At 47.3% G+C, this 223291-nt stretch overlaps 3 protein-coding genes across 4 annotated transcripts; 1 reads left to right on the plus strand and 2 right to left on the minus strand.

Moving 5' to 3' along the window:
* Positions 1–1879: 1879 nt before the first annotated feature.
* On the minus strand, positions 1880–34286 carry PARP1 (poly(ADP-ribose) polymerase 1). Of its 2 annotated transcripts, none has more exons than XM_074144576.1 (23): positions 34109–34286; positions 29912–30074; positions 29078–29196; positions 27816–28030; positions 22742–22838; positions 20989–21105; positions 19843–20019; positions 19341–19482; positions 17664–17804; positions 16673–16915; positions 15887–15955; positions 15000–15132; positions 14010–14205; positions 12617–12745; positions 8899–8982; positions 8261–8383; positions 7712–7840; positions 6865–6963; positions 6158–6310; positions 5898–6025; positions 5429–5490; positions 4214–4328; positions 1880–2733 (listed from the first exon to the last, which is right to left on the minus strand). In XM_074144576.1, the coding sequence occupies exons 1-23, from the start codon at positions 34226–34228 to the stop codon at positions 2652–2654; spliced, it is 3036 nt and encodes a 1011-aa protein (XP_074000677.1). In that variant the 5' UTR covers positions 34229–34286; the 3' UTR covers positions 1880–2651. The 2 variants fall into 2 exon arrangements, with proteins under 2 accessions (XP_074000677.1, XP_074000678.1); XM_074144577.1 differs by having other exon boundaries at positions 29078–29190; positions 34109–34228.
* A 46688-nt stretch (positions 34287–80974) lies between these two features.
* Positions 80975–124325, plus strand: STUM (stum, mechanosensory transduction mediator homolog). Its single transcript, XM_074144580.1, has 4 exons — positions 80975–81161; positions 115404–115583; positions 121013–121021; positions 124291–124325. The coding sequence occupies exons 1-4, from the start codon at positions 80975–80977 to the stop codon at positions 124323–124325; spliced, it is 411 nt and encodes a 136-aa protein (XP_074000681.1).
* Positions 124326–135669: 11344 nt separating this feature from the next.
* On the minus strand, positions 135670–206976 carry ITPKB (inositol-trisphosphate 3-kinase B). Its single transcript, XM_074168133.1, has 7 exons — positions 206050–206976; positions 151765–151864; positions 150946–151159; positions 147721–147925; positions 142795–142896; positions 141041–141112; positions 135670–138655 (listed from the first exon to the last, which is right to left on the minus strand). The coding sequence occupies exons 1-7, from the start codon at positions 206974–206976 to the stop codon at positions 138440–138442; spliced, it is 1836 nt and encodes a 611-aa protein (XP_074024234.1). The 3' UTR covers positions 135670–138439.
* Between the last annotated feature and the right edge of the window lie 16315 nt (positions 206977–223291).

Consider the following 223291-nt stretch of genomic DNA (forward strand, 5'->3'; position numbering starts at 1 on the left):
AAAGATTGGGAGACCTGCGCTGTCTTTATTTCTCTCAGCCACTTCTTTTCTGCATGAACGTGGGCAAGTCACAAACAATTTCCACTGACTGCCAATTGGTTGGCCTGGGCCAGCTTCCTTCAGGTTACCCAGTTCATGCAAACTTGCACAGACCATCTTGAACATTTGCGAGTCATTTTACAATGGAGCCTTCAGCCATGCTAAATAAAGGTAAAACGGTTAAATATTTATATGTCGCTGCCTTTTGTAGTTTAACAATTAGATCTGAAGTCACTCCTCAGCATCCCCTCTCTGAAAAAAGCAGAGGATGTCACGGGACCTGCTGTCTTTGACAACTTGTTCCTTTCAAGTAGCTTTGACAGAAGTGGGACTAACTATTCTTCCGGCTCCTCTTTGTGCATGTAGGCAAAAAGCAAGGCCTCCAGTGGTTGTCACTGCACTGCTCTTCTCAGCCTGGCCCAGGGGACAGGCAGGCTATGTGCCTGGTCACCAGCGCCTGCTTTCAGCAGCAGGTCCACTTTGCAGTGGGACAAGCTGGTAGCAGAAGCAGCACCTGAATTCACAGGAGATTTCATTGCTGGACAGTCACAGGGCTCTCCTACCGTCCCCAAAGGGCACCTGGTATTCTTTTGTTTGGGCTTTTTGGGGGTCTGGAGGGGGAAAGGAGGGGGGGGAATCTACCTCACAAATTAACTGAACCCATTCTCATGTTCTCTTTCAGAGACTGACAAAAGTCTGAGAGAGTTGGGGGTGTTCAGCCTGGAGAAGAGAAGGCTCCTGGGAGACCTTGGAGCCCTTTCCAGTCCCTAAAGGGGCTACAAGAGATGGGGAGGGACTCCTGATCAGGGAGTGAAGCCATAGGATGAGGGGGAACAGTTTTAAACTGAAAGAGGGGAGATTTAGATTAGATCTCAGGAAGAAATTCTTTCCTGTGAGGGTGGTGAGACACTGGAACAGGTTGCCCAGGGAAGCTGTGGCTGCCCCATCCCTGGAGGTGTTCAGGGCCAGGCTGGATGGGGCTTTGAGCAACCTGGTCTAGTGGGAGGTGTCCTTGCCCATGTCAGGGGGTGGGACTGGATGATCTTTAAGGTCCCTTCCAAACTAAACCATTCTATGATTCTATGAAGATTATACTTAAGTGACTGACCAAAAATTTCTGTTGGAAGCAAAACAATGATTAGCCACTGGTTAAGCTACTGAAGAACCAGAAGACAAAGACCGCTCCTGTCACTGCCTCTTAAAATCCATTAGCACTGACCTCAATTGATTCTCTGGTGTTGAACTGTCCTCAACTGTCCATAAGACTTACCCAGTCCTTCCACATTTCCTTCTCTCCTCCATAGCAGCTTTGGTTTTTATCTACTCCTCCTCATCCTCCTTCTACTTCAGGGATCATGGAAACAGCTGCACCACAAGTAACCACTTCGGCTTCGAACTCCTTTTCAAAAGGCACTGGGACACAACAACATTTTAGTAACGCATCTGCTGTTTCCACACAGGTTACCAAAGACTGAAGCTGCAACTGTCAGAATGAGCTTGAACTGTCCCTTCTTGGGAAGGGAACTGTCATAGTGGAGCAGACACTGAATGCAGAGCTGTCCCTGGGGATCACTTCAGGGAAATAAGTTAATTTGGAAAAGAAAGAACTGATGTTGCTCTATAATAAAGTACTCCCATATTGCTCCATGACTTACTGAAAAAGTGAGAGGTAACAAACATCACTAAACATTGAAATTATTAGTTTACACTGATGTTTCAAGACAGGGAATTCAAGACTACAACAGACCTCGCTCCAGGCCACGATGAGTGAAGCTTGAGCCCAAACTCAACTTAGGTCTTTGTTAAGGCTCGAGTCTACAACAACCAACTTACATCACGTTGAAGGTAGATATTTCAAGGAGGTTTATTTGGGCTAATACTAAATTCAAACAGCCACAAGTTCATTTTCCATGTTTACCACACCAACTGTTGACAGATCAGGTCTCAGTGGAAAGTCCAAATTTTCATTTCACCATGACTTTCTGAAACGTGACTACAGATTTCAATATTTGGCATTTGATCTTCAGAGAAAGATAGCACGTTTAAGAACATTCTACCAAATACATTTAAATCATGACTCAAAACCAAAACAATTGGGAAGTTTTGAAACATAAAGATGTTAGTATGAAATTAGCTTTTATTTTTTTACCTCAAAATAAACGCACATTTATCATTTATTCAAATGAAAACTGAAAAAGGATATAGTTTTAAACAAGAGGAGACCTTAACAGAGCAAATATCGCAAACATCCTCAAGTTCCTTATCTTGCTATTGCCCAGCTCTGTTTGGCTAAAAACACATACTTGATTTTTATTTCTTTTTTTTTTTTTTTCTTTTGTCAGTTTGGTCAATTAAAAGGAACACTTGAAAGCCCCCAAATTAGAAGTGGTATAAAACAAAACCAGGTACTCGTTCTCATCAGAATTCAGGTCCATGTGTTGCCACACGTTTATATAAAACTTTCACTAAGTGTTGTACTAAATAGGATTTAGTAACCTCTTCTGCGGTTTAGCTCTTGATATCTTGGTAAGAGAAGTCAATGCGTAAGCATGTCAGAAGTCAACGCTATCGTGTAACTACAGTATAACTCTAACAGGGCTTCTAAATACTGTTCACCAGAGTGATGTCTTATAGTTGAATTTCAGTTTCAGCAGGTACTTCAGATTTACCTGAGCAACATCATACACAATATATCTGGGAAGAATGTTAAGGAATAATTACAGTTGTTGATATTAGTAACACAGAAACCCCCTCAAAACACAAGTCAAACCTCACCTTTGAGCTTAAGTTACCACAAAGATGCCTGTGGGATTAAACAGTTCTAACAGCTCAAACCACAAACCTTTAAATATGAATTTTCTTTGAATTTGCTTGTTAGAAACAAGCAACTAACAGGCATACAGAGAATTAATGATGGTGCAGCAGGAATCCTGAATGACAAGCAGGTGAACTGACTGAGATACAGGGCTGTAGCTCTTGAATGTTATTTTTTGTCCCCCAGAGCTGTAACACACATCATCTCTCTCGCTATCTAAACAGTGAGGGACGTAGCCTAGATGAGCTCTGCAGTTACAGGCCCGGCATCTACACCTACAATTGTAGTTTTATTGCTAGATTCCAGTAAATCCATTCATGTCCTCTTGATTTCCCACTAAAAACCCAAACTGGAATCACAGAGAAGAGCTCTACAATGGTTGGCAGCGCTTGCACGTTCTGTGACCGCATCATTTTATTTTTTCAGGAGACAGTCACAGCTCCAGTGTCTCTCAATGCTTTAGGCCTCAAACTTACCTCCAACCCCAATTTTAGATTAAAAGCATCCCCATTAAACACATCATGTTACCTCAATTAGCTGTTATTAACTGTATTATATTTTATCATCTGACCAAGACAGATGCTATATTTAAGAAAACTCAAGATAAAAATAGTATTGCCGTGAGTTCTGTTGCCAAGACTGGAAGAAAGAGGAGGTAAGAGGAAACAGCTTACCAAAACAGAAGACAGTTTCCACACAACCCAGAGGTAACTGATGGGTTACTTGCTTCACTGGCAATGAAGAGACTGATCTGGGACCTCAGACATCACTTATTCTTATGATCTCTTGTGAACATTGAGCACATGTTCATTTGGGGGCACTTCTGCCTAGGAAGACACTTAATGGCTACATCTCTGATGGGCATCTGAGGTTCACCTCAACACTTGCAAAGAGTCGGGGGAACACAGGAGAAACTGTGTGATGAGACTACATCAAGCACCAGGGTTGGCTCCCCCAGCTCCTCCAGGCCAAGCCGGGCCAGCCACAGTCCCACGAGGAAGAAACCAGGCTGAAGTATTGGGAAACAACTACAAGGTTGCGTTCCCCTCCCCTCGTCCTGGCACGTCTCTGGGCAAGACACTACTGGACACTGTCGCTCAGCCATTCCAATGCCTTCAGGTACTGAGTCCTGTCTGGACAACAGCTTTTTGCTAGGCATGTTGTTTCCTTTTGTGCAGAATGACAATTTAAGTGTGAAAACTGTAAAATCATCTCCCTTGGAGAAGAGCCTCTGAATTGTCTGTGAGTACTCCGAAGCCGATCTAAAAGAAACAAAGCTCCTGACCGACGTTAGCGAGGTCCTGCTAAACCCAGCAGCACTCAAACACAGCGTGCAGCCAACATAATGGCAAAGGATACTCATTATACAGAAGACAGGTATCATTAATTCCTGTTGAGATCCCATTCCCTAAGGGAACCTCGACACCACCAAGGGTGGTAGTGGCAGTGGGATCAGGTGCAGTTTTGCCCAAGCCTAGAAAGAGAAAAAACATCAGTTACAAATCTAGAAGGCAAACATGGACTTTGCGCGTAAAGAGAATGACTCCACCAGCCAAATATTACTTCACATAAATTTTCAAATGCTGACCAAGTGCAAAAGTATCTTAAAAAGAACACAAAGGATATAGTCTGTTTATTCAATTCGGCATCGCCATACTTACGGCACTCATGCTCTACTACATTAAAAGCAAGAATTTTAAGACTTTTGGCTGTTAATTGTCTAATCTGTATGATCAAAGCTAAACCAAACCAGACTTATAGCTCTCATATCTTAGGTCCATTAATGAAAACATGCACATTGCAGCATTTTCAGAGAAGTATAACAAACCAATTATTAGTCTCTTTAAACTCTTCAATACAAATCTGATTTGACATCCATAATAGTGCGAGTACTATGTATTGCAAAAGACACTAAATCACATTTTATTTTATTTTAGGCAACTGATTTTTTTAAAGCCTCTCAAAATGAATAGTTTAAGAAAAGCCAGTCATTACTGAATGTTACTGTTCTCTGCTCTCCCATCTCAGTACAGAAGACAGTCATGATTACCATTTCTTTTGCTTGAATTACAGAGCTAAGTCTTTTCTCTCATCTTCTTTTGCAGTGCAATATACTGATACTTCTTACAGATAGAAATTTAATGAGAACAGCTGTTCCTTCTGAACTCTTATTCTTAGATTTTCCCTTCTCTCCAAACTTCCAAGGCACTTTGAAAGCTAAACAATTATTCTTCTGATCTATCAAATCTCTCATCTTTCTAAAATACATAGGATTGTTATGATGAAAGCAACTGAGAAACGAGAGAACGCACTGTATGTTTTCTCTTGGGCAATACAAAATGGAAGTTTCCTCCTGAACTTCAGGCAACACATTAACATCAGTCTTAACACTCCAAGTGTACTAAGTCCCACCTCAAAACACCATATACACAGAAGCAACTATAGGGCAACGCTATGCAAACTCTTAAAGTAAGTACAACTATGAAATGACTATAGTTCTCTTTGCTAAGCAGAGAGCCACCAAGTGAGTTTGCAATCGATAAAAGATCACCAGTGACAACTACTAATGCTTACCTTTCACACTGTGTTTTCCCTTGGGCAATTTTGTTATGTGAGAAGCGTTCTTTAGCTCGTACCTGGACAGCACAAAGAACACACAATAGCATTTTACATTAATCTTAAACTATCTTGGTGAAAAAGCTTTTTTTAATTTTATTTTCCCAGGCTTCACTTTACTGTGAATTAATATAAAGTTAATTTAGATTCTACTCTTCTGGAACTCAAGAGCCTTCCTTCTTTGTCTCAATTACTAGTTTTAATGTTATTAGCATTTAGTATAAGATTCTAGACCTGCAACACTGATTTTTTTTGCCCTACCAAACAGCTCTCATTTTGAGAAAAAAAAAAAAAAACAACCCACTTGTTTCTAATGAAATACAAAGTGTTCTTTCTTCACATTGAAGAAAAGGCTTGCAATTTTAGCATCACCTTTTACCATGATATATTCAGCACGTTCGGCAAACACTCTTCCTAAGTTACTTACATATTTCCAAGGGCAACTTCTCCCAGTAGTACTAAGCCTATGGGATCAGCCTGAGATGTGTGACAGTAGTTGGCACTTTTGGATACCATGTCTGCAAAATAGATGCCCTTCCCAAACATGTAGCCGGTCTGCAAGCAGCAAAAGGGAAAAAAAATAAGGGGGGATTGGGAAAGATTGGGACAATAACACAAAGGCAGCTTTGAATCCACCTGGCTGGTGGCTATGGGGATGAGGGCAGCCAGGGAAGCTGTTTAACGTACCACAGGAGCTTCTGGGGGAGCTATCCGGAGACCCTGTGAGAGGATGCCGGCAAAGTTGGTGGTGCGGGAGCCGTGCCACAGCAGCTGGCGATTATGAAGCTGCTTAAAGGGCTTATAACGCTGACTCTCTCCTTCACGCTCAATCCTGAAGATCTTCAGTTCAAAAAGGGATAGGAGAAAAAGAGCAACCAAGCAAAATAAACCATTACCTGCGTGCAACTAATCAGATGAAAAAAAAATCATCCAATCTGAAATATGCACTATCTGGTAGGAAAATTGATCTAGGTTGTTTTTAGTATTTGCAGTTTGCTATGTCATGCTAGCAAAAAAGAGGTAGCATTGATCACACAGTACTTGTTATCGATTACTTCTCTGCCTTCCCTTCTGCATTTTCATGAGACCATAGTTTTCTGAAAAATCATTCAATGGACTAAGGTGCAATTTCAGAAGATGATTACTCCTCCACCTCCTTTTTGAGGCCAATTAAATTAAAACAAAAACACACCCTCGAAGACACCTCAGTAAGCTTAGACTCATCTCTGCCTAGACTTCCGCTATTCTATAAAATAGCAATTGGTCTACCAAACCATTCTTTCAACAAAGGAAACTAGATAAGCTACTCAAAAATAAAAGGAAATTGCAAACAAGTAAGTCGACTTAGAAGAGTCCATCTTCACAAACTTAAACCCCAGTATTGCCCAGCTTACATCCACGACTTTGAGATCATACGCATTGTGCGTAGCAGCATGAGTATTTTTCACATATTGTTTAATAATCTTGGCTTCTTCTGAATCTTTGTCAACAACCTGCAAAGAGACAAAGAAGAGAAGTTTCTTTAGCACACAAACTAGCAGGCATCTTATAATACCATGACATCCACCCTATGCTTGCAACTCCCCAGTTTTAGCTTCCTTTATCATTTAGGTGGGAATTTATTCCCAGCTAGAGGAAATGTACAGGGATAGAGAGAGCACAGAATGTCTGAGATGGGAAAGCACCTCTGGAAACTGAGATGATTTCCAACTCCCCCGCTCAAAGTGGGGACAGCTGGAGGAGGTTGCCAAGAGTCTGTCCAGTCAGGCTTTCAACACCTCTGAGAACAGAGCCTCCACAGCCTCTCTGGGCAACGTTTTCCAGTGTTTCAGCGGTAAACAAACAAACAAAGAACCCTGAACCAAACACCATCAACAACAAAACCTTTTTATTTTGTTTAAATACAATTTCCTGTATTTCATTTTGTGCCCATTGCCTCTCGTCATTGGATACCACTGAAAAGAGTCTGTCTCCAACTTCTTTACTCCCTGCTCCTATCAGGTATTCACAGGCATTGATAAGATTTTCCCTGAGCCACCTTTTCTTCAGGCTAAAGAGCCCCAGCTCTTTCAGCATCTCCTCATACAACATGCACTCCAGGCCCTTAACCATCTCAGCTGCCCTTCATCGAACTCACACCAATACATCTGTCCACCTACAGCTGTGGTGATTTGTAATACTCCAAACTAACAGGACATCAGCTTGTAGTCACAGTCACTCATTTCCTTTTATTTCCTTTACCTTAATATCAGTTCGAAGCTTTTCATAGTTGATGTCAATTGGGTCTTTATCTCCATCTTCATTTCCACCTCTGAGAAGGCTGTAGGCAACCTCAATATCAAGCAAGTTGTCCAACATCTGCACTTTAGCCTGAAGAATATAAAGAGGTTATTTCACTTGGGCCTTTGACACGTTCAGAGTAACTCTGGAATACTCCAAATTATAAAAGTGTTTATGAATCACTGGCCACACACTGCCGTCTAACAACACTGCTTTTTTTAAAAAAAACAAAACAAAACACAAATTTATATAAATATATATACACTTAAATATACACACACACAAAATAGACCATAATAAACATCTTCTAATACCTCATACATATAATTATTTGTATACATATACACATATATGCACATAAACAAACAAAAAGATACTCTGAAGAAAAACAAACTTAACCTTATGAAAGCACGAGGTTAAAGTAAGTCTTAAAACCTCACAAACTCTCTGTGTTAGACGTCTGATATCAGACCTGTTGCCTGCAAATCACGTACTGTTTCCAGTCAATACCTGAATGTATTCCAAGTTATTTAGGAGAGGTGGTTTCTTCATCCCAAAGTCATGAGGAATCAAAGTGTAGAAGCGGTTAGAGAGGTCCAAGATCTGGGATTCTGAACCACTGTCAGCAACTGCCTAAACAAGACAACAACCACCAAAGAAAATTACTGAGTAAGATCAGGTCTCCGTAGCAAGAGACACACACAGAATACTTGTGGACTAATATACAGAAGCAGCAAAGCAAATAGTGCTAATGCTGAAACTCTCACGGAACTAAAATGGGCAATTCTATTTAATTGTTTTGCATATAGTAAGTCACAGCACTTGCACAGAAATACACAGAAGTTCTGGTACAAGAAAAATCTAGTGGGGTTTTTGCTTCTTGAAGGCAAAAGAAAGGCTTCTGGATGTGGAAGAGGTGCACGTCCTTGGCAACGTTCTAGTCTACTCTAAGAATTGAAGTAAAACTTCCCATATCTATGCTTTGCCAGGGAGCCCATGACAAAAACTAGTTACCCGTGGAAGCCGCATCCTCTTCTCCAGCAAGAGAGAGCAGAGATCTTCATACACACAGCTCAGTGTTCACCCCACGCTGAGCCCAGAACAATTCCTGAATCCCCCTCTTGCTCCAACATCTCTTTTGTGCTCACCTGCTGAACTTCATTAAGAATGGAATACGCGCTCTGGATCTGTCGCTTGCTCAGTTTTCCCAACGGCATCTTCTGCAGGTCAATCTGATGAAGAGTTAAATGATTAAAAGAGGGTTTCACTACATCAAAACTGTGGCAGCATTCCCTCTCTGGTTTCTAGGGAACTAATCTCTCTGTCCTGGTAAGACTGACCACACAAAGAATGGAAACATTTCAGACTTGGTATTAAAATCTCTGTGGATTGAGGAATACTGCAATAGGAAACTAAACTAGGACAACACAAAAACAGGGTACTAAGCACCTGGCTAGAAGTTTAATATTGACCTGGTGTCAGATGGATTCCTCAATCTCTTCAGTAACCATACATTTCAGGCTGGCAAAGAAGCAAACAATGAAATCTTGTTCTTAAGATCATCTGTGCCAGTAGGTACAACCCAGACACCTTCTTCCAACTTTACCCTACCATTATTGAGGGTCAAACGCAAAGAGGTTATAAGATTCTTCATATTAATTAATGAAAAATGAAACCCCCCCCCAAAAAAGCAACTAAGTTAAAAGCAGTATCTTGGGTGCCTGCATTTATCCACTGATTTAATTTACATGTTGCTTTTGTTTGTGTATTGACAGATCTTGGGAGAGTTTCAGATTTGCATTAAATCTTTGCATAGGACCATCTGAGTACAAAAACACTGGACAAAAGTCAAGTCCAACAGAGCCTTTTACAAAGATCATACATAGACCCTCTGGACTCTTGCCAGTCCTCACTGTACATGCTGCAGGTCAAACAGCCTTTACTTAACTCCATGGGTTTAAGATTCATCTCAAGGATGGAAGATCCTATGAAACCATGTATGTCATGTACTGTCTGGATAAGTCCCAGGTTAGTTATTCGCTACAGAGCTAGAAAACCCAGCTGTACGCAGATCTTCTCTACAAGCTGAACTCAGAAGGCTCTTCCAAGCTACAGAGACAGGTGTGAAAGCCCTGAAGTGATATTTTTACGGAGATTTCCACCCTGTACTGGGCTTAGGAGAACTTCCACCTTTAGCTGCAGCTAAGCATACGTAAAGCCAGATACCAGGAAAAGCCAAGATAGACTGCAGGAAAGAAGAGAGGCTTAAAAACTGGTCGTGTCTTAGGGACACAAAAAAGTCACAAAGCCAAGATTAATAACCTAACAAAAAACAACTTGCAATAGATACATAGCTCCTAAACTTTTGGGGCCAATACTTTCTTGTTGAGTACCATTCATCCGTATTATCTAATATTAGCTGAAAAAATAATGAAGGATGTGTAAAAGTAAAATGGGCCATTTAACCTGGATGTGCAGTGTAGCTGGGGACACCTATACTAACTATAACCTATAAACTAACACATATAAGCACTAACACCTATAAACTAACACATTCCCCAACAATGTGATTGAGTAATGTACGTTTTACAGAGCTCACATAAAGCCAAAGGGCTGGAGTCTGTGTCTCCTGCGAGTCATGGTAGGTTAACAGGGTCAGGAGCATGGAGAACGAGTTACCCAGGAGCCAGCAATGTGCCCTTGTGGCCAAGAAGGCCACCGGCATCCTAGGGGGCATTAAAGAGAGCGTGGCCAGCAGGTGGCCCCCTCTACTCTGCCCTGGTGAGGCCACATCTGGAGTCCTGTGTTCAATTCTGGGCTCCCCAGTTAAGAAGGACAGGGAGCTACTGGAAAGAGTCCAGCGGAGGCTACGAAGATGATCAAGGGAATGGAGCATCTCTCTGATGAGGAAAGGCTGAGTGAGAGCCCTGGGCTGTTTAGCCTGGAGAAGAGAAGACTGAGAGGGGACCTCACCAATGCTGAGCAATATCTAAAGGGCGAGTGTCAAGAAGATGGGGCCAGGCTCTTCTCAATGGTGCCCGGTGACAGGACAAGGGGCAACGGGCACAAACTGGAACACTGGAAGTTCCAACTGAACATGCGGAAAAACTTCTTTACTATGAGGGCGGCAGAGCCCTGGAAGAGGCTGCCCAGAGAGGGTGTGGAGTCTCCTTCTCTGGAGACATTCAAACCCTGCCTGTATGCATTCCTGTCCATCCTGCTCTGGGTGACCCTGCTTTGGCAAGGGGTTGGACTAGATGATCTCCAAAGGTCCCTTCCAACCCTACAATTCTGTGATTCTGTGAACAGAGCTCTGCAGAGCTCATATAAAGCTAAACTGCACCCAAAGCTTTACCATTAGATGCATCAGAAGAGCACAGCAGCCAAGGAGCTGGGTCTAAACCAACAGTACTGCAATTACTGCCAGATGCACTGAGGGTAACATGAAGAATTAGCTCCACATCACAGATGTGTGCACCGAGAGTGTCATGAGAGGCCAGGGAGATGTTTGCCTTCCACCCAGGCAAGAGAGGACATAGCACTAGAGTAGGCTCAGTCCTCTAACCAGCCATTTCACATAAGGCAATGACAGAGATAATGGTAATAAACCCCTGTATGCTTGGTGAGGTAAAACTCTTGAAAGCTAAATTAGAAGCAGGAAAAGAAACACATCAGAAATCTATGGTTGTGTAATGGAAAGACTAAGAATTTGCTACAGTTTTGGCAGAATGAGAGTGCCCGGTTGAAATGAAATACTTGAGATCAGGCTGATTAAAGGAACCAAGGAGCCGTTTTTGGAGGATGCACAGAAACTTCTAACTAGGAAAAACATGATTTCCTCTAACGGAAAACAGCTGTTCAGCAGCAACAGCACAGGAAGATAAATCTAATAGGAAGACAGACCCATCTGGAGTCCCAGGTCTCCTATAGATCTGCAGATGGTGTGAATTAACATAGTTTCAAGAGAGTTTTACAAAATCAAATGACATCAGATGATGATCAGTTCAGAGTCTTTAGCCAGCTCCAGTTACAAAGAATTATTAATATTTTAGAAGACTTTAACATAAAGAACCACTGAAGATACAGGACAACACGATTAACCCAAGGTACTACGAAACATTGGGCAAGCCATCGGAAAGCTTTCAGACAAGCCTGTTCTGAGAAGTAGATACACAAAATACTGGTACAGAGAACAAACAACAGCTGCTTAAATCTGACATCTTAGGGCAGGATAATTAAGCTGGCTAAAGAAAACAGAACTTTGTTATTTAGAATTAACCCAGTTTGAATGGCTGCATCAAAACAAACTGCAAGATCTCTGAACACCAGGTAAAACTATTTCTATGCAGAGAGAGAGAGATGATACTACCAGACTGCTCTCTGAAAGCTTGTTAGAAGCATGGATCAAGAAGGATCACAGAATCACAGAATCTTAGTGGTTGGAAGGGACCTTTGAGATCAAGAAGAATGGATGAAAATAGGCTATCATTAGAACAAATGAGAAATACAATAAAAATATTTAAAGTTTGGCCCTGTTGAGAAGAGAACTGGAAGGCTGCTATAAAGGTCTCCCCGGAGCTTTTCTCTTCTCCAGGCTGAACACCCCCAACTCTCTCAGCCTGTCACCATACGTACTATGGTACCTATATGTACCCATGCTTTAAAAACTGCACATTACCATAACTAAGATACTACTTCCAGTGCTGGGCAAATTCTGGTCAGACTCTTGTCCTTATTTTAAGGCTGATCTAAAACTCGCACTGACTTCCAAGAAGTATGATGCACCCTGGATTGCAAAGAACTTGTTTCTGGCTGTCTAAGTACGATGGAGGGTAAGAAACAAGAAACACGAATGCATGCAGTCACCTCAAATTCCACCATTGCTTTCTTCATGCTCTCCACATCAAAGATCATCTTAATAAGGTCTTGGATTGGCTTAGCAAGTTTAGATTTTGTCCCGGCACCTACTGTCAGCTTCCTGACAGCTTCTTCATCCTGGGAGGTAAAAATAGTATCAGAATTAGCAAAATCACAAAGGATGAAAGTAACAGGCTGGCTGCCATGGTAACAACTCAAAACCAATTTAGTGTATGCATACTATGAGTAGTCTGAAGTTCATGGGGAGCGTGGGACACTGCTCCAACGTTCTGGAACAAAGTGGGTTTAAAAATCCACCTATTTAGTAATGTGGCAGATGTTATTTCAAGAGGTGGCACTGTCAAATATAAGCAGAATTAAGGGAATAGGAACTCCGTGGACCTCTGCTTCACCTCAAGCAACAGTATTAATTACTTTTTGTGCGAGCTTTCTGCTACATGGAGGCCTTGATGTGAAAAAATGACTGTTTACTTTGTTGCTTTTATGACAAAATAGAAATGTAATAACTAGTTTCAATAAGTTTTTGTAATAAAAACTGTCATAGCTGAGTACAGGATTCATCAATTAGGCATAATACCATCTAGGTGCTTTCACGGATAGAGCATAGCACCAATAAAACATCTGCCAGATGCTTCAGAATATCACTGTACTTTGCAGTTCAACAGATACTTTGCTGCTGCAATATTCAAATTTCCAGAAATAAAGCTAAGCATTGAGTACTTCACACTGAAAGATGACATCCAGTAATTTGGCCACAGAAAAATGCAATGGCTTGAGAACACCTTCTCTGGTATCTTTATAGCTATTAACAGCATTCAACTATTTCATCTGAAGACAGTTTAAGTTCTGGGTACGCCTTTAAATAAACACACAAACCCCCCCGGGCAGAAGGAATAGAATTCCAATTTAGCTTAGTTGTCTAAATAGCCAAATCTTACTGGCAATGAATAATTTCTTCCTCAGCCTGCTCAATATGTGCACTAAGCAGAATGCTGCAGAGCAGTTGCTTCAGCATTTGGGAGGATTTTGGATGCAGAAGACAGATAAGAAGTATCTATTTTAAATAGAAGAAAATGGTGCTTTCAGACAGGATGTATGTGAAATGACTGCTGAATTAAGTTCAAATTAACATCCTTAAAATTACAGTGAACAGGCACGAGCACTAAAGGGACTTCAGACTTGACAATGGAAAACAATACTTAAGTTTCCCAACACATCTATTTTAACACAGCACACTCATTGATTAGAGCTCTCCTCCTGTAGCACAGGGAAGATGCAACTTCATTGCTCGGGTTTGTGAAGTGTAAGTGATCCAACAGCGAGCGCAGAACAGCTACAGTAAAGCAATACTCCACCATGTACAGGGACATTTCAGAGTTACCTGTCCATAATCTATTTCCAGTGGATAGAATTTTTTGGGGTATTTAGTGAAGTTCTTTGAATGCCAAGAATTGCCAGTTTTCTCTTCATACAAATTCAGGAAGTGTTCAACGGCATCTTCTTTTGATGGCATCTGCTCCAGCTTGTTACTCCCGATTACAGTGCCCACGCGACCCCAGGATCTGAACACCCAGTATCTGGAGAGGTGAAACACGAGAAAAGGACAGACATCAGATACTCTGGCTCTAGATCTCAGTCCAAATGAAGCTGATCCTGCAACAACCACTCAGCTGCATGTGAATCATTTGCATACCATTAATTTCACGGAAGACATTCCCTATCAGGGACTGCAGGAGAGCGACAGAAGAGCCTCCACAGATCATACAACCCAAGGAATGGTGTAAAAGAAAAAAATGCCCTGTGTTAACACACCAGACCTCCAACCCTGAGGATAAATATGTGCATGGCAGGAACAGAGAGGATAATATATCTTCAGTCTTAATGTTTTGCAAATACAACTCTTCAGATTGTGGGTGTTATATATTTGAAAAACAACTATCAGCATCTTTAAGCCTGTGACTCAAAGTCCTAGAGTTCAGATTTTCAGAGAAATCAAGTAATTCAAGAATTTGTTTGTATTACTGACACCACCTTGGGTGAGCTTCCATAGTGTTTGCAGGGATACAATCAATCAAGCTCTCCAATTTGTCAGGCACAAAATGTAGGCACCGAGATCCCTCCGTGTACTGAATCACAGATCCAGTTACAAACTCCACATACAGGAGCCAGCAACAAGAGCTTCTCAGGAACATGGTAAAGTATGATAAATCTAGAGCTGAACCAGGGTCATTGCTCCCCTTGATGTCCGTGTGCCCATTATGTGCTCGGGGAGGCAGTTTCATTGTAAAGAACCCTCACCACTTCTTCATCTAAAATCCAGTATTTATTGAAAAAAGTGAACAAAAGTACTTCTAGTGAAAACTAAACTCACCTGTTCTCTCTGTCATCCTCCAGCAGCTGCAGTTTATAATAGGAATTTGTTCCTTTCACAATATCTACTAGGCCCAAGGTTGCACTGAAAATCTTGCCTCCCTTTTCAAAGACATGAGCAGAATCCTCCAAACCTACAAAGAAGAAACAAATTAGAACACAGAGGAGGTTACCATTTTAGGTCTCCTTCCTACATTTGCACTCATCCAAACATTTCATGAAGTAGTATGAGTCTTAAAAATACTGCAAAAACAGTGACCATGTGCTCATTCAAAACTACTTGAAGCATGTTTTCTTTTTAATAAATTGTGAGCACACACCTTTAGATACGCTGAAGTCAACCTTAATTCTAGAGGGGAAAAAAATTGTAATTTTTGACAAAGGATCACCTAAAATCTAGTATTTTACACTACATGACTGGCTGGAGGAATTCTCCATACATAGCTCTGCAGGTCTCACGTTAGCAAACGGACTGAAAAATCAAAGGCTGGCCTTGGATGCAGCAGATTCTCAGAACAATGTCTGCGCACCACAGGTTCGGGGAGTAGCATTGGCTGCTCCCTGAAGAGTCTGGAGGCAGATGCTGATGCCAGACCTGTGGCCTCTGGGGGCTGGGCCTTTCTTCACCCCACTGATGCTCCTGAAGCTGAACAAAGTGCACTCCTTAGCATAAGTGGTCCTTCTTATGCTTTTAGCTGCACTAGAAAATCCTGGAATATCCAGCTTTGGATGTCAATCAATACCCTCCCTTGGATAGCAAGAAAAAATGGTTTAAAAATTCATGGGTTTTTTTTATGGAGCCCTTATCCTTTCACAGAAAAACATCTTGCAAACGATCACGCATCCTGAAGACTGTGTGGTGCAGGCACAGTCACTGTTATCACTCACCAGAATCAGGATCTACTGCTGCTCCACCCTTCACGGTTAGCTTCATTTTCTTTTCAGACTTGCTAGGTCCTGCAGTGAATAAGAGTGTTAATTTTTTTTCTAGGCAGGCAACACAATCTGACTCGAATCAACATTTAAATTCTTGATTTGCATAATTATCACCCAAGGAGACTTCAAATCAGATTCTCAGTATATGAGCACAATGACTTCAATGGCTTTTTTTACCTGTTTTTTAGCAGCAAATTCACAGCCCCCACCCTGCCAATTAAATGAAAAGTAAGATCTCCCCAAATTCTATTTCTTTCCTTTCTTTCCTTCCTATCATTTTTTTCACCTGTACAGCAGATAAAAGTCACATTTATGGTTGTGTTTAAGTGAGACTTAAAAACCTCACAGGGCATGGGGGGTGTTTGGGTCCCCTGGAGATGCTCCTGCTGCGATATAATCTGGCAGTAACACACCGAACTGTATGACAGAAACCTACGCTTGAAGGACATGGAGAAGAAGGGGTTCTGAAGACAGATGAGCAGATCCAATAGTTTTGTTCACTGCCTGGCATTAATAATGCAAGCTCTCTACGGTATAGGGGAGACAACAGCCAGCTCAAGAGACAGCTTCCCGTTCACTTAAAGCTAGTCTTGCCCCGAGGTCTCGTTATTTAAATTGATTATGAGAAAAAAGGGCAGAGAACTCAAGGAAAGGGCAAGGATAGACAATACCCAGGTTTGCTTTGTGCATGGCACAGTATTGAATGGGCCTGTGGAGAAACAACCCTTTGTTCTTCACCTTGCTCTTCTTTGACCTTTCCAGCACTCTTTGTACTTGGGGGCTTGCTGCACTTCCCATCCACAGCCATCTCCTCGTGCTCCATTTTCACCTCCGCACCCCAAGGTGAAAGCGCATGGAGAGACACAAGCTCCTGAAAGTCCTTGCTGGAGGATTTCACATCCTGAAGAAAGTCCTCTGAGACCACACGGACTTTGGCCTCCTTCACTTCTTCCATCTTCTTGCTCATTTTCTCCACATCTTCTACAGGGCCAGGGTGGGAAATGGAGAAGAAAAAAAAGCATCAGTGAAGTTTCAAACTTTAGCCCCTCCCTCTGGCCATGCTTCAGAGCTCTCTAACATTTTGTGGAAACACAATTCCACCACATTTTGGATCCACCATGTTCTTTGGAGAGCAAAATCCCCATCAGCTCAAAGCTGCAGCTTGGGCTAGAACAGGAACACTCCCGTTTCACCTGTATGGTTCAGCTCTCTCCTTCCTGGAGCTGAGCTGGGGCTGCACCAGTCCCTCTTGAACCTCCTACGTCAGCAGCCAGTTTGCACCTCGACTTCAACAGGGAGCAAGAGCAGACCCTAAGCTGCCAGTAGAGAAAACAACTGTCCTCAGGCACCCACCATCAGCTCTGTGGCTTCTCCAAGCACAGACACAGCCCCCAACACTTGTCATCCCAACAAGGGTGGCCTGCAAGCCACCATGTTCTGCAGAGAGATCCAAGCTCCAGGGTCTGTAGTCCACCAAGGTCTAGCTGCTGCAGACCTGACAGAGCCTTGTGGCCCAACCCACATGGTTTACATGCGCTGGATAAGTAAAACTCAACCAGCACACACACATCTGTTTTTACTTTCCCAAGCACACTAAACCCACGTGCGCAGACAAAACACTCCCCCTAATCCAAGCACTGATCCCCACACAGCCTCGAGGACGCTTGTCCTCTGTAATCCGCTCAGCTCTGCCACCAGTGCAACCAGTAACCCAGGCAGAGCTGCTTACTCTTTGTGCTGATGCAGAGGGTGGCCTTGTTAGCTGTCGTCGTCATCTTTCCTCCCAGGTCCTCCACAATGCTCTTCACCTCCTCCTTGTTCTTTGACAGCTTTCCAAGAACCAGGATCTTCATGTTGGTCAGTGGTTTGTCTAGGGGTCAGAAAGAACACAGCACGTTAGCAATGGGCACAGAGCACCCCCCGACAAGTAACAAGCACAAAGGGACAGCATTCCCCCACCCCCCCAGCCCAGCATCAGGCAGACAGGGGTCCAAGCAGCAGAAGGAAGCTCCCCTTCACCTGGGAAATACAATAAAGCTCAGCACCTGCTGATAGCAACAGGGAAGATGGATATGTAGGCACATTATTTGCCTGCCTTTTTTTTTTTTTTAGTTTAAAAATACTAAAAAAAAAAAAAAAAAATCAGTCTGCTTCAACACTGTGCTACTAGAGACTCTGCTCTGCTTCCCTCCTCTTTTGATGCCTGGACAGCATGGGAGAAATTCACTCTAACATGAAAGCTCCTGATTCTTCAAAAGGAAATCTGTTTTTAAGGGGATGGAGAAAGAGTATTGTCACTCAAGCAACAGCATTCCTACATGACAGTACATTTGAGTCTTGATCTATAGACAAAACAAGGTTGTATCATGCAAACCTCATAACAAGCGAGGATCAAACTGGTAACCATCTGAGGCTACAAGGCAGGTGTCTAAGAGCATATATCTGCACTGCTAAAGATAAATACTATTAACTCGGGTCAATCAACTGAGGGTTTTGTTTCCTCTCCTCCCCCAACTCAGATTTGTTAGGCTGCTAGCAAACTAAGTAACTTGGCTTTAATCCTGGTCAATGTTTTGAATTTACTTTCAGGGCACACTGGGGCTAGAATCAACTTGCAAATCAGAATCAAGATCTAGGTTACCTGGTCTTTGCTGCTAAAACAACATGATCTGGCTAAAATTAGCTGTGTGGAATTACTCCCACCCTTTTCACCAAGTAACAACAGTCCTCTCGTTCCAAAACTAGGGCCAGGGCTAAGAATGTTGAGTAAGAAAGAAGTCAGCATAGCTCTTAGTGCACAGGCTATGTCACCAAAGCATGCAACACATTCCGATGGTGTAAAGGGGATTTCTGGAATCCAACCTTCTGCCAATTTGTAGGCTAGAGACAGTGTATCTACTTTGCATAAGTGGACTCAGTGACTGGCAAAGCCAAATCCCAGTAAAGGATTTAAAAAATGAAATGAAAAACAACTCTTGCCCTTAAAACCTAACACAATGTAGAACATCTGGCATTACGGAGGTCCCTGGATGTCCCCCAAGAAACGAAGCAAGAAGACACTTCACAGCAGGTGTCCCTTGGGACATATTTTGCAACATCAGCCTTTAAGTTTCTGATTTGTTGCAAACACATCATTTCCTTAACATCGACAAATACCCAAAATGATTTGTTAGAAAACAACCAGGACCTCAAGCCCACATCCCCAGGCAATCCACCACATCAGGGTCTACCTGCACTGGGAAGATGGAAGCATGTGGGACTCTGCTGTGCTGGTTTTTCACCAGGAGAGCTCTGCCTGCTCAGAGGCAGGAGAATGGCATGTCTTTCAGGGTGGCATCTTCTCTGCATGGGGATGGCATTACACACTATCTTGAACATCACCAGCCCATGCCCAGTGGCCGCTTACCTCTGGGTGCGGACGCAGTCTCTGCCAAAGGAGCAGACGCGGAGGGAGGAGGCACCGAGTTCACAGCAGCAGCATCCGGAGGAAATACTCTGTCCTGCTTCTTACACTTAAATTTCTTCAGGTAAGGAATTTCCCGAAACTCCTGTGGGACAGAAGTGTAAGTAGAGTTCAAAACCAACAAATATTATTATAAGACTTAAAGGCTAACTTGAGCACTAGCCAGATGTTACCATTTACTCCAGGTTTTTGAAAGATTTCCAAGAAATTCACATTAAGGTAGGCAAACATCCACTTTACTGACTGGGAAAACAAAGCTAGAAGAGGGCGAATTATGAGTTTCAAATCAAATCAGCAACAACTTTTTTGATTTAGCACTACAGGGAAAAAAAGTACGATTTAGTTATGCATTAGCTGTGCTTATTCCATCTCCTTACAAGAGAAAATTTCTTAACATCCGTTCAGAAATGTGCTTCAGATCATCAAATGTGCTGTAAACACCCACCTTTGGGATTACCCAGTCTTTCCTGTTGGGAGTCTGTGTTTTAGCAACACACTTGGTCCAAGCAGTAATATCCCCTGAACAGTAATAGGCATCACTCTTGAACACAAACTGCCCCTTACATTCCGCGCAGGGCAGCAGAGCTCCAAACGCCATCCCATCTGCTACTCGGTCCAAAATCTAAAGCAACAAAGAATACAAACCAAGTCACGGCAAAAGGAGGCTGGAAGCCCACGCAGTACGTTACACTGGGCTGCACAAGAAAATAACCGGCAGGCTGCTGGTGTGCAGACATCGATGTTTCTGGTGCTTCTCATGCGCACACTGCACATAAATCAAGACTCTTACCAGAACTGATTGATTTACAATACCTTAAGGACATGACATGATGTTTCCCCAGTCACACCATACCTGCTCACACCCACAACTGGCAGACTCTCCTGTCCAGATCCAGGATTCAGGAGAACGTACCTACCACACAACACCTGACCCGGCAGCCACACCGGAACAGCCGAGGAGAAGATGAACTACTGCATCTGAGCACATGAGCAGGTAGGTGGGAGTGTATTCTCAGACAAGTCCCAGTTTTCCTTGCCTAGAGAGTATTTCTTGACCATTTGGAGCCTAGACACTTCCCACATCCCAGCCCACACTCCTTACAAAGAGTCTTAATAAATACAAATACTTCAAGTGATGTGTGCTCCGAAAGAGAGAAGACTTTAACAAGTTACACAGACTAAAAGGTGGCTGTTTTAGAAAAGACACCAGGAAAGAATTTATGCAATTTTGGTTCTTTTTGCAGAATTTAACAGTTGAGAGAGGCGATGTGAAGTGCCATAGTTAACCTGCTCGTGAAGCAAAAAACCACCCATGGCCCAGTTTGGGCGTAGCACAATAAAGGCACATCACTAAGACCGAGGCTCTGAATTCAGCATCACACCCCACCACACAGCACTTCACAAGCAAGCATAACAGCAACATCATCACGGTCTGGGGACAAAACGACTGGGCTTTGCACTGAATTTCCTTCCAAAGTGTTATGTTAGGAACACGCTTCAGACTTGCAGACCTTGCAGCAGTATCGGTCCGGGTTGGCCTCACTGATCCAAAGACCCAGCACACACACAAAACATCTACAGACCAACTCACAGCGTTCTCCCCGGAAGGAACTTCCTGCTTGTTGGCGATCAGCAGCTCTTTCAGGTCGTTAGTGGAGCAGACCTTCCTCAGCTCATCCTTGATTCCCCAGATCAGCTCCGTCTGCTCCTGTTGACAGAACCCAGCAGCTTAGCTACTTGGGACAGATTGCCTTCTAAGAACACTCCTGAAACTGCAGTGTGTAGATGAGGTTTTAGCAAGCCCGACTTAAATGCAGGCTGTGAGATGAAGAGCCCCAAGAACCAGTAGCTTTACCAAAAGGGAGAGTCACACATTTTACCCAAAAACCCAGAACAGGTCCTTAAAGCCACATGTTTCAGATTTCAGGATGAATACGTGAGCACATTGCAGCTTCAGCAAATACCCACAAGATTACACATGGAAGGACATCCCTATGGAATTCTGTATAAACCAAGGCTTCTCTATCAGATATGTGTGAAGAAAGGCCACGGAGTAACCTTTACAGCACCATCCCACACAAGAAGGTACAAGCAATAGTAACGAGACAGTTATTAGAGTGGAACCCCTGTTTCTATCACACTTCTACCCTTAGCAAGATCTTAACAGCCTTTGCAAACGTGACCTGACTACTAGACACCGCCAAAAGGGGGGATGTGGCTGCATTTGAGCCTCGCATTAGAATAAAAATCAGAAATGCTGATGGGCACTGTTCTTTTAAGCCACCTAAGCATAAGAGAAATTTCTCCCAAATCAGTCACCTGCAGCAGTATGGAGGAGCCTGCACGTTCTTTTGGGCCTTTCTACAAAAAGTGAAGGGGTTGAACAGCAAAGAAGCATCCTAAAATATCTCAGACAGTTTCTGAATGTTATTCACTGGCTACAGACAAAAATGCAGTCTGCCCTGGGAGAACTGGTTGACTGTGTTAAATGGTTTAATTTTCAGTGTTAGTAATCATACTTGATGAAATGCTGTTAAAAGAAATGTAATGAACCCAAAGTTAACCCTGACCCATAAATTGCCTTGATCCGTCCTAAACATCAGCATTGCAGCAGCAAAACCTTGATAACATCTCAGCTAAGTTTTGTTGAAAATTAAAGTATGGCCACACAACAAATTGTAAACTTTTGTTCAAAGGCAGAAGCACCATTTTTCTACAGCTCCATTATGACATCAATTGCAGCAAAAGCAGCTTGTTTATTTTTTTTTTTCTTGGAAAGTACCTATACTATACCAAACTTCCAATAAGTACAAAATTCCTGATGCTCTACTGGGAATTCTTCCCATGATATTCTAGAAACTGAAAGGTAGAAAGCTGCGATCTATCACACTTTGTACCCAAGAACTGAACGCAGATCCCCAGAGGGTGAAAAAGATATGATTTCTCATTAATATAGTGCTGCACTTTACCTCTGTTTAATTTTGACAATGAGCTATTTATTGGTTTCCAAGGTCTTCTGCAACAGCACTTGGGCTCACAACCAGATGACACAGGAAGGACCACAGAATCATCCTCCCTGAGAGAAGGCATTTAACCTCATCTATTTAAATCTAATAAGCACAAGTCCTAGAAAATTTCCTTCCTGTCGTTCAGGAGACAGCCCCAGGATGAATTGCCTTCAGCAAAGGCTTAGTGACAGGGCATCTCCTGTGCCAGGACATGCAGTGCTGCAAGTCTAGGTACCAGGTCCAGCTCCTCTCCAGGTGCCACAGCTCTTCAGTTAGCGCCTGACACTGCACTTTTCTAATGAAGCTGTTTTTAGCATGTGATCAGCTAAAACTCACCTTCAGCTGTTTTTCCTGCTTTGATTCTTTCTCTTTTTCTTTTTTCTGTTTCTTTTTCGCAGTCACATTTCCATCTACCTCTTCTCCTTTTCTCTTTCTAATAGAGAAAACCAAAACAAAACACACACACACGAAAGGAAGTTATTTAAATGCCTCCCCAGCAGCTACCAGAGCTCAGTTTACTGACTGCTGATATCTGCAGAGGCTTGAATATCCTCAGTTTTGGCAGGCAAACCCATTTTTCAAATTCCTCAGTGCTAGATTGTAGACAAGTGCTTGGCTCTGCAACGTGAGCCGCCTCAATCAGATCAGGTACACTTTGAGCTTTTCCACAGGGTAACTGGCTGAAGAGCACATGAAACACGGCAACATTTTCAGGCATATTCATCTACATCTGTATTAGCTACACCAAAGGCACACCTAAGAATCACTGAATATCGGCATACCTCCCCAAATCTGAGGGGGTGTAGATTAAAAGACTATAGTGTCTTTTAGCTGAATCAACAGCTTGATTTTTCAGATTAGAGAGTCCATATTGAAATAAAGGACAGCAAACACAAGAACTTTAACAGTCTTCACACATTGGGAAACTAGATATTTCCCAGTTAGTTTCTCTTCACACTGGAATTAAGTCAGGTGTCTGAAATCAGGCAGGAGGAAGTTTCTCCTTGCAAAATGCTCCCAGGATGATAGTGGTTTCATGATGCACTACTGTGCAGTTGTGTGTGAGGGAATTTATTGTTATTAGCTGGGGCCTTCGAGCTGTGCCAGGAGAAGTTACAGAAAACACTACTTGAGAAAAACTGGAAAAGAAGTGGAAGCCAAATGAAAATCAGGGGATTTTGGCAGACTTCAGAATGACAAGAGACCTCAGAGGAAGATCGTTTGTTTCCAGAGTCATGTCGTCCCCTTGGTCTGCCAGACTTAAAAATACATCAACTTCAATAAATCAAATCAGTGTGTGCTCTCCTCGTGAGGAAATAAAGAGAAATTTTGCCCCACTTGAGGCAGGAGAGGCCTGCAACTTGAAGCAGAGCATGAACATAGCTTGGATCTCGCACTTCATTTTGACGGAGCTGCTATCGTCTGGAAACACCAGCCAGGTTTCTTTTTAAGACAGCATCTGTCTTAACTTTATAAGCTGTGGCTGACGGTTAAGCCATAAAGTTGACATTCGCAATTGCTCTCCTACTTACAATTTTAAACACTTCATTTCTAGTACTTTGCCACCGTTAAGACTAACCCTTTATGACAGCTTATTAGCCATAAAGCTGCAGGAGGATGTCAAAAAGTACTCTTCTCCCAAAGACTCATGTGTGAGAGACCTATAAGTTCTAGTAACTGTCCTGGTCCTAATACTGGGCCAAGTAAGTTCTAGTTTTATTTGCAGTGGCTACCACCAGCCCATCATTAGTGCCTCTGACCAAATGACAACTCAGAGCACTTTGCAAGTCTTTAAGGGGCTAGTTTTGCAGAAAAGCTCATTTTTCAGCTGTCCCCCTGCCGTTCCCCATCAGCCATGCCATCAAAAGTCCCCTCTCCTCCCTGGCTGCAGCCCCTGCAAGGGGCAAGACCAGAGCATCCACTGAGCCCCACCACAAGGATCATGACTTCTCTAAGTCATGGGTACACAACAAAATCCGGGGGAAAAAAATGTATCAGCTTGAGCCCAAAGTGCTCTGCTGCACCTTCCCAAGCCAGAGGGCTTAATAATGCAAGTATTTAGGATGGGTGCCCAAATGCTGTGTGTCTGCAGTGCCTCTCCCTCCGCAGGCTGACAGTCAGGCTGCCTCCAGCAAGCCAGGGCTCACTCCTACGCCGTAACTTGTCTCCCAGTCTCCAGCAGAAGGAAAACCAGCAAAACAACTGCTGGAAGGCGATCACCCTGCTGAGAGGCCCCCGTGACCCAGGGAAAGCATCCAAATTCCAGCAGGGACTCACACTTCTGGCAGCTTCTTCTCAAAGTCAAGGGGAGAGTGGGTTGCTCTCACAGAGCAATCACTGTGCCTGTTCCGGGCACTTGAACAAACCACAGAGCAGGAGTGATCATCCCAATTGCAGAGGCGCACAAATCAGTTGGTCACCACCTTCTCTTTTGTCCCTGGCTATGCTCAAGGCTTAAAGCAAACACTAATCATCATTTTATACAGCCCAGAAAAGGGAATGGCAAAGCCAAATTCATCTTGCATCTTCCCAAAAGAGCAAATTTTAGAACAATCTACAAAATACACACTTGCTGACACACACAATAATTTTACCTTCCATCCTTGGGACTAAATTCTGTGTATTGCTACCAGCAGCTGGGTGCTACTGCATACACCCTTTCTCCTGCTGGGGAAAGGACAGTCTCCCCACACTGAGCAGGAATGGCCCAACAGCTTGCTTCCAAGGACCAGCCAACACAAACCCTTTCTTCCCACTTTCACGGAGGATACACAACTATAAGATTTATTGTAACTTCCAAGAATACGAAGAGGGAGGTGAACTATCCCTCTCTAGCCTGGCCCTTCCTTACCATCTACTATCTTTTTTTTCATGTTCCCCTCCCTATAATGAAAACGAAGGGTGAAAAGGGCAGTCACAACAACCCTGGATAAAGCAAGCAGCCTACATAGGGAGGAACAAGAACTCCTCTTTTCTCCTTCTCCGTGTAAAGCACAGCCAGATTGTTGCTGCCCTGAGCACTTATCCTCTGCCTCAGGCAACCTCTGCAGTTAATCCAGTGCTGCGTGACATGTCCAGAATGACACTTCGCTCCTGTCCTGGGCAGCGGTGCCACCCAAACAAGCAAGGCAGAAAATACAGGAAAGCATCACAGCTTGGAGCAGGAGGCTGAAACACATGCTGCCGAAGCAGCACAGTCGAGGGGAGCTCACAACCTGCTACTGCATTACCTACATCAGCACATGAGCACTCTTTCCACAGAGAAGCTGCTGGCAAGGACACAAGATCCTCCTTCCCCCAGACCTGCAAAGTGCTAGTGCTCGGGCACAACAGCTCACAGCCCAGGGGAGGCTCAGAATGTCTCCTCCAGAGCCGACCAAGGAAAGAAGCCAGGATCCTTGCAGGAAACTTTCCCTTTTTTGACCTTCAGAGGGAAGGGATCTTCCAATCAGTTCCTGGTAGCCCCTCACGTCTCTCATCTGCCATAGGCACATCACGCTGCTGCCCTTACAGAAAGGGCTGACAGGACAGTCCTGAAGTCTGAGCTTCTCCTCGGAGTACGGGCCAGATGTGCAAAAGCAGCACATGAAACTGGATGTGTCACATCTGAATTGCAGAGATATCCGAGTCAAGATGTAATCTGGACTCAGCACAATTAGGAAATCTCACCTACAGCAGATACTGTAACATCATTTCTGCGGGATGCTGTAATCTCTGTTGTTAGTTTCTGTTATCTGATTGAATGCACAAGATGAATTACTGTAGGTGACTGCATCTCACTCAAGCTTCTGGAGTGTTTTCCTTTTGGCTTCTCCAGAAATCCTGTGCTTTCTTGAGAGAAAATCACCAGGTAGAATCACACCGCACTTCTCCACTCCTTGTGTTTATTTACACTCTCAACTCATTCAGTTTGTTTGACAGATAACTATTTTTCCAATTGACCCTTAATACCCTTGGCTCAAGCATACAGCCCAAACAGCAGAAGAAAGGTAGTGGAGCGTAGGAGCCAGCCAGCACCTTCACGGTTGAGGGACTTGTCCATGCAGTGCTTAGAAAGCAGGAAAGATGAGACGTCCTGCTGCTTTTCTGGCTTGAGGTCCTGGTTCACATTACCCTACATCACCACTCTAAGCTTTTGTTTTCCACTGCAATTCTAGGCTTTTATTTACACAGTGACTTGGCAAACTACTCTGTGGCCTATCTTTACAAAGCCTTCATATTTTTCATAGCATCCCAGAAGCGGCCCAGAAAAGCAGAGTCAGGGCAGACGAGAGAAAACACTTACACAGTCAAATCTCTAGAGCTTTGCTGAAGACATGGGAGAAAACTACTAATAACCCTATTAAACTCACACGCTGTTCTAGGACAAAGCAGAACACGCACCTCGGCACAAAAAGCAAAGGACTACTTGAAGTGCATTCAAATTTTACTTCTACTTACATCCTGCACCACGCGCAGTGGCAAAACACCTGTGTGAAAAGAGGGCAGGCTGCCAGACAGATGCAAACAGCTCATCTCAGGCTCCAGTGGGTCAGACAAGCGAGATGAACAGTGCAGAAACTGATGGGGCTCCAGCAGGACCTTCCCCATTGCACCCACACCACTGCTGAATGCTTCCAGAGCCACTGCTTGCCAACCAACCAAGCATGGAAGTTGAAAGGCAGCCTCCTAACTCCACACAGATCCACCAGCCACATATACAGAGGACCAATACTGACAAAGGCCGCACCGATTTGTCATGGCAACGGTGTCTTGGAACCCCAAATTAGTCTCACTGGACAGTTTCATGGTGAAGCTTGCAAAAGTAAAGCTGAATTCAGTCTACAAGGTACATGGAGAAGCTCAATGTTTTACAATGACAAGATCTTTCCCATTTGTAGGACCCAGGAACACCTTATGTTCCTTTGTCCACAGGGACAATGCAACACTGGCTTGTGTTATGAAGCATGACTCTAGGCGAAGCCACTTCAAAAACAAATAACGAAAGCCTTTGTTAACAGAGAAAGATTGACCAAAGCTAGCAAGCCACCTGGAAGCACTTCTCTGTCAGTACAAGTTCTGTCAAGAGCCTCTGCTAAAAATTTCAATGCAAGGCAATGAAGTTTCAGTCGTACCATAAAAGATTTCGCAAACAAAAGCATCCAAGCGCTACACAGGCAATAAACACCATTATCAGATTCGGTGCCTGTCACAGATCAGCGAGTGGCTCATAGATAAGAGATGTCAAATCAATTCTCTAACAAGTGGTTAGAGCAGAGAAACCATCACTGATAACAACATCTCACAAGGAGGTGCAGAGCCCAGTATCCAGTTGTATTAAGCAGGCATTATTTTATGGTTAAAAGCCCTACATCAGTCCCCCAAGTCATTCCTCTTGACAAGGCAATTAGTTACATTGCCCATTACATACCCTTCACTCTTGGTAGCTGGGAGCTGCTTCTTCAGAGTTTCTTTATCTTCAGCTTTCAAGATGCTGAAGCCCAGGAGCTGGGCAGCCCCATAGGCCGGGAGGAAGCCCAGCTCAGCTCGGCGGCTCACAAAGCAGTCCGGGTGGTACCAGTTATCTATCATTCCCAGCTGGGGCTTTTCAGGATGCACCATCTTCTTGGAAATCCGGATCTGGCCCTGAGGCAGATTAAAGCAACACAAGAGAAATTTGTTAGGCCATTCTGGAAAGAACAGGATGCTAACAGGCTCATTACCAACATCTGCTTCCTAAGCACCTGTAAAATCACAACAGTTCCTCTATCAAAGCCTGCAAGTTTTTTTTTTTTTGTTCAAGCCCTTTCACTACAGTTCCTCTGCTTTCTTCACTCTTTCTAGGTTGAAAAGCCAGCTTTTTAAGTAGTTTTCTGTTCAAAAACCACTTACAATGGGTAATCCTGTAGTCTTCACTCCCTCAACACCCAGTAAACTGCAACAAGCAAAACTCACCTGAACAAACCCCACACAGGCAACTCTATAAACTAACTTTCTGTTGCTATCACTCAAGCATCAGTGCTAACATGATCTCACCCCATCTTACTGCAAATTACTTCTCAGATGCCCAACACGTACTTGCTTTAGGTGCTTTTAGACTGCAATACTTCATGCTCCAACAAGGAAACATCTACGCAACACTCACCAATGTTTCTACAGATACAAGCACAGTAGGACTTGCTAAATTTACCCAACTGGCATGTCTATTCAATCTATCAGAGATGCACAGCTTTGTTTTGCCAACTGTCTTTAAAAGCAGAGCAGCAAAACAGGGCTAAATTTCTGGTTTTATCTGCTTTCATGGAGTTAATATGGATACACTGCATACAGAGCTGGTCTTGCTGAGGAGAAGGAAGAGGCCACCACCTCTGCAGTGCTGCAACAAGCAGGAAGAGCTGCAGTTAGTGGTGGCTCTCCTGCCACAAGAAACTCTGATGAGCGGTGTTCCAGCCTGTTCTGAGACCCAAGTGAAAGGAAGGAAGCATCCGCAGGTTTGAAGCCCAGGCTACAACGCCTGAGGGACACCTTTACTGTCAGGTCTCCAGAATGCAGCTGCTCCTCAGACACAGAAATGCAGCTCTGCAAGTGCTTTCCATATGCAGGATAGGCAGGAAGCTATTATAAAAGTCACTGTTTGAATGGAACTGGCAGGGGAAAAAGACAAGAGACAGAGAACTAAGAAAAACTTTTCACCTTTTCTATTTTCTGTTCACAGCCTTTGCAAGTACTTCTGTTAGACTTGGCATATTCTGCAGCGAAGTCAGTTAGGCTCTTCTCAGCCTTGCCACCTCCTTCCTGTTCCCCTCCTTTTCCTGGAGAACAAAGGCAAATACAGAGTTTGGCTCTAAAGGCATTCCCTTAATTTCTTATTCTCTGTCCCAGATTGTTAGCAGTCTGAATTAATAAACCTGTCTTCCAGCAATCCATCCGTCGAGAATCTGAATATAGAGTAAGATAAGCAGCCCATGCTTAAAAGCACTTTTAAAATAGAAAGAAATCTTTAAGCAGCCAAGCAGCAATTGTACAGGATTGCTTATTTAATGATTTTAAAAGACTTTCAAAGGTGCACAGAGCTGACCCTTTTTACCTCTTTCCTGAAAATAGTGTAAAATGAGATCTCACTGAAGAACTGACTGTAACAGGAGTCACAAACAGCTCTGCTTCAAAGCACAACTCCTCTTCCCAAGTACTAGTTTCCTTTTATTTTTTGTATCACTACATTTCAACAGGCAGACATCAATCTAAAACTGCCCAGCACCCTTCATCTACACAGAGATGTGGTGAGTTTAGTCTGGTCTGTATTTAGACCCTTCTCATTTGCTCTCCTGAGTTGCTTGTTCACAGTGTAACATTTTCGGAGCCACCATAATCATACACTGCAGTGAAGGTACCGTTAAAACAACATGCTACAAAAGCATTTGTTAAAGGACTGAAAACAAAATATATTTCTTGATACATCACCTGCTGAAGGAACATAGCAATCAAATAACCACAATAATCTCCAAACATCAGGAGACCTCTGCTTACCTCCTCCAGGGCCTCCAGTTTCAATGGCTTTCTTGATTTTCTCCTGATCTTCCCACCGGAGCTCAGGGAAGCCATCAATGTCTGTGTGGGACACAATTCGAGCCCGCTTCCAAAAGCAGCTGTAGTGGTGCCAGTGAGGGACTTTGCCATCAAACATGGGTGACTAGGAAGAAAACACATTAGGCCAAGATGAAGCAACTTGGATAGAATCAACGGGGGAAAAAAACAGAACAAAACAAAAATAAGATAAAAAGGAGACCTGGGTAAACATAAGTGGTTGTGGTTTTTTGGGGTTTTTTTGTTTTGTTTTTAATAAAGAGATGGATACTATTTAGGACAAAGTCTAAGAAGAAAATCTATTATGACAGACAAACTGCTGGAAAGAGGTCCCAAATGGGATAGATGTGGAAGGAGCGTTTACCCAGCTTAATCAGTTCATCTCCCTGCTGTTTAGCCCATCTGTATTACTCAAAATGAAAAGGTCACAGCCTCAGCTTGGCTGCACCAACCCCGAGCAGATGAGGAAAGGTTTCTTCTCTGTGAGAATCAGAACATCTGCAGTGATGAGCAAAGCAAAAGAGAGATTGTGGAAAACGTTAACAGGAGTAGCAGCACTTGGCTCATCTGCTACAATCTCCTTGAGGCTCCTGCAGCACAGGAGGCTGCCGGCCTTGCTCTACGGGACCTCTGAGCACAAGGCACAGTCCCTTTGAGAGCCACTTCTCAAACTGTCCATGCCCAGGAGAGTCCATCGCCAGGCAGAAGACAGGAGGAACAGCTCCAATGACCACAACCTGCAAGAAATTCCTGAGGGGGCTGCAGAAGGCAGGGGCAAAATTTAAGGGAAACACCAGGGCCTAATGAAATCCTTCCTGCACCAGGACAGCAGCATCCCTCATGTCCTCCCCTGCATCGCCCCAGCCTCCTTGTGGAAGTGCTCCACTTGCTTATTATGACTCAGACACATTAAGTACCAACCTGGCATTGTTCCGGTTACCTGTCAGACAAAATAACTGAATAGTGGTTTGGCTCCAAGTTATGCACACAAACAACTGCTGTACTAATAATTATACAATGCTGAGTATTATTATTACTGATCATACAGAATTAACAACCTAGGAAAGCATTCTACATATCACTCACCAAAAGGAGGGAGATCTCCAATCTGAAACCAACAGCAAAGAGTTTCATGCATGAGCAGGAAGGAGGAGGAAATGGCTTTGAAGACCACAGCGAAGGACTAGGCGAGCTGGGAGCCCTGATTGCAACTAACCATCAACCCGAACTGTAAGAGGATGTTTTTATTTCCAGCTGGACTCTTCCCACAAGCCAGCGTTTGGAGTACCCAGTCACCCTCATAGCACCACAGACACACAGCAGCTACCTTGGCATTGCTCTTGATGTGCCTGTGAGTCACACGCAGCTCTGGCACTAAAAAGTTGGTCACCCCTGAACTCATGTTTGGAGTTTTCCTGAAGGATTCCTCACAGCTCTGTCCCTAAGACAAAGGCTTTGGGGGCACAAGCCACTGGGGTGCATGGAAGGGGGGAGAGCTGGCTCAATCTTTAGGGCAACTATGCAAGCAGTGCATAGATCTCCTCCACCACATGGAGTTGTATATCTGGAGCAGGTCTTCTCTGTGTGGGAAATTAAACCTCCAGGTGAGCTAGACCTCGTTTACACAACTTCTTCCAGCTCACCTATCTCTAGACCATTGTTTCCTAAACAAACTATGGAAAAAGGAGAAAGCAATTCGCTTTCATATTGCACACGCAGATAACAGAAACTGCTCAGTTCAACCTGGAAGCAAAAGTCGAAGTCGTACTGGTCCTGCAGGGCCTGGGTGCCCACCCTGGGCCAAACACTGGGCATCCCACTGTCATTCAGAGCTCTTCATGTGAAAAACCAAAACAAAAGGGTGGCTTTTGTTTAAAAGCCATAGTAGAAATGGCACCCAGCTAACAAACTTCACTTGTGCCTCCCTTTTAATGTCTTTTGCACAATTTGCAAAAGACCTCGGTGCACTGAAGGCTGCACAGAGGCTGCTCTGCAGGGGATTTCCCCAGGAGGAAACAAGGGGCCTGGGTGCTCTGGTGAAATTTGGGCCCTTGCAGGGGAGGTTACGCTCAGTAGCAGGGTGCAAAAAGTGCTCTGGTGGCACAAAAACTGGCAGTGGAGAGAGAGGGAGACCTTTGCAGAACAGATCAAGCAAATTCAAGAGGTTGCTGGGGAAAAAAATAAAAATAGTTATAAGTGATTGGTGTAAGACTAGCAGTTTTGGGGAGATGATTGGCTTAAAGGCAGTGGCTCTGTGAGGGATGCCACGGTCCCAGCTGTCCCCCTCCACCTGCCCCCAGGAAATTGTTCAATAAACCTAAGCCTAGAAATCCAAACACACTCCTGAGGTCCCACAGGCCCCCGTGCTGAGGAAGGCCAACCCGCCTCGCACCAACTTAGACTGTAGGTGAAGACAGGAAGGGATAACAAATGTGAGGGAAGTGGAGAAGAGCAGCCGGAGCAGGGGAGGAGGAGCGGAGGAGACCAGAAACCTCCAGTGAGCGACTGTGAGCAGCAGGAGAAACAAAAGAAAAAGGCAGCAGGAACACGTGCAAGCAAATGCCGCAGCTTTCACATCTTTCCCAGGAAACAGAGGCTCTGGGCAACAAAAGCGGAGGCAGGTATTTCCCCTTCGGGGAACTAGCTCCTGCCTCCAAGCAGGGTAGGCCTGCCAGCCCTGCCCCGGCAGCCAGGCATCCATCCCCTGCCCCATGGGGTGCCCAAGCCCCCCAGCAGCCCAGGCCAGGGGTGAGCCAGCCCTTCCTCACCCCTCTCCAAGGGCACAAGTGACTCTCGGCCCGCACAGAAATTGCTCCTCAATCAGCTGGGAGCCACAGCACTCATCTGCAGGCCTTTGCTCCAGGTGTTTGCATCCTGCATTCTTGCTATCCTTCCATAAATACACATTTATGCATTTGCTTATCTTTCACAGGACACATGTGAGGGTCAGCCGGCTGTCCATCTGCACCACCTGAACGCTAGAGATGCCTTTCCATGTTCCCTGCCAAAGACAGGCCAAGGCCCATCCACAGCTTAGGAAGGCAGCGCTTGGCCCTTCCCGAGCACACTTCCAGCTCCCAGGAGAGCGGCATTTGCCTCCCCTGCAGGAGCCCCGATTCCCTCCCCATCCTCCCACCACAGGCTGCGATTTCAGGCCGGCCAAAAGGGCAGTACAGGTCTGCGTACAATTCCCAGACACCTTTCATTTTGAAAGGAAGCCGAGCAAGTCTGTTCCCCAAAAGGCAAATCATTTGAGGACCACGTGACAACAAAACATGCCTTCGTATTGAGTTTGCTAATTGCAGTTCGGCTCTGTTTCATGTCTGCAGTGTGCCAACCAGCTCTGTGCAAACACCCCTCTACGGCTGGCAGCACCAGCCTGCCCTTAGAGATATGGTTTAGTGATGGCTTTTGTCAGCGTTAGGTTGATGGTTGGACTAGATGATCTGAAAGGTCCCTTCCAACCTAAGCAATTCTATGACCGCCACCCCATCGGTTCTCCCTACTGCAAGCAGAGACGAAACCACTGGACTGTTCACGACCTCTAACGCGTTTCGGATCTGTTTGTTTCGTATGCAAAGCACGCACTGAACGGAGATTTCCCTGACGCGACGCGAAACACCTCGAGTGCCAGACGCTTCCCAGGGCACAGAAAAGCTAAGCCACCGTACTCGCCCCCCTCCCGCTCCCTGCTCGCCGGATGACAACAAAGAGCCTCTGTGCGCGCCCCCGAGCCGACCCCTCGCCACTACAAGCCTCCGCTACGGCACTTAACGGCGAACTTTGCACCGTTTCACCTCCAAACGCCTTTACAGCCCAGGATACCGACAGCGCCCGCCTGCACGGCGAGCAGCTCCCACTCCACCGCTTCTCCGGGTGGCGGCGGGGAGGGCTACGGGCAGGGCTGCTCCGCTCCACGGACTGGAGCTGCGGCGGAGACCGCAGGCAGCGGCGGGCAATGGCGCCACTGCTAAAAATAGGCTCGCCCCCGCGGCGGAAAGGCCCAGTCGAGCGGCCCCGTGCTGGGAAGCGGACCCCGGCCTGGCCCAGAAAAGCCGCCCCCAGACGAGCCGCAGCCGGTGCGGGGCTGAGCGGTCAAGCCCGCCCCCCCCCTCCGGCCCGGGCCCCACCACGCGGTACCTGCACCATGAGGGCCAGGCGCAGAGAGTCTTTGGCGATGCTCTCGCCGCATTTCTTGCAGGAAGCACGGCCGCTCTTGGCGTACTCCGCCCGATACAGCTTCTCCGCCGGCTCCGCCATCGCCGCTACCACCGCCGCCGCCGCGGAGCCGCCCCGCACCGCGCACCCGCCGCGCCGCGCTCCCCCTCTCCGGCCGCGGCAGAGCTAGCCGAGCGCCGAGCGCACACCCCTGCCTCAGCGGTCGGCCGGATCTGCCGCTCAGGCATCGACTGGGCGCGCCTGACTATGCCTGCAACGTTCCGGTTTAGCTACAGTATATCAATGGGGAGCTGTGGGTCACGTGGCGGCGGGGCCACGCTGCCCCGGGAGCCCAGACGGGTCTCTCGGTGGGCGCCGAGCGAGGTCCCCGGGGAGCCTGTCGGGGGGCGGGGGGCAAACGGGGCGGTGTGTATCCGGACCCGCCGGTGCCGCGGGCTGCGCTCGTTCTTCAGCCAAGTGCTAGGCAGATGGCGTCGGTCCCCGGCGGGAATTCCCTCCCGTCCCCGAGGACGGCAGCACGGTGCTGAAGGAAGCACAAAGGGGCTCCTCCGTGTGTTAACTCCTGGGTTTCTCTCTCTTGGAGGCGGTAATGTCCTCTTGCATCAGCAGAGGGCGTCGGTCCCGCGGCTTCGCTGGAGAAGGGGACAGCGCTGAAGTTACTCCAAGCCCTCGGGGAAGTATTTATCGTTAGTTCGATTGCGAGTCTGGAATTAGGGTTCAAGGAGAGCAGGATGTTCGGTCCCGGGTGGGCTTCGGGCAGCTCGCAGGTGTCGGTCGGAGCTGCAAAGCGGCCTCCCGGCACGGCCCGACACGTTCCTGCACGTCCCCATCTTCCACTGCTTGCCATCTCCCGGGCTGTCGCGGGCTTGCTGTGAGCGCAGGCAGCGTTTGCCGCCGCGGTGAGCCTTCCGACAGCCCGCAGAGGAGCAGCGTGCCGGGGATGAAAGGATGTACCCCCAAGACATCGCTACTGATTCGGGGAAGGGGCGGGGGGGGAATATAAATCTCTGCAAAGCACTAGATGGTGCTGCACGCACACGGTCAGACAGGGATGCTCAACAAAGGAGTCTTTGCTTTTTCTAATTACTTCTTACAGAAGTTCCTGAACCAGACATGAGTGGTTTCAGAGGCAGATCCGCGCATTTCGTCTCACCCTGGAGAACAGCAAAAGACACGGGAGAGCTTGCCAGGAGCCAGAGGTGGTTGCTCCCCGCACTGCCTGGCACCTCTGCCAGGGGCTTTGCCCGGTTTGAAGGTGATGGGCGGTGCAGTGTGGAGATGCATTCACCCGTTTCAACAAACCTATTGCCACCCTGCTCCTCCATCCAAGGGTTTTTCCAAGAGAAAAGCAAATTACGCACAAATAAGTGGTGACTGGCGGGAGCTGTCCCGAGTCAAGTCAATGGCCCGTTTAACTCGGATCCAGCCTCTCCCAGCGACTGTCTGACATAAGAAAGGCCAAGCAAGCAGTGCTTGCTCTCCCAAATTATTTCCCAGCCTCCTGAGATTTGTGGCTCAGGGATTTCCTGCATGCCATCATCCTGGGGGGAATATCTCTTCCAAGAATTTTGTCCACTTTCTCTGAAAATACTCTTTTGTTTATACCGTATTTATTTATAGGGTTTGAGCAAAACAGAAATGCCTTCTTCTTAGTGTTTCCTCCTGCTGGGGCTGTTTTCACTTCTAAGGAAAGGCAGCCCTGCTTAAATACCACAGTGCTGCTCCACAACCTGCAGCCTAGAGACCAGCCGGGGATCTGTAAGATATCACGAAGTTGTCTACAGAACCATACAGAGACATTCACAGGCACGAAAACAAGCAAAGTATGTGACAGTAACAAAGGGCTGTTCGAAGTTTAGCCTGAATTTTTTATTTTTTTTTTGGTTGTGAATGCAAACCACTAAATTAATACTACACAAAATGGGGTTTAGTAGATTTTCTTTTTTTGTAAGGGGCAGGTGGTTGTTCTGTATGAACGAGCTCAAATGCATTGCTTGGAAGGATCAAGCTCAAAGCTCTGGGCGCATTACCTTTTCAACCTTACTTTGAGAACGTGTACAGGAGTTGGGATGCTTATAACCAGTCTAAGCCTTGCTTTGAAATAGGAATGTCTACACAAAAGAATTACATTGCTATGATTCTTCTTATTGCAATGTAATTTCCTCTGTCGGCAAACTGTCATCCTGATTTGTGGTGTCAAGAGTTGCCAAATCGTGTTAATCCCTTTCATAAATCTCCTGATCTCAACGGAGCTGCCTCGCTCTGTGCCTTTGTCTCCCAGGTGTGACATGTGGATCACAGCACATCCCTGCCCCTCTCCCAGGGCACTGAGTTAGTGCTTGTGCAGGGCCCTCAGTTACACAAACAGCGCCGAGGATACTGAGTTTTGTTACAAACCAGAGAATGCTCTGGCGGCAGCCGTGAGAAGTGGCGCCTGCGAGGCCAGTTTCCTGGGGGACCACCCCATTAAGTAAATCCAGTATTTCAAGAGCCCTGGTATTTGACTGCTGGGTTTTACCAGAGGCTGCAGAAATTGTGGGTTACCAGAGCAGGAATCGTGGGTTACAGCACCAAAATCCTTAAAGATAAGTTTTATTTATCTCCAAATACTGATGCTTAGATGCCAAACTGGCTGCTGGTGCTTACAACACAGTGCTTGCCAGGAAAAACCCGTATCACATGTGCAACCATGGGCTTCCATATCTTGCTGCGCTGCGGACAGGAGCACAGGTGAGGAAGGGGATCTAGTCAAAGGCTCTGATTCACAGGCTTCATCATAAAAGTCAGGGTATTTGGTATTTTCTGCGAGCCTCTGTTTCTGGAGTTACGTGATTATATAGGAAACTCACCTTTAAGATACCCCCAGCAATTTCTGACCTCCAGAGGCAAACCCTCAAAAAACAGCAAAGAAGAAAAGAGCAACCCAAGAACCCAAGCTCTGACAGTTCTGAGTATCCCACAACATGAAACCTAATGCCAAGCATTCAGGTGCCTGGCTTGTGACCCCAACACACTAAAGAGAATTGTCATTTCCTTTCTAGGCCATTTTGCATTAGATTCTTCTGAAAGCCAGAGGGAAGCGGGTCAAACTCCCGGTGTACCAGCAAGCCAGAAGATATCTCTCCAGTATCACAGGACCAAATGCTTCCCCTCACATTGCGCTGACAGTACCCTGAGCACTAAATCTTCCAGACTGTGTTGCTTTGGGCTCCGTTTCTGACACATGCTTGAGATGCCTTCCTACGAGATTTCCACCTCGCTAAGCATCTCGTAAAGGGTGAGAAAATGCTGGACATATATAGGGAACATTATTGCTTATAGCCTGCAGGAGAGTCAAAACAGTTCTTGCTCAAGTCTGGATTTGTTGCTGGGGGAGACTTTCTATTATCCGGCCTTTGATATTGGACAGCTTGAGAGTTTTGTAACAAAAACCCGTTCAGTGCTAGGTTATCTTGTCTATATTAAAGATCCACTTCTTCCATGCCGCTGCACATAATCAGTATGGCTGGTATGACCCTGTTTGCATTTAGGCAATAGGCTAGAGGCAACAACTGCTGTGGCTCACTGTGCCTTCCTCGCCTATGCAAGTCATCATCCATCCCATTGACATCAGCGGGACCGCTCCAATGGGAAAGGGATGCAAGATCAAGCATGCCATATCAAACTGAGCGTCATATCATCTTTTCTTTCCACCGAATAAATCAGAGGGCTTCTCTTCCTGTCTGGGGGTTCTAAAAAGTGTTTTGAATAGCTTATATAAGCTCCCATGGCTCCTCTCTCCTGGATGATAATTAACATATGCAATCTCTTAAACTGAGTGTTCCTGTAGGGCAGAGGTGAAGTTTTGGTGCCCAGAGCTGACTCTTCTCAGCCATCCTGAGCAATTTTGCATGACAGACCAGCACAGAGCTCCCTGGGAAGCAGCTGTGATGGTTCCTCCATTCTTCAGAAAGCTTCCTTAAATAAACCTGTTTTTTCAGCTTTCCAGATGCCTGGGAAAATAGATGTGGGAAAAGGCAAGGAAAGAGGGGGTGACAGAGGAGAAGCAGCATTTCAGACTGACTGGGGGCTTAACTGAGCAGCTTTTTCTCGGTAAATTCAGTGGCAACGTAACAGTGGTATGACTTACACATCCTGAGTCTGGGGAAGATCATTGTCTGAAGTCAGTGGCAGAGAGCTGAGCGCAGCCACAGTACTTGTCATTGTTGCTGCTTGGGAGCTTGCCAGGCTCTGAGGTTATTCACTCTGACATTATTCCCTGTATAGGAAGGACCGTGCCATTATCCCTGTTTTACAGTTCCCATGTGGCAACCGAGACGCAAATGACTATTTGATGAAATTAGAGTGTGGGAAATTAAAAAAGGGTAAAAGGAAGTTTGTTCTCATGGCAGGTTAATTGAACTACAGAGTCTACAGCCAAAGGCAGATGGTGTGGCAAGTAATGCTGAAAGAAATTACTTAGAATTCTCCCAGTTGCAAATGTTAAAAGGGACATAAAACATTGAGCTTTGGAGATTAAGCACATACCTAATTAATGATGGTCATGAGGAGATATAGCATGGGGAAGAGATGATCCTCAGTCTCACCGTGGGGCCTGCCTTTGAAACTCTCAGTCCAGTGAGCTGGAGATGGCTGAGCACTGACCAAATGGGCAGCTGTGGTCCATTCTTGATTTCTGCTACCTGCCAACAAGAATAAGAAATCACATTCAAGGAAAAAGCACATTGCAGGTCTCCCAAAATCCTGGGCTAATCCCACAGCTGTTTGGTCAGCCTTGGGCACAGTTCATGAAAAATTCTTGGGCTACCTGCTACTTTTTTTGTGTGGATGCTTCCCAGAAGTTTGTTCCCCAATGTGAGTTCCCAAGCATTATCTTTCCCTGTGTATTGCAGGGTGGCTGCCTGCATGGATGCCACTTGTAAAAACCTTGGATGCCAAAGGAACGAAGCACCAGCTGCAACACTGGAAACGTTCCAGACCAGGAACCAGGAGTGAGAGTTGGAAAGTTCATGCTCCGAGATCTGTATATGCTAGTCCCAAGCTACAGCATTATGGAGAAGGAATTTAGTGAAGGCTGGCAGTTTCCCCATCCAAAGCTATAATCTCAAATACAACTTGAGATTTTGAGAGCAACAAAGAAGAGCCAGAGGGCTAAAAGGGACAGCATAGCAAATGATGCTCTCAGTAGCATTGTGCTAATGGGCTACAGAAGAAAATGACATTTCTGCTGTCTTTTACATGCTTTTTGGTAGATTCAGGCTGCACAGATCTAAAGGCTCCTTCCACAGACATCACCTGCTTCTGGAACAAATCCATCTTGGAAATGGTGATTTCTTGCAGCATCCTGCTTTCTGTTAAAAAGCAGTGAAACTGCACATAAAATTGAAACATGTCAATTTACTAACCCAGCTAGACCCTGTAATTTCTCCAAAATCTAAATTCCATCTGATTTTGATGGACACAAAAAGTTGAGACCTTGCTTTCCTAGCCCAACTGAGGACACACTTTGCTTTGCTTGGACCCACACTGACTCTTTTTGTCAGGCAGACATGCCTGACATGCAGTCGTTCAGATGCTCTGCAGTTCTGCCCAGGTGAGCAGCAGGATGTTTTTTCAGGTCCTTGAACACCCATTATGCAACTAATTCCAGTAATTCGTTAAGTGCAACAAGTGAGTGGTGACAGCAGAGGCTACACTACCCCATAACTCATCTCCCTTGCCCCTTGATGAAGAGGTTTCCTGTTACACTGGACAGACATATCCTCGTTGCTGTTCTTACAGGCTCGCTCTGCTTCTCAGCTGCCTTCAGATACAAACATGTCCAGTCCCAGAAACTTTCTATGCTCTTTTTCCTCAGTTGCCAAAAATCTGGGAGATGCTTCCCATCTCTAGGACCCTGGGTTTAGCTAAGAGGTTATTGCTTACAGTCATTTAGAAGAGCTAAGTGTTTCTGCCGGGGTCATAACCTGGTAAAAAAGGCATTCTAGCTCCTCTGTAATTAGCTGGTTTCAGAAAACTGTGAACTGCTTGTGTAAAATACCACAGCAAGGAGCACTGACCATTTATCTAATCAAGTTTGCTTTCTGAAGTATTTTTCAGCTCTGACTCTTACAATCACACAAGTTCATGTCAATAAATATTTCCAGTTATGGATATTATCTTGACAGTCTTCTTTTAAATTGTATATTCCTGATAGGGAATCTTAGTCTTCCTTTGTGACTAATAACTGTTTGGGGGGTGCTTAAAGGGTAATTGGTTTCTTTGTCCTAATAACAATGAACTTATTTAAGGGCATCTGCTGTATTCACAAATCTGCAAAATACTCAGCCACTAATTTAGGTACCTTGCATTTATTCAAGGTTCTAATTCTAGAGACCCCATTTAGACAATTTGCTCTGCAGTGATCACACAGAGAGGGACAGCTGGAAGCAGAACCCAGGAGTCCTGATGTCTGCTCTCCTGATCTCAGAGAACAATGTCAACAGAACCCAGGCTTCAGTGTTGCTCTAATTAGAGGAAACCGGGTACAATCAAATTAACTTGCTTTGCATTGTGTTTGTAGACAAACTATATATAAAGCACACCAGCGAGCTGAAGCATACAGGACAGTGATAACATATGGTAAATTCATATGATAACATATGATAAATTAAAGAAAGCAATGATAAAAGTGACTGCTTGATAAATACATCAGTCCAGCCAAAAGCAACATGTTTCAGAGGAAGATTTTAGTTTTCAGTAAAGCTGCAGCAAATCTCTCCAGCTACTAAGTGAACTTTACAGAGGATCAGCAGCCCTGAAAACTGAAGTCCTCTCTTCACCCAAAAGAAAACTGCATGAGGGCAGTACAAGACCTTTGTACAGTACTGGCAGTACAAGTTTTGCCACCAACACACCTCATTCCCAGGCACACTGACCTCTTGGTAGGGGCAGAAGGGGAACCTCTGCCCTCTTTGCTGAGGCTGTAGGCAGCCAGAGCCGGCTGTGCCATCGGTGCTGCCAAGTGGACACATCCCTTCTGCAAGTGAGCTGAGACCAGGTGCCTGCTTCATGAGGCTTAGCGCACGTCCAGCTGCTGGCAGCTAATCTGGGATACAATCAACTTTCAATTACCTAGAGGGAGCTTACATGGCCCTGACTTTCCGCAACACCACTGGCTATGGTCCAGCCCTGTGAAGCGTGATGCAGGGGACAAGCAGCTCTTGACGCACTGGCAGAGGCTGCTGCTGCAGAGAAACTGGCTTTGGCATTTCTCAAAGTGGAAGGCTCTAAAAGTTTGCTCAACGGGTCTTGTTTACAGGTACTTTGCCTCATCTCTGCTTTTGTTCTGTCTGAATGGAGGTCATCCTCCCCCTCTACTCTGCCCTGGTGAGGCCTCATCTGGAGCACTATGTCCAGTTCTGGGCTCCCCAGTTCAAGACGGACAGGGAACTGCTGAAGAGGGTATAGCAAAGAGCCTCAAAGATGATGAGGGGACTAGAACATCTCTCTGATGAGGAAAGGCTGAGGGACTTGGGTCTTTTTAGTGTGGATCTCATCCATGCTTAAAGAATAGTGTCAAGAGGATGGGGCCAGTCTTTTTTCAGTGGTGCCCAGGGACAGGACAAGAGGTAACAGACACAAACTGGGATATAGGAAGTTCAATCTAAACATGAGGAGGAACTTCTCCACTTTAAGGGTGGCAGAGCACTGGAATGGGCTACCCAGAGAGGTAGTGGAGTCTCCATCTCTGGAGACATTCAAACCCACCTGGACGTGTTCCTGTGCAACCTGCTCTGGGTGACTCTGCTCTGGCAGGGGGTTGGACTAGATGATCTCCAGAGGTCCCTTCCAACCCCTATCATTCTGTGATTCTGTGAATCCTCTCCGAATACTCCCACACGTCCCAGTGTCAGGGTTGGCAGAGGCCTCATCGCTGTTCTCAGCCTCCTCATGTCCCCTCCCTGTGTCAGCCTGAGCCCACGGTCCACAGGTACATTTCACAAACTGCTTTTGGAAAGCAAGGGCCTCCTTTAGAATGTCTCTTTAACAGAATCAGCTAGTTGCAGGGACCAGTGCAGAGGCTGGTAATCCTCTGTTTCATTAAAGGACCAACAAATCAATGACCTCTGGGAGAGATCCTGGAATCCTATGGTCTTCTTCTTTCCAGGGTTGCATGTGTAGTCATTTGTTGTCATGTGCATGCTTATCTCAGTGGCTGCTCATTAAGTGAGACCCATTATCATTACTGCTGATGAGAAGAAATGCTCAGACCCCCCACTGAACTGAGAGTCTGTAGGAGTGAACAGGATATCATAACTTTCATTATCTCTTTCTCCAACATCAAGAATTCAGTGACCAAAACCAGCAGGGAAACATGTAGCAAGGAACTTGCATTTCCTAGCCAAGGAAAAGCATATGGAAATCAATTATCTAGGGCACGAAACACTCATGGTTCTCCCAAAGGAAAATACTGTTTAGTTTAATCATTCCGCAACTAGTCTTAATTAGCTATCATGCGTCATATTTCTATTCCCATCCCCAGGAATCAAAATAGGCCAGTGTATGACTGTATGCTTCGCAGGAAAAAGTAAAAAAAAAAATAAAAAAAATGTATAGCAGCACTTCAGTTTGCACCAGCTTTCATATGGCATAGCTTTCATACTGCATCTCTGTTTTGTCCACCTGACACCTGGGAGGTCAGAGCATCCTGGCCAGGGAGGACCTTGGTGTGAGGCAGCCCCGCTGCTCACTGTCCCTCCTCCCTGCCCAACCCGGATAAACAAACTGAGCCCAGAGCCGCTCCAAGGGAGCTTGGTGTCAGTTGTGCTGGTCACAGCCACACTGCAATGTCTGGCACATGGGGCCAGAGAAGTCACATGAGGGCGGGTGATGGTGATGCCACGGTGAAGCAGCCAACACCATTTCTATGTATCAGCAACCGCACTGATGCTGCTGTGGTATGATTATTGAAACCAGAGGATGAACAGTAGCCCTGCTGCTGAAACAGGCACTGATTTTTTTCTCCAGTGCCGTGTGGTTAGTCGTATGTACTTTTTTAGCTGCTACAAGGAAAATTAAGACCTTATGACCAATGTATCCTCTAGTTTTCAAATGCCACTGATTTAAAAAAAAAAAAAAAGAGGAGATAGCAAAGCTTTCTGCCGTCCCTAGTACTGATTCAGCAATGTTTCTGAACTCACTCACGTGCATGGGTCTTAAATGCATGAGTCTAGAGTTAAACATACACTTAACATGATTTGTGGGATTCTTATTCCTGACCTCCAACACAGGCCCGGTTTCTGTGTTCTTTGATTACTGCCTGTTAGCTTTTATCTCTACAAGCTTTTATCTCTGTTAGCTTTTATCTCTATTCTATAGCTTTTATTTATAGAAAAATGAATTGTTCTATAAATTCATTAACAACAAAAGGAGGATCAGGGAAAATCTCCCTCCTTTATTGGATGTAGAGGGAAACATAGTCACAAAGGATGAGGAAAAGGCTGAGGTGCTCAACGCCTACTTCGTGTCAGTCTTTAGCAGCGGAACTAGCCGTTCCCTGGACACCCAGCCTCATGAGCTAGGAGATAGGGAGGGGAAGCAGAATGAGAGCATCACGATTAAAGAGGAAGATATCAGTGACCTGCTATGCCACTTGGATGCACACAAGTCTATGGGACCGGATGGGCTACACCCAAGAGTGCTGAAAGAGTTGGCAGATGTGCTTGCCAAACCGCTTTCCATCATTTACAGAAGTCATGGCTAACTGGGGAGGTCCCAATGGACTGGAGGGTGGCAAATGTAACACCCATCTACAAGAAAGGCAAAAAGGAGGATCCAGGAAACTATAGACCTGTCAGTCTAACCTCGATACCAGGGAAGGTCATGGAGCAGGTCATCTTGAGTGCCATCAAAACCCACATATAATGGGCAACCAGGGGATCAGGCCTAGTCAGCATGGGTTTATAGAAGGCAGGTCCTGCCAGACGAACCTGATCTCCTTCTATGACAAGATAACCAGATTATTGGACGAGGGAAAGGCTGTTGATATTGTATACCTGGACTTTCGAAAAGCATTCGATACTGTCCCCCATACAATTCTTGTGGAAAAACTGGCTTCACACAGCCTGGATGAGCATACGATCCACTGGATCAAGCAATGGCTGACTGGAAGGTCCCAAAGAGTGGTGCTCAATGGATTTAAATCCAGCTGGCGGCCGGTCGCAAGTGGTGTGCCTCAGGGCTCAGTGTTAGGACCATTTCTGTTTAACGTCTTTATTGATGATCTCGACAAGGATATAGGGTGTATCATCAGCAAGTTCGCAGACGACACCAAGTTAAGCAGGAGTGTTGATTCCCAGGAGGATAGGGAAGCTCTACAAAGAGACTTAGATAGATTGGATCATTGGGCCAACATCAATAGTATGAGTTTCAACAAGGGCAAGTGCCAGGTTCTGCACTTGGGCCGCAATAACCCCAAGCAGCGCTACAGGCTTGGGGAAATGTGGCTGGAAAGCTGCCTGGAAGAAAGAGACCTGGGGGTTCTCATTGACAAGCGGCTGAATATGAGCTGGCAGTGTGCCCAGGTGGCCAAGAAAGCCAATGGCATCCTGGCTTGTATTAGAAATAGCGTGACCAGCAGAAGTAGGGAGGTGATTGTGCCCCTGTACTCAGCACTGGTGAGGCCACACCTGGCGTATCGTGTCCAGTTTTGGGCACCTCAATACAAGAGAGATATCGAGGTGCTGGAGCGAGTGCAGAGGAGGGCAACGAAGCTGGTGAAGGGCCTGGAAAATAAATCATATGAACAGCGGTTGAAGGAGCTGGGACTGTTTAGTATGAGGAAGAGGAGGCTGAGGGGAGACCTCATCACTCTCTACAACTACTTGAAAGGACACTGTAGAGAGGTTGGTGCTGGTCTCTTCTCACAGGTAATTAATGACAGAATGAGAGGGAATGGCTTCAAGCTCCAACAGGGTAGGTTTAGACTGAACATTAGGAAAGAATTTTTCACAGAAAGAGTGGTCGGGCATTGGAATAGGCTGCCCAGGGAGGTGGTTGAGTCACCATCCCTGGATGTGTTTAAGAGACATTTAGATGTGGTGTTGGGGGATATGGTATAGGGGAGAACTTTGTAGAGTAGGGTAGATGGTTAGACTCTATGATCCCAAGGGTCTCTTCCAACCTAGACGATTCTATGATTCTATGATCTCAGACTCTTGGAAACACTAGCTTTCTATCTGAAGGAAATGTCACTGCTTTAGCTAATACACTTTTTTCTTTCCAAGAGGCTCTAATTGACTTTTTTCAGTTGAGTACAGCTTTAAAAGGGAATATTTAATGCCAGGCATTAAAGTTTCCAAATGGGCTTGCAGAGAAAATCTCAACTCAGATGCTTGTCAAGAGAAAGAAAAGGCAGACCGTGCCTCCCTTCCCTGCCAGAGACAGGAAAGGGTTTGTCTTGGTGTAGCTCTGCTATCCCATTGCGTAGGTGACTTTATGTCTGAAGAGAACTTTTTCTCTTCAGCCCTTCCTGAGGGGCTCCGAGTGATGGGAGAGCTGCCTCCAGCACCCACTACCTCCAGGACTTTTCACAGGAACACTGAATCTGGCAGGCCTTGTGGCTTGCTCTTGTCCAGAAGTCAGGGAAACCTGCCAATTGCATGCAATCAACATTTTGCCCCAGCTGAATAATTTCCCAGCTTTCCAGACCAAGCAAGAGGCTCTGCAAAACCGAGTGCCAGGCCCTCTGAAGCAAACAGAGGACTTGTTATAACAAATCTGTTCAACACTTGTTTAATTTTGTGTCTCTGCTTAAGCTCCTTGACTGCAGACTTAAAAGTGTAAGCATATGCTTTCCGCAATAGCGATTCAAATATTTGCAGAATCGGGGCCATCTGAGGCACTGCTCATGTTACATGACAGTCTACGTTAAGAGCTAGATCACAGCCACCACCTGCCACCCCACGGCAGCCTAATGGCTGATGACCTGTTTAAGAAACAGTGTTAATTTTAGTGAAGTACCATGTATAATATGACACACTGAGCTCTGAGGGATGACCACGCATTCCCAAAGTGCCTGCCAGCCACCCTGGCCCTGCTCTCACAGCAGGAGATGCTCTCCCAGACCCCAGAGCACACAGTGACTAACCCACGGGCAGGCTCTGCTGCTGCAGACAGACACTTGCACCTTCTGAAAAGCTCAATTAAACAATAGCCTGACCTACAAAATACCAAATACTTATCATCAGCTCCTTCCTTAGGCTTCTGCCTACAGGAACAGGAGAAAGCTTGAACTACTGCAAGCGGAAAGCTGGCTTTGGCTGCCACTGCAACCCTCATAGTGCAGCACCAAGTCTTGTGTCCAAGTTTGCTGTGTTAATCTGAGACTAGAGCCAGTACTGCAGCCCTGTGCCTCCCTGGGAACTCCCCTCAAGTGTGTTTTTGGGAATCCTGGGAATATTAATTGCTTACTATTAACAACACAATATAGTTTACACAGACTGCCACATGCCAGGAAGCTCAAATGGATTTTATTAAGGACTATATTCAACAGTAAGAGTTGGTCAGATGGGAACAGATCTTGTATCCTGTCCTGACAGTATCTTGTACACCTCTGTGATGTTTCAGGGGAAGGTCTGAGAATGTGAGCTGAAAGACACTATAGTGATGCAAAGTGCTACCATGAGCTAGGAAAGACAGATGAATGCTCAAACTTCTCAGAATGGGGGCAAACAAACGTTAACAGGATGCCCCAAGGTTATATCCTCTCCCAACACTGTGAAGTGTGAAGATTTCCATCTGTGTTAAAAGTGGTAAACACAGCCTTTATCTAGGGGAATATTTGATCCTTTCTGGTAATCTACTAAACCATTTGCTGCCTGTGCAAATCATGAAAGGAACATTTCAATACAACTAATTGCTAAAAATAGCCCCATTTTCAGCCAGAAGAGCTGGCAGTTCTTTCAAGTCAGTGTTAAAAATACTGCTTTAGCATGACTTCAGCAGACAGCTGCCACCTGTGCGTGAGTGGGACTGCCTTGTCCCCTGGATGGGATTTCCTCCAACGTGTCACACGACTGGTGGGTCCCACAGCTCAGAAGTAGGTAAGCTACAAGGTCTAAAAACCATGCCAAGCAAGTACTTTGTGCCTGTGGCTTCTTTTTTGCAGTGCTGCAATATTTTGAGTCCAATTTAAGGACATATCTCTGACTATAAGGTTGAAGTGAGAAAAAGTTACTTCTTACTAGGTTGGAACCTTCTGCTTCCTTTGGTGTGCAAGCCTGATGGTCTGAAGCCACAAAAAATGGTTCCTGCTACTCAGGATGGACAGAACTCACACAAAAGTGCAAGTGCTGTGCTATTAAATCCGAACCCATGATGTAGCTGCGTTTCGATACTGAATCCTGTTTCTGAAGTTACTCTTAAGTCAAACATTTCGTGTTAGCCCAGCTATACTTTGAATTTGTGGATCTGGAAAGTGGAGGAAGAATGCATAGCTCACAGAGTATTTAAGACAGTTCAGCTGGAACAGAACCGGAGATGTAAGAGTTTACTCCACCCCTCCATGGAGCACAGGTCCTGCAAGCCTGATCCAAGGAACTGTCATGTCTTTTAACCTTTGCTGCTCCAATGTGCCAGCCAAAAACACATGCTAATCAAAATATACCAGACCCTGAGGCTATACTCTGTCCTGTTTAATTAGATCTCACTTCGTTTTGCTGCCTTTCAGAAGTACAGGAAGTACAGCAAGGTGTAACCAGCTCTGGATTCTCCCCATGAAGCAAGGGCTCGAAGTTGTTTCTTCCAGCTTATGCTAGTTCCCAAAGGTATGTGGAAAGTGCTCAGCGGGACCTAACAAAGAGCAAAAGTCCCAATCAGCCCAGTACAACTCAATGGCCCAAAGGAACAGCGTGGCCTTCACAACTGAACTATACAGAATTTTTTTTTTCATTCTACCTTTTCCCTTTTATGCCCTAATCTGATGTTTTCTTGCCTTCACTGCTTTTGCCACGTGTATCTGTAAATTGGATACCGTTGCAATCCAACATCTAACTAGCAAGTAAAGCTTTAGGGGAAAAGAAAGAATTTACAAAACACGTTCACTATGTTGACCAAAAAAGAAATTCCTCATGTTCTATGCAGTCTAAGTTCCAGCTGAGCACTCTCATACATTATGGGAGGGAAAAAAGCAATTTGAAGAGATGCTATCTCGGAGGCAAAGACCAGATGCACGTTTCTGTAGTGGATGGAGGAAAAGGAATAAAAAAAAAGGCTGCTGTTAATGAACCTAAAACTAGAAATAAACCAGACTCACTAAAGCTCATACTGAACGTGATGATATGACACAGTTGCTACATAGCCAGGTACTGAAATCGTGTGTTGGCAGGAGGGATTTGGGAGCCAGGGACCAACAACTCCCCTCTGTTCCTGAGCTAAGGCCAAGCTTTCTCATATTGGTTGAAATGACCTATTGATCACCAGTTAAACCTAACAATACTTGTCGCTGCCAGCTGAGTACAACACAGCTACCCAACTAGGGTGCTGCAGGAACACAAACAACCCCTGCTCCTGCCTCAGGAACTGCTTCTCCAGATTTAATATACAGACACACAGAGACCTAAATATTAAAACTCAAGAGATTAATTCAGTGGTGTTACACCGGAATGGTACAGCAGGCAAAAATTAATTCTACCTTCCCGGTCCTGATTTGCTGCACAGACTTTGCACAGGTTCTCTCCCTCCCCTCCTGCCCCTTGCATGCTCCAGTGGGACAACAGCTTCTCCTAACCCAGTCATATCCCAGCCACGTGGTACCCGTGCCAGTAATTTCATGCTCCCATCGCTGCTACAAAGATGCAAAACTTTTTCTGAATGTGTTTGGGCTCACCCGCCCCGCTTAGCTCCCTTGAGCCAAGGTTACAGGAACAGCTATGGTGTTTTGGGGCTGAATAAAACTCTCCTCAGTTCAGTTTGGGGTTGTGGTCCCCCTGTGCTTCACGAGGCTGCTGACAGAGCCCAAGCGCAGTGTGTCAGCACTGTCATGTGTTTGATGGGACAGATGGATCAGCTTTTTTGACCACCTAAAATAACAGGCATGCATCACACACATACACATTAAGCACCACTCAGTGTTTCCTCCCGGTTGGGACCCGTTTTTGTCATTTTGCCTAATTCTTTATCCCTAAAAATACCCACCCTTTACAAGCCCCATCCCACAGCCTACCAGGCCCCAGCAGGGTCTGGCAATGCATAGAACTGGAGGAACTCCGATCCCTTTAAGACTCCAGCCTTTCTCTGTGCATCTGGGAGAGCTGCCTGAGGGTCAGGTTCTTTATTTTGCTTGCTGCACCCTTGCAAGGGATTTTCATTAGTTAATTGAAAGAAATTTGATGATTAGAGAAGATTCCATTAATAAATTAGTATGTTCCATCAAGGGATTTCAAAGCATTTATACCAACACAAACTCCATTTCGCATCACCTCAGTGGGCAAGGCAAAAACCAGTACGATCTCTTTTGCAGAGGAAAACCAAAGCCAAGAGCCTGCTACGCGCCAGTGGCAGAAGTCAGGACCCCCAACTCTCTGTCTCTTGCTCCAGCTTCTGGCCGAGCATCCTTCTGGTGACAGATCGATTGCATATGCGCTATAGGAGATGACAACGTTATATAAGTACGAAGTAGTAGGATTATGGGTGTGGGGGAGAAAGATCTCCTGGGGAGAGGGGACATTTTGCATCAATCACTCCCTCCCCCACAGCCACCCACTGACTGCAGGGATTTTTCAAAGCACTAAAGATGATATAGTTTGGTACATTTTCATCAGTTTTGTATCCCATAGAATTATGGTAGAAACATTGCTTAAAAAAAAACTAGACACACAGCAGTTAGGGGCCATGGAAACCTGCAAAGGAGCTACACATATGTGACAGAATGTGCACTTCAGACACTGTGGAAGAGACCATAGCTGCTGCCTGATGCCTCAATTTCATCCCACGAACAATAGCTGTGTCAAGTACTAGGGCTGCAATTGAAAAGCGACAGCAATTTGAGTGCCAAGTAGAGCGAAGAAGCTTGGGAAATGGCAGTGGCAATGGGAGATGAGATGCTGAGATCACATTTTGTCAGAGGAACTGAGGAAAACCAAATTTTGTTCAAGAAGGAAGAAAGTTGTTAGAAGTGGGCTAGAGGAATGATGCTCTGATCCTAGTTCGGCAATCTAGAAAAACCCTTGGTGATAGAGGTCAAAGTTGTGAATCAGATCTTCCTCAAAAGAACAGTGAAGATCTCTGTCCCTGTCCTTATTTTCCTCTCAAACCTTCAAATGCTAATTTTCCCATTCTGGCACAGACATGGAGAGAAGGGAAGGTGCTGAGGCAGCTCTCTGGGCCAGGACTGTCAGAGGAGGAAGGGAACAGCACTCTGGGACTACTGTTGTCATGGTGGCTATGGCCAAGTATGGCACAAAGTGGTAGCCTTCAGGCCACTGCTTATCTTTGCTTATGTTAGAGTTGTGCCCGAAAGCCTCATCCCTAGAGGGGAGAAGACTGATAGTGTAGAAGAGGTCAAACAAATACCAAAATGAGAGGGAAGCCTGGTCTGCTACATGCTGTAGTAATCCCTTCTGAGCCATAAATCTATCATCTCTAATTTTAACAAAATGCCTGAATCTGACAGTCATGAAATATATTATCATACAGACCAGCTGTTGAACCACAAAAATGTGTTCTATTTCTCTTGTTCATTGAACAACCATAAGAATAAAAGAGAAATACCCTAACGGGCACCCAGACCCGTTATCCTGTCTTGGATGAGCTGAGCCCGGCCACTTTCTGCAGCCTGCTCCCTGCCAGGTTTTTGTGAACAGGGATGGCTGTGGGCAGGGTGGTCCAGGAGCCACCATGGAAGACTGCTGAGGAAAGATGCTTTGGAGGATACATGCTTGGTGGAATTCATCTCACCTAAGACATTCAACGGAGGTATTTATGGTGAAGACTAAGATCACCAGGCTCCTCATCTTGTCAGTAGAAAGGCTCAGCCTACCCTTGAAAGCAATTTTGTTCGTGTGAGATCACTTCAGCATGCCTCGATTCTCTTTGCCCACCTGAGCTGCTGTAGCATGGCTGGTTTATGCCTTTACCCTCTGTGGGCAGTGGCATGGGTGAGAAAGGAGGGATCTCACCCTAACAAATTGATTTTTCTGCTAGTTTTTCCTCCAGCCTTCCATGGTTAGGAAGGAAGTAGCCAGAGAGGTCTTAGATAGCTACACCGTTAAATCCTACTGATTTACTCCTGCTTTATGCTACTCTAAGTCAAGCAATGCAGAAAGTTTGTCTCACGGAAGCTAATCTTGAGTACCTATTTCTGTTACTTTATAAATTTTAAAGATTTGGGGTTTTTTCTCAGGGGCAGTGCTTATTCTTGTGAAAAATAATTATCTGCCATAGATGATGTGTGCTGTGATAGCACCGTGCAGCTGCAAGGAAGCAAACACAACAGGAAGGGAAGCCCTTTCACAGGCTGCGTGTGAAAGAGAGAAAAGCATGGGATAACGTGGATTTAGTGCCATTCCTCCAGTGACACTAACTGGGGCATCCTTTATATAGCTGATCCTACACAGCTTCTCAGTCCCCTCCCTCCATTTGGGCACAGCAGCCTTAGCTCTCAAGGGACATGCAAAGTCTTCATTTCTGCTGACCAGCAAACCAAGCACATGGATAGCACACAATGTGCCCCACGTCCCCAGGAGCAACAACCAGATTTGTGTGACTGCCAGCTCTCAGGCCACGGCTTGGTGTGAGCCATGGGGCTAGGCCCCCTGGCAAAATCAGCTGTGGATCTGCAGTGAGCACCCACGCTTTGCTGTCCCCCAACAGAAGCCCAGCAAGAAACCAAGCTGCCAGTATTCCATCCCCTGTGCCAAATGCACTAAGAGGGGAGGAGGCAGACTCTCAACATGCTTAGCCCATCTGCTCCTAGCACTTTGGTGCAGCAAAATTAGGAAAACATCATAGAATTGCCTTGGTTGGAAGGGACCTTTCAGATCATCTAGTCCAACCATCAACGTCACACTGACAAAACCCATCACTAAACCGTATCTCTAAGCATTATGTCTACCCATCTTTTAAATACCTCCAAGGATGGTGGTGTACCTCCTCCCAGCAGCACACAGGAAAGGGGGATAGTGAAGGAGCAAATGTAGGCACATAGGCTCCAGCCCCACTATCCACAGAGAGGAGGCTTCCTGACCCACCGGGAGAGAAAAGGAGTCAGTCCAGGAGGGTCTGGAGCGGCATCCAGAGTGCAGGCATGCACTCCAGCATCGGAAAGTCTTCCCAGGTTCCTCTACCAACACGAACACCAGTCCTAGAGTGAAGCACAGATTTCAGGACTCTGTGTAGCAGGGCTCCTGGCATAAGAGCGGCTGGTGGCCTGGAGGTATAAGAAAAGCAAAGGTCTAAGTGCCCTGTTTTCTCTCAGAAGCAGAAAAGTGAACATAAAACCAATGCAGACAAGCCTCTTGGTCCATGCTAAGCTGGACTGACAAGCCAGAGGGCAATATCACTGCACAGCAATCCTGAACAAGAGAGCAGTCCCTGGGGGTTGACCACAGGCCCTGATGGCATGGCTGAGGCACCCACAGGCTGCCACTGGCACAGATACACATAGGATGAAACACTGTCCCTTCCCAGCAGCTGCTCAGTGCTTTGTGCCACAGATTGGTGCCATGGTCTTGCCAGTCTGGAAACTCAACTTCTCTCCCCACTCTCAGCTGTCCCAGTGCAGCTCAGCCCCCCTTCCAGCAGCTCAGCCCTTCTGCTTTTACCCACTCATCTTGTCCGCTCTCCTGCCCTGCAAATGATTGAGTTGTTATTAGCAGACATTGAACATCCACCAAGAAAATCTCCCAGCCCAGATTTTCCCTTTGCTTTTGTGAATAACTCCCAAAAGTCTTCTGAGAAACCTGCAGCTGATGGAATGTACATAGAACCATAGAATGGCTTGGGTTGGAAGGGACCTTAAAGATCATTGAGTTCCAACCCCCCTGCCATGGGCAGGGACACCTCCCACTAGACCAGGTTGCTCAAAGCCCCATCCAGCCTGGCCCTGAACATCTCCAGGGATGGGGCATCCACAGCTTCTCTGGGCAACCTGTTCCAGTGCTTCACCACCCTCACAGGAAAGAATTTCTTCCTAATATCTAATCTAAATCTCCCCTCTTTCAGCTTAAAACCATTCCCCCTCGTCCTACTGCTCCACTCCCTGATCAAGAGTCCCTCCCCATCTCTCCTATAGCCACCTTTAATGACTGGAAGGGAGTCTCCAGTCTCCCCAGAGTCTTCTCTTCTTCAGGCTGAACCCCCCCCAACTCTCTCAGCCTGTCCTCATAGCAGAGGTGTTCCAGCCCTCTGAGCATCTTCATCGCCCTCCGCTGGATCTTGCAGCCTCTGTACAGCTGCTAGCAAATGGGCCAAAGCAAGTCTAATTTATCCATCTGTTGTAGGTAGCACAAAGGGGAAAGTCGCCTTCATTATAAGACAGAGAAGGCTGCAAGTGAGACATCTAGAAAATAACTTGACACTTCTGTCCAGGTTGCAAGACCTTTTGTGTTTGGGCTGGCAGAAAACTGTCTAAAGAAATACGTAACTTGGAAAAGGTTGAAGAAAACTTGAGAGATGTCAGGAACAGACTAAAAAAAATTTTGCACCTTAAATCAGATTCTGATTAGAACTGGCAGAAAGTTGATATGAAACCTAACATGTGGAGGTTCTCAGATGCCCAAGGCCCACCACCACTCCTACAGTAATCAATCTCTTCTTGATAAGAGGCCAAGAATAGGCCACAGGGCGTCACCTCTTCTGTTCCCAACTATCTACCGGATCAGAAGTAAGCCCTGGAGTACTTTCAGCCGCACTGCTTGCCATCTGTGCTCAGTTCCATCAGCAGGCCTTCCTTCCCTGCCTTGTCTGCACTTGGCTTCTATTTTCTTTCCCCTCGCAGGCTGGGGGGAGCCCAGGCACAAACAAGCCTTCAGGGGCACAGAGTTCATCATACAGAGCTGTTACACTCCTGGCAAAAACCAGCAGCACAGAAAGCAGCTGTAGGATTGTCTGGTTTTAGGCTATATTCATTAAGCTACAATCTCTGCAGGATGGGGAAAAGTTTGTTCGGTGAATGCAACTGAATTTGCATCTGAAGCCCTCCTGGCAGGCTCTAATGGGAGCCAGGGTTCAAGCTCTTTGGAGGAAAATGTGAACAGCATTAGCCTTTGTACTCTACAGGAAAGCAGCATCATTTCAGCTTGCTGCCCAGATAATGAGTCCTCCCAGATCGGGAAACTGAGACCAAGGGTGTAAATCAAGTGGCTGTACTGAGGGAGGCAGTAAGAAAGACAGACAGAAGACAGCTAACAACCCTCTTAAACCTAGTCCTCCTGCAGTGAAGGTGCTCTGATGAGACCCATTTCTGCATTAACTGCCTCTCTATGCCTCACTCACTTTCTCCTCCAGTTTCCACCAGTCCTGACTGTTGTTCTAGCCCAGGGATGCTTTTGCCTTCCTTTAGCCCCACCAGAGCAGCAATTTAGTGCACATGTCTTTAAATGGGACACTTCTGCCTAGGGCTTTCTGCTCAGCCCCAGCAGCATCTCCAATGCTTGCTAACTAGCAGCTGTGGCTACCTCCTCAAAACCATCACAGCCACTTGCTCTGATCCAAGTTCCTGTCCACTGCCTCAGATCCACTGAGGAATCCATCTCAATCTCATCTCAATAGAATCCATGTGACTCTTAATAGAGATTTTTGTAATTTAAAAAGGTTATTAGAAAGACAAAACAAAAAAAACAACCCACCAAACAAAAACCAAACAAAACATGCAATCTCTTTTCCTTTTTTTTTTTTTATGGGGTCCCCTACCGGGCAGTTTCAGGTTGAAGCTTTGTCAACGTGGCTATTTCCCTTCATTAGCTGACAAAATGCCCCAAAACTTCACTGTACCTGAAAGGCCTGCCCTAGTAAGTTATTTCCCCCCACTTGTCAGCAGATAGTGACAAATCTTCCTTCCCTGTGGGGCTCCTCTCCACCTCTCATGGCTGCCAGCTGCTCTTTCTCAGGGAAGTCAGCTCCTGCCCTAGCCTCTTCCCTCCCTCTCACCCCGACTGAGACCTGCTCTGTTTTGCAGTGGCGTGAAAAGTACAACATTTAACCTGAGCCTGAGGGGACAAGGTGAGCAAGAGGAAAACAACGCCAGAATTGCCTTTGCTGGGGCCTGGTGGCTCAAAGATAGCATCACTAGAAAAGCTGGAGAACTACTACTTGAAGGGTTTCTGGAGACAGGATTTTATACTGATGCTGTAATCAAGGTTAGCATATTCTAATCTATCCGAAGGGAAAGAAAAAGCCCTTTCCAAGGCTGTGATTTCTCCCCTCCACCCTTGTGCTCCCCAAATATTTACGGTTTGTTGTAGCTTCCCCCACAGGCCCCAACTTCCTTTTGCAGCGAGCTAGGAAGGTATTCCTGGCTCCATACACGTGGAGACGGTCACTTACCAAAAGAAAATGATATTTGCTGTCTCTGGTGCATTACTCCCCCAGAGACAGCAGTAATAGCCCTCTTTCCTAATTGTTACAGCAGCCACTGCAATACCAGCTGGCTTTCCCAGCCAAGCAGCTCCGCTCCCCACACCCTCTGCAAAGGACTGAACAAAGAAAACAGTTTCATATGGTGGGTCTCCAGAGAGTGACAAATCCACACCTTTGTGCCACCGTGCAGCAGGAGGGAGCTGGAAGTTATAAACATGTAGGTGGTTTCTACCCATGAGCAAGAGAGAATGGGAAATGCCAGTCTGTCCCTGGAGTGATTAATCCTGCAACTTAACTGGTGTTTGCTTCATCCTAAACAGGAATGAGTTTTCTTTAATTAACATCGATTTCCATTAAAGCTGCTGGCCCAGATTAAATCTGAGAGCTCATTCTCTGGCTCCCTTGTCTCCATGGAAGGGACCAGGTGCCAGCAGCACTTTTCTGCTACCCTGAAGGACTGAAGGGGACTTGTGCCCTGCAAAGGGCTAACACATCTCTCCTTGAGGAGGGTGACACACTGACTAGGGCCTGCACAAATAGACTGAGCACCTAAAATTCAGCGCAGAAACTTTCTCAGAACTTGACAGCAACTACTAAAAATCTTCCCAGGCAGCTGAGGTTTGAGAATCACAAAACTGCCAGGTCTGTCAGCCTGCATCCAGTTTAGTGGTTTTAGTGCCTTCTCAAGCGACTGAGGCAGGGGTGAAAAAAAATACACCTGCATCAGGTGAAGTGCTTTCATCTTGGCTTGTTTGGTCCCAAATCCTGTAACTGCAGTTGGATCTCAGGGACTATACCAGTAGTGGCCATAAAACAGAGAAACGAATCAGAAGTGAACAGAGATGAAGGGTATGGCATGGGAAAAGGCAAGAGGAAATGCAATAGGTGAAGTAATACCCACATTCAGTTTGCAGGCACAGTCCTAAGGAATTAAATGGGAATGAATCTGGGTCATTGCATATCTTGACCTACAGTCTTGCAAAAGAGAATGAAGTTTGCATTGGGGGGCGGGGGAGAAAGAAACACTAAAACAGCATTTGGTCATGTTTTGGACACTTTATTTCTTGCTGCTCTGTGCTCTTGTTTTGATAATTCAAAAGGAAGTAATCACAAAATGAAATGAGACTGAAGATTAGACCAATGTGATTGAGAGGCAACAGCGATGGCTGGCCAAGTCAAATGACAACAGAACAGGAACCCCAGGTAGCAGTAACAGAGCCTTGCCAAATGCTGCAAGTGGAAGACTTGACAGTGCAGAAGGTCTTATTAAAAATAGGGTCTTTACAAAGTATAAGAAAAAGAAAGCACAAGCTTTGCTTCTAATATATTCTCTTTCTTTTCTAAGTGTAACAGAAAAATGGTTTCATTTCCGCACACATTGCCACTCAGTAGCACACACAGGAGAAGAATCATGGAAAAAAAAAAAAAAAAAAAAAGACTAGAAGGCACTGTGTGCACAGTGTCTTTTTGCTGAGGAAATAAGCACTGCTTATAATGATGTGTCCTGACCATTTCCCCCTTTTAAGGCCATATGTTCAGTGTCTTCCAACTTAGAAAAATTTTCCATGGAGCGGATTTAAGATTTCCATGTCAAATGCCTACCTCTGGGTCAACTTACGGTTCAGGCAATGAAGTAAGAAGGTATCTGAATAAAGGAGCTGGATTATGATGCAGGCATAACCTCCCCTAAATGAGATGCATAGAAAATAACTGACCACAGAAGGAGGAGCCTGAGGAAGAAGAGGCCACTCAGCTCCAGCATTTCTCAGGAGGTGAAAGAGCAGAGTGTCACTTTGAATACAGCCGCAGCAGTAATCACCGCTGCTGCTATATTGCTGTGTCTCTCTGATCTGCCTCTGTCTTACCCACCTTAAAAGTCTCACCTCTCAGACTATTATTTTGACTGGGGAGGCACAAGTCCTTGCTGCACAGTGACAGACTCCATCTTTGGTTTAGCGTGTGTATCAGCATCGTGGTTCATGAAGATGAAGATCTTTAGGGCAGCAAATGAACCTGAGATCTCTCTGGCCTTCTGTTTAGCTGAAGTATATTTAACAACCTAATATCTGAGCAGAGAAGCACTGAATTCAACACAGAAGGAAATCAGCAGGAATAAATGTGAGAAAGCCTTCGTATTTTTTACAAAATAATGGAAAACCTAACAATAAAAAAAATAAAAATCAATCTTTCCTTCAGCAGCCTGTTGCTGTCGTGGCTTTTGTGTCACTTTCTACCGATAAACACCATAGATTATGTTCCAGTGTAATATAGAGAACAATAAAGGTCTTTCAAATGCTTTGTGTAATTAGGGGAGATGAGAGAAAGGGAAGCTATATTTTGATACCTGTCTCAGGCAATTATCTGTCACCAACTAAAGTCTCTCGACTCTTGGGACCTTTAATTCCCTTTATCCTCACAACTTCTTTGTGACAGCAGACAGTGTGGAACCCTGGCACTGGGGCTGGCATTTGCAGAAATGGGGCTGGAGAGACAGGCTTGCAACATGCCACCTCAAGAAGCTCCAGTTCCCACAGCCAAAGCTAGTCTCTCCCACCACAGCCCCCATCAGCATCTCAGACAACAGCCAAAGTCCTTCTGTGGCTATGGACCCAAGTGGCCTGGCTCAGTGTGACACAGTGAAAGAGTGGCAGAGCAGGGACTTGAGCACCAGTCTCCCAAGGGCAAGGCAAGAGTGCTTGTGAATGCCTGGTTAGGCCTCTCTTTGCATTTTGTTATCTGATCCCCATCACATTAAAGCCACGGCAACGTAGTCCTCACAGCTACAAAAGAAATCTGCTCATCACTATAAAGAAATAAAACACCAAGATCCATTCCACATTCTTCTGTAAGAGCTCAGGGCTGAACTCTGCTTCCCTCCAAGTCAGTGTAAGTCAACAAATTTACACTGGTTTCCTTAATCAAGACAAACCCCAGGGTCAGGGTCAGATGTGAAACCAAATACAGAATTTCAGGCCTGCTCCAGTTCATTTGAGCTGGCTGATCTATTTCAGTGTTTCAAAATAAGTTAGTCCTCTTGGTGCCAGTAGGAAAGGAAATAGCTTCAAAACATTTCCTCCCTTTATGTAAATCAGCAGCAGCTGATGGAAGCAGCATGATTGCAACTCTATTTCATTTCAGAACACATAATACATGTCCCCGTTGGTTATTCAGAGTATATATAGTGCTATATGCATGTAGCAGACCAAGAGGAGAATCTATGATTATTACTCCCGGATATATGCTTAGCTTAGTGTTAAGTCATTTGCTCAAATATATTACCTGGGTATTTGCTTGAATAAAGATGTGAATTAGTTTAGCTTCATTCATTCTCCATTCACTTATCGGTGTTCTAGAAAATGAAATTTTTGGTCTATGTTTCTGCAGCCACAATACATTTTAAATTAACTCATCCAAGTGAATCCAGACCCAGGACAAATACCCAAGCTCCATGATAAACCAAAACGGAACAGAATTACCCTTGGATCACTGTGTCCCACCAACTCTGCTCACTCCAAAGTTCAATCAGCGAGCTGACAAACCACCTGAAGATCAAGAATCATACCAGAAGAATAGTCACCTTGTCCCAAAAAATAATCATATCATTCTTTACTCCCTCCATGATTTTCCTCAAGAGGACTACTTACTCAATTTGTGAAGAAAGCAAGAACTGCCAGTTCAGCTAGTCATTTTAAACTGAGCAGCCAGCTTATTAATGACATAATTAATGACATAATTAATGACATATCAGAACTATTTTCCACAGTAGACAGGAAGAAAAAGATAGTGCTTATGTAGAAGGTAAGATTTGCCTCAATAAGAAACCAACTGTATAACTACACCAAACTACATACTGAAATCTTTCCTGATTTGTACAGCTTTCACTTATACTTTCCAGAAGTTAGTAACTCTTCCCAAACATGTATGTTTCAATTGCATTCAAGCGCAGTTTATATTTTTTAGTTACCCAATTAAAAAAATAAAAGTAAATTAATGCCTTATTTCACTTGCCTACAGAGCACCTAGGAGGTGGATGAACATTTCCATACTTATACGCTGTGAGGACTCCTTTTTCTTTCCCCAGCTTGTCATTGTGCTGATCTAAGAGGCTCAGACTCACTTTGCCAAAGCCACCCCATAGGTCCCAGAAGACAACGAGCTGCAGTCACTGCTACTGCAAGCTGGTGGGTCTATCGGTAAGATAACTCAAGTCCCATTCCCAGTCACACATGATAGTTATTTAATTAAGCTCTCCCCCTTTTCCGCAAAATTACCCAGCTCGTTCAGAAAAAGGCCATTTTGCTTGTGGTAACTGCACACAAATAATCTTGGTTTCCACAGCACTGTTTCTCCCCCACCCCCAGGAAAAGGTCAGGGTAGGAAATATAACAGGAAAACTATTCCCAGCACGTTCCAGCTGCTGGGTCACTGAGCTCCATAACCCATGCTAACTGACTTCTCCTGTGATAAATAATTGTTTGGAGATGTCACTGCAACAGTGATCTACACTTAAGGCATAGCTTGCTGCAGAGATGATTTATTCTCTGAGAATCACCTTGTTATTACTGCAATTAAATTGTTCCTACCCTACAAACACCGTGGTAGTTGAAGACTTTCTGCTAAAATTTCTGCAGGCAATCTCAGCATAACAAAAGGACATTCATTTAAGAGCTGTAGGTTTCCACCAAAGACTTTAATCTCCTGAAAATGGATTTCCAGAGCACATTTCCAGCACAGCTCTCTTTAACCAGAGAGTTTCTAGGGGAAGTCAAAGACCTTTGCAGGTAAGGCAGCAGCCATTTCACAGGACCTGACAATTGCTTCTGTTGCAGCACAGCATTTGCAAATTTGAGTCAAACAAAGCATTTTTGATTAGAGAAAGAAATTAAGAAAAAAATACCAAATGCAAAATAAATTAAAAAAAAAACCCTGAAAACACAGCCTCTCTCACAACTGGCCACAGCTCAGAGCTGCACCTGCCTGATTTCTCTCCCAGCCCTTCCCCAGCTCTGCTCTACCACTTGCCTGTTGCCACTGCAAAGCGGAGCCAGTGAAAAAATCTGTTCTTTCTCTTCTGTGGCTCTAGGGTCTCTGCCAGTTTTGCTACCTGAAATTAATTTCCCTGCAGCCAGATAAATGCCAGAGCTGGTGTAAGGAAAGCCACAGGACCACACAGGGCTTGGGGAAAGAACACCCCCTTCCCTAATTAGCAGCTGTTAAATCAACATCTGATGAGAAACTGCACCCTGAAGTGCCATCCCACCCTTCAAATACCTCAGCCAGGAACTGGGCTCAGCTGACTGCAAGCACCTTCCCAGCTGAAAAAGCCAGCTGCTTGTAACAGGTCTTTAACGATGTTCTTTTACCTCCATCTCCCCAAGTGCCTTATTTGCACAGCCCTAATAAAGAAATTATGCCCTTGTAACTGATGACAACCTTTTTTTTTTTTCTTTGTAAGATTAAGAGGCTACTTGTGCATGGGTATTCCCTAATATGATGGCAGCCAGATTCTAGTGTCTGAAAGAAATAATACAGTGGCTCCACAGCAGGAACAGCCAACCTGCCAGACTTCTCATCCAGCCAACAGCTACCAGATATACATCGCTTATTTCAGGGCCATGTTCACAGGCAGGGAACAACTGTAGCCTCCCAGTGCAAGATGACACTGTCACAGCCTCTCCTCTGCTGCTTTCTAAATGTGTGATCTCTTCCTTGGAAGTCTGATGCAGCTCTTATAAAACAGAGAAATAGATGCTAGTCTTCTATATCACAGGAATGCTGGTTATTGAGGTTAACTAATGGGGTGCTTTGAGACTAGATGTGATACACGTGTAAGACATTATGTTAATAGTTTTTCACATAGTACTAACATTGCTATTTACTAACATAGAATCACAGAATCATAGAATGGTTTGGGTTGGAAGGGACCTTAAAGATCATTGAGTTCCAACCCCCCTGCCATGGGCAGGGACACCTCCCACTAGACCAGGTTGCTCAAAGCCCCATCCAGCCTGGCCTTGAACACCTCCAGGGATGGGGCATCCACAGCTTCTCTGGGCAACCTGTTCCAGTGCTTCACCACCCTCACAGAAAAGAATTTCCTCCTAATATCTAATCTAAATCTCCCCTCTTCCAACTTAAAACCATTACCCCTTGTCCTGTCACTACACTTCCTGACAAAGAGCCCCTCTCTGGCTCTCCTGTAGGCGCCCTTCAGATATTGGAAGGCTGCTATGAGGTCTCCCCGGAGCCTTCTCTTCATTTTTCTAGGCTATTTTCAGCAGCATCTTCAATACGTAACTTCGATTTATCCTCCCTTTGCTTATTTAAATTGCACCCACTGAAAAGGCTGAGGGCTCAATAAGAAATTTGAATATTACCAGTGTATTTTATTTGAGTTGGCAGATTTGACATCTGTGAATTAGTGCAGTGCTTTGTATTACAGTCTACTAGCGAGGGCTGTGATCTTGACAGATTTCATAAACTAAACAAGGTCGATTCTCGGATGGAAGCCTTAGAACACCACCCACGTGCCATGTGAAGTAATATTTCACCTTCTGACTCATCCCTCTTACCCCTGAGTCATTCCTATAGCAGTAGTGGTGCTTCAGGTTCTTTGCTGACAGTTATTATAGTTACTACAGTTATTACCATTCAAAATGTGTTCAGATGGGGTCCTTACCATCTACGGTCTTTAAAGAGCTCAGAATTATTACCCCACAAGAACAAAACTATGTATATAGGTATTTTGCACAAGTAGCAGGCTGGCAGGAAATCCTGCCAGCAATTTCATTTGGATTCAGTATTTTTGTCCTTTGGTCTGCTTGGAACAATGACAAACTGCTACAGGTTTTATTTCTCCCAGACACTTGTGAATAATTGCTGTTGCTGAGAATCAAATGCTGGCCATCCAGCAGACTCCTGCAGTTTCTAGAAAACATGGAGTGGAGTGGCAGGGGCTCGACATACCTCTGAATTTGGCCCCAAAGGATTTTGAGGTTTGAACACAACCGAGCACTACTCACGTAACACTTGGAGCATCTTCTCCTCCAGCTGAGTGCATGAAGATCAGGAGAATGTGCTCTCAGCAATATACATTTGCATACCTAACAGCCCTGATGCCCAGTGCTTGGGCACTGTCCGCTTCTCCTGGCATTTCCAGGTTTCAAGGCCCGGTCCATTGTGAGAGCGGGCTGAATTCTTGGGCCCCCTGCTATTATCACAGAAGTGAGCTTGAACTGCCCAATTTCCACACATCTGGATCTCAAAACCCTCCACACACCACCCATTTGTACCTGGAATCTGGATTTAAGGATAATTTTTATTTTTCCATGTTACTAGTTTAAAGAGTCCTAGTTGCCTTTCTTGCTTTGCAAAGAGTAATGCTTAATTTGGCCACAAATATTATTTGTTATTGCTTTAACAAGACAAATGCTGGCCTTCTCTTCTGAGGTGTCTCTATAAGCCATAAGAGACATGTTCTCCTTGGTCCATTCAATGATTTTATGGGAAGAATTGCAATTTTCCTGTACAGAGCCATTTATAATTTATTTTTAATTTGTATGTAAGGCACAGTTTTGTCTGGGGAGCCTGTTACTACAGCTCTTGTAATTTAATATTTCAGGAAGATTAGGATAAAAAATGGTTTGCAGAAACTCAATGACAGCCTCATTACTTAGTTCTCTTTCTATCTGTGAAAGTTAACCCAGGCTTCTTGCTTCCCCCATAGATACAATGGCTTTTTGTTGTTGTTTCTGACTCTATCAGGGATTTTCCCTCAGTGACTTGTTACTTTCCTCAGTGACAGTTACTAGACCTATTTCAGGTAAGAGTGTGTATCAGCAGAGATATAAAATGTAAGATATTTCTGCAGGAAAAAATTGGCGATCAAACACATGTTTGCAATAGTGACTGCTTATTTATCATACTTTCCCCAAAGAGCCTCAAAGTGTTATCAGTGGAAAGCCTCAGAAAGCTGTGTTTTCAAAAACTTGTGAGACTGAGAAAAACATAATTGCTTCGTTATATAAGAATGCTTTGCTGCAGCTTCTGTTACCTCGCTAACAGAGACAATGCTTGTGGTTTTAGCTTCTCAGCTCAGCTGTGGCACTATAAATTGTTCACCAAGGCTTTTTACTACCTTTTGTACTCTTCTGACATGAATGGTATCATCAGATGAATGCTTGATATCACACTAAAGCAGCTTAAAAAGTCATCATGACTGAACCAGAGTTCCCCACTGCATGGTAACACAGACAGTAATTAGCTGCATGCACACACATACTCTGTTCCATCACAGCGTAAAATGAGTACAGGTAAATAATCTTCAGCGGGTCACTACAGAAATTAGGAGTGTATGATGAACACTTACTGCTAGAGGAAGCTGGGAGCAGGGACAGTAACTTTCCATCCAGCTAATGACAGCAAAACAGGGCATTGGGACTGGCAGAAAGGAAGGCAGGATCTTTGAGGTATAGCTCACAGGTCTATACCAAAATTAGGTCTTGAACTGTGCGGGACAAGGAACTCTTACTAGCCTCCGTCCTGTGTATGTGCTTAGCACAAGGAGACTCAGTCTTAGTGGGTCCCTAGAGATTAATAGAATAATAATAATGTTGTGACTTTTAAAGATTTGTTGGTCCCAAGCTGAGAAAAAGAAATTGCCAGCTCACAGCCCATCATCTCCATGAGTCTGGAATATGAAATAACAATGATGATGGCTCACCATCTGCTCAGCAACCGATACGAAAAGGCTGGAGGATCTCAGTCCAGTTCTTAGCAGATGTCTATCCATAACATCCATATCCATCATGGGTGTACTCACTTGTGTGCAGTCAGTTGTGGGGAGAAGGTAAGGTTCAGCACAGGGACTGCCTATACATTGCTTTTGCACACCTTCATATCTAAGTCCCTCCTTGGAGTGGCAAACTCATTTTCAAACTACTTTTATGGTCATGTCCTGCTGATACAATGAAGAGCATTGTAGTAATTTGGATCAAACATAAGCCACAAAGCAGATTGTTCTAGGGACCCCACTGCTATGTATTATACCCCTTTAATTATGCCCATGACAAGGCACTAACAGGGAAAGCTCTGTAATAAATTATTCCCATTCTAACAATCTATTAACACCCCAGCTGAGAATTTTTCTGCTGGATGCATTCTCCCACTCCAGTTACATGTCCCTTCGCTATAGCTTTAAGCCGTACCAACTTTTCAATCTCACTTTAAAAAGTCAAACAATGTTGTACCTGCAAGCCTTAGTTTGTTTAGGGGTCTGCATTCAGAGCTTCACCAGTCTGTCAACTGTACAGCAAATCATTGTTAAGTCACCTCGGTGTTTCTATGGAAACAGAAAAATGACAGTTAATTTTAAAATATACAACAGGATATGCCTTCTAGATGAGTTACTTCATTGTTGATTGGGTGTTTGCTTTTCTCACCTGCACTGTAAGGTTTTGATTGCTTCTAATCTTTCTGGATGTAGTGACCTGGATCATAGACCTTATGCAACCAAGGGCTTTAGAGGAAAACTCTGTACTGGGAGGTCTGCTCATAAACACACAGATACTTTTCCCTGGGCTAATTTCACAGGCAGTTGAGGTTCCCAGCTTCAGTCTTCCAGCCTTGGGGAGATCAGCAATCCTATGCACAGGCTGCTGGGGACCTGCTCCTGTTCTTGGCTGGAAATACTGGGAGGGCAGCTGGCCTTCTGCTCCCTCGTCACACATTATGTCTGGGCTGGAAGTGTGTGCAGCAGAAGAGAAATGGTTCGTCTTTGCCTGATGAGAGAATAAGAAACAGAGAAGAGCTAAGGGGTGGTGAGGGAAGAATGGGAGAAAATTGCCAATATATCCTGTATCTGAACAGAGGGGCAGCTTGTATTTGACCAGGAAGAGATAGTTGTAAACTGTGGGAAGCGACAAGATGGAGAATGGATGGGAACCACCTTGTAGTGGAATCCTTGCAGTGGAAACGGAGCAGCTGAGGAACCCAAACAGCTTTTCTCCTTTGACCACTCCACAGGCATCACTAACAACAGACACATCTCAGGATCTACAAAGCCACCCATGCCAAATACCCTTTTCTTCCCCTCAAATACCAAATAGGACTAGAAAATGCACTGAGGTCATAAGACTGGAAGTTCCTGAGTCACTGGTAACTGAAGGCTGGAGATGTATTCTGAAGAAGAGTCACAATGAATTTTCCTTTTTTCCTGTACTCACCCCTAGGCATCCTTTCTTGGCCACTGCCCAGGAACAGGATGCTGAGCCAGATGGACCTTTACTATGAGCAAGCGCGGCCTTTCTGATGTTCCTGTGTAAAGTATGACAAACTGGCAGTTACAAAAAGCCATAGAACATTTTAATTTACTGCTGACAAAAATGTCAATTTAATATCCATTATATCAATCCTTAAAATTCCTGATACATGCTTCTGGTTTTGTAATGAAAACAACGATACTCATAAAAAGCAAAAATATTCAGAAGCATGCTATTTACTGGCTCCTCGATCAGCTATTGCTTCTAGGTTTTCTAGTTTTCTTCTAGTTTTTCAGATTAAAATCACAAGAAAAAGTCTAACTGGTACTGCATGAGGAGTCACTAGAAGAGCAATTCCTACCAACCTCACTGTGAAGACTTTGGAGAGCAGCCTGGAACTTGGATTACACAGGCTTACTGGGAATGCAGCTGGTCTTCCTCCGAGTTCTCCCCAAGGCTATTAAAGCAAAGACATGCACGTTTACCGTCGCTGTTGCACACAGTACCTGACAGGGAAACAGCCTCACTGGCTGCTGTGTAATCTAGCTGTCAAGACTGGTATTCCTTTAATAAATGTGGTTTGCAATGCAATTCCCACGTGGCGTCAAGTGAGCTCACCAATTCTTTATTATCTATCCTAAAGCATCACATAGCATTGCTATAATCAATTAAACAACATGTCCAGAGTGAAATGATCTCTATGTGCTACTCACTGAGTTTATCTGGGTGTTTTCAGATTTAATTAATCAATACTCCTAGAGCACATTTTAATCTCCGAGTGAAAAGCCTTGCAGCACCCAAATGGAAACGTGTTTGCTGTGTTAACCTGTCCGACAGCAGTGTGAAATGGGCATACTGATTTGGAAGGACAAGCAAGAGCGAATTGTCTCAAGGAACAGACCAAGCAGAGAAGTGACATGACAGGGCACAAAAAGTCAATAGTGTGATTCCAACTGAGTGATGAACGTGGCCTACTCAATGATGTCAACATGACTTTGTTGTTATTAGTAAGGAAATGAAGGTTGATTTTCAGTCTAGGATTGCTGAAGCTCTCAGTATACAATTTGTTGAACATTAATGGTACAGACTTTTTTCCTAGAACAGTCCTGCGTAATTAAAAGCTGCCACTAGAAGACTGTTAGTTTTAATCCTCGTGGCACCTTTTGAATTAGTTTTGTGGATATTTAAGTCATTTTTTGGGGGCAAAACACCCCAAATTACATCCTCATTATTCCTTTGAAAGAAAATAACTAATGGCAGGTACCTGACAAGGACAACTACTCAAGTCCAGAAAAGACTAAAAATTGCCTGCTTGGAAGGGTGACGGTTCATGGCACAGAACAATAAAGGTAAAGAGCAGACTGTCCATGGAATCACGGAATTGTCAGAGTTGGAAGGGACCTCTAGAGATCATCTAGACCAACTCCCCTGCTGAAGCAGGATTGCCTAGAGCACATTACTCAGGACTACATCCTTAAGGAATAATTCAAACACACGCTCTCTCCCATCTCTGAGTTCATTAATTTCACAAGCAGGTGGGACAATGTTGTTATAAATTAAGTACTAAGACTTAAGCACAAGCACACTCGATATAAGCAAACACAAAGGCCAAGAGTCACTGAACCTGCGCTGGTGGCTCTGTGTCTGTAAGAACAAATGCATTATTCCATGTTTGATTTGAAAGTTACAGCAGTGATTGAGCATGAAAATCTTGGGGTTGGGGCTCAGCTCCATCCAATGCATGCAATTTCTCTGTCCTTAAGCTGAAAGTGCATGCTGAATTGCATTTCTTGCAGTAAATGATTCCATAGTTGCTGGTCCCCTGGCCTTAGTTCAACTGGCTGAGAAACACACATTTGAGCTTACCGAGTAAGCTTTAGGTAAAACTCGTTGCATGGCCTACAATTAAGACATCTCCTTACTTTTGATGTTTTATAACTTGGACACATTTCAGTGACACAGGCTGATCTCTCCTACGTTGGCTGAGTTTGAATTAGTTTTGAAGGATCATCCAAAATGGAAAGATATTGAAGAAAAATATATTATTCAGTCCAAATTAACAGACCTTTCTTTTGCTCCTGAAAAGTTGTTGCATATCCCTGTCACAGGGCTGTCACTTCTCATAAAGAATAGAGCTGAAATACTGGATTCACTGCAGTAAAAGCAAAATCCTCGTTAGCTACAAAGGGAAAAGCATTTCATTGTACAAGTAAAATGTACTGCTTTGTGGTAGTGCAGTTTTGTTTTCCTTAACAAAGAAATGAGTACTAAATTACTTGAATTCAGCTCTACTCTTTCCACCTAAACGCATGTACTCCTCAAGCACTTTCCTCAGGACTGTTCAGTAGAGTTCACTGCTTTCTAGGTGAAAAACAAAAGGTAAAGCTTTAAAAAGGGTTGGGGTTTTGGGTCTTTTGTAAAGATACTTTTGATAAAAGATTTTGTTTTTTCTACTCCACAGTTAAAGCTAACAGTGACCATTCTTAAAATGAAAACCCAGCAAATAATGTTAAACATGGACCATTGTCACACAAGTATTTTCAAAGAAATTTTGGATAATGTGAAAGTGTCACAAGGACGTTTTAATTTTGAAGCTGTTCAAGCTCTTACTTGCTTCAAAAACACTGACCATTTTTTAAAGTTGCATTCAGCTTGTGTGTAAGGTCCCTCCCGCAGAAACCTACATCATTTCCCAAGTCCACCCAGATGAAAGTTTTGAGCAGAGGGCAAACCTGATTCTGCAGAAGCCAACAAAATCCCCTCCACATTACTACCAACTGCACCTTAAAATACTCGTAAAAACACACTCTCCTAATCAGGTGGCCATGTTAGGAACAGTTTTGGGTCACGCCAAGTACTGCCAGAGAGATAATTTAACATTAGCTTGTAAAATCTCTTAATAGACAATCACAAACCACGATTTTTTAAAAAATTTTATTATTGCTCTTAGTTTTGGGGACTGAGCCAAATAATGTTTAAAAAGCAGATGGGTCTCAGCTTGGTCCTTTTAATGTAAGTTGGATGTACTGTGTTAAGCAAATGCCTAATAACTCTGTGGGTGTTTGCTTCGAAATGGCATTTAGATTAAACACAGCTTCAGTGCCTGTACTTTAAAGGGTCAAGTGGTGGTGTTGAATTTGAAAGAGAAGGCAATTCAGATGCTTGTGTTGGTCATTCAGAGAAGACAAAACTTTTAAAATCTCCTTTTAGAGACGAGTAGGATTAAGGCAGTAAATAAAACTCAGGAGCGTGGCAGTGACAGCTTAGCTTGTGCACTGATGTAGATGAAGAGATGATACCTGATGTGCAGAGAACTGCTCACATTTCTGAGTCACATAAGATCTTTTGGCTCCCAAGATATTTCTGAGCTGGACCTAAGGCCAAGGTGAAGAGCACTTGCTGTGCTGTGGATCGACTGTTACACTGTGAAGTTCAGCTTGTGACATTAGACTGACTAAACTGTCCTGGAGTTGGTCCCTGGATGGAAAATTCATATTTGGACTTGGCTTTTATGTATGCACAGCCATGATCCAGAGTCCTTATTCAATCTCTGACCTAATTTAGTGCGACTTTGGGCAAAAGCCTTGAGTTGTCTCCGAGCATTCCAATGGGAACACCAACACCCTGGCAACGATGCAGCTTTGCTCAGAGCCGGGAGGGGGTCAATGTACAGAAGCTGCAACAAGGGGACCTTTGTGTTCCTTACAGTGAATCTCCTTTTCACTGTCCAAGTATTTCTGGCTGAGTATGGACTCCAGAACTGGACCTTCTACAGGCTGAATATCAATAAAAGGCTATTTTCTACCCCAACACAAGTATCAGCTGCAAGTCATTTTTCATACCCTCTTTGATTAACCTCTCTGAGAGACTCAATTACGATGCTGCAATTCCTCCTTGCTCATGACAACGCTGTGGAAAACACTGGCCTGAGCAATACAATAAACATGGGATGTTCTGACAGCATCTCCTCTGAACTCTTCGGAAACAGAGTTTGCTGGAACACCTTAAAAAGCAAGTCAGAAATCTGAGTTTATAGAAGGGATTCTTACTCAGTTTATCTGTTCCACGTGTTTTTGTAAATCTTATCTTTACTAATGAAACAGCAAGCACGGAGGAATGAGCTGGATTCTGTCCTGTCTCTGGCACCACCAGCAGAACTGTCAGCTCAGCGCTATTTGTAGATTTTCTCTCACTTGGGTGATGTGAGAGACAGAACATGTTTCTCAGGAAGGGGTTGAGTCTGTGGGTCAGATTCTCTGCTGTAATACACACTCAGTGCTTTCAAAGTGAGCATTATGGCACAGTCATGCTCCAAAAGTCATGGTGAGCTTCCATACTCTTCTACTCAATGTTTTTCAGATTAAGCCCTCAATTTTTCAAACTTAAGAGACAAACATCAGGACTATGGAGCCAAATTTTTCACTATTGTAGTCTGAAGCAGCATCAAGTTATATAAAATTACAAGCCATGAATCTCTTTTTAAACAGACCTGCCGATTTTTTCTCCTTTTTTTTTTCTTTTAGGATTCTTACAGAGTAAGTTAGCATTTAAACCAATTTTCCAGCTTTCTGGAGGAAAAGCCAACCTGGTGTAGGGCCCTCAGGATCACACCTAGTACCTTTCAGGATGGGGATCAAAGTGGCTGATTTTTAAAAGTAGTTACTGATTTTAATAAAGGAGTGTATATAGTCCTAGTAGGTGTGCCAATTGACTACAAGCTTTCAGAATTTTTTGACAAATACAGTTTGTTTTTTACTCCTTCTGCTTTACCAGCTTTTCCCTCCTTTGACACCTCAGCTTCTTACCACAGGTCACTGTTGCTGACTGAGGTTAAGAGACATCCCCCCAAGCTTGTCTTCTGAAGGTTCATGCTAGTATATCCTTTCTCTCCTTTTCAGTACATTCATTTTCCTTAATTTCTCCTTTTACTGCCTGGTGGGCCAGTGGCACCAGCTCTGTGTTTGCTAGCTCTCACTGTCCCATTCACAGCACAGTCAGACATGGCAGCAACCGAACAAAGGACAATCTAAATCCAATATTGGAGCAGATATTGCAGTGGCTTACACTGTAAGAAGAACTAGAGAATACTTATCACCTGTAGCTGTTATGCAGGCCAATATATGTAGGAACACTCCATGAAGGCAACAATTCACTTGCTAGGGACAGTCTAAGTTAGAGGCACCAGTAATAGGGCCCCTTCACAATTCAGTGTATCCTCAGTTACATCTAGAAGCAGTGGTAGCTGCAGATGTGCTGTCCCTATATATATATCTCTACCTCAGGAGAAATCAGATATGGCAGACACTCTCTCAGGTCATCTGCTGTCACCCTTGCTGCAAGCAGTGAAGAATTTTCCCTTACAATATAATAGCAATCGCCTCAAAAGTATCAATTTCAGGCATATTTTGGAAGGGGTGTGGAGGCAGATAGACCTACGCAAACGTTCTAAGTAAACGTCAACACATTGAACGGCAAATTTGTGGTGTGAGGTACGTCAAAGTGCTCAGAGCCAGATCTGGATTAGTTTGGGAAGAGAACTCGGGGTCTGTGATTGCAGAGAAGCTGAGGTCCAACTGTAGCAGCCAGTGCTGAGACAGCCAGGCTAGAACTACAGCTCTGACTTCAAGATCTAGTTTTGACTTCGGGAATACTTTGCATGTCATCATTCCCAATGGCATTACCACTGGCAACGACAAGGTTTAAAATAAAAATCAGAATCCTTTTTTCTTTTCTGTTTTATGTGCTAATGTTGCATTAGAAGAAAAGGAAAGTTACAGAGGTAAGGAAGAAATACTGCTTCTATTCCGAAGGCACTTCAATTCAGCATCAACCTGACGGCTATGAAAAAAGGCTCTTTGGAAGCTACAGTTATGCTGCTTCCATGCCATCACCACCTATAATGGTTCATAATGGCCTTAACACAAGGCCTCTCCAGGTATAAAGCAGCAAATGGCACGGTTCCAGAGAAAAGAACGCACTGATATTTTTTCAGTAGAAGGAAGAAGGCTAAGCAGAATATTTTAACTCGTGTCCCATCTTCCTTTCTTCTCTCCTTTCCCATTACGATCAAGACTTACGTATTTTATATAAACAAAAAAAGCTATTTACATGAAGAAAAGAAACACAGCTTTCCTGCTAGACAGCAAACATAAACCGTATTCCAGAAAACAATAATGTGGGAAATGACTTATCCTGTACCATTCACTCTGTGTTCCCACACACCTATTGGCATTACCGAGGTCACTGCTACAGTGGACATAGCACAGAAGACCACATACTTCGCTGTGACACACAGCTTCTGGGTACCTTGTTGCATACTAAGCTCTCCAGGCCCAAGAAATATATGGGGAGAGAACCTTAGAAACCAACTGAGCAAGAAGCTGTAATGCAGAGGAAAGACTTAGGGCTTAGGCATCCCTGATCTCCACCGGAATCCTGATTATTAACAGGATGCACAAGCTTGCACACAGGCATTTCTTTCTGACACCTTTTTCTCCCTTGCATCCCAGTGCCACTAAAAGAATAACCTGTTTGTTGATGGTTGTGTATCAAGTAAGCCATCTTTCGTCGTTTCTCTCCCTGTGCAATATGGCTCCTGCTCTTACTGACTCTTCCTCCCCTCATTTCCCCATCTCCTCTGTGCTAAATCTTTTCTGCTCTTCTTCCTCTGATAGAGGGACTGTGCACACCCAGCAAGCAGTGCCATACCCATTGGGCCTGCTGTTGCTAAGAGACTAAGCGAAAAGAGGGGGAGAGACCCTGCCCACACAATTTCCCCTACAGATCCCAATATTCCTCCTATTGCTACTCTCCATTCCTACTGAGATACCGTTGATGCAACCTTGGTATCGACAGATCCATAGGGTTGTTATAGGATGCTTCCTCCACCTGACCAGCACTACTGAGAAAGTTCTGAAATACAAAAGGCACTACAGGAGACGGCATGTTGTTAAGGAATTAGCATTGATAACAGATGCAAACTACTCTTTGGTGAGACACCACTAGGGTCAGAACAGGTAGGAGATCTTGCCACAGACTAGAAGGCACATGTAGACCCAGAGTGAGGGTCACAAAAATATCCAGGAAGTCCCTCCAGACCATTAAGATTATGATTTTATTCAGTGTCCACATTGCTTACGCTTTCTGTTCAGAAAGCAGGGGAGTTCACTCTGACAATATTTCTGGCAGAAGTCTCTCTCATGCCTATAGAAAGGACAGCAGGCTCCAAACAATAACAAATCTATTGACATGGGAAAATATGGGGGAAGTTTTAAAAACTCTTCTGACATATTGTCACGTTGCTAGGCTGACAGAGTTATCAAATCCCTTCTGTCCCTGACAACAGTGACAGACTTCTGCAGAATCATAAGAGCTCACTATTGTGCGGCCCGTTTGCTGCCTGTATCTCTCAGGCACACAGCCTGCAACTTACTAGATTTTTAGTTCTCCATTAAATTGGCATCAGCGATGAATATACATAGAGAGAATTCAACCATCATACCAGAACCATGCAATATGCAAGTGGGCAATGTCATGATACCTTTGTATGTGCACAGAAACAGCTAGGTGGGAAAGCTTTCCTGCTCAACAGAAGGCACATGGAAAACAGGTTGTGGAGACAGAGAGAAGACTATCTCAATACCTCAAAAAAGACTAAAGATTAGGAACTGGCCAGTGAAGAGCTACAGGACTATGAATTATTGGCAAGTTTAACTTTCCATTCATGAGCAAGACAGACAGACATCAAACAGGTCACCCTGAGAAAGGCACAACTCGATGGCACACTAGCCATCTCATCGTGCTTTTGTCAACAAGGCTGAAAAGCCTTACCCATGCTCTCAATTCTTTGTGTAAATATCTATATGAACTGATCACATCTTCTGTTGCCCTTCCCACGAAGGCCTGTTTTCTACTCTTAGATCAACTGAAAGTGATTTTGAAGATTTTTAGGATTAGATCCATCTGTCTTGGAATGATAAAGGACTAACTCCATTGTGTTTCAGCTGGAATATCACAAGTATTATTCAGCTTTTTCACGTGCTACAAGGCAATCTGAGAGACAAAGAACTGAGAGACAAAGAAATCAGAGGGGCATGGGAAGCTGATGAGCAAAGCAGCAAGTGGAGACTGACAGAACTATTGGACAAATGCTCCTCTGACAAAGCAGAATTATAGATAGCTAGAGAACATGGCATACTTGAGGGCACAGCTCCTCAGAAGGGTAGAAAGGTAAATTATGCACAGAAGAAGCAGACACTGATAAAGCAAATTTTCTGGGCAATGTTTATAAGGAATGGGGAATGTGGAGAAGATGCCAAGAACAGCCATACATTTTCTAAGGAAGAAAGCAGAAATACTGTCAGAAGTTGAGATCATGCCAAAAATAGTTATAAAATTTTTTAGAATGTCACAAGGCTGACAAAACATCAGGGCCAGATGGGATCTGTCTCAGAAAAAATCAAGCAATTAACTAAAAAAAAAAAATTACAGCAGTGGATGAATCAAAGGAGTGAAGTCCATCCTGCTTCACCCTGCCAGTTTCACACGGGCAACTGAGCGAAACAACCCCTGCCCGGCCTCAGCAAAATGCCACACTGAATGTGCCAGAGGAAGGTAAAAATCAGGAAGATCCAGCTTCTCATAAGGAAAAACTTCACAGTCACAGCCATTTTCATCCTTTACATGCAAGGCGGCCGTCTCAAAAGGCAGCACGTATTTTTGGGGAACACGGATGTCCACAGCACTTTCTGTTGGTTGTCAAGTAAGAGGGATGCAGACACTGTCTCTGGGGCAGCAGCCTTAAAAAACAGCCAGAGAGAGCTCAGGAGAAAGGGACCTGGTGGGCCGGAGAGGTGCTAGTGCAGACTGAGGTTTATGAAGGATCTGAGAACCAGGAAGAAACCCACAGCTTGACTTCCACAGTGAGGGGGTGGATACAGAACGGAGGCACTAATTAAGGACACACAAGACACTCAGGAAGTTATGACTTCATTAATGATAATGACTAGATGGAGAATCATACTTAACAAATCTGTTGAGCATGGATTTTCCAGTTTAATTCGACATTAGAAATGCTCTTTTAAATGCAGTAAAATCTAATATAGAAGTCTGTTCAACAAGTAAGCACACAGGGGCAAAGATCTCAAGTAACTAGAGTAAGGGTTCGTAAGAGAGAACAGAAATTTGGATGCGCGCTGGTCTTGCAGATAAAGTACTGGGATGCTTGGGGGTGAGATCCTGGGATTGAATGTCCCAGTCTCTGATGACATGACTGGGCAGTTCCCTACAACCACGTCACTAATAAATATTCCAGCTGCCTCAGCCAGCATTCCTAGAGAGCCCTGGAGAATTGTTATGCTAGAGCGAAATTTTTGCCAGCTATTTGTGACACAGAGCCCAGTCCATGTGTCCTCAGTGTAGACCCCCAGGCCTCCTTTAGCACAGAAAATGTCTTTGACTTGATGGAGAGAGCCAGCGACAACTACAATCTCTCTGAAAAAGAAGCTGGGAAGAAATGGGGCAGTTTTACTCAAGGGTGGAAGACTGGAGGCTGCCCTCTCTCCCTCAGCCTTTGGAAACCAAAAGCAGCTATGCTGTTCTCTTTCCCTGAGCTCGCCATATTCCTCTACCCAGAATCTGCCTACCCGCTCCCCCTCTTTGCCTGGGAAATTCAGAAATGTAATAATCTCCACTACAAATATCCCTTTCAGGGTTTAGGGAATACTTCCTGCCTAGCCCCCGTTGCACTTGACTCATCTCTCTAAATTAATGTACCAGGTATACCCTTCGTGTGGGAGAGAATAACTCACAAAGAGATCAGCAAATGCAACTTTAATCCCATTCTAGATCAAAAGAAATTTAAGCAGGTGTTTTCCTATGCCAAGAAATAACTTAAAGTAATCTTCCAGCTCTGGCAGGAGTAATAGGAAAGAAGTGGACAGATCTCAGGAAGAAAACAAACATATCTTAGCAAGCAGTGGTTTAAACTGATAGTGCATCGATAGCACAAGAACTTTTTTTTTTTTTTTTTACAGTCAGATGAATGGCTAAAAGAAATGAGGAACCAGCCTCCTTCCCTACACGTCCTTCCTCAAATCCACTTACAACAGGACATTCAGTCCCTCTGCTGGCTGCCAATATCAGCTCCCATTGCCTGAGAAGCAGCTTCTCTCATTATTGCCTTCTTGGTGATGACAATCATCACTTTCACATCCCCAACTCTTGCCAACATTAGCTGGGTGCGTTACACGTCAAGTGAAGCTTTGCAATTTCTTCTTTAGCTGAACAAGTTTAAAAATACCATTTTAATCCTATTTTAATTCCTAATAGCCATAGAATATTACTACAATTTGTAGCACTCTGTTGCATGTCAACATAGTATTTACAAAATAAGTGAGTACAATCTCAAAAAATTAAGTCCCCTACTTACTCCTGAGAGAGAGAAGGAATTGGCAGCAACAGAGAAAGTTCATTTTGCAGTAAGTACTTGACAGTGCATAGATAAAACTCCTCCCTCCTGGACATTATAAAAGACCTGCTGAAGCATTTGTGAACAGGCCCAGGCCCATCTGTAGTGAGAGGCAACAGAAGACATAGGTTTTTATACAGCAGAGAGAGACTCCCGCTTAGCTCACAGGATGACTGCTCACCAAGCCCCATCCCCGCTGGAAAGCTTGAACTCCACTGGGTTATATCATAAAATAACCCTGAGATCCTTACATTTCACAGCCCATCAGTGATGTCAAGAAAGCTTTGCTTAAGCAAAACCCTTCATCTGCTCTCAGCAAGTCTGGTGAAAACTCCTGGTGACGATCTCTGCACCCTGGAACAGACCTACCTCTGTCCCACAACATGCTGGACAAAAGCCTTCAACATGGAAGAGAGCCCAGGCAGCCACGTTTAAGAGAATATAAGACTCGTTATACTCCATGCCTAAAACTCCCCATCCCACTGGGAATCCCTGATCTGACCAGCAGCGCTCACAGCTTACACCCCTTCAGATGTGACCTGTGTCACAGTATCTGCTGCTTCCCATCCAACAGATATTACAAAGCTATGGGCAACTGTAGCAGAGAAACAAGGACTGAGTAGCTCCGACTTTTTGGGCTTTTCACTCATTTTTAAAATTGGTCCCTCCAGATAAGGGGTAGAACAGGAGGAGAAACACGTGTGTTTCCACTGTTCTTGTGTTGGTAAATAGAGGATTTCATTCCTCACAGCTGTCAAATAGATGGGTACCTTTCTCCAGGATCAAAATTTATGTATGCTGGCAAATCAGCCTCTGTCGGCAACACAACTCAAGCAAATCTCAAAGAAGGGGAGCAGCATATGTTCTTCTATTTCACAGCTTTCTGAAAAGGCTGTCTTGCAATACATAACATTTAATCCTGTCTGAACCAGTGTTTATTGAGAAATAAAAAGTATTATATAAGTGGCAAGGAACTTGATCTGAGGAGCAATTTCATTAAGGCAGAGCATGACAGCTTTTCAGTAGTTTACCTGTTGGACTGATGTTGTTCTCAAGTCACAGATCATAATTTGACTCCCTCAGACATAATATGAGAGAAACAGTCTGTACATGAAAGGGTCCTCTCTCATCTCACACTCGTACTAGAAAAAACATGCCCAAGAATAATGACCTTGAGAGGGTCAATCCAAGTGTATGAAGAGGGGAATCTGATCTGTCCAAACATTGCTTCAAGTTGCAACTCAGATACCCTAAACCCACTAAGATCTGCACAGTAATCTATTCCCATTTACCTTTCAGGGTTGTTTAATCTTTCAGGCAACTAAGTTTAGAGGTGCTTCACCAGATTCTGTCAGTCAGAAGGTTCAGCTTAAGTCTTGACAGCAGCAAGACAAGGCTATTTCACAAACAGGTCTTCTGTTCATGCTTGCTTATCAAGGACCTGGCCACTATAGGCACCCTTTTCAAGGCTAGAGGGAGTCAGAAGCCAGGCTTCTTTGGTTTTAAGAGCTACGGCAGCATGTAAGGCCCACCCATCTGCAGGAGTCCTGCAGTCTTGTTGCTACCTAAGCCAACTACAATACTTTATTCTCCTGGATGTCTGGTGAAGGAATGGGTATCTCAACTTCTTAAGACTACTAAGTGTCCACCCTTGTCAATGCAATGCTTGTCTTCAGTTTTACAGGGCTTGCCTCCTGCAGCACTACTGGGGAAAGAAGCCTGGAGAAGGCTTGGGGGGATGTATCCCTGGTCCTGTGTGTCAATACACTTGTGCTACAGTGGTGTGCCAGGAGAGTTCTGCAGTCTGAAACATGACCTTGAACTCAGGCGGGTTTTTTTGGTTAGTTGGTTTGGTTGAGGGTTTTTTTACTCTGTTTTTTTTCAGCTGTAGACAAATACTACGTGCATTGTTTCTGCGAGCTGTTTTCATGCTGAGAAGAGAAACGAGTATTTCAAAGATCAAATCTGAAGAAATCTTAGTTTTCTTAATACTCACAAATATTACTGCATTTAGAAGTGATACCTCATAGTTCACAAAAAAAAAAATCAGCGCTGGGTCACATTTTTATACTTAGGTCCCAGTGTACTTTTTAATTAACAACTGTCTTCCCTCACTTAAGCTCTCCAGTGCACAGAATCTTGTCTCCTGAGTAAAAGCATGCAGGACAGGGGTGCTTAGTACAAGATGGTTTGCATGGTTATCACGTACCACTTGAGCGTGGAACAATCACAGCAGAGTAATATCGCCAGCAATTCACTTGTTTAGAGAAGCTTGGAAATGTCACAACTTGTTACATGATGGTATCTTTAATATACTCTGAGTCAGTCATAACTTTTGCCTGAGGCGCCTGAGAACTTCCACGAACACCAGCAGCACAGAATTAATGATGCAGCTCAGTCTAGAAGTGGCTGTATTTTAATAGCTCGTAGAGTAAGCCTTACACATTGCCAGCTAATCTTAAAGAAGTAAATGAATTAACTCACATTTGTCAAATGCTTTGAGATCTTCCAAGGAAATCTTCCATAAAAGCACAACCTGTTACTAAGTATTTCTGACAAAATATTGTATTAATTAATCTTAGTCTTTGATTTTCTATTTGGGCTATTCTCACAATGGCCTTTTTGCTTGCTTTTAGTGTTTTAGGTAATGTAGGCTCACCCACACACAATTTCCAAAACCTTTATCAGTTCATCATCTGGCTGAGCCTACAGAGAATTGTATCACTGCAAGTTATTGATAATGTTCCAACTGTGGATTGTGCTTTGTCCAGGCTCTAATTAGTCCATATTCATACCATAAAGATTTCTCATCTGACCGTAGTTTGATCACTCAGCAGAGAAAGAAAGAATTCATGTCAGTTATATCAGTCCTTTCCAAGAGAAAGGTGCAGCCCTCCAATAGCTTGGTGTCTAGGGGATATAATATGCTGTCATGAACTATTTTGATAGATATAAATGTCACCATAAAAAAAAGACAACCAACAGCCAAACCAGCTTGTCTAATATGCTCCAGAAACATGTCCAAACTGTGTGTTTAATCAAAAATATGTCAGAAGATTTTTTTGGATGAAAGGCACTCAGTAGATAAGCAAAGAAAACCTGTTCTTAAAAATAAGAGATTTTACATGGGATATGTATGTTTTTATGGTTCAGAACCCAGCTATTAGAAACGCAAAAAAAATATGATCTAGGAACAGGATTCTGCATCTGTGTAATTTAGTTTACCTAACTTTTTCACTGTACTAACTTCATTGTACTAATTTGTACCGAAATCAATTAAACTGTTGCATCACGCATTTGTCTGATGGCATTCCAGTGGCATATATAAAGTACTTCAAGATTTTCTGTTGGGATCTAAATTCCTAGCAAGAATTCCTCAGCAAAGATACAGCTTTGAAACGCACAGTAAGATACAGGCTACCCTGCATCTCTTATGCAAAAATCCTGTATGTGTGTCACACATTTTTATATCAGGATTAATGCCTTTAATATTTTTCCTGTTTTCTCTGCTGAACCCTATCTGCAGTGACCAGCCTCCTCATCGTTTTCAACTACAGAGACGCTCAAGTTCTATTACCATTTTGCCCATTAAACTGTACACTGAACAACAATTACCAGCCCTACAAAAGGGATATTTCACCTAGTGGTAACCGATGTGAATTAAGATACATTTTCACACTGTCCCAAACTGCGATTAGTTTCGTCAGGGATGCTTTTTTTCTTTTTTGCTTCCTTCTAATTCTCGTGGCTCTTCTCCCTTTCCCTCCTCTTCCCCCTTACAGCAGGGGTGTGGGGTTTTTGGGCTTAATTTACACCTTTTCTTACACCTTCAGAGCGCAGCTATTTTTAAAAGCACCCAGGGCATGATTTTTTTCCCCACCGTGTTGAAATGGCTTTTCCCCCTTCCCAAAGACAAAACCCCCTCTCTCCTCGCCTCCCCGGTGGGTCCGGCCGCGGACCGTCGCCTCAGCGCGCCCGCCATGAGGCCGCACCCGGGCCGCGGCCCGGCGGGCAGCCCCGCTACGGCCCGGCCCGTCTTCCCCCACCGCTTACCGCCGCCGCCCCGCTCCCTTTCGGACGAGTTGACCAAATTCGGTGCCGCGGGGCGGAGAAAGGGGACCTGTGTGAGGTGAGGGGTCCGGGCAGCCCTAACAGAAGGGGTGCTGGGGGGGCGAAAGGGGACCTGCGTGAGGTGAGGGGTCGGGCAGCCCTGACAGAAGAGGGTGCCGGGGGCGACGGGACAACGCGTCCGTTGGCTCCAACCGCCTCAGGGGCATTTCTAACGGACACCGCGGGGTGAACCGAGCCGGGAAGCTCGTCCCGGGCGGGAGCCCGTCGACGCGGTGCCAGCCCGGGGCTGATTGAAGCGCGGCCATCGGGGGCGGAAACGGCGGCGGCAGCGGGAGGGGAGGGGTCCGCTCGCGGGGGGAGGGCACCCGGGAGCGCGCGCAGGCGGCGGCAGCGCGCGCGGCGGCGGCGGCGGCAGCTGGGAGCCCGCCGAGGGCCACCGCCAGCCTCGGCCGCGCCGCGCCCGGCCCGGCCATGGATCCCTTCCCCAAAGAAGGCGAAGGCGCGGCGGCAGGGGAGCCCAGCCGGGGCGCTGCCCCCTCCAGCGGGGTGGTGGTGCAGGTCCGGGAGAAGAAGGGCCCCCTGCGCGCCGCTATCCCCTACATGCCGTTCCCCGTGGCTGTCATCTGCCTCTTCCTCAACACCTTCGTGCCGGGGCTGGGTAAGGAGCCGCGGAGCCCCGGGTGCGGCGGGAGGGGCGGCCGGGACACGTTCTCTCCCCACCTGCCGCTACTTTGCCGGGGGAGCCGGACCCCGCCGCGGCGGCAACTTTCCCCGACGGCGCCGCAGGAGCGGAAGGAGGGAGGGAGCCCCTCCGCCCCGGCGGAAACTTTTGCGGCGGGAGCGGGGGAACGGTCCGCCGCGGGGGACCCCCGGGGAGCGACCCGGCGGGGAGGGGTGTGCGGGCTCGGCAGCGGCCGTAGTGCTTCTCGGGAAGCGGGTTGACACGTTGTCCTCGGACACCGAGCGGTGCCTGAGGCGAGAGGCGGCCGCCCGTCCCTCCCCTGCCCGCCCGGCGGGGCAGAGACCGGTCTCCGGGGCTGAGCAACTCCGCGCCTTCCCCTCCCCTCACTGGGGGCACAGCCCGATGCTGGGAATGGTGTGGTTTAAGGGAACGGGTTTCAGCTGTTGGGGGCTCTTGTGAACTGTGATTTTAGCGGGAGGACCAAGAGGCAGAGCGGCCGCCGCCACACGCCAGCCAAGGCGAGCTGTTAGAGCCCATCTTCCCCGGTTCCCTAAGGACTCCCCTGAGAAACGCTGCCCCTGGACCGCTGCTCTGAGGAACTGATGTCCAGAGAAACTGTGGGAATTCACTGTTTCTGGATATGAAGTCCCTAGTGAGCGATTCTGGTAACGCATCCCTAAGATGTGGCTGTAATCCCTTCTGTATTTTCCTTTCCTCCTTTTTAATTAGGAAATATGTGCTTACTGCAACTGGAGCCTAGAGTTGGAACACTACAAAGGCAGCTGGAACCCAAGATTAAATACAAGTATTCTAGCTGCAAGCAAAACAATCACATTCATAAAAACCCAAACAGAAAATATTAGTTGATACCTTGAGTCTCGTAGTCCATTCCCAGCCACCATTTCTGCTACTACAGCTCCTGCAAAAACCTTCCTTGTGGTATAGGAGTATCTCCCAGCTTGCCCTGCTTTTAAAGAGCTACTGCCCTGCTGTTACCTGCTTTATGTGTTTCAGGTGGCTTAATTCTTTAATGAATCCAAAATTCTTCAAGTTCTTCTGATTAAAGTACTGCCTAAGTCTGAGTGGTAAACTGTGTGCAACAGGTACAATCCATTGCTATTCCAGTGTGTTTGCTCTGAACCTATGGATATACTCCAGAGGAAAACTTCCACCTTGTGAAATATCTCAGAATTTTTCTGTGGAAAGAATGCCATTGGTATATGTGCTTCCAGATACAATGCTGCGTGCTCAGGTGTGTTGCTTTCACAGCCCTTATGTGCAGCCACCTGAAGAACCTGGAGTGATGAATCAAACAGAAACTCTCCAGTTGAGTGCTTTAGTGGGGTTTTAGGTTATTGTTATTTAGCACTTAATTTCCCGCTGTCTTCAGAGAGGTGTTCAAAGCCAGAGCTTTCAAAGTGAATGTAGTTTTCTGTTGGTGTTGAAGGTACTACATCGACACTGTAGACATATAAGAAAAAACCTGACTTATTTTACCCTTTTCCTCGTTTGAATGATCTTATACTTCACAGTATATAAAGTATGCTGTTTTTCACAGCACATGAGAAAACCCTCAGTGCTCTTCTGTCATCCCGGGGTCCCATAAGCCATCCTCACACCGAGATTAGCTTGAGGTGTTGTTATCTGCCTGGAGCTTTTCTCTGGCCGCTGCTGCAGGGCTGCTGGAGGTAGCCAGTGTTGTGCCTTCCCTCACACTGAAAGCATCAGTAAGGAATGACAGCAGATAGTGCTTTCCTTTCTGAAGGCTCCCAGTCCCTGCTGGCTTGAAAGCTCGAGAGTCGAATCTGGACTTTGCAGCTGTGTTGGTTGTGTTGTCACTGGCTGGCTGGACCAGCCCAAAATGGTTTCAATTCTATTTTAGTTTTTTAACAGGCAGAGATTTTAATTTGAAACTTGTTTTCCATTTGATGCGCTGATTTCAGCGGTACATTTTGGCTGTCTGTGCCACTGTTCCTCCTGATCTTCCGTTGCAAAAGTAGCAAAACAAACAAACTACAAATTAAAAGAAATCCTTCCATGTGGCGTTCTCATAGACTGTCAAAAAGCATTGTTTTGGACATGCATCCCAAACTCTGTATGCGAAGCATAGCATTTAGTCCGTACATAAATGAACCTGATAGAAAATTTACTCTGAAATAACATACCCACCTAGAATATAGCTATTTACAATCTCAGTCATATCCTGTCGTATATCACATAGCCCACACACAAAGGGAAACAGGAGGAACACAAATCTACTGGCAGGAATAGTCAGGGTAAAAAGAGATCTCATGTCATTGTTGCACTTCAGCCATCTCGATAAATTGAGCAACCCTTGTAAAATAAAGAATATTTGCAGTGGTGTGAAGTATTCATATCTAGGATGTGAGTCTGTTCCTAGTGAAGTAAAATGGCATAATTCCCATCAATTCCTATAGTCCAAATCTATAACATGGTAAAATGATATTTCACAAGCTTGTTGAACATTTTGCCTGCTTAGGTGGGGAGTGTGACTGTGTTCAGGCGGTAATGGAAGTTCTCTATTTTTCAGTCCCTGAATTCGTTCCTCATCTGTTTTGCGTTCAGTTGCCATTCACGTATAGACTCTGCAGTGCAATTGCAATGAAGGGTCAGAAGCCATGGGAATAGACAAGAAAATGCGCAACACCAAATAAACCAAGTGTTCTGCTGCTTGGAGACCAGTGCATTTGAGGTGTTCATTAGTGCCCAGTACCTCAAACCAGTGATATCCAAACAGAACTCGAGCTCCGATGCAGGCTATCAAATACTCAGGCAGTCTCTCAGCACCTGAAAGCCTCTACTTTTTTCAGTTACATTATCTTTCCTACATTATGGAAGTCATCTAGGAGGGTGAAATCTGAGAATTTTAAACATCCAGTTTATTTTTCCTTTATGATATTTATGTTTTGCAGTAGTACTCTCTTTACTCAAGAGAAGTAACACTTTCTCTTTGCTTATAGTGAATTTATTTTTTCCAGTTGGTTAATTTTCAGGGTTTTATGTAGTAACCTAGAACTGCAGGTTTTAAGATGCATTGTAAACTGGGTTGTAATTACTCTTTGCATATATGTTACAAAAGACTCATAGGAAATTTTTCATACCCAGGGGATATGTTAACTTTTGCCTTGCCAAAACTTAAAACTAAGACCAAATACAACCTAAAAAAGCTTGATTATCCCATCTACTTATAATTGGTTTTGCAGAACAGTCTTGAAATTGCACACTGCTTCCATTCACTTGTGATAGATGCAACTGGTTGGAGATGTCCTGGATCAGAATTTTCCATGGTCCGATGAGGTCTTCCTCATCTGCATCTGATAGGGCTGAGCTGTAACCAAGGTGTCCCTAGCTCAGGTTCATAAAAGGACCAGATAGAACGAAAGGGAGAATAGAGAGTTCTCAGTGAATGCTTAGCAAAAGCCATCCTGCCCTAGCTACCAGCCTTCCAGCTCCGCCACAGGCACCCTGTGGCACCGACACTGTCACCTCCAGTTTGGCATGGGACTTCTGGAGCAGGCTCTGAAGCCTCAGGAGCAGATCACACCATGACGAGCTCTGGAGAATGGAAGATGATGACACCAGCAGGGATAAACGGGTGGCGCATCCTCTCTTTTTCAGTTCCCACGGGATTGAGCAGTGTGCACCTCCAGCCAGCCAGTACGTGCTCCAGATGGCAACTGAGAGAAGGGGCTGGCCATGCCCTTTAGCTGGCAGACTGTGTTCTCTTGGAGCTGCCGTGTGCCAGTCAGCGTGGGAGACGTTCTGGCTCCCTGTCATTCCCTGAGCTGATACATGGGAATCTTGCCCTCCTTCCTACCCCTTTTTTTCCTTCCCTCGACATCACGTGTGTGGGAGGGGGAAAACGAAAGGGGAGAACTTGAGGGAAATGTGAGAAGTGAGTGGAATTATCTGAAAGTATGAGGTATTCTCCAAGATTAATCCCTCCTGTCAGGAAGGGGGTGTACTTTTGGATCACAGCCTGAATTATACATGTATACTATTTTTATGCAGGGAGTAATTGAAATAAGTAGCATAAAATTACGTTAGTGCAAGATGGGAGGGCAGCCACCCATAAGCCATGAAATAGCCCATGGAGGAGATCATGAGTGACAGCCCCTCACGGACAGCTGGAGAAAGAAGGGATCATTCCCAGCCCAATGGACTTTTTTCTTCTGGGCTGTACAGCTCTCCCACTCCTGGGTGTCAGCTCTGTATCACAAGTCTTCTGCCATCCATTTATTCTGCTTCAGTTGTGAGAGTTCAAGGGTAGACCTTCAGCTATGTAAATACGGCATTGATGCTCAATTTATAGAAGCCAAGCATCTGCAGAAGGCTCTCATTAGAAGCCACGCTCTCTTCAGCAGAATGAGCTCTCCAAAGAGCTGAATACAAGTACAGAACACGACACTCGGGAAAGTTGCAGGGATGACATCTTGCATAAAATTATCAATGCCCGTTTTATTTTTGTTGTTGGAATGGTAAATAGATGCCTCAAGCAAACATCCATCACTTTCATTATTGAAACAAAGAATTCCAGGGAAAAAACCACATTTTCTTATCTACAGTAGGGCAAATATTGCAGAAAATAAATTGTGGCTTTCAAACATCTGTGCATTAAAATATCAAACTTGCTTTGGCATTTATGATCCTTTTTAATCTTTTTTTTTTTTTTTCCTATGGACGTGCAGATCAATGAATCTGGGTGATTTACAGGCTCATTTGTGGAAAAAAAAGGTTTTTCAAAAGTGTTTGTATGAATTTGTGTTTCTGAACTTTCCTGCCGGAATTCTTTAGCTAAACATTGCCTTTCAGCCCGTGATGTATAGACTGTGGGTAGTCTGCAGAAACAAGTTGTTTGTTCATGAGAGCATAATTAAACAAAGCAAATCTACCATCAGGAGACATCGCTGTTGGGTTTTGTGTTTTCCACTGAAAAGATCGAGAAGCTCTTTATGGTAATTTCTTCATGTGCAAGGTGAGAAGGAAGATCTGTGCTACGATGTGTGCATCCCGGTTACTGGTAGCAGTGGTATCAGCTGTGCTGTCGTTATTTCTGGTGGTGAGGTAAAGTTGGGCACAAGAACAATGAATCTGCAGATTTCTACTCCTCCTGTTCTTATCAATATGGAGAAGGCCATCAATTCCCCCCCCCCCCCCCCCCCTTTTTTTTTGTTTTTAAAAAACAGATTTAAGTGAGAAATAGAAATGTTTTACGTAACCAACTTGGCTGATCATATTGAACAGTCACTCGGCAATCTAGCCAGCACAGGGTAGTCTGGAGTATTTTTGTGCCATGAAGTGTCTGGACCATCTAGAATGACAAACAAGCTTGGAAAACTCAAAACTGCTTCGCAGGTAATTTGTGACCGGAATAAGTGCCAATTTATTTCAAGTTTTTAGCTCCTTGGTTGAGAACTCCTGCCTGCGTATCTGATCAGCAAAAAACCAGTAGGGTTTTATCTCTGCTGAGGGTTCTGGTATGGCCCCTCAGTTTTAATCCAGTGTCCAATGGCATGCCCTGCTGTATTTTAGGAAGAAAGCTGCTTTCTGCTTTGCGGCTGTATTTTATTAGCCCGTACTTGCCCGAATGCTTAATATATTATTATTATTCTTTCTCCCTTTCCCGTGTTTTACACTGGATCCCTTCCTTGAGTTTATCTGCTTAGCCATGGTCACGTATGTACCTGCTGTCTTTACTCATCATCCTCTCGTGGCCTTTGCTTTACAAATGCAGTTATGGGTACGCACAGTGAAAGCACAGCAACACCTCGTTCTTGGCTACACCCTCTGTCACACTCCAAACATTTAGTACTGTTTTATGTCCTTTGGTCAGTTTTTGCTCTTCACTAGTTGTAGTTCCTAAAAGTCAGCTGTGGAGCTCTACTGTCAGTGCCAGAGCATCTTAAATGCAAACGAGTTTCTCTCCCCTCCCTCATGCCTTCTGTTTCCATCAAAATAGAAGACAAAAGAAATGGCCAGTGGCATTTTTTGCTGAAGCGGTTCTGCGGAGGTATTCATTACTTAATGAACGCGTAAGGAGACAGGGTTTGCTCAGCGTTTTGCCATCTCATTTGTCATTTAACGCAATTTGGACAGAGGTACTTGAAGATTTAGAGTGAAGGTGGGAGCAGAACAGCAGAGAAGAGCTGTTAAATGGCCAAGTAAACCAACTGAATTTTAAGGAGCCTGGAAAGCTGTTCCAGACGAAGGCTGTGACATGGAAAAACAGGGAGAGAATCAAGCCCAGAAGGAGAAAAGTGCATTTGTGGAGATTTGGTGAGAAGGCCAAAGAACGGGAACTTCTTGCAGCAAGAGAGGCAAGGAGCGAGAGGGTTTGACGACAGATTTGACTTGGATGAGGAGAGTGCTTTTGATGAGTGAATTCTGGCTCGTCTGGATGGCGGGATGGAGGTGAATTGTTCTCCTGCTCGGAATCAGCGGGTGTTGCAGAGATTTACAAACTCTGAGAAAGCACCGTTGCCTGCAGCAGTTCACTTTCCACCAGGAAAAAAGCATTGAGAGTTTGTGGAGCTCTTCAGGATAGTCGAGGCAGGGGCGGGAAGCAGAAACCAGGTTCCTCAGGCTCTTTCTTACCCATCAAATAGCACACAGCACCCTGAGCACAAACACACCCATAGGTGGCAGCAGCTGGCATAAAGCAGAAAGGTGAATTTCAGAACCTGCATGCAGTTTTGAATTTTGTGGAGACATAGGTGATTGGATGGTAAAAGAATTCTAAAATAGTCCCTAAGTTTGTTAAAGGGACTGGAGTTTGCAATGGATTTATGAAAACTTTCGTTCAAAGGTAACCTGGAGAGGAGGAAAGAGAAAGAGCTTTCTTATTTTCTTATTTTCTGAGATATAAAGTTAATCATAGAATTTTCTAGGTTGGAAGGGACCTTTAAGATCATCTAGTCCAACCATGTCACCAAGCACTATGTCAACCTTTTACCAGAAAAGGAAGCGAACAGAGACTATTTCCCAGCTGGTTATGTACAGTGTTGAGTTAGACTGGTTATCTTCCAACAGCGCAATTCTATCATGTAGGAAATACAGTAGTTGAGCCCTTCTACACCAATATAAAAGATAAAGGACAGCTCTTTCCACTGAAACTCCTGTACCACACCACAATTAACTGGAAAAGTGCATACCCTTCACAGAATCATAGAATTGTTTACATTGAAAAACCTCTTTAAAATCATCAAGTCCAATCTGACACGTAACATTCTGTTTTCTGTCTTTAGACTTGACTGCATTTTAGAGCTTTACAAGTTTAAAGTTAGTGGCAGCACTGCAGTGGATGTATATGAATTTGGTTGTAGCACTGTGCAAAGATGCTGGTCAATAAAGAAAGAACAGGATAAGACTATTTCAGTTGGAAGGGACCTACAGCGATCACCTAGTCCAACTGCCTGACCACTTCAGGGCTGACCAATAGTTAAAGCATGTTTTTATGATCCAAAGCATGATCCAAATGTCTCTTCAACACCAACAGGCATGGGGCATCGACCACCTCTCTAGGAAGCCTGTTCCAGTATTTGACCACCCTCTTGGTAAAGAAATGCTTCCTAATGTCCAGTCTAAACCTCCCCTGATGAAGCTTTGAACCATTCCCATGTGTCCTAACACTGGATACCAGGGAGAAGAGCTCAGCACCTCCCTCTCCACTTTTTTTCATGAAGCTGTAGAGAACAATCAGGCTGCCCCTCAGCCTCTTTTTGTCCAAACTAGACAAGCTCAAAGTCCTCAGCCACTCCTCACAGGACATGCCTTCCAGCCCATATCTGGAAGAAGGTAAACCAGTTTAGAGTGTTGTACCTATGTTCTGTACTTGGGATTTTGCCAGGACCCGGGCAAACAGGACATCAGACCCAGGACAGGACATCAGCATGGGCTCAGCTTCACATGAGAAAGAAAAGTTTGTGTTGTTTGCTTTAGAGATCATAGGAATGTGAAAGCTGGGTTGCTCTAATTCTGCTGCAGAGTGGGAGCTTTTTCACTGAGTGAAGGAGTTAATCCCTCTTTCTCTTCCCACTCATCCCAGGGTTTTTGAGAATTTATGTTGACTAGGAGCCCCAGAATAAAAATATTGTAAGAGCTTGAGAAAAATCACATGCCCTTCTACCTCGTTATATTTTACTTGTTGATTTCTGATGTTATAAACTTACTAGGTTTCATTGTGTGTAGAGTCAAGGTAAAAATAAGTAGACAGAACTTAAATATTTGATTTAAAAATACTCATTTCCGCAGATAGTGTTCTCTCCATCTCACAGCTTGGAAGCTGCTCTCACCCTCCTTCCTCCAGCAACATAGTCCTTATTATAAAGGCAGTTCAAAGCTCATTTTTTCCATTACAAGGGAGTTAGAGGCTAAACAACTTCTGACCGACTACTTGACAGCACCTCAGAAGGCCTAGCAATGCAATCCTGACTGTCACAATATTTGGTGTTTCCTTAGAACCCTGTCCCCTGGGGCTCTTGATTAGATGAGAATCTCTGCTTTCAAGAAAAGAAAAAAAAGTAACTCTTAGGGCTTTGGAACAGGATTTGAAGATACGGCCCTGTCTCAAAAAAAAAACCCAACACCAAAAATGGCGGCGGGGGGGGGAGATAGAGGAGAGAAAGAATGAATTGCATTTTTTAAAAAAAAAATCTCAGTTTTGGAGAACCTGATTAATGATTTTTTAGCACGGGAGGATATCAATATTATACTGAGCTTTTAAATTAAAAAAGTAGATACATTGCTAACTAATTTACAACTCTGCCAGACTACACAAAACTACAGACACTCATGCTTTGGAGCATACGATCGTGAAATATCCAGGCTAGTAAATATAAATGAGATGGTTGCTGAAAGATAATTGGTAATACGCTAACTTAAATTAAAAGTTCCAGTATAAGCATACCCAAAGGATATGCCTAGAGCGGATCATGTTCAAATCTTGCTAGAGGAAAGAGTGAATACAACCAATAGAGGAACTGTTGGAAACATTATCGTGTGTTAAAATATGAATTTAAACATATCACAGATGATTATCCCTCATCTCACCAGCTTGTCGTTTATCTCACTGTGTTCTCAGTTTGCCACAAGCATTGATGAATATCCACACAAAACTTAAAAATGAGTCTGCAGATAATCCCTTTGTTTCAGTTATGACACAAGCAAATTTGTGAAGAACACAAAGGCGAAATGGTCAAATGAATCTTGAGATTGTGTTGGGAAAATTTTCAATTGAACCAAACACGAATGTTTTTTTTAAAAAGTGTTTGTGCATTTTTAGGTGTTATGAGCCCTTGAAGAACTGAGATTTTAATGAAGATTAATAAACTAGATTATAATGAACCATTGCTACAAGTTTAGTATGTTAGAAAGTTGAGTCATTTTACAAAGTATGAATCATAGTATTTATATGAAAATATTTTACTGGAAATAAAATAAGCCCAATGATCACATTAGTATAACACTGTCCAGCTGAAACAGTTTTGCTGTTTTACGTTTAAAATATGTATTTCTTTATATGCATATATTTATTACATATGCCCATATGGTGACCTAAGATCTTGGGTTTAAATGATTTCTTCCATATGTAGGTAGAAAACCATTTGTTGTATCTGATTTTTAAGCACATTCATAAAAGAATGGATTTTAGATTTCATAAATGACTTTTGTTAATTTGCTATTTTTAAAATACTTGCAAGACCTCTTCTGTTGCCATGACAATTTGATTTCCATAAACATGATTTTGTGTGTGTGTGTGTGTGTGTGAATATCCAACATTGTGTTTGCTGTGCTGGGGAAAGAAGATGGCAACTTGGCACCATAGAAATCACTATGCAGAGAGGCCCATATTGTCAGGTGTCTTTCACGGACAGTGGTCAGGACTATAGCAATATAAAATAAGCTCTTGGATCAAGGTTTATGTATTTATATTCCCTGTAAATGAAAAGATTTTTTTTTTTTTCGTGTCTTCTTGCAAACGCTGTTGTGGAGTCAGAAAGCTTTTAAGTTTCCTTTCCACTGAAAATTGGTTCCAAGAGTCTGAAGACTAAATTCTAGCTAAAAGTACAGCTGGATCTCTTTGGGTCTACGTACACAAAGTAGCTGCCAGGACATACAAGTCTAGCTGTGGGATCGGTTTGGTTCCCTACACCTTCCTTCTGTCTTTGTGAAACGATGGCAACAAATCAGACCTGTTTCTGAACTCATTTGCTCCAGACTGGTTATCATGTAATCCATTGAAAGAGTAGGCACATTGGTTTTGATGTAGTTAGACAATTTAGTTAGTGCAGATTCTCTGGGTTGGGCCATTAGGTTATCTCTCTTGATCTATTTAATTGTGAAAGCATTGCCAAATCTGCCTGTCCATATTGCAAGGATGATAATGGTTTTTGCTGCATGTCTCTGTTCTTTAGCTCTGCACCCAACAAACTGATCAATACCAGAGATGGCTTAGCAGGGGTTTTAGAAAACAAATACTATTTCTTTCTGAAACAGTATTTCGGACTCAGCATCACGAGATTTTTTTCCTCCTACTGAAATTTCATTGTGGCTGCAGAGAGCTGGTGGGATGGTTGCTTTTCTCATGTAAAAGAGAGAACAGAGCACAGGATCTACAATCACTGGTAATTGTGAGTACAAAAATGCTCTCTTGTTTTCTCTTTTAAAAACCAAAACATAATTTTATCCATTGACTTGCACCTGAGTGCTTATTTCCCTCAGCCCTCTGCTCCTCCCACACATCCCACAAAACCAAGTTTGAAATGGATTCTCCTGGCGCTCCTTTGAAGCTGACTCCCTGAGGTAATCTAATTTTCGTCTTGTTTACATTGGTCAGCTGTACAGGGTGACCTGATTTTTGTGCCCTGAGAACTAGTCCCTCACATCATAAGCTGCTACAGAAGGCAGTAAGGAAGGTTCTTTCATACCCGCGCTGCAGAGGTGTAGGCAGCTGCACAGGCTTGAACCAAGCCATGAGTGTGGACAGAAGAATGCGGAGGGCTCCAACCATCAGTCAGTCATTCTGGGTCACCAACCCATCTTGATTCAAACAAGTCCTTACGCCCAAGGTTGCCAACACACAAATTCTCATTTCCATCAAAGTCAAGCCTCAGTATTCCCACTTCAGATATTAGATTCAAGGCAACACAGTTAAAAGTAGGATGTGTTTCCTTGTGCTAGAAGAAACCCGTGGTGATGCCAGGAGTGGAGTTTAGACCAAGCATTAGTTCCTGGGAACCACTCTTGCTCAGCAATTACACAATGAATCCTCCTTTCAGTGAAGCTGTGGTGAATAAGTGGTACCAACCCACCCTTAGTATCAACAACACAAGGAAGAAAGGATTTTTCTTTCGTGTATTAGCTAAAATGTGGTATATACATGGTGCAACTGCAAATCTGGCCCATGTACGTGTATGTTCTGCTCTCATATCAGTGCTTTCAATCCATTGACACCATTAAATGAGTTCTTTCAGTGCTCATTTACTCTCTGTGTGCCAAGGCAGAACTGATCAGAGGATGTCCCCTTGCTAGTTGCTTTGAGGACTCCAGGTCACATTGCTTGGAGCAACAAGCGGTCATTTGAACCACTGCAAAACAGGTCCAAAATGTTCCCGTGACAAGTTCAACCCGCTTGTCAGAACTGGGAATCCACAACATGGAGAGTGATATGGCATTGAGCCTCTAGAAGCAGTTTGCTTCACCTCTGCTCAGTGTTTTTGCTTCTTATTGTAACATAGATGAGAAGAGTTCACAGTCTCGTAATATCTTAGTGCAAAGAGAACTGGGCTCAAAGGTAAGGGCTAACACGAGCTGTCCCCTTGAGGTTGCTCCTGTGAATAGGTGTTACTCCCTGTGAAGAAGAGGTGTGTAACTGGGCTCTTACATTGCACTTAAAGCCTGAGAAGATGCTTCATAAGTTACAGTACTAAGTAGGACACCCATTGAGAACTGTATTTCCCAAATTAACCAGCAGCCAAAGCTAAAAATCTGAGGTTGTTGCATCACAAACTGCTTTCTCCCTTACAAACAGGGTTTTAAGTATTTATGACATTTCATCCTATACTAGCAAACATTCTTTAGTATATTTTGTAAATGGAATCAAGCTTAAATGACACGAGACCTTACTCTAGTGACTGTGATTTAAGTCTTTCCTGAGAAGTCCACTATTCACTGCTATGAGAAGCACCAAGTAGGTAGTTGAGCAGGGTGTTACCGCATTATTATTTCATTAGCACTGTGAAGCACAGACTACACTCAAGTCCTGTTACAATACAGAAATATAAAGAAAGAGTTATGTCATAAGAGTTATGTCAGGCTGTTTGCTGTCAGAATGGAGAAGTCAGAGGAAATAACCTGCTGAAGATTGTCCAGGAAGTTGGGGGCAGAACTGGCAAGAGAATCTACGGGGACTTCTTGCAATTCCGTGCCTCGCATCACAGAGCCATACTTAAGTTTCCATTACTCTCTTCCAGGGAAACTACCTCCATCACTCTTGGACTTTGTGTTGGTCAGGAAGCAACGTGTTGTCTGTACCATGCATCAGTGAAAACGCCATAAGTAGGTAGGACATACAAGGCAGTTTGTAGTTCAGATGTGCTAGTTACTCCCTCACATGATCCCATGCCTGTGAAAGCTACACGCCATCTTGTACATTCAAGGGAGACTTCAGCATGTTTTAGTTAGTACATGGCAAAAAACCCCAAAAAACCCCAAAAACCCAAAGCCAAGCAAGCCATTTTTTTGCAGCACAGATGCACCCTAGAGCTGCCAATTGAAAGAACGCTGATTTGTACCATGCCTTGTAGTTTAGTATTAACAGGTATTTGCCGTAAGTAGGCTCCACTGCATTCCTCCTTGTTTATACCGCACTTGTGTGCAAAATGGGGTCTTACTGTGACCTTAAAATGTACTATTTTAAAATATTTTATTTATACATCTGGGTAGGTGACCATGGCACTGTACAGACAATACAAAAAGAAAGGGTCCTATCCCAGAAGGTTGTGCTAGAATGTAACACCAAGAGTCAGATCAGAGTTAAAAGAAATCTTAATAAAAACACACAATACAGTGTAATGAAAAGAAAAGTATTTCCTTGAGTTGTATGTTTAAAGGAAGAGTTTTAAAGGCACAGTTGGGACTTGTTTCTTAGCAACGGAGCTCATCTGAGCCATGCAAACACTGTCATGTTGGAAAAAGATACCCTCAAGAAGAAAGGCAATATGAGAGGAGCTAGAAACACCAAATTTAGATATCTTCCTGCTGTTGCAAGAGCATTTTATCAGCACTACATAGCCTTCAGGCAATGACCAAGGTCATTTTGATAAACTGTTAATGATCAGAACAAAGAACTTGTCTTTACTTCTCTTTCTCAGAAGGGAAGAATGGCAAAAATGATATTTAAGAACATGTGCATTGATATTACAGGGATACCGTAAACCATAGTTTAGGCCCTGTCTTCCTCTGTATCCATAATAACATGGCTGTATTCTGCAACGAGGACACAGGACTCCTGCAGAACGAAGTCCTTGCTCTGCTGTATCTCATGCTGTATCCAGTACTAGATGTTTCAGAGGAAGATCTGTAATGAACAGAGTTGAATGCAATAATCTGCCTGTAGCAGAAGCTCCTCCTAAAGGAGTTGATTAGCTAGCTGATACACCAAAGCAGAAGATAATTTTTTTCAGTATTATTTAGTCAAAATAGCTTAGTGGAAAGCGTTCTTTTTATTGGACTATTAGATAGGATTCACCTACCTGTGCATCTGAGTTGGTTGCCATTATAATCTGTGGGAAGGAATTGGGCACTACCAGCGTGTGAGTCATCTCTTCTCTAAAATAGGTGAAGTGAATCACACCCTCTGCGGGCCTCCGTCTTTTTTTTTTTTGACTGCAAAGGGTATCTAGATCAGATTGAGGAGACACCTCCCTTGCAGATATCTGAAGTTAAGTCAGATGAAAGCTACCCATTAACTGGTTTGTAAAATAAGGCATTTGCCTTAATAGTTTCAAAATACATCCTGCATTGCCTGCACATCTTTCTGGATCTAGTCTTGTCCTTACAAGAACTCATAAGTAGGTGTGACCTCCATGCTGTTTCCTTGTGCGTATACATCTACCATGTCTCATGTAATTTGTATATTTTTGAAGCTTAGGCCTCCTGATCTTTCTCACGAGTCCTCACATAAAGTCCTTTAATTTCTGTAATTACTGTCATTGGCCTTCCCCGTAGCTCTTTGCTATCTCTTTTCCAAAGTGTACGTATATTGGGTGTTGTATTGGGCAAGGTTTTGGCAGCAGAGGGCTGCAGAGGAGGGGAGACACCTCTGTGAGAACAGCTGGAGAGCCCATGCTGGAACAGGTACTCCTGACAAGAGCTGCAACGTGTAGAGAGCCCAGGCTAGAGCAGATTTGTCCTGAAGGACCACAGCTCATGGAACAATCGACACCAGACCAGGAGAAAAGCATCAGGAGGAAGGAGTGGCAGAGAGGAACTGCTGTGAAATGACCACCCCCCACCCCGTTCACCATCCATTCTGCAGTGCTCAGGGTGAGGGAATCAGGAACAAAAGAGCAAAGTTGAACCCGGGGGCAGGGGGAAAATAAGGGGAGAAGAAGGTATTTTAATTTGTCTGTTTCTCACTATCCATACCTTTTTTTTTTATTGGCAATAAATATTTTCCCCGAGCCCAGTCTGTTTTGCCTTTTACTGTAAGCGTCTTTATCTTGACCTACAAACTTGTTCAGCTTATTTTCTCCTTCTGCCCTGTGGAGGGGAGTGAGAGAGCGGCTGGGCGGGTGGCAGCCAGCCAAGGTCAACCCACCACAGCATATCACCAATTTCTGTAATGCCATTATAATCTCTTCCATAACATCCTTCTGTCTCAAATCTTGTTAGCTTTACTGACTGTGGAACACCTTGGGCGCCGTCTCTACACTTGGATCACCTTGAGTCATCTCTACACTGCTCATGGTGATACTTAGATCCCTTCCTTGAAGGATGTGCTGGGTGTTCAGAATGTTCTTTCCTCTATGCATTATCTGTGGTACAGAAAGTATGAGAGGTGCTTGCATGCTCCACGTCAATAGCATTGAGAGCTACTTTATTAATTAATGGAGTAGACAGATTAGCTCAGATGAAACTTGGGAACTGGCTGCTGCCTCTCCTTGGTTCACCCCAGCCAACCAGGATGATGCCTGGCAGTAATCTCCTGTTCTGATGATGAACACAGAAAGGTTTCCCTTTGTCACTCAAGCATTACAGCTGAAGTAAGAATGTCTGTTCCATGCCGTAGCTGGAGATACACCACCTCACATCAAGAGATGGCAGATGAAAACATCTAGTAGTACCTCAAAGCCATGGTTAAAGAAAGCTAAGTTTTAGTAAAGACTTTGCACTAAATCTGCTGTGGCAGATACTTATTCTCTTCTGTTGACTCTGGTATGGGTTCATAATCTATACAAAGAAGAGATAAATTGCCTGGCACCTGGTCTTCAGCCTATAAGTCCTCATATAGTTGCACAGCATAAGCGCTTGATAGTATGCTATTGGACCATTTCTGCTCTCCTCAAGTCATAAAAAACCCAGCACATACCAACACTGCTGAAACAGGAAGAAATATTAACTATGACAGCACAGGAAAGAGACTTTTCAGACAAACTTTATTTAATATCCTATAGTATCCTTATGTTCTGGTACATACTTGTAACCCTAATCTGTATGTTTCATTTTCATTATAGCCACAAGCCTTGGAGAGCAGTGAGGCCAAACTAAGCAAGCCAGAATTTGATCGAGAAATCTGACAGCTCTTTCACTACAGCCTCAGGCATGATTTAGCCTGGAATTCCTTGATTTCAGTGGAAATCCGGTACCGAAGTGTTTTCAAAAGTCTGTGCTTTTAGCTTCTCTGCCTTCCTTCTTCTGTTCTTCAACAGAAGAAAGGGAATGCTAGCACACATAATTACACAGACATGCATTGGGCTATCATTAGTACTTATGAAACGCTAAGATAAGGAGAACTAGATGAAGCACTGCTGTTGGTCAGTATGGACATTAGGAGATAAATGACAGTATGTTCAAAGCAGAATAAGTAGAGAAATATATGCAGAGTTGCTTGCATATGTTGAAAAAATATTGAAGGATTATAAATAGTTTAGGGCCAGACATTTGAAAAGGATAAGAACTATGTTTGTGTTTTCTCCCTGCTGAGCAGTTTGGCTCGGTTGTTAATCTTCACTAACTGGAAAATAAAAAGCACTTTTCCAATAGACTTTTTATTGCCTTAATCCCAGATTTAGAAATGCAATGTTTCACGTAGATCCTGTGCATGGTGCGGACTATGCCCTTCTTGTGTGATTTCCACTTAGCTAGCAACAATGGGACTGAACTTTCCCACAGCACTGCACAGGTTCTGCTTTAAGGTATTCTGTGATTTAGGGACTTTCTAACCCACAAGTTGTAATTGCATCCCCATATTGTAGTAGCCTTTGACTGACCTTTCTTCTGTGTGTATTTTGATCGGTATTAGTTCAATTAGTAGTGAGGGGGAGTTGATCACACCATCTTACTCTGCCCAGTCCTCTTCCCACTCTCATCCCACCCCAAATCTGGTCTTGCTTTCTGTCAGGTGGTCAAAAAGCAGTTCCGGTTCCACATCACCCATAGCTTCTAGTACATGCATCTGCTTGAGCCATCCTGCTGCCAGCCATACTGTCTCTCGGGTGAGGCACGGTGGGCTTTGTGCAAAGCACCATCCCAGTTTCCAAATGTTCAACCAAAAGATCAAACACAACCCTGACGGCAGCTCACATTTGCCTAGTTCCCTCCAGGAGCCGGGACAGTTACCAGGGAGCTTAAGCAGCAATATTTGTTCTGCCTCTGCAGGAACAGGTTGGTTTTGAGGCTCTTTCTAGGAAGGGCAGGGTGATCCAGGGAGACCTTATGGCCCCTTCCAGCACCTAAACGGGGCTACAGGAGAGATGGGGAGGGACTCTTGATCAGGGAGTGAAGCCATAGGACAAGGGGGAACAGTTTTAAACTGAAAGAGGGGAGATTTAGATGAGATCTCGGGAAGAAATTCTTTCCTGTGAGGGTGGTGAGACACTGGACCAGGTTGCCCAGAGACGCTCTGGCTGCCCCATCCCTGGAGGTGTTCAAGGCCAGGCTGGATGGGGCTTTGAGCAACGTGGTCTAGTGGGAGGTGTCCCTGCCCATGGTGGGGGGGTTGGAACTTGATGACCTTTGAGGTCTCTTCCAACCCAATCCATTCTATGATTCAACAGTGATTCCATTTGTAGAGCACAGCATAATTAATCATTACTGTCTTGACATCCTACAGTAGGCCCTTCTGCTTAGATGACTGCAGAGTCCTAATTGCCCCAGTATCTGAGACAGAGACATGTGGTTTGCTGTGGATGGCTCTGATGGCCTGTAGTCTTGGTGGTCCTGTTCCAATCTGTCTCCAAGGAAAGTTTAATAAGATGCAGCTGCTTTGTGATGTGGTCCTAATACATAGAATACATAGGATTTTGCATAGAACAGACATTTTTCTCTACAAAATACTAATTGTAAAATTTAAGGTAATTTTTCATGACTGCATCTGGTTAAACAAATGTTCCTTTGAATGACAATAACAGGCTTCTGCTAGCAGATTGTTCTGTGTAGCACAGTCAGCTAAAAATACATGCTTTTTTTTTTTTTCATTGCAGGCACAATAAAAGATGGCAGAATAGCTCTAATGTGTCAGATTGTTACTTTTGTACAATACTGTACCAGAAATTTTATTTTGTAGAATGTGAGGGAAGAAAAAATGCTATGTTTTTGTCACTAAAATGAAAAAAAAAAAAAAAGGAATTATTTTAGCTAGAAATGTGGTGTTATTTAATGCTTAAGTGTAGGAAGCTCTAATGACTGTAGAAATACACTTCAGGCACCTGTAGGGATTAGCATAGAAGAGTAAGGAGTTCCTAAGTAGGAAGAGATCAGCATGGTGTATAGAGGTATATCAATAGTCTACTCTTTCAGAGAGCACACAGCAGCCTGTGCTTTTGGGAGGTGAGAGGGAAGCATGAACTCATCAGTTTGTGTTAGTGATTGGCTATCTCTCTGCCACTACCTACTGACTTTGGGCAGGATAAGGTATAGCCTTCTGTCATTTTGGTGGTTAGAACTGCAGGTATCTATGTGTGAAGAAAAGTATCTGACCCATTCGTTAGTTTTAAAAAATAAAAGAAATAAATAAAATAATCACGCAACAGTGATCCCCCTAATATGGATAAGGACATATGTTAATTACCGAAATAAATTGTTGCAACAAGTTACCTTGTGTCACACAAAGTACAACAGATCCTTAATTCAAGGGTAAGGGTTGTGTGTTGCAGGGTATATAAATGATAACAGCAACAGATGTTCATCAGCTCCAAAAGTAAAGTCTTAGAGTGGAAAGCATTTGATATGGTGTGTGAAGGAGAACTGTGGCTGGAGAGTAGGTTATAGCGATTGAAGTGAGTGTAAGGAAAGAAAAATCATTGAACTTGATGTGGGAAAGAAAAAGGAATAGTGTTTGGGGTGACCTGCATGCATGGGAGAGGGAGGAATTAAATATGTAATTCTACTCCTTTTCTCTTCACTTGCAAGCCTGATTGACAGGAAGGTGGTTGGTGGTGTCATCAGCGAGGAACATTCGCCACACAGGGAAATGGAGTTTGACTTTGCAGTCCTCGAGTTAAGACAAGAGGATGTTCAAGCAGAGGTACCAGAAAGACTGGGCAGGACACAGGAGAAGTGTCCTCCAGAGATGCAGGAGTTTGAGTCGCTGGCACAGAGATGGAGATGGCACGTGAAGGCTCGTGTGGGGATGAAGTTTAAAGAAGTCATGATATGGAGGGAACAGAAAATGGGGAAGGGAATTGCAGAGGCTCAGTCTGTCCCTCTGTGAAATAGGAAGAGAAAGGTAGCAGAGTGAGGCATGTTGAGGATGTGATAGGAGAAAGGCAGATGGTAAGATGTCAAAGAGCACAGAGCCCCTAATATACTCCAGAGCCAGGACCCAGAGATACCACAGCATTTAGTCAGGAGCAGAGGTCCTGACACTCGCCCAGACCCTTTGCAGACCTTGGTGAGAACAGTATCAGCAGAGGGGGAGGAAGCCTCACTTGTAAAAGAGGAAAAGATTGAGGTAACCTTGTGACATTTCCTGGCCAGAGGGAGGAAGTTGGTTAGGGTAGCTGAAAGACAAGTGGAGCTGCATAAACTGAGTTCATGTAGTAGTGTGAATGCTGATATGGTGAAGCCAGGCCAGAAATTAGCTTAAACCACAATCATCTATTAGAAGCTGCAGGGTTACAGGAGCTGGATAACCAGTCTCCCAGCTGTACAGCTTCTGGGCACAAGGTGAGCCTGGACAGCCTTCCAGGATCATGATTCTGCTCATCTGAGGAGCAAGGAGAGCAACACCAGCTGCTGTATGGAGCAGAGCCTGGTCCTTGTCCAGCACAACAGACCTGCTAAAAAGTTAGTAAAGTGCTTATATGCACATTAGATCAATTTTCTACAATTTGTAATTCTGCTTAAATGTGTATCCAGGGCAATTCATGTTAGCCCTGTTCAAGTTCACGTTTGAATTTTATTCATCAGCCTCACACAGAGCAGCAGGCATATGATGTTTGCCATGGCCTGTTGCTATGATTTAAAAGAACTGTCTTTCTGCTGTTTGCACTTCTGAATTGCTGCCAAGATCAGGTTAGACCTGATGAGCCAAATTAATCCCCGGTGTAACTCTGTGGCAGTCAGTGGATTTATGTCAGAGATGAATCCGGGCCCAATATAGATGTATTTTTTGGCAGGAGGAAAAGAACGCTGACATAGGAATGAGTAAAGGCTAGATGGATGGTCCCTCAGCTGAGCCTGCCCTTTCAAGAAGTGTTTTCTCTCTACACCCACCCCTTCTTTCCAAGGACATGCGTTCCTGCACCTTCCCTGCTGCTTGCTCTGGAGTCCTGAACCAGGAGGGCCATGCAAGATACAAATGGTGGTCCTTGGTGGGTTAGATGTTCTAGAGCTTTTTGAGCTGCTCCACAGCCCCACAGGCTCTTGAGGGAGACACTACATAAAACCAGTTCATGAGAAGATACAGCAGGAGTAGCTTTGGGGATATTCAAGAACTGCAGTATGAACTCTTTGGAACAGGGAGAATCTTCTGGTGCTCATACATTGCCTACCACAAGGAGGTCCTGACCCTGGCTGGCACTCAAGTAGCAAATGTGAATTTCCTTTCGTCTGCAGGACTGGTACCCCCCAAAAAACCCTAGCCCTGTTTAGAAAACACCATGGAAAACTGGGAATTCCAGTTGGTCAACTGGAGGACATACAGAAGCAGAGAAACAGAAGATTTGTTTAGGTTGTGAAGTCTTGTGTTGCAACATTAGTGCTGAGTGCCAGGGTTAGTCCCCTGCCCCAAGTCTGAGGGCTTCTCTGTAAGGCAGGAAAGGACATTTAAAAGTCTTGAATCTCAGCTCAGCTTCACCCTTTAACATTTTAGGTAAGTGCTTCCAGCAGTCTCGCATAGGAGAGTTGAACCATTTTACTGTGGTTCCTAACCTTACCGTAACCTATTCAGCATGAAAATTATAAAAAAAGAACGACAGGCAGGATGGAACTATGATAATTTTCAGTTTCTCTCTGTGTGAGACTTTCCATGGTACAGCTCACTCCATATAAATCTTCTCTAACCCCTGAAGAATAGTGTCCTTGAATCATTGTATAATAGAGGTATTACTTTTCATATTTCACTCAGAATAATTACAGGCTGTACTGTGATGTTCGGAACTCAGTTCTTTGTGATATCTACAAACAAATGCATATGCATTTCTATCTAATGCTTAAGAGTAGCTAGATGGAAAATTATTTGGTAAAGGGAAAATTTGTCCTGTAATGAAAATAAGTGTAAATTGGATGCCATTTCCTGCAAATTGGGAATGCAAGAACTTCTAGAGACAGTGGTGTGCAGGGGCCCATGTGTGCCCATGTACCCATGGGCACACATGTACCCATGGGCCCATGGTGTGCAGGGGCCCATGAAAAGGCCACATGTAAAATCCCCCCACATGCTTACACAGCTGTGCAGAGGCCTGGGCTTTGCTGGACACGTCTTGGCTGGCCAAAAGGCATTAACTGTTGGTGGATAATCTGGCTTCTGAACATGACCCTGTGTTCATCTGCGCTTCCGATCTGCTCAACTAAGCTGTGGTGTTTCTCCTTTAGCTTTGCTTTCAGACAAAAGAGGACTAGACCCTAGCAGGGGTTTGGAACAAGATAATCTTTAAGGTCCTTTCCAACCCAAGCCATCCTATGATTCTATGAAACAATGATTTTATCCAAGTAAATATTTCTTTTAAAGACAGACCACGCTTCTATTAAAGTACTATTTCCCCTTAGTACAAAGGCATCTCCCCTCTGAGGCTGGCTGAGGTGTTTGATATGAGCATGTATGCTCTCAAAGGGGCAACATCAAGTCAACGTCTGTTGACTGGAATTTCACCTGGTTTGGTATCATCAGCAACTCCCAAGCATGCTTTCTGCTCGGGTGTACTGATTACTATGAGGGTAATTACACTGGATGTTTAAGAACCAGAACAGCTCTTCAAAAACAAATTGAAAAATCATGAAGTGCTCTATGCTCAAGAGCTGTTAGTTGTGTAATGGCAAGGGGACATGGCTCTGGGAAAAGAAACTGAGCTAGATCAGCTAAGCCTTGCATAGAGTAGGTAAAACCAGTATTTGGTAGAGTAGGCAAAGTATTATAGAATAGCCGAGGTTGGAAGAGACTTCTGGAGGTCACCTAGTCCTTCCTCCAAGCGGGTTAAATCAGAGCAGGTTGCTCAGGTCCTTGTCCACAGTATCATGGGATACCTGCTGATGCAGATGCAGTGTGGTAGCCTCCACAGTCTCCACATTTTCTCCACCCTAATAAGAAACCTTCCTTTTAGAAAACTATGCTAGCGGGGCTGAATTCATTTGTCTTGGCTGGTGCTCACATTCACAGAATCTGTAGAGTCAGGGGTCACTCCAGCCTGCTCTATTTATGGAGTGATGTCAGGCACAAGGTACCACAGCTCATTTCTCTACTGCCTGGGGCCTTTCCATGGAGAGCTGAAAAGGCTCTGGAAGGCTCCAGGTCCTCCCCCCATAAGAGAAAGAGCATAGACAGCAGGTCATGCGTAGAGGCTCACCCTGGCTATGTGCTTCACCTCTGCAATTACAGCACCCGCCTTAATTGTGCTCCTTGCCAAAGAGAACGTGGGTTGGTTGCAGCCCAGCTCCGAGTGGATCCTTGTCCTCCTCATCCCACACTGCTCTTCTACAGAGTCAGTCGTGTTTGAATCTGCTGTTAGTGTGGGAAATTTCAGTTAAAATGGGCACAAGTTAAGCTGCAGAAAATGTTCCCTGTGGGTTTTGTTGAATAGGGCAAGACAGCTTTATATTCTCCACCAGGTAAACTGTCATGAAATGAGATTTTTTTAGTTGTTATCTGTCTGAATCACCTGAAGGTAACAAAGCCAAACTTAGAGCGTAAAGCATCATCTCCTAAATATTTCAGATGTTATATACGTTAATGAGATGGCAACTTTGCAGTGGCTTTAGTAGTTAAACAGTGCTTTAAGAAGAGTGCTTTTGTAAAAACTGTCCTATAAAAGCAAGACCTGGTCACTATTTGACTTACGGTGGCATTGAACAGAACAGTGAGATGGCCCCATATATTAAGTGCATGAAAGATGGTAAGTCTCCTGGAGCAAGGACTATCCAAATAGAAAGGACACTTGAAAGTAGGGGTGTTAACATCTTAATTACGTTACTCCAGCACTACAAGAATAAAGGTACAGGTTCAGAATTATTTAGCAAGTGGCAGTAAAACCAGGACTGAATTCTGGTCTCCCAAATCACATTCCAAACTCTTGGGTGCAACACCGCACCCCCAGGCTACTCTCTCATGTCCCCTTTAAGTCCCTGCTTGAGTTGCTTTGGCTCATAAAATGCATGCGCTGAGTTTTCTGGATAAAAAACCCCAGGTCTTTTTGTTAGTCTCCTGCACGCTTACCACTGCTGATCTCTGAACATTTATGTCACAGTTTTGTTTTACATTCCTATACTACTTCAGAGATAGCTTGTACTTTGGGGTCATTTTGAAGGCTGGTGCACTTCATTACACTTCAGTTTCAGCTGTCTGTCTGTAGCAAAATCTCTAATTGCTCCACAGCCCTATCTAACTTTCTAATAAGATTAATTCTGTCTTATGTCCTAGTAGTCCCTATTTAACATAATTTGTCTTCACAGTTAAGGACTCCAGGGTATCACAGCAAGCTCAGATTCACCGCTCGGTGCATGTTAGAAGTAGTTAATCTATTCTTCCACAAGCAGAGAAAAATATGGTTAGGTAGCTTCAAAGGGCTAAATTAGTTGCAAGGCAGCGATCAGCGAGATGGACAAGGAGGCAAGAAAGCTACAGACCTCGCCTGGAACCGTGGCTGCTTGGCTGAATCCAGACAGACAGGACGGGAGGGAGAGACCCTTACGCTGCCCTTCGCCCACTGCTTTCCTTTGGCTGCTTAATTAGAGTGTCCTGAGATGGGCACTAGTGGCACTTAATTAACCCACGGGATGGCAGAGGCAGGAAAAAACACTGAAGGTTTGATGTGGCTTCATCCAGAAAAAAACCCATATGCCCTTCTGAGCCCTTGGACTAGTGTGGAAGTCGAGACTGGAGGGTCACGCATGCCCACCCACCCACTCCGTACCTGACAAGAAAGAGCTTTCCCCGGTACAGAGAATTAGGAATAAACTTCAGTTAATCATTGTAAGACAGGAAACTACTGGAAAGAGTCCAGCAAAGGGCAACGAGGATGATTCAAGGATCGGAGCATCTCCCTTATGAAGAAAGGCTGAGAGAGCTGGGACTCTTTAGTCTGGAGAAGAGAAGGCTGAGGGGAGACCTTATCAATGCTTATAAGTATCTAAAGAGTGGGTTGAAGGAGGAGGGAGCCGGACTCTTTTCAGTGGTTCCCAGCAATAGGACGAGGGGCAACGAGCACAAGCTGGAACATAGGAGGTTCCACTCAAATATGAGAAAAAACTTCTTCACAGTGAGGGTGACAGAGCCCTGGAACAGGCTGCCCAGGGAGGGTGTGGAATCCCCTTTGTTGGAGATTTTCAAGACCCGCCTGGATGCAGTCCTGAGTAACATGCTCTGACATGCTCTGGGCAATCCTGCTTCAGCAGGGGATTTGGACTAGATGATCTTTATGGTCCCTTCCAACTCTAAAAATTCAGTGAAATTCAGGGAAATTGGCTAGAGCCTTGGTGAATGCTCTTAAGAATCCATGGCCTTTTCCTTATTATTTTTCCACTGTTGCACAGCTCTTATTTCCAGGGGCCGTTAGGAACTGGAGGTATCAGAAACCCAAAAAGCTTTCCTTTAAAAGTGGTTTCATGGCCACTCCAAAATGAGGAGGGGCTCTCTCCAGAGAATCTGTTCTTGAGGCTTCCAGGTTTGTACAGTTTGGATGAAAAGCCACATCCAAATTATTTTGCTATCAGTTGCATAAAACTAAATGGCTCGAGGTTTGTTCCTGGATGTACATCCAGAAAACAGAAAATGGATTTCTGGAGGTGCTTGAGAATCGTGAATTAAGATCATAGTCTTAAAAAATAAGAGCTATTTTACTGGAAGGTTGTTTCTGTCTCCTCAGTTCCTCTGTCACTTGGATCCTGAGCTCCTGCAGAGCAGCCTGGGACTAGGAGAGACACAGCAAAGCACCCGAACTGGTGTTCCTGGGTGGTTGGTGGGAGCATGAGGTGTAATAAGCACTTGGTTTAATAGTAGACAGCACAAATACAGAGTTCTACGTGGCAGGAGACAGCAGAGAGATACCAGCAAGGAGAGCTGTTTCCATGAAACAGAGCTTTTAAGTTGCTGATAAAATTCCGGAGCAGCAGAAAGGCACCCACTTAGGGCAGATGAGCTTATAGCAAAGTGCCCTGTGCTGTAAACCGTGGTCATGCCTTTTGTTCTCCCTTATGTTTGCTGTTATAATTGGAAGCCAATTACATTATTTCTCTCAATGCTGGCATACTTAATAAGGATACAAATTAATTAAGATTCTCTCCTCATTCCATTAGCAAAGAAAAAAAAGTAAGCATCGAGCAGAAGCAAGATTGGTGTCACGTTCACAGAGTCAGCCTGTCTGCTAGTTAAGCGTGGCAAAGAATTTCTCCTTGTGGCACCGTATCTGGGAAACATGGCAAAAGATGATACTTCTGGTGTAGATGGACTTACCTTAAGCAATTAATTTTATGCAACTGCAGGTATTGTTTGGTACATACTTCCCCATTTTCCTATATCTAGGTTTCTGCATAGTAATTTCCCCTTCTCCTCCTCCGTTTTACTTTTGGGAAGCTACAAGTTTTCCTCAGTGGTTCATACTGTTATAAAGCATGATGCAACATGTCAGTGGCAATTCTGGGACCGCACCTTTTATAGAATGGGGGGGGGAAATTAGTTTGGGAGTCAGGCAGGTACAGTTTGCAAAAGTAATTCAGCAGCAGCAAATCATAGAATCATATCCTGGCAGAAGCCTGAGGTCTGCTCCACCACTGTGGATTACACAGTTGGACTCCACATCACCATTCAACAGAAGTTCTTCAGTCTCAAATTCTTCAAGCACATCCTTAATTTTAAGCATCAAGTCAACAGAATTAAACCATAGGACTGGACTGGAAAACTTCACCCAAGGATTGTGGAATGTCTGGCAGCAGAACAAGCTGTACTGCAATCTCACTATTTATGGGTGGCTGCTCTTAAGTGTTCGAAATGTTGCAGTGCTGCGGAGTAAAAATAATGCCAATGGCTCCATGTATAATTAAAGCTTTAGTAAGTCATTTCACCTTCATGCAGCAAACCCCCCCCCTCCATGTAATTTAAGATTTTGCTGTGTATTTTTAGCCTTGGGAGTCTGTGAAAGTTTGTTGCAGTCAAGTTTTGAAGTTTGTGTTAAAAAACTCTGCGTTTTCAGAAGAGTTAACTTTTTCTAAAGCATTAAATATGAGGAAAAAAAAAATCTCATTTTTGATGCAAAGGCAATGCTATCTCACTTGCACGTGGGCCGTCTTCTGTAGATGCTACATAAAAAAACCTGTCAAGTCTGTTCTGACCACATGAGACAAACCTACTAATAACAAACAGATGCAGAGCACTAGCTCAGTGCTGGAGCTACAGCCACGCACTCAAAATGCTTGTATATGTAATGCTTTGGGACGGGCTGGACATTTTTCACGTGTGTAAGGAAACCAGAAAGCTAATCCTATATACAGCCCGCCTTCTGCGGACTCGGGAGTTGGAACAAATCCTGTCGAGACAAGAACTGCAAGCACCAGCTCTCACTTGTCAAGCGACTGTGTATTTTTGTCCGTAACGAGGCCAAAAGGACCGGATGGAGCCAGAATTCACTTTGAATGTCCTTCCGATATGGAAGGGGAAAATAAAAACAATGTGCTGGCAGAAGCCAAACAAAGCATTTTTAATAGCAGGCCACAGAGGAAAATTCATGAGCTGCTCTCCATGGCAACATCTAGGTTCTGTCACGTTTGCTGCCTCCACTCTCTCCTCCTTCCCTTTCTCTTCTCCCTCTCCTACTCTTCGGCTCCTGCTGTTCTTGCCCAGGTCCTGCCCACACTGTTTCCCACAAGACCTGGCTTTTGTGGGCAATCGCTTTGCCACCAGGTGTCTGCACATCAGTGATGTTCCCCCCCTTGCAGCAGCACTTGTTATGCCTGGCCCTGTGCACGTGGGATTCCGATTTTTTGATTTTAAGAGGTGGTGCCTGGGACCAAGCAAGCCTCTTGTTTTCTAACCTGTCTTTCTCCAGCTCCTGCTCTTCTTCCCCCTCAAATTGTTAAAGCCACCCCTCTGCCCTAGCCCCCTCTCACTGGATTTGGCAGGGGTAGGCTTTAGTCTATTATTCCCATATTATTTCCCTTTAGTTCCAGGGAACCTAGTCCCCTGGAAGCGGGGAGAAAGCTTGCCAAAGGCTGTTTAATCAAACTTTAGCCTGAAAAACCCACCAAGTTTTCTTTTAAGGTGTTACCACCATTATTTCTAGGAGAAAAACAGGTAAACGCACCAAGCTCTGGTTTACTTCCATGGCTGAAATGGACTACAAGGGGAAGGATGTAGGGGATGCCACTGACACTCAGGTGACATACCTAAATCTTGCTGATGCTGCAGCCTTGTTTTGTGGTCTTGCTGTCTCTACTTTCTTTATATTTCAAGAGAAAGAAGTCCAGCATCTACTAACAGGTGAAGAATTGTAAGTGACCAACTCTGTACCGTGGGCTGAGCATTGGCCCCAACACTGCAAGAAGGCCACAGGCCCTTAGAATCATAGAACATGTTGGGTTGGAAGGGACCTTTAAAGGTCGTCTGGTCCAACCCCCCGGCAGTAAGCAGGGACATCTTTAACTAGATCAGATTGCTCAGAGCCTCACCAAGCCTGACCTTGAATGTCTCCAGGGATGGGGCCTCCACCAGCTCTCTGGGCAACCTGTTCTAGTGTCTCACCACCCTCATTGTAAAGAACTTCTTAGTGTCCAATACAAACCTACCCTGCTCTAGTTTAAAACCATTTCCCCTCGTCTTATTGCTACGTGCCCTTGCACTTCAGCTAGATGCTCTGCTCCAGGAGTGCAGCTGCAGTTGTGAGCACTTATTTTCAAGGGGGGTTGAATTGCCAGTGGATTGGTGTCTTCCATTGCTTGCCATGAGTGCCTTCTGAGTGGGAATATACCTCCTGGCAAAGGAGTACCTGGCCACGGAGCCAGGGCCAGGTTCTCGAGATGGTTTAGCTCCCTCAGGAGGGCATCCTCCAGCTTACTGTACCTCTGCTGTTGCTGCAAACCAGAGAGATTCACTGCACGCCCCCTGCCCACAATCACAGCTCTCTGGGGAAGCCATGGGAGAATGAGGCATGGTGGAAGTCCTGACAAGAGCCCTGTGCTCGCAACTGCAAGAGCCATGGCAGATTACACATAGGTACATCAGATGTTCTTCTGAACCAGCTTTTTCTGTTCAGAGAGCTGCAGTAAGTGCGGAAAGAAAACACTCTTATCTCAAATGGTTTAGGTGATACAACCTGCACTGGCAAGGTCTCTTTGATACTGCCTAAGCCCTAGTGAATTCCAGCCAGGTGGTGACTGGGGACACCAATAAGGACTCATGCTGGCCAGAACAACTGCCAGGGGTTTACTTTGCAGCTGTTTTCCTTAAAGACAGACAATTCTCTGCTTTAGGAAACTTCAGCAGATAGTCAGCCTGAGTGTTAATGTTTTGCAGCTTCATTTTGTTGTGCTATTAACAGTGTCCTTTCCACAGCCCGGATCTACCCAGGGAAAGGGTATTCAGCATCAGCAGTCACTATTGTAGCCCTTTCTTGGGCAAGTTTTAGTAGTTCTCTTTCCCCCGTTATAATCCACAGGACTACAGCTTAGCATTTTGATCAATGCCAAGGATGAAAGGCCTCCACAACTGAGACAACTCCTTACAGTTCAAAGTAGAGTATAAAAATGAGTTCAGGACACTGAAGACCCAAGGATGTCTTGACCAGTAGACAACATGTTCACTGTGATACTGAAGCAATCCCTATCACCCTTCTCACACATTTTTTTTCTGACTCACGCAAGCAAGAACCAGCACATCTCATGAATTTTCAGCACATCCACAACATCTGCCTCTCATACCTGCCAACACTGTTTAGTGACAGCTAATAATCATTTTACTTAAAAAATTCAAAGGCATTTCAGATGTGTCCCCACACAGAGCACTCCCCTGACACAATACAGCTGCTCAGGTACGTCTCATCCCCACAAAATACACACTCATTAACTACCTCTCCCACTGTCAATCCAACAGATTTCCTTGCTCCTACAGACACCTCAAATTCCATTCCCTTCTCCTTCCCATCTTTGCCTGTGCTTACCTGCAGCTGTGCTCCGGCATCATGACACGGTCCCATTTTACCCTCTGGGAGCAGGAAAAGAAGCACCATCCCACTGCCTTATTTGCTCCCAGCACTGTAGAGGAACACCTTAAATAACTTCCAGGCTTGTGGGAAGAGGAAGGGGTGTTTCCTCAGCCCCTTCCTGGCTCCACGTTCTCATAGGGTAGGGACCGCGATCATCATCGGCTTCATGTGCTGCCCCTGACTGCAGTAATTTGGGTTTCTGCTATTGCTCCACCTGTAACAGGGCAGCTCATCAGATGTGATTTCCTTGCAGCAGAGATGCTTTCTGTTGCGAAGTCTCAGATACCTGCTAGTCAGCGGAAAGGCCACTAATGAGTTGTCTGTGTGCTCAAATTGCTTACACTGTGGCCATCGGTGTCTCGTCTCCCTCTGTTTTGCACCCTGGCTCAAATCAGGCTCTGACATCTGATGTTTCTGGGAAGGTGCCATCAGAAGTTTACTCACAGCCAGGTCCTCCATATGAAACATGCCAAGCTCCACATCTGGCTCAAACTCCTGCAGGAGTGCCCAGGGTAGGTTTTCTTGCAAAAATATTAGAGAAAAACTTCTCTCGTGCAGTTTAAGATATTCCATAACACAGTCACTGCTGCACTCGGATAGCGTGGAGGAGACTGTGGTCAGGACAGCACACGGGCTTTACCTCATGTCTTCCTCCACCCTGGATGAGTGACCCAAACCAGGAGAGGTCTCTCCAGGGTGTGAGTTTTTCCTCTAAGATATAAACCCCAAACTGTTCCTCTCTCACACTATTTTGGTGTATTCTGTGAGGCCAGGAACCATCAGGTGATGCCCTTGAGAAGGCCATGGCTGCCAGGGCACCAGCATAAACTGCAGAGGCGAGTTTATCCTGTGTGACGATGGACCAGAGAGAAGAGAAAGGGCAAAACCCCCTCCTTTGTCTCTCCTTTTATGGTAGTGTCCCAGAGATACCACGTCCCCTTCGCGTTCAATGGGTTAAACTGTTGAAAACAAAAAGCCTTCCATGTTTACTGGTGTGAGCTAAAAATACCCCAATTCTGCTGACAGCAAAAAGCAAACATGGACTCCCAGAGGCTTTCTTCCCTTGCTGAAAACAGCGTGTGGTGCCCCAGCTGGCTGACACTGCCCCGAGTGAAATGAGAGGGGATGAGTTGAGGGACCCAGCTTGGCTTCCTGTCCCCTGCCAGCACACGGCGCCTTCACCCTCTGCCCAGAGCTGCTCCAGAAGGACAAACCTCATCTCCCACCCATCCCTCTGCCCAGCCCCTGGTGCTCAGTGGCTCCGGGTGCCAGGTGTGCTCTATGTCTCAGCCAGGTGATTGCAATGGGCCCTGATGCCCCACGAGGTTGAACAAACAGACTCATTAGGTAGCACAGGATATCTTCCCTTCACCCCCTCTCTTCTGTCCTCAAAGAGGCTGTATTAATTCACGATTTAAAATAATCATAGAACCACAGAATGGTTTGGGTTGGAAGGGACCTTAAAGATCATGGAGTTCCAACCCCCCTGCCCTGGGCAGGGACACCTCCCACTAGGCCAGGTTGCTCAAAGCCCCATCCAGCCTGGTCTTGAACACCTCCAAGGATGGGGCAGCCACAGCTTCTCTGGGCAACCTGTTCCAGTGTCTCACCACCCTCACAGGAAAAAATTTCTTCCTAAGATCCAATCTAAATCTTCCCTCTTTCAGTTTAAAACCGTCCCCCCCCAGTCCTATGGCTTCACTCCCTGATCAAGAGTCCCTCCCCATCTCTCCTGTAGCCCCTTTAGGGACTGGAAGGGGTTCAAAGGTCTCCCTGGAGCCTTCTCTTCTCCAGGCTGAGCACCCCCAGTCTCTCAGCCTGTCTCTCAGCCTCTCCAAGCTGCAGTTTTCCTACCAAGTTTATGATTTCTAGGCTATACGTACTCAAGTGTCTGAGTGCTCCGTCAGGAAGGGGAATGGTTCAGTGCCCCAGCTCTGAGGCAGCCAGGAGGTATCAGCAGATACAGCTAGCTTGCTTGCTTGCCTTCCTCCTCCTCTCCATCTCTCTGCTTCCAGATGCAAACACTTCCATATTCGGCAATGTGTAACTTCGGCTTCTTAAGGGGAAAACATCTACCTTGGGAAATGTATTTAACACTCTTCTTCACATTTTAAAGTCTATGTGGACTATAGGAAAAATACATCATCTGTCTTCCGGCATGTCTCAGGTCTTGTGTTTAAAAATGCCATCAACCTCACAAAGATTAGCTAATCGTAATTAATAAAGAAAATGCACTGGCATTGGAAAATTGGCTCCTGTGAGTAGGAAAGTGGCCTGAAGGAGGAATCAGAAGCCAAGGTTCATGAGATTTTAATCCTAGCTTCTGTATCAACTCCCTGTCCAGAGAGGGACACTTAACTGCTTTGTTTGCTTTATTCCTTTCTGGATGGGACCAGACATTAGCTTAGTCACTGTGGTGTTTTGGGATTAATTAGCTAATTCAGCACCTTGCTCTAATGATGTAAAAATCTTAAAAGCTTCACTGGAAGGATTTGAAGCTGTAGCTTAAGAATTATTGCTCCTTTATGACTTTTTTTTTCTAACACATCTTGGAAGAGTTAAAGTTAAGGCAAGAGAGAAAGATTTTAATTTTCATTTTAAAAAGAGACATGCATTTCCATTTGGCAAGATTTTGCATCCTGATGGGAAAATGTAAACAGCCAGTCTCTGATCTTGCCTCAATCCATATTTAATCTCGGAGAGTGCTGTGGTGTAACTTTGCAGGCAACAGTTTTGGGAAGTGTGGGGGAATATTCCAGCCTTCCTTCTGCTTTGGAGAAACTATAAAGGAAAAAAAAAAAAAAAGGAGGTGAAGTGGGGCAGACATCTCCTGTAATGCTCCATGGAGGACACAAAAGACATGGAAGATGAAGTCACAGAGCAATGGAGAGACTTATACAACATCTTTTAGGATCTAAAGGATTTCTGTGCAGACCCTGTTGTTTTGGTGGGTAAGGGGGTGAAACCCTGCCTGTGACAGCTGAGCAGTCAGAGGATGAAGCCCAGGGGAGATTTCTCACAGCAGAGAAGATGATGGCCCTCTCCTGCTGTAGGGTTATCTCCCGCCACCCCATCAGTGCTCCCTGTTGCCGGGATACTGTGCCCGGCTTTGGCAAAGGGAGCAGGTAGGAGTACAAAATCAGCTCGAGCCAGCGGCAGGAAGATGAGGAGGGGAGTTTAGGAGCTGGTGGAGCGTTAGGAAGATGCTGGAGTTGAAGCATGCAGAGGGTGGTGAGATTAAAAATAGGCTGTAGCCACCCTTCCCCAGCATTTCAGCATCTTAACTGTCTCTTCTTTTGTGACCCACTGAAGAAGAGGCAGTGATGGAGAAGATTCTCTTCCAAAACCCTGGCAGTGAAGGACAAAATGGTATCTCAAGTTGGTGGTGTTCAGCCTGGAGAACAGAAGGCTCCAGGGAGACTTTAGAGTCCCTTCCAGTACCTAAAGGGGGCTACAGGAGAGATGGGGAGGGACTCTTGATCAGGGAGTGAAGCCATAGGACAAGGGGAAACAGTTTTAAACTGAAAGAGGGGAGATTTAGATGAGATCTCGGGAAGAAATTCTTTCCTGTGAGGGTGGTGAGGCACTGGCCCAGGTTGCCCAGAGAAGCTGTGGCTGCCCCATCCCTGGAGGTATTCAAGGCCAGGCTGGATGGGGCTTTGAGCAACCTGGTCTAGTGGGAAGTGTCCCTGCCCATGGTGGGGGGTTTGGAACTCAATGATCTTGAAGGTCCCTTCCAACTCAAACCATTCTATGTTTCTATTTTGCTCCTAACCAGATCCTTCTGCTCTCTCTGTCTGGTGAGGTCTTCTGGAAGTGTGTAAACTGTTTCCTTCCTGCCTTCAGCCAAACCAAGGGACTCCCTCCTTCTCCCAGGTTCAATGAGGCGCTTCTGTGCATCAGAGATGAGCTCATTCATTCATCTCTTACAGGTCACTTGCAGGCTTACAGCCTTTGAAAGAGAGAAGGACAATTTTTGTAGAAATCACTGAACATCATGCTGCCGGATTTTTAATTTCAAGTGTTCATCAAGGAAAGCATTTCACAGAACTGCATTATCCAGTACAATCCATATTACACCTACCTTGGCAAAGCTGTATTTATATTAAAAAAAGAAACAACAACCAAACAAAAAAACAACACAGAAAACAATTCATAACGACAAGAGGTGTTGAAATGCATACTTAGATCAGGTTGACTGAATCTCCCAGCCAACAGCTCGTACTTTATAGGCTTCAGAAACAGTTTCTTCTGCTCTTTGCCAGTGCTGGGGGTTTCTGCAGGTTGGTCGTGGCACAGACAAGGCTTCCCCAAGCTGTGGGTTTTAGCTAGCCACGGGCTCAGAACATCGGGCTTGAAATTCAGGAAGAATCTTTCTAAAGGCTGCTGTGGTGTAGGTTTTCCTCCCCCGCCAGCTTTAATTTTCATACATCAGTGAGGTCCTTCATCTGAAATTGTTTTAGGAAGCCTGAAGGGGTGTTGGCAAGTTTTGTAAGTTGGACACAAGCAGAGCCAAGGTCACCTGGCTCCAGCGCTGGCTTGACTCCTACTTTGTTAAAAACACCCTCTCAGGTAAGAGTTTGTGACTGTAAAGCATTGTGCAAAGATGCAGTGCCTCGTTAACACCCCCTTTTTTGTGTGTGCCACTTCTAGAGCAGTATTGGTGAATAGTAGCAGACTGCTAGCCGTGCCAGAGCCCTTCAACTTTCCAGAGCCAGTCCTGCTCTAACTCCCAGTGCAATTTTCCCTTTTATGGCTTCAGTGGGGTAAATATTCTCCCTGAGAGAGAGCCACCAGGTACAAAAAAGGTAGACTGATATTTCCAGACACATAGCACTCCTTGTAAACTGCCTACTGTGGCAGCTGGGGGGGGGGAAGGAGCCAAAACCTGAAAAGTGTTTTTACTTTCCTGAATTTTAAGTATACATGTCAGTGTAATTCAATGGGAGACAGAGGTGTGTTCAGGTGACATATGGCTTTGCCTCCATTTGTCCTCTTGCAAAGTCCTTCCAGCTTTTCAGCGCTGCCGTGGGAACACAAGAAGTGGGATGCTGGGAGAAGGGGGTCTAAGGGAAGGAATTTGGCACAAAGCCTTGCCTTTCACTGCATTTTCTTGCTGCTCTCTCTTCCTTAGGAACATTTGTATCCGCTTTCACCGTGCTGTGTGGAGCCCGGACCGACCTCCCTGACAGGCACAAGTGTTGTGTCTTCTGGCTGAACATCGCTGCTGCTCTGATTCAGATCCTGACGGCGATCGTGATGGTTGGCTGGATTATGAGTATATTCTGGGGGATGGACATGGTCATTCTCGCAAGTAAGTACAGGGCACTTCTCCCCCCCCAACTTCTGACCTCCGTGGCCACGTTGCTGGGTCCCAGCTAATGCCCCTGCAAGCTGTCAGGCTGTACTGTAGGGACCAAGATCCACAAGGATGGGCTCTGCAAGTCCACCAGAAACACAGTAGGCAGAGGAATTGCCGGGAGGCTGGTGGGTTGGGCCCTGTGACACATCTGGAAGAGCCTCCCATCCCACCACGTGGGTTAGGAACTTCCTTTCCCCTTTATAAAAGTCTGGAGTCCCCCCTCTGCTGTCTGGAGCTTTCTGCCATGGTCGCATCTGTGTGCATGTTTGAATGAGAAAGCGCTTTCTCCGTCACAACTCTGCATCTCTCTCGGTAGCAAGATCTTCCCGTGAGGCCATTTCTGCTCCCAGGGAACATACGGGGCCAGCTGTCCCCAGAAAAGCCGTGGGGACTCTTCTGAACCTGCCTTCCTCCCCAGAACACATTTGCCCAAAAGCTTTTTTTCATGTTTCACCAAGTTCTCAGGCTGAACAGGACTGTTTAGCTACTCCTAGAAGGATTTCCCCTACACCCTTCAAGGAGGCTCTAAAACATTGGTCTAGGGGAAGATGACAGGAATCCTTTTTTAAACATACATAATTTAGATCACTCGGTCAGCTAACTACATATTGCTCATCTAGAATACAAGCTCCATAACTTTATCTGCTAAAGATAAAGTTATCTACCACCTCTACCATGTTGCAGAGAATAAAGGTGACAACCTCGCCTCGCAGCTCATGTCTGCAAGACCCCATTCCCTTTCCAAAGGCTGGGAGAGGCTGGTGGGTATAGCCCCATGCCAGACGGGTCTGAGATCCTTCAAGGCTGGCAGGGCAGGCAGGTCCCAAAGCAAGTGCTTCTCCTGAAGAACATCTTACCTGCAGCTTTTGCCTTCTGGTTGGAAGGGGCTCCACTTTGTCATCTTGGCTGATGACATCTGTGGCTGCATGGCAGAGGAGAAGAGAGGGTCTCAGGAAGTTGCCTAAAGATTAAATGGATGAAACTGGAAAAAAAACCCCAAATGAAACAGCAGGAAACCAGTGCACATCTTCAGCTGCCAAACTGGGGGGTTAAACCCTCTCACCAAACCACCTGCCAATTTCTGAGTCAGCTTCAATTTACAGGCTGAGTTGAGGGCAATCCCCACGTAGAGCAAATGATGGATATTAAGAACCTTACCATAAGCAAGGGAAAAGGCTTTACTCAGGACAGAGGAAGCACTGTCCTTTGTTTTTCCCTGCAAACCACCTGGCAAGCTGCATCTCAGCTATACCTGCACATGGGGGCAGCCTGAGTTATTTCTGAGGATAAACTGTGAATTGGTGTACATCTGTGGTGTGTCTTTACGACCCTGCCTGATTTGTGTGTAACCCCATAATTATGTGTTCATAACCACATGCTCTTCTGCTGTTCCTCTGCTGGACAACCTCCACACATAGCACGCAGAGCCAGTTCTGCGGCTGCGGGGAGAGGCAGGAAAGCATCCATCCAGCTAGAGAGCCACAGCTGAAACCACAACTTGCTTTTCTCCATAGTCCTGTTCACGTATGTCCTTGGGTAGAGGGGTCTGGGGCTCAGGAGGGTCTTGCTGGTTTTCCAGTTTGGCTGGTGGGGAAAGATATACAGCTTGGAAGTATCTCCCCAGAGGTGTTCCTCACGCCTGGATGGACCCCACCAGTCTGGGAGGCAGAGGGTGGTGGGGATGCTCAGGCCAAGAGGTCCCCTTTGGTGGCCATCAAGAAGGGTAAGAGGAGTCAACATGCCTTATGTTAACCAGCTGTAGATCATCTGACAAGTTGCAGCCCTTGGCAGTTCCTTGCTGTCTCATTAAATAGCCAGGGTTTAAGTTTACTTAAAATGCAAATAATGGCTAAATAAAGCAGCTCTTGGTTGATGGATAATAAAAGAAAGAACTCATTTTTCAATCAAAGCTAAGAAGTGATCAGTTACTTCCAGCTGGATCAAAGAGCCTGCCAGACCTGAAGTGTTTTGTTTTTTCATGCTTTGTTTTCATGTTTAAAAAAAAGTAACAACTTTAGAAGATGAAACAGTGTGTCAAATGCAAGAAATAAGACAATTTCATTTAAAAACACTGCCAGGAAACATTTTGGGGTTTGTTTGCATGCAGACAGAAACTATTTGATGCACCGGACAGAAATTGTGTGCTGTTGCAACTCAAATCTGCGTTTGGGTGGGGAAGAGTTAAAAAAAAAAAATTAAACCACTGCCCACCTCTAGTCTTCCTCACTGTGAAATAGTGAAAAATACAATTTTCATGGGCTAAAGGCAGGGCAGAGTGAGTGATGTCTATCAGCTGGCAGAGAGGTGGGTGGGAGGGAGGGATGGGTGTTGCCATTTTTCACCTTCTAGTGCCAATTCCCCATTAAAGGGGAGCCTTGTGGGAGCCTGCTCTGAGCTTTGGGGGTAACGTCATACTGTCTTCCATGAGGGGAAAAAGGAGAAGAATTATAGGCCAATCGGGTGCACTTCGATTCCTGGAAGAAGTAATGAAACAAGTGACTTGCATTCATTTAGAAAATAAAAAGAAACAAAGCAACAGTCAGCCTGGGTTTGTCCGGAGCAAGCTGTGTCAGGCTGGCTCGATGCCCTCCTGTGGCAGAGGGATTAATTTTGTGAGTGGCAGCAGCCAGACATCCCTCCTGACCTTCAGATGCTGACACCATCTCACACAGCCTTCCCACCAGCAAGCCAGGGAGACCGTAGCCTGGTGTAAACGTCCCTGAGAACTGTTCTCTGACTGCATTTTCCTGGAAAGATATAAGGAGAGGGGTGTTGAAAAGTCCCTCCTGAATCTGGCTCTGTTGAGTATTTTCATTCATGGCTTGTTGATGGACCAGAGAAGGGGTCTTCTTGCACCGGTGGCTGCAACGATGGCAGGCACAGCGAGGGCAGCATCTGGAGTCAAGCAGATCGAAGAAACAGCCTGGAAAAACAAATAAATGCTGTTCAGTAGAGACAAGTCCAACACACTGAGGAGGGATTAATCAAGTGCATAAATACGAGCTAGGGAACAACTTGTTTTTCAGAGAAGGATGTGGTGGCTGCAGTGAGTCACAGGCAGCACTGGAGAACATTGCTGTGGGGGGAACAAACACCACCCAGACAGGTAGGAGCAGAGCCTGTAGGACATAAACTGGTCCCTTCACCTTTCTTGGCACACCTAAAGCTGCGGTGAGGCTTGTGGCCAGCTTTGGAGGCTGCATTCAATGTGGAGAACCTGGAGAGAGGCCAGAGGACCGTGAGAAAGCAGGCAACCAAGAGGCTCAGTGGGCTAATAAACGCGAGAGGGCAGCAGTTTAGCCCAAGACAGGCTTAAAGAACAGCAGGAACAATCCGTGTGGAAATTAGGAGATGTTTTCCCTCCAGTAACGTCAAAATGCTGAAGAGGTGGCATGGCAGGATCTGCCCTCTCTATCACTGGAGAACCCCAGGAGTGGGTAGACCCATGTGTGTCAGGAGCAAGGTGGGACACGGGAAGGGACTGACTGACCTTGAGGGGTCCTGCCCAGCACTCATCTCTCCTAAGGTGCCCTTTAGCAGGATGTATCCCAGAAGGAAGATTAATTGAATGCCGTTTTACTGTCACACTTAATTACTTTTGGCAGCACAATGGCACAGGGCATTTTCTCTGCTAATTTAAATGAATTGCCAGCTGGCCCAGTTAAATGCCACAGATATCTTCTTTAAGCAGCCATATGGCTTTGCCAGCCATCCTTCAGTTTACCTTGCTGTCTGAAAGCAAAGGTAGATTAAAAGGAAGCACTTAATTATTTTGAGAAAAAAAACAACTAAAAAAACCTACTCTGGGCTCTCTACTCCTGGCTGCAGATATCCCGCTGCCACACTGTGCTCTCCTCCAACCCCTCATCATGGCTGTGGAGACAAGGCATGGAGCTATGGTGAAACAGAGCTAACGAGCTGGCCAAGGCCAACTGGAAAACGAGCCTCCTAAAGGTTTCCAGGCAAGTTTTCCTTCTGCTCAAGGCACACCTTGTCCCCAAGCCCACGCGGCACACGTTCTTCGTCAGCTGCAACGAGCAGTGTGCAGAAAAAACGCAGAGGAACAGCCTTTCCAGGAACTCCCGAGCTGCTCAGAGCTCGTTATAGAAGGTTTTGTGCCATTTCTGGACAGAAATAACACAGTAATCAATATAGCAAATGTCACGCTGAGGTGGCACAGGGGACAGAAGTCAGGGACTGTTTGTCTGGAGATTGTTGTGCCTTCACTAGAACACAGCCAAGGAGCCAAGCCTGGTTTCTGAAAGGAGCCCTCGCTCAGCTTCTGGCTTCTGAATTAATGAGCAAAGGTGCCATCGCTTGTGGTTCCACAGGATGGGGACTCCTGCTGCAGCCCCAGCTTCCACAGGGGGCAGCCAGCTCTTGAGAACTGATTGCCACCCAGTAGTAAGACATTACCTGTAATCACACTGCCCACTTGTAGCTCCTTTGCTAATTACAGTGTTCAACTCTTGCCAGAAGATGATTGCACCACCGGGTTGTGAGGGACTTTGGAAAGTGTCACCAAGGCTCTCTTCTCCGCAGGGCCCCTGCCAAGACAGGTAACGCAGCTGCCCTGGGAAGGAGAGAAAGCAGAAAGCTTTTGAGAGGCTCAGAAGAGAAGAATATCCCAAAACAGCTGGTAACCCTGCACAAGATGAAGGCAATTCTGAGGAAAAATAGCCCTCTTGGAGCTATTATGGTTTTCTTAAAATCTAAATAGAACCATCCCCCAAACCGTGCCCAAGGAAAGTAGGTGAAATACCCTTTTTTGCGGTTTCCTACCAAATGTTGTGGTAGGTTAAGTTCTTAAAATATTGTAGGAACATTAAATACCACTCAGGGTTTGCAGCACCCACAGGGCTGAAGGTGCACCGTGGCTGTGAGTTATCTGTGGGCATGACCAAACTCAGCAGCAAAACTGCCAAAAAGCCTCCAGGTGTAGTTTTCCCAGCTCTCAGACTGTGAGCGGTCCCACATGCCATCCAGTACCCTGTGATGTCTTGTTTGCTGTCTTCCTTCAGCTATTCCCTTTCGGTAAAACCCATGGAATAGCAATGTCCCAGAGGAAAGCTGTGGGAGCATCACTCAGAGGGGTTAGTCCACCCAGCCTGTCCGGCTGGAATGCAGGTGAGGATTCCCCCATCCTCTTTAAACAAGAGCCCCAAATGAAATGGTCTACTTCAAGTATGAGCATTTTAAATAATGTTTAGCCCTGGTGTGAGTGTCTGATGGTAGAGCAGCTGTTCTCTGTTTATTCCGTAGCCCCAGTTTATTCGTTCTTTTCTGCTTCTTCATGTGTTTTCGGATATATTGTCTACAGTTACATTTCTCCCTCTCTCTTTCTTTCATGTTCCTTTGCCTCCTTTTGTTCACCATCAAAGTTTCACAAGGTAAGTTTGTTTCTGTTCTTCCTCCTCCTCCTCCTCACACCCCGTGGCAGCTCCCCAGGAAAAGCAGTGAGCCCTCGGCTGGGACAAGCCACTTCAGAGTCGCTTTAGCCACTGCTGCCCACTCCCAGCCCGAGTCCAGCCCTGTCCCTTTATGTGCCTGCATCTGTCTGTCTCTGTGTCTGTCCTGTGGCTGCACAGCCCTGGGGACCTATTCTCCACCCAGCACTGAAACACCCCTCAGTCTGCACCAAGGGCACCCTTGGAGCAGGGCAGGGACCCATTTCAGCCTCGAGAGGAGCATCCCGAGGCCACCCTCTGCACAAACCCAGTCCCGGTAGGACAAACTGTGCACAAACTGGTTTCTTTTTGCCTGCATCTGACTTCTAACGGTTCGCAGAAGCAGCGCAATTTCTAGCAAACTTAATTAAATCAGTGATTTTGCACACAGACACTCAGACCAACTTAATCGAGATCCCAGATCTGTCTACTTTACAGAGCTGCACCTTAACTGTACTGTAGGCATACTAACATACAGCTGCTTCATACAGAATAGCTATTCCTATGCAAGAAATGCAACTATTTTTATATATAAACTGCTTAATAAGTTAAGTCTGAGATATTTTAATAAATACGTTTAGCATAGGACAGGTCATCTTTTGGCTTACTTTGGTCTTGTAAAGAGAGATACAGGCTCAGCCACTGTAACTGGCTTCCAGCCAGCTTCAAAACTGAGAGCAGGACTGAAAGGATTTCTATTATATCTTAATCAAAAGGCACGGCTTCACAAGCAACAGGCTTGTGCACACAAGCTGCTGTAAGCATAGCCTTGCTTGCTTAATTTAGCTAAGGATTTATGGCATGCCCCAACTCTCTGGTCCACGGGATTGGTTGGTTGGTGTTTTTTCACTGTGCTCCCTAAACAAATTAAACTGATGCTGTAGACGAGCCCATATTACAGGTCTCCAGCCAGCTCATCTTACCTTCAGAGCTGACTCACACTTAGAACATAAATGCATAAAGAAATCATCGTTTATTCACCCCTAGAAAAAGCTGTTTGAAAGAGATGAGAGTCTTTCTGTTCAGCTGCACGCAACGGGCAGCGATGCAGCACGGGGTAATACATGCCGATAAGTGTCATTAATCTCCTGCTCCGTTCCTTCTTCCTGTTTAGCAGCAGGAAACCCAGACTGCCAAGGCTGGGGGCATGCTTGGATTTTCCAGCAGTTTATTTGCCAGGGCCAATTCTTAGGTTCAGCAAGAAGTCCCTTAAAGATGGAGGTTGTGGCACTTACTGGTGTTTTGTGTTCAGCTTTTTTAAGGGACTTGCAAAAGCCTGACGTAAGCGTTGGAAACTAATATTAAAAAGCATCAGTGGGGACGTGTTCGAATAGTTAAACATTCTTCTGAAAGGTGAAATTTCAGACTCATTTGAAATTCAAAATATAAAAATGATTGTTTACTTATGTTATTTAAAGAAAGAGGAAAAAACCTACAGATTTTTAAAGGTTCCTAGTTGAAAGATCTTCACTATTGCAAGCAGTGTAGGTAAGGACAGTTTGGTTGCTTCTTTAGAAAGGGCCACAAAGATGCTTCAAGGGCTGGAGCCCCTCTGCTATGAGGACAGGCTGAGAGAGTTGGGGTTGTTCAGCCTGGAGAAGAGAGAGTTGGGGTTGTTCAGCCTGGAGAAGAGAAGGCTCCAGGGAGACCTTATAGCAGCCTTCCAGTCCCTAAAGGGGCTACAGGAGAGATGGGGAGGGACTCTTTATCAGGGAAGGGAGCCATAGGACGAGGGGGAATGGTTTTAAACTGAAAGAGGGGAGATTTAGATTAGATATTAGGAAGAAATTCTTTCCTGTGAGGGTGGTGAGGCACTGGAACAGGTTGCCCAGAGAAGCTGTGGCTGCCCCATCCCTGGAGGTGTTCAAGGCCAGGCTGGATGGGGCTTTGAGCAACCTGGTCTAGTGGGAGGTGTCCCTGCCCATGGCAGGGGTTTGGAACTCAATGATCTTTAAGGTCCCTTCCAACCCAAACCATTCTGTGATTCTATGATCTTTTGCATTGGTACTATCGTAATAACAATCCCAGCTTCTCTTAAAAAGAAAGCAGGTAAAGCTTCTGGTGCAGTCATTGGAACCACATAGGAAAGTGTCAAAAAAACCAACAGTATTTTTCTTGTTATCCTGTCAGCAGAAGAGCTGCAGGTGCTCTCCTATTGTCCTTACCTGCCCTATAGCCTGCCTGGGGGAAGGAGCCCTCCCCTATGGGATTTGCAGCCTCCCCTCAACCGTGATGTACAGGATGGCAGATACTCTGCTGCCTTGGTTGTGAGGGTCCATTAGACCCTACGGCCAGGGGAAGAGGAATTCGGGGGAAGAGGAATCTGCGCAGTTTCCCAGTGCAATTGGTTTTGCTGCTGGAAAGCTCCATTTTCTCCAGTCCTACTGGATGGCTGCTGTGCCCCGGACAAAAGCACCTGTAATTCTGCTGGGCTGGAGCAAAACAAGTGAGAATATCAGTAGGGAAAAGGCCCGCAGAGGCATCCCAGGGTCTGTGATTTGAACTCTGACAAGTCAGCCTCCCCCTTCTCCTCTGAAAGATGTTTGTTCACCTCTGTGAACTGCAGTGCAAATGAGTTGCTGCTGGAGAGCTGTTAGCCAAAGCCAGGACAGGAACTAAAAGGTGGAGAGAGGAAACCAGCCTCCTCTTACCTGCCAGTCCTCTGGGAAGATGAGGTTCAGACATAGAGGGCAAGTAGAGATGCAAAGTGTGTCAGATGCAGGACCATCAAGCTGCCAGGCCAGCGCGTGAGAAAGAGCGGTGTCTCCGGAACAATACATAAGGGCAGACATTTCCCCTACATTGCAGAAAATCACAGCCCATTAAGGTCTTAGGTTATTGGGCTGTATTGGAATTCGTGGCCGCGGGTACCTCCTGCGCCTTTATAACCCCTTGGAGCAGAGATGCCCCTGCCCATGCTGGCGCTGGTGGGCAAGCAGGCACCGCAGCAGCAAGGCTGGCCACCAGCAGCCACATTGCCATGCCCAGGAAGGTGGTTACACTCCGTGGTTGCCCAGGGCAGGTGTTGGCTAGTGCAAGGCAGGGCAGCTTGCCGCGCTGAGCCTGCCCTGGGGCAGGCTGGCAGCCCCTCCTATTTTCCCCACGTGGTTTGCCACTCCTGGTAAACCAAGCTTGTGGATCACTCGATCCTTGCTAAAGGTCCTCATTAGGAATTAACACTAATCATGTTCCCTTCCCCTCCCTCCTCACAGGCTACAAGGAACAGGGGATCCCACAGCAGCTGTAGTGGCTGGGACAAGTATGGTCAGAGAAATGCGGCGAGAGATTTCCTTTGGCAGCTGTGTGGGCCACGGACCTTCTCATTACCCTTTGTCTCTCTTCTTCTTCATTTTTTTTTTTTTTCCCCCCCCTTCTGTTTGAACCCGGTTCACCTGCCTGTCCAGCGGAGCGGAGGTGCAGAGCAGCCGACGGAGACTTGCACTGAGCCCGTTGAGCAGTGGAGATGGGGCAAGCACGGCGTGGGTTAGGACTGGCCCCAGCCAGCAGGCGGTGGGCAGCCGATGAGGAGGAGGAAGGTGCCGGGATGAGACACCCCTGGCGAAGGAGCGGAGTCAGGGGAGCGGGAGATGCTCCTCCCAGGGAGAAGGAGCTGAAGACGTTTCGCCTCCTTTTTTTATGCTCACCCTTAAAGGAAACTGTCTGTAAACATCAAATGCCAAGGAGCTATCAATAGATATACGTACAGTATGTAAAAGCAAACCAGTGGTACTTTTTCCCCCACCCTGAGAGTCCATCCTTGACTGCTTTGTGGTAGCGGAGAGCTCAGCCCAGCCTCCTCTGCTGTCTGTGTGTATATATATATATATATATATATATAATGCTCAACGAAGCTCTATCCTTGCAGATGTCTTGAGAAACGTGCTTGCTGTAAATCGTATTATACTGCTGAACCGACTGGGGCCATCCCCTGCTTCCATCTGCTGGCACCATGCAAAGCCCAGACCTCCGACCAGCCCCTGGAGAGACTTTATCTAGCAAGGGACCGGTGCTCCACAGCCCCTTGCCTCTAGGGTGGTGGGCACAGCCCACGTGCCATCAGAAGCTTCTAGCGTAAAACAATACACCAGGGGAGCCAAAGAGACCTTTTTTCCCCCCCTCCGCCTGAAAGGGCCTTGCTGGCAGCATCTCTGTGGGTTTTTTTTTGGAAATGGATTCCCCTTACAGCGCGGCGTGAAGCAGCATCCCCTGCTCTGCTTCCCCAGGGTAAGTGCCCAAAGCTCGAGGATATTGACCTGGTGCTTGGTCATGGTCTGTGGTGGGAAGGCCCGTGGCCAAATGGGGTAGGGCTGTGTGTTTCTCATGGTTTGAAGATGTGATGCGCAGAACTAAACTGGGTATCCAGGCATAGTGATGAGGGACTCAGCCGGGGACAGGACCCGGTGGCAGCAACTCCTGGTTGCAAAGAGAACTGAGAAGTCAAACAGCAGCATGTGCCCCCGAGCACGTGTGTCTCCTTGCCTGACCATCTGCAGGCGGAAAGTGCAGAAATGCCTGCCCACTTCCTGACCACAACTTCCAAAACACCAAGCTGTGAGCTGTGTTTAACCCTCAGAGGCATGGTAGGGGCACACTGAGCAGGAAAGCCTAGTGACACCCACCCCCCAGGGTCACCAGCTGGTGTGGTAGCAAGCTCCTTGAGTGTTTACACCAGCAGGAAACGTGGTTTAACCTCTCCCTAGCCCCAAGGTGCTCTCCTGATGGCTAGAGACCTGCTGGCTTCAATGCAGGACCTTTCCTCGCAGAAGTTTCCTACCTGCCCAAGGCCCCTACTTCACCATGAGCCCTGTGGGAAGCAGGCACCAATGCCTCTCTCCTACCCCAACTCGCAAAGTCCTTCTCCAGGACTAATGATAAAGCAAAATCCACAGTCCCAACTAACTTCTGGTGGGACAGGACCTGCCCAAACCATCCAAGCTCATCCAGCACAGGCATTGGAGTTTTTTCACCCCACCCTTCAACACCTGAAAAGCCTTGGGCTTTTCAAGGGGGAAGGGGCAGAGAGTCAGGAGCTGTGGGAGCACCAGCCTTCGCTGTGAGATGGGAGACTCGGGCACTTCCCCTCATCTCAGCAGCCTCCATCGGAAGAGCAAAATGGAACCCATATAATAGAGATGCAAATTTGTGATGCAAACAACTCATGTTTTTGACCTTCCTATCAAACTGGCAAAGCCAAGAAAACAGCCAATGCACCACTCCAGAGGCTCTGAAATCTGTCCGGCGGAGACCCAGGACAAAAGGCCTTGTTTCTGCCTGCTGTGGTGATTTGTTTAATTGATTTTAATTAGCAACAGACAGGTTCCCACTCTCTGCTTTAGGACAGGAGCATCTTTATAGATTGTTCTTGCTACCCGGGAGCAAGCACCAAACTGCATTTCCCCCCAAAACTGCCCCGCTGCAGTAATAACGATGATAAAAGCCTCTGCTTTTTCCAATAGCCCTGATTAAAGCCAGCACCCCCAAGCTCCCCCCAGCCCAGGTGTGAACAGCAGCATGCTCTCGGGCAATGGCAAGGCCCTGGGGCTGGTTTCAGGTCTTCCTGGGGCAAGTAGTGAGGAGACATGGGCTGTAGGGCAAGCTGGAGGGGACAGACAGGATTTCAAGCCATAGTAGTCACAAGGAGGGGGTCTACTCAGTCCCATCTTTAATATAAACCCCCCCAGTCCCCCATGACTGACTTGTTTTTCCTCCTCTCATAAGAGAGCAGAGCTTTGTGCCAGGCAGAGCCTGTCCCCTCAAGGGGCTCCTGGGGAGCCCATGATCCAGAGATATGCCCATGGTGCCCACATGCACTGTTGGGAAGAGCCATGCCATGAAGACACAGGTACTGGTGCTGATTTGGCACTTTCACCCCATCAGCAATGCTTTGTCTTCCTTTTTAGGGCCAAATTAATCACCCAGCGCTTTTATGCCTCTTTCTGGAGCACCGCAGAGGGAGGCCACCCACTCCGGGATGCCCACCGACACCAGGGATGGGTAACTTGCCCCTGGCTAGTGCCCACCATGCCATACCTCAGCACTGCTGCCATCCGACCCCGGCACAGCCAGAGGTGGCAGCCAGCAAACGCTTGATCTGGTCGAAGGTGGCTGGCACCAGCCTGTCCCGATAATCACCTTCCGCTTTATCAATATAGATGTTTAAGGTGCAAGTTTTCCAGCTAAAGAGTGATGGCAGGGAACGAAGAATAAACGCAGTTGTTTCACCCCCACTCGCCAGCAACACAGTATTTTCTGCTGCTCCTTCCTGATCTTGGAAAACCAGGTGGTGGTGGTTTTTTTTGGTGTTTTTTTTTTTTTTGGTTTTTTTTTTTTTTTAATAAAAAAAAAAAAAAAAGGGGGGCTTTAAGGAAATAGTTCCTTGGTACTTGAACCCAGCCGGGCTGAACAGCTGATTTACCACTTGGTGGAAAGCAACTCCAGGTAGGAACCAAACCAAATGTCTTTTTTGAAGTTCGTGGCCAGTCGTAAACCAGTTTCATCCTGGGTCAGCCCAACCATTTCAATGCAGAGCATGTTAACATATCTTTCTAAGTTCTTTGGTGTTGCCAAATCCAGACTTAACGGTGGAAAAGGTGCTATGGCAGACAGCCCCTCACCCTCCCAGCACTTTGCTGGTGCTTGCTGCAGGGGGTCGGCATGGGTCTGTGCTGGGAATGGCTCCGGCACCCAGCCATGCCGTACAGAGCATTAGACACGGGAGGTGCCTCCATCTGTGCACTTCCTGAAACAAAGCCACACATCCCTCCATCTGTGCATCGACTGCCACACGTTATATTAAAGATCTTTTGGCTGGAAATCGCCCCTTGTCGTAGTCTCACCCTGACACAGGTTATTGTGCCGAGCTCCATGGAGAGGAAACGGAAGAGTCACGGTCTGATGATTCTCCAAGGGGCTGTTTGATTCCACCCTTGCCTCGCCTCCTTCTTGCTTTGGGATGACCCCACAGTTCACAGACATGCGCACACTCTGGGCAAGGTGTATTTTATCACTGTTCAACCGAAACTGCATCCTCTACAAGAGTTCATTGGCATTTAAAGCCTAGACCCAAGAAGAGCTTATAAGCTTGCCTAGATCCCATACTCCTCCCAATGGCAAAAGCAATGGCTTTTCCCACACGCTTGCTAACCCTCCTGTGATAACACACCCCTGGATTTTCCAGCTGACTTCTCTTCATGCTCACACACATAATGCACCTTCAGGCAGCGCTACAATTTATTTTCCAGACTGGCACTCAGCATTTCCACCCCCCCCTGGGACCAGCATGCTGTAATACCCCAGGTGACAGTGCCACCAGCTGAACCAGGGTTACAGTGAGTCACACAGGAACCCATACCACCCACGAGCCATCCTTCCTCCTCTTGTCATCTGTATGGATAACTAGAACTGAGCTAAAACCATCTTCCAGCTCTAAGGATGCCTCCAGCAGGCAGGTTGAAGGCTTGGGATTAAAAGATACTTTTCCCAACCAGTGTTGCATGGAGGTGATCACAGAACTTCCCCAAATACCCAGCAAATGATCTCACCCTGACCCACACCCCCCTTTTCCACCCACAGGTGCTGCTCTGCAGGCTGGGAGGGGGATAAGTTGTCTGTCACCAGCTCAAATCCATGTTTTCCTTCGTTTTGGCCACGCTTGGATGTATTTGGTTTGTCCACCCCAGGAAGGAGGGGACGGGTGCATGCCCACTTGTGCTACCTGCACCCTGATGGTGAGCTCACATGTAATTTTCATGCCAGAGCCCGAACTGAGGGGTTACAGAGGACCATTTGTTTGCCTATTTATATCGCTGAGTATTGGATTGTGACTTGCTGTGTTTTGATACTGTGGACTTTTTTTTTTTTTTTAAAGTTAAATATATTCCATTGCTGACAGCTGGAATGAAATGCAGTCTCTTTACGTAGCCGGGAGAAACCCCACCAGCCCTGCATCAAAATGGGTCTTCCTCCAGCTGGGTGGTAGAGAGCATCCAGTGGACACCAGCCCACACTCCCATACCTGAGGAAAGGAGACAGGGACCAGGGCACTGCCTTTTTTTTTTTTTTTTTAAGGAATTAACAACCCAGAACCTTCCAGGGGGGAGAGTAGCTTCTTTACCTGCACCTCTGGAATGGAGACAACAAGGGAGGGGGAAAAGCCACCCTGCCATTCCCATCTGCACACACCTACCGGCAAGCCTTCTCACCTGTGCTTTCTTTATGGTTTTAACATTTTAAAACAACTCCAGGCATATTATTCCTGCTCCCTGTGTGACAGCAGCCCCTGTGCTGCCGGGGGCTCGGCTCCCAGGGGGCTTTCCCAGGAGGGAAGGGCCGACAGCCCATCAAAACGCATCCGCGTATTGTGCCTATCCACACTTCACGCTCCCTGCTCCTCCTGCGTCATGCGGAACCCCAGAATGCCACTGCTCTGTTCCTGCACCAAAGCCACCCCACAGGCAGGGAAACACATGGGACATCCCAGCTGGACTTGTCAGGGCTTCCCTATGTCATTTGTGAGACAAGCAGGGGTCTAAAGCTTCTAAGCAATTGCTCATTCACTAGAATGTCCACAATCTAGTAGTTTTGACCCCAAACACAGGTAGTTTCCAGGATCTGGTAGGCGAGGCAGAAAGCTCTGTGTCACTTGCCACATCTTTCTATTTAGGCTTCGCCCCTCAGCACGTGAAGCGCATCGGGATAAAAACATATATAATATTATGATGCTATTAATACACCCATGCAGACACCCCGTCACATGGCAAATCCACTAGAGAGATGTGGGATAATTATTTTGAAGACATTTCTTCAAAGCCCTGCTAATGCAACTGTTGCAGAAGGGGAGGGGGAAAAGATTTTAAAAAAAAATGAAATCACACAAATGGGAAGTCAAAAACTGGCGCTTAGTGAAGACAGATGAGCCATGGGGAAAACCTCCATGCCTTATTCTCACCCGAGCACCACCATGAGAACAGGTCTTTCCCTCACCTGGAGGAACAAGCACCTCCAGCAGTTTTTCAGCCCCACAGGCTGTCGACACCCACTTTCCAGGGAGTGCTCTGGCATCAGCAGGCAGAAATCTAGGAAGTTTTCAGAGGGTTAAAAGAGGCAGAGAGGCAAGAGGTGATGAGCACAGCCTGCAGCTTCTGCTGGGTCCTCAAACAAGCAGCAGCACCAGCTCTGCTGGGACAGACACAAACCCCTTGTTCTGGGAGCAGCCTTGAAGCCAGACAGCACCACCACCCAGAAACCCATGGAACAGGGTGACCAGTGGGTTCCCAGGGTCCTTACCCCACAATATGCTGGCCCTTTCCTGGAGACAGCAGCCAGCAAACCTTGAGCCCCTGAAGAGCTGGAAATGCCCAGCACAGCCCTTCTCCAGCATCCCATGAGTGGGCAGAAGCCAGATCAGAGCCACCCCTGCTCCCCCCATAGCACAGAGCCAAAGCCCATGGGGCACCCTGCCCCAAGCCCCACACCACATCTCACCCTGTAGTTCAGGTGCAAACCATCTCACTCCCTAAGAGCAGAGCCTGCCCAGATGCCCTCAGCACAATCACAACCCCCACTGTAGCTCCTCTGCACCCACGCAGCACAGCGGAGCAACAGGGTACGCTGTTCCAGCGTCTCACCACCCTCACAGGAAAGAATTTCTTCCTCAGATCTGATCTAAATCTCTCCTCTTTCAGTTTAAAAGTTATTAAGATGTGGCAGCCAGAGCCCCCATGCACTAAAAAATGCCCCATCTCCTGAAGGAACTGAGGCTTGGGCTTCACACACACAAAACCCAACACGGTCTGGCTCTCTTTCCCCACCAAACGTTATTCCAAACATTAATATTTTAAACTACTGGATGTTTATGTCCCAGGAGGGATGCAGCCAGGTTGGCTCTGCTGGCTGCCCCTCCAAGGTGCTTCTGTTGCTCTGAGCTCATAAAAGACAATGTCGGAGATGCCCCTTCCACCTGGACCTGAGCAGCCTGAAATTTGGCCCCAGCAGGGCTCAGCGTGGTGGTGGCTTGCTCAGGGTGGTGCCAGGTGGGACACTGCTCCTGCCCATGCCTGGGGAATTGTGCAGGGCCGTGCTGCTCACCTGGAGCCCTCCTGGGACGCAGGTGGGAAGCTGCCGGGTGCTGCTGCACCTTTGGTTGCCTCCGACCCCACTGTGCCACTCCAGCTCTGGAGAAAGTGGGATTAAAGGGTAAGGCTGATTCCAAGGCCTCTTCTGTCTCTTCCTCAAATGGAAAAGGCCTGTTCTAGGAAATAAATTTCCTGGAGGTCTAATTTTAGCAAGAGGCTGTTCCTAATCACCCAAAAGATGCTTTTTAAAGGGAAGGCGAGCATTCCCGTTTGTTTGATTACCGTAGGGCCATTCTTGGGGAAACCCTGCTGCTGGAGGGGTCAGGGAGTAAATGTAGTTAAGCCATGAGGACAGGAGCAGGGCAGAGAGGATGAGCCTCCTGCAGAGAGGCAGGCGCTGGTGGGGATTTTGGGTGCACCAGACCCACACTGTGATGGATAAGCCCAAGCCTTGGCCACAGCAGGCGGGCAGCATGGTGCCCCTCTCTAGCCGCATTGATGTAACCCTCATGGATGTCACCGAGTAAGAGCAGATGTCCCTGCATCCTGCTGACAGCTGAGGGAGGGATTTTTCTGACATGGGTTTCCAGCAGAGCACACGGACAGATAGAGAAGAGAAGGCTCCGGGGAGAGACGGCCTTAAAACAGCCTTCCAGCACCTAAAGGAGCTACAGGAGAGATGGGGAGGAACTCTTGATCAGGGAGGGGAGCAATAGGACAAGGGGGAATGGTTTTTAACTGAAAGAGGGGAGATTTAGATTAGATATTAGGAAGAAATTCTTTCCTGTGAGGGTGGTGAGGCACTGGAACAGGTTGCCCAGGGAAGCTGTGGATGCCCCATCCCTGGAGGTGTTCAAGGCCAGGCTGGATGGGGCTTTGAGCAACCTGGTGTAGTGGGAGGTGTCCCTGCCCATGGCAGGGGGGGTTGGAACTCAATGATCTTTAAGGTCCCTTCCAACCCAAACCATTCTATGATTCTATGGCATACAATTGCAACGGGCTGCCCAACTTCATGTAGTGTTAGCAGCCTGCAGAGCCCTTCCCACAGGTACTGCCTTCTCCTCTCACTTTCCTGGGGGCAGGAAAAAGCAACGAAGTGTGAATTTAGCACTTGCAAATGATACTGCACTGACAGCACTGCAGTGGGAAATGTTTTTTTTAGCCATGGGAACCACATCTGTAGCATCTCTCTGCCTTGCTGCTACAGACTTGTGTTGCTTTTCCTTCTCACGTTCCCCTATCTGGCCCAAACCCCACTTTTGCAAGAGATCTAGCCATGTGTGCTTGTCTGTGTCCCTGCAGGAGAAGTCCCCAGATTCCTGTCATGGAAAGCAACGTATAAAACACCTTGGAATAAAAGCACCTCCTGACAGGATGGGCAGCCTTTAGAAATCAAAAAGTACTTGGGTTTTGTTTTCTGGCTCTAGTCAGCTGTTCAAGTAAATCATTTTGTGCCTCTGTTTCCCCTTCATGCTCCTTTGTCCAGGTGGTTTCAAGTGTAAGATTTTTTTACATTAGGGAAAGTGTATTTGAGCACCTGAGCTGACCCTGGAGCTCGCAGGGCTGACGTTAGGATTACTTACACAGACCGAACAAGGGGCAGGAGACACAAAGTCCAGCAAGCAGGGATCATCAGCTCCCAGAAATAGGAGTCTCTACCCAGAAGTGGGATGTGGGCAGCATGAAGCTCTCCATCCCCTGCTCCAGCGGGGATCCGGGATGGAGCCGCTTGGCGGGAAGGGGTTTTATTCATTTTAATGATCCACCGCCCCCAGCTCCCATCGCCAGAGAACAAACCCCAAAACTACCATGGGGTGGGAGAGCAAGTCCCAAACCAGCGACGCCCGGGGATGCTCGCCCCGCCAGCGCCGGTACCCTTCTCCCTTCCCGCGGGGAAACGCGCCCCTTTTCCCGCAGGAGCCGCCCGCCTGGGCAGGGCTTCGGCCTTTCCCCCCCCCCATGTCCCCGACGCCGCGGCAGACTGTCGCCGAGGGAGCATTGCCACCTCCCGGCCTCCGCGGGAAGCGCCGGGGAGCCCCGGCCGCGCCGCTGCTGGGGAGCCCCGTTCCACCCCACGAGGGGACCGGGGCGAGAGAAGGGAAGGGGGGGGGGTCGTCTTTAAGGTAGGGTGGAAGGGAGCAGCACCCCCACCGCCCCCCCCCCCCCCCCCATTAGGGAGTTAAAACCCAACACAAACCCTCCGCACCGAAAACGGGGGGACGCACAGACAGACACACACCTCCCCCCGCCCCCGGCCACCCCTCCTGTGCCCCCCCACGCCAGCAGGGCACCAGCACGCACGTCATTTCCAAACCAGCAGAGACCTGGAGCTCTCAACACATCCCAGAAAGAGAGTGGCTAGGGTGAAGGATATCCCCCCCAAACACACTTCCCGATGCTATTTGGCCACCCTGCCACCCCCCCCCCCCCCCCCCACTCCGTGCAAAGCCACCCCCACCACGGCACCAAACCCTTGAAGGGGGAGATGCAAAGGCTTTCACAGAATGATAATGAGTTGGAAGGAACCTCTGGAGACCATCTAGTCCAAGGCCCCTTTCACACCCCAGCAGCTCCCCCTTGCTCCCTCTTCCACCCCCCCCCCCAGCACCCACAGCAGAGGGGGACATGGGCACACCTGTGGGTGCTGCCAACTTCCAAGCTGCCAGACTCCCCCTGCACTCTCCCCCCAAGGGACAGCAGCGAGGGTGCTCCGAGGGGGAAAAGGCCATTACTGGCAACAACAGCCCCAAAGCTGCACCTCAGTGTTTAAAACAAAAAAAACCAACACCTAACCCCTCCCTAGCACAACCCGGATTCTCCCCACACCTTCATTTATGGCCAGCAGTATTTAGTTAGCAGCAGCTTAAGCAATTTATGTCAGCAATTAAGACCCTCCTTTTGCAGTCTCATTGCTCAGGTGCTGCAACTCCCTCCAGCCCTTTCTTGGGGCAGGGGCTCTGCCCAGGGGGAGAGGGGGACAGGAGGAGCAGTAGCTCTGCCCTGCATTATCCATGGCAGGGGCAAAACACCTCTTGAGGAGCTTCCCAGCGACCCTTAAAACCCCACCAGCTGGTGCCCCCAACAACTCACACCACATGAGCCTCAGAACCCCCTCAACCACTACAGCAAAGTCCTGCATTTTCAGAGATTGCAGCTCCCAGCTGGCCCCCAGCACCCCTTCATTTATAGGAGGTTCATCCTTGCAAGTAGCACCTAATTAGATAATTAATAAGAAAATTAGCTGCCCCCTCCCCACCTGCCATAACAGCAGAAGCCTCAGTAGCATCTAAAGTTTTCTTTGTAGCATTAATGGAAGTGCTGGCCTCTCTTCTCTGTATTGAGTTTATTCATCATTTAGTTTATCAGTCCCTGAAATGGCAGGGAGCCTGGGGCTTTGCTTTGGGGGTGCAGCAAAGCCAAGGGGGGGGGGGGGGGGGAGGAAGTGGGGCTCTTGCTGTGTTGTGTGCCCACTGGGGCCTTGCCCCTTTCCAGCCCAGTGCATAAACCTCAGGGTCAGCAGATGCCAGTGCTCAGTCATGAAGGGTTTCTTTCCCTGACTTTTTCCCTTTCCCTCTCTGCCACAAAGTCAGATTATTGGAATTCTGGAGGCTTCTGTTTTCCTCCACAGGTAGGAAGAGGAGTCACATACTGATGAGATTCTCAGTGGCCCCCAAGGAACTGGAGCTATAAGTAAAACATGGGTAACGATGCTGCAGGAGTGTTTCCCAGCTGGGAAACTTTCTCCCATCCCATGAGAGACTGCTGGGTGCACGTATAGCAGCCACGTGTCTATATTACTACCAGTTCTTTATCATAGCAAGAGGTTTCTAGTCTTTAAGCAAAGTCCACACCAATTTTCCCCTGCAGTTTGTTTTAGAGGTGCCGTGGTGAGCAGCAGAGATGCTGCAGGGACTGGTCCCAAGGCCCGGCTGCTCCTGGGGGGTCTGGGCATGGGGTGTTAAATGTGACTTTTCTTACCGGGCAGCCCACTTAACCCTCTTGGCCACATCCGTCCCAGGAGGGTCTGGAGCTGCCTTCAGGATCCACAATTTGATTTCTCCCTTGATGCAAAACCAATCTGATAGGCTTTTTTGGTGGCCTTTTGCTGTGAGGGAGAGGAACCAGGCAGCTCTGACACCCCCAGGTGCTTTGATACCCTCGAGCACAGAAATCACAGAGTGGCACTCAGAAACTCCTCAGTGGGAGCCGCAAAAATAATAAAAGACTGAAAAAAACTCCTGGTGTGGAGCTGCCTTTGGTGGGCAGCCCTGCAGAAGGGGGGATGGAGAAACTCGGGCCTCTCCCAGGGGTTTCCCTCCACCCAGCCTGGACGCCCGGCTCCAACTTCACCCTGGCAGTTCCCCTTTGTCAGGATCTGTCCCTGGCATGTGCTGGCGTAAACGAAGCTGGAGCCCAATGCCCCCAAAATCAGCATGGACAGGAAAGCCAGCTCCTGGGTCACTCCCAGGCTGCCACAAGCTGCATGGCGGGGACACGGACCGTACACCAGGCGAATGCTTCCCATATGCCTTTATTTGCAAAGTTACAGGATTTTTTTTACAGGCACTGTGCATTGGTGGTTACGACCGGCTTGGATTTTTTCCTCTGTATTACCCAATGACTGAGAGGGGAGGTGGGAGCAGAGAAAATCCCTCACAGCAACTGTTCCACCCTCCAGAAAGGCATAAGACATCTGAAAAGAACAATCTGCTTCTTCGGAAGCCATGAAGCGAGAAATCTGGTTTATAAACAGGCTTAAAAAATAATATACATATATAAGAGCCGCTCAAAGCTAAAGTACAGCAATAACTGGTACATATCTATGCATATCTGTTCACACCCTTTCTCCAAAGCTGGAAAAGGGATGGTTTAAAAACTAAAAACACAGTTAAAAAAAAAAAAAAAAGAGCTATTCCATGCATTAAGTTTTAGTGTTTTGTGCAATTAAAATGGGACAAAAATAAATATAACTTAAAAAAAAAAACCCCAACCTTTTCCATGACACTAATGGAACAGAGGCAAGTCTATAAGGCACTTCCACATGGGCTATTCTAGAAAGCCTGGCAAAGAGCTAAAACAGTGCAACCATTTACATGGCATCAGATGAGCAAAAGACACATCTGTCTGGCGAGATAGGAACTGAGAAAAACCTTAGGAGACTTCAATCCTAGGGAAGGAGGCTGGGGCATGGCTGCAGATGGCCCGATGGCCAACTCCTCTACCTTATTGCTGCCAGAAGAAGACCTCCCCTACTGAGGATGCTGGACCTATCGAAGGATGGCGGAGGGGCTCTGGAGCGCTGCTCCCGGGGAGCGAGATGTGCACTGGCAGCCCAGAAAGCCGCATCAAATGAAGCGTGGCCAGCAGGGCGAGGGGGGAGGATTCTGCCCCTCTGCTCTGGTGAGACCCCACCTGGAGTCTTGCGTCCAGCTCTGGAGTCCTCAGCACAGGAAGGACATGGACCTGTTGGAGTGGGTCCAGAGAAGGCCATGGGGATGCTCAGAGGGCTGGAGCACCTCTCCTATGAGGACAGGCTGAGAGTTGGGGTTGTTCAGCCTGGAGAAGAGAAGGCTCTGAGGAGATCTTATAGCCCCTTCCAGTACCTAAAAGGGGCTACAGGAGAGACGGGGAGGGACTCTTGATCAGGGAGGGGAGCCAGAGGATGAGGGGCAATGGTTTTAAACTGAAAGAGGGGAGATTTAGATTAGATATTAGGAAGAAACTCTTTCCTGTGAGGGTGGTGAGACACTGGAACAGGTTGCCCAGGGAAGCTGTGGATGCCCCATCCCTGCAGGTGTTCAAGGCCAGGCTGGATGGAGATTTAGTGGGAGGTGTCCCTGCCCATGGCAGGAAGGTTGGAAATGGATGATCTTTAAAGTCCCTTCCAACCCAAGCCATTCTATGATTCTATGAGCTGGTGGGTTTGGCGATGTAGCAGGTGAGGGATTTGTGGCCGTTGAGCTCCTGCATCACCTCCAGCACTGTGAGGGACTCCCTGCCACCCTCTTGATGGCTGACCTTTAGCAAGCCAGCTCCGCTGCTGAGTTCAAATGTTCCAGGAAGTTAAAAAATAGCCTCCGCCCTAAAGAGGGAACTGGGTGTTTTCCCAGGATCAGGAGCGCAGAGGCCGTCGGCACAGCCAAAGAAGCCGAAGAGCAGTGGCAGTCAGCCATCTCCATGGGGAAAAAGGGAAGGCACGGGCATGCCTGACCCCAACTCTGCTTCGCCAAAGACATCTAACCAGGCCACCTCGAGAGCTGCTTTGCTGCTCTAACCCTTCGCCTGCTGCTGATAAAAGTTATGGAGATGCTCCAGGCAGAAGGGTCATCCTGGGCCAGGTGTGGGCATTGGCAGCGCTACCCCTACATACGTGCTTGGCTGCTGCCCAAAAAAGACCGATCAACGTGGATGGCTACTTTAGGTCTCGTGGTAGTCCCTTATAACCTGTTTTTCTCTCCCACAGCCCTGCCAAAAGCCTTTATTCCCCATGGAGGGCTAGAAGCAGCTCTGAGCAGGGGAGCTGCGTCTCTAGAGAGGAGTTCGAAGTGTTACCCTCCACACCACTGCACCCAGCACAAGGGACATGGGTGGAAAGCACCTTGCCACGGTAAATACCTGCACCCAACCAGCAGGAGGGGAACCCTCACACTCCAGTGCCACCTGAAAATAACTGAGCAACCTCCGTGTGATGTCTTGAACACAGAAACCCAAACCTGCCCTTCTGGCATCTCTTAGGGACTCGGCACAGCCAGTTCCCTGGGCTGAAAGGTGCTGGCAATGACAACTAAAAGGCTCCCACCCCAGTATCCTTTACTGTTTCCAGTTCTTGCTCAGGCACCTTGGCTGCCAGAGGGTCCCGGGCACAGCTGCCGAGTGTTTTTGGGATGAAGCTGCCTATCCCAGTGCAGGGAGAGGCTCCTTCCTCCACCAGCCTTCTTACAGGCCCTCCCAAAATCAAAAGCGCGATGGGCAAAGCATGTGCTTGCCTTAAGCAACCCCTGCTGGGCTGCTCCCACCAACTCTGCAAAGCCAAGGTTTCAAGTTCAGCTTTTGTTCTGGCAGGTTAGCTCTCTATTTACATGGAGAGGGAAAAAAACAAAAAACAAAAAACCAAAACCCAAGACAACCTAAAAAAAAAACAAACAAACCACAAAACAAACCCCACATTAAATAGGGAGAGTATAGCTTTCAAATGGGAAGGGCAAGGGCTGGAAAGTGTCTTGTAGTGCAGTTCAGAAGAGTCAGTCAGGGGCAGGTTGGGGGTAGTGGCAGAGTTGGACACGTGGCTTTAATGCAAGTCTTCGCTCTGGGACAACTCTGTCAGGATCTGAATGAGGTTGTCCAGCCCCCAGAGGTAGCCATCCTCTCTGTTCCCTTCCACCCAGGGCACGTTGTGCTGGAGAACTTGTCCCTCCGGCAGCGGGGTGGTTTTCCCAAAGTCAATCATCCAGACTTTGGCCTGTTCCTTCTTGTCATGAATAAAGAGGAGGGAGCTCCCAATTACCTGCGGAGAGGAGAGACCAGTTAGTGGTGCTCTTACTGCTTGTTCCCAGGCAGCTTCAGGGCTTTCCGACACCTTATCTCAGGCTGCATTTGCAAGATGTGACGCTGAGATTTTGCATGAGCTAAAGCAAGCTCTGTGTGTTGCTGGCTGTGTTTGCACCTGCGAATCGGGTATTTGTATGAATACAAATACAAATCAAATCCCAGCTCTTAGCAGAAGGAAAGGATCAGAAAAACGCAGGCATTAAAGATAGAGATGTCATTTTGGAAACCGAGTCAAGGTTCCAAGGAATGAGATGAATTGTCTTAGCCTTCAGATGGGGATTTTTTTTCCCAAGGCCGGTTCTTTGGGATTGGTTCACGCTATTTCTGCTCACCAGCCCTGCAGACATCACCACAGGGATAGGTACCCTCCAAGTACAAGTTACTTGCCATCTGCTGTCTCCTGTCTGAAACACCATCCAATTGCACTCAAGATTCCCCCTAAAATACCCTCCTGGCTTCCACAGTGCTCTGAGGATGCAAGTTACTGAGGTGCGCACACGTGAATACCCTTTTCCATGAGTTTTGCTCAGCTGCATCTGCTTTAAAAGGCTCTTTCATATCCTGACCAGCCTTTGGGAAAAATCCTGCAGCAAGAATTGGCCTGGGCAAGCCCACAGCTCCATGTGGGAAGGTGAAGCACGCTGTTTCTGACAGCAGAACTCTCAAGGCTCTGCTGTGGCTTCCCAACGCCCGGCGAATGCATATTGGTGTCAGGCCATTCACTATTGTGCTCTTCTGCAGGATCTGCTCCTCCAGACAGGATGTGTTGAGAGAGCCAGAAGCGCCCCATAAGCTGTACAGATGGAGGAGCGCAGCTCTGGGGGCATCCAGCTAGTGTCAGCCCTCCAAAACAGCAGCAGTAAATGTTACTGGGGACTCCCATGTCTGTGCTACCAGCAGGGTTTAGTTTGAGGTTTGCCTTTAGACAAGGCTTTTGAACAGGAAGTGCGTACTGTTTGCAAAAGCTATTATGAATTTACATTTTTGAGGAGACTTCCTCCTCCAGTGCATTGGGAAAATGTCCAAGGTCCAGAGATATGTGTTATTTCCCAGAAATGCTTATCTTTAGCTCTTCTCCTTCCAAGCTCTTATAGCCCTCTCTTGGCTAGGACAGAACATTTTAATGTTAAGGAAAAGCCTTTTGCTGACGTTCTTCGCTTGCCTGTCCTCAGTCACCGAATTCTCCTGCAGCTCCTTGAAGAAGCCCTGCCCAGCGAGGGCCTCGTGGAGGGACGCAGAGAGCTTGGCAGGATGGATCTCGAAGTCGGATAGAAAGTCAAAAGCTACTGCTTTTTAATTTTCAAGGAGTGGAAACTACTTTCAAAACCTTCTTGAAAGGCTGTTTTGTTTCTGTGTTTTCAAGCAAAACCCTGGCATTTGGTTTCAGGGAGCATTTTGTTTCCCTTGTTGAACTGACCTGAAAACCCTCAGTTCTGACATTTCTCTTCCAATTTCCCTACAGGCGCTGCCATCAGGAGGCATGGCCTCATCTGCCTCTAGCTCCCGGCAGGACACTCCATGCACGGCCGGGGCCGAGGTGGCCCATGTGGCTCTGGCTGAGGGACAGTGGGCTCCTGGAGGTGTGGCTCCTACTCACTGGAAGTCTGGGGCTCCCATGAGGCTCTTTTGCCCATAGACAAGTGCCAAGGACACGCGCTTTCATGTTTTGTTAAGTAGGTGCAATAGCAAACGCTCTTTGCCAATGCTAAATCAACAAAATGATTTAATTAAATTATGGAGCATTCCAATTCCTGCTGGAATGGCCAAAAAAACGTAGCGCTCCCTCTTTGTTTTCCCACCAGAACTGAATTTTCCCTGTAGAAAACATTGATTTTGTGGATACTTACTTCTGAAGCGAAACCCTTCCAAGGGAAGAGTCCTTACCACGGTGCCCTACCCAGCTCAGCAAAGGCAGTTTAGGGATACCTGCAATGTTTGGCTGTGTTGAAGCCCTGTTTGATCTCATGGAGCAACTGGCAGCTAAATGATACAGGACGTGCATTCAGACAGGAATTTCTCTCCAGAAAACACTTATACTTTTACACTAACAATTTTTCCCAGTCATATAAACCCCTAAGCAGCCTGAATTCTTCCGAGATCACTTTTAATCTGTGTGAACATTGTTTTTCAGTAGCTTTGAACCTACATCAGATGCATGAATGTTATCAGTCATCAGCTGTATTTCCACCTAAGTATTAGATAAACATGGGTATGAAAATACGGATGTAAGAATAAATTCAAAGTTGTAAAAATTTACAGCCTCTGACTTTGACTTCTCTCCTTGGACAAGCTGAGATTAAACCGTTCGCATCTACAAGCAGAACTATTTAAAATGTATTACCTCATGGCATTTGAAGAACGGGGATGTCTCCAGGGTAGCGCGGATACCCTTCAACCGGTTAAGGTAACTGTTCTGGAATGACAAAAAAAAAAAGCCCCAAACCAAGCTGTCAGTGCTGCTGGAAGCCTCCATAAAAACTGCTGTAGGGGGCAGACAGGAGTCACCCCTCTCAGCATCCTCTCCACGATACCATGTTTGTTCGGGGGAATGTCCCTGCGCTCAGCATCCTCCCCAGAGACCTGTCCCCTGGGAGGGCGTCCCCTCTTTTTTGGGGGATTCACTTCTCCTTTTGGCCTCTATGGCATCCTGCGACAACCAAAACTTAGCGAGAGCATTTGCTTTTGCTGAACCGGTGCTTTCTGCAGCCTTCCCTGCTGCATCCACAGTGCTGCCAAGGAGGGAACAGCTAATTCAGCGGCCACTGCCATGTGTGCCCAGCCAGGCTGCTTTATTCCTCTCACCTGCACCCTTTTTAATAGGTCAATTCTTCACCTCATCTGTCATTTTATCACCCAGTCAGTCAAGCATCATGAGACACTTCTCTTAGTCCGTATCAGTGCTTCTGCAAAGCCAATACCAGAGATGGCTTTCACACCAGTCAGCATACGGGTCAAGATCCCCACGCCTCTTTAAGCATCCCTGCAAATCATTGGAAGGCACTAAATGTTCTCAGGGGTACCCTTTGATAATTTGATTTTGAGGTCTAGACAGAAGGACTGCGCACAGGAGCACGCACAGCAGGTACTGGGGTGCAATAACATGTATTGCAATCGCTTGGCCAAGGAGCCCCTGGTCCAGAGCCGGGGCACAATGGTGTGAGCGTGCTCCATGCTCTTTGGGGATAAAATTTTATTTACAGATCCAGGAATAATCCCCGGAGTAAATCTTGTCAAAGTGAACATGCTGGTTTGAAGGAGGCAGTGCCAAGGACCGCTCCAGCTGGAGCCTCGCGCTTTGCTGTAGCGCAGTTTAAAATGGGAGCACATCATCAAATGGGATATTAGACACGGTGTAAATTGCTTACAGCTACATCTCTTATTCTCCTGGCAACATAGAGAAACTTGGGAAATGCCAACTGTGGCTCCCGCATGTCAAAGGTGCCTTGAGCAGGCAGGGGGATGCCTTGGCCACCCGTCGTGCAAGACCAGAGCCTGGGGCAACCCTCTCTGCCAGGGTGGGAGCCGCCTCTGCCCACGTCACCACATATTGGGATCAACAGCGGGCCCAGAGGCTGCCATCAGCCCCAGGAACGAGGGAGCAGAACATGGCAGTGCCTCTCCAGCAAGCTTTGGGGCCAAACCTTGAGCACCCTCAGCAAACCCAGACCTGGCCCAAGCATTGCTGCTGCAGCAAACATAGAATCATAGAATGTTTTGGGTTGGAAGGGACCTTAAAGATCATGGAGTTCCAACCCCCCTGCCATGGGCAGGGACACCTCCCACTAGACCACGTTGCTCAAAGCCCCATCCAGCCTGGCCTTGAACACCTCCAGGGATGGGGCGGCCACAGCTTCTCTGGGCAACCTGTTCCAGTGCATCATCACATGTTCCCTCCCAGCCCTCTGCTGCTCTCCCTCACCCCTGTGGCCAGAATGGCATTTCTCTTTGCCATTTTTAATGCTTTTTTTTAAGAGACACTGCTCAGGCTGCAGCCCCTTAGGGCAGGGAGCTAATCAGCCAAGGGGCAGCTTCTGCAGGAAGAGCCCTCTCTTGGCAGCCCACCCCCTCACCGCCTCCCCAGTACTCCCCACTCACCAAAACATTGCGGTTTCCTCTAGTGAACTCTCTGAAGGCCTCCATCACTTGTTCCTTTGTCCGTGTCTTCTTGAAGTCCCGGTTCACAGTGCCGTCCTCTTTCTTTAAAAACAAGGGAGAGTGGTGAGCAGGATGGACGTGGACCTGTTGGAATGGGTCCAGAGGAGGGCCACGAAGATGCTCAGAGGGCTGGAGTTACCTCTCCTATGAGGACAGGCTGAGAGAGTTGGGGTTGTTCAGCCTGGAGAAGAGAAGGCTCCAGGGAGACCTCATAGCAGCCTTCCAGTCCCTAAAGAGGCTACAGGAGAGATGGGGAGGGACTCTTGATCAGGGAGGGGAGCCATAGGACAAGGGGCAATAGTTTTAAACTGAAAGAGGGGAGATTTAGATTAGATATTAGGAAGAAATTCTTTCCTGTGAGGGTGGTGAGACACTGGAACAGGTTGCCCAGAGAAGCTGTGGCTGCCCCATCCCTGCAGGTGTTCAAGGCCAGGTTGGATGGTGCTTTGAGCAACCTGGTCTAGTGGGAGGTGTCCCTGCCCATGGCAGGGGGGTTGGGACTGGATGATCTTTAAGGTCCCTTCCAGCCCGAACCATTCTATGATTCTAGCACTGTCTTGCCTCACTAGCCCTTTGCTAGCCCACAGATAGAAAACCCTCAAAGGCACCAAGCCTGGCACCGAGACGCAGTGAGTGGCCTTGTGCTCTCCTCTACATCTTCCCCAGAGGCACATCCATGCTTGGCCCGTCACAGGGATGGCACCGCTTGGTCCCCTGCAGGGACAGGACACAGCTCCCAGCTAAACCTCTGGGCAGCTCTGCTGGTTGCTCCCCATTTCCCCAATCCTGCCAGGGCTCTGATTTTTAGATCAGGATGTTTTATTGTCCAGAGCAGCCATGAGTCGGGCAGAGCAGAGCTTTCTTCCTGGAGACAGGGGCTATTTTAAACCACACGTGCTGGTGCTCACAGCTCTGCTTGCAGAGCTCCATCCCACCGCTCCGGACAGCTCGTTTGCACACAATAGAGCGAATGGACAGAGGCCAAAAAGACATCCTGTGGGCTGGGGAAGACAAAGTAAAGATGAAGAAGCAGAGAGCAGAGGCTGGGGAAGGAAGAGAGGACAATGAAATAGCCCGCCCCAGAGATTTATGCGCCCTGGCAAGACTTTGAGACCCATCTAGAGAAGTGTCCCAGGATGGGATCATGCACATCCCCACCAGGCAGAAGGTTGGCCGTGGACATGGTGGCCAGAGCCCTGGGGGAAGGCCAAGTGCCCAGGATGGGGACAGCTGGGCAAGGCGAGCCCAACACCAGCCCCGCACCTGATGTGTGGTTTGGGAGGAACCCCACAGCGCACTTCCAGCTTGCGCTTGTTCAAGCGTTAACAAAGGTGGTAACGAAAGCAACGTGTGAAAGGTTTCCAGTAAAAGCTTTGTTTGCACAGGGTGCAACTAATGATCCCAGCTTCAAACCAGCCCGACCCCTGTGCTGCCACAGGGTATAAAAGCAAGGCTAAGGATGTGCATTGGCAGGGGCCAGGCACAACCTTCTGGCTGGACACCTCCCTGCCATAGGGGCCATCCTGCTGATGGACCAAGCAGAGCCAGGCCCTCTGCTTTTGGCTGCCTCTCACCAGGCAGGAGGCCTATTGGAGGATGCTCTGGTGGCACCTGGGCAATGTATAGGGGAAGGGCGCTATGCTGCTATACATCCGTCACATGAGTCCCGACGTGGCAGCTCAGAAACCAACCCACCCTCTCCCCAGGGGATGATGGATATCAGCTTGGAGAAGTGCCACAGGGCTAATTTCACATGTAAAGAGCACAACTTTCCACAAAGCATCCAAGAAAGGAGATGGACTTCTAAGTGCTCCTAAAAATAAATGAAAGCCACAGATGGCCTTTCAGATAAGGCAATCCAAGCTTCAGGAAAGTCAAACAGCCTATCCGTAATGCTGCTCCTATAATTACCCCCCCCTCCTGCAGTTTCCTTGCCCAGCCAGACCCTGCTGCCCTGGGGCTGACAAAATCCATGATATTTACAGGTGTCCAAGCCCCCAGGGGGGCTGCCTTCCACACAGCAGAAATGTGAGGGGGGCTGATAAGGGCTATTGCAACCTCCGCCCCACCAGCAATCCCAGTTTGTACTGGCGTCACTGTGGCAGGGTTCGTGTCATCTGGTTCCCCCCCTGCATCGGCACTGTGTCCTGCCTCAGATGGGGCTCTTGAGCCACCCGTCTTGGGAAAATCAGGTTAGGGTTTTCAGGGCCAGTTTTGAGACCTTGCAAACATCCCAGCACTGGGGAATGTTGTCCCACCATGGAGTGACTCTCAGAACACAGCAGGAGCTTAGGAGCAAAACTTCTCAGAGTGAGGTCCTGTGAGCTTCAACTGGGTCACCAAGGATCACGTGTATTACTTTTTTGCAGGGTAATTTTATTAATAGCTCCTGTTTCTAACAGTTTCAAGCTACTCCAGAAAGTCAGATGAGTGTCATTATCTCCTTTTGCAGAGGAAAATTTTCATTTTAAAAGAACCACCAGATCCTCAAGGCCACCTGGGAAAGCAAATGCTCAGCCAGGAAAAGGGCCTCCATCCTCTTTCCCAGCTTGGAGCTGCCCGTTCTCCCCCTCTGTCCCTGCTGTCCTGAAGGCTACTGCTACCCCCCTCCTTCCCCTGTGCCCCCCGTTCCAGCCCATGAACCCAGGGTCAAATCCTGCCCTTCCCTTGATCTCCTGTATCAGCCTCTGGCTGTGAGCAAGGGGCAGGGCAGACTCATCCCTGCTCATCCTAGAGAGGCATCCACAGCAGGAAAGAAAACCACGAGGAGGCTTATTGTTAAATACTATTCTCCCAAAATTTTCCTCTGAGGGCTCAGCAGCAGCCTCAGGGTGCTGAAGGTGCTTTCCCTAATGTGGGGACTTGACCCCAGAAACAGGGAAAAGGCAGGGATACTGCCCTGCTGGAAAAAAACAGCTACCCAGAAACCTGAGTGAACTGTTAATGTTTTAGCTTAGGGGAAAATAATCCAGAAGCTGAGGGATTTAAAGAGAATTACAGTAATTAGTGCGTTGATCAAATTAGTCAGCCCCTAGCAGCAGCAGGATTACTCCTGGAGGCCAGCACTTCTCAACGTTTTTCAATTAAAGAGTTGATTCACCTCTTTGAAAAAAAAAAAAATAATCCACTGCTCACATTGCGCAGCAGCTCACTTACAGTCAGCTAAAATAGAGGTGCGACTCTCACCACTCCTTACTGGCTTTTATTTCCCTCCGCAGTGTTTTTTCAGCCTGTGTCGGAATACAATTAGGTTTGGGGTGTTTTTAACATTTTTTTATTTCAAGTGGTTCACGTATGACCCACTTTTGCCGTAAAGCCCCAGATCACAGGCTGAGAAGCACCGCTGGAGGCCAAGGATATTATATCATGATGGACTATAAATAGATAAGATACTCCTGATTACAGCAAGAAAGCAAGGAAAAGAAACAGTGCATGGGAGTTTGGTCTCAACTGGCCCGTTCCTGGTTTTTTGTTTTTTTTTTAATATAGCCTCAGTTTTATAATAAGCACCAGCAAAACAGCAGCAATGGGAACTGGGCAAAGGGTTGTCCCAAGCTGGAGCAGCTCGCAGCATGCTCCTGGGTACCTGTAGCAAAAAAGGGACTTTGGGAGAGTTGGGGAGACTGGGGAAGAGCATGACCAGCAGCATCGCACAGCCCAAGGACTTTGTCCCACAGCAGCTCAGAGTGACCCACTCCTGCTCATCACCTTTTAAACCTGTGGTCTAACATCTGCATTTGCTCGCTGTTTGACCAGGGAGGACGAGGGAAATGCTACTAGGAAAATCTGCAAAGAATATGGTGTAAAGGCTTTTTCATAGAACAGCTTAGTTTGTTTTAATTCTGTCATTTTGATACCACCTCCTCTGGTCAGGAGAGGTGCAGGAGTTTAAGGCCACAGAGACCCAGATGGGTATTCTGGGAAAATCTCAGCCAACTCAGGGAGAAGAAAAATGATCTGTCATCACGAGAAGGAAACTCTTCCAATCAAGGTAGATGTAAAAATAAAGCAAGCAGCTGCCCTGAGCAACCGCCTGGGCCCTCAAGCTTTGAGTTACTCCAAGCACAACTTGATTGAGCTCCCCTCAACCAATGCCATGCCCAGGGACAGGCTAAAACCCTTGGCTCAAGAGTGATATTACCTTTAATTCATGCTGGCTGGCTATCAAAAGGCATATGCTAATGTTCATGAAAGTCTTCTATCATTAATACAACTGCTCTGCAGCTACAGACCTAACTCCATCCAAGTGCCATCCCAGACATTTCTCTCCCTGAGAAAAACTCCTGGGCTGGCTCATCTAAAAGGGACGCAAAAGCATCCCAGGAGACATCTCCAGAAAGGCGAGCATTAGCTCCGAGCAAGTGCCATCAACAGACTACACACACATGCAGGTGTCAGCAGAAAGTGCTCCTCTTTGTGTTCAACCCCATTTCGTAAGGGCTCAGTTGCTGAACTCTTCCTGGACAGGGATGTAAATACAGCCTCCTCACTGACTGCAGCTAAACTTCCAGCTCCGACCAGAGACCGGCACGCATTCAAACTGGGATTTGGATTAGTGGCTCAGCACGGCAGCATCAAAAGCAAACAACTGGTTTGAGCCCTCAAGTTGGAGCACTTTGTTGTGGCACTTTGCGTTTCAGTCAGGGGAAATCAACCCAGGGGCTGATTTAATGAGATTAAGGCTAAAACCGTCCTCTTGCACTGATGCCCTAAACTCAGCTGCGCTCTCAGAAGGGACCAGGGATGTTCCAATGTGATAAAGTCTCACCACCAGCCTGCTCATGAACTGACAGCCTGTGTCAGTGAGTCTGGTTACCAAGCACTCCAGCATTTCCCCCCAGCTCTGCACACCCGGAGCAGCCTCACCTTTATCCCCTCAATCCTGAAGCCCAGCGTGGCGGTTGAGCTGATGGTCTCCCTCCACTGCATGTAGCGGGGCTTAGTGACCGCCCGCAGCACGTTCTCCTCCTCAGTGGGAGCATCAGGGTCCACCTCGATCATCTTCTGGTACATGTCCTTCCTCAGGCTTGGCTTCTTCCGGGCCTTTATCAGCTCCTCCTCCAAATATGTCCTGCAAGGAGGGGACATTGTCAGAGGCATAGAGCCATCACATGAGGTCCCACAGACAGCCCTTGGCCCAGAAATCAGACCTATCCAGGATCGCTGATCTCCAGGGCATAGAGCAACCTGGGAAATAATGAAGCAAGCCTGGCCGCGGGTGAATTGATCCCAAGTTAATTAGCACCCCATCATCAACACCTGGCATCTCCTTGGTTCATCTGGGACCCACAACCAGTTTGGGGACAAGAAGGGAAATTATTTCTCACAGGTGCCCAGGGCATTGCTGCCACCCCTTGGTCCTCAATGGGGGACTCTGTCCCTCAAGCAAACCTGAGCAGTGAGTGATTCTCACAAACTAAACCTGGTTTTCGAGATATGCCGAGGAAACTGCCCATGTGCTCCAGGAACCAGCTGGGTTGAAGGCGTGAGGGAGTTTGCCGTGTCCCTGCTCGCACACCAGCAGAGAGAGCCTTCGCTCTGGCATGCAGAAAACCGTCATCCACAAAATAACACTTCCTGCAGCAGTAATAAACCACTGCCTAATTCCTCCTGTGGCACCCAAACCTGCCCCGGCTCAGCCCAGCAAGTGCCTAGGCTCTCCCCGAACAACTCACCAAGCCAGGTGAGATGTCCCAGGAAAAATAATGCAGGAATGAGCACTGAGCCTGCAGTTCACCTCCTGAACCAAGCAAAACACATGGGGAGGATGACAGGCAGGCTACGTGGGATGGTGTTCCTGTGTTTTCCACAGGCTTAGCAAGGCAAATTGGTGACTTTTCCCAGGGCTGGCATATGATCACTGAGCAGACAACCTCAGGGCATCAGCCCCTTTGAAAAACACTGCAGATAAAAGTGATGGAGGGCTTCAGCTGAGATCATCAAACACATGATTTTTGGGCAGACGTAATAAAATAGCAGAATAAAGCAGTGGCGTGCTCAGAAGTGCCGTTCACACCACTCAGAGCTAGATCTCTTTCTGATGAGAACGACAGACTGTCTATGTCTGCGGTTTGGTCCCCACACATCGCTCCAGGCTTGAACCATCACCAGGACTTAAGTCAGACAAAGTTTTGTTCAGGAGTGACTGATGCATCCTGAAGTTAGGTTGGCAGGGAAAAACCAAGCCTGTATCTGCCTGGCAGCAAGCTGCTGGCTCAGAAGACAGGTTTAATAGCCCTGACGTTTAGTTTATCTGCCAAAGCCTCTCTTGCCAGGCCCTGGGGATGCCCCACTCCCCAGATTTAGCCCAACCTACCCTCCCTCACCAGATCCTGTTGGAAGGGGTCCAGAGGAGGGCCACGAAGATGATCCGAGGGCGGGAGCACCTCTCCTATGAGGACAGGCTGAGAGAGTTGGGGTTGTTCAGCCTGGAGAACAGAAGGCTCCAGGGAGATCTTATAGCCCCTTCCAGTCCCTAAAGGGGCTACAGGAGAGATGGGGAGGGACTCTTGATCAGGGAGGGGAGCCATAGGATGAGGGGGAATGGTTTTTAACAGAAAGAAGGGAGATTTAGATTAGATATTAGGAAGAAATTCTTTCCTGTGAGGGTGGTGAGACACTGGAACAGGTTGCCCAGAGAAGCTGTGGCTGCCCCATCCCTGGAGGTGTTCAAGGCCAGGCTGGATGGGGCTTTGAGCAACGTGGTCTAGTGGGAGGTGTCCCTGCCCATGGCAGGGGGGTTGGAACTCAATGATTTTTAAGGTCCCTTCCAACCCAAACCATTGCATGATTCTATGATTCTACCCTTCCACAGCATCATCTTATTTAACGATGATGCTGCTTGGCACAGTTGCTCCCTTGCCCACTCTGTCCTAGCTCCAAAAACCCAGGAGCACAAATCACTCAACCTGTGATTTGTGTGCGGGAGGCTTTCCTCCTCCCACAGACAGCTGCAGGAGCACCCGGGCAGTGGGACCAGCAGGTCTTCTTCTTGTGGCCATCATCTCTGGGTCCAGAGCGGGTCTTGTTTCCTTCCTATGGCAGTGTCAGGGGCCACATGGCTGTGCCGTGGCCCCCTGCCTTTCTCTCCACCCCTCCGGTGGAAAGTATTCCTCACCTCCTCCCTGCCGACAGCCTGACACGCCAGTTTGAGTTTCACATCGGGAGCTCAGGAAGGAAAAAAGAAAAAAAAAAAAATTCCTCCCTCCCTCCCACAGAAACCCTCAGCTTTTCCATCAGCGCAAAGCGTCTCCACCGTGTCTGGGCTACGCTTTAGCCACCAAGGGGGGTGTCTCATCCTGCCCTGCCGCCAGCCTGTAGCAGACCCAGGGCTGAGCAGTGGCCCGAGGTTGCTCCGAAACTGGCAGCCACCTGGGGTCACCGGCCCTGCTCACATTTGCTCTGGGACACCCTGGTCGGCTGTGGCATTGCTAGCCCAAAGGCTGCTGCTGCTGGCCAAGGGGCTGCAGCCTGGGATCTTGGCGTATCTGTAGATGGTTCTCGAGGAGAACACGGGTAATGTTGCTCATCTGTTAGGAAACATTTCAAGGACTTTGCATGAAAGGCTCTAAACTACTTAGCACATGCATTTTATCCCTCAAGCGTGCATGGGAGCAAAGGGTAAGCAGAGGGAAAGTTTCTCGCTCACTGAAGCTGTGACATTCAATTGCCTTTTATTTTACCCTTCTGGCACTCTGGGCAGGATCTCCCACACCTTTTGCTCCCTTCCCCTTGGCTGTGTCCTCTTGCAGTAGAGAGAAGCAGGTTGCCATCCTCCTTAAAGCTACTGTGCCATTCTGGTGTCCCCAAACCCAAAGAGAGTGCTGTCCCCTCCACTCCACTTCCCCAGCCACTGTCCCTGTCCACTGTCCCTGACATGGGACAGTCAATAAGCAGAGAAGGAAAGAGCCTTGTGTGCCTTTCCCATACCCAGGCTTCCCTACGGCTCTCTCCTCACCCTGTTGGCTTAGCTTTTCCTGAAGACAGGTGAGCCTGGGCATCCTCATGTGTTTCAGAGGGTTTTACCCATGAGACTCATTTGTTTTGAGTATCCCATCTTAAAACTCAAACAACATCCCCAAAACCACTCACCTGACCCCCATTTTGCAGTCCATAACACAGGGGGAGTCAAACTCAGCCAGCAGGTCTTCCATCTGGTTGTATCGCTCCCCGTCCTTCACAACATCGCCATGGTAGGCAGGAACATAGGGCTTCAGGACATCATTCATCAGGCGGTCGAGGCAGCGCTGCTCCGATTCACAGTGCTTCTTCAGTATCCTGCCGTTGGCCGCTGCCTTGAAACTACCTGAGGGTAATAAGGGACAACATGGCACTCTCTTGGGACGGGGGAATGACTCTGCCTTCCCAAAACAAGAAGGGAAGCCCAACACCTTGGAAGCATCTCCATTTACACCTGGCACCTGAAAGAGTCCCCACATGCTGGCACTTACAAGCGTGGGCTGCCAGATTCACAAGTAGCATCAAGAGGTTTATGACCAACAACGTCACCCCTGAAACAGGACAGAGACCTACACATTTGCTTCACAGCCTCTGTGTCCTTCCTGTTCATGACCTTGCTTCTAGGCTCATGCATGGGGCATCTTTGTGCTGGGCAGCATCACCTGCTTCGCTGTGGGTCAGCAAGAGGGCTTGGGTCTCATCCCAAGGACTCAGCTTTCTGCTGCTTGAGAAGAAAGCGGCCATAATACCCACTGGCAACGGGAGACTGAAAGCACAGAGCCCTGGACCTTCACCTCACCCTCCCTAGCATTGAGGTAAGTCCCTCTCCTGGGCTAGAGAGGTGTGAGCTGAAATCTGAGGCGTTCATGCAGCAATTCTGGCCAACAAAGCCCATTAACCTGAGATAACGAAGGGCCTTTCCACTGCTCTGCCCCTCCCCACACTCCATACCTGCGTGTCCCGCTAGCTGGATCCAAGGGTACTTCTTCTTGAAAGACATCACAAATGGGGACCAGTGCACCATATTCTTGATCTTCCTCCATGATTTGCTCTGAGAGAAAAAAAAAAATCATGAAGGTGAATGCAATGTTTTAAGCTTTTGCTGTCTGTAAAGTCACTTCAGGCAACACACACAGCTGTTTTGGACAGGGGAGGAGGCATCGGAGCCAGCGCAGGATGGAAGCAAACGGAGAATCTGTGCTTTTCCCATTGCCCCGTGCCAAGCTGGAGCCGCTGGGCCTCAACTCTACGCTCAAAAATCACGAGTAACTTCACTAAAGCGGATGGTGTTACAGCGTTGTTCCAGTTGGCTGCTTCTGCTGCAGAGTGGACCTGCCACAGCCATCTGCATTATCTTGTCTCCACTCCCTGCATCCCCCTGCAGAAGCAGCAGGGACATTAACCCATCCTCGAGTACCGCCTTAGATCCCGGCAGACAGAGCGGGGAAAGGAGCCCGGGGTTTCTACCCGGCTACAAAACCCAACTCCGGCTCCCACGGGGAAGAAGGGACGCTCGCACAAGCGCACGCAAGGCTCACCCCCCCTCCCAGCTTTTGTTCCCCACCGAAAGGCAGCTGCTTTCTCCATCAAGCTGGCAACCCACCGCCTGCCTTGGCCCATCCCTAACTGCATTTTAGAGAACAATTCCCTTCTGACATGTTGTGCTTCTCGCCAGACAGATTACACAAAACTATTTACACGACTGTAACGAGGGCTGCATTGGACATACGAAAGCCTCCTTCGGAGGCTCTTTCCTGTGAAAGTTTTTCCCTGGATTGTTCTGGGGAACATGCCACCGGTAAAAGGCGAGGGGGGACAACCTCTTATCTCAGCCCCAGAAGGCGACGGCACAAACAAATCAGGCGAACAATATACAACGGTGACAATGGAAAAATGCCTTCTCGCAGGAGCCGGGACAAACAGACGGCACAGTCCCGGCTGCTCCGAGCTACTGGGTTCAGCTGGAAGCCCACAGATAAATTATCCTCATTTGCTCCACTCTGAAGGCATGGGAGGGAGCCTTCCAGAAAGTCCAAGTAATCTCTTCCTCGTGTTTGGAGAACTGGCCCCTGTTCCAGTAACGCTTCGCAGACAGGCGGGGAAGAGCCAGCGGCCCCGACTTGCAACTTGGATGCTCGTTGGGGGTGAACTCACAGCCCAGGAATCCATGCTGGGAACTGCTGACATGTTTAAATGGTGAGGAAGAAGCCAGACAAAGATGTTAGTGTCTTAAAGCGTGGAAATTACATCGGGTTACCCCCGTGCCAGGCACCAGCCCTGCCGGGGAGTGGGGATGCATCGCTTGGAGATGCAAGGGGCTGCCTGCACGGTGAGGACCAGGGGTGGGAGAAGGGAAGAAGAAAGGTCCTTCCCTGCCTCCCAGCCCGGGGAGGAGCAGGGTGGCCTTTCCCTGGATGGCTGCCGGTGGCCGGGAGTGTCCCGGCGTGTCCCTGGCACCGATACAGCAGGGCAGGAATTTGGCAAGCGATTGCCCAAGCGTGGGGTGACACCGGGCATCCCCTTTGCCCAGGCTCCTCTTGCGCCAGGGGTTTGCTTTGCCACCCGGCTTGCTTGCTTTGGCACAGGGGGGGCCGGGCAGTTCCCTACCTGACATAAGGATGAATGTTTTTATTTGCAAATGGAGTGCCAGAACTTGTGCGCTTTAGCTGTTCTTTGTTCTGCTTTTGGCAGAGAGAGGGAGGGAAGGCGGGGGGGTGTCCCCTCCTTTTGTTTTTAAAATAGTAACATCAAATCCTGGCTGATGTCATGAAAAAAAAGGGGGAAGAAGAAGTCTCCGAGGGAGTTTGGACTCCGGACGAGTGTGACCCACCTCCTCGAGAACAAGGAGAAGGAGTCCTCCCCTCACAGCACAGCATCGTAAGTCACTCAGTCCCAGGAAACATGCCAAGGCAACACACCTTCCCAAGCCAAGATTTTGTTTTTTAAAGTGGTTAGAGCTTTATAGCTAAAACCTTGAGGTACTTCAAAGCACAGGCAGAATGAAGGCAAGTGGCACCCAAAGGAGAGCAAGCCACCCTGGCTCCCCTCAGGAGCTCTCCCCCCCAGGCCAGGGCTTTCCCAGGAGCCATGCCCTCCACTTGGGCACTTTTGGCCAAGAATTTCTAACCCGAGTTTTTAATGATGTGTTTTAAGAACTTGTTTTATGGAGAGGCTTGAGGCGGCTTTGTCTGTCCACTCTCCAGGGCTGCTGACCCACTGGAGAGGAGAGATGGAGGCTGGACCAAGGAGGAACAAGACCGGGCAATGCCCCCAGCAAACCTGCCACCCTCTGTGTCTCTGAAGATAAATTCTCCCCAGGCAAGGAGCTGCTCTGGAACTTCACCCTTCCTACTTTACCTGCAGCTTCAAGAGAGATGTTACCTGGATGTGAACCAGCAGCAGGGTTCTTCACGGCCACTGAGGATGGCTGAGAACTTCCAGCAAGAGGGTCTGCATTTATCTGAACGCCAGCGGGGGCTCAGATGGAGGTGAACACCTCAACGCTGACGGCTTGGGATCCCGGTTGTGCCAACCCCTGTGTCAGGCTCCTGCAGCTGGCCATGGAAAATCAGAGCCACGAGGTTCATACCACCCCAGCTTGATTCAGTGGCTGCTGCCTCCCGCCCTGCCTGGTGCTATTAATATACAAAGGGATTATTAAAGCTATTTACAGTAAAGAAATCTTCTTTAACCTGGCCTGTTCTGTAAGGGCATCGCCTCCAGGCTCTTCTGTATCTTTTTGTTTATATTTCAAGGAGTTATTTGTGCGTAGGTCCAGGAGCACAGGCTGTACGTACAGGGAGGAGTTACCCGCAATAACCCCCTCAGCTCAGACTAAAGGATTTTTCTCCATACTGGAAAAAAATAGCTTTGCAGGCGGTGCTACCAAGTGATGCTGGTGAAGGGCAGATAAGTGCTCTTCTTGTTTGCCTGCAAGGGAGTGAGAAAGTCACACCAAAAGCTGCGCCTGTGCCTGCTTGTGGCACCCTGGCACCCTGCTCTCCCCTAAATCCAGCTCCACAGTTGCTTTCCCTCCCAGAAAACTCCACATGGACTGATTGCGCTCCTGCATACACATGTGGCCTGTATAAACAGGGAATATGCACGAGGGTGCCTGATGCAATTTGCCACTTTTTATTTAAAACCTGTTTCAGCATCAGCAAGATGCCGCCTGATTAGCTGTCAGGCAGCAAACTATTTAGTGACTCTGGAAATATATTTAGTGAAGAGCAGCACCGTTCTCCCTAATCGTCTGCCACAGGGAAATGAAGCTGAGCAACAACTCTAAAAATGAACTTTCAAGGGTTTCAGCAGCGCTCTGCTTCTGCCTCTGCCCTCTTACAGCTTCCGCTCGCGGCGGAGTGTGGTGCCCTGAGCCGGGGGTGGGAGACAGGCCAGAGGAATTAAGGCCTCCCCCAGCCAGCACCCACAACTGGCCAGTGGGAGGGGAGGGCTGGGAAAACAATTTTATCTGCGGCATGTTTAACTTTACTTATCTGAAGCTTAAAGCAAACTCTAGGCTTTCCCCATCTTGTCAATAGAGCTTCATATGGAAAGAACAACATGGGAGAACTTTGTGCCAACCCAGAAGGTCAGAGGATATATTGTGTTTAATTAGATTAAACAAAAAGTGACTGATGGGCTCAGTGCTTGCTGTGTATTTACCCTATAGCCTATGGCATTCCTTTAATGTCTGCTTGAAGGAGACATGCCTTTCTGGGACTGCCTGCCATCCCCCTTTCCCAGCACAGATGCTGGTGGAATTTGACTGGTGTTACTCCCCGTGCACTGGTCCTACAGGGTACTTTTCCCTTTCCATGTGCTGAGCCAGACAGATAGGCAGTGACTGGTTTAATTTGCTGGAATTATGGTTTCCATGGTTTTATGGGACCAAGCATTCCTGGAAATAGCAGGAGCTGGACCTGTATTTCAGTGCTTTTTATTAACTAGAGAGCGCACCATTAGAGGCAAGATTACACAGCTGGGGCAGGGGATGGGGAAGAGTGGGAGCAGCATTAAATTAATGATTTTCTCAATTCCAAAAAGAACTTTAGCTCCTTTCTCCCAGGAAGATCCTGAAATAGCCTAGGATGAGAAGAGATGGAGAAAAACCGTGAGGAGACAGCACAGGAAGGACATGGGACATGTTGGAGCAGGTCCAGAGGAGGCCACAAAGACACTCAGAGGGCTGGAGCACCTCTCCTATGAGGACAGGTTGAGAGAGTTGGGGTTGTTCAGCCTGGAGAAGAGAAGGATCAGGGAGAACTTATTGCAACCTTCCAGTACCTAAAGGGGGCTACAGGAGAGATGGGGAGGGACTCTTTATCCGGGAGTGGAGCCATAGGATGAGGGGGAACAGTTTTAAACTGAAAGAGGGGAGATTTAGATGAGATCTCAGGAAGAAATTCTTTCCTGTGAGAGTGGTGAGGCACTGGAACAGGTTGCCCCAAGAAGTTGTGGACGCCCCATCCCTGGCTGCCCACCCCTCGCCAAGCACAGGGGCTCGGGAGAGACACCCCACCAGCCTTGCCCAGCACCCTCTCTCACTCCTCAGGCACCGGGGTGACTCCCAGAACACCCTCCCGTGGGACAAGTGTGGGTGGGAGGCACAGCGAGTCCTCTCGGCTCTTCACTTTCACTTCCAGCTCTTCCAAAAGGAGAAGTGCAACCGCGGTGCTGTGGTGCCCGGGCCCCCACAGAGAGGGGGGGGATAGCTTTCTTTTTTTCTTTTTGTTTTTATTTTCTTTTTTTTTCTTCTTTTTTTCTCTTTCTTCTCCACCCCCCTCCCCCAGAGCATAGCTCCAAAGGGCTCCGGGATGTTCCACTCACGAGTAGGAAGGTCAGCAAGTCGCTCCTCATGTCCGGAGCTTTGCTGATTTAAAAAAACAACGTGGCGAGCAGCTGAGAAGGGCAGACTTTGTGCCAGAGAGCCCTCTCCTTTAATAACGAAGTAAGTTGCGGGGGGAGTGTTTGCCCACAGAGTTCACTCCGTGTCAGCCCGCTCCGCGGCCACGCACATGCAGCCAAGGAAAAAGAGGCCATTTAGTTTTCCATGTTTAAAAGAATGAATGTGTTTTCTTTTGGTCTTAAAAAAAAAAAAAAAAAAAGTAGTTAAGGTTTCCCTAGTGATGATTGTTTCCCTTGACTGGGAAAAAAACCCTGTCGCTCCAGCCGCGGCGAGGAGGCCAGCTTTGTTCATTGTGCTGCGGGCGGAGGGCAGCAGGGCAGAGCTGGCCAGTACTGCGGGACACCTTCTCCTGGCATGCGGGACACCGAAATGCAGGATCCCTGCCCAAAAAACCCTCCCATGAGGTGCTCCGGAGTACGATCGCTAAGGTGGTGCAGGGCTCGGTTGCAGTCTGCAGACAACAGACTTCACCCAAGTTAATAAAAGGGAATATAGTTTCATGACTGAAAGGCACTTCTAGGTGCCTAGCAATTCCGCTCCAAACCCCCAAGCCCCGTTAAATAAGTTATTTCGATGGCTAGGGAATAGCAGCTTCTGCTGGAGCACAGTAGCTTCTCCTGGGGCATAGTACCTTCTTCCGGGGCAAAGTAGCTTCTGCTACTTTCCAAGGTCTCTATCGCATTTAGAGAGAGAGAAAAAATCCTAATACTTGCATTATTTCTTTTACTTCAGCTGCTCTGTTTTTCAGAATAGACTCATTTCATCTGGCGAGGATTTTGCCTCCTGCAGGAAAGAAGCCCCTTCCCTCTGGCTTTGTGAGGAATGACATTTTCTCCAGTGGGACCAGGGACCAGGTCCCACTAAGACCAAAGATCTGGGGTAGAGGGTCACGGAGATAAAGCCACTGTGTGTGCATCAGTGATGTATGATCATGTGTGACAGACGAGCCTTGGCAAAAGCACCCAAAATCCAGGAACATCTGCTCAGATTGTGGAAAAAAAATATTCCAGTATATTGAAAAAAAAAAACCAGGAGCTTGTTGCAGGCTCCCTCTTCCTGTCACCCATCGTGTATAAGGACATTTGCCACCTCCTCACCCAGAAAGCACCAGCAGAGCCCAGCAGTAACACCAGCCCAGAGCAACTGAGCCTCAAAGCTATGGTTGTCTCCATGAGGCATTTCTTCCTGATGAAGCTCCTTTACTTCAGTAAAGCAGAAAACCTCCTAGTGCAGATCAGCCATAACTGACTTGCCTGTAAAGCTGGTTGAATTATTAATTGCCAGCATTAGTAGACCAGTTCAGTCTACTTTCCTGAGTGGCAACTGACCCAGGCTTCTGGAAGTATATTTGTTACTCATTAAGTACGCACAAATAAGGTTTGTTAAGCAATTTTCAGCTTGGAGAAGGTAAGAAACAGCTAATCACTTCTGGTGGACTCCTACTTGAGCCGTCCAGTGCTTCTCAGCAAGCAGCTAGCTTTTAAAAGCCAGCAGACTATAAAAATACTTTCTAGTAGCCAAAAGTGGGCCTTGGTGACTTGATTTGCAAGAAGAGTCCCAGAGCACCGCAGCCCATCTGTGCGACACGCCGGTGCACAGAGCTGTTGGCAGCCAGATCGGCTGAGAAACGTGATGCCCCGTCCAAAGTCCTGACCCCGTATCAGGAACTTGTCATCGGCTTTGATGGAAACTGCTCCCTTTCCATCTGGAGGCTTGTGTTTGATCCCTTTCCCAGTCCCAGAGTATTCACCACTGTCTTTCTAGTTCAAAAATGTCATTTCTGCTCATCGGTTCCTCTAGCAGCACAGCACAACTTGGGGACGTGGGCTCCTGAGCCTGTGCTGGCTTCGATGCTTCCTGATCTCATGCTGCCGGTGGGGAAGGACACCCCCCCCCCAAGCCTTCCCAACCCTGCCACTCTAAATTCTGAACTACGGCTAACTCCCACATGCTCTCCAAGAGCAGAAGACACCCAGCTTAGCAGCCTAAAAGCCAGATCCACTCCTAAAAGTCACAACAGAGTGTCCCGGTTTGGTAGGGCACAGCCTTCCCGCAAGAAACAACCTTCCCACAGGAGCCATGTACTTACAGGCTGGTGAGGTGGGATGGGAGGTGTAGGCTTTGCTGGGTCCTCCTGAGGGATGCCCTGGATCCCTGGGTCCTTTAGGAAGGGGTGTCCCTGGCACAGGGTATGTTGGGAAGATGCTCAGACCAGGAGGTGATGGGAAAGTCCCAGTTATTTCCAATCTGGATTACTTAGACTGGGACTCCTTCCCACTCACTGCCCACGCCAAGGTCATGCTATGGGGCAATGCTACATCACTTCTACATCCTGATGCATTACCAGGCAGGGTGGACATGGGCCAGACAGCGCAGTGACTGACTGGGCCATGAAGATGCTCAGAGGGCTGGAGTACTTCTCCTATGAGGACAGGTTGAGAGAGTTGGGGTTGTTCAGCCTGGAGAACAGAAGGCTCTGAGGAGATCTTATAGCTCCTTCCAGCACCTAAAAGGGGCTACAGGAGAGATGGGGAGGGACTCTTGATCAGGGAGGGGAGCCAGAGGATGAGGGGGAATGGTTTTAAACTGAAAGAGGGGAGATTTAGATTAGATCTCAGGAAGAAATTCTTTCCTGTGAGGGTGGTGAGACACTGGAACAGGTTGCCCAGAGAAGCTGTGGCTGCCCCATCCCGGAGGTGTTCAAGGCCAGGCTGGATGGGGCTTTGAGCAACCTGGTCTAGTGGGAGGTGTCCCTGCCCATGGCAGGGGGGTTGGAACTCAATGATCTTTAAGGTCCCTTCCAACCCAAACCATTCTATGATTCTATTTCTATGACTTCCAGCGCTGTTGCAGCCATCTGAAGTACCTCCTCTGGCTTTAGCACAGAGGGGATTGTGTGGACACTGAAAATGTAACACCCTAGGAGCACAATGTCCATAAGCACTGATGATGAGTCAGCAGGGTTATGCAAAACCAAGTCACACACTGTTGGTGAAGCCATCTGCAGGAGATGCTGGATGGGAAAGTCCTGGCTTTTAGACTGGAGCAGAAACCCCAAGCAGCTCATGCTGGTCTTGGAACTCAGAAAACATTTCCATCGCTCTTCCCTCACCCTGCCTGCTCATGGAGGAGCCAGCTCGCTGCTCTTGACCATAACTGATCTTTGTTTTTTGGAACATGTGAGTGAGAAATGCATCTCTCTTCCATCAGCAAGTGAAATGTTCAGATGCACTTTAAGTGCTTTCGGCTGGAGTGCGAAGGCAGCGATGGAAGGGAATAAAAAAAGGGCCAGGCAATGGCTGCGGTAATTTGTTTAGAATAGAAAAATTTTAAAATTAGTCATAAGCCCTGAACATACCCACATTTACTGGGTATATGAAGTGTAAAAAGCTGATTTAGAAGAGCAGTTATAAGTTTCATAAACATGACTAAACCCTAAAGCTGAATGTTCAACAGGCGTGACCTTTTAATTCCCCTTTAAATCAGTTTAGCACTTTCATTTGTGTTTGGAGTCCCTCATGTTTGGATAGCACTTTGATGATTTAAAGTACTATTTAGAGTTTTATTGTCTCTCCTGCTTCAGAGCTGGGACCGCAAATCCTTTACTAAGTGGCTGGAGGAGTTTCTGCTTGCACAGGAGCTGCGGGGAGCACCAGCCTGCCTTGGCTGTGGCTCCCCAGCGCCCCTAACATGCCACCATGGGACAAGCCCCTTTTCCTAGGCAGCTCCTAAATATAATCAGCAACTGGAAAAAACTCCTCTGGGAGTGGGAATGCAGTTTGATACTGCTTGGTTTCAGATCCTTCCAGAACGAGCGTATTAGAAAGACGATGGCTTTGGGAAAACCCAGAGAGGGGCATCACAAGCAGCCAGGATGCCACGGGCGCATGCTGGGGCAGCACACACCTCCTGTGCCATCTTTTACAGCTCCCAGCACACATTACTCCCAGAACCAGGGCTTGTGGGCACACCCAGGGCTCCTCTCCCATGGCAATGAGACAGACATAAGCTCATTTGCCACGGATGGCTTCTGAGCCCACCTCATGGGCACTCCGGAGACAAAGGCTTTCTCCTCCACCAGCTTTTCTGGCTGCACTGTCCCAAATGGGTACGGGAAGGCCAAACCTTGCACTTTAGGAGAAGCTGCTCACAACGACTCGGCACAGGAAGGACACGGACCTGTTGGAACAGGGCCAGAGGAGACCACGAAGATGATCCGAGGGCTGGAGCACCTCTCCTATGAGGACAGGCTGAGAGAGTTGGGGATGTTCAGCCTGGAGAAGAGAAGGCTCCAGGGAGACCTTAAAGCCCCTTCTAGTCCCTAAATGGGCTACAGGAGAGATGGGGAGGGACTCTTGATCAGGGAGGGGAGCCAGAGGATGAGGGGGAACAGTTTTAAACTGAAAGAGGGGAGATTTAGATTAGATCTCAGGATGAAATTCTTTCCTGTGAGGGTGGTGAGACACTGGAACAGGTTGCCCAGAGAAGCTGTGGATGCCCCATCCCTGGAGGTGTTCAAGGCCAGGCTGGATGGTGCTTTGAGCAACCTGGTCTAGTGGGAGGTGTCCCTGCCCATGGCAGGGGGGTGGAACTGGATGATCTTTAAGGTCCCTTCCAATCCAAACCATTCTATTATTCTATGACTCTCTCCTCACTGGACACAGCAGCCAGAGGCTGTGCCAGAGCCAGGGGCCCACCAGGAGCACAGCAAGGCCAAGCTAATTACAGGGCTTTGAGCACCTTCAAACACCGAGCATCCCACACACTTAGCTGCTCGTTCCTGATTCCCCACGCAGCAGCATCAGGGAGTGTGACCCCACTGACTTCAGCCAGGTTTGGGATAACAAGAAGTAGTTAATCACTTCAAGGTTCTCTCATACGGCAAAGTATGTACTCCTATACCAATTAGGACAGAGCTGTGGCTACTTCAAGGAACATCCTTCTCATCCTCAAGAAGTTGGCAAACTTACAGTAAACTTCTACTGTCCTGAGGTGACTCAATACCTTAAGAGGATAATGTGAGGAAGGGTATCCCTACCCAAACGACCACTGAGGAGCTCACACCTGCGCAAAAGTGTTTTGCCAACGCTGCAAAATTTAATATGCATGTGCAAAAGGGCTATTGGGTCATCCTAATGAATATGTAAGCCCAGGTGGAGTTACGTATTATGTAGGCGGAATAATAAGAATCTTTTGCATATAAATAATGGGCGAATATCCCCGGTAAGGTGTGCTAGGTTTGTGGATTTCCACCTAGCACCCGACGTCGAATAAAGCAATTATCTCCTCTCTAAACTGCTTTTGGTTTCGAGAGCTTTTAGTTCAGGTAACACCACCAGCACACTTCAGCTGCAGAAGGTCTGCCACAGTGAGCAGACCTCGGCACAGCAGCCGCAGTAATTTTACCCCCGGCTCCATTTTCAGAGTGAAAGCCCTTACGCATGCCCCTTAGCCATTCTAGTTATGAGTCACCGAAAGATGCCAGCTTTAGCAACAGCAGCAGCTCAGACTTCTGCAGGGCTGGGTACATACCTCCGCTGCCAAAGCCAACCTTCTGCCACGCTTGCCTGGTGCCAGAGCATCTGAGGAGCCTGCCAGTGCCGGCCGGGCAACCTTGTGTCGGGAAAAGGCCAGTGGAGCGGTAGAGGGAGGAAGCCGTCAGGGAACCAGGAAAGGAGGTTTTCCTGCCACGGGAGTTTCCTAGGCTGCTGCTTTGACGCTGCCTGTGAAGCTTGCGGAGTCGGCCAGCCCTGTTGCACCCCGGCACACCCCTGAGCCCTCAGGGAAAAGGACGGGATCCTTGGAGATGCAGGGAGGGTTACCCAACCCTACCATCCCGGCACGGCACGCGGGGCTGGGTTTTCCAACCCAACCGTGCACCGACACGCAGAGGGTGGGGCGTAGAGAGTAAAAGAGGATTTCAGTTGTTAACTCCTAAGAAATTGAGGGAAAAAACCGTGCTGCTCCTATAAACATGGCCCTGACCTCCCGTGAGCTGGTGTATGTGAGGCCGCAGAGGTGCCAGCGGGGAGGATGCCGGGTTTTTTGGTGGAAAGAGGAACGCAGAGGCCGGTAGAGATAATTTGCTGCTTTGGTGCATGTTTACAACCTTCCACGGGGTGCTGGGGAGGAAGAGGTTTCTCTAACCCAAAAGGGAAACGCTCATCTGAAACAGGAAAATGGAACTTTCTTTTGAGCATTAATAATGGAAAATCACCTCTGCAACGGCCACCCATTGAATCCCCGGGCGTGCAGCATGGAAAGGACGCTCGGGGAGAAACACCCTGCCCCGTTCTCAGCTCACTTGCCACCCCAGGTAGCTTCAGGGGGGCTGATGTTGGCCCAGGCGCAAGGGGAAAGATGCTGGTGTTTTGAAGGGGGTGGATCTGCTCTGCCTTTGCCCCAGCGGAGCTGGTTTCACCCCCCAAAACCTTAGCATCTCCCCCTCCCTGGATGCAGGACGAGAGGGTCTGAGTACCACAGCAATGCTGGCAACACGCCGGACACACACAGCGTTACCCAGGGGTGACTCCGGCAATTCAGGTTCACCATCTAAAAAGAGAGATCTGATTTCTTCTATTTCTTTCTTTTTTTTTTTTTTTTCTAAGTGAAATTGCTTCTAAACTAAATATTTCTTTTGGAAGAGGCTATTTTTGAGGTAAGCAGCACAGCACGGTGTTTATGGACATAACTCCAGCACCAGCCCTAAAGTGATGAGCTGTAAATGACTGTGGCATCCTTTAAAGAAGTAGAGATCATGGGTTTCATATTAAAATCCAGAGAGCCTTTCTCAGAACAGCACTGTTACGGGTTGAAGAGGATGCTCAAGCCATTTTCTGGTCCAAAAAAGGACAAGAAGATGAAGGGTAGTTATATCTAGCCGTGTAATCGCAAGGGCACTGGCGGAAGCAATACAATGAACCCATTATAAACATGGGCGTAGCAAAGCCAGAGTTTAGCTCATTGTGTCTTAACATTTCTAAATATATTTTGTCTTGCAGGGGGAAGAGCAAGGGAGAAGAGAAATGAATGTCGGGAAGACACCTGGTTCTCGGGAAGACGCCTAGTTCTCCGAACGACTGGGGTTTTTCAGCAAGGCAGGAGCCCACGATCTCGGAGGCAGCAGCCAGTTGCTGAAGCCCTCCTGCTGCCGGCGACTATGTTTAGCTCCTCTTAGAGGGCAAGGGAAGCAGAAGAGGAGGCAGAAAAACTTAGTCATCTTCTCCCCTCAGACATCTTGCTGTTCATTTGCTTCAGCAGCACATGAGGGACTTAGTCACTCGCTCTCTTGACAGGCCTTTTCTAATTTTATTTTTCCAAATCAAAATTTAAAAAAAAAAAGATAAAAAGGAAGTTCCTTCCCAAATAAGCAGCCAGTGGAGGAGGCTGCAGGGAACGAGCCAAGAGTTCACCCCAGGGCTCAGCTGGTGGCTGCAGACAGCCAGGAGGGTGTTTGCAGGGTGCAGGAGGATGGAGAGGGCAGAGGCTGCTGCTTCCTCTCGCTCAGCGGCAGCTCGATGCAGAGGTGCAGAGCATCCTCCGCTGCCTCCGGAGCCCAGATCTGCCTCATTTTCCCCCTACAGGCAGTCAGTACCTGCCCTCGCTGTAAAATCGTTTGCAGGGTGATAACACGCCGCTCATGCTCCAAGTGTTTTCTGCAGCAGGGCAAGGAGAACCTTGCCACCTAAACCACACCTCCAGCTTGGATGTCCTCCGTTCTCCAACCCAGAGCAGTGATTCCTTTGAGAATGGTTTCAGTGAGCCAGCTGTAATGGTTTGAGAAAAACCCTAACAATTTATTGTCGTTTAGACAATTATTCTATCACCCAATGACCCCTCCTTCCTTGGACAGGGGAATCGGGGAACACAAAGAAACACAAGGGCTGAGATATAAATAGATTTAATAGGATAAGACTAAATAATTAACAATAATACTAAAGAACCAGTATTAATCCTGATACTAATAGAAGATATACAAGAATTATACTCAGCCAATTCTATCATAGGAAGCTGTGCACTCCCAGCAGTGAACAGTAAATGCGGGACACTGCGAGTGCTGTGGCTTCAGAAGGAGGGGAAGGGCTCAGGGGTTCAGCACTGGGGCAAGGAGTTCTCTGGACCCACCGCCATCAAGGGAGAGAGCTACGCAGCAAACTTTCCTACTTTTTATTGAATGTAACATCCATGGTATGAAATAATCCTGTTGGTCAGCCTGGGTCAAGTGCTCAGGCCTTGGTCCTCCTCATCCCTGCACCTGGCAAGGCTCGAAAACACTGAGACCTTGAATCCTACATAGCTTGGCTGGCTATAAAGTAAATATTTTCATGAATTCAGAAACTAGAGTGCAGTTTTCCCCAGCGTTAGAAGAGGAGTTAGTCCTGTGCTGCCCAGCACAGGACACCAGCCACCATAGCTCTCACTTTAAAGAAGTCCTTAAGCTTAGAAACTTTTGCCAAAACTGGCTTGCTCCAACAGCACCATAGGAAAACTCAGGGCAGCTGGTGTCCTTCCAGACTCTTGCCCTCAGGAGGGCAGAGGGCCCTTGGCACCGTCCCCTCCTCCAGCCACTGCCTGCCCTTCACCGCTGAAATGCAGGTGCCGAGATGCTGGTGCCGAGATGCTGCCTCAAAACGGGGAACACGAACCATGGCAAGAAACAAAATGCCTCTGAACACAAGTGCAATCGAGAGCCGGGCATTTGGTTTCTCTTCTCCACATCCTGCAAGGTTTCAGGACAGGAAGGCAATCCCCAAAACCCATCTCCTTCCCCCACCGGACAGCATGGCGGGAACCTGGCGTTTTACAACTAGGTTGGGATGGGGTTTTTGGAGGGCTCAGAAGGCACCCAGGTGGCTCGTGGCTTCCTGTTGCTACGGCTTTACGACAAAGCAACATAAATAGGTCTTCATTCTTTGTTGATGTTTGGTGCCATACAGCAAAACATGCATTGTTAACCTAAAAATAGGAAATGCTGCTGCAGCTTTGAAGAAATTCAGCGCTTTTCCTGTACTGATACAAACACACAGTGGGCCGAGTGCCAGATGCCCCTGTCCTGCTTTGAAGCCCGACGAAATTCTTTGCAACGCTCATAAATTACTGCTTTGTTAGCACTTGACAAGCTCCAGCCACACCAGCAAACCCTGGTATTTCCTTCTTCTCCCCTCATAAGGGAAGGAGGGGGGGGGACGGGGAGGGATGCTTAATGCAATTTTTCATCCCCATGCAGAGACGGACAGCCCCGTGCACCTATCGCCCAGCCCGGCGCAGGCGGAGGTTGCTAAGGCACCCGCTGACGCACGGCCGGGCCCCGCTTCTACATTTTTCCATTACACGGCGTTGAATCGCACAGAGCAGGAGGTAGCTCTCTCGAGCGAGCTATCGAGAGACGGGGTGAGAGGCAGCAGGACCCCGTGGGGCGCGCCGTGCCCTCCTTACCCCACGTTGCAACAAAGGAGGAGGGCACAACGGAGGTAGAAACCTGCCCGGTTCAGAATGAAATCGTGCATGTTTTTGGGTCTGGCTTGAAAAAAGGGTGTGAGTACAGAAGAGCTGTGGTCCCAAGCAGAGTGAGCAGAGAGAAAACCAAAGATTCCTGGTGGCTTTCCCTGGGGAGAGCAGCAGTGACTCCTGGGGAAAGGATGCCCTGGCATGGTCCTCACTCCGAAGTGTTACACACGGTACCTGGATGTGCTGGGACCAGGGCAATGTGGCTGCACCGGCACGGGCACCACCACCAGCTCCTTTACCAGGGTCTCACCTGCAGGGATGCCCACCCCACTGCTGTCCCGTCACCCCCAGGGTGGTTTAAAGGGCTTCAGCCAGCCCTGCGCACAAGGGGCAGACAGACCTCTGCCTTGCAGGACAGATGGAGAGCAGCAAGCAGAGCCCAACCAGCCACAGTCCGAGCAGAAATGTCACCCCACCCTGCTTGCCATAAGGTCTCTACCAGCTCCATATTTCGGTGGCTCGAGATGTTCATCTCAGTTCGTGGGCTGATTTTAACCCACCTCTCCCACTGCGAGCAGCTGCTGACCACGGGGAAGGTCCCTCAAGCAGCAGCTCAGGGCAGCCAGACTGTCCAGCTTCTGCAGAAAGCCAGCACTGTGTGACACCTCTGGTCACAGCTTATCTCTCTCCCACAGCAGCTAAAAGATGCAGGCCAGACCTGTGAGCTCTTAAAAGCTACCAGATGTAGTAATTTATGCAGATTTTAACCTCACCAGAGTCTCAGAGATGGGCAACTGGGGATCATCAATCCAGTTTTGGGGCATGCCTGTTCCAAGTACAACTCAAACATGTTGGAGGATGGAGGATGCTCCCTAGAAGTCCAGCCAACTGTTGGACTGTTTTACACATCTCCTAATTGTGTAATTTCATCATTACAGTTCAGGATTAACCTTTTAGAGTCAGTGTTTCGTCTTTGGTTCAGTTATTGCACTGCATTCACAATCCTATTTGTGCCTCCCTGGGGTGGGCAGGACTAGAAATCTCAGCATTTTTGTTCCCATTTGGGGATCTCCTGCCCTAGGGAGTTAATCATCCCACCACTTCAGGGTACTGGGAAAGTACCGAGAGGTAGCAGCTGCTAAAGCCACCCCACTTAGCAGCATGCCGGTCGGCAGCATGGCAATCCTGTCCTTGGGGTCAGGGACGGGCAGAGAGGTGTAGAAGGAGAGGTATTAGTTCAGTGGTACTGAATCACGGCTTAGGAAACCTCCCCTTCCTGAAGGAAAAAAAAAGAAAAGGAAAAAAAAAAACCTCTTGAGTTGTCCCTGTTGTTAGTTAGGAATGGAAGGAAGCTACAGAAAGGCAGTTTCACATATGGGTTGATGTCTAGAAGTTCCCCATGTCTCCTTTGGAGATTTCCTATCTGAAAAACAAGTCCAGCTTTCTAGAGAAAAAGTGCTGAGACCTTCACAGTCTCTGACTGAACAGTACCGAGATCAACTAGAAATCACAAGTTACCTTCCAGTACTTCAGCTTGGAGCTAGCTGCTTTTTAGTGACTTTGCTGAGCTCCACTGCCTGGCTGGCACGGTTCAGAGCCACTGTTTGGCCCACAGATGATAAGACCTCATTTTTTTACTGCAAAGTCACAACTATATCCAATAGTAGGGCCTCTCAGGGATGTCATGTTATAGGGTCCCTGGCCTTACAAGGAATGAGGAGGAGAGATGTGCAGAATACTGCTTTGCAAATGTACTGTCCCTGTTGCATGGCAAGCTATTTATATTTGCATTTTTTTGCATAAGACCATTTTGGATTCACTGTTCCTTCACCTGCACAAACATCTAGAATCTCCATGAAAAACAAGTTGGGAAGCTACTGATGAGACAATGGCATTCCTGATGCTACACCCATGGGAATTACTGGAAAGTCTTCATGTGCTCCCTCTTAGAGCAGGCAAAGCTCTTCAAACCATGGCCACCACAAGACATCTGAGAACCATTGGTGGAGGAGGCTCACACCTCCTCACCAGTCGCACTGGCACTGTGTGGCTGGGACGCACAGCTAACTTGGGACACGTCCCCAAGGCCAGCTCCAGGGAGCAGGATTCATTTCTCCTGAGCAAGCATCTCTGAGATGGGCATGAGCCGTGGGCCAAGTGTGACGGCCACTCCAGGGTTAGCTACCAACCCGACAGCCGCACTTGCAGAGCTCCACAGAGCTATGCAAATATTATGGCTAAATCCTCTCCGTTCTAATCACAAATGTAATTGTCTATGCAAAGACAGTGCCCTTGGCTAGGGACTGCCTGGCCCCTTGCCACAGCCTGCGTGGTGTGAAGGCAGGGACCCTCAGCACCCAGCGGTGCCACCAGCATCAGCTGAAGCTCCAGCTCATGAGGGCAGAATTAAAAATCTCACAAGACCTAAATCTGTGGGCGGTGTTGCCCAGGTCTGGTACTACCAAAAATCCATAAATAAGTATTTCATCTTGGCCAGCACAAGCCTATGGAAACGGCAGCACAGGTCTGCCCCTCTCATGTAGTCATGGCGGGGCACGTGGCACAAGCAGATGGAAGCTGTTCTATTTTATTTAGCTTATAAACAACTGTAAGCTTTTTAGGGCGTTACAGACAGTAATTCTGGAATGGAAAAGTTTATATGCTGGAAACAGTGTCTCCCTAATGAATGGAGGTATTTTTACTAGTCATGGTGTTAGAGGTACTAAGAAAAAATGTGTTGAGGAGGTGATTATTTGTGACACCTGCTGATGTGCCAAACAACAATAAAGTTCTCACAAGCCAGCAACTAGCATATCCCAGAGAGTGGCTAGATTAGAGGAGGGTGGAAGGGGAGATTTTGGTTTTCTGTAGAGAGATGTAGTTAAAAAAAAGGGTCATAGAAAGCATCTGGAAAATGATAGCTATGGCAAGCAGCTACCGGAATCTCATTTGGAAGACATAGGTCCCATTAAAGGGTTGTTAAATGAGTTCAAGGAGCTTCAAAGGAAAGCAGCAGAAGTGCCCAGAAAACCAAGGATCTGGACAAAGTCCAGAGGGAAGCTGCACAGTGGTCAGTGCTGGGATTTGGGGTTGGCAGCAGAGCCCATGGCGTAGGCCCTCTCTAAAGCAGAAGGCTTTAGAGGCAGGGGGACAGGTAATGCACACGTGGGGCACGCTCCTTTACAGCACCGTCGCTGCCTTAGGTCGAGAGGAGGACAATATAAAAAGGTATCTGTTCCGAAGGACTGGTCTCAAGAGCTGGATTTCGTGAGCCAGTCCCAGGTCTTGGGGAGTCTCCTGGTCCCATTGGAAAACACAAAAAACCCACACCTCTCTCTTCAGTCTCTTCAGACAAGCCTGCACTTTGTACACTGGAGATCCTGTTCAGAGCCCTTGGCCGCTCCTGTGCTGTGCTTGGGCCACCACGGGAAGGCTGTGATTTGGGGGAACCACGCAGCCAGGCACAGGAGAGCAGCTCGCGCATTGACAGCACAGGCTAAATATCACCCCTGGATGAGTTTCCCTTTGCAGAGCCCTGTTTGAGCCACTTTCCAGAGCCACAGAATGTGTCTGCAGCTCTTAAAGCACTGGCTGTAATTTAACCTTCTGATAGTTTCAGCCCATGTAAATGAAAGCCATTGGCGCAACCTGTGCCTTTCAGCCCTTTGAGAGAGGGCCCAGTTGAGCATCCCACACTCAGGAGCCAGTAACAGTGGAATAAGGGGAAGGAGGACAGAAAGAAATGGAACAAAAAGCCTGAACTGGAAGGATGTCTTAAAGCTCAGGGTTTGAGCTTTGCCCTTTGGGTGGCTGCGGACATAATTCACTGCATGAGTTTGCTTCCCATTTTCTGCTGGACGGACACCAGGGACTCGCCCAGCACTTCATGGTGGCCGTCTCTCGCCATGGGGAGAGCCAAGAGAGCCAGAGGCTCACTGCATCCCATGTTCCCCTGCCCCATGGTGGCCCTGCATAGCCGACGGCATGCCCCATGGGCCAGCTCCATCCCTGGCCCACCAGCAGCCAGAATTTGCTGTCCTATCACTTTGGCACACTCCTTCCTTCCTTGGCAAGACAGACCAGAACTAAACTTTTCCATTGAGACGGGTAAACAAAAGACTTTGCTTTTTCCCCCTGTAATAAAGTTTAGCTCGGGAAGTCACATGAGCACTGCTGCATCCAGTGTGTATATCCAAAACGGCTTGAGCTGTTGGTGGCGTATGGATGTACCAAACCTGATACAGAACAAAGCTCTGCCCTGGAAATACACTTCCACCCAGGCACGGAACTGCACCAGAAACATCCCGTCCTTCTGCCTGAAGGCCAAATCTGACCCCTGGCTGACGCAGAGCACACACCACGTATGAGGGAGGACACGCTGCCACTGAGACCGTCAGAGCTGGCTGCCGTGCCCTGGCTCTCCCCACCGCTTCCCACAGCCCCCAAATGCCTCCCCCTGAACTGCTGCCAGGCATTCACCCAGCGCACAAAAGTCACCCTCAGCAGAACGCTGAAACACAGGTACAGGAACTCTTGTCACTAGAGGAGCCTGGTTCCACCACCCCCAGCCAGCCTGCAGATGGAGGCTGGAAAAATTGCCCCGCGAAATATCTGCGCTCTGGAAGAACGGAGAAACAACAAGCAGTTTGCCTTAGAGGCAGAAAAACCACAGGGATTCACTGATGGTCATTTTCTGCTATTAGAGCAATAAATCCATTCGACAGTCAGCCAAACGCCAGAGAAAAAGCATGTGAGCTTAGGGAACACAGGAAAAAAAAAAGGTGTTATTAGACCAAAGTATTTTCCAGTGATGTTTAGAGGCAGTTCCGAGCCTGGCACCCATCAGCCAGAAAACCTGCTCCCTCCGAACCCATGCCAGGCTATCCCTGCTGCTATCGTGCTTCCCCTGGGCTTCTGAGCCCAGCACGGAGCTCTGCAAGCTCCAAAGCACTGGGAAATTAATCTGAAGCACTTGAAGAAGGCAGCAAACGCAGATTGTGCCCTTTCCCCTTTCTCCTTTCCAGGGAGGAAGGCAGGGCAGGAGGTTCAAGGGCCAGCAAGATGACAGCAGAAGGCGCTGACTTGGCTCTCTGCTGGGCTGGCGCCGTCCCGAGCCTGTGTTTTGCTGGCTGAAAAGTCATTTCCATTGATGCCATTATTACTGCATCTCCGTTTGTGCTCCTTCTCTTACCTCTCTTCCCTCTTTGGTGGGCTTTTCTGGGTGTTTTCTGGCGGAGGACATTGTCCCGGTAACTTCAGACACACGAGTGGGTAAAATGGAAAGTAAACTGGGACAGCGAGCAGGTCTCTGGTAGCTCTGCTTCACCTACACCAGAACTCCTGGTGCCGGCTGTGAAAGTGCCTCTAGCACAAGCAGGATTCAACGCCTTGTGATCTTCTCGCTGAGCAACAGGATGCTTCCAACCTCTATATTGGGGCTGCCCATGCCCACCCAAAAAGCTCTGCCCCTGTCTTATTCCCGGTAAAAGCGTAGACACAGAAGCATTTGGCTGGAAAACCGCTAATAATCCCATTTCCTGTGGATCTGGGAAGGGGGTGTGTATGTGTTGCCTCAGCTGAATCCTCTGCTCTGGAGTCCCCTTAACGTGCCCTCGTATTGCAACATGCCGTGGCTGTCTGGTGGGAACTGATCCCGGCGTTCCCACTTGATGGCTCGCTCCTGACAGAAACAAGCTGTCAGGGATGCGTGGTGGGATGACGGCTTCCAGTCGTGCTGCGCTCCCGGTGTCCAGCCTGTACCTGTTTTGCTCTGATCCCACCAGCCGATTTTGGCAGTGGAAAACAGAGCGGTTAGCTCCATAGGTCAGGGCTTGCTCTCAGTCAGTATAGCCCAGGGCTATCAAATTGCTCCTTTATGCCAACTATTCCCAGCTCCGTGTTTGGAGACACGGAGGTCTCAGATTGAAGACCTACCAGACCAGTGGAGCACTCACGATGGCCAATGGTCCCTCTTCCCATGGAAGACTGTGGCTTTCCAGGACCAGCAGTCAGCGCAGAGCTTTCTGAAACTGGGGGGAGGAATCCTATTCCCAGCCCAGCAGCCTAATTACTGCACTAACCCTTTTACACTAAAAGGGTTATTAAGCAATGGAACAGGCTGCCCAGGGAAGTGGTGGAGTCACCATCCTTGGCAGTATTTAAAAGACAGGTAGATGTGGCGATGAGGGACATGGTTTAGTGATGGGTTTTGTCAGTGCTAGGTTGATGGTTGGACTAGATGATCTGAAATGTCCCTTCCAATCCAGGCGATTTTATGATTCTATGTGTGCTCCCTAAATACACCAAGCACCATCTCAGCCCTGCATGGGCTGGTTTCTAATGCCAGTGCCTGCCTTGAATAACCATGAAGTAGCAGGCACAGCAGTTCTCAGGGAGCCAGGCTACCTGAAAAACACCCCTCTCTAACCCACTGACCAAACCTAGCAGAAGGAGCGCGCAGCCAACACGTGCTCCCGGCACTGGGGAAGATCTCCCTGGAATTGCAGAAGTGAGGTGGAGAGGCAGGAGGAGGGCAGGAGCCCCCCCTGCCCTGGCACTGCCCCAGGAGCATCAGTTTGCCCCAGGGCTTACCCCAGAGCCCATCTCGAAGAGTTATGAACACAGAGAGAAAGCTTCCTCAGGACACATCCGTAAAGAAGTTTCCTGACGCAGAACGAGGTGGGACTAGCACAATCCATCACCGCTTTTGGAATTCAAGGCCAGGCTGCGATGTGTACTCACACCAGGACCATGGCAGGCTGGAAATGGAATGCCATGGTGATAACCCAGCCGAGGGAAAAGCAGGAATCAGCCCAACGTGTCGCGATTCCCGCTCAGCTCTGCTGGCTCCTGCAGTTACTGAAGTGGCACTGTTTGTTGATGGAACGGGGACTGACTCAGTGGGAACAAACCCCAAGGGAAAGGTCCTTCTGAGATATTTGTTCCCATTATTTACTCTGTGGCTTAATCAGACATCTTTGCATAAAAATCAGCAAGTACCTCCCCTCACAATTTACTGAAAATGATGTCACCGGCCCTGATTCATTTACAAAGAGCTTCCTAGGAACCAAAATGCTGCAGCAGAAGAAAGTGAGCCCACATCTTTCGCATCCCAGGACTGCCAGTACCTAAAGCACATATTTTAAGTGCTTGAGCCTGGAAAAGCAAGTTTGTTTTCTTTTCCTGGGACACACTTGCTCCAGCTGCAGACGGCAAACGGGGAGACATGGGAACACACATTTTTTGTACAGCTGCATGAAAAGCCAGGTGGTGACGAACTGTGTATCCACACCATATGCATCCTCAAGATTTACTATCAAACACAAAGCTCTGATAAGGACATGTAAAGATTTGGCTTCATCCTTCCAGTCTGATGCAAAGCTTCCTTAGAACTCTAAGCTTTTCTTTTCACTGTTTGAGCATTAACATCCGCTATTTCTATGGGATCCAGAGGAAACTTCGCAAGAGCAATCCAGCAGAGAGCCACATTTCTAAACTACGGGGCAACCATATTAAATTAAGATCCTTCAACACACACACAGACAAGAAGAACAGGAAAGGCAGAGGCCCCAGCACCTCGAGAGCTCTCGTTTGAGATTAGTGTTTCACACAAGTGACGTTTTTCCAAAAAGTAAGCAGCAGGTGGGAAGTCCAGCCCTTAGATTGATTCAACTCTACCATTACTTTAAAACAATGTGAAACTACCCACCCTCAAATCAGTCATGAGCAAGAAGAAGGTCACTGGCTTGTTTGGAAAGCCCTTGTCTGCCCATTCCCAATGCCCCACTGCCCCTCAGCCAGTTATCAAATGCAGGATCTGGCAACCAAGGATGTTTTCTTGGAAAGTGGTTGGGTTGACAGCTGAGCTATCAGTGGATAAATGCACAGAAAAGAAAGTTACAGCTCCCCAGAGAAGCAGCTCTTGAACGCCGCTCCCACCTGATGAGTTTCCCCTATTGCGCAGCTTCCTTGAGGTTTGTCTTAGATTTTTTGATAAGATACTGGGAGTTTACGTACCAAGGAATTGTCGTCTGCGAGAAGACTGACTACATGAGCATTAAACCCTTTGTATCGGGTTTTTCAGAGGCACAGAAGTGTTTCTCTCCACAGTTCATTACACACTGTTAGTAGCTTCAGAAGTTTATGGACCTATGCAGTGCCTTCATGCTGCTATGTTTGGCCATGAGACGTCCCCTGATCCTCTCTGGGCTGCGGGACATGAACAAGCAGGTACGTACAGGAACCTCAACCTCCACCCCAGCCCCTGGGTGTAGGGGAGGGCACATGGATGTAACTGCAAGCTGGCCACAAGTGCTGCAGCCCACATAGGAGTCAATCACAGAATCAGAATGGTTTGGGTTGGAAGGGACCTTAAAGATCATTGAGTTCCAACCCCCCTGCCATGGGCAGGGACACCTCCCACTAGACCAGGTTGCTCAAACCTCCATCCAGCCTGGCCTTGAACACCTCCAGGGATGGGGCATCCACAGCTTCTCTGGGCAACCTGTTCCAGTGCCTCACCACCCTCACAGAAAATAATTTCTTCCAATCCTGATTTGCAAGGTGGTTGTTGATCCCTGTCTCCTCCCTCTGGAGGTGCTCTGGCAGAGCAGGACTCCTTCCCAGCTGAGAGATCCTGGCACAGAGACCCTGGACCTAAGGGATGGAGAGGTGCAATGGGGCCATGCATCCAACGCAAGCGTGGGGTGGATTTTCAGTCTGTGTTTCTGGGTGGTACACCACAAGAAACTGTGAAGGTGTTTGTAAAGTTCTTATAACTTGGCAAGCCTCGTCCCAAACTGATCTCATTAATCAATCCATCTCAGTGAGAGGCAGTAATTTCCATGGTATGCTGCCAAACTCCTTCCTCCTCTGCTCCAGAGGTGTTTTACATACCACAGCACCTGCACCCGGATCAACAGGCAGCGCATCTGCCTTCTGCTCTCCACTCTCCTCCAGCAGTAAATCCTGTATTTCACCTCCCACACACTCAGACTTGTAAGTCCAAACAGCGAACTTTTCATTTTTAGCTTCGTTTGCCCTTTCTGCACCATTTCTCCCCAAACACGCCCATCGAAGCTGAGGCCCCTTGTGCAACAGGACACAGCGCTGCATCTCCAAGAAAAGCCCCTCCATTTCCTAGGCTATGGCAGCTGGGAGACGTGCTGTACCTCCCAGCAGGTTGCTCCTGTTTTCCTAGGAAATGTGGCAAGCACTGATCCCTTTGTTTTCTTCTTACTTCTGAAGAAATGACTGCACCCAGTGTTTGTCAACCCAGTATCTCCCTGATGAGGTGCCATGTCTGTTTCTGCACCCTTGTGGGACAGTCATGCACCACCATCAAGGGCTACAGGTAGAGCAGCCCCTGCCTTGGCTGCAGAGCTGAGGGCGTCCCCTCCGCTGAGAGAATGCCCTCAAACAGCCACTTTTTTTGTACCGAGCTTCTTCCCCGCCTTGTTTAATCCCAAAAAGCCTTGCACTGGCAAAACAGCATCTTACAACATTGGTTTGGTGAATCTCAGCTGCCATCAAGAAGGAAAACCATCAAGTAAAACCTAAATTGCGGGGTGGTGGGGCTGTGGGATGCCCTTCTGAGGATGCAAGTGGGTTAGGCAAAAAGAAAACCAAATCTGAAGCCTGTCGGTAGCCCACAGAGACACCACCGAGGCTGCACAAATATTCCCTTTCATGATGGATGGCCTTTATTATTGTGATAATAAGTCAAATCAAGTAAATGACTTAGCCTCCTTATTCCTGACAGCATTCTCTGCTCCTGCCTGTAGCCAGTGACACACAATTTGCCCGACACAAAACACTGCACTGCAACAGGAATGAACATCCTCGAGTCCCACTCATTTCCAGGGGGCGCAGGCACTTGGCAGCCCTGAAACCAGACCTCTCTCCTCACCCCCATCACCCTGTTCCATCAGCAGCTTCATCCAGCCAAAACCTCCCCCTTCTCCCATCTCTCTGTGGCGGAGAATCAGCCATATCTCAAGCTTGCTGAGAACAACCTACCCCTCCCCTTCCTCCCCCCTCCCCCCCGACGACCCTACCTGAGACAGGAATTCCCACAGCAGCTGCGGCAGCCCATCCTCACTGGCTCGTCTCGGCCCCCCCTGCATCGCAATCCGGATCAGGGGGGGAAGGCTCTTCCCTCACCCCCTGGCAGCCCAAGAGGTGGCAAGCTCCAGGAGAAGCAGTGCCCCAAAAAAACTAGGGGCTCTCCTGCCTCATGGTTTCACTCCTCAGGCTCTGACGACAGGTCTCTGCTGTGCCCAGGAGGCTTTATAATTCGCAGGTGGCGATTCCTTAAGCTATAGGCAGTTTTCCCAGAGGTTTCCCGGATCTTCTGTGCAAGGCTATTGCCATAAATCAATCGGATTGCTTAGTCACCTCTGTTTGTCCAGCCAGTGCCAAGGCAGACCTGCTCTTTCACAGCATGTACTGTTCGGAGGAGTTCCTCTAAATTAGATGCACTGCCGCAAACTGAATTGGATATTGTTTTCTACATCAGCTTGTTTTCTGCTGGACTGGATGAAACATACTTTACAGTCGTAAATAAGGCAAAGGACAAAAGCGAGTTACGGAGGCAAGCTGAAGGCTGCCTGATGGAGGGCCATGTGTGCACAGGAGACCGCGGTGTTGAGTCTAGGGGCTGAGGAGCAAGGAAAGGAAACGGTGTTCCTAAACTGATGGCAGGTACTGGATAAGCTCACTGAAGCCAGCATTTTTCTGTCAGGGTCGGTAAACTGGAGTGTGGAGGGTTGAGACCCTTCAGGCAGCGTTTACGAGCACGAATCATAGAATGATTCGAGTTGGATGGGACCTTAAGATCATCGAGTTCCAACCCCCCTGCCATGGGCAGGGACACCTCCCACTAGACCACGTTGCTCAAAGCCCCATCCAGCCTGGCCTTGAACACCTCCAGGGATGGGGCGGCCACAGCTTCTCTGGGCAACCTGTTCCAGTGCCTCACCACCCACACAGGAATGAAATTAAATGAAGTAAAGTAAAAAAAAGAACAGTGAAGAAAAGAAATGAAGGACTGTCCAAATCAATAGCTGCTCTTCAGCCCTGCCCATCTCCAAACAGGCTACAAAACAGAGGTATCCAAAGTAAATGGGTGCTTAAGGACACACTGACCTCTCTGCCAAACCTTCCTCATTTCTAAAATGGAGCACACTTTAATTGCCCAACAGAGATGCTGTCAAGGATGCCCCAGACATGCTTACTCCCACGGAGCTGTGAGCCCTGGAAGCGAGACAATGTTTGCTACCCCCAACTGGGGGGCTGCACACCCCAACTCCCAGCAAAGGGGTCCCACACCAGCCCCAGACACCCACCACAGCCTCAAACGGGCTCACCACAACAAGTGCTGAGAGCCTGGTCCCTCTTGTTTAAACAAAAGTACCAATAGAATATCAAAAGAGGGAGAGAATATCATCAGCCGAGAGAAAATACTGGGAAGCTCTACTTTCACCTTCCCATTCCCTGCTCCTCCCCGGGGGCTCCCAAAAAGCAAGGCGGCTTCTCCAGTGGTTGCAGAGGGGCCATATCTACCTCCTCACTCATCTGTACTCACATCTAGACAAAAAAAGTAATACATCCAGCTCTTTTCTGTTGGAAAGGTTCGTGTTTCGATTCTCCTTACCGCATTGATTATGAAATCTAATGTTTGGCTTGCATGACATATAAATAAGAAGCATTTAAAATCCTGGAACGCTTGTAGCAGAGGAGGAGAAATAATCAGGAAAGCCTGAGTAGTAATGCTGCGATAGCGTTTAAAGTAAACAGGAATTGGGTCCTGTTTGTGGTACATCCTGTACAATAAAAAAGATGAAAAGACGATCTATTACCATCAAGACCTTATAGTATAAACGCATAACATCTAATAAAACCTTCTGCACTCCAGAGGCAAAGAAACTATCTGAATCCTGAGAAGCAGAAGCTATCTCTGATGGCTGCAGGCAGAAGCGATGAGCAAAAGCAGCCAGATCGCTTCCACTGAAGGACAGGAGTTTCATAGGAGGTTGCAGAGCCCTCAGGAGCCTGCCCAGAAAATCTGCACTGCCAGGGCAGGAAAATCAGAGAAGGGAAAAGGACAATAAGGACTAGCACAATGCTCAGAAACAAAGTCCAAATCCAGGGAAGCAATGCTAGGTTCCTGATACCAGTAACCATGCTCAACAGCCAGGACCTGACACATCTGCCACTGGGGCAGTTTCCTTCTCCTGGGTGTCACAGATGGGGCAGGGGCACTGGGATGGAGACATGTCCCATGCCTTCTGCTTCGCCTTCTCCAGCAGGTGAAGCTGGGATGGACCAGCTTCATGCCATGGCTCTTCTTAGAAGACCCCCATCTCACAGAATCACAGAATGGTAGGGGTTGGAAGGGACCTTTGGAGATCACCTAGTCCAACATCCTGCTAAAGCAGAGTCACCCAGAGCAGGCTGGACAGGAACACGTTCAGGTGGGCTTTGAGTATCTCCAGAGAATGAGACTCCACACCCTCTCTGGGCAGCCTCTTCCAGGGCTCTGCCACCCTCACAGGTGAAGAAGTTTTTCCGCATGTTCAGATGGAACTTCCTGTGTTCCAGTTTGTGTCCATTGCCCCTTGTCCTGTCACCAGGCACCACTGAGAAGAGCCTGACCTCATCCTCTTGCCCACTGCCCTTTAGATATTGCTCAGCATTGATGAGGTCCCCTCTCAGTCTTCTCTTCTCCAGGTTGCCAGCAGCTGGAGCTGCTTTGGGAACTGGGAGAACAGCAAAGGGAAAGGGCTATGGAGATGCAGACCTGTTGCAAGCTGCGGGTTTGGCACCGAGCTTCCCCCAGGGGATGAAGCTGTTCCCGTCCCAGGCTGCCTTCAGTGCCGCAGCACATTTGTAGACACCTGACTGCTCCTATCAGTCCCTCCATGAAAACAAGATGCCATCAGGTGGTAATCCCAGCATGGGAACAAAGCGTCCAGGAAGCCTAGATGGAGACTTCTTACTGATAACAAGAGAAACCCGAGGGCAGAGACTCACAGTGTGGGATGTCCCCACTTAATGGAGGTACCGTAGGTCCCTGCCTGAGCTTCCCGGCAATGGAGCATCCCTGGGCACGCAGCATGCCAGCCCCCGCAAAGTCACAGAGAGACATCAGGCAGAACTGGTACCACTCTGAAATGAAGTGATGATGCAGGACACACTGCCCAGACCCAGGGTTTGCAATGAATGCCACCCATACCACCCATGACTAGCCATCTTAACGAGCAGGCTTCTTGCATCAGGTCTTGTCAGTGAGAGCCACAGAGGTGCGGCAGGTTTAAAGACTCACCGGCTCTTCTTCACCCTCCTCCCCACCCTATAAACAAGCTTGTTTCTATTCTGACCTCAACTATGAGAGCAACCAGGGATGTTTGTAACTTCTGTGAAACTAAAAGCAAAAGCAACCTTCACACTGGACCAAATCCTGAAGTCTTTTTTTTTGTTGTTTTTTTCTTCAACAGTCCTTTTTTGGAAAAAACTTCACTTAAATTTCAGTGAGAGTTTTGCTTTCCAGTAAGGATGGAGGGAAAACTGAAAGAAGTTTTGGAATTGGGCCCATGTGGCGTAAATATAACGCAGGTGCTGTTGATGCGGGGGTGGAAGCACTCACACCACAGGGCAGGAGTTGACAGGGGAGGATGTCGCTTCTGGTCGCTCAGACGCAACAGCTCCTGTTCCCATCCACACTCCACACCAGAGCACAAAGGATGTGGGCTCCCTGAAAATTCCTTCTCAAATCATGTTCTTCATCCCAAGACACATTTTTGGGTCTGAAGATCCAAGCACTGACAATGATGGTGGCCACTGCATGGGGGACACCTGCCTGTATGTGCATGTGTGCTGTGGTTGTAGAGAGGTGGGGGTCGGTCTCTACTTCCAAGTAGGGGACAGGACAAGAGGAAATGGCCTCAAGTTGCACCAGGGGAGGTTTAGATTGGATATTAGGAACAATTTTTACACTGAAAGGGTTATTAAGCGTTGGAACAGGCTGCCCAGGGAAGTGGTGGAGTCACCATCCCTGAAGGTATTTAAAAGTTGGGCAGACTTTTAATGGTTTAGTGATGGTTTTTGTCAGCGTTAGGTTGATGGTTGGACTAGATGATCTGAAAAGTCCCTTCCAAACCAGGCAGTTCTATGATTATAGGATTCTAAGAGCAACATAATGCCAAGAAACACCACTCATCTTCTCTACCAGGAGGTGAGGTTTCTGGGTTCTGTGTGTGTGTGCCTGGGTGCATCAGCTCATGCTCCTGCTCCTCCTCAAGCCCCTTACCATTAAACTTGTATGGGCTCCTCCACCCGCACATTGCTGCACCTTGGGCCAGCTGAAAGGGCATGCAAAAGAAATGCAAATCTGAAGAGAAACGCTTATGCCCCAGTTTGAGGGATGCAGAGAGAGATGTTTTTATTGGTGCTAACCTGCTCACCTTGGCAAACTGCCACCAGAAGAAGGAAACATGCTGCCTCTCTCTTCTTGCATGAGAGGTTAAGGACTCCCCTCGGCGTGAGGCAATGTACATCCCTGCGGTCACACACCCCTGTGACATCTGCTTTTATGTCCAACTTCACCTGTCTGCTCCTTCAGCACTTACTTTGGGAGGTGACCCTTGAAAGACAAGACCCAACACTAGCCAAATTATAGATTATTGTCATTCACAGAGTGAATCATTGCAAGGAGCTGCAGAGACCCTCAACTGAAAGGGATGAAACTCCTGCAGGATTTGAAGTGCTGCTTCTCCCCAGAGCAGAGCCTGGGGCTGCCTGCCCCAGCAGAAAACAGGAGACAACCTCTCTCTGTCCCAGGCATCAGAGACAACCTCTATTGTTGTGCACTGGCTGAGAGCTGGCACAGCTCCCGGCCTGATGGGATGCTGAAAAGAGCCAGTCCCACCAGTTAGAGGAGAAAAATCCCAGTGCAGGAGGAGTGGGGAATTTCTGTGGAAATCCTGGCATGGACAGAAACACTGGGGCTGTCAGGGACAGACAGCCTACCTGGAGGAACAGGTTTTGCTGGAGCAAGGAAGCCAAAGAGGACCGCTTGCCTGAATTCCAGCAGAGGAGAGGTGGAGGGTGGGGAGAGCATCCCTTCCCACCAATGCTGTGCAGCCCAATGGTGTGCAACAGGTAGCAGCATCCAACTGGGCTGCGGGGACTATCCAAATCAAGAGAAAAAATGGTAAGGAACAAGAGTGAACGCATGGGTCTTGGAAAGCAGGCAGTGCACTCCCAGTAAAGCCTTCCCCCTGGTAATTAATGACACATTTGGAGCGCCGTGTCCAGTTCTGGGTCCCCCAGTTTAAGAAGGACAGGGAACTACTGGAAAGAGTCCAGCGGAGGCTACAGAGATGATCAAAGGGATGGAGCATCTCTCTGATGAGGAAAGGCTGAGAGTCCTGGGTCTGTTTAGGCTGGAGAAGACTGAGAGGGGACCTCATCAATGCTGAGCAATATCTAAAGGGCAGTGGGCAAGAGGATGGGGTCAGGCTCTTCTCAGTGGTGCCTGGTGACAGGACAAGGGGCAATGGACACAAACTGGAACACAGGAAGTTCCATCTGAACATGCGGAAAAACTTCTTCACCTGTGAGGGTGGCAGAGCCCTGGAAGAGGCTGCCCAGAGAGGGTGTGGAGTCTCATTCTCTGGAGATACTCAAAGCCCACCTGAACGTGTTCCTGTCCAGCCTGCTCTGGGTGACTCTGCTTTAGCAGGATGTTGGACTAGGTGATCTCCAAAGGTCCCTTCCAACCCCTACCATTCTGTGATTCTGTGACGTCAGCCCCCAGGACTCCTTGGGGTTGCAAGCTGGCTGTGCCACCTGCTATCTCCAGCCCATCAGCTCCCTGTTCTTGTGCCAGTGCATTAGCTTCACCCTTCAAAATATCTCCTGCATCAACATGTACCCATCATCCAGCTGTACCTGCAAATCCTGCTTTTTCCAGGCCAGCCACATGCAGCACGCAGGCCTGTGGATCAGAAGCTGGTGCACAGCTCCACCACCTGAACTGCACAGCTCTTCTATCAGGGCATATGATGGACTAACTACTGCCTGAAAGCCCTGCTGATGTTCCTCAGACCTATCCCACACAATGTTCTTATTCCAGTCCTGAGTCTTTCCCGGCTGCCAGGTTCAATTGAACTGCTTTAAAGACTTCATAGCGAATTCTGGGTCAGTTGGTGAAGCTCCAGCACAGTTTCCTTTGTCACACAAAGCAGGATTCGAGTCCCTATGCTAAGAGAGCAACATAGTGCCATGCACAAACCACCTGAGGGTCCAGGATTGGTGCTGCTTAGTCTCTGAGCAAGGCCCACATAGTATGCAGAAACCTGGGGAACCCTGTAACCTTAAATACACCTTTAAAATCTTTGCTGGATGTAACTGGAGCAAGTACAGAAGCTGAAAAGCAGAAATAAATGGATTAAAAAGTTCAGAAACATCTAAGAGGAGTGGTCAGACAGACAGCCAACATGAACTTCTAAAGGGGATGGTCACCTGAGCCATCAAGCTGCATCGCTTCTAAAAGGAGTCCTGAGATCTCTCATCCTCAGAAGGCACCAAGCGTGGCTGCTGTGTGGTTACCCACACGGGGTCCACAGGACCCCTGCGGCTCTTCTTTCTCCCTTACAACCCACCATTTGGCCTCACCGTGTCAGCCCAGCTGTGCTGAGCTCGCTTTTTGGAAGCTGACTTATTAAATCATAGAATCATAGAATGGTTTGGGTTCAAAGGGACCTTAAAGATCATTGAGTTCCAACCCACCCTGCCATGGGCAGGGACACCTCCCACTAGACCAGGTTGCTCAAAGCACCATCCAGCCTGGCCTTGAACACCTCCAGGGATGGGGCAGCCACAGCTTCTCTGGGCAACCTGTTCCAGTGTCTCACCACCCTCACAGGAAAGAATTTCTTCCTGAGATCTCATCTAAATCTCCCCTCTTTCAGTTTAAAACTGTTCCCCCTCGTCCTATTGCTCCCCTCCCTGATAAAGAGTCCCTCCCCATCTCTCCTGTAGGCTCCCTTCAGACATTGGAAAGCTGCTATAAGGTCTCCCCAGAGCCTTCTCTTCCCCCGGAGCAGAACAACCCCAACTCTCTCAGCCTGTCTTCATAGGAGACATGCTCCCAGAAAAAAAGCCCAGCTGCATACCTTAAAACAAATATCCTATTGCCTTGTTTTACCCTGTTTCTCTTCATTTTCTATTACAATAAAGTATCTCAAGCAGCACAGCCCCTCCAACTAAAACTGCAGGAAAAGGGTGGGGTTTTCTAACACAGCTCAAGCTGCGCGTTACTTACGTAACCCTTTGGTTTGAGACAGCAGCCAGATCCTCAGCCGGTGCAAACCTGAGAGCTGGGCTGAAGCTAAGGCAGCTCCAGGGACTTCATGCCTCCCAATCCCATTGGTGCAGGGGAAGACAGCCCCCCCCAATCCCATTGGTGCAGGATGCTCAGAGATGCTCCACTGGTAGCATCCTGCCAGGAGCAGCCATCCAGCACGCAAAGCCCTGCACAGCTCACGCTGGAGCTCACACCAACTTTGGAGGAAAAAACACACCTTTTCGGATTCTGCTCCTGCGGTGCCTGACACTGCCATGGGTGCTAGTCTGTGTGATGCGCTTGAGGCTCATCATTTGTGATGTTAGGTCTAATGAGTTCCAAGACCTAACTTTCTCACTTTCACTTTCTCAGGTGCTGTTTAATAGAAAGCTGGGCAAATGCTCTTATTTGGAGTTTCAGCTGCGAGAGCAGTACAGCCTGCGTGGCCTGGATTGGAGCAAATACCATTTAGTGTGTTTGCTCTCAGCCTTGCCCCTTGTTCACAGGAACATGAAGCACCTTGAGGAGCTGCCTTCTCATTTCAGCACAAGAAGGACATGGACCCACTGGAACGAGTCCAGAGAAGATGATCAGAGCGCTGGAGCACTTCTCCTATGAGGACAGGCTGAGAGAGTTGGGGTTGTTCAGCCTGGAGAAGAGAAAGCTCCTGGGAGACCTTAGAGACCCTTCCAGTCCCTAAAGGGGCTACAGGAGAGATGAGGAGGGACTCTTGATCAGGGAGGGGAGCCATAGGACGAGGGGGAACAGTTTAAACTGAAAGAGGGGAGATTTAGATTAGATATTAGGAAGAAATTCTTTCCTGTGAGGGTGGTGAGGCACTGGCCCAGGTTGCCCAGAGAAGCTGTGGATGCCCCATCCCTGGAGGTGTTCAAGGCCAGGCTGGATGGGGCTTTGAGCAACCTGGTCTAGTGGGAGGTGTCCCTGCCCATGGCAGGGGGGTTGGAACTCAATGATCTTTAAGGTCCCTTTGAACCCAAACCATTCTATGATTCTATGATCTGGACTACAGCCTTTCATCCCTGCAGAAAGCTGTGGGCCTTTGCCATGGCCCACACAGTACCTTTGTAGCCCCCTCCTGATCGCCAAAGCGTGGAGAGGAGCCTCGGCATGAAGACAACCCCAGCCCATCAGCCGTGGAGGCTGTTTTGCAACGCCGCCCACGCAGGGCAGAAATCCCGTCCTGTTCCATCCACATGATCAGCTTACAGCCGCTGCTGAAATCCCACATGTGGCTACATATCTCAGCCTGAAAAGCTGTGAGCGGGCAGCTTGGGTGCTCCCCCAGCCCCTTCTCCCTTCAGAGCACAGGTGGGCTTGGAGCATCCCACAGCAGAGGGTTCCCTGGGGTGGCTCTGCGCAAAGCCGACAACTAATTTCTTCTCCAAGTCTGTGGGCACATCCTCGCAATTTCATCATGCAAACTGTATGTATTATTACCGGACAGGGTAAGTAGAAAGGAAGGAATGGAAGAGTTTTCGCAATGATCTTAAATGTTTCACTTGAAGCCCATTAGTTTGCAGGCTGAATAATCTCACGTATAAACTTTGTGTATCTCCTGACCTCAGTTTTCCTTACTGGGACCTATTCACTTTCAGCCTGAGGGCTGACAGAGGAAGGCAAGAAGTAATGTTTCACGCAGGCTTCTAAACAAAATAATCTGTAAATGAATACAGCAATCAGAAACTGGCTTATTTGGTTTCTATTCATCCCCTCTGAACTGGTTTAAAGAGCTTAGTGGGGTGATACCCTCTAGCTCTTTTGAGACAACATGTTTCAACAGCTAACGTGAATGTGGAAATCCAGGGACAGCCGCCTCCGTGCTGCTCCTGCGAGAGCTGCCAGCAAGTCATCTCAAGGCGGCCACTGACGCTTAGAAACCCTTGTCTTGAGAGACCCCAGGACACAGAAGCAAATGAAAGCGTAACGAAGGCGCGAGGGAGCTCTTACAAAAGTAATTGCACAAAAATAAGGCTTTCTAACCCACCTGCTGCATGAGAATGAACTGGTATTAGTTTTGACAAACATACGTCTTTTCTTGACTTGTAAGATTACGAGCTTCCCTGGAAAACCATCTGTGGGGGCATAAATATTGTCAATATGTGACGGGGGAATCCAAGCTTTTCTAAGTGCTTTTGCAGGCAGAGGAAATGCGCAGCATGAGAATGAGCAGCCTGCAGTAAAAGCACTAAGTGAAAGAGAGAGTTCAATTACGCCTAATCAGACCCAAGCACTAAAAGCATTTACCCAACATCACCCTCACTAGATTAAAACTCTGTTCTCCCCCACACCGGAGACTGTGGTAGCACCAGAGACTCAGACCTCCATGATCAGAGAGAGACATTCACAGCTTTTCCTACACGGAACCGTGAGCCCGAGCTAGTCGAATTGCGTGTGTCCTCTCATCACCCATCCCTTTGGGGGCATCTTTGGCCAAGGACATGCCTATGCACATTAATTGCCTGGAGAGTTTTAAAGATGAGATGAGGGACCTGCAGACCTAATTTTGGAGATAAGGACAAGCTTGGGGACGGCGAAGGAGAGCAGGGCCTCAGGGAGCTGGCGGGGGTGGCCAGAGGACACCTCCAATGCCGACAGGCTCCAGCTCCCTGCCCTGCTCAAACCATCCAGCCTGGTGAATGCCTGAGGGACCCCAGGAAATAACCACATCAATTCTCTTGGCACATCCCATGGGTGTCCATGCAGAGATGCCGTGTTATTCTTTACTAACTACTTCTCTCACGCGGGGAGAGAAATTGTCTCTCCTTCAGGATAGCCGGTGAGGTGGCACAGGGCAAATGGCACTATCAGGGACCAGGCACCTTTTGTCCCTGTCACACCAGTGCCTCCCGGTGTGAGTTAAAGCAAAGTAACCCCCACCCACACCTCTGGCAGAGGCAGCCAGGAGACCCATGCTGATGAAGGCAGCCTGCAGAGCTGAGCTAAAACCAGGTCAGGGACCGGGTTAATCCTGCAGCCCCTTCTGTAGCGAAGCAGAGAGCGATGAGGTCAGCAGCAGACCCCCACCCTGAAACTGCAGGACACCTCGCTGCTCTTCCTCGAGACTCTTTAGGAACGAGTTATGATACAAACTGCAAACACCGGAGGGAACTACAGCCTGCTCTGGCATCAGGGCCCAATTTTTCAGGGTTTAAGAAAAACGTGAAAAGGTTTTGCACTGCAGATATGAGACACGATGGTCCCAGACAGATATGTGCTGGTGGCCACACATGCACCTGATGTGGTCAAGCCCTGCACCACCACGCACAGAGGAGACATGAACGCACCCGGCTGGATGACATGAGACTGTTTGTATTCATTTACTGTAACATCTTGTCCTCGGGACTACAATTCATCTCACCTATTTTTAGACAAGTTCAGTGTAGATGGCTGTATCTATGCTATTTAACTCCTTCTACAGCTGCAGGGCTGTGTGGCCACAGCTTCTCTCACGCTGTGCAGGCAGGTCACATAAGCCATGTTCTGCAGGAGCCTGTGTCTCCCCACAACAGGCTCAGATCTAGCTGTTTGCCACAGATCCCACCCCAGACATCATTAAGCGCTTTCAAAATCTTATCTGAGCTCTCCTCACTTACAGAATCACAGAATGGTTAAGAGTTGGAAGGGACCTTAAAGATCATTGAGTTCCAACCCCCCTGCCATGGGCAGGGACACCTCCCACTGGACCAGGTTGCTCAAAAGCACCATCCAGCCTGGCCTTGAACACCTCCAGGGATGGGGCAGCCACAGCTTCTCTGGGCAACCTGTTCCAGTGTCTCACCACCCTCACAGGAAAGAATTTCTTCCTGAGATCTCATCTAAATCTCCCCTCTTTCAGTTTAAAACCATTCCCCCTCATCCTCTGGCTCCCTTCCCTGATAAAGAGTCCCTCCCCATCTCTCCTGGAGCCCCCTTTAGGTACTGGAAGGCTGCTATAAGGTCTCCCTGGAACCTTATCTTCTCTTTCCCCTGCCTTTCCATCTTCAGCCTTCCATGATGCTTTTTCACCACTACCTGCAACTTTTCACGATTGTTTTTCCCTTCGGTTTCCTCCTTTTCCATCCCCTGATCAGCTTTCACATTCGGTTTCTCCTCGACTTCCCATCTTGCCTCCACTCCATGCCACCCTGTCTCTCCTCCCGCTCTGCCGTCACCCACCAGCTGACGCAGCAGTGGCTCCATCCACCTCCATCACCCACCTCTGCCCTCTCCTGCCACCCCACCTCAGGGCACCCACTCACTTCCCCTCGCCCCCATGCCTATCGCTGCTGTGCCCCCACACCTGCACGGGGCTGTCCCCACACCTGCGCGGGGCTGCCCCCACACCTGCGCCGGGTCCGTCCCCGCGTCCCCATCCCCCCTTTGCACCGTCCCGGGCCCCCGGGCCCCCGCAGGCTCACCCGACGCAGCCACACGCCGCCATCCCGGCTCTGCCCGGCCTCCTCTGGGTGCTGCTTTGCTCTGCACAGAAAAGGAGGGTGGAGAAGCCGCAAGGACGCCTGCGATTTCCACGTGGCTAAAGCAGATTCCCAGATGGCTTCGCAGCTTCCCTTGTATTCTCTTTAGTCTTCCTGGCCTCGGCGGTCATTTCCCTTTTCCACCTGCCTTTCCCCTTCGCTCCCTTCCTGTCCGTCTTATTTCTCTCTCCTGGCCCTTGCTCTCCCACGCCGCGCCGCTCCCTCCCCACGGCCGCCCCATCCTGCTGGCCACAGGGCAACCGTGCAGCCCCTTGCCCTCCCGGCACTTACGGCATCGCCCCGGCTTTACAGCTTGAACCGGCCTTTGCCCGGCTGCAGTGCTGAGTGTCGCAAGTGGAGGACGGCTGAAAAGACAATCAGCGAGAAGCTGGGGAGCCTCTGCCGCTAAACTTGACAAAATCCTGGAGAAAATAACAAGCAGAAAGGAGTCGTGCTCTAGTTCCAGCTGGAGCATGTGACGGGATCGAAAACCCTTTGTATGCCTCTGTGAGAACAACTTAATGGGGAAAAAAAGGAAATGGTGACATGACGAGACAGCAAAGAGGCAAAATGTGGGAGGAAAGAGAAAAAGTGAAAAAAAAAGAAAAGAGGAAAAAGCAGGTAGATTCTTAGAGGCACTTCACATGCTTTTTTAAAAGTTGCACTTCCTTTGAATTATCTGCTGGAGATATTTTCAACCCAGCTCTGCTTCCCTTGAAAGATCAATTTGGCATGCATTCAGCTCTCGGATGAGCTTGCAAAACATGAAAGAAGCTGCAAGTGTCACTAAAATGTAGGACCAGCCTCAATTCCAGGATTGAGAACTGCGCATCTTCCTCCCCGACAGCGAAACGGTGCCTCTTACCCCCTCCTCACCTACCCTGACCTCCCCGTGCCCAACTCCCACTAAAAGCAAGTATATTTTTCTTCTAAATGGCATGGTAAGCATTGAAAAATTACATAGGATCCTGGTCATGTTGAGCGATTAACTCATCTGGAATCCGATCCAAGGACAGTAAAGGGAAGATTTCTGCTTCACCCCTGGGTGCACATCATGTACATCATCAAAAAGAAACGCTCTGTTTGCTTACATAGAGAGCAGTGGCAGACACAAGTCCCCTTGGCATGAACAGCAGCCCTGATCTAGGAAGAGAAACTGCAGCAATTTCAAAATTGTTGGCTGCACTTTCACAAAATGTACTCAAACCATTTTTTTTCCATTGATCTGACGACTCTGGTTACTCAAACAGCTCGTCAGCTTACTTCCTGTTCTGCTGGAGAGCTCAGCAGCCCTGCTAAGACACAGAGAGGAAAAAAAAAAAAACCCAACACAATTTGAACTTTTATTTTGAGGTCATCAGAAATAGCTCGGTTGGATGGTTCCTATTTTTGTTCCAAAAATGTATTTATAAGGTTTCTCCCATCGGAGGGCAAGGCCATCTGACCTGTCCTGCTCCCTGAGATGCTGGTTCAGTGCAAGCTGGTGAGCTGAGCCCATGCACCCACTGCCAACATGGTCCTCATCTCTGAGCACCAGAGACCTGCTGTTGGTAGAGAGGGGAAATTCAGTCTTTGTGCTACATTTTGCTGCTGGTCTGCCCGTGCCGGCCTTCCCAAAGGATCCCTGACAGAGCCAGCTCGGGGAGGGGGTGGATTTTGCAATGCGGGCAGTTTTCCATGGTCTAGCCAATAATATAAACAATGCACTAACCCAGCCCATATGCGCTTCGTGTTATTTTTCCTCTGGATCAGATTTATCCCTCACATGAACCCACCAGACTCAATGGAGCTACAAGAGAGCTGATTTGGCCCGATCTCACTCCTGTCTTCCCACTGAAACAAAGCCACGTTCTAGAGCATCAATTCTTCTCCATAAAAATGAGAGGGAAGCGCAGCTCGAGGAGGCAGTGAGCTCTGTTTGCTGGCCCGGGTTCCTGCAGTAGCAAAAGAAGACAGCAAGGGACCAGCAGACAGCAGCAAATAAACAATTTCCAGTGAGATCAGCTGGAACCGCTGCTGCAAAATCAGCCACTGAACCTACACCTGGAGTCTCCTTGGCTTTTCCAAAACCGCAGGATATTTCCAAGATTAGTGGTGAAATCTGTAGCTTTTCATTACCCAATACGAAAATTAATATGTCTTAGGGTTTTAAAGGGATTAGCAGGTATTTTCCAAAGTATTTTATCTTTGGAGAATTTATTCCTCAAAATTCTAACGCTCGCTGTGCTGCTTTAGAGATGTTAAGAGCCATCACATTGTTAGTGTTTCCTGGGCCAAAGCTTGTTTCTCAAATCCCGCTCTGTTCAATAAACACTGACACCAAGTAATAACATTCAGTATGTGTGTTGTAAACGTGTGTTACATTACAGCTGGCCATGCTGTCTAAACTGACTTGCAATTTAATTCCCAAGCAAGTAACTTAATTGCATAGTATATGGAAAATGTTGCTGTTACGCAAGCCTCTGTTTTCTGACAATAGCCAGTAAAGTTTCTTTCCTCCCTTAATTTTGTACCCTGGAAATATTCTAATTCTGTTTGTTAGGCCAACAGTAGTTTTAGCTAGTTTTCCAAACGCAGCTGCTCTCCAGAAGACCATCTGCATGTCGTATAGGATCTTCAAAACTGCCCTCCTGGTGTGATTTCACTGAAGTTAACCCTGCAAACGGACCAAGTGAGAACAGAGTGCAGCTCATGGATACACCCAGTGCCTTTGCTTTGGGGATTATTCCCTTTAAACAAGTAATAGCTCTAAGGAAGGGCTAAAAGGAAAAGAATATCCTCGCCTTCTTCCCCTAGGGGAACAAAAGACCCCTATGAGCTGGAAAGGATCTTAATTCATCTTAATTCAAGAGGCAAACTGGAGAACATGTCAGTGCATCCAATGAGAGTAAATTGAGATCCAAACACCCTCGGAGCCACTAGAGAACTCTTGGTGTCGCTTCACACGGCACCTCCACACCATTCGATAACTGAGTGGTATAGGATGGTTCAACAACCCTACTTGGTATTTTCCCAGCACTGCCAGAGCCTAAAAGATTCCTTATCAAAAGACATGTACAACCTTCCATGGATCACTGCCCAAAGGCAATTGGTTTAGTTAGAAAGGTGAGATTTTTGCTAAAATCTTACAATCTGCACTGAAGTGTTGGCCAGCAGGCTCTGCTGTTTTCCTGTTTCCTGGCAGCTGCTTGTTCTCTGAATCACCCTTATCTGTAGAAAAAGTGATTAATTTTCAAATTGTGTTTTATATCAAAAACCAACAGGGAGGTGGTGTGCGCCTCCATGTGCAGTTTGAACGGTCCTCGTCCCCTAGTGACCGCTTGTATCTCTATCTGTGGCCCCTACCTCCAGATTTTGCCTGGGAGATGAGTTTGGATTTGGGAAGAGATACGAGGTACCGGCTATTCCGGGTCTCATGACATACATACAGACGGGAAGGCAGATGATTTCGCATTTATGGGCTTTTTGTTTCAGCTGGGGCAGGGAGGGAGGGCTGGCCTTCTCCGTTCGTTACAGGGAAGCCAAATCAGCTTACGTGCTCTGCCCTCCTGGCCCTTCTTTCCATTCAGCCCATTTCTCAACCGAGAGAAGCAGTTATTTCAACAGTCCCTTTGCCTGCTCTTGCTGTTTTAGCCTGAGCCCCTTGTTCTCAACAGTCCCCAGCTCTTGCAGTCAGGTGGCTGAGACTCCCAGCTTTCATTTTTGAAAAGAAAGCATGTTTCTAGCCTTCTGGCTTGCAGAGAAGACTGGAAAATTGTCCCAAGTGCTAGATAAAGGCACATAAACTAGGAAAAGAATTGAACAAAGCCAGCACTTCAGAAAAAAAAAACCCAAAAGTGGTGGTTTTTAAGGCAACTCTCATTGTTCTGGGGAGAGCTGGAGCCGGCAGTGTTTTAGCAGTAAATGCATGGTCGAGAGAGCTGTGGAGCTGGTACATGCACACTGGCCTTGATTCCTCATCCTGCTGCAGACACTAATAACCCCCCAGTGCAGGGAGACCCAGAGCCACTGTTGTTCCAGAGCCGCCCCAGCTCCCACTGCTGCCAGGGCCAGCAGGGATCACAGCCCACTCCTCTGCTTGGCCAGCCCCTCGCCTCTACATGCCTCGATGACAAAAACGTCCATATCCTATGATAAAAAAGTCCATATCCTGTCCACACCATAAGATTCACCCTCCAGTAACACTAAAATCACAGCATGCCGGAAAAATGCTTACAAACCTTCCTATTGCTGGTAAAACCCAGGATCTTCCCACGAATGGAAAAGGTCTTTCCTATGGTCCCTGCCCCAACAGGGCTGCTGCTACAAAGTTTGCTGCCCCACATTGCAGCATCTTTCTTCTCCCCCTTTTGTGCCCAAAACCTCCCCAAGGCACAGAGGGAAGGAGCTCAGAAGACAATCAAGGTAAATCTCAGCAAAGGAGGTTCCGCTCCAGATGCCAAGAGCTGGCCGGTTCTGTTTAATGTCTTTATCAAGGACCTGAGCGAGGGGATCGAGTGCGAGTAGTTCGTATATGAGACCAAGTTGGTTGGGAGTCAACACCAAGTTGGGTGTTGATCTGTTTGAGGGTAGGAAGGCTCTACAGAGGGACCTGGACAGGCTGGATTGATGGCCAACAGTATGACGTTCAACAAGGGCAAGTGCTGGGTCCTCCACTTGGGTCATAACAACGCCATGAACTTTACGGGCTGGGAGAAGAGTGGCTGGAGCTGCTCGGCAGAAAAGGACCTGGAGGTGTTGGTTGACAGGGGCTGAATATGAGCCAGCAGTGTGCCCAGGTGGCAAGATGGCCAATAGCATCCTGGCCTGTATCAGGAACAGTGTGGCCAGCAGGACAAGGGAAGTGATCATCTCCCTGTACTCAGCACTGAGGCCGTACCTTGAGTGCTGTATTCAGTGTTGGACCTCTCACTACAAAAAAGACATCGAGGTGCTGGAGCATGTCCAGAGAAGGGCAATGGAGCTGGTGAGGGGTCTGGAGAACAAGTCTCATGAGGAGCGGTTGAGGGAGCTGAGGTTGTTCAGCCTGGAGAAAAGGAGGCTGAGGGGAGACCTTATCGCTGTCTACAACTACCTGAAAGGAGGGTGTAGCTAGGTGGAGGTTGGTCTTTTCTCTCAAGTTACAAGTGATAGGACAAGAGGAAATGGCCTCAAGCTGCACCAGGGGAGGTTTAGATTGGATATTAGAAAAATTTCTTCACAGAAAGGGTTATTAAGCATTGTAATGGGCTGCCCAGGGAAGCGGTAGAGTTGCCATCCCTGGAGGTATTTAAAAGATGGGTAGACGTGGTGCTGGGGGACATGGTTTAGTCATGAACTTGGCAGTGTTAGGTTGATGGGCTCCTTCCCCTCTGTCTGGAGAAACTATGTGGCACGTTTTGGCTACAGCAAAGTAATTACCAGCTGTTTGCTTGTTTCCCTTTAATGAATCAGGTGAATGAGCCCAGTGTGAGTGCCGGGGGAGTGAAAGTCTGCCATTCAGCTGTCTGCAAAGTCTGGCTTCTCTGAAGATTTCTAGATCAGATTTCAGGGCCCCAGGAGTTTGGGTTATTTTTCTAAATGAGGTTTGACACTGCACCTTCCGGAGAAGCTGCCAGTTATCTACAAAACCTACAGCTCTTATTCATTCGATACCACAGGTTTCAGTTTGAATCACAGCAAAGTGTGGTTGACCTCAGATTAAAGTATTTGCTCCATGGCATTAGCCTTAAGCATTGGGCAGTGCAGGAGCTGGACAGAGCATGGGCTTTTTTTACATCAGAGCTCAACCCCCCCCAAAAAAATGGGGTAGAGGAGATGTGCAGGTGGGCCTGAACATAGCTGAAACCGTGGGCCTGTGGAAGGAAAACTCTGAAATGTCTCATCTGGAGCCAAAGTAAGAGGAGGTGTTTCATTTCAGGTTACGTAAGTTCTAAAAACCCTTTTCTCTTTTCTTCTTTCAACGTGTTTTAGCAGCGAGGTCCACTTTTAAGTGAAATATGCCATTTTGAATAAAATCTACATTTCAAATGCTTGCAAAACATAAACAAACCATTCCCAAAATGAAACAGTTCATTCTGAAAGTGTCAGAATGACACGCATCGCTATTTTTAACATCCCTCCCTCTTCCCCCACCTCTGTATTTTTTTTCTAGGCCAGAACTATTCAGAAAATGTGTTTGAATTTGTGAATCATTTTGACTCCCCCTCCCCCTTGACATTTGCTGGAAAATTTGCTCTCTGCCAAAAAACTGTTCCTCCAGCTCCAGCCAGCTCCTACAATCTTCTGTCGTGCCAGGGTTTGTCTGGATGGGCTGGGGGGTCTGACTGCCGTGGAGACATGGCACAAGTGGTCCAGAGGAAGAGTGGGCCAGGAGGGCAAACCCCAGCATCTCCCTGGGCAGCGACAGGCTCTGCGGCTCGGGGCAGCCCAACCTTCCACCATAGCTGCCCTGAAAAAGCCCTGAGCCACCCTCTCCTGAGACCAAATGGGGAGTCAAGCTCCGACGGAAGCCACCACCCAGAGGGAGTTCCTCATCCAGATGCGGCTTCTGGATATTAGGGGAGTGCTGCGAGTTATGATTCTTTTGGAAAAATCTTGCATTCAACCCTGAAGGGTTAAGGGGGTGTACCATGGGGGCTTGGAGCTGCCTCCCATCAAGTTTAGGGAAATTTCGGCTTTGGCTTTGATGGAAACATGATGGCTCCGTGGCTTGCAATGCAATACAGAGGCTCGATTCTTTGCAGCCTGGCAATTCATAAAACAATTTATGCCTTTGCGATGCGAGTGTAAATGTTACTGCTCTCATTTGTGAGTGTTTTGCTCCTACTCTGAAACTTTTAGTGAGTGGAAAACTTGGATCTCTCAGTCCTCACATCCAACCTATCTGTAAGTCTTGCAGTTTTTTTCAGGATAACATGCCTAACAGAGTCTTTCTAACCTACCCACCCTACTAAAATTCACCTCTGGAGCTCACCACTTCATACCTCAATGTCACATCTGAATAGCCTTTCCTCCGCAGGCTTATTCTGCAAGGATCCACCAAGCCCATTGCTGAAAGATGGCTTTTTGAATCTGTCATTTGGCCCCTCTGCAGCTCTCTCAGCCTCCCCACCTTGACTCCTTTTCCTGAGGTGCAAGTCTAAGCTACTTGGCTTTTCTTTCAAAGCTGTGATTTATTCTATTCCCATCACTTCTTATTTCAGTGCTGAAAGGTCAACTCCTGCGTATGCTCAAGCATGAGATCAGCCTATATTAAACAGGCTTCTCTGAGCTTTCTCCCTTCTGGGAAGGGTTCCCATCCACAAGAACAAACCTGGGATCTGGAACTGCCTTTAAGCTGCCTAAAAGCTCCAAGACCAAATATCAACACTGGTCAGGCTGTACAATACAGGATCAGACAAAAACAGACAAGGTGGCATCGTGCTACCTCCACATTTCCCTCTCATCACCAGCCCAGCTCCTGGTCAATGTTACGGTCACTTCTGACCACCTGGACTCCCACTCTGCCCACCTTGGCTCGAAAAAGCCATTCCAGCAACAAAGGGTAAGAAAACAGAGACCTGAGGAGAGAGGCCAAGTCTTTTCTCCTTGAGATGACACATAGATGAGGGGCTGCTCACAGTGCAGGAGCTGAGCTGTATCCCTGGCACCAGACCATTTCTTTTAACCTGCTGAGAGAGGCAGCTCCCATGACATTTCCCTCCTCCAAGAGAGGGTCTGGTTCAGTTCAGAGCTGCTTTTCCAAAAGCTTGTCTTGAATGTATGAGCTTTACGCAGACTTTTTTTTCAGTGGTGGTACCTCTTGCTCAAAGATTGTGACACGCAGTTTGCGTGTGAAGGTGGCAATGTGACACCCAACAAGGCAATTCTGTTGACTTTGCAGAAGAAAATGAAGGTTAGTTCCCACTCTGCTAAAAGTACGGAAGGGAAACGCAGGATTTGTCAAGCAGAGAGAGATAAACTGGATAGGGAACATTTTATATACAAATTCCTAGGAGAATGTTAAAACAATGGAGCTGGGAGAGCACATTTGTCAGGGTTTTTTCAAACAATGGCTTTCACATATTCTTTTAAAATACAACAGCAATTCAGGTGGCTGGAGATAAGACACAGTTGTAAAATCCCTTTCCTTTCTGGATGCCCTGGTCTCCACCCCAGTAAGACATTCCCACCACGAAACCCCAGGGTGAAGGACTGTTGGCTCCACGTAATAAGGGAGATAATAATTAACACGCTCTTTCTGAAGCTGCATTTCTGAGTGTCTCCTGCTTCTGTGACCACATGCCTTGCTTTCAAGGCGTATCTATTCACGGCAGCCTGAGACTGCCTGAAGCAGCAGGAATGGCCACCACCTTTCATGGTCACTTTGGGTGGGTGCTGAGGACAGCACAGGGTACAAGGTGATGCTGAACTGGCTTCAATGGAGCTAAGCTGATTGTCTGATTGTCTGCAAGCATGGATTAAAAAAAAAAAAAAAAAAAAAGAAAGGAAAAAAGGAATTGGGCTCCATTTCAGGGTTCAAAGAAATGTTTGAACCTGTGGGCACTGATTCAGGGTCATCTCTTATTATATCCCAAGCTTGGCCTTTTAAACTAGGTCTGTAGTCCTCAGTAAGGGCCACTTTGCAGTTATTATTTGAGTTCCTTGCCAATCTGTTGTTGGATTTTCCACTTGACATTATTAAGGGATTAAGTTGTTTGTCTCATCATCTTTTATCTGTCCTGTTGACTTTCCTACAAACAGACTTTAGTCAGAGCAGAGATGATAGAACTAAAAAAAACCAACCACCCCAACACTTTCAAGATATTATCATGGTTCGGGATTTGTCGTTATTATTGTTTAAATTTATTACTTTGGATATGTAAGCTTTGCTGACTCCTTTAATCTGGAATGTATTAAAGAAAGCATTAGGCATTACATGTCATTGGATTATACTGTCCTGATTCAGCTACAGCTGTGGAAGAAATATATAACAGGAGATCCTGCGGAGTTATACATTTTAGAGTTAGATCATCAATTGCCATAGAGAAGATAAAAACAAATGTAGCTGAGCCTGGAAAGAATGTTGCTAAAATTGGAGAACAATTTAATGTGAGTAGCCTAGGGGTGCAATAACTTCGCCTGTAACTTAACAAAACCCACCCACATAAAACACACCAAGAGAGATTGCAGATTGGACTCACTGATCTGCATTCTGCCAAAAAAGCAAACCTGACTTTTTTCCCCTTCCTACAGATGCTGGTTTGAATGGTCCCCGCAGAGTGTTAAATATATATTACCCTAATAGCAACCATATTACGTTTGGACATGTTGCTAACTCTCCCCTCCCCCCCAGCTGCTCTGTACCTTCCCCGCAGTGGGACGATGCCCCTGGATGTCTCATGGGGCTTGTGGCTACCGGCAGAGCAATTACTATGGTCTGCATGGCGAGAAGGAGCCTGCTCACCGCCTTCTTGCCCCTGCCCCTCCTTGGCTCCTTGGTCTCCCCCCTTTTGAGAGGTACACACGGGCTCCCTCCACCACTGTATTTAAGTACCCATTTAACGACAATGTTCTGAATGTATTTATGCTCAACAGGATAAAAAGCTATTCCCACGCCTCTCCAAAATGCCTTGCCGAAGTATGGCTGCAGTGAATAAGGCTCAGCGGTGAGCTGAAGGCCAGGCTCCGCTCCTCCCCTCTTCCCAAGCAGCAGAGATCGGAGATTGTTTAGCCAGGAATGAGAGAAAAACACCCAGCCCCTAAAATGTGCTTTCCAAAAAGTCACCCTGCACATCTTTCCGTTTATAAACCTCCCGTCCCCAAAGGCTCTGAAGCACGGTACCTATCCACAGGCAAAACCCCCACGGAGACCGCATCTCTGCTTCATTAATTCAGTTTAATGTCGGATTCACCACGAGATGTAACTGGATACATGCAAGGGAGAGCAAGGCGAAAAATGATCAAGGACCACATCTGCAGCGTGCTCCTGCTGGCTTCAGTGGAGCTACAACAGCTTTTATCAGCATTTTATCTGACCCTAACAAAAGGAGCGAATTGTTTAGCAAAGGAAGAGGGTTCTTTGATTCTATCTTGCTGCAGATGAATTGCCCAAGCAAGGGCAAAGGGACAGGAAGCGAAGGGGGAGGAGGAGGAGGTGATGCTGAAGGTAGGTGCTGCTGTTGTTTAGCCCTCTGCAGACTTCCACATGGTGCCAGCCCCTTCTGCAAATGCTGATGTTGGGGGAGAGGGTTGGGCCTGCCCTACAGCCATCCTACCAAGATGTTGTGCTGGTTGTTCCTGGTGTCGTGTTCCTGGTCTTCACTCAAGCAAAGCCCAAAGCATTCAGGCTGAAGAGAGTTTCGTGACAGTGAAGACTGTAGGCTGAGACGCCCTCCCCTCTGCTTCACACAGTCCAAGAGCCCTATTTTCCAAACCCCCAAGTGTAAGACTTAAAGGCAAGGATGAAACCACAGAAGCCAAAGACAAAACCCCAGGCAAAGCTCCCATCAATTCAGTGAGGTCCGCACTACGGTAACTGCAGGTGCCGACCTCTCTGCAAATCAAATGTGTGAAGAGACAACCTGACTCTGTCCTTTGAACAAAACTCATTAAAAAGCCTGTTGGTGTGTCACTGCAGAGCCCACATACGTCTTTCAGGGGGATAAGGGATGCTTTACTATTACTTAAAACCGCAACAACGCCGAATGCTAATGCAGTTCCTGTTGTGTAGCACTGATCAGATAATACACTGTACTACTGCTTGCAAGAAGAAGTTGTAAGTGCTAAGCATTTGTTGTTTTGCCCCTTAGTTCTTCTTCCAAAAGAAACCCTTGTGCTTTGGCTAGCAATAAATCTTAGATCTGAAAGAAAGAATTGAATTCCTTCTACTAGGCTGTCTCTTCTTCCACATCATTAATGAAAAGAACATTCTTTACTATAAAACCCCTACTTCTTCCTTCTCATGGTTGAAATGTACAGCAACATTGAAATAAATATCATGAGGGGGGAAAAGCTAATATGGGTCTTAGCAGTTTGCAGTGGCTTCAGACTGATATTGCCTTCCTATGCGAAACTAAGGACAGAAAATGCCGGCGCTCAGTAGTCAACACAACCCGTGGTTGACCACGGCAGTGAGGATCTCTGCAGACAGCAGCTCCGTGATGGCGAACTCCCACCATGGCTGGGAAAGAAGAAGCTGCAAGCTACATTTTCCAAAAACTTCCACTAATTCCGAGTGCATTCCTTGCACCGACACCCCGCACATACTCAGGCCAACTCATGGTGGAAGGGGCTGCTGGGCGATCATCCCTGTTACAGAGCAGATCACACACATCTTGCTGCCTAAACACTGATTTAAAAGCCAAATCAGAGGCGCCTGCTTTTGAAGCTGGTAGACCTCAGACTGGAGCAGCTTCCTGAACTACCTGCAGCCGTTGTGCAGGCTATGCATGACCTGGCTTTTCACGTAATAAGAATGAAATCGCGATAAATTTTGTAGAAAACATTCATGAGTGCTTTAGGAACAGATTCCTCTGTCTTAAGCAGACTCCTGGTCTAGTAGTCCTCAAGATCCCATCAGAGTCAACAGAGAAGAGAGGTACCTTGGCAGAAGACATCCCAAGGAGACATCCAACAGGGCTGAGCAAGGTGATTTCCATAAAGGGCCATTTTAAGTGACCCAGCAAGCGTGGAAGCCCACATTCCCTGAAAAGTCACATTTTAGAATAGGGATTACGCTGCTAAATTACTCAGTGATTTGAAAATGTTAACATTTAGTTTTCACTGTCTGTTAAATATTAACATATCTTTCTTAGAAAGCTTGGCTGAGCTTCACTGGAAGAAAGCAGGTCAAATTTACTGTACAAATTTACCTACTGGTATAAACCAAAATAATCTCCAGCAATTACAGAAGACTAATCTTAGCTGAAGCTCATTTAACCTCATACATAGATGCCATCATTTCTCTAGTGAGCTAGAACAGATTTACATGCAAAGAAAACACTAGCTCAGCACTGGCTTTCAGTCATGGCACAGCATGCGTGAGCTCAGTGCTACCCTAATATTTTCTTCGCATGTAAATCTGTCCTAACACATTACAGAAATAATACGCAAAAGATGAGACAGGTGCTGACTACGGTTTGATTGGGTTTTCTTGGTCACTGCAAGGCTCTAAAAAGGTAAAGACAAAACTTTCTGCTGATCTGGGAACTTCATTCTGCAGACATTCAGTTTAACACCTGAAGGGTCCAAACATCCAAGCTCCTGACATCCTTGCCATTCCCATCAGAAGGGGAGGAAACATGGCTGTTTCCAGAGCTGGGGACTCTAAGGATGATGAGCCTAATGTTTGTTCTTCCTGCACCTTGGAAATGCTTTGGGCTTTTTTCCGCTTTTTATGAATGCCTTCAGTGAGAAATTGTTTGAAAAAATAAAATATGCAAGAGACAGCAGCTGTGCTAGCAAGTCGGTCCCTCTATGAAAAGGATCTGCTATCTGGCATGTAATTCCTGTGCTGTCAATCACAGAGAATGTGAGCACAGAAGAAACCCTTCCCAATGAGCTTAAAAATGCTGAGGAAAATGGACTTGAAATAGCACCATTCATCTCCCATTGGGTTATAGCAGCATCTCAGCATCTTCACCTGACATCCGTGGGTGGGAGCCCATAAAAATGCTGCTTATTCCCCAAGAAGGGGACCACCACGTGAGTAGGTAGAAGATAAGCTACTGAATAGAGAGTGGTGTTTTTTCAAAAGGCTGAGAGACCTGGGTCTGCTCAGCCTGGAGAAGAGAAGACTGAGAGGGGACCTCATCTATGCTTATCAGTATCTAAAGGGCAGGTGTCAAGAGGATGGGGTCAGGCTCTTCTCAGTGGTGCCCGGTGACAGGACAAGGGGCAACAGGCAAAAGCTGGAACAACATGAGGAAAAACTTCTTTCCTCTGAGGGTGGCAGAGCCCTGGAAGAGGCTGCCGAGAAAGGGTGTGGAGTCTCCTTCTCTGGAGATATTCAAACCCTACCTGGATGCGTTCCTGTCCAGCCTGCTCTGGGTGACCCTGTTTTGGCAAGGGGGTTGGACTAGATGATCTCCGAATGTCCCTTCCAACCCCTAAAATTCTGTGATTCTTTGAACTCCCTGGGGTACAGAGTCTCCACCTATGAAGAGCCTGAAGCTCTGCCCAGCCTGCCAGGCGTGAGAGGGGGTCCCCAATCTCATGCCAGCAGACAAAACATGCCGCGCTGTCAGGTCTGCTGAGTGTGGTGCTCTGGGAGCAGAAACACAGAGGTGTCCACCTCCTTTTTCTCTTCCTCCTAGTCTTCCCACAGCAGGGATAAAGGAGGCTCCATCCTCTGGCATCTGAGCCGTTGTGCTAAACACCTTCCCTGGGCAATGATACGCATTACTGGAGTAACAGTCACTCCCCAGAGCAAGAAAGCAGGGCCCTAATATGACAGACATTAAATTGATACTAAATTTGTGATACCACTCATAAGCTGAGGAGTTTTTAAGACAAACATGGTGGGAAGAAGAGGTAAAATACATAAACACAGCATAAAGATACACGTTCACAGGGCTTGCATGCATCGCTGTAGCCGTGTGGTCATGGTTTCTGTTACATGGAGACTTCCTGAGCACAGTGACAGCTTAGGAAAGGGAATCAAAGCGTATTTCATTTGATCAATTTTTATAGGAACAAATCAGGAGTGCTGTTGTCAGCTTATGCCTTGGAACTTCTCAAAGAGAAATAAGCAAGGGTCCCACAGGCCCTTGGCTGACACTGGTCCTGTCTAAACTTGGCTCCTTTCGGAAACGCGTTACAGCCATTGTGAGCCAAACAAATAAATCAATTTAAAAAATCTCCTGTCAGCAGCAATGCCATTAGCTTTTTCCAAAAACTCTTGCCATTTTGCACAGGTTAATGGAAGTCTCTTATTCTGAGCAAGCTGCTCTGCCTGTTGAGAGGAGCAGAGGTTTCACAATGTACCAAGAGTCGCTTGATTACTGTTCTGCCATATCTCCGTGTGTTTCCACAGCAGCTGTGGGAAAGCCAAGAAGAGAAACATGGCAGCGTCTTGCACTGTTTTTCCAGGACAGTGGTTTTTTTTCCCTTGACCTGTCATTTTTCTATAGTATGGACTTGCACAATTCCTGCCTTTCCCCCAACTTGTCTGTTTCTTGTCTCTAGTTGCTGAGGAATTGACAAACTAAGGTATTTTGGTCAATGAGGACAACTCACTGCACTGACCAGCATTGGAATATCTTTCGCTTAAGGGGCACAGTTGCCTTCTAAGACTGGGGCCAAGCCTCCTGCTGCCAAGTGCACCCCATTCTATCTGCTTTCCCTTGGAAAGAGCAAAGAGGGTCCCCCAGGACCAGCAAAACTCATAGATCCATATTTTCCCATGGAAGTCAATGGGAGTCACAGCTAGAACACGGTTGTTTTGGATGTAAAATCATAGAATCATAGAATGATTTGGGTTGGAATCGACCTTAAAGATCATCCAGTCCCAACCCCCCTGCCATGGGCAGGGACACCTCCCATTAGACCAGGTTGCTCAAAAGCCCCATCCAGCCTGGCCTTGAACACCTCCAGGGATGGGGCAGCCACAGCTTCTCCGGGCAACCTGTTCCAGTGTCTCACCACCCTCACAGGAAAGAATTTCATCCTGAGATCTAATCTAAATCTCCCTTCTTTCAGTTTAAAACCATTCCCCCTCGTCCTATTGCTCCCCTCCCTGATCAAGAGTCCCTGATAAACCCCCCCCTTAGGAGCCAGGCTGTTGTTTCGGGCTACCTGTGCCACCTGGAGCCTGGAACAAGGAGCACCTTCTCAGTCCCCTACACACCCAAACCTGTCTGATCAGCCAGGAGGAGAGAAATCCTCCCTCGGAGGATGAAGAAAGGCACCTTCCAACAGCCGCTGTGTCCCCCTGGCTTGGGTGGTGGGTGAATGGAGGCACTGGCTCCTTCCCCAAAATGCCCAGATCACTGTCACAGTGAGTGCTGCCCTGCCACCACCTCATCAAACCACAGTGTCCCCATCCCAACACGCTGCCTGGACACACTGTCCCCTCCCACGCATCCCCAGAAGTGCAATCACTCAAGTAAGTGTCTTTGAAACCTTGCAAGCATCAATAAACAAGCGTGGGGTTTCTCCGGCAGCAGCCCACAGCCTGGGGAAAGCCACAGCTGCAAAAGCCCTTACGTGGAGGTTTACTCAGACCTTAAGTGGACTTGGAATTAGACAACAGCAAAACATCAAATTGCTCCTACTGGCACCGCACTTCACAAGTCTGCTGTCATCACAGCAGGGTCACTGTTTCCCAGTGCTGTGCTGTCCACTGGGCACCGGAGCACTTCAGGGACAGAGAATGCAGTGAGTAAACTGTTTCAATAAACAAAGGCAGAGCCCGTATCGGTCACCAAGCTGCTCCAGGTCACGGTGTCCAAAAAAGCGGCCACACTCCCTCCCTTTCACTAATGACAGTATTTTCTTACCGGCCAATTTGCAGGCCCAGTGGCAAACAAAGTTTCCTACCCGAAATACAAACGGAGGACAAGTCCGTGCCAGCCAGAGGGATCTGCCCGTTTCCCGGGGACGCCATGAGGAACTACAATAGACAGCCGGACATCCCTAACAGAGTTGCTAAGCCAGACAGCCTCCAGAAAGGAAGGGCAGAAGCAAGCCTGCTGTTTATCAAATCTATAAACATGCCATGGGGGATGTGCGGCGCAGACCGTATCTGCAGCAAGAACTGCTTTCCTGTTGCTCATCTTTACCTCTCCTCCAGGTACAACATCCCTCCACTGTGCCAGCAGCACCCGGCGCACACAGGCAGGGCTCTCCCTCCACCTGCCCAGCATTTATCCGCTCTACCCAGGGGCACCACGTCGGGTTTCTGTCAGCTGAGGTCTTCCAGGATTTATTTTGACGGAAAAGCACGAGTTGCGGAGAGAGAGCTTCTCACACATTCTCCCTCATTACACAACTCATTTCCAGACTGTGTGTGTTGTTAAAAGGAAATAGTGAGTTCATGAAAACAAATGAGTGTGCAACCTGAGACTGCTTCAGTAGCTGCCTTCTTGCTGTCATTATGGATTTAAAAGATGTTGCCAACCGGTACACAAAGTTGGGTGTTATTTATATGAATCAGCTTTGAATTACTGGGCATTTGTGCACGATCCTGCTGAGAAGTTGACTATAACCTGCCAAAGCCAGAGATCAGCCCTGCACGGGGACCTGTGGAGCTCAGCGGAAAGTATCATTGTAAATTAGCCCAATTGCTCCTGCTGAGACAACTCCAGCACTGAAACACAAAATCAAGTGTACCTCCTCAGGCTGCCTGACATGCTTTGGACCAGATCTTCATCTCCTTTAGCTTGGAGTAGTCCCACTGAGCCCAGCAGAGCTACTCTGATCTCAGACCTGATCTGGGCTCGCTCTGATCCAGGCCTTTTGGCAACAGAAACAAGCCCTGCCTGTTCACGGCCGAGCCACCGGCCTGGCTGAGCTCGCTGGAGGCCACGGGAGGCTGGGCAGAGGCAGCCTCAGGCTCCAGGAAGCTTTCCACAGGAGCATCAGGCATGATTTTGCCCATCAGCGAACTGTTTTCAGCAGCAAATCAGTGGGATCTGGCACTAGAACAGTCATTAGCATGGAGAATAGAGCAGAGATTACTACAGCTCACGCACACAAACCCAGCAGAATTTAATCAGCAGAGGGATTGTAGCAGCTCCCAAAGGGAATGAGCTGATTCATCAGTTGAGAGCCCAAAAATATAAAACTGTCTGCAAACACGATGAGCCACAGACTCGTAACTTCATTAACTGTGCTTTTACCCAACTGCTTCTCCATGCTGAGCAGAACTGAGCCTGAGTTCTTGGAACAGGACGAAAACAAGTAGAAAAACAAAGATATTTATTTCAACCCTCTGAGTGTTTTACAAACCACAGCCTGTCAGTTCTTCATGAGTTTGACACCTTCACTCTACTCCGATGTTTCCCTGCACTGGTCTTCTTTCTGTCATTGAGCTTACCAAGAGTTTCACTATCATACATCTACACAAAATTAAACCTAGTGAACCACATCACTGAAAGTTGATGGGCCTTTATCAGACTTCAAAATTAAGGAGCCACTGGGTTGCCCTGGATTTTTCAGGGTTTGTCAGTGCAGGGCTCCAGTGCTGAGTTCAAATCAATGTAATGTCTTCCGGCTGGAGAAGTGAGTCTGCATGTGCTGGTTGGAGAACCTCGTGATGGGTACCTTGCATTGGGCTAAAGCAGTTCAAAGCCCTCTGGATAAATGGTGTGACAGCTCAGAGCAAAGCACACTCTGTGCAGAGCATTTGGACGTGGAACGAACTTCCCAAGTGATGCAAGAAATCCCATGAGTGGAGTGTCTGCCTCAGGAGAGTGCCTCAAAGCCCTCCTCTCCGAGGAGATCTTTCTGCTCTAAGGGTAATACAGCACTGGTGCCTCCTCTTGCCTGAAGCCTCCCAACCAGCCCCACAATAAAAAAGAAGATCCAGAAACAAATGAACTTAACATAAATACCTAATAAAAATATGTTTACCTAAAATATAAGATACTGCAAAAGCAAAGAAGTTTTATTTGAAAGGGGAATTACCAGAAATTCTAGAGATTTTTGCTTCCATGTGAAAGACGCACAGACACTACGGTGACGGGCATCAGTATAAATTTTAACAGACAGTTGGCCCACACAGTTTCGACTCCAAGAAGGAAATAAATTTTCCCCTTAGGCTCATGTAAATAATAGGAAACCTCCAGCACCTTGGGAAGCCCTGCTGAGGGAAAGCTGATGCTCATAACCACATGTCAGCAGAAGGCCTGCAGTCCATGGCTGCACGGTAAGGACCATACACTGTGGGACAGCTAGTGTTGCTCTCTACTGCGAGCAGGGGATTTTCAGACTAGGAAGACGGATAAGCTTTTCATGTGAGGGAAACCAAGCACATGGAAAGTTTCTCTGCAGATTTCTGCTGCGACAGACCTCTGCCCTCCCGCTGAAGCTCTGCCTCAGAGCAGGGATGCTGCCAGCCCTTGCCCCACCTCCCCAGGACTGGTGCAAGAACTTACCACTCGGGGCTTCTGCTGGTCCAGGGTCTGCAGGAAGGCTGGTGTCTGGTCCAGGGTGCGCTCGGGGTCACTGGAGATGTCCTCCTCGGACTCCTCCCAGGACGAGGAGAAGCCAGTGGAAGAGGCTGAGGACGACGACAGCTTCCGGACAGGCAGGCTGCCGGGGGGCACGGTGCCTGCCTCCTCCTCCGGGCCCCCCAAGTCCGTGACAATGACGGCAGGGATGCTCCCGCCGACAGCTGGGCACTGGCCCTCGAGTCCTGTGGGGGCCACCACCACCTCACCTCGCCGTGGTCCAGGCTCTGACGATTCCAGGGTGCTGCTGCCCTCCACCAGCCCCACAGCTGGGACCACCACCACCACTGGCCTTCCTGAGGGCTCTGCAGTGCTCGGCCAGACCTGCACCCCACCAAGATTGTGGGTCTCACTCTCCCTGTAGGCTTGAGGTTGGGGTACAGTTCCAGGTCCCACCATCGGCACTGTGGGGCTGGTGGGCCGCGGCCAGGGCGACAATGGCCGGGGGCTCCGTGGCAGCTGGGTGGTGGAGCTGTGCGCCTGGATATGTGCCTCAAAGAGCCCCACTTTCTGGTTCACCTGGACGTTGTGCAGCTCTCGCTGAAGCTGCCGCGCTGTGGGGGGTCCTGGCTGCCCCTCTTCGCCCCGGCTTCCCCGCCGACCCCCGGGGCTGCCCGGCTGCCGCAGAGGTTCCTCCAAGGGCGGGAAGAGGAAAGCGGGGCCACGGCGTGGGGAGCGGGGTGGCACGGGGGCCGGGCTGAAGACAGGGAGCGGGCAGCAGCTGCCGGCTGTCTCCGGGCCCCTAGGCAACACTTGACTGGGAGGAGGCGTTGTCTTGCTCCCGCCGCTTGTCACCTCGCTGTTGCTATTCATCATCACCAAGCTATTGAGCGCATAGCAGTACACGGCCATAGTAGTCAGCCTGGGGGCACAGGGGGGCCGCCGCCGCTGCTGCCGCCTCGGCGCTCAGGCTCCGCGGGGCTGCTGAGGGTCTCTGCACACCGGGACCAGCAGCATCGCCGGGAGGCAGCAAGGGAGCTGGGCTGGCTCTGGCCCGCAGCTCCATAAAACGGGACAGCTGGAGAGAGAGAGAGAGGAGAGAGAAGCAGTGAGAGTAGCTCTGTGCCCTCCACTAAGCTCACCCTCCAGCTGTGCACACAGCTGGCTGGACTCTTTCCTTCCTGTGTGCCCTCTTCCCAGTTCCTGTACACACCTGCCTGCATCCCTAGTGTGCCACCCCTGGGGACATGGCCCAGCCTGGTTGCCAGAAGGGTCTGAGCCAAGGCGAAATCAGGTTTGGGGCCGTTTCCCCTCTTTCCTGCCTTCCCTCCCCCTCTCCAGGTCACCGACTGATGCAGCCACAGCAGCAGTGTCCGAAAGGACAGCTGGTCAGCAGCTGCTCCTGCAACAGAATCAGGGAGTTATGGCTGACTGGTGTAAGCTGGAAGTTGGCAGCTTTCAAGTTTTGGCCCCAAAAGGTGACATTTTCTGAAGGAAGGCAAAAACTCCAAACAGCTCAAATTTGCCACCTTCCAGTTTGTCACCTACAACTGCGATCAAGCCTTAAGCACGGATTTCTGTTCAATGATACATGTGAAGGCTCCCTGCTTGCACAGTTTTGTACGGTTATGGGACGACATCTCCACTACTTCCCTATGTTATCATGTGCAACAACATGGCCCTGCACATCTTCATGTCTGCCCTGTGTAAACGTGTCTCCTTTGTGCACGTCTGCCTTCTGGGGCATAGATTGCTGCAGCCACCTTCAAGCCACAGGCTGGATCCCACGTACAGACACATGTGGTGGTGTTTGCCCTGTTGTACGCATGTGGGAGACTCTACTTTCGTAAGTGGCTCTCTGTGCACCCCTATACTTCAGCGTCCCTTCCTTCATGTCTGTTTGCCCCATGTGCCACTGGAGTTGCAATCCCCATCCCATGCTGGGGCACAGGAACCCATGAGATCTACACACACATGCTGCCTACGTGAGTGTACACTAACTTGGGCTATGGTGTACATGTCTTCAGAAGCATTTGTGTGCGATGCCATCAGGGGTTTCCCTGTGTGTCCCCACAAGGCTCGTGGCAGGTAAATGCCCCCAGGTCTAAGCGCGTTCCTTGGTGAACCAAAAGGTGACCAAAAGGCTCCTCATCCCTTTGGGTGCTGCTCAGAGGCAGCGTGAGCCTCAGCAGATCCCGGGCACCCCTTTTTGCAGCACTTTGGCACCGGCACAAGGTGCTCGGCCAGATTTTGGGCGCGGGACAGCCTTCTCGGGGCCAGGACACGCTGCGGGACAGCCTGCTCCGTCCCTGCCCCTCTGCCCGCCCCCACACCTCGCCCCTTCCTCCCCGCGGGGGCCCGCCTGGCACCGCGCACCGCCCGCTGCGACCCCCGCCTCGGCTGCTGGGGGGGGGGGGTGTTAGCACGGCGGAGGGGGCGTTCGCGTCCCCCCAACCCGCCGCCGCTTACCTGGGAGCAGGATCCGCGCCCGCCTTCAATGCGCGGCGCCCGGCAGCGCCCGCCAGCGCCGGCGGCCGCAGGGCGCTGCAGAAACCATCTCCGCGGGCGCGGAGCACGGCCGGCGGTCCCGCTCCCTCCGCGGGTTCGAACGGCTTTCCTCGCCCCGCGGGTGAAGGGGGGGGGGGAGGGGGGCGAAGGGAGGCGGGGGGGGTGAGGGGGGCGGACCCGGGCTCTCCCTCTCCGCGCTTTCGGCGGCGGAGGCTGCGCGGCCGCGGGCGGCTCCGCGCTCCGGACAGGTCCGCTCCGCGGCCCCGGCGCCCGTACCCGGTGCGGCTGGAAAGAAAGGCGAGAGAGGAGGAGGAGGAGAGGGAGAGGAGCGGCGAGGAGGAGGAGAGCGGAGGGAGGGGGTAGGAGAGCAGGAAGGAAGTTGTGAGCCTGTCTGGGGTTGAACTCAGCGGAACAAGTTTCTTTTTTTTTTTTTTTTTTTTTTTTTTTTATGCTCGCTCGGCGCTGCTGGGCTGGAGGGAAACACTGCAAAAAAAAAAAAAAAAAAGTTTCCATTGTTAACTAGGAAAAAAAAGAAACCAACCCACCGCCGCCGCGTTTTGGCCGCTGTGGGTTAAAGATACACGAGGCATTTTCCACCCGCGGCCGGAGCCGGCGATGTGCCCCCGGCCAGCGCAGCGCCGAGCCCCGGCAAAGCCCGCGGGGGCCCGGGGTGGAGGGACAGCCACCTCCCAGCCCACCCCCGGCCTTCGTGTTCCTCCCCAGGGTACAGAGGTCGAGGCAACGGGTGGTGCCTGCACCCCTCGAACGTGGAACTAAAGGCCCACCCACGTCCCCATGTGCCCAGGTGGAAGGTGCAAACTGGCCCAGCAATTCCCACAGCATCTCCTTTTCCCCCAGGCACAGCGGTTTGGACCATCTCTGTGGATCGAAACTTGTGGATGACCAATGTGTGGATGATGCTGGTCATTCACACCAGACCAAAGTTGGTGGGAAGCCCTCCCTTTGGGTGGGCGCATCCCGTGGAGGGGAGGTGACCCCCCGCATCCGCGAACACCAAGGTTGTGAGCACATTCACCTGCTGTGGCATTGCCCCAGGTTTAGGTTGGGCTGTTGTTAAGGTATCCAGGGACAACGTCCCTCCCTTCTGATCCAGGGTAGGGCACAGACACCACCTTCTCAGCTCCTGTGGCCCCCAGACACGGGTCCTGCTTGGCAGAGGAAGCAGGCTCTTGGCTGCGATACAGCACGATTTCTGTATCAAGATAACTCAATGGAAATAGTTGTCCGTATGTCAGCACTTTGGGAGAGCAGGCTCTGTGATTCCCTCTCTAAGCTGGAGTCAAGGTCAAACCCAGATGGCAGGTTTGGGGTTAGTCTGGACTGGCCAAGGGAAATTAAAAAAAAAAAAGAATGACGACGACAAAAAAAAAAAAAATAAAAGCACGTCAATTTGTCTCTGGTCTCTGCTGGGATTTCACAGCTCGGAGTTTTCCCTGGAGAGGGAAATTGATGTCACAGCGGATCAGCTTTCTGTAATTAAGGCATAACCTCCAGAGCGTAAACTGGGGCAGAGAGGTCTCCGAATCTGCAGGAGGTGTGGATTGCCAATCCCACAAGCAGACAGACAGAGACACCCAAAATGAGCTTATGTTTGTTTTTCCAGTAAGAGAAACGCTATTTTGAATTCAGGGCAGGAAAAGAGATTTTTAGACTCTTTCCACTCCAATCCGTTTCCTCAGTGTCTGTGCTCGGTCAGGAACTGGTCTTTCATGAAACAAAGTAAAAGTGGTCAGTCTTTCTCAGAAAAGTGACCCCGCCGAGTATAATGGCGCTATTCATGGGCATAAGCTTCCCCCTGTCTGCAAATATCTGCAGATTCTGGTCATCCGTTTGCTCCCATTCCCTCATGCCTGCATACACACATCTAAAAGTAGGAACTTTGGAAAGAAATAATAAATCCAGGAATACATGCAGATAAACAGGTACCAGGTACTTTTTTTAAACCAGCTTCCCTATGCTATGCTAATAGCATCTGCGTGTACTTGGAGGCACCGCTGCATATCCATGCGTGTTCTGACTCTTCTTTAGGGTTGTTCAAGAGTATTTACACCAGCGTGACCACAATGGGTGCTTAAAGCCCTTTCTTAAAGTCACACAAATTCAAGCACCATCAGATATTCATCCCATCAGAACTTCCTAAGGGAGACCTGGCCTTAAAACATCACAGCATTTTTGTCACGTAATAGAAATATGTGACGTCCAGAGATAGAGCTGTTCTGTGGGCATTATCCACAACAACAAGCTTTTATTTATGAAGGAAGCAGCTAATAAAAGTGGAAAGAAGGAAAAAAAAATGTCTAGGGATAAATCCCCTTTCAGAATGGGTAGGTAAAGAAGGGAAATAATTGTTTCCAGGTGGGAGCCAGGCAGCAGTCCACACTGTACAGTGAGGAAAGAACAGACAGCTTTCAGCACACTTGGTTCCAGTCAAGTGGAAACCGAGCGTCTGAGGTTAGCCTAAATGGAAAGCACAAACTGAAACAGGTTGCTAGTCCCATCCAGGGACAAGGAATGGAGGCACGAAGGGAGAAAAGTGTCTTTCATAGGCAGATGCAGGTCGCCAGGCACCAGAACTGCTGCTTGATGCTGCCGAGGAGCCCTCTGCGTGGTTTCGGCTCCGTACAAAGAGAACAAAAAGATAGTCCCACTCTGACTCGCTTGCAATCTCAGTGTGCGTTCTTCAAGTAAAAGTACCACGTTGGGTCTTTTTCCTTGTGGAAAGTTTCCTCGTGGCTTAAGCCACATTCTTCATTTGAATTTATACTTCCTGCTTCCAAAGAGAATCCTTGCAGTGCTTGAGGGTACTGAAGCAGGCTGGGTTAGCACAAACAGGGGATCTGGCCAACTTCTGTGTGGGTAACTTGTTCAGTCCTTATTCAAGAGAGTGAATGCCTAGAGAAGCTGTGGATGCCCCATCCCTGGAGGTGTTCAAGGCCAGGCTGGATGGGGCTTTGAGCAACCTGGTCTAGTGGGAGGTGTCCCTGCCCATGGCAGGGGGGTTGGAACTGGATGATCTTTAAGGTCCCTTCCAACCCAAATCATTCTTTGATTCTATGAAGACCGTGATCCTGGCCTCTGGGCACAACGATGCTCCCATCTTTGTGAGGGCCCGAGGCTTGGCAATAGAATCCCCAAGACTGAGATGTGTAGTGACTCTCAGCACTTTCCACTCTAAGTGCATGGTATATTAATTCCGCTGACTCGCTTTCCTTAGGGAAAACCCAGAGAGATACGTACTGATTGGAAGAACTCCTTCCCCAATCCAAACTTTAATAACAAGCAAAAAAAACCCCAACCCAAACCACCTTACTGAAGCAAGGTCCTGTACTGCAGAATTATCTCCTACCATGGAGATGGGAGAACATTTGCATGATAGATATTCATCATCCTATTCACTTAAATGCTTGGAAGCACTAAGTTAATATGGCGTGGGCTGCATTATAAAGCTAGAACAGGAACAGAATGGACCACAATCTACTTAGTATCGATCCAACTGTAAAAACAAAACAGAAAAAATTATAACAATTTAATCACAAAACAACTATGATCCTGAAGTACCCTTCTCCTTCCATTCTTCCTTTATCATAAGATTCATTTTTTAAATTATTACTCTCTGTCATGTTTTAGACTGGTTGGACAAGACAGCCTTCACTGTGTTTCAAAGCCGAGTTGTCCAAACTGTCACTGTTCATCCAGTTCAGCATCAGAAGGACCGTCAGAATCCTTGCAGTGGAAGGCAGTATTTTATAGCATTTCCTCACCAGTGGGTTGGAATCTTACAATCATGTAAAATACAGAAAGAAATGGATAAACACAGAGTAATTCTATAGTCTGCAGACTAACTTTATGTTTATGCCAGTGTGACAGAGAATAAATCTGGCTGATATTGTACAAGAAAAAAAAACAACCACAGAGGACTCGGGACTCAAGAGGAAAACACAAGACTGAGTTAAGTGCTGAGAATTGTCTGCGTTCAGGCAGGTGACTGTCACAGGCATGGCACACTCCTGTGCTGGCAGGGGAAACAGAGGCTTGAGAAAAGGGCTCTGGATGTTTATCTTGCACCAAGCGCTTTTGCAGTGCTTCAGTGGTAAAACAGGTCAGAAAGATGCCGTTTTTCCCAACGACCCCTGAGCTGGATTATCTGGTCATTTGCTCCCTCCTCCCGCTATTCCACAGGAACACTTATAATGACAGAATTAAGCAGAGACTGGTTAATATTTTTTGTTCCAGCTCCTGTTCAGGGAGCCAGAACACAGGGCTCTGCAGAGACACCTGTAGCAAGTCGGTGTAATTTAGGGCAGTCTGTGCACTGTACCCACGTCTGCCGGAGCTCCTACGTCCACCCAGAAGCACAAAGGAAACCAGTTTTGTTCTCTGGAAGCCTCCTCCACACATTCCTGCCTGCACCTCGCCCTGTGCTGCACGAAGTCCTATGGCTCAGTGTGGCCAAGGAAGCCAGCCAAGGATCTTGGTGGCCTGTTCCTGGCTCTGCCCCTGCCTCTGCGCTGCGGGGTGTTCCCAAATGTGGCTTTACCACCTCTCCGCCTTGTTTCGCCCGCCCGTGAAACAGGCAGTACGTACCGAGACATCCTCTGTCCCCTGGGGTATTTGTGACTGTCACCTGCCTGAAGTTTGATACCCACTCGGAGTGCTTGGAGGACCTATATACATGTCCTATACACATCCATGCACAGCACACACATGCAGAGCATCAGCACTGGGCTAAGAGCATCGGTTTGGCTCACAGGCTCCAGGTTTTGCAGCAGGACTTTGGAGAACTGTTACAGAGCTCAAGAGGTTAAAATCTATGTATGGAAAATGTTATCCATAACAAAGTACCCCGACAAGGAATCACATATACACACAATAGGCAAGAAAGTTTAGGAACCCTGGAACAAGCACAAGAGGTTACATTTTCTCCTGATAAATGCTGGTGGTACCTTTATTTTCCCCTCCGCTAGTAAACTCCCCGGGAGAAAGATGTGAAGGTCTGATGTTAATGCCCACTCGTTTTATGTTTGGCTATGCCCAGCAGTTTCCGTGCCACCCTTCCTGCTTTCTCCTGGTGCCGGAGAAGAGCCCAGCTCTACAGCTGGTGTGTGCCACAGCTGCAGTCCCCTGGGCTGCAGCAGGGCTTTACATTGGCACGCTGGCCCTCAGCTATTTGCTGATAATAAGAATATAAACACATGTGCATGTTTGGGGAGTAACCCATGATTCAGCATTAGTATTTCCTTTTTTTCTTTTTTTTTTTTTTTTTGCACAGACCAAACTAGAGGCAGTAGGAGCACATGAAATATGTATAGTTGAGTTTTAGTGAGGTTCAGTAAGAATAAAAATTATAAAAGGAAATCCTCCCCCGTTGGACCCTGAGGCTACTAAAGGTTGTACCTACATCTGTGGTTGAGGTGATAAAACAATTAGAACTCAAACACTGCTTCATTCTCTGAAGAGGTTTTTCCTATTCATGGGTCATAGTTATTCCACTAGACTGTGACCACATAACCATAATTGGGCAGCTTTGCATCTGTTTGAGATAGCTATGATCGCAGCAGGAAAAAGACAAGCTATTTTTTTTTTAAGCATGCAGTGTGTCACATCGACTGTTTTGGGTTTGGTAGTAAATGATGGGGACATTAACCTCCAGGGCTGTGAGATTCCACTGCACCTTTTTAGGGATGAGACGAACGTAGAATCACAAGAAATGCTGTCCAAGTTTCCACTCTGCAATGAGTGATCTCTGTGTTTTGAAAAACTAGAAGAGAGAGGGCACTGAAGAGGACATGATAAATAATTTTCAAGCCCATCCTGGGTTGCGGGCATTTAATTTGAAATAAAGCATGTTGGCTCTCTCCAAGAATCTATTTTTGCCTGTGGTATAACAATATATTTCAAGGATTTACCGTAATATTTCTATGATGGACAGATATTTACTTTTATCTGTTCCTATGTCTGTGAAAGGAAAAAACCTGAGCTGCGAATGAGTGCAGCGCAGTCTAATAAACTGGCAGATCTAGGTTGATTCTTCATAATTTTGAATAGCTAAAGCAATAGAGCTATGAAAATATTCCTAAATGATGTTGCCAGACAACAGTGTATTATCTGCTATTTTCTGTATGGAGCACTGTTCATTGCCACGCAACAAATTGCAAAGGTCAGCAGACCCTGACCCTGAAAAGCAGCTGTATTAGAGCAGCTGCTGGTAAACACCGGTCCTTGCACAGAAAATTGTTTCAAGCAAAAACATCTTTTCCAGACCGATTGAGAGCTGCACACTGGATCATGCTTCTCCTCTGAACAGCTAGAGGTGAGTAAAACCCTTACAGAAAGAACAGCGTACATGTCCACCTAGGAGAATTTTCAGCCCTATCACAAATTTCTATACATACATACACACACACCCTGGCATAATAAGGGTGCATTTTAATAGTACCAAAAGCAGCTTTTCCATTCCCAACTAGTACTAGTCATAGAATCGTAGAATCACTGAATGGCCTGGGTTGGAAGGGACATTTCAGATCATCTAGTCCAACCGTCAACCTCACACTGACAAAAATCACCATTAAACCATATCTCTAAGCACTACGTCTACCCATCTTTTAAATACCTCCAGGGATGGTGACTCCACCACTTCCCTGGGCAGCCCATTACAATGCTTAATAACCCTTTCTGTAAAGAAATTTTTCTAATATCCATCCTAAACCTCCCCTGGTGCAGCTTGAGGCCATTTCCTTTTGTCCTATCACTTGCAACTCGAGAGAAGGGACCAACCTCCACCTAGCTACACCCTCCTTTCAGGTAGTTGTAGACAGCGAGGTCTCCCCTTGGCCTCCTTTTCTCCAGGCTGAACAACCCCAGCTTCCTCAGCTGCTCCTCATGAGACTTGTTCTCCAGACCCTTTAGCAGCTCCGTTGCCCTTCTCTGGACACGCTCCAGCACCTCAATGTCTTTCTTGTAGTGAGGGGCCCAAAACTGGACACAGCACTCGAGGTGGGGTCTCACCAGTGCCCAGTACAGGGGGACCATCACTTCCCTCACCTTGCCGTGAAGTTTGCCACTCTTCACAACTCTCTGTGCTCCAAGGAAGGGGCTCCCTATTCTTCTTTTCCTTTGGAAAAGGGGAAAGATATTTCATGCTCTGGCAGGTAGTAACGGTGTGGAGCTGCTCGAAATTAGATCTCTAAAAAGCATTACAGCTGGGGAAGGTGAAGATATGGCCCAGAGAGGAGACAAGGATACATTAACCATCCATTTCCAAGCTTGCTGAATAAGAGCTGATGAGCTGGACTGCAGCTTTAATGGGTTCCTAATTGTTACGTGTTTGCTCCCTGCTTCCTGCTGGATGGGGACAGATTCCACAGAGTTCCAGCTGGCTGCTCTCTTCTTCCCAGGGGATTTCACCTAATTGCCTAAGTAACTTAATGAGATGCAAAAGCAAAGGCAGAAGAGGAGAGGGGTGGAGCCTGCAGGTCCTCAGCAGAACCCCTGTCTTTACTTTGCACTTGTTCTTACAGAATCATAGAATGGTTTGGGTTGGAAGGGACCTTAAAGACCATCAAGTTCCAACCCCCCTGCCATGGGCAGGGACACCTCCCACTAGACCAGGTTGCTCAAAGCACCATCCAGCCTGGCCTTGAACACCTCCAGGGATGGGGCAGCCACAGCTTCTCTGGGCAACCTGTTCCAGTGTCTCACCACCCTCACAGGAAAGAATTTCTTCCTAATATTGAATCTAAATCTCCCCTCCTTCAGTTCTTCAATCTTTTTCCATCCTTTGCTCTCCTCCTTTCTGGATACACCTATAGAGACCTGTAGCTCATGTTGTCTGAACCAGACTCTCCCATGACCCCCAACAGCAGCATTCTGGACTGGGTCATGGAGAACTTCAAGTTGGCAGAAGATGGTGCTGCAAAGATGCTCAGCTGCTCCCTGGTGTGGAGCTCCCAGGCCTACCTCCAGCTGGGCCTTCATGCACCCACCCTTCTGCCAGGCTTTTGCTGTTTGAGAGGAGCAGGACTGGTCTGGTGAGGGGGACAAGGAGACACCTGCCTGGGCCAAAAGAGCACAGAGGAGGGAGAACCAAGACAGCTGGTGAGGTTCTGCTGGCCCCAATGCCAGGTGGGGATGCTTTACACTCAGAGACTGTGGCTTCTTGAGGCTGGTAGAGATGTTCATCACTGGCCTCTTCACCCCTTGTGAGCGCCCCCTACACCCTGAAGGCATGGGAAAAGCCAGCAGCTGTTGTGGTCTTTTCTCCACCGAGAACAGACTGAAGCCTGTTTTTCTTCAGGGCTATTTTACGAGGAGCTGGAAGAGGGCACCCGGACGGAGTGTTAAGGATTAATTTTACAAGTGTGTCTCCCTGTGACAAAAAGTTTGAGGTTTGCCAGTTCCCTTACGTTCTCTCCTGCTGGCTGAGAGACAGCCTCGTCCTGAACAGGAGAACAGGAACAGTACAAGAGCTCAGCTGTCTGACATCTTCCTGCCTTCTGGCTCAGAGAGAGGGAGGTTGATAAAAGCTGCCAGAAAAAATGCTTCGGAATGACCCTTTCTGATAGGAGAGACAGTGTCCTGGAAACACCCATCATTTGTTAGCACAGATACTCACTTCATTCCTTACTACACAACCAAATTTCTTTAACTATCCTCAGGTCATTTTTGGACCGGATTAAAATTATGTAAAAAACCCCAAACCAAAAAAACCAACCACTTAGTTTACTTCTGTTTGACATTTCTGACATTTCCTAAAAGGAACAAAATGTTGAAATGATGAAATATTTTTCTTTTTTACAGCCCTATCTATCATTAAGAGACAGTTTGCTTAACATCTCGTCTTCCCTGTGAAGGTGATGGATGGGGCTGAACAAGACTTACAGGATCCAGTGAGGTGCCATTTGCGTCACCAATAACAGCGATTATCAGGGAATCATCTCCCATTTTTATTGTTTCAAAAAGAGATGTGGAGGGAAAATGGAGCAGGCTGAGATTTTTTACAGTTGGTGGAGCAGCCTGAGGTTAGAGAAATAGAAATTTGGATTCTTTGCAGGAACGGACCCTGTGGGACACTGTCGGGTTATGCAGAGCCCTGTTTTTGGAGGGGACATCACATAAGCATGCTCAGACTTGAAACCTCCAAGAAAGACTGTTGGAGGCTGCCTTAGCAATCAAGAAAGGGGTAGCAATGAAGAAAGTGGTGCATCAGTGATGAACCAAAAAACGGAGTTGATCAGAGCTGTTCTGCTCAGCAAGCTAGGCCCAGTTCTCCCCTGGATGTCATCCCAGTATACTTGCTGGAGAGACACTGGAAGGGACTTTGAGGGTGGTGGGACACTGGAACAGGTTGCCCAGAGAAGTTGCGGATGCCACTTCCCTGGAGGTGTTCAAGGCCAGGCTGGATGGGGCTCTGAGCAACCTGGGCTAGTGGGAGGTGTCCCTACCCATGGCAGGGGCGTTGGAACTTGATGATCTTTAAGGTCCATTCCAACCCAAACCATTCTATGATTCTATGATTCTATGATTCAGATTAACAGGTCAAACTCTAGTCCTCTACACGTCAGCTTCCATTTTGCTGCAGCAGGGGCTCCTTTGTACACTTGAGATCACTGGGGACTGGGAGATGAACTCTAACAACTAACAAAATGCCAGCCGCCAGATTTACCGTCTAAACAGTGATCTCACCTGCAGAGATTTTTAAGTGGCATCTTACGCCTTCCAACCCCTGACTCAAAAGCCCTGAAGCACCTGCACTGTCACATTCCCGTCCTCTCCTTTTCCGGGGAAATTGACCTGGGTGGGAAGTGATGAGTACACACTGGTTTGGGAACTCTTAGGAATACTTCTTAAATTTGAGATGAGGAGAATGAGAGCACCAAAACGCCCATGCTACAAGAAGTAGTAAGTGCCCTAGGGAGCCCCACCAAAGTTTTTGAGACCCACAACTCTTTCACTGCTCAGCCTCACTGAAACTCCTGTGTTGTCAGGGATTTTATTTTCCCTCCACGGCATTTTCTCACCTCCTCTCCATCAAGCCGATGGCCAGTTCTGCTCACGGGGAAACCTGTAGTAATTCTGTGGAAGCCAAAAGACTGAATCATACAGGAGTACAATCAGGCCATGAAGATTTAGTAATGAATCTGACAGGGACAGAGAGAATTGGGGGTTGAGGCTGTTGTAAAATAAATGATCTAATGTGACCAAACAGTTGATAAATTCTTCCCTCCTACTTCCTTTCTGAATGCAGTTATTTGTCCCAGTAGTTAGATTCACACTATTCCATGTCCAAATTAATTTCTTTCATGTGATTAATCAGCAGCTGGAATCAGGTGATGTCATGGACTCTGACATTAAATTGTCATCAGATATTACATTTCTCATATTTTTTTTTTTTTAAACTATGCAACTGCAGCAATGGCGTTGCTGGTACAGTAGGTTGCTAAAAGGGAAGGGGGGCCTTGCATTCTCTAAAAACTATGGGTTTTGTCAAGTTCTGTCTCCAAGGATGTATCATTTTAAAAAGTCCACATCTGGTCCAACCTGTTCTCGGTGATAAATGCTGTCTTTGAGAAGACAGTCTTGATGGGTTGGTTTGGGAATAACTCTGACAGTTTATTTTCCATTTTAATTTTCAAACATTTCAAAGTGTATGTAACACTGGGAGCATAAATGTCGATGAGTTTCTGTTGATTTTGTTTAGTTGAGACATTAACTGTGTTGCAGGCAAATGGAATTAGAATAGCTATTACAGCACTCGATTTTCCAAATCATTGCAGAAGGATGAGATTACAGTCAAATATTTTCTGTTAATGTGCTTAAGCATTTACAATTATGGAAGCTTTTTTGTAAGTAAATGCAAAATTATTGCAGCAATTCTGAGTATCAGCAGGGTTTGAAAGCCTTTAGTTAATTTTGGTTACATTTGAAACAATCATAATAATTTGAGAATAATAAACCAGATCAGTCCCTGGGGAGACTCCCATGAAGCGGATTACATCACACCTGAAATAAGTTTTGGCTTTTTCTCTGGCATTTAGATAATCCATGAAAAATCCCCAAAAGGCTAACAACTGTAGCAGGAAACACAACTTATAGTCTGCATATGCTACTCAGTTACATCCAAAGAAAAATACCTTCTGATCCAAATGGGCTATGAACCAGGTCTTATACTGTACACCTAAATTGGAAATACAGCCGTCTCTGGGATAGGAACTGATCAAAGTCTCTCTTTCAGAATTCAGTCCAAAATCCCTTCAAGCACTGTCTCCAAGGAAGTACGTTTTTCCACATTTCCTATTTTCACTTTTTCCTATTCAAAAATTGAAAGCAAGGATTTACATACAAGGTACTAAATAACATACTGAATTCAAATCAGTTCCTACTGCTTAGATGTATTTTTTTCCATCCACAGTTAAGGTAACCATACCGGACAGCCTTTCTTTTTAACAAGCTGATGCGATGTACACAGGATGAATGAATAGGTGAACTCTCTGCAGCTACAAGCAGAAGAGCTCTGAGTGTCTGGCAGTGGTGAGGTTGGTCCTCCCCACAGCACAAGTCAGAAAATGGAGGGCAACAGCAGTGGCAGTGTGGTGCCCAAGGCGATGCAGAAAAGCAGCAGCAGAGAGAGCAATAAGGGCTCTCTTCCCCATGCCAGAACCACCCTTGGGTCTTGGGACTGCACTGACAGGAGAATAGCAAAGTCCACCTGATTCGCTCTGCCTATCTGTTTTGGCCAGGCCTTCAGTGGTGCTTGAGGAGACCATTCTCTCTCTGCCCAAACTCCCACCTTTTATTAGATCTGCCTATATTGTTCCAGTGCTTCTTGGGCTCACACTTATTGTCCTCATGTTCATTGTTCTCGCACTTCTGCCAGTGTTTCATAGATCTCCCAGGGCTGGATCCAAATGCTGAAGGGAAGAGAATCACTGACTCCTACAGGCTCTCAATCAAATCTTTCCTTCACTGAAAAACATGCAGTTCTGCAGAGAGGGTTGAATTTAAGAGCTTGATAGAGCATCATTGGTTTTGCTGATTTGGTTTCTCAGGGTTTATATCGAATAAAAGCATAGGAAGCCAGCCCAAGAAAGGGCTGAGATGCATAGCTCCTGTTTATTTCCTTTCTAAAACGTACTTAGGTAGTCTTTTACTTACAATTTGTCCTATGGAGCAGCCACTGGGACACTGCTGAAAGCCAAGAGCATCACCACAGTACAGAAGCAGTGCTACTGAAACCACAGAGCGTGGGTTATTCTACAGAAGAAATAGGGAGGCACTGGAAACAGATTTCTATTTTCTTTTAGCAGCGCTGCTCAGCTGGAGAACCCACAGGCACCTGGATGCATCGCTTGGCCTTCCAGGACTTATGAAATGCAAATACCGTTTTATTTACTTCCCGACCCTTGGCTCAAAACTGCAGCTCTATAAATGAAAAGCAACTATTGCTACTTAGCAATTTCTTCTGCCCCTTCTTCATTCTGCCAGGGGATGAAGGCTGTGCTGTGATGTGACCATGACATGCCATGGGTGTTGTGGTGACATTTGAGAGCTTTTGGTTGTGCTCCCCAGACAGCTGGCACCATTGCCCTTCATCTTGCATCTTGTCTAGCAGGACAAAGCCTGGCTGGGCAGGTAAAGGGCTACCGCTGGAAATTTTAGTCAAACTGAGAAAAAAAATTGAAAACGAAGCCTTCTTCATCAGAAACATCTTGGGTTTCTGTTCCAGATGAGACAGTTGAGTTGGCATTCTCAACTTTGCCTTCTATGTGTATGTGCTGGAAGAACTGCTCCCTTTGCACCTCCACTAGAAGCAAAAGAAGATCAAGTTTTGCCTGATGTTCTTACCCTTTCTAGCTCTTCTTTCTCCTTTGGTGGGGACTGGTCAGCTCCCATGGTGTTTAGAGTCAAATTTACAATTTGGAGGCACTAATGAAGGTGTTTGGGTTCTTTGCTGTGTATGTTCAAGTAGCTATTCTTTATGATTCATTTTTTCTGCCATGAGTCAACTTATGCTTGTTTCAGACTGCATGAGAAATATTTTACAACAAAAAGCCTCCCAACACTATAAGCTAAAATTTAGATCAAAGTATTTGGTACATCCCTTGAGCATAAGTTTTATTTCATATTTCTTAATAATAGAGACAGGAGAAGTCCTTCTACAGAAGTCCCCAGGAGGCTAGTATCATTTGTATGCTTTTTCCACTCTCTTATAGATTTCAATAGAATATTATATCCTATTTATAGGTGTCCATTGGATAATTCGAAAAAGCCAACAAAGAACAATAAGAGATGCTGACGACTGGCCTCTTTCAGCACATGCTTGGAATGATTAACCGTCCATCAACTTTGCAGTATAGTTTGGCTGAACAAAAAATTACATTAACGTTGTTAACATCGAAAGGAACTATTTCAGCGTGTCAGAAATGTATTGGCTTTACAAGAAGATCAAAGCACAAGACAAACCAGATCACAGTATTAGGCAAGGCTTCTCCCTTTGAGTAAATCTGGTGGATGCAGAACAGCTTTGAGAAGACACTCCTGTGAGAAATGGGAGATGTGGGTCAGATCCTGTCAGATGGAGAAGGTCCTCAGATGTGGGTTTTACATGGCCTACATGAATGCTTGCCTTTGCAGAAGAGGTGGCCACTACCGTCAGCAAATTTTATAACGTTGGCTTGCTTTGGCATAACTTTTTTTCACTACAAGTATTTGTCCTGGTTTGAGGGAAAGATTTCATTTTGGGTTGAATGAAGTATGTTCCACAACTTAGAGCAACATTTTACAGTTTTTTCTTGTGAACACAAATAAAACCCAAATATCTTTACTATGTATCAGTTCAAATTGATTTCAGCCCAACTTTGATTTAGTTGGATCAGCCACCAAACTGAAAATTTGTTCAAATAGCCTTAAGAGTCAGAACCTCATTGACATAAATGAAAAACACATGTTTATAATAAGCAGGAGTCTCTCTGTCCAAGAGTTTACTCTCTAAGGAACAAGTCAGGGCTCAGAAAGGCTCCTATCTTGTGTTGTACGAACATTCAGGCAGTTAGCACAGGAACTGGGAATCCAGCCTGGACTACCAGTATCCTAAATCAGTGTCCAAGCCACAAGCTCTTCTTCCCTCGCTGCTCACATTTCCCACTTCCTTTCCACAGCAAAACTCCTCTGGTTCTAGTGGTTAAAGGCTCTCCTCGCTCTCAGAAGAGCCAGCTTCCTTATCCCCTTAGCATGCACAAAGTGGCCATTCGGACACCCTTAGACACATGAGGTCAGCACTGAGATTAGAACCAAACAGAAGTTCTGTGTTCAGATATAACATCCACAGTGGGAACAAGTTTGTTTTTGCAAGGAAAACTCCTCTGCCATCACCTGCCGAGTGCATCTGCTGTGGTATTGACTGTTTTAACTACAGATCAGGACCTGAAGGCTAGACTGGATTCAGCATCCACAAGGAATCTTCCCTGAACAAGCAGAGAAGGCTTTGAGCTTATAAAAAGTGTCACACTGGTCGTCTGAGACAAGAAATTACTCTAAGAGGTGAAATGATTTAACTGGCTTTTAAGATAGCTGCACTGGGTGGAAGAATTAGATGAATCTGATGTTGTTATGGAACCTCCTGTATAGATATGGAAATAAACAGGAGTGTGAAAAGCTCTGAGAAGACACAGGAGACAGAAATGCAGTTTAGGGAGGAAAGCAG

The sequence above is a fragment of the Numenius arquata genome, chromosome 2 (genome assembly GCF_964106895.1).
Source record: "Numenius arquata chromosome 2, bNumArq3.hap1.1, whole genome shotgun sequence".
Classification (NCBI taxonomy): domain Eukaryota; kingdom Metazoa; phylum Chordata; class Aves; order Charadriiformes; family Scolopacidae; genus Numenius; species Numenius arquata.

Coding starts and splice junctions, on each gene's coding strand:
- STUM (XM_074144580.1), top strand. CDS start 80,975: ATGGATCCCTTCCCCAAAGAAGGCGAAGGCGCGGCGGCAGGGGAGCCC. Junction 81,162..115,403: donor CACCTTCGTGCCGGGGCTGG/GTAAGGAGCCGC, acceptor TCTCTTCCTTAG/GAACATTTGTATCCGCTTTC.
- ITPKB (XM_074168133.1), bottom strand. CDS start 206,976: ATGGCCGTGTACTGCTATGCGCTCAATAGCTTGGTGATGATGAATAGC. Junction 151,160..151,764: donor CCAGCTAGCGGGACACGCAG/GTATGGAGTGTG, acceptor TATTACCCTCAG/GTAGTTTCAAGGCAGCGGCC. Junction 142,897..147,720: donor TCAGGATTGAGGGGATAAAG/GTGAGGCTGCTC, acceptor TTGTTTTTAAAG/AAAGAGGACGGCACTGTGAA.
- PARP1 (XM_074144576.1), bottom strand. CDS start 34,228: ATGGCGGAGCCGGCGGAGAAGCTGTATCGGGCGGAGTACGCCAAGAGC. Junction 16,916..17,663: donor CCTCTGCATCAGCACAAAGA/GTAAGCAGCTCT, acceptor CTGGCCCTGTAG/AAGATGTGGAGAAAATGAGC. Junction 6,026..6,157: donor CTCCCCCAGAAGCTCCTGTG/GTACGTTAAACA, acceptor TGCTGCTTGCAG/ACCGGCTACATGTTTGGGAA.